This window comes from Pseudophryne corroboree, chromosome 1, assembly GCF_028390025.1.
Source record: "Pseudophryne corroboree isolate aPseCor3 chromosome 1, aPseCor3.hap2, whole genome shotgun sequence".
NCBI classification, from domain to species: Eukaryota; Metazoa; Chordata; class Amphibia; order Anura; family Myobatrachidae; genus Pseudophryne; species Pseudophryne corroboree.
The window spans coordinates 1,114,014,074-1,114,237,309 of NC_086444.1; the positions used below are offsets into that span (position 1 = coordinate 1,114,014,074).

At 47.5% G+C, this 223,236-nt stretch overlaps 1 protein-coding gene across 4 annotated transcripts; it reads left to right on the forward strand.

Moving 5' to 3' along the window:
* Nucleotides 1-386: 386 nt before the first annotated feature.
* On the forward strand, nucleotides 387-151,496 carry LOC134995305 (uncharacterized). Of its 4 annotated transcripts, none has more exons than XM_063951118.1 (3): nucleotides 387-409; nucleotides 135,036-135,088; nucleotides 150,179-151,496. In XM_063951118.1, exons 2-3 carry the CDS (start codon nucleotides 135,057-135,059, stop codon nucleotides 150,990-150,992), a joined length of 846 nt encoding a protein of 281 aa, XP_063807188.1. In that variant the 5' UTR covers nucleotides 387-409; nucleotides 135,036-135,056; the 3' UTR covers nucleotides 150,993-151,496. The 4 variants fall into 4 exon arrangements, with proteins under 4 accessions (XP_063807188.1, XP_063807177.1, XP_063807161.1 ...); XM_063951107.1 differs by lacking the exon at nucleotides 387-409 and adding an exon at nucleotides 433-632; XM_063951091.1 differs by lacking the exon at nucleotides 387-409 and adding an exon at nucleotides 34,452-34,750.
* The last annotated feature ends 71,740 nt before the right edge of the window (nucleotides 151,497-223,236 follow it).

Below are 223,236 nucleotides of genomic sequence, written 5' to 3' on the forward strand. Positions count from 1 at the left end.
CGTGGATCGTAAAGTATGAAAATGTTCAAAAACGGGAAAAAATAATAATTGAAAAACACAAGTCGACCTTTTTCCATGTCGACCTAGTGACCATGTCGACCTATTGCATGTTGACCAATAGTGGTCGACCTAAGTGTGGTCGACCTAATGACCGTATCTCCTCTGAAATACTGTAGGTGTATGAAGTCATTTGCTCCTATTGCTCTCACCTGCTGCAGCTTCTGTCATACAGCAAAAATAAATAAATAATCATAATCATAATAATAATAATAATAATAATAATAATAATAATAATTCATTTTAAACCAGCACCTGCAGGAGAATCTCCCTGTATACACAGTGCAAGGCAGCCTGTGACCGTGCCAGAGGCGTGTGTGCCCAGGAGCTGCAGGTCTGACCCTCCCTGCAGGTAAGAGTTACATTGTGTCGGGGTGAGGAAGTTTGGAAGAATGTATCCCATCTGCTCACGTGATCCCAGTGTCACCAGCTGCCGTCCAAGTAAGAGGTCATGCAAACTGGGTCTGCTCAGGCAGCTCGCACTCATTCCACATTCAAATCCAGATGACAAGCTAAAGAGCCATGGGAGACTCCCAGTGGAGGACTGAGCCTCCCCAGCAGCAAGGAGAATACTAGTAAGAAGCCCCCTCACCTGTCTGTATACCCCTGTGCTCTGTGTGCTCCTGTATGTTTGCTTTACCTGTGACTTATTGCTGTCGTTTTCTGACACACCTGTATCAGGAACAAAGGCAGGATAGCAATGCACTAGTGTGTAGTGTGAGGCTGTATATATGTGTTTGCTGCTTGTGAAATATAGCTGTATATGCCAGTAATGTGTCACAGCTTTGCAGAGTGAACAATAACACTATTGTTGTCAGTGGGAATGTTGACAAGACATAATACAGTCTAAATGACATGAGGGTTAGGGTCTTAGAGGGATATTTATCAAAGCATGGGAGAGATATAAAGTGTAGAGATATAAAGCACTAACCAATCAGCTCATTGTACAGACTGTGTTTGAAAAATGATAGCTAGGACCTGATTGGTTACTGAAGTGGTTCCCAAACTTTTTTGCACCACAGGACCCTAGATTAATAGAATGTTTTTCACGTGACTCCAAGGCCAAAAGTTTCTTATTGTTAAAGTCAGAAAAAAATATGAAATGAAGTAAATTGTGTTTATATGCCATCCCTAGGGTGAGTTATGTGGTGAGGGTTAGGATTCACCTATGTATGTCCACATATTTTATTATTGCCAGCCACCAGCACTGGTTTTCCCTATTACACTGACCATAAATAATTTGAATCGGTCCTGGACCACCAACCCAGGACACCCCTGCAAGTTCCCCGAGAACCTAGAGTGCCACGACACCTAATTTGGAAACCACTGGGTTAGTGCATTATTTCTCTTCACTTTACCTCTCTCATTCTTTGATAAATACCCCCCTGTACTTTATTGTATATACAGTAGTTCACTATGTAAACAATTCTGTGCTTGTGTTAATTGTCAGGTGCCATAATGTAACAAATAGGAAGACTGTGGGGAGCTCAGAGATCCTTGTTGGAAGTTTACAGTGACACGTTTACGATGTAAGAGATAATATAAAACACTAATTGTTCCGTGGTGCTGGATTTGCTGTTTCATAGCACTGGTCAGTTGCCCCAAGAAACCGAACACAAATACTGTACGTCATTAGTTTATGTGATTCATTTACAGTGGCCAGCAAGAGCAAATGTTTGCGTTCTATAAATAAACGTCCGCAGAATACACAGGGTAAGTCTACATTGGGCTAGAAGGTATTGGCTATAGCCGAAAAGTAATACAAACCTTAAGATCAAGTAATGGAGACTCATATTTCATGAGTGTAAGAGCTGTCACCCAATGAAAACCAAACCCACTTATATATTGGTATTGTGTGTCTATATATCGGTGAGAGTCTCAGGGATAAAAGTCCTGATTTAGAGATGGATGCAAATGCCACCACAGCTGCAAAATATGCAAATGTCGCAACCTCCAGGATTTGTATTACAACGCACATTGGTGGCATCTCTGAACCACCAATTGCGTGCAAAGATGCAACCATCATACGCACAGCGGCCAAGCACCAACCTTGTGAGTAACCCTATGGTAACGCAGCATGTCCACTGGCAGTAAGACGCCGGAGCCATTGTAACTACGTACGGGGTCAAAGTCGCAAGATGTGACACACCCCTGACACAGTTGTGACATCCCTGCTCACCACTCCCGTTACCTCCCACAAATGGCCCCTAATTTACTTTACAAATAAATCCTCCTGCAACCACCATCACATCACCATTGCAGCACGTGCACAGTGCAAGTTAGATGCGTGTGCACTGGCAAACAAAAACGCTAAACTGCATACAACATCGATATTGCGTCCATCTCTCAGAATCAGGAAGTAGGGCGCGAGGTGTACTTCTGGATTGCTGCCTTATTCCATCCATGGCACACCCTATAAAATTCCTGTGGGCAAACTTTATTGATGAAGATTATTTTACGTAGTGGCATGACCCTAATAATAAGGGCGATGTCTTACATAGTTGCATAGTTACATAGTTGGTGAGGCTGAAAAAAGACAAAATGTCCATCGAGTTCAACCTGTACTATATAATTTAGATGCTGTAACCTTGACTATTTCTATCAGTTAGAAATTTATATAGTCCTTAGTCCTTATATTGTCCCTTAATGTATTTATAAATATTAATAATGTCCCCTCTCAGCCGCTTCTTTTCCAGTGTGAACATATCTAACCTTGTAAGTCTTTCCTCACAATTCACTGCCTCTAACCCCTTAACCAGTCTGGTGGCTCACCTCTGGATCCTTTCGAGTTCCAAGACATCTTTTTTTATGGTGTGGTGCCCAGAACTGCACACAATATCTCAGGTGCGGCCGTACCAATGATTTATACAGTGGCAGGATTGCACTCTCATCCCTTGTCTCCATTCCCCGTTTTATGCATGCTTTTGTTGCTGCATTTTAACATTACGTACTGCTACTAAGTCTATTATCGATGAGCACACCCAAATCCTTTTCAACTACCGTTATCCCTAAGTTTTCCCCATTTCATTTATAGGCTGCCCGATTGTTCTTAGTCCCAAAGTGCATAACGTTAAATTTTTCGATATTGAACCTCATTCTCCATTTGTCTGCCCAGACCTCCAGTCTGGATAAATCATTCTGTAGAGACTCAACATCCTTGTCTGAATTAATTACTCAATACAGTTTAGTATCGTCTGCTAAAATTGACAGTGCTTTCTAGGCCCACTCCTAGGTCATTAATGAATATGTTTAACAGCAATGGCCCGAGTACTGAACCCTGCGGTATTCCACTAAGCACTGAGGTCCATTCAGAGAACATCCCATTAATCTCCACTTGCTTTTCCCTGTTGTAGAGCCAATTACTTACCCAAGTACAAATAGTGATTCCTACCCCAAGCTCTCTCAATTTGAAAATTAGTTTCTTATGTGGCACTTTGTCAAAGGCCGTAGCAAAGTCCAAAAAGACCACATCCACTGCTTTACCCTGATCAATATTATCGCTCACTTTCTCGTAGAAGCTTATTAAGTTACTTTGACATGACCTGTCCTTCACAAAACCATGTTGGTTCCTATTAATAACCTTGGAGGTATCTAAGTACTCTAGTATACTATACCTAAATAAACCTTCCAGTTTTTTTCCCCACTATAGATGTCAAACTTACCAGTCTATAGTTGCCGGGATGAGTTTTAATTCCCTTTTTAAATATTGGAACTACCTCTGCTATATGCCAGTCCTTCGGTATCATTCCTGATGTAATTGACTCTCTGAAAATCAAATATAGGTGTCTTGTTTGCTTCCATTTCGAATCCAGTACTTCATGCCATTAATCTTTCACCAACCATTACAGCGAACCAAATTGACATTTACCCTGTATATTTATTGTAGTTGGATCTTTATGTGGGGGTTGGGTATGAAATCCCAGCAAGCACAATCCCGACGGTCAGGATGACAACAGTGACATTCCGACGGTCAAAATCTTGATAGATACCAGTAAATATTTTAACTCTACCACTATCCCTAACCCACCCCCAGTGGTGCAAGTAGAAATATTTTCTTACTGGTACTGAGTGCCGAAAAATTAGCGTGGTAATGTGTTGTGAGGGGGCGTGGCCACATGCTGCTAGTGGGAGTGGCTAAATGGCACTAGCAGCGTGGCCACACGACAGACCCTTTTTTGGGGGGGAATCTGGAGGCAAGGCTAAAAATATATAGTAATGCCTCCAGTATAATAGAAATATATAGTAATACTTCCAGTATAATAGAAATATATAGTAATGCCCCCAATTTAATAATATATAGTAATGCCTCCATTATAACAGGAAAATACAGCTACTGTTGCTCTCCCAGTAACCCTGACAAGATGGGAGGAGCCGTCATGCTGCCAAGCACCAAGGTCTTGTTTCTATGTGGCACATTATAATTGTGGTAATAGCAAAGTGTGAGGCAGGTGGTACTGCGTACCCGCTGCCAAATTCTTAAGGGTACTCCGTACCCGAGCGTACCCGCATACTTGCACCTCAGCCCACCCCTCACACAGCCTTACCCTAACCTTCTCCTTCCCCAGCCTAACCCTAACCTCACCCCACCCCCGCAACCTAACCCTAACCTTCCCCCCACAGCCTAACACTAACCCCCTGCAGCCGAACCCTAACCTCCCCCACCCCTGCAGATGAACCCTAACCCTCCCCCACCTCCGCAGCCTAACTTAAACCCTCCCCGACTGCCTAAAAACCCTAACCTTTCCCACACAACCCATCCCTAAACTCCCTCACCCCTGTAGCCTCATCCTAACCCTCCCCATAACTCTGACTGTCCGCTACCACAGACTAACCCTAACTCACCATTCCCACAGCCTAAACCTAACCGTTCTCTTCCACAGCCTAACCCTAACCCTCCACCATAGCCTAACCTTATCCTCCCCCACAGCTTAACCCTGACCCTCCTTTTAGTGCCTAACCCTAACCTGAGTATTTATCATTAGGAACCTGAACGTCCAGATTCTGCTGTCGGTATTCAGGAGTGTGGTTATTGAGAAGTTATCCTTCTGTCTCATAAGCATATTGCATGTACAGTTGCAATGTATAAATCAGATTTATAAATATGGTTTCGACAATATAAGCATCACCAAAAACATTTTACAGAATTGGTAAACATATAGGGGTATATTCAATAAGAGTCGGATCCATTCCAACATGCAGTTGTCGGAATGGATCCGACAACCCCAATTCAATGGACGGCCAAATCCGACTGTCGGATTTGGCCGTACACAGGGTCCTGTCCTGCCGCTGACAACAGCGGCCAGGAGTGCAGATGGCGGCGGTTGTGAGCAGGACGGCGGCGGGGTAAGCTCGGCAGCGGTCGGGAGCTGGCTGAGGGTGGCGGGTGGAGGCGCCACAGGGAAAGAGGTGCCTGCGGGTGGAGTAGAGATCTGCGGCCGGCGGAGGGAGCTGGCTGCAGGTGGGACATGTCTGCGGCGGCGGGGGGAGGCGCTGCAGGGAGAGAGGTCTTTCATATGTACTAACCCCCGGCCGCCGGGTTTTCGCCGGCGAGGGTTTCGCCATCTTTTGATGGCGATACCCTAGAGAAGCCGATGGGCTTCTTACCACCTCCGCCACCCTGCGCTGCTCGCGCCGACCCCCTCCCCTTCCCCCCCTGGCATACCTGTGTGAGACAGGAGCTGCTGTTGCTGCTGGGGGCAGTGCTGGCACAGCGTGCTCAGTCATTGGTCTAGTTTCTCCCCCATAGGGCAGTGTGTGCATTAGCTGGCTGGTGTGTACATGCTGCTGGCACATAGCGGATCCTAGAGCCGAGTTACAGCAATGGCAGTGATACCGGGTACCGCGAGGTCCTGCCCCGCACACAGGAGCAGATGACGGGTGATGGGCGGGGGTCTCAGGGCGCCGCCGTACTCCATGCTGCAGGAGGTCAGGGTGCGGTGGGCGTTGAGCTGCAGGGCTTCCCCGATGTGGGCCACCGGTGCAAGCCCACAGTGACCAACTGCTCCAGCAGCAGGAAGCTCTCCTTCCGGCATGGCATGGCTGACAGTCCTCCTCCCTCACATCACAAACCCTCTCCTCAGTACTATTACTGATCGCAGGGCACCCCTGGCATCGCATTGCGATACTAATCACATGTGTTAGTATATATGCGATTAGCATCGTTGCGATGACCGGCAATGATCCATGATCAGTGATAGTACATCCTGCCCAGAATATTGATATGAAGGGTTGGGTATGGGTTACTGGCCATGGAATGTCGGCGCGGAAGGGAGGGGGGGGCAAGCGCAGTTGTGAGCTCAGTGGCTGCGCTCACCACAGGTTCTATTCCCACTCTATGTTGTCGTGGACACCCACAAGTGGGAATAGTCTCTGCTAGTCGGCATTAGGAGGGGGTGGGATGTAGGTGCTGGAAATGTCAGATCAACATCCAAAAAGTGACAAAAACTTAGGTCAACTCAGTCACACCCAGTACTGGTCAGTGTTAATTGTAAAAGGACGGCGAGATGTCAGTTTGTGCTAAAAGGGACACTTTACCACCCGCCAGAGATAATAAGTTGGTGTTTCTCACTTGAAAAGTTCATCTCCTTGTGTATTGTTAAAGAAACCAGATCCAACAGTGTCATTCATTGGTTATGTTCTTTCTGTATATAAATACGTCTTTTCTGCTTGTTTTTTTATTATGTAGTACCATTAAACCAAAATTTTCAGCCTTTTTACTTTTTTCCGTTATTGTTTCAGATGAAACATCATCTTTTAATGTGCAGTAATGTTTTCTGACAGCAGATTCTATCTTTATAACAGAGGGACATTTGATTATACATGTTACGGTTGATATTTCTCTGTCACTATAGATAATGAGCTGCTATTTCCTCCTCTTCCTCCAGTCTCTGGTAATGTTATTCCATATGAAAGATGTCTACATTTTATTTTATGTTTAGACTGTCTTGTTAAAGCTGCGTTATTACCTAAAGTGGGGAGTATTTTACTTCACCACTTTGTAATGGCTGGAGGAGGGGTATGTGAGAGGTAGGACCAATCAGAAGCAGCAGTGTCCGTGAGCCCTCACTCTGCAGCGTCATACTGGCCTGGTTGCTGGCGATTGAGAACCTGGGATAAATGCCTAAATGAATCGGTCCCCAATCCCCAATGATCTGTTGAGGGAGAGTAGCAAATTCGCTGTAGGTAGAAACGGAGCTTTTACATTTCTGGGTAAAAATTAAGTGAATTATCAGTAATGTTATGTTATGCTACACTTTGTAGTGTAAAACATATAGGGGCAGATGTACTTATACACCTCTTCCTCTGCCGCTGTAACCACCATAACCTGAGACACGCTCAGTGGAAACCGCTCCCAAAAAAACAAAAACGGTCCAGTGACATGGGAATAACCTGGGAAGGACTGGGTTAAGAAGCAGTGTAAAGGTGTAACCCCATTTACAGCATAGGCATTGGGGCTGTCAACGGGATGGAGAGATTAGAGCCTCCCCGTATGGTCAGGACCACTGCAGATTTTATCCCATCTCCGCTTCATATGGGGAGGCTGTATTCTCTCTAGGCCCGTCTCCCCAGTGACAGCTGTGACAGACGGGTGGTCTTCAGTATGCCGAATGTCGGGATCCAGGCGCACATTATACCGGCGCCGGAATCCCGACACCCGGCATACCGACAGCTATTCTACCTCGTGGGGGTCCACGATCCCCCTGGAGGGAGAATAAAATAGTGTGGCGCACGTAGCCCGCCACCGTGCTTGCAGCGTGGCGAGCGCAGCGAGCCCGCAAGGGGCTCCTTAAAGCTCGCCACGCTGTCGGTATGGCGGCGGTCGGGCTCCCGGCGCCGGTATGCTGGTCGCTGGGAGCCCGAGCGCCGGCATACCGTACTACACCCGTGACAGACACCCTGCAGGTCACCGGTCCGATGTTATGCCGCGGTTTTGATCTAATCTCTGGATTTCCCGGCACTTGAATATGATGTCATCTCCAAATGCCGGCGGAAGAGAGACACTGTACCCGTGGTGGAAATCGGGTATAATCCTTGGAGAGTGATAAAGTGGAGAGAGATAAACTACCAACCAATCAGCTTGTGTCATTTTTTAAACACAGCATGTAACATGGCAGGTAGGAGCTGATTGGCTGGAACTGTATCTCTCTCTACTTTGTCACTCTCCAAGGCTTAGTTAGCACATCTCCCCCGTAGTATCAAACAATGTTTTCAATAGTTTATAAACACTAAAACATCTTAGAGGCAACGTAATGTGAAGAGTGAGCCATAGTAATTGTAATATTTGTTGTGCTTGTAACAGACTTTCAGATTTGTAAAAAAAAAAACTTTTTATTGCACAACTTTTTAGCAATAAAAATTACACCACAAACTTCGTCCAAATTTTTGTTTAAGCAAGTTCGCTCAGGACGTCTCCCAGTGCCTAAAATGGGTATGGGTCATTGGGTAGGCACAACTTAGGTCGACCGTGGAAGGTCGACTTGCATTAGGTCGACAGGGACAATAGGTTGACATGGTCAATAGGTCGACATGTACTAGGTTGACAGGTCAAAAGGTCAACATGGATTTTTGACTTTTTTTTTTGGTGTCGTTTTCTTCGTAAAGTGACAGGGAACCCCAATTAGTGCACCGTGTCCCCTCGCATGGCTCGCTTCGCTCGCCATGCTTTGGGCAAGGTTACCGATCCAATCGTAGTCCATGTGGATTGTTAAGTATGAAAAAATCCAAAAAATGATTATTATTTTTTAAGACTCATGTCGACCTTTTGACCTGTCGACCTAGTACATGTTGACATATTGACCATGTCGACCTTCAGTGGTTGACCTAATGACTGTCGACCTAACGACCGTATCCCGCTTAAAACTGCACTGATCTGAAGGCACAGTATGATATATACCAGTGGGGATCAATGATCACACTGCACTTGCACTGACAGAAGTAACACTTCTAGGGTCATATTTATGATCCCTTAACATGCCATTTTTTATAATTATTTCATGCATTTTTATAATTTTGTAGTTACAGCTTCATTCATCAAGGCTGTAACGAAGGATGTATCACTCATATCTCCTTGTTACAGCCTTGCCACAATAATTTCCACACTTATGGGCTTGTAGAAATTGTGGAATTCATCAAATTCGGAAAATGCACTCTTTTCAGAATTTGCTAGTGAAACTGTTCGCCATCTTGTTGCCGGGCAGCAGCAGAAGGGTAGCAGCGGCAGCAAGGGAGGAGGGGTGGGCATTATCCGGTCTCTTTCAATGGCGGCTCCAGCTGTACGCTCACTTCATTGTTCAGGGACTGAAAATGCGCAAAGAAGAGGACAGAACATAATAAACACTGTGCTGCACAGGGGAACTACTGTATATCACTTTCCAAAAAGCTGTCTCCACAAAATCAGCAGTTTTTCAGAAGTGATAATATTACAAAGGGGGCATGATGAATTTTGAAAAAACTGTGAAATGGAAGAATGAGAATTGACAACGAAAGTTTCTCATTTCACAATATTTTCATAATAAATATGCCTCCTAGTCTTAGTAAAGACACAGTGGCGGAACTGTCAGAAACAATGGAGGTAGTCGCTGCCGGGCCCCATTCCTGAAGGGGGCACCTCTCCTCCATTGTCCCAGCTTCTACTATCCCCTAGCAACAAGTGCCCTCAGCTGCCGCTATGCCCGCACTGTCCTCTCTGCAATTCTGTAGCTCCAGGGCAAGGCATGCTGGCCGCTGGCTGCAGTCAGTACTGACAGTCACATGACTGATACGCAGTGGCGGATTTCCCACTAGGCACGTAAGGCACGTGTCTAGGCGCAGCACTTGCTGGAGGCGGCACATCAGGCTGATAAGGGCCAGGTGATTCTTTTTTTCGTCTTTTCTACTTATTTTTTTATCATTTATTTACCAAATGACGGGGGTGGGACAATGGACAGCAAATTATGGTCCAGGAGTTGGTAGCAGAGTTAGGCTGGGGCTGCTTATGTGGTCTCGAGGCATCCGGACTGGCACCCGAAATGAAGGGGCAATGACATGACTGGAGGTGGTGGCGGGCAATAATGTGCCTAGGGGCGGCCTGACCCCTAAATCCGCCCTTGCTGACACGTCAGGTGCTGTGTGATGCAGCCAGTGCTGCCTGTGTGCCCGGACCCTGCTCTCTCCTACCCTTCTTTGCTGGCTGCTGCAGTGGATCAGAGGGCAATCAGCTGGGCGGATCAGTGCTGCACTGACCTGTCCCTCGCCTGTCTGCTTCTCATTCACTTCACCTGCCCCTGGCTACTTGGGGTATTGTAATGGAGGAGGCACCTCCCATATGTTCAAGGGGGATGTCAGTCACTGCATCGGCAAAGGCTCCCAAACTCATCCCCAATGGTTCCTCTACCTTACAAGACTGAATCCTGTTGCAGTAGATGGCAATACCACAATAAAGATCAGCAACAGATAAGTGTAAGTGGAGCTGGGTGCGTTGAGGAGGAGGAGGGGGGGGGGGGGCGACATATACATTTAATAAGTATAAGAGTATAAGTTATAGGTATAAGTTCTACTTATAACTTAGAAGTACAGTATAACTTATGTCGTTTATATAGAGTGAAGGGGTTAATTGGCGTATGGTTGATTTAATGTTTTTACTTGGGTTAAGAAGTGGTTCTTTTGATATTGAGCTACTTAATGAATATAAATGTAATTATTGATGTGGGAGTTAATTATTGGTGGGTGTGAGGGTGTTAATGATTTATTAAGTAACTAATTATGTTGAATGTGGTTGTTGCTGAAAAAAACGAGTGATTTTTTTGAAAAAGGTTATTTAATGAAATGATCTTGTAGGACGGTCACAAAAATGTTATCTGTATTGTCTTGTGATTATAATAATGTTCTCCGTATTGTCTGGCAGTCACAATAATGCTCATTGTATTGCCTGGCGGTCACAATAGTGCTCTCCTTATTGTCTGGCAGTCACAAAAATACTCTTAGTATTGTATGGAGTTGACTAAAATGCTCTTAGTATTGTATAGTTGTCAATAAAATGCTCTTAGCATTGTATAGCAGTCACTAAAATACTCTTAGTATTATATGGAGTTCACTAAAATGCTCTTAGTATTTTATAGCGGTCACTAAAATGCTCTCAGTATTGTATAGTGGTCACTAATATGCTCTTAGTATTGTATAGCGGTCACTAAAATGCTCTTAGTATTGTATAGTGGTCACTAATATGCTCTTAGTTTTGTATGGTGGTCACTAATATGCTCTTAGTATTGTACAGTGGTCACTAATATGCTCTTAGTATTGTATGGTGGTCACTAATATGCTCTTAGTATTGTTTGTTGGTCACAAAAATGCTCTCAGTACCTTGAGCGAACGTGGTAACAGGTTAGCGGGATATTGTCTAAAACTGAACGAGGTGTTCTGAGTTACGTGATGCAACTAATTTTCATAGAAATGTCATGGTTATGTTGTTCATTTTACGAAGTCGAAGAGTCAGCATAGGAGAGGGGGGCAACAACATGTATCTTGTCTCCGGCCGATTGGGATGAAGATACGCCACTGTAATGATATGTTATGTGAAACACGCTATAATGTTACATAGTTGCAGAGATCTGTGACAGAAAATGAGCCCAGGCTGGTGTCAGATCATAAAAAGTTGCATATAACAAGATTGGTTCTATAGCAACAAGTAAAACTGGAGGTATTGTCTTTCTAGATGCTCCAGGGGGAACCAGAAAAAAACATTACTAATAATTCTAATTTTGGCCAAAGTTCATAGACAAAAGTAGATTGCAATTTCAGTTGCCTCCTAAGGTATTGCAGCAACATTGCTTAGTGGTGGTCGCACAGCCCATTCAGCACTGAAATTATCATTAGGCATTGCCCATTCAGAACATGCACCTTGCAAAGTAAGGGAACTGGTGTCACCAGTGGCTGGCTAGGCCGGAGGGCAGGACGGCCTCTGTCACCCTGGCAGGTATACTTGTAGTGCTACAGTGCCGCCTACAACCGCACTCAACATTTACAGTATGTGGCTGGCTGCGGGAGGCAGGATGAATGGCGGTTGCCCCCTGGCCGCTATCACTGTGCAGCCAGGCAACTCCGCCTCTCTAAGCTCCTCCGTCTCTCAGTGGGTGCAACTACGCATGTGCAATCAGGCTGCAAGCCACTGCATGGGAGGGAAAGCCTCCATCAAGTAAGAAGTGCTGGCTGCAAGACTGGGAGACCTGACCAAAATGAAGCACGTATGTTTACTGGCGCTGCTAGGGGGTGTGGAAATTGAAGGATATTGGATGGTGCTGAGAGGAGGGGTGATGTGTAGGTATAATGTGGAATGGACATTGAAAGTGCTAAGGGGGGAGTGATGAGCGGGTATAATGCAGGATGGGCATTGAAGGTGCTGAAAAGGGGGTGATGTGTGGGTATAATGTTGGCTGGATATTGAAGGTACTGAGAGGGGGAGTGATGTGTAGGTACAGTATAATGTGAAACGAACATTGAAGGTGCCGGGGGGAAAATCTGGAAAATCTGCATTGGACTTAGTAGGTAACCAGGCACGGTATCCACAGGCAAGAAGTAGCATCTAGAGACAAGGGCTCCCGCTGCAGCTAGGAACTGTGACCAGCAAGGAGTAAAAGGCAGGCCAAAAGTATAAAGAGAGCAAGGACCAATCAGAGATGTTACACAGCCAAGCCTCCCTGTAATTAAGAACTCTCTACAGCTGTCCCACAGCACATCTGCACACTTTTCTGTGAGTGTCCGGCGTCACTGTAACCAGGCATCCATTGACGCCTCCGGGCAGAAGTTCCCCAGCACCTCTGCTCCCTAGCAACCCCGACCGGGGAGCGGAATTTCAGGAGCATCCTGGTCGCCTAGCGAAATCCGGACGCTGTGAGCTGTGAGCCGCGGCTTGTAGCATTATGTCTCTCTAAGGTTTAGTACATAGACACCTTAGCCCAGTTGATCTCAGAATATAGTCTAAGAAACATAAATATAATGTCTAAGGTTACAGTAAGGGATGGTCCCTTGTCTGCACTGTCCGACATGACCATATGCTGTGGGTTTTCCTAGTGATATGACGGCAGTGAACTCACTTGATTTCCCTTTGAATGCAAAAAACACTATGGGCGCTGTTATTACCCTATAGGAGCAATTCAGTTAGCGGCTGGGCAGTGATGTGCAACCAACAACATGGCTAGTTTTTCCGTGGCCCCATAAGTACATTGGGAAATTAGGGCTGTTGATATGTGCACAACTGAACATCACAGGATGTTTGTGTGCACACCACCGCTCATTATCATAAGCTCCAACTTATCGTCCCTTCTACTCAATGCATTCTGCAGTCACCATCACCTGGGCACAATTACAAATAAAAGGTGCTGCAGGCAGGTTTTTGTTCATCATCATAACTGGATATCTATAAGGCCCCAGAAAACACTACAGTGTCGAACAAATAGATTATAGACAATCGTACCAAAAATCAGCAAAACATAAGAATTTGAAAAAGAAGGTTCTTAAGTGAGACACAGGCTATAGAGGCCCCTGCTCGTGGGAGCATCCAGTCTAGAAGGACCGGGCAATGCAGAGGGCTACAGAGTTGGTGTGCCTTGGTGCTGCACACCCTAAGGTAGGGAAGATGTGTAGACATTTTGCTCCCAAGCTGTAATTGTTTAATTCAAAGGTAATTAAATTACTGTAACATTTATTTGTGCTTATTTCCTCATGACAGTCTGAATTCTAATCTTAATAGGAACTTGCTGACCCATTTAATACAGTTATCCCCTTAGTAGTTGCTGATACTGTGCTTTTTACTTCTAATGCTGGGTACACACCAAACAATGGGGTCTATTTATTAAGCCTTGGGTGGAGATAAAGTGGACGGAGCCATGTCACAGGCTGTGTTTGAAAAATGACATGTAGGAGCTGATTGGCTGGTACTTTATCTCCATCCACTTTATCTCCATCCAAGGCTTAGTAGATAGACCCCAATGTGTGTACCTAGCGTCAGCATAATACATTGCTCCATACATACACACCGAACGATGCAGTGGATGTAGCCACATTTAAAATGTATGCCATTGTTCCCTGGGTCATCCCATTTTGCATGCAGCACGCCCGACAGGATGACCCGGGAAGCACATGATCGCAAGCACACACTGAGCAATGTGGCTGACATCATTCTGATCCGCGTCGGAAAAATATATCATCCGATTAATCACCTAGTGTGTACTTGGCTTAACATAGGTGGTCATTCCAAGTTGTTCACTCGCTGCAGATTTTCGCAGCACAGCGATCAGGCTAAAATCGGCATTCTGCGCATGGGCCGCAGTGCGCACGCGCGAAGTACTTTCACAATAAACGATGCAGTTTTACACAGGGCCGAGCGACGCTTTTCAGTCGCTCTGCTGATCGGTGAATGATTGACAGGAATGGAGTGTTTCTGGGAGATAACTGACCGTTTTCCGAGAGTGTGCTAAAAAACGCAGGCATGCCTGGGGAAACGGGGGAGTGGCTGGCCGAACGCAGGGCGTGTATGTGACGTTAAATCAGTAACCAAACAGTCTGCAGTGATCGCAATCTAGGAGTAGGTCTGGAGCTACTCTGAAACTGCAGGAAAAGATTTTACAGCAATTCTGCTAATCTTTCGTTCGCACTTCTGCTAAGCTAAGATACACTCCCAGAGGGCAGCGGCCTAGCGTGTGCAATGCTGCTAAAAGCACCTAGCGAGCGATCAACTCAGAATGAGGGCCATAGTTACATACCTCCCAACATTTGAAAACAGCAGAGCGCGACTCCCGTGCGCACTGCCGCGATTGCGAGCCACGCCCCTGTGTTCCATCACTAAGGGGGCATGCGCACAGTGTCCATTCACCGCTGCTCTGCTAAGCAGAGCAGTGACTGACAGACGCATCCTAACTGCGCGCCCCCCCCCCCCCCCCCACCACCACCACCACAGAACACTGTCCAGCGAAAATAGGGACAGTTGGGAGGTATGTAGTTGTCATATTGCTGAAGTAAACTGTGCATTTCATCTGACCCAGGGCTGGAGGGGTCTGTGGATGAGACTTGTAGTTCCGCAACTGGAAAGCCACAGATTGCTTCAACACGAGTCAGCAACGTACCTGGAGAGCCAATGATTGTAATATGATGAAAATCAAATTACTACTTTATTATCTGCAACTTGATCACCAATAGTAACTAAATAGACATAGAAACATAGGTGGTAATTCGGAGTTGATCACAGCAGCAAATTTGTTAGCAGTTGGGCAAAACCGTGGGGGTCATTCCGACCCATTCGCAGGCTGCTGGTTGTCACAGCAGTGCGAACGATTCGGTTCTGCGCCACCCAAATCTAACTCTCTCTGCACATGTTATATCTGCCCCCCCTGCAGTGCACATGGGCCCTCATTCCGAGTTGATTGCTAGCTGCCGTTGTTCGCTGCGTAGCGATCATTTTAAAAAAAATGGCAATACTACGCATGCATATGGGCCGCAATGCACACGCGCGGCGTACGGTTACAAAGAGCATCGTTTTTTTGCACTGCTTCTAGCGACGATTCCATTCGCACAGTCGATCGCAAGGAGATTGACAGGAAGTGGGAGTTTATGGGTGTCAACTGACCATTTTCTGGGAGTGTTTGGAAAAACGCAGGCGTGTCCTGGCGTTTGCAGGGCGGGTATCTGACGTCATTACCGTGTCATTCGTCACAGCAATCATCGCACAGAATAAGTAACTACAGGGCTGGTCTTGTTTTGCACAAAATGTTTTTGTACCACTTGGCTGCACAGGCGTTCGCACTCTTGCAAAGCGAAAATACACTCCCCAGTGGGCGGCGACTATGCGTTTGCACAGCTGCTAAAAGTAGCTAGCGAGCGATCAACTCGGAATGAGGGCCATGGTTTTGCCCAACTGCTAACAAATTTGCTGCTGCGATCAACTCTGAATTACCCCCATAGACTATGACAGCAGATAAGAACCACTTGATTTCCCTTTGAATGCAAAAAAACACTATGGGTGCTGTTATTACCCTATAGGAGCAATTCAGTTAGCGGCTGGGCAGTGATGTGCAACCAACAACATGGCTAGTTTTTCCGTGGCCCCATAAGTAGAAACGTAGAAATTAGCCTTGTAGTCTCTCTGATCTCATAGGGGTATATTCAATTGAAGTCGAAAGCTGCCGTCTGTCGAGAAAAGACGGCAGTTTTCGACTTTTTTAGGTCGGAAGGGGTTCCGACCTATTCACTCTAACACCAAATTATTCGACAAGTCGAGGAATTCGACTTGTCGAAAAGCACGTAGATCGGAGGAATAGCTGCCGATCCGCGTGCTTGTGTCAAACAGTTTTGGCCCCCTTTTTGACCATCTCAATTCGACTTTAAAAAAAGTCGAAGTGAGATGCACCGCAATGCGCAGGCACGTCACACGGGTGCAAAGCGGATCACCGCTCAGTGATGGGTTTGTGCAACGGATCCGTTCGCACGGGCGATCGCAAGGAGACTGACAGGAAGAAGGCGTTTGTGGGTGTCAACTGACCGTTTTCAGGGAGTGTCTGGAAAAATGCAGGCGTGTCCATGCTTTTGCAGGGAGGGTTCCTGACATCAATTCCGGTCCCGGACAGGCTGATGTGATCGCAGCGGCTGAGTAAGTCCTGGGCTGCGCAGAGACTGCACAAATTCTGCTTGTACATCTCGGCTACACATGCATTCCCACACTTGCACAGCGAAAATACACTCCCCCTGTAGGCGGTGACTATCTGATCGCAGCAGTGCAAAAATCACTTGCTAGCGATCATGTCTGGATTAGGCCCTTTATCTCTGCTGATGATCTGTGAACCAACAGGGAGTACATTCACTTACTTACCTAGGTAAAATTAATGTTTTTTTTTTTTTTTCACACTAATATTATTTTTTGCTTCCATAATTTTTTACACTAATCAGTCGTTGGCCTATTTGGGTTTTTTATCTGTACCAAAAATTTTTGAAAAAAAGCAGCGGTTTACCCAGGCCCTTAGGCTACCACGGCGAGACCGACTGCCTTGCGTTGGAGCTACTACTGTGGGTCTATGCAATCTTCCTCCTTACTAAGAGAGATGGCATTAGGCCACTATAACTAGGGCTATCTGCAGGATAATCTACCTAAGGGTAGGATTAACACCTCCAAAACAACACATCTTTTAGGTTTGAGAGTAAACAGTATAGTCATGACCAGAAACAGTGGGATATATACTGTAGCAAGAAGAGACTTACACACATGACACGTGCATTGTAGCCATGCCAAGTACAACATGGGTGAGACTAGGCAAGTTGAATGCTACTTATGTCATGAGAACTGTAGCACATAATACAGCTAAATATACACCTGTAACCATCCCAAACTGGAAAGTCAGGAGAAATTAAATAAACTTTATAACTTACCCCAAAGTGTACTTATCTGGGGTTCAGAGTGCATAAAGCTCCGCAGGATTCCCTTACGTCATGTGTGTGCTCTCTCTGGGGGTAATTCAGACCTAATCGCTAGGGTGCGTTTTTTGCAGCCCTGTGATCAGATAGTTGCCGCCTACAGGGGGAGGAGTAAAGCCTGTGCGATCGCTTCTTTAGTGGTGCTGCACAAACATCACTTTGCGCAGCCCAGGACTTACTCAGTGCTGCGATGGATTCCTGGTGATCGGGGCCGGAGCTGACGTCAGACACCCTCCCTCCAAGCGATTGAGCCCGCCTGCGTTTTTCCGGACACTCCTGCAAAACGGTCAGTTGACACCCACATTATTATTATTATTATTATCCTTTATTTATATGGCGCCACAAGGGTTCCGCAGCGCCCAATTACATAGTACATATATAATCAAACAGGAAAGCAGCAACTTACAGTTGATGACAGTATAGGGCAAGTACAGGGTAAATAAACATAGTTACATCAGCAGATGACACTGGAATAAGTATTAGGTGGCAGAAGACTGCTGGAGTTGATGCAGTTGAAGATTATTAAAGTAAGAAAGGATAAGCACATGAGGGAAGAGGGCCCTGCTCGTGAGAGCTTACATTCTAGAGTACAGCCACTTCCTGTCAATCACCTTTGCGATCGCCCGTGCGATTGTTTTTTTCACACCATCTCTTCGCTAGGCACCGATGCCCGGTGCTGTTGTGTGACGCGCCGGCACATTGCGGTGCATACACATGCACAGTTCAGATCTGATCGCCTGTGAGAAAACGCACATAAGCGATCAGGTCTGAATTACCCCCTCTATCTCTCTCTCTCTCTCTCTCTTTCTGAAAACAACACTATGGGGGTCATTCCGACCCGTTCACACGCTGCTGTTTTTCGCAGCAGTGCAAACGGTTCGGTTCTGCGCATGCACAGCGGTCGCAATGCGCAGGTGCGTCGTTGCCCAGCAAGCAACGACAAGAAGAACGAAGAAAGCGATCGCTGCCGCGATCGCAAGAAGATTGACAGCAGGAAGGCGTTCCGGGGCGGCAACTCACCGTTTTCTGGGAGTGGTGAGTCCAACGCAGGCGTGTCCAGGCATTTGCAGGGCAGGGTGTCTGACGTCATTTCCGGGACCAGACAGGCTGAAGACATCGCAGCGGGTGAGTAAGTTGAAAGCTACTCAGAAACTGCATAAAATGTCTGCACAAGCGTTCGCAGCCCTGCTGTGCAAAAAAGCCCTCCCCCATAGGCGGCGTCTAGTTGATCGCACGGGCAGCAAAAAGTTGCTACGTGCGATCAACTCGGAATGACCCCCTATATTGTTGTCAGACAGCACATTGTGCTTATGGTAACCTGCAAGTATATTGGGGGAACCACCAAACCAAATCAGTAAACTGTAATGATTAGGTGTAACTTGTGGTGTTCCACCAAACTCATCAGTGTAATAATCCTTTGAGCCTTTCCTCAATTCATCCAAATTACACACCCCAATCCATCATCCGGCACCAATCCCGGTTAAAGTAATGACTTTTCCAGTAGGTTATGCCATTTCAGGGTCCCACAAAATATAATGACCCACAAAAATCATTACTATATGCTGGTATATGTTCTGATGTAACAATAAATTGATCACAAATGTTTATTTGCCCATTTACATTGGAATTGTATGATTTGATTTGGAAATCCTGGAATGTGGCATATTCTGGCTTCTGTGATCTGAAACAAAAACAGTTTCTCAGTCCCATGCCATCCCGTTGTGACAAGTACTGTAGCCTGAAATAGTTTCTCAGGTAATAGTTATGGGAAATAGTAATCTATGAGGCCTATTACCGTCTACATTTAACGCTTCCAGTTTTATACATCACAGAGAATGGGAATATTGCTTCATTTAGTGGATATTTCAATGCGCTGTACAATTCTGCATTTATGGGCTTGCTCATAGTTGTATGCTAATGGAGCCACAGATGACTCAGTGGATACAAGAAAATATGCTAATGTTAAAGCCGTCTCTATGGAAACGCCCACCGAAACATTTGCAGCTGGCCGCAACTGCGCACACATTCAGAGAATTGCGGCAGATCAGGCAAGCATCAAGCTCCTGAGTGAGTCTGTGGTCACTCAGAATGGCCGCTGCAACTGAGACGCTGGAGATAGGTTTCATGCATTTAGGATCACAGTTGGCAGCCAATACACGCCCTGAAAATGGTGCTGACATCGCCCACATTTTTGCTGCCACTCCCCATTATCTCCCACAAATGTCCGCACCATGTGAATCACTTGCGAATTAAAACTTACTGCAGCCGTAATCACAATTCAATCATTGTGCGTGTATGTATTGTGGCAGTGACATGTGGGCAGACCACCGATAATCGCTCAACTGCGTGAGCATCGGAATAGCCTACAACTATGAATCAGACCTTATGTCTTGCAGCCTAAAGCACTCAGGGGACAGATCTCCTAGCACAGATGCAAATGGCGAGTTTATGCAAATCCCTTCATATTATATATCTCGTACGGAACTTGGTCAGATCTGTATTTCCATGAAGATGGGCGTTTCAGGGAAGCAACTGGACAGCAACAATGCAAGTGCACAGAACTAGCCTGAGTGCCATGGAGTGTCATGTTTCTGAGTGATCTCAGCCACTTCATTTGCAGCTCAGAATCAGCCCCTGAATGTAGATTCCAATTTCTCAACAGTATGAACTAATATATTTGACCAGTCTCACCGAATTTCAGGGAGACTCCTGATTTTGAGATGGGAATGACCATTGATCGTCGGTTTGCCGCCGATGGTAAATGATTTTGCCATTGATGCAGGAAATTTGATGGTTCTCCGCCATCGATGGCAGAGTCACAGCACTGGAGGTGTTTTTTATAGCCAGCGCTGGAGGCACTGAGCTTAGCCCTGGTCCTGACGCACCACCAGGGTCGGACTGGCCCACAGGGGTTCAGGGGAAACCACCGCTGGGCCCCACTGCCTAAGGGCCCACTCCTTCCTCTAGGGATCAGGTTCCAGACTGTGCACTTGTATTATACATGGTAGATATGTTGCATTACACTGCACAAGACTATTGTGCATTTCAAACCTCTGTGGAGGCTGGCCACACCCCCTTTGTAGGCTGGTCACACCCCTAAATATGGGCCCCTATCACTGCATTCCCTCGGTGGCCCCTTCATACCCCAGTCCGACACTGCGCACCACTAAACTCCCCCTTTCATATAGCAGCGTATGGTCATATCTACAACAATGATAGGCAAGCTGATACACTATGGGAGCTATATGTGGCGGCAAATTAACCTTCAATAGGGCTGCACATTACTCTTTATCTCGGTAGTAAGTTAAATGAATACATTTATTTAATGAAACGCCCATCTGTCATAACATATCTAAACAGGCATTACAAGGAGCTGGGAGCGGCAAACACAGGATCAGAGAGCCTCATGTGGCCTCAGGGATGCCTGTGTCTCACCACTGATCTGCAGCCTGCCCTGCAGCACTCCCACTCCAGTGGCTGTAACTGTGCCCCTGTGTGTTATCAGGGGAGGTGATCCAGCATGTGTGTGTAGTGTGTGTGATCTTTTGTGTAATGATCCTGATGCCTGCTCTATTCACATTGTGTTGTGCATGCAGTCAGGACTCTAACACTAACCACTTACACATCTCCCCTTAGTGCTGTAAGGTGACCAAGCCCTAAGAGAGTGTGTTATGTCAGCATGTACCTCAGCCAGTTTCATATGATTAGTCACATGGGTGGGAGGCCAGTAAAGTTATGGACTTGAGAGATCATTTTTAACCAAAGCTTAGATGACAATAGACAAAGGGGGTTGTTCAGGTCGCATTGCTAAGTGATGCGACCGCATATTCCCCGTGCTCGGCGCTAGTGCGCACGTCCAGGTCCCTGATTGACAGAGGCGTTAGTGGGGTGGGCGGGTGTGGTGGACCATTGCAGGGTTGGCGCGGGGAAAATGGGGGCAGGTCGGCTGCTTTTTCTGGGCGCTTGCGTGACGCCATGCGCAGCTGCTCTGATGGAGAAAATGGCACCTTAGCAGCGTCCACAGTTGCGACCGCAATTAAATTGCGGTCGCAACTGCTGGGCGGCAGAGTATTTTTTTTCTACTGTTTTTGAGCCTGTAAAATGCCTTGAACCCTGTTGGAGAAAGAGCGTTCTATAAATAAAATTATAATTGTTTTTGCACTTATGCTTGGTACACACTAAAACGATGTACGTCCCAATGAATAAGCGACGCAGTGTAATGATGCACTGCACCACCGTACACACTGCCCGATCCAGTCTACGACAGCGTGATGCATCATTACAGCATGCATGTAACGGCATGCCATCATTACACTGCATCTCCCCATCTGACGTGCAGCACATCAGATGGAGAGATGAAATGAACGACCGCTGCCCATGCACAATCGGGAGTACCCACTCTATGATGCGTATAATATACCTTTCCGTTCTTTGGCCCTCATTCCGAGTTGTTCGCTCGCTAGCTGCTTTTAGCAGCATTGCACACGCTAAGCCGCCGCCCTCTGGGAGTGTATCTTAGCTTAGCAGAATTGCGAACGAAAGATTAGCAGAATTTCTGAGTAGCTCGAGACTTACTCAGCCACTGCGATCAGTTCAGTCAGTTTCGTTCCTGGTTTGACGTCACAAACACACCCAGCGTTCGCCCAGACACTCCCCCGTTTCTTCAGACACTCCCGCGTTTTTCCCAGAAACGCCTGCGTTTTTTCGCACACGCCCAGAAAACGGCCAGTTTCCGCCCAGAAACACCCACTTCCTGTCAATCACACTCCGATCACCAGAACGATGAAAAATCCTCGTTATGCCGTGAGTAAAATACCAAACTTTTGTGTAAAATAACTAAGCGCATGCGCTCTGCGTACCTTGCGCATGCGCAGTAAGCGACTAATCGCAGTATAGCGAAAATCGGCAACGAGCGAACTCGGAATGACCACCTTTTTCGGAATGATATATCGTTTAGTGTGTACCTGGCTTTACTTATATTTCAGCAGTTGAATGTATCTTGTTTATCTTTTTATCTGTAACACAAATCACTGTGTAAAAATCAATAGGTTTCATTTAAATAGGGCCAATCTGACCGCAAATGACGGGACTGCACATGCGCCAGGGGCCACAGTATGCATGTGCTGCAATGCCCTAGTCACAGTGTAATGGACGACACAACATGATTGACATGCTGCAGGCATTTGGGGCAATGTTCCTCAAAACAGAAGTGTGTTGCCTCCATTTTGGAGGTGCGCTGAAGCTAGCGGCTGCATCCTCGGAGCGTAGTTTTAACGGACATCCTGGACAACTTCGGATGCGGGCAGCGGATCAGAGAAGATGGCAGGAGGCATCTTTTCACACTCTTGCGACTTTTGCATATTGTCACACAGTTACCATGTACAAAGACCCAGTGGTAGTGACATAAGCATCCTCCACTGAATCAGGACTATAGTGTCCAAACCATATACAAAAGGACTGAGGGGGTCATTCCGACTTGATCTAAATTTAGCACAGCTCCGATCAGGAACACAGACAAGCGGGGGGACGCCCAGCACAAGTCTAGCCCGCCCTGCATGTCAATCCCTGCCCCGTTGCAGAAGTGCAAAAAAATCGCACAGCGGCGATGCTTTTGCACTTCAGGAGTAGCTCCCAGCCAGCGCAGCTTTTGCGTGCTGGCCGGAAGCTACTCGTCGCTGCCTGGGTCACAGCGGCTGCGTGCGGCCACGCCTGCGTTGGCCGGACAGTGCCCACAAAACAGCGGCCAAACTCCGCAGTGCCGCCCCCTCCCGCCCAGCGACCGCCTCTGCCTGTCAGTCAGGCAGAGTCGATCGCTAAGCAACGACAGCCGTCGGCTGTCAGCCACGCGCCGGCACACAGCGGCACCAGCGCATGCGCAGTTCTGACCTAATCGTTACGCTGCGAAGAACTGCAGCGAGCGATCAGGTCAGAATGACCCCCTCAGTCTCCCAGGGTGTAATAATCGCTGCAATTTACTGTATACACTACTCATTTTAAGAGCTGTATTCTGAGTTTAGTAGGTGGAAAAACTGGCTTGTAACAGTAATAAATACGGCAGGTACATTGGGAAAGAAAGAGAACACCTGTGGCAGTGTGATGACAAATAGCTTTAGCAAGGTCTCCAACCCTCTAAGAATGTGGATGAAACAGGTTGGACTGTGGCTGTGCAATAATACATCACATCACATTACAGAAAACTACTCTAATTACCAGTGTAGAATTCTGCCTAGAAATTACATTAACTTCATTTTCCTAAGTTTACTTTCTTGTTCTATTGTAAAACATTACTTATCAGTTGGATCATTTCAATGTTGTATATGTTACAAGCTCTAGAACAGCTGTAATATGAAGCCTGGTGTCAGCAATGTTATTAATAATTACATGTCGACACAGTGCAACCCACAATTAGCTACTATCAATCTAACAGAGACACAGACAGTCTTGGAACTACAAGCTCCAGCATGCTCGACCAGTTGGTCAAAACTGAGACTCCCTTTATCAACAGCCAATCACAAATGACCTGTGTGTGAAAACAGTCAGTTTTCATTGGCTGTTTGTAGTGTTTGGACAAATAGTTTTCTTTTTCTTTTAATTTGGCTATAAAAAATAATATTAATAATAAATTAGCCAAAGGTCTGGCGTTTGTAAAGCTTTGTAAGAATTCCAGTGGTTATCTGAGATATTAGGGGTCTTCTAGGTAACACCACCAGAGATTTAGGAGGCCTGCATTGTGAAAACAACCAGAGATTTAGGGTGAATGTAATAGGGTCTGAGTTGGCAGAGGTCAGGGATTTAGGGCCCTATTCAGGTTGGATTGCAAAACGCGATCCAACCGAAAAAATGACAAAGTCAGTGTGCGTACATGCGCAAGGTCCATCCTGCGCATGAGCCTACATTTAGTGCAGGCACCCCGCAGTAAATACGTACGCCTCTGCCTGTCAATCAGGCAGAAGCGTTTGAGGGGTGGGAGGGCGGAGGAAACACTGCGTTTCCAAGGCGGAAATGGAGCATTGCGGGGGCTGCAACGAGGAAATGGAGATGTGGTGGTGCGAATGGGGGCATGTCGTGGGCGTGATCGGGACAGCTGCGTGACGTCACACGCAGCCACAGCGATCACAAAGATGCGACCGCAATTTCAGAGTGATAGCAGGGGGGAGGCGATGGGTAGCATGCTGGGTGGCCTTGCCCTGCGACGGGTGGCCCCCAGCACGCGAACAGAACGCTTTTTAGCAGAATTTTCAATCATTACTGAGGGCCTAATTCAGACCTGATCGCAGCAGCAAAACTTTCTCTAATGTGCAAAACCATGTGCACTGCAGGTGGAGCAGATGTAACATGTGCAGAGAGAGTTAGATTTGGGAGGGGTGTGCTCAAACTGAAATGTAAATTGCAGTGTAAAAATAAAGCAGCCAGTATATACCATGCACAGAAACAAAATAACCCACCGAAATCTAATCTCCCTGCACCTGTTACATCTGCCCCACCTGCAGTGCACATGGTTTTGCCCATTAGAGAAAAATGTTGCTGCTGCGATCAGGTCTGAATTAGGCCCTGAATCGGGTCCTTAGTCCAGGAATGGCCATATTTTTAATGCTGCAATCATATATACCTTGTAAATGATTGCCGCTTTAAAAATATGGGACATAATCCCGGACTTCTGGCAACTTGGACCCAATCACATTTACCCCTGGGGTCTGCATTTCACAGTTTCTTAAAAACATTGGTGGTATTGAATAGCAGTAACTAATATGCATTGTGTTTTGTGTAGTGGTCATGAGAATGCTGTCTGTATTGTACAGAAGTCACTGTGATGCCTTTTATTAGGTATATCAGTCACTGTAATTTTCTTTGCATTATGAAGAGGTCACTAAAGTGTTCTCTGCATTGTATACATTGGGTCACTAAAATGCTCTCTGCATTGTATAGTGGTCACTAGGATGTTCTCTGCATTGTATGCGGGTCAGTAGAATGCTCTTTGCATTGTATGCTGGTCTCTAAAATGTTCTCTGCATTGTATGTGGATCACTAGAATGCTCTCTGCATTGTATGTGGATCACTAGAATGCTCTCTGCATTGTATGTGGATCCCTAGAATGCTCTCTGCATTGTATGTGGATCCCTAGAATGCTCTCTGCATTGTATGTGGATCACTAGAATGCTCTCTGCATTGTATGTGGATCCCTAGAATGCTCTCTGGATTGTATGTGGATCCCTAGAATGCTCTCTGCATTGTATGTGGATCACTAGAATGCTCTCTGCATTCTATGTGGATCCCTAGAATGCTCTCTGCATTGTATGTGGATCACTAGAATGCTCTCTGCATTGTATGTGGAATTCCTACAGCAGAACATTTTTTTTCTACTTTAAAAAATCTTGTGGGAAATGAAATAGTTTTCTAAATAAACCTAGACACAGATGCTGGGCAACAAGATCACAGTCTACCTACATACAGGCATGTAGCCGTTATCGTCTAGCTACAGTTACGGACATGCCTGATAGTGATGTAATAAATATTGATGTGATACTTTTTGATCACAGTGGGTAGTGTTGGATGAATAGCCCTATATATGTGCAGCCAGCTTATATTTTGGAGAGATGTATATATCATCTATGCTAGCTATTCTTTTGCAGAAACCAACTAGGAAAACACTTACCTACTTTATCATGCTGCTGGAAAGAAGGTAAGTCCATGTGGGAGGTGCTGGCTGCATTGCATCACGATTCCTCCACCCTCCACAGTGGGCAGGATTCGGGAGGGTGTTCTGTTGTCCATGGAGCTTTGGATTAGGCAGGCACAATATGTTCAGTATGATTTACCGGTGGAAAGGATGCCGGGTGTCTATATCCAGACAGTGTCATCCCGCCCGCCAGAATGCCGGCAGTGGGGCGAGCGGAAACAGTCCCCATGCGGGCTCACTGCACTCGCCACACTTCGGGATCAGTAGCTCGCTGGGCTCATCACAGGATCTATTCCCACTCTATGGGTGTCGTGGACACCCACAAGTGGGAATAGTGCTGTTTTGCCGGGATTCCGGCTGGCGGCATTGTTGGCTGTTGGGATTCCGGCATCGGTGGCCTGACCGCCGGGATCCCGACAGCCGGCAAATTGAACATAGTTAAAGGGATGTCTTATCATTATTCCCCTTTAAAGTTGGGAAAGTGTCCCAGTTGGGCATTGTGAATATAGGGTGAATCCTGGAATAGAGTAAATTGACCTTGTCTATGCATTGTAATATAACACAACACACTGAAACATTTCCATTTGCAGCATAGCATCCCTTTTAATGATCACGTTTACTCATTTACTCAGTCATTCCATTAACTGCCCTTGTCTAAGTTTCATAAACCCTAGTAATGTGATCATGTGGAAATTCCAGTGGCCAAAGTTACTTGCTAAACCCAGGAATTAGATGAACTCCTGTGAGGGGCCAGTCACTAAACTGAAACACACTGTACAACTTACTTTCAAGTACTGCAGGCAGTTGGGTGTACAGACCAATAAAACCTGTGAATTACAGTAAATTACCACAATTTCTTAGTCCTTACCACATATGACTTTTCAAACAGGTTCTGGGCTACCCATTTAACATGAGACTTGCTTAGAGTTCGGCTGCCAGTGCTTGCTGGGACGGGTAGTGCCACATAAAAAAAAACCCACATATTCCACTGTTATCAGCATGGGGTGGGTTTTTTTGTCCAGGTATAATTCCCCTAGGCAGTTTAGCCTCATGCTAATGGGCTGGTCTACGGTACGTCCCACTATAACTGAGGGGCACACGCTGCAGGTTTCCCTGTTACAGTATGACCAGACTGCTTTTCCACAGACCAGAAATGTATTCCAATGTTTACCAGTTTACTTCACCTCATCCGTGCAGAGGGCCTCAATCAGTCCTAAACTCAGGTCTGGGCCCACACGCTCATTCCCATTTTATCTGGAATCTGTAGCTGCGCAAGGCGTGTTGCACAGTCACAAGCACAGAACCGGCCTTGCAATCTCACTTGCACTTCCCCTCTGCCACTGCATGATTGACAGGCAGATGTGTTGAGGAGGTGAGGAGGGGGAGGCTTACATTCCCAGAAATAAGGCCTCACACCCCCCGCCTCTGTCGGTCAGCTGAGTATGCTGGAGCTTACTCAGCTGGCCATCTGCTTGGAACATCGCTACTGATGGTCACGATGTTGCATCCAAGCTGGCAACATCGGTCGTTGTGCTGGGATAGCAGTTACATGCAGGACGTGACTCTTCAAAGTCGTCTTCTGCGTGTCCTGCCCACAGATTGGATGGAAATACAATGCTGTTTGCATGCAGCATTGAATTTCTGTCCATCTCTGAATCAGGCCCAGAATAACAGGATGCCTTAATTAGAATGATTACTCTACAACCAGGGTCGGCCCAAGCTTATTTTTTTTACTAAGCAAAAATCTATTTTGGCGCTCCTTGATGGGATAAAAGGGGTATGGTCTTACAAGAAAGGGGTGTGGCTACACAATTGTACTCCCCATGGTACATGGTGATAGTGGGTGACAGGGAGATAGTAGGTTACTGGTGAGGCAGGGGTGACAGCGAGATAATGGGTGACTGAGGCAGGGTGACATTGAGATAGTGGATGACTGATGTCCCCAGTGTCAGATACACATGTCCCCACAGCGCCAGATATACCCCCAGTGCAGATACACATATCCCCACAGTGCCAGATATGCCCCCAGTGCATATACACATATCCCCACAGTGCCAGATATGCCCCCAGTGCAGATACACATATCCCCACAGTGCCAGATATGCCCCCAGTGCCAGATACACATGCCTCCACATTGCCAGATATGCCCCCAGTGCAGATACACATATCCCCACAGCACCAGATATGCCCCCAGTGCAGATGCACATTCCCCCACAGTGCTGCTACACATGCCCCCACAGTGCCAGATATGCCCCCAGTGCAGATACACATTCTCCCACAGTGCTGCTACACATGCCCCCACAGTGCCAGATATGCCACCAGTGCTGCTACACATGCCCCCACAGTGCCTCCCACAGTGTCAGATATGCCCCAGTGCTGATACACATGCCCCCACATTGCCTCCCACAGTGCCACTTATGCCCCCAGTTCTGCTACACATGCCCCCACAGTGCCTCCTACAGTGCCAGATATGCCCCCAGTGCTGCTACACATGCCCCCCACAGTGCCTCCCACAGTGCCAGATTTGCCCCCAGTGCTGATATACATGCCCCCACAGTGCCAGATATGCCCCCAGTGCTGCTACACATGCCCCCACAGTGCCTCCCACAGTGCCAGATATGCCCCCAGTGCTGCTACACATGCCCCCACAGTGCCTCCTACAGTGCCAGATATGCCCCCAGTGCTGATACACATGCCCCCACAGTGCCTCCCTCCCTGAAAAAAAAAGTGCTGCTCACCGCTTCTGTGAGGGGAGGAGAGCGCAGCGTGCGCCTCTCCTACCCCTCCGTCTCCAGCGGCGGTGTCTATCTTCAATTCGCCGCTGGCCCGTGAGCCAATCAGAGCTTGCTGTCCGGCAGCCAATCAGGAGTCTCAGCCGCCGGTCCGCGAGCTCTGATTGGCTCATGGCCGGCGCCCAATTTAAGATAGTCACTTCGTGCCGGAGACACCAGTGCGCGCCGGGCAGCGGTGGCCGGGAGCGGATCAAGCCGCTTGCTGTCCACTGCTGCTGTAGAGAGTGAGTTACTGTGACTCACTGTCTGCAGCAGCGCCCTCTACTGCCTGGCGCTCAACGCGGCTGCGTAGCCCGCGTATGCATCGGGCCGGCCCTGTCTACAACCTGGGCTATTTCCAATCAGAGTGAAGAACTTGAGCAAAATGAAATCATAGATTTATCCATTTATTTTGTAAGTTAATCAGTAGTTCCATTGCTTTATTCATGATTTATGGGCCTAATTCAGACCTGATCGCAGCAGCAAATTTGTTAGCTGATGGGCAAAACCATGGGGGTAATTCAGACCTGATCGCTAGGCAGTGATTTTTGCAGCCCTGTGATCAGATAGTCGCGGCCTACATGGGGAGTGTATTTTAGCTATGCAAGTGTGCAAACGCATGTGTAGCAGAGCTGCACAAACTAATTTTATGCAGTCTCTACGCAGCTCAGGACTAACTCAGCCGCTGCGATCACATCAGGCTGATAGGTGCCGGATTTGACGTCAGACACCCTCCCTTCAAACACTTGGTACCGCCTGCGTTTTTCCAGACACTCCCTGAAAATGGTCAGTTGTCACCCACAAACGCCCTCTTCCTGTCAATCTCCTTGCGAAAGCCCATGCGAATGGATCCTTCACACAAACCTGTCGCTGACCGGCTAACCACTTTGCAGTGCATACGCATGCGCAGTTCAGATCTGATCGCCCGCTGTGCGAAAATGCACAACAGCGATCTGATCTGAATTACCCCCCATGAGCCATGTGTGGCAGATATAACATTTGCAGAGAGAGTTAGATTTGGGTGGGTTATATTTGTGGGCAGTGGTGCAAGTAGAAATATTTTCTTAGTGGTACTGAGTGCCGAAAAATGGTCATGGTCATGTGTTGTGAGGGGGCGTGACCACATGCCACCAATGGGAGTGGCTACTGGCTACATGACACTAGCGACGTTGCCACATGACACAGCCCCTTTTCTTTGCACTCTGGAAGCAAGGCTAGAAATATATAGTAATGCCTCCAGTATAACAGAAATATATAGTGATACCCCCAGTATAATAAATATATGTAGTAAATTAGTAATGCCCCCTATTTACTAACAATGGGGGTAATTCCAAGTTGATCGCAGCAGGAATTTAGTTAGCAGTTGGGCAAAACCATGTGCACTGCAGGGGAGGCAGATATAACATGTGCAGAGAGAGTTAGATTTGGGTGGGTTATTTTGTTTCTGTGCAGGGTAAATACTGGCTGCTTTATTTTTACACTGCAAATTAGATTGCAGATTGAACTCACCACACCCAAATCTAACTCTCTCTGCACATGTTATATCTGCCTCCCCTGCAGTGCACATGGTTTTTCCCAACTGCTAACAGAAATCCTGCTGCGATTAACTTGGAATTACCCCCACTATGTAGTAATGCCTCCATTATAACAGGAAATATACTGTAGTGTGTCCCTGGTATAATAGAAATATATAGTAATACCCCTGTAATAATAGAAATATATATTAGTGTCCACATTATATTATAAATTAATTACCCCACACAGTAAAGCCAGAGACATGCCCAGAAGCCCAGCCTGTGAAGAACAAAAGCCGCTCAGTGCCGATGCATCACACGAGCCAAGTGAATGGAAACAGCTGCACTGCTGCTCCCAACAAGGGATGCTGCGGAAAGTGCAATCAGGCTCCTCTCTTCATGCCAGCCACAGCCGCCAGAGGAGGAAGAGTGATGTGACACCATGACGTTACCGTCATGCCACAGTAACCCTGTGGGAGATGCCGTCATGCTGCGAACCACCATGGTTTTGTTGCTTTGTAGCGCATTATAATTGTGCTAATGGCGGTCACGGGTGCAAAGCGTGTGGCAGGTGGTACTGAGTACCCACTGCCAAATTCTTAAGGGTACCGCGTACCCGAGCGTACCGGCATACTTGCACCACTGGCGCAGGGTAAATATTGGCTGCTTTATTTTTACACTGCAATTTAGATTTCAGTTTCAATACACCCCACCCAAATCTAACTCTCTCTGCACATGTTATATCTGCCCCCCCCCCACCCTCCTGCACTGCACATGATTTTGCCCATTAGCTAACAAATTTGCTGCTGCAATCAGGTCTGAATTAGGCCCAATGTTAGAAGGAAGAAAACTCTCACATTTAATGCAAATTGTTGGTCACAGTAGACACGTACATGTGGATCCTCTTCTTCTTTCCTACAGTGTGGGTTATATTAAAATCACTAACATTTTGCATAATTATTCCTGTTCTTTTAGCGAACCATTCCCCTGGCCCTGCTCTAGTACTAGTTATATACAGAGAATCACAATTGTGGGGACCTACATAGAGTATAGGGGAACAAACAACAGAGGAGGCAGTGCAGCAGCAGGGGACCCATGCTCCCTGGGTTGGCCTCACGACCTCCTCTCCCAGCCCTTCCCTGCACACATAGGGGTCTGGAACCAGGGAGTCGACTGCTGTCCAGGGGCTTTCCAGACTGCAAGCTGCACCCTGCAAACCAAATACAGGTGCCTCAGGGGCAGCAACAGTGCTACCCTATTGGGGGTTCCAGTGTACAGGCCGGCAGTGTCTAGGTCGACAGTCAATAGGGTCTACCCCATATGGTTGACATGCATTAGGTCGACATGGTCAAAAGGTCAACAGGTAAAAGGTAGACAGTGCTGAAGGTTGACATAGTCAAAAGGGTGACATGCCAATGGGCGAGTTTTTTGGGCGAGCTAATCGAGCCCACGAGAGTACGCGTTTCCACTGATTGTGCTTAGATATGGTTAAACATACAAAATGACACTCCAAAAAATAAAAAAAATTAATTTGTGTTGACCTTTTGACCCTGTTGACCTTTTGACCATATCAACCTTTTGTACCTAAACCGTGGCACAGTATGGAGAAAAAGTAAATATAATTTGTTATACTGAAAAATCGCATTATACAATGCTATGGTGAAAAAACAATCTTAGCTTGCTTGGTAAGTTGAAAAAAAAAGCTATAACTGTTGTGCCATCCTCTGCCCAGCACTAAGAGTGTATCATGTGGTATAGCAAAAATTATGACCTGGCTTCAACATACAGCCCTGAACCTGTCATCAGCCATCATGCCCACCATAGTCATATGCCCATCCTCACAGTCCTGTGCCCACCATAACAGCCTAATGCCCGCCAAATACTGCCTTGTGTTTGTGGCGGGCATTAGGATAATAATTTCATGTTCACCAGAGACCTGTGTGTGTATAGATGCAGACCTGTGGGCAGCATACTAGACTCATGCACACCACAAAGTGCAATGTATAAAGTATCATGCCCATACCATGCTGTCCTGTACGGCACAATAGTCCCATGCCAACCACAGTTTGCGCCACCAGTTGAACAGCCTTCCTCTAAGGGCATATAAGGAGGAGGAGGTTGCATTAATGAGTGTGATAGTGTGCAAGAAGGTGACAGATGCAATACTTGAGCCCATGGCAGGGATAAACCATGGGCCTTGCACCCTAGACAGCATCACTCTTACTGCTGCAACAATGCCAAGCTTGTACGTAAACCTGTAGAGACTCCTGACTGCCCCAGAGAGTCGTTGTGTGCACTCCATGGGGGTCATTCCGAGTTGTTCGCTCGTTGCTGATTTTCGCAACGGAGCGATTAAGGCAAAAATGCGCATGCGCGTGGTACGCAGTGCGCATGCGCTAAGTATTTTAGCACAAAACCTAGTAGATTTACTCACGTCCGAACGAAGAATTTTCATTGTTGAAGTGATCGGAGTGTGATTAACAGAAAGTGGGTGTTTCTGGGCGGAAACTGGCCGTTTTCTGGGAGTGTGTGGAAAAACGCAGGCGTGCCAGGATAAAACGCGGGAGTGTCTGGAGAAACGGGGGAGTGGCTGGCCGTACGCCGGGCGTGTTTGTGACGTCAAACCAGGAACGAAACGAGCTGAGCTGATCGCAGTGTAGGAGTAAGTCTAGAGCTACTCAGAAACTGCTAAGAATTATTTAATCGCAATTCTGCTAATCTTTTGTTCGCTATTCTGCTAAGCTAAGATACACTCCCAGAGGGCGGCGGCCTAGCGTGTGCAATGCTGCTAAAATCTGCTAGTGAGCGAACAACTTGGAATGACCCCCCCATGTGTACACACACCTCATCTTTCTGTTTGGGTGTTTAGTGGATGGGAGGGGGGAGTTCCTATGGTAAGCATACAGAGCATAATTTAAAAAAAAGAAAACACAAGCCAAAAAAATGCCCTTATCTCTTCAGTTGGGTACTTAGGATGTGTACAACTCAGAAATAGTAGCATTTGCGCCGGGGATATATCAGGTGAAGGCCTAATGGAAGCATAGCGATGGCTGTGTTAGTGCTGAAAATCATATTACCCTGTCAGTTCCCAATATAATAATGTAATGAAGTGTCATATCTGCACGGAAGAGAAGTCTCCTCCATTTTCCACATAAGATGTAGTGAAATAAATACACCTTCACATCCGCTGTTTAATAATCCAATGGCAAGCTTTTATCCTGCAACAGTCAAAATGGAAATGACAAAGGAAGACTGGTCTGGCTGGAAAGGTTGTGGTGGGAAGAGTAGAAGCATCACCTCCTAATTATTACTATCACTGTGGGACCACCTTTTATTATTATTATTATTATTCTTTATTTATATGGCGCCACAAGGGATCCGCAGCGCCCATTACACAGTACATAATAAAATGAGCAAACAAGAAAACCGCAGTTACAGTACAGGACAAAATAGGACAGGTATAGAAAACCTGGGGTTAGGTGCCATCAAAGGGAGTATGGAGTATAAGATAGTGTAAGTAAGAAAAGGAAAGGCACATGAGGAAAGAAGTCCCTGCTCTTGCCAGCTTACAATCTAAAAGGTGAGGGGCTAACAGACCGGAGTGACACAGACGGGGTAGACAGTGAGCATAGACAAGAGGGTTAGGAGGAGAGTTGACTGGGTTTGGTGAAGAAGTGGGTCTTGAGAGCCCGTTTGAAGTTTTGTATCTGGCACTGGGGAGATGTGTAGCTGACAATGGGGGCATATTTGGCACTGGGGGGACGTGTATCTGGCACTGGGGGCATATCTGGCACTGTGGGCATATCTGGCCTGATCCCTAAATCTAAAATACCAAAACAAATAGAAAAAACAAACAAAACATAAATGCAGCACTAAAGAGAACTAAAAATTGGAATCACATGTGATACAGTGAAAGGAATCACTATTACTACCGATTAGGGATGATCCCACAGCTCCTCCATGTAGCACGGCATATGTGAAGGGAACAGTTGGGCAGGAGGGCCTGCTTCTGTCGGCATGCGGGTGGCAGGTGGCAGCCAGCAGCAGCTAAACAGCTTGTTTGTCCTATTGGACTGACCGGTGCAGGATCTGCGGCCGGCCAGCGCCCCCCTCAGTTGTAATGGGAGGTGACTAATCCTGGCCATCAGATTAGGGAGGCACTGAGTGTAGCTGACAGGCGGCAGAGTGCAATGGAGAAGCGGACCGGAGGCGGAGCTGTTGGGAGAGTCTGGGACTAGAGCTTGCAGGGACAGTTTGGATCCGGCAGCATCAGAGGACTCAGCAGTTAATGGTGGGAGGTTGGTAACAAAAACACCACATCTTTCCACTAACAACTACAGATAGTTGGTCTCAGTATCTCCCCATATAGACCATGATAAAGACTGATTGTTACAGAAACCCCCAGATGTTGATGTTTAAAGTAAGAAAGACACTGTGGATACTTTATTTTAGATAATATTCACTAAATTTAGCCCCTGAAACTGGGCAGACTCTGCAACATTGTGTTCAGCAAATACATTGTCACAATGAAATATAACAGCTGTTTAAAGACCTTCATGTAAAACACCCTGCATTCATGTCTAAGCGGAAGTAGGGATGGCCATCGGAGTGCCCTCTATTGATGTTCACAATCGATGGTGATGGTGACACAGGCCACTGATGGTAACAAACTATGTTATCCTGTACCATCAATGGTTTTCAGCATTAGTGGTTTGCGCATGCGTCCAGGCTTCCACAGTCTGATCCTAGTTCTGCCTTAGGGGTGGTGCCCTAGGGAGGAGTCTAGGTCAGCATCGACTATTTGTAATAACAGTGGCAGTGCAGGGCTGCTGATTGACAGCTGAGCCTGTCAAATCAGCTTTACAGCGAGGCGGGACATCGACATCCCGGCACACTGTATATGTGTCACTCACAGTGTCCTGGCTCACTTTATAACTGACTTGACAGTCTCAGCTGTCAGTCAGCAGCCCTGCACTGCCTCCTGTTATTACACACTGTGCTGCACTGTGTAAGGGTGTGGGGACCCATTGGGCCAACAGCAACCATCGATGGCAGGAAACTATTCTGTCCCTTGCCATCGATGGTAAACCTATTCAACATCGGGTGGAGACCATCGATTATTTTGAATCGTCATTCATCGATGACCATACCTAAGCAGAAGTATCACTTTTTGATCCGCATTGCCAATAGGGGGAGGCCGTATATCACCGATTTATTGTGACAATCATCTTGAGAACGGTGTATTGCCCCAATATATCGCAGATGTATGGGGGTCTCTAAGCTAGGATATTGAGAAGTAATTCTAGACATAAAAGAAATGATTACTGACCCAAGAGATATTTCCCCCTTCCCCCCTCCCCAGCTCAGGTCAGCTCCTCATCTTATCCGGGAGACAGAGCATGTCCACAACTTGTCAGTGTTGATACTTTCAGTGCCTGCATTGTGGCTGTCGACATTCTGAACATGTCGACAAAATGTATTTCAACATTTTGTAGCCTGCCTGTCGACATTATGGTGTCTAGATAATGTCAACAATACACACTGAAGCCACTGAAAATTGTTGACCTTCTAATATAAAGTTAAGCACTCACTATACAATTATTGCTCTGATTTGCCAATAATTGGGAGAACGACCAAAGTTATTGTTTCACCGATAATTCTGAAAAATCTTGCCCACACACATGAACGATCAAGTTTCTGATCTGTCATTCCAAACCAAAAATCTCTGCCACAATCTCCCCATATTGCCCAGTGAGTGTGCATTCTCAATAATCTGCCCATATTTCCTCTGTTTACCTGTCACTATGTCATCCTCCTTGTAGCGGACATATGCAAATGCAGTGTGATGTGGCAGAAAATTGGTAACTGTGCAGCTCAGATATTGGTGCCTACAATTTCCAGAAAAATCGTCCGATTGCCGCGCCAAAAAAATCTGACTGTGTGTACCTAGCTTAAGAAAATGAATGCTGGCTAATTACCTCACCATCGGCCTTTTTAACTATTTGGCGAAAACACCAGAGATAAGGCGCCACCCAAACCCTTCAAACTGTATCTATATTTCCAGTCAGCATATTCATGTGTTCCCTCTTCACAAGCATATTTCACATGAGCTGTGTAAGCAGATAATGTCACTGAGCCGGGTGATTGGCTTAGAAGTGTGCCCAATATGAATGACAGCCCTGTAGCAGACTGCTCAGTGCACAGCAATCTGATCTGTGGATACAGCAGTAGCGTCAGGTGGGCATGCTGGGGCAGGAGCTGATGTGGATTAAGTAAAGAAATAATGGGAATAGAATGTTGTGCATAGTTTTCTGCTTTCGGTTTAGCTGTCATACATACGTTCTGATGGTCCGTATCACATCCCTGATCTTTCCTCTTGCTTTCCCCTCTTATTAGAATCAAATATTGCCACAAATAACAATGGAAGTGTATTACCACACCATAGGGCGGGTCTCCCTGGCATATACCGCAATGAGCAGGCTGTTAACATTTGTGGAGAGAGGTCATAAGAGCAGTTAAAAGTTTTATAGATATGAGACAAAAAAATCACTTGTTGGTTGTTTTGACTCTGCCATCAGGGGCCCAGCACAAGTGGCACAGGCACACATGGCCCCTCCCCCCCATCCCCATGCATACACACACACACACACACACACACACACACACACACACACACACACACACACACACACTCCCGAGTTATTTATTAACAGAAAGTTGTGCTTAGCTGCTATCCTAAGATTTTGTTATGTGGCATTTCCTCTGTTGGTCCACACCACTTCTGTGCAGCCATCAGGCATGGGCAGGAGTATGTGGCACACTTGGGGAGGGAACACAGGCACTCAAGTGGACGTGGCAGAGGCACACATGGGTAAAGACAGCAAAGTAACAGGTGGGGAAGGTGGCAGAGGCACAGATGGGGAAGGTGGCAGAGGCACAGATGGAGAGTGGGCAGAAGCACAGATGGGAAAGGTGGCAGAGGCACAGATGGGGAAGGTGGCAGAGGCACAGATGGGGAAGGTGGCAGAGGCACAATTGAAGAGTTGACAAAGGCACAGATGGGGAATGGGGAGAGGCATAGATTGGCAGTAGCAAAAACACATGCGAGAAGTGGGCAGAGGCACAGTTAGGGGGTCAATAGTACAAATGGGATGTAGGTTGCATCCCAACTTACGGGATGCCGTCGGTCAGGAGACCAGCGCCGGAATCCCAACACCTGTCAGAATGCTGACGCTGGAATTCAGACCGCTGGAATCCCAAACGTAAGTACATGGGGGAGGTTAGGGTTAGGCTGCAGGGAGAGGTTAGGGTTAGGCTGCGGGGAGAGGTTAGGGTTAGGCTGCGGGGAGAGGTTAGGGTTAGGCTGCGGGGAGAGGTTAGGGTCAGGCTACGGGGAGAGGTTAGGCTTAGTCTGCGGGTGGAGGGTTAGGCTACAGGGGAGAGGTTAGGGGTAGGCTACGGGGGGAGGTTAGGGTTAGGCTGTGGGGGGAGGATTAGGCTTATGCTGCGGGGAGGGGGGGAATGAGGTTAGGGTTAGCTTCCGTTCTAACCCATGTTGAGATTTTAACAGTCGGGACTGCCGAGTCAGTATTTTGACCGCCAGCATCCTGACTGCCGGTCTCCTGAACCCAACCTGTAAAAATGGGGAGTGGGCTGATGATAGTTTAAGGGGGCAGAGACACTAATGGGAAGAAGGCAGAGGAGCACATGATGAAAGGGAGTCACAGATGGGGAAGGGAGAAGAGCTACAGGTTATAATGGGGTCAGGCACAGGTGGGGAGGGGGTTTGAGGTACAGCTGAGGAAACATTGGGAGGAAGAGAAGAGACGTGTTGGGCTGTGGGCAGGTACACATGCAGAGAGGAGGAAGTAGAGATAGTCTAGGCTGAAGCTTGCTGGGAGATGGGAGCCTGAGATGACAACCCATTACCCACATGCCCCCAGTTAAATCTGGCTCTGCAGCTACAATGATCACAGTCTGACAGGCACGTGTCTGCGTATTCACAGGAAGTCATCTGCTTGTCAATATGAAGCAGTTTGCAGCTGTGATCATTGTTGTGGATGGGCTCCTTTATCAAGCCAGGTCCATACACGAATAGCCCCGTATCCTCCGAGTCCTAATGGCGGTCCTGTTGTGGCCAAACTGTTTACTGCTACCCTTTAAATGACCATTTACCCTAAATTAATATTTAACAGATCATTTTACAATTACAAATAAATGTGATAGTTACCATACTGTGATGTCATTTAAGGTATTTTTGTCTTCTGTAATCCTGTGCAAGTGTCTCAGATTGCCATCGGCAGCCTTAAATATACAGACATAAACCATTTTCTAACTGCTAAATGGTTCTACCCAGTCAGAGACACTGCCAGGCTTTTGGGATTTGTTCCTGTAAATGTACTTATTTTCACTATTAATGCACAATACAATCCTTGTTGCCTCACAGATGTAATTTGTACCATGTATTCTTTTGCAGATGGTTGAAACAATATACGTTTTATACGCGCAAATATAAACAATACTTCTCACCCATTTTTGCAGAATTGAAGTGTTTCTGTAGAGTAGAAATGGCCGTGTGCCCTTCACATGGCAAGAAATACAGGGGGTCATTCCGAGTTGATCGTAGCTGTGCTAAATTTAGCACAGCTACGATCATCTTCCCTGACATGCGGAGGGACGCCCAGCACAGGGCTAATCCGCCCCACATGTCAGTCCGGCCTCCCCCACACAAATAGAAAAGCATCGCCCAGTGGTGATGCCTTTGTATTTGAGGAGTAACTCCCGGCCAGCGCAGCTCGTGCGGCTGGCCGGGAGTTAATTGACACTGCCACTGCCCGCCTCCCTCTAAACGCCGGCGCATGCTCAGTTCCGACCCGAACGCTGCGCTGTGACAAACTGCAGCGAGCGATTGGGTTGGAATGACCCCCACAGTACCTAAGAATGGGCAACAGCCGCCTCTACATCTCATTTTTATATTGTCGCTCCACAAAACAAATCCTTGTTTTTGTGCCTGTCTGGCGTGTCTGCAATCACCTACACTGCCCATAGGGCCTGATTCTGATGTAAAGCAAAAAAACAAGTACCTTTGTACAGAACAAACCATGCTGCAATGCAAGGGGGGCAAATACATAAATATATTTTCTGTGCAGGGTAAATACTGTCTGCTTTTGCATGTAGCCAACAAATGTTAGACAGCTTTATTTTGACACTGCAATTCAGATTTCAGTTTGTGCACTCTCTGCCCAAATCTACTGTAACGCTCTCTGCCCATGTTACATCTGCCCCACCTGCAGTGCAGCATGGTTTTGCCCCGGTGCAGAGTTACATGGTTTTATTTGCTTTACTTCAAAATCAGAGTCAGGTCCCTAATCCACTTCCAGGCCCCTAACACACCGACCTGTAAACACATGGTGGATACAAGACTTGTCAACACAAATCAATGCATCACCACCAAAAAAGATTTAGCACTGTGCCTCCCTACTTTTATGCATTACCTCACTGCATACTTGCCTACTCTTCCGGAATGGCCTGGAGGCTCCCGAAAACCGGGTGACCCTCCCGGCCCCCCGGAAAAGCAGGCAAGTCTTCCGATTCTTAAATTCCCCCCTGCCCGGCCTCCCACTTTGTGAGTAAAGTGGGCGGTCCGGGCAGTCGATGAGGCGATTCTTGTTAAATCGTGTCATCATAGCCACACCCCCTGCAGTATAATGCCAGTAATAGCGGCATTACAGAGCAGGGGGCGTGGCTTACATGATGCTGTAACCACGCCCCTTACCCCCACCCCCTTACCGTCTCCGCCCCCTCTGTTCGTCATTGTCCTGCCCCGCCCTCCTGCCGAGCCGACCTGGCTGCTCTCTCTGGGAGAGAGCAGCCAGGAAGTAGGTGGGTATGCATCACTGCAGTTCTATTCACCAAATCTGTGTGTTCTACTGAAAGCTTATGAGGAAACAAAACAAATATTTAGAGTTTGGTATCATCTGAAAAATATTGTTTATGTGTTTTATTTATTTTTTGGTCTAAAGGTGGGTACACACTAGTAGATATATCTGCAGATCAATTGATCTGCAGATATATCTATGGACGGATCGGGCAGTCTGCCCGATCCGTCGGGGACTGACGTCATGAACTGGGCGGGCGTGTGTACACGCCCACCCAGTTCAGCTGTCAATCACCGCCGGCCGCCGCAGCAGCCGACCGCCGTACACACAAAGCAACGTGCCAATATATCGGTAGATATATTGGCCGTCGGCTGTGCTGCAGGGCCGACGCGATACATTTGTGAACGACGGAGTTCACAGACGTATCGCCCGTACACACTGGCCGACGGACCCGCGATATATCGGCCGTTCAAGAGAACGTCCGATATATCGGCCAGTGTGTACAGGCCTTAGGCTGGGAACACACCTTACTGACACGTCGGCAGACCCGCTGTTATGTCGACCAAGCGGACAATATAGATTAGTATGCACACTTAACAATTGGCCGCTCGATGTGTCGGTCAGGACACCCAGCTGGGTGAGCATTTAAATTTGCCCATCCAGCTATGAAGTCCGCCCACAACGGCAAGTGTACACAGTCAGATGCCATTGATGCGATATCATTCATTCACACACCCACCGCCCAAATTGCGATACCAATTGCTCGATCGAAAGGCCGATATATCGCCTAGTGTGTACTCCGCTTAAGTCAATGTAATGTTACACTTACAGTATCTTGGTACAGTTCATTTTTTACCGTTATTATTACTATACATTTTGCTCGTTTGTATGAAGTTAGGCGCTACCCATCTTTTAATAATGCTTTTTTTAAATTTAAAATTTTTGGAAGATATTTGGGCTTTTTGGTTACAGTAGGGAAAAATGTTGACATGGTTCTTTCGCCAATATTCTAGTGCAGGCATTCCCAACCGCGGTCCTCAAGGCACACCAACAGTGCAGGTTTTAGTGTTATCCAGGCTTCAGCACAGATGGTTAAATCAAAATAACTGAGGTACTAATTAAGTCACCTGTGCTCAAGCCTGGATATCACTAAAACCAGGACTGTTAGTGTGCCTTGAGGACCGCGGTTGGGAAACACTGTTCTAGTGTATCATAATAAAGTTTAAGGACAATAAGGTGAGTCTGTCCATAGAACGTGTGCCTCATTTCCATTCAATTAGATTTTCATGGATTGGCTTTCACTTTCATAGAGAGCACTATCTGGTGATAGTTTGTTGAATTTATTATTGCATTCAGGGCCGGATTAAGGGCCACATCGGCCTGGAGCTGAAAATTTGCAAGGGCCTATACTGAGAAGGGGAGGAACGGTGACCAGTGCTGTGTGAATGTGGCCAGAGCCATGTTGGCATGTACACCCTATACACCAGAGGTTCTCAAACTCGGTCCTCGGGGGCACACACAGTGCATGTTTTGCAGGTCTCCTCACAGAATCACAAGTGAAATAATTAACTCCACCTGCGGACCTTTTAAAATGTGTCAGTGAGTAATTAATACACCTGTGCACCTGCTGGGTTACCTGCAAAACATGCACTGTGTGTGCCCCCGAGGACCGAGTTTGAGAACCTCTGCTATACACCATGAGCCCTGCTGTCTCCTTAAATACAAAAACATAGAAACATTGCATAATTTTTTGAGAAAACTACAAAAACTATTTTAATACTTATGTTTTATAACTGGTTGTTTGGTCAGCTATGCAGCTAGATATCAACCTGCTGCCAGGATGATGGGCCTATTTTCATGTGGAGGCCTGGAGCTGGAGCTCCATCCGCCCCATTGATAATCTGGCCCTGATTGCATTCACGACCGTTGAAGTGAGCATTTTTTATTTTTACTACAGTATAAATGTCTGAGGCGTTTATAGACACATTACATTGACTGCCAATCAGATACAGAGAAAAATGTATAAATTTCACAATGTAGTATTTTAACAGATACACTGCAATTACACGTGTCCTTTTACATCCTTGCTGAAGTCACGCTAAAGAGCCATTGAAGTGTTTTCCCTGTAAAAATGCATCTTAGATGCAAAGTAATGTAATAGGACGCACAAGCAGCTTCTGCTGCGGAATGCCTATATTCTGTGTGTAATTGCGGCTATATCCGCATCCAAAACGCCACGTTACAGTGTGTTCCATGAAAACACAGTAGTATAGCATTTTGTATGCAATTGCAAATCATAGTTGCCTACCCTCCCGTATCATGCGTGAGCCTCCCGTTTCAGCCATAAATCTCCTGGTGCCCTGCTTTGTCGTCACATCTCCTGGATTCTTCAGGTTCTGCTAGGGGTGACACTAAGGAGTTTCTTTGCAAGAACAGTGATTTGGTGTAGCTGCTTAGGATTCACTGCTGATGATTCTCATTATCCCCCCCTTGTGGGCAGGGGCGTAACTAGAACTGTGTGGGGCCCATAGCAAAATCCGGAAAGGCCCCCGCCTCCCGTTATCACTACAATGAGCATACCTCCCAACTTTTCGTCTCTCCAAAGAAAGACACACGTGCGGCAAAGCCGTGCGCGCTCCCGAAAAATGGGTGTGGTCTAATAAAGGGGCGTGGCTTTGCGGAGGACCCGCGATCGCGAGTTACTCCCCCGTTTTCGTCACTGAGGGGGCATGCCCAGCGCTCTGTGAGCCGCTGGCATGCCCCCTCTCCCTCTGACTCCAGTGAATAGACGCTGTGCGCATGCTAAGCAGGGCAGCGAGAGACAGAGAGTCCCAACTGCTCCCCACTCCCCCAACCCCGCGGGACACTGCGGCCCGCGGGTGGGACAGCGGGACAGTCCCGCGAAAATCGGGACAGTTGGGAGGTATGCAATGAGAGAGAGAGGGGGGGAGCGAGATTATAGGCATGCTGCATATCATTTTAATCAGCAGAAGCTGCTTGTGCGTCCTATTACATTATTTTGTGTATAAGATTTAATTTTGTGTATTTTGTGCATTTTCTAGAAAAAACGCTTGGCGCTACTGAGTCATACGGCACTCGCATGTTATGTGTTACGCGACTTGTAGCGCACAGATCAAAGATGTAAGAGGACACATCTGTACACTAGAGATGTGCGGATCAGATTTTACTAAAGCCGAACACTTCCCGAATTTAAGAGATCCAAGTGTTTCCAAGCCCTGAGGGAAAACGTCATGTTCCTGGTGTCGGTTCTCACGTGTTTTAGATTCTCTGTAAGTCCCTCCCTCATGATTGCGGGCAACATTTCACACTGGAGACCGCAGGCACAGGGTGTGGGACAGGGCTGGAACAGTTTATTAAAAACAAAAAAATTGTCTTTAGCAAGCACTTATTAGTGCACCACCAGGATGCAATTAAGGTGCTGTTAAGAGTATGAGTACTGTTATAAACTTACACTACAGAGGTGTCAGTGTCTGCAGGCATCATCATTGTTTGTGTCTCACACACACACACACAGCACAACAGCACAACAGCAGACACGCACACTGCAGTGCAAACTATGGGGGTAATTCAGAGCTGATGGTAGATGTGCTAAATTAGCACATCTACGATCAGATTCTCTGACATGCGGGGGGACGCCCATCGCAGGGCTAACCCGCCCCGCATGTCAGGCCCTACCCTTTCCTCCCACACACACACAGGTGTGAAAGCATTGCACGGCCATGCTTTGGGTTGTGGCGGCTGCGTGTGAAGTCAAGCAGCCCCTGCGGGCTGCCCCTGCTATGGTCCGGACACGCGTGCTTTGTCCGGACCGCACCCCCCTCCCCCAACAACGTTCTAACGCCGTTGGCATGCCCTCTCCCGCCCCGCGACCTCCTCTGCCTGTCAGTCAGGCAGAGGCGATCGCACTAGTGAGATGCTTTCGCATGCGCACTCCAGAAATGGCTTCAGAGTGTGATCGCTGTTGTAGCAGCGATCGGCTCTGAATCAGACCCTAAGTCTGGTGCTGCAAAACCATGTTAAAAAAATAAATAAAAGGCTCTTGTTTGTTACAGTGAACCTGCACTTTTCATATTAGCTGGGTTGTGTTGCATAATACATACTGGGTGCCTGGCTGATACAAACCGCCTGTCTGTCTAATAGGAAATAATTATTCTTATAATTGAAGTCGACTAATTGTTCCAGCTCATTTTAAAATTAAAACAAATGACGCAGCGTATATCATATTACATTAGCTGGTTGTGTCACATTTCGGGTGTCTTGTCTGATACGCACGGCCTATGGGACTAAGTCATGTTTGAACACTGTGGCCGATGTGCTAATATTGCCAGACTGCGCATATGCTGCTATGGCACTGCGCCTGCATCAAGGTGTCACTGCGATCAATGATTTCATGGCAAAGTAATTAACAGGAAGTGACCATTTGGAGCTGCTAACGGGGAGTTGTTGCAAAAACGCAGGCATGTCATGGCTATTTTTTGGGTGTATATCTGCCGTTAGCTGTGAGCTGGTACGTACAAAAACACGGCACTTGTGTCGCTACTGCCGTGTTCAGCCTGCATAGCCATGGGCCAATCTTTACATCCGCTATCTGAGTAACCCAAAATCCTGTTTCTAAATTGTTACGTGTATGTGGTTGGCCAGGATTGAAATTTCATTGTTCTGTACAATTTTTATTGTTTTGCACAATGACAATAATCTATCTATCTATCTCTATCTCATATCGCTACTATCTATCTATCTATATATCTTTCTATCTCTGTCTCATATCACTATCTATCTCTATGTCTGTCTGTCTATCTATCTATCTATCTATCTATCTATCTATCTACCCTCAGGTTACTCAGGCGGGCCGGTGGTTTCACAGTTCAGGGACCAGATAAAGTTGCGTCCATTGACTTAGCCAATGACCTTGGGACACCCAGAAAACTAGGCCGACATGCCCCCGTTTTCTGAAACACTTTAGCTTAGGGACACTGCGACTTTCATCGCAGACACAGATCTGGACATACACAGTATAGATCCCCGCATGCGCAGATCTACAACCATTGGAGATGTATTGCCAGGATATTTATACATAGCCTAAAGGGAACTGATGTACAGAAACCGAACCATCATGTTCTGCGGTAATCATTCTGTTTGGAAAAATACATATCTTTCAAAGCATTAAGTTGCTTGTATATTTGTACTCCTAGAGGTAGATTCAGTTATCTTCCTCACATGGAATTACAGGAGGGCAAGCCTTGCTTATTTCTGCTGGAACCTCTATGGGCCAATAGTGAACAAAAATGATCAACCGAACGGAGCCTTGCGCCCATGTCTCTAGATGTTTTCTCTAGTGGACACTATTTATTCAGCACATGAACATTTGATGAATGGGGTGCACTTTTACTATTAATTTGCTGAAGGCGAGTCTCTGAAATACAATAAAATATCAGGTATTCCCAAATCAGTTTGAATATCTCTATAAGTTGATATTTTTTTGGAGCACTTAAAATTTTATGGGTAACTTACCGATTGGTCCACTTCTCCAATGTTTTCACCGCTCTGTTCTATTAAAGAGAGATGAGCTCTTCAATAAAATGTTCCCAGATAAATTGAATAGATGCCGGAGAGGTTGTGCCTCTGAAGGTACCTACCTCCACATTTGGTGGTCGTGGCCACATTTTTTTAATCTTTGGCAGGTCTCCACCGTTCTCCTGATCCCCATCCCATGTGAACCTACATTTTTTCTTTTATCTCAGGGTCTCCTTTCAGCAACTTGGCGTCAAAATAAACTCATACATTACATCACAATTCCTCTGCTACCACTTGCCAGATTGCCGCTGACTGTAACCTGCTCCCCCTTCTCTCAATTCTATCCCGTATTTATAATAATAATTATTATAATAATAATAATGGAATACATGACCAGTATTAGAAATAATTCCTCTAAATCATTCGACAAAATATGGTGTCCCCGGTTCGCCTCACAAAATGGCATTTGAAACAGGATAATTTAGTTTCTTCTCTTCTCCTCTTCTTAATTTTTTATAGTTTTGTGTTCAGAATCAGCTTTATTGGCCAGGTATACTTGTGTATACTAGGATAACAGATAAGCAGGTAGGGAGGGGGGGGGGGGGGGGGAGTAGTAAAGTCATACAGATAGGAATACCGTAGGGACACAAGTGAGTTACATGTACATCTAGTCAGTCAATGTTCAGGAGTTCAGCAGGCGGACCGCTTGGGGAAAGAAACTTTTGAGGCTTCTGGTGGACCTGGCGGGGACGGCCCTGTAACGCCTGCCTGAAGGAAGCAAGTTAAACATGCTGTGGCCGGCGTGTAGCTGGTCCTTTACTATCTTCGTTGTCCACTTTTTTAGCTCTGGACAGGTACAGGTTCTGGACTGAGGGACGGTCGGCCCCGATGATCTTCTCAGCGGTTCTGACTACCTTTTGGAGCCTACATCTGTCCCTCACGCTGGCGGAGCTGTACCATATCAGTATCAAGGAGCACCGTACCGACTCCACAATTGCGGAATAGAAGAGGAGCAGAATCTTCTGTGGGATGTTGAACTTCCTAAGTTGCCTGAGGAAGAACAACCTCTGCTGTGCTTTCCCAACAATGGCGTTAGCATTGGACCCCCGTTTAAGATCACGGGAGATTGTGGTCCCTAGAAACTTGGAGTCCACTAGCAATACCACACTGTCAGCAATCGTTAGTGGAGGTGCACTAGCTGACTTCTTCCTGAAGTCCACTATCATCTCCACAGTTTTGAGGGGGTTGAGCTCAAGGTTGTTGTACCTGCACTACTGGGCCAACCGGTCTACTTCCCGTCTATAGGCCGATTTGTCCCCGTCCTTGATGAGGCCGATAACTGTGGTGTCATCGGTGAATTTGATGATCTTTATTGATTGCACCTCTGAGGTACAGTCATTTGTGTACAGGGAGAAGAGCAGGGGTGAGATGACACAGCCCTGAGGGGCCCCTGTACTAATGGACTGCGCTTGAGAGGTGTATCCCCCCGCTTTCCCCACCTGTGTCCTATCTGTCAGGAAGTCTACTATCCAGGAACAGGTAGCTTCTGGGACCCTTAGGCGAAGTAATTTGGGGTGGAGGATGCTGGGGGCGAAATCTAAAATATGTTCATTTACTTTCTGCTCTCTTCCTCTTTATTTTGTGTTCACCCAGATCTTTTTTTTTTTCCTTCTTTCTGTGTCTTCTTTTTCTCTTTTCCTTACTACAGTCAACCACACAGTCTCTTCTCTAGTCTCCTATATCCTTTTTCCCCTTCCCCTTTTAATAAGAAAATGTGTGACATGCTACATTTTGATAGGCATTGACTTTGCTCAAGATTGGATGGCTCAGTTGTTTAGTGTGCATGTCCTATACCTTCAGACTGAGGGGGTCAATCCAATTAGGCGTGATGATATCGCGGGAGCGCCTGCACTTCAAATGCCGTGGCAACAGCACTTCGCACCCTTTACAGCTAATTGGATTGACCCATGGGTCTGTTAATGGTTTGAATCCCACGTCTCAATACACTTTAAGTTTCAAAAAATAGAGCCCTTTTTCCCATATCTACTAAAGCAGTGGTTCTCAAACTATGCCTACTGCCTAGGCACCCTGCGGTGCCTCGGGACACTTGCAGGGGTCCCTTGGATTGTTGGTCCAGGACCAATTAAAATTATTTATGGTCAATGTAATAGGCAAAACCAGTGCTGGTGGCTGCCAATCATAAAATATGTGGACAAACAGAAGCAAATCCTGTCCCTCACCACACAGTTGAACTTATGGATGACATATAAACACAACTTACTTCATTTAATATTTCTTTCTAAATTTCTCAATAAGAAGCTTTTGTCCTGGAGGTGCCGTGAAAAAAATTATGATGCTCTAGGGCGCCGTGATTCCAAAAAGTTTGGGAACCACTGTTCTAAGGGTGTGTACACACGGTGAGATCCTTGCTATGTTCGATTTTCACTTGCGATTTCCCTTGAACTCCCCGGAGCCCAGATAGTACAGATTTTGACTAACTTTTCTTGAGATATGGACTATGTGTGCTTACGATTTTGGCTTATGTGAGATTTCGGCTTATGTGAGATGTCATTGACATGTGAGATGAACTAGATAGTACACCGATCTAGCAAGGATCTTTTCTTGCGATGCCGACCTGGCGGCGCCGCGCATCGGGATCGCAAGGTGACTTTCACCTAGCGATTTGCACTAACTTTTCTTGCGATTTTGACTATATAGTCAAAATCTCAAGAAAAAATCTCACCGTGTGTACATACCTTAATGCATTAGACCCTGCTGGAAGAATTTTTCACAAGGTTATACTGACAAAAACTTCTCCATGTAGAGCATGTCAGAATGGCAGTAGCAGCGGCAGACCAAGATCATGGATGCAAATAAAGCATTGTTTGTAAATGTCAGGATGCTCTAAAAGAAAAAAAATTAACTTTTTTCAAACTTTTATACAGAAGTGGAACGGTAAGCCCAAAGCCAGTTCACGCATAAGCATATTAATTCAGGCCGGCTGATGAAGCAGTAAATTCAGCCTAACAGTAATTTGCAAAGATAACGGATTTCCTATTGCCAAGATAACAGTAAATAGACGCATTAGGCAATCTTCTTGACTCAAACATAAGAATACGCTCTCTTAGGAATAAGCTAGGAAGATAGTGTGTGTGTCTATTGTAAGACAGCAGCATGATCTGCCGGCAGCACAGTTGCCAAAGTCTACAGAGCAAGTCTCCAGAGAACATGGCTCCCGCACCATGTTCCCAGTGATACCTGCAGTACTGATTGTGTAGGGCCCCCCAGGAACTGCGCACCCTGCACCCATATATACTGTATGCCTATGAGTGCAGCCATCATCTACTGCTGTCCACATAAAGGATCCATATGAGGAGAAATCAGATTCTAGCTATCACTTATCTATTACATTCTATGAAATGCTAGCCTGAATCTGATTGGTTGCTAAGGGTAACACTTTCACTAGTTCTCTTTATGTTTGCTAAATCTCTTCCATAGTGTGTGCAGCAGACATATAATGGTAAGTTTAAACAACAAGTTGATCATTGTCACACCTCATTATAAGGGCATGCAGAGCCTTCAATATTTGGTCACAAATGTTATAGGCCACAATTTAGATTAGATAGTCCAGACGGGAGCAGATAAAGAAATGTACTAGAAATACATAAAAGGTAGGACCTATGTGAGTATCACATCCAGTAATATCACAGCCCTTATCTCGCCCTTGAATTGCAATCCTTTAAGTTGGATTCATGTCCAGAATCACTGTGTTTTATTTTTTGTATAGCTGTTATGTACACTTTTCTTACAGCTGCCCTTTTATACATGCCGACGCTGCTGCTGTTATTGTGGTTTGAGTGGATGTTTTTTTTTTTGTACTGATAAAAGCTTTGACCTTTGGCTACCTTGCCCCTGTGTAAAGGGAAGAAATGCTAGTTGTGGCCTTTAAGAGAGATCTCCAAACACCAGCCTTGTATATATAGAACCAGTAATCTTGTGGCTTTGCCTCTTGTCTAGAGCGTACTGTTCATACTTAGAAGCACTGAAATTGGAATATGTGCCCTGCAGGGATCAGAGTGGCTGCATAAACATAGTGGGGTATTTACACCTCATGGGCTGATGATTTGTCCGATTGTTCTGAGCCGTTATCAGCAATCAGTGACGGTCATGTCACACAAGCACTGTCATTACACAGTCGTGTTGTTATACAGGAAGTCTTCATTCAGCCTGGATTTATGTGAGGCGCCAACTACAAGGAATAAAAGACATATTTTACTTTAACATGATGTGACAATCTAAATATGATTATTTACTTCACAACACTTAAAATATATTACTATTCATACTTCTAGTCATAATAACGTGTTTGTTTATAAATAATGTTTCCTTATAACTAAACACATATGTATTATATAAATATAACATCTGCTTGAAAGTACTTTTAAATTGTTTTTTTTTTTTTTAATCCGATGCTACAGTCATTAGTGTGACCCTTTGATGACAGTAGGAGAGGAACATGCGTTTCTCTTTCGGAGAACACCTTCAGTCAATACTTTTCTTGCTATTACATTCTTTTCACAGTTTCTCAGGCTAACGGTTCATCAGAGCTGAACAAACATTTGCACAGAATCCGTGTTAGTGGTGTGTAGAGATAGTTTGCAGGGAAGAGTAATTCCCACAACTAATGTATCACACTTGTGACTGACACGTTCTGCCTGGCTAAGTAAGTTGACACGTTTACTCACAAACTGAAGAAGTGAGAGGTATTTCAAATGAATCACGACTATCTGTGTAACTGACACAAGTAGCGTCATTCTTGATACTAAATGTTTCCATTCAAACCATGTTATGTTTAGGAAAGCGAAAGTCATAGTTGGGCCAAGTAATTCGGCGGAGTGTCTTATGGTAGTGTCACACAGGCACTATTCCACACAGGGGGAAAAAAAGTTTCTATCGTGCTCAAATCGTTCCATATTAGCACATGAAAGAGAATACTGAGAAAATCATACCCCCAACCATCCCAATTTAATCAGTACAGTCTTGATTATAGGGTTTTGTGCTACTATTGGTACACTTGTCCAGATATGAATTAAGAAGGGCCAGGGAGCACCACTGGACCCAAAGCCGCATTGTCCATTAGGCAAAGCAGACTTTGGTGACTCATCTGTTACTGCAATGGATGGTTACCAGCAGGGGTTTGATGGATCAGTGATTGATCCTCAATCACTTCAAGTTATCTGGTTCCTACCCTGGGACTCTTTCATGCATGATGACACTAATAATACCCCTTTTCCATCTACACAATGTGGGTCGCAGCCGGGAGCCTGACACGGGTGCTACCCGGCTGCGACCCGCATCTGCCCCTTTCCCATCAGCAGTCACCATCCCGGCATATTACCGGGTTGGTGACACGACAGGGGCAGCGCTGGGAGATCACATGATCTCCCAGCACCGCCCTTCCATACAGTGTAAACGGGAACCGTGTTGCATCGACACAGCTTCTGTTTACACTACACCTTACCCGAATCATTCCAGTGTCCTACCCAGGTAGCAACCTGAGTAGGATTCCTGGGTCACTTGATCCGGGTTTTTCCTGAAGGCAGAGGTGTAGCTAGGGTTTTTGGAGCCCAGGGCAAGATGGAAAATGGCGCCCCCCCCAAAAAAAAAAAACACACCAAAAGAAGCACGTGCGCGTGGCGGAAAATGGGCGTGGTCACACACCAGAAGGGGTGTGGCCATGCTCCAGAAGGGGTGTGGCCACTGAAAATAGCCCACAGTGCCAGTTACATTGCCCCACAGTGCCAGATATGATGCCCCACAGTGCCGGTTACATTGCCCCACAGTGCCGGATACATGCCCCACAGTGCCGGATACATGCCCCACAGTGCCGGATACATGCCCCACAGTGCCGGATACATTGCCCCACAGTGCCAGATACATTGCCCCACAGTGCCAGATACATTGCCCCACAGTGCCAGATACATTGCCCCACAGTGCCAGATACATTGCCCCACAGTGCCAGATACATTGCCCCACAGTGCCAGATACATTGCCCCACAGTGCCAGATACATTGCCCCACAGTGCCAGATACATTGCCCCACAGTGCCAGATACATTGCCCCACAGTGCCAGATATATGCCCCACAGTGTCAGATACATTTTCCCACAGTGCCAGTTACATGCCCCACAGTGCCAGTTACATGCCCCACAGTGCCAGATACATGCCCCACAGTGCCAGTTACATTGCCCCACAGTGCCAGTTACATTGCCCCACAGTGCCAGTTACATTGCCCCACAATGCCAGATACATGCCTCACAGAGCCAGATACATGCCCCACAGTGCCAGTTACATTGCCCCCACAGTGCCAGATACATGCCCCACTGTGCCAGATACATGCCTCACTGTGCCAGTTACATGCCCCACTCAGTGCCAGTTACATGCCCCCACTGTGCTCCTCCCCCCACCCTGGTCACTCACCGCTTGTGTTGATATGTGAGGGGAGGAGAGCGCAGCGCAGCGCCTCTCCTTCCCCTCACTGCTACAGGTGTCCAGCGGCTGTGTGGCGCCGGTTCGCTAGCCAATAAGAGCTCGCGGACCGGCAGCCAATCAGGAGCCGGTCCGCAAGCTCTGATTGGCTAACGCCGCCGGAGACCGGACACACGCAGCTCTGCTGGCAGCGGCGGTGAGGGGAGGGAGAGACGCTGCGCTCTCCTCCCCTCACATTTCGGCGTGACGGGGGCGAGTGGGGCATGATGCCCTGGCCGCCGGTGGCGCCCCCTCTCCTGGGCCTGCCAAGGCACCCAGGGCACGTGCCCCACTCGCCCTACCCTAGTTACGCCTCTGCCTGAGGGAGCCGTTTCGACTAGCAAAAAACACGGGTAAATGCACGCCCCCGTGCATTTACCCGTGTTTTTTGAGCTAGTGGAAAAGGGGTATAATTGGAACATGTATTAAGCAGTGAAAAGAGTGGAGAAGTGAGCCAATGGAGAAGTTGCCCATGGCAACCAATCAGCAGCTCTGTATACTTTATGAATACTCCACTGGCTCACTTCTCCACTTTTATCACTGGTTGGTACATCACCCCCTAAGCTCTCATTTTCAACCATTGTGAGTTAACCAGTCTTAAGTGCCCCGGGCCCCCCAAAGTCTTAGGGCCATATGCAATTGCGGTCGAATTGCCGCAAATGTCGAAAAACGGGGCATTTTTCTACACAAAAAAAATGATTCGACAATGCAATACAGTACTTTTCGACAAAAAAATGGCCGTTTCAAATTCGACTTTTTGCTATTCGACAGTTGTCAAATTCGACATGTCTGCAATGGTAAAAATGCGGCTTTTCGACAAAAGTATATTCAATTGAAGAAAGTCGATTCGACAACAGTGCTTTTCGACAGTAATTTCGTCAATTTCAGTCCGCCTCATTTTGCTGGCGGGATCTAATAAAAAAATATAAAAACCAGGGTTTTTTGTGTGTTTTTATTATTGCTAATAGCATATATATTTAGATTAGAAGGGATTATATACTTGGGTTTGTCTATTAGGAGCCACAAGTATTATTTAATATATTTTTTAAAAGAATATTTTTTTTTTTTTACTGACTAAAATAATATGGAGAGAGCAGAGCATGTTTTTCAGTTGGAAGGGGTGGGAATGGGTTAAAAATCAAGAAAAAAAAATGTGTGGGGTCCCCCCTCCTATGCATAACCAGCCTCGGGCTCTTTGAGCCGGTCCTGGTTGTAAAAATACGGGGAGAATAATGACAGGGGATCCCCCGTATTTTCATAACTAGCACCGGGCTCTGCATCCAGTCCTGGTGCAAAAAATATGGGGGACAAAATACGTAGGGGTCCCCCGGATTTTTCACACCAGCACCGGGCTACACTAGCTGGAGAGATAATGCCACAGCTGGGGGACACATTTATACCGGTCCCTGCGGCCGCGGCATTAAATCCCCAACTAGTCACCCCTGGCCAGGGTACCCTGGAGGAGTGGGGACCCCTTAAATCAAGGGGTCCCCCCCTCCAGCCACCCAAGAGCCATGGGTGAAGCCCGAGGCTGTCCCCCCCCCCATCCAAGGGCGGCGGATGGAAGACTGATAGCCAAGTGACAAAATAAAGAATATTGTTTTTTTGTAGCAGAACTACAAGTCCCAGCAAGCCTCCCCCCTACCCCCCGCAAGCTGGTACTTGGAGAACCACAAGTACCAGCATGCAGGGGGAAAATGGGCCCGCTGGTGTAGTTCTACTGCAAAAAAAATACCCAAATAAAAACAGTACACACACACCGTGATAGTAAAACTTTAATACAAACATGCACATCGACACACACATACTTATCTATGTTGACACGCTGACTCGGTCCCCTTCTCCACATAGAAACCACGGTGTACCTGTAAATAAAATTATACTCACCAAAATCCTGTATAGATCTGTCCTTTCTTGTTTGTAATCCACGTACTTGGCAAAATAAAAAAACGCAAAACCCGATCCACGCACTGAAAGGGGTCCCATGTTTACACATGGGACCCCTTTCCCCGACTGCTGAGACCCCTTCCCGTGACTCCTGTCACAGAGGGTCCCTTCAGCCAATCAGGGAGCACCACGTCGTGGCACTCTCCTGATTGGCTGTGCGCGTCTGAGCTGTCACGCAGCGCATAGCACATAGCCGCTCCATTATATTCAATGGTGGGAACTTTGCGGTCAGCGGTTGACCGCGAGTAACCTCAACAGCTGACCTGCAAAGGCCGGACGCAGAGCCTGGTGCTGGTTGTGAAAATACGGGGGATCCCCCTGTCATTTTTCCTCCCGTATTTTTACAACCAGGACTGGCTCAAAGAGCCCGAGGCTGGTTATGCTTAGGAGGGGGGACCCCACGCATTTTTTTTCTTAATTTTTTTAAACACTTTTGTGCCGTCCATGAAGTCGAATCCAGGACGCACACTATTGTCAATTGGTCCGTTTTTCGACAGCGGGACTGTCGAATCCGTTTTTTATTGAATATGACGAATTCGGGTCCCGGCGGGAGGGTGTCTGACTGTCGAATTGTGCCGAATTTAAAAATGGTCGAATTCCAGCCGGAATTCGACCGCAATTGCATATAACCCTTAATCCAGCTCCACAGATGTCGTGATTCAAGGGAAGTAAGGAGATTTGTCAACTGCCGCACGTATTGGAGGCAGGTTCCTCCCGTGTCTGCAGCAATAGAAGCATGCCTCCTTGGGGCATGACCATTTACTTCGGGGGAAGGGGGTTGTTCACCTCCATGTCATAGCCACACACCCGTGTCCTAATTCACATTTTCATAATATTGAGAGGTATAGAAAGGCAGCGTAAGTATTTTCCATTCACTTTAGTGTGCAATCATGGAGCTACTTCAGATTTATGAACATTGCAGGAGCTTTTTCAGGTAGAACAGAGCAAACATTTATAGCACTAAAGTTAAGATTCTGTGAAAACATACTACCTAGTATTTATCTCCTGTGTAGTGCTAACATACTTCAGCAATAAAATGCATGATGTGGTTAAGTCCCTGAAAGGAATGCACTTTCTCTGGAATGAGAGTGACCTACTAAGTGCTGTATTAATGTATAGGATCACTTGTCCGGGTCTGGGACTCCAGGTCGACAACAAAAAGGTTGACACACCTTAGGTCGATGCCAATTGATTGACACACCTTAGGTCGACATGGACAAAGGGTCGACATTGACAAAAGGTCGACAGGAACACGGTCGACATGGAAAAGGGTCGACATGAGTTTTTTATGTTTTTTGGTGTCGTTTTCTTCGTAGAGTGACGGGGAACCCCAATTAGTGCACCGCATCCCCTCGCATGGCTGGCTTCGCTCACCATGCTTCGGGCATGGTGCCTTCGCTACGCTCGGCACAGATTACCGTTCCAATCGTAGTCCACATGGATCGTTAAGTATGAAAAGGTTTCAAAAAAGAAAAAAATTGTGAAAAACTCATGTCGACCTTTTTCCATGTCGACTGTGTTCCTGTCGACCTTTTGTCCATGTCGACATAAGGTGTGTCGACCTAAGGCGTGTCGACCTTTTTGTTGTCGACCTGGAGTCCGGATACCCTTGTCCCAATAATTGGGATAAATGATTGGGAGAGAAAAGCTTCCTGTCAATGAACATCTCTACTATTCTGATCCTCTGTGAGGGAAGTAAATGGCTGAAAATGTTCAATAGTGTAAGTAATGCTTTTCCTTTTAATAAGGGAGCAATGTATGTCAGTATATATTAATTACTGTGCCATTAAGGTACAGTATGAGGAAACCTTAAGAGATTGTTCCACTGCAATAACAAGAGAACTCAGGGTAATTTCAAGGTCCACAGACACGTGAACTGGAAGTGTGTGAGAACCTTAGCGGAAAGGTAATTTGCAGCTGTGCTCTTCTGTTTGATGTGTTCAGTCAGATGGAAGCCAAATGTCTCTGGAAATTTTTTTGAAGTCGCTACACGGTTATATCGTTAGAAATGTTTTCATGGGGAAATATCTGATGAAAGGCATTTTAAATCAGTGTTGTGAACAATATGGAAATAGTAACCAGCCCGTAATGACTTAGAAGATTAAAGGGGTTTTTACTTTTTACCGTGCTAGTAATGCAAAGAATGGACTGAGGTGAGGTGTTGCAATTATTTGTTCAGCTTACACATACAGTACCGGCAGAACATTTGTAGGCCTAGATGTAAAATTAGAGGCAGAGCCGGCCCTAACCAATATGATGCCCTAGGCAAGATTTTGGCTGGTGCCCCCCTAGCACCACCGCTGGTTCCGCCTCTGACCTTGCACCTCTTTCCCAGCACCATCACCCCTCACCCATAGCAGTCCTTATTTTGGGGTTTGTACCCCCTATATTTTAAATAGGAAAAGTTTGCACATTTGGCGCACAGCCCAAAAAGGGGTGTGATTTTGATGGCAAGGGGCATGGCCACACAATAGTAACCCCAATTCCAATTACGCCACATAGTACTGCAACTTTATTCACATTTTATCATGCAATAGTGTCCATAATTCATATTACATCCCACAGTAGTATCACTTTACCTTATAAACGTTACTCCTCACAGTAGAGCCCCTTATTCACATTACATCACACTGAATTGCTCCTTATTCACATTACACCACACCCTATTGCTCTTTATTCACATTAGATGAAACAGTAGTGTCCTTTCTATACGCAACGCCACATAGTAGAGCACCTTATACACATAATGCCACACATTAGTAATGCATTTATACACATAATTCCACACAGTAATGCCCCTTACACATATGAGACACATTATTAATTTCCTTATAAACATAATTCGCCTTAAACATTATGACAACCTTTATTAATGCCCTTTTACACATAATGTCCCTTACACATATGCCGCACATTATTAATGCCCTTATACACATAATGACATGTATAGTGCCCCCTACACATTTGCTGCACATTATTAGTGCCCCTATACACATAATGACACACATACAGTAGTACCCTGTTACACATATGCCGCACATTATTAATGCCCTTATACACGTAATGACATGTATAGTGCCCCCTACACATTTGCTGCACATTATTAGTGCCCCTATACACATAATGACACACATACAGTAGTACCCTGTTACACATATGCTGCACATTATTAATGCCCTTATACACGTAATGACACACAGTGCCCCTTACACATATGTTGCACATTATTAATGCATTTTTACATGACACACATAATGCTCCTTACACATATTCCGAACACTACTGCAAAACTAACCCACTCACATGCACACAGCACTCACACTGCCACTAACACTGTGACCTCTGCCTCTGCTTGGATACAGATGTGTCCTCACAAATCTTGCATCAATGCTAACATCGGGCACCTTTTTTTATGAAAATTCATCTTATTTGCAATGCATTGGTATGTGGCTAGGATGCACAAGCAGCTTCTGCTGATTAAAATGATATGCTGCATGCCTATATATTGTGTGAGACTGTGGCTGTATCTTCATATGAAATGCTACACACAGAATATAGGCATGCCGCATATCATTTTAATCAGCAGAAGCTGCTGATGCCCCTAGGCATATCAAATGCCCTAGGCAATTGCCTAGTTTGCCTATAGCTATGGCCGGCTCTGGAGGGGTAGAGTATATTTTGTTGACAGAGTGTGACTATGTGACTGGGGGCAGCAGTCGGTAGGCTGACATAGATCAGATGATGAGACAAGATTTTTTTAACAGATGGTGTCGAATTTTGTCTTTGTTCATGTGAAACTGAACATTTTCTCTAGAGTTTTAGAAAGAGAAGCAAAATATATTTTTAAATACTGTAAAATAGATCTACCTGTACCTAAAGAGCATTCACTCTAGCCAGAATTATTTATGTGGCTTCTATTGTATATCATGAATTCAAAAATATATGCAGGAATAAATCATTTCAGAAATTAATAATACACGAGCTAGGACGCTACAATAAATCTTGTTTTCGGAGAGTACCAGTACTGTTTCTTATTAAAAAATCAAGACTTATTCAGAAATATCACCCAACTCAGCCCCTCAGCTCTGTGCGCGATCTGCATATCTCATCCACACTCCCATAACCGGTTACAGGACCTTTTTGGGCTGCACCCACTAGCCTCCAAATGTTAAAGCATTCCCTAAAACGTAATCTCTTCAGCCAAGACTATCATCCTGTACTACCCTCTTAAACGTTATGGGTTATTCTGTCAATCACCCATCTATACAGTTCACACAAAATGTAAATGTTTTCTCTTTCTATTCTCTAGCACAGGGATGGGGAACTTTTTTCCTGCCAAGGGCAATTTGGATTTTTTCGACATCATTGGCTGCCCATTTTTTAAGCCCCCTACCCCCCCCCCCCCCCCCCCCAATCCGCATGCTCTCCAAGGGAAGTAGGCATGGCCTTTCAAATAATGGTCACAGCAATAGCTGCTCACACACACTGTCCCCAGCAATGACAGACACACATAATGCCCCAGTATATGAACTCACCACCACTGGTCCAGATCCTGAATCCGCAGCACAGCCATTCCTCCCACCCACAGCCAGCAGAGCTTCCTCTCTCTCCAAAGCTGGGTAACCTCATAGCCAGCTTTGCGAGTGCTGCGCTGGGGCCCCCCCCATAGCGGGTGTGGTATAATAGATAGACAGTGTCTAGTTAGACAGTCAATAGATAGACACCACATGTTAGACAGTCAAAAGGCCGACAGGGTCAAAAGGTCGACACTGTCAAAAGCCAGACATGAAAAAAGTAGACAGTACAAAAGGTGAACATGAAAATGGTCGACATAAAAAGTAGTGCCTTTTTTTTTTTTTTTTTTGCATTTTTGGTGTTTGTGTGGATAGTTTTGTCATCTGGGACCCCCAATTGTAGAAAGGCATCAGCACAGGGCTCGCCACACTTCGGCCACAAGGTTTATAACCAACTCTAAGCAGGGCCGGAGCTTCCACTAGGCAGCTTTAGGCAGCTGCCTAGGGGCGCTGGGACCTCAAGGGGCGGCCTGCTACAGCTGCATAAAAAAGGTAGTGAGGTCCTACATCTCATAGCAGCCGCAATCCCCCTGGCACAATTTTCTACAGTAACCACGACTGCCAAGCTCCTATATTGCAGCATCCAACTCCACCTTGCACAGGCAGTAACTTTGACAGCTCCTGGAGTCCTGGCAGGGGGTGACATGCAGCACTGCTCTTCATTCCAGGCTCTTTCACAGACTACTCAGTCCCAACTCTGCATCGCAGCCTGCAGGTAAGGTGGCTGCATAGTGCACTCTCTGCATTTAATAAGAAAAGAGGGGGAGAGCAGCAGTCTGGGGGGGGGGGGGGGGGGGAGCAGTTGGCATGCACACAGATTGAGGAGGGGATAGAACAGACGACATTTAAAAGAGTGGGGTGGTGGGGGGGGGGGGGCAGCAGGAGCCCACACAGACTGAGGAGAAGGGAGCAGCCATACAACAGACGGGGTGGGGGTGAGCAGCAGTATGCCCTTCTCCTGAAGGGCAGGTAGGGGGAAGGGGCAGTAGGTAGAAGTTTTGCCTAGGGTGCCAAGAGACCTTGCACCGGCCCTGACTCTAAGCCAACATGGATAGAGAAGGCATGAAAAAGTCCAAAAACATGTAAAATTTACAAAATACCTGTCTACCTAATTTTATGTCGACCATTTTCATGTCGACCTTTTGACCCTGCCAACCTTTTGTACTGTCTACCCTTTTCATGTCGACCTTTTGATCCTGTCGACCTAATGTCTGTTTAACATATGTTGTCTATCTATTGACTGTCTATCTATCATCCGGATACCCCCCGTAGCCCACCGCCACCCAGCACTACAGCTGCGGCTCCAGTGGTGAGTACTGTCTGGCTCTCATTTCAGTGCAGTGGGCTGTGGCTAGCAGAGGCCGCCGCAGCCGTTTCTTTGTGGTTGCCGGCTCCGAAGAGACGGCAGTAGCAGCGTCGGCTGGCAGTAGCTACAGTCGCTACACGCACAGTGTAACCCGGCTCCCTGGTTACCGAAGAGGCTGGCGGGGCAGCGGTGGCTAGCGGTAGCTACAACCGCCCCAGCCGCGGAGTGGGGTGCTCTGTGGCATTCCGTCTTCCCAGATAGCGGGGAAGTAGGACCGGCGGCGCACACAGCGGTTATCTCTCTGAGCCGTCTGCTCCGCACTACATTATGGGAGATGTACTTTTCTCACACTGTACACTGAATACACTGCACACTGTGAAAAAACTACATCTCCCAGGAAGCCGGGTGCCGTAAACTGCTTTACACTCGGCAGCTGCCTCCGGCCCGGACAAAATGCCTGTCCGGGCCATACAAGGCTCGCGGGCCGGAGGTTCCCCACCCCTGCTCTAGCAGCACCCGACACCAGACCAGCATTGCTATTCAACTAGATAAAGTAGCCCACAGAGCAAAGCCCTTTTACCTCTTTGTCTGTCTGTTAATTCCTAAGGGTCTATTTAAAAAAACAAAAATATTTTTTTTCTCCAGCATTTTACTTTGCTATGTATTAAATTGAAACGTGCAGAGATAAAATGGCGACAGTGCAGCAATAACATACCTCCCAACTGTCCCAATTTTTGCATGACAGTCTTATTTTTTGGGGACTGTCCTGCTGTCCCATCCGCGGGTGGCAGTGTCCCGTGGTGGTGGTGGTGGTGGTACAGTTAGGCGGCTCGCGTCACTCGCTCCTCTGCTTACAGCAGCGGGGAATAGATACTGTGCCCCCATAGTGATGAAAATGGGGGCATGGCTCATGATAGCAGCATTCCTGTGAAACCACACCCCCTTTTCTCGAGGCTACACTTCCTTTTTGTGAGCGCACGGCTATGCCACGCAGGGGAGTCCCGAATGCCTGTCTAACGATGTTGGGAGGTATGCAATGGTATTTCTCTAACGTCCTAGTGGATGCTGGGGACTCCGAAAGGACCATGGGGAATAGCGGCTCCGCAGGAGACTGGGCACAAAAGTAAAAAGCTTTAGGACTACCTGGTGTGCACTGGCTCCTCCCCCTATGACCCTCCTCCAAGCCTCAGTTGAGCCCGAACGAGAAGGGTGCAATCTAGGTGGCTCTCCTGAGCTGCTTAGAGTAAAAGTTTAAATAGGTTTTTTTTTTGTTTTTTTTTGTTTTTTTCAGTGAGACCTGCTGGCAACAGGCTCACTGCATCGAGGGACTAAGGGGAGAAGAAGCGAACTCACCTGCGTGCAGAGTGGATTGGGCTTCTTAGGCTACTGGACATTAGCTCCAGAGGGACGATCACAGGCCCAGCCATGGATGGGTCCCGGAGCCGCGCCGCCGTCCCCCTTACAGAGCCAGAAGACTGAAGAGGTCCGGAAAATCGGCGGCAGAAGACGTCCTGTCTTCACTAAGGTAGCGCACAGCACCGCAGCTGTGCGCCATTGCTCTCAGCACACTTCACACTCCGGTCACTGAGGGTACAGGGCGCTGGGGGGGGGCTCCCTGAGACGCAATAAAAACACCTTTTTGGCAAAAAAAAAATACATCACATATAGCTCCTGGGCTATATGGATGTATTTAACCCCTGCCTATTTTTACATAAAAAAGCGGGAGAAAGGCCGCCGAAAAAGGGGCGGAGCCTATCTCCTCAGCACACTGGCGCCATTTTTTCCTCACAGCTCCGTTGGAGGAAGGCTCCCTGACTCTCCCCTGCAGTCCTGCACTACAGAAACAGGGTAAAACAAGAGAGGGGGGGCACTAAATTGGCATATAAATATATACAGCAGCTATATTAGGGAAAAACACTTATATAAGGTTATCCCTGTATATATATAGCGCTCTGGTGTGTGCTGGCAAACTCTCCCTCTGTCTCCCCAAAGGGCTAGTGGGGTCCTGTCCTCTATCAGAGCATTCCTGTGTGTGTGCTGTGTGTCGGTACGTTGTGTCGACATGTATGAGGAGGAAAATGGTGTGGAGGCGGAGCAATTGCCTGTGTTAGTGATGTCACCCCCTAGGGAGTCGACACCTGACTGGATGGTCTTATGGAAAGAATTACGTGATAGTGTCAGCACTTTACAAAAGACTGTTGACGACATGAGACAGCCGGCAAATCAGTTAATACCTGTACAGGCGTCTCAAACACCGTCAGGGGCTCTAAAGCGCCCGTTACCTCAGGTCGATACAGACACAGACACGGACACTGACTCCAGTGTCGACGGTGAGAAAACAAACGTATTTTCCAGTAGGGCCACACGTTACATGATCACGGCAATGAAGGAGGTTTTGAACATTTCTGATACTACAAGTACCACAAAAAAGGGTATTATGTGGGGTGTGAAAAAACTACCCGTAGTTTTTCCCGAATCAGATGAATTAAATGAGGTGTGTGATGAAGCGTGGGTTTCCCCCGATAAAAAACTGCTAATTTCTAAAAAGTTATTGGCATTATACCCTTTCCCGCCAGAGGTTAGGGCGCGTTGGGAAACACCCCCTAGCGTAGATAAGGCGCTCACACGCTTATCAAAACAAGTGGCGTTACCGTCCCCTGATACGGCCGCCCTCAAGGAACCAGCTGATAGAAAGCTGGAAAATATATACACACATACTGGTATTATACTGCGACCAGCAATCGCCTCAGCCTGGATGTGCAGTGCTGGGGTGGCTTGGTCGGATTCCCTGAATGAAAATATTGATACCCTGGACAGGGACAATATATTATTGACTATAGAGCATTTAAAGGATGCATTTCTATATATGCGAGATGCACAGAGGGATATTTGCACTCTGGCATCAAGAGTAAGTGCGATGTCCATTTCTGCCAGAAGAGGATTATGGACGCGACAGTGGTCAGGGGATGCGGATTCCAAACGGCATATGGAAGTATTGCCGTATAAAGGGGAGGAGTTATTTGGGGTCGGTCTATCGGACCTGGTGGCCACGGCAACGGCTGGAAAATCCACCTTTTTACCCCAAGTCACCTCGCAGCAGAAAAAGATACCGTCTTTTCAGGCTCAGTCCTTTCGTCCCCATAAGGGCAAGCGGGCAAAAGGCCACTCATATCTGCCCCGGGGCAGAGGAAGGGGAAACAGACTGCAGCAGACAGCCTCTTCCCACGAACAGAAGCCCTCCCCCGCTTCTGCCAAGTCCTCAGCATGACGCTGGGGCCTTACAAGCGGACTCAGGCACGGTGGGGGCCCGTCTCAAGAATTTCAGCGCGCAGTGGGCTCACTCGCAAGTGGACCTCTGGATCCTGCAGGTAGTATCTCAGGGGTACAAATTGGAATTCGAGACGTCTCCCCCTCGCCGGTTCCTGAAGTCTGCTTTACCAACGTCTCCCCCCGACAGGGAGGCGGTATTGGAAGCCATTCACAAGCTGTATTCCCAGCAGGTGATAATCAAGGTACCCCTCCTACAACAGGGAAAGGGGTATTATTCCACGCTGTTTGTGGTACCGAAGCCGGACGGCTCGGTGAGACCCATTTTAAATCTGAAATCCTTGAACACTTACATAAAAAGGTTCAAGTTCAAGATGGAGTCACTCAGAGCAGTGATAGCGAACCTGGAAGAAGGGGACTATATGGTGTCTCTGGACATCAAGGATGCTTACCTCCATGTCCCAATTTGCCCTTCTCACCAAGGGTACCTCAGGTTTGTGGTACAGAACTGTCACTATCAGTTTCAGACGCTGCCGTTTGGATTGTCCACGGCACCCCGGGTCTTTACCAAGGTAATGGCCGAAATGATGATTCTTCTTCGAAGAAAAGGCGTCTTAATTATCCCTTACTTGGACGATCTCCTGATAAGGGCAAGGTCCAGAGAACAGTTAGAGGTCGGAGTAGCACTATCTCAAGTAGTACTATGACAGCACGGATGGATTCTAAATATTCCAAAATCGCAGCTGATTCCGACGACACGTCTGCTGTTCCTAGGGATGATTCTGGACACAGTACAGAAAAAGGTGTTTCTCCCGGAGGAGAAGGCCAAGGAGTTATCCGACCTAGTCAGGAACCTCCTAAGACCAGGCCAAGTGACAGTACATCAATGCACAAGGGTCCTGGGAAAGATGGTGGCTTCTTACGAAGCGATTCCATTCGGCAGATTCCACGCAAGAACTTTTCAGTGGGATCTGCTGGACAAATGGTCCGGATCGCATCTTCAAATGCATCAGCGGATTACCCTGTCTCCAAGGACAAGGGTGTCTCTCCTGTGGTGGTTACAGAGTGCTCATCTCCTAGAGGGCCGCAGATTCGGCATTCAGGATTGGGTCCTGGTGACCACGGATGCCAGCCTGAGAGGCTGGGGAGCAGGTACACAGGGAAGAAATTTCCAGGGCTTGTGGTCAAGCATGGAAACGTCACTTCACATAAATATCCTGGAACTAAGGGCCATTTACAATGCCCTAAGTCAGGCAAGACCTCTGCTTCAGGGTCAGCCGGTGTTGATCCAGTCGGACAACATCACGGCAGTCGCCCACGTAAACAGACAGGGCGGCACAAGAAGCAGGAGGGCAATGATGAAAGTGGCAAGGATTCTTCGCTGGGCGGAGAATCATGTGATAGCACTGTCAGCAGTGTTCATTCCGGGAGTGGACAACTGGGAAGCAGACTTCCTCAGCAGACACGATCTTCACCCGGGGGAGTGGGGACTTCACCCAGAAGTCTTCCACATGATTGTGAACCGTTGGGAAAAACCAAAGGTGGACATGATGGCGTCCCGCCTCAACAAAAAACTGGACAGATATTGTGCCAGGTCAAGGGACCCTCAGGCAATAGCTGTGGACGCTCTGGTAACACCGTGGGTGTACCAGTCAGTGTATGTGTTCCCTCCTCTTCCTCTCATACCAAAAGTACTGAGAATCATAAGAAGGAGAGGAGTAAAGACTATACTCGTGGCTCCGATTGGCCAAGAAGGACTTGGTACCCGGAAATTCAAGAGATGCTCACGGAAGACCCGTGGCCTCTACCTCTAAGAAAGGACCTGCTCCAGCAGGGACCATGTCTGTTCCAAGACTTACCGCGGCTGCGTTTGACGGCATGGCGGTTGAACGCCGGATCCTGAAGGAAAAAGGCATTCCGGATGAAGTCATCCCTACCCTGATCAAAGCCAGGAAGGATGTAACCGTACAACATTATCACCGTATTTGGCGTAAATATGTTGTGTGGTGCGAGGCCAGGAAGGCCCCTACAGAGGAATTTCAACTGGGTCGTTTCCTGCATTTCCTGCAAACAGGACTGTCTATGGGCCTCAAATTGGGGTCCATTAAGGTTCAAATTTCGGCCCTGTCTATATTCTTCCAAAAAGAACTGGCTTCTGTTCCTGAAGTTCAGACGTTTGTCAAGGGAGTACTGCATATACAGCCTCTTTTTGTGCCTCCAGTGGCACCTTGGGATCTCAATGTAGTTTTGGGATTCCTAAAATCACATTGGTTTGAACCACTCACCACTGTGGACTTAAAATATCTCACATGGAAAGTGGTAATGCTGTTAGCCCTGGCTTCAGCTAGGCGTGTCTCAGAATTGGCGGCTTTATCCTATAAAAGCCCTTACCTAATTTTTCATACGGACAGGGCAGAATTGAGGACTCGTCCTCAATTTCTCCCTAAGGTGGTTTCAGCTTTTCACTTAAACCAGCCTATTGTGGTGCCTGCGGCTACTAGGGACTCGGAGGATTCCAAGTTGCTGGACGTAGTCAGGGCCCTGAAAATATATGTTTCCAGGACGGCTGGAGTCAGAAAATCTGATTCGCTGTTTATCCTGTATGCACCCAACAAGCTGGGTGCTCCTGCTTCTAAGCAGACGATTGCTCGTTGGATTTGTAGTACAATTCAGCTTGCACATTCTGTGGCAGGCCTGCCACAGCCAAAATCTGTAAAAGCCCATTCCACACGGAAAGTGGGCTCATCTTGGGCGGCTGCCCGAGGGGTCTCGGCTTTACAACTTTGCCGAGCAGCTACTTGGTCAGGGGCAAACACGTTTGCTAAATTCTACAAATTTGATACCCTGGCTGAGGAGGACCTGGAGTTCTCTCATTCGGTGCTGCAGAGTCATCCGCACTCTCCCGCCCGTTTGGGAGCTTTGGTATAATCCCCATGGTCCTTTCGGAGTCCCCAGCATCCACTAGGACGTTAGAGAAAATAAGAATTTACTTACCGATAATTCTATTTCTCATAGTCCGTAGTGGATGCTGGGCGCCCATCCCAAGTGCGGATTGTCTGCATTACTTGTACATAGTTATTGTTACAAAAATCGGGTTATTGTTGTTGTGAGCCATCTTTTCAGAGGCTCCTTCTGTTATCATGCTGTTAACTGGGTTCAGATCACAAGTTGTACGGTGTGATTGGTGTGGCTGGTATGAGTCTTACCCGGGATTCAAAATCCTTCCTTATTGTGTACGCTCGTCCGGGTACAGTATCCTAACGGAGGCTTGGAGGAGGGTCATAGGGGGAGGAGCCAGTGCACACCAGCTAGTCCTAAAGCTTTTTACTTTTGTGCCCAGTCTCCTGCGGAGCCGCTATTCCCCATGGTCCTTTCGGAGTCCCCAGCATCCACTACGGACTATGAGAAATAGAATTATCGGTAAGTAAATTCTTATTTTATATAGATGAGAGAAACAAAAGGGTAGCTTCTTATATCTTTTATGAGAAACATACCACCATGGGATAAATTTACTAAGGTGGGAGATTTTTAGAACTGGTGATGTTGCCCATGGCAACCAATCAGATTCTACTTACCATTTATCTAGCTGCTTCCAGCAGATAATAGATATAATCTGATTGGTTGCTATGGGCAACATCACCAGTTCTAAAAATCTCCCACCTCAGTAAATTTACCCCCGTGGGTGGGATACATCCAGCATCTCATTCTGCATGTGCATCCCACCACTCATTGTAAGCATAGCATAGCGGTGTTTAGTAACGTCGTATGCTTGGGGAAAAAATCACAAAGGACAGCTCTTCTGATAAGAGCTGTCATTGGATCCCTCTCAGTGCACATTGCAAAAAAGAAACCCATACAGATGGCATTGCCTCCCGGGTCCAAGCTGCATTTCTTACAGTGCATCCGGAAAGTATTCACAGCGCTTCACTTTTTCCACATTTTGTTATGTTACAGCCTTATTCCAAAATGGAATAAATATTTTTTTCCCCTCAAAATTCTACACACAATGGGCCTACTTGTATTTCAGACCTGATTGCTGCTGTGCGTTTTCGCACAGCAGCCAATCAGGTCTGAACTACGCATGCTCCGGTGCATGCCAGATAGCCAACGGTCTTCTCAGCCCTGCGATCGCCTCTGCCTGATTGACAGGTAGAAGCGGTCGATGGGCGGGAGGGGGCGGGCTGGCGTTTTTGGGGCGTGGTCCAGGCAATGCAGGCGTGCCCAGGCCATCTGGGGGGTGAGCCGCGGCGGCTGCGTGACATCACGCGCAGCTGTTGCGACCCGGACAGTGACAAGTAGATCCCTGCCAGCGCGCTGGAGCTGTACTGGTAGGGAGCTACTCTTCAAGTACAAAAATATTTCCGCTGTGCAATGCTTTTGTACTTGGGCGGTGGGGTAGGGCATGACATGCGGGTCGGACAAGCCCTGTGCTGGGCGCCCCCCGCATGTCAGGGAAGCAGATCGTAGATGTGCTAAATTTAGCACATCTACAATCAGGTCTGAATTAGGCCCTATATTTCATAACGACAACGTGAAAAAAGTTTTTTTTTTTAGATTTTTGCAAATGCACTAAAAAAAAACAACAACTAATAAATCACATGTACATAAGTATTCACAGCCTTTGCTCGACACTTTGTTGATGCACCTTTGGCAGTAATTACAACCTCAAGTCTTTTTGAATATGATGCCACAAGCTTGGCACACCTATCTTTGAGCAGTTTCGCCCATTCCTCTTTGCAGCACCTCTCAAGCTCCATCAGGTTGGATGGGAAAGCGTTGGTGCACAGCTATTTTCAGATCTCTCCAGAGATTTCCAATCGGATTCAAGTCTGGGCACTGGCTGGGCCACTCAAGGACATTCACAGAGTTGTCCTGAAGCCACTCCTTTGATGTCTTGGCTGCGTGCTTAGGGTCGTTGTCCTGCTGAAAGATGAACCGTCGCCCCAGTCTGAGGTCAAGAGCGCTCTGGGACAGGTTTTCATCCAGAATGTCTCTGTACATTGCTGTATTCATCTTTCCCTTTATCCTGAGTCTCCTAGTTCCTACCACTGAAAAACATCCCCACAGCATGATGCTGCCACCACCATGCTTCACTATAGGGATGTACTCAAGGTGGGCTGCCATGTGCTTTTTACTAAGGAGTGGCTTCCGTCTTGCCACTATACCATACATGCCTGATTTGTGGATTGCTGCAGAGATGGTTGTCCTTCTGGAAGGCTTTCCTCTCTCCACAGAGTAATGCTGTAGCTCTGACAGAGTGACCATCGGGTTCTTGGTCACCTCCCTTACTAGGGCGCTTCTCCCCCGATCGCTCAGTTTAGACGGCCGGCCAGCTCGCTCTAGGAAGAGTCCTGGTGGTTCCGAACTTCTTCCATTTACAGATGATGGAGGCCACTGTGCTCATTGGGACCTTCAAAGCAGCAGATATTTTTCTGTACCCTTCCTCAGATTTGTGCCCCGAGACAATCCTATCTCGGAGGTTTACAGACAATTCCTTTGACTTCATGCTTGGTTTGTGGTCCGGCATGCACTGTCAAGTGTGGGACCTTATATAGACAGGTGTGTGCCTTTACAAATCATGCCCAATCAACTGAATTTACCACAGGTGGACTCCAATTAAGCTGTAGGAACATCTCAAGAATGATCAGTGGAAACAGGATGCACCTGAGCTCAATTTTGAGCTTCATGACAAAGGCTATGAATAATTACTGTATGTACATGTGATTACTTAGTTTTTTATCTTTAATAAATGTGCAAATATCTCAAAAAAACTGTTTTAACTAGAGATGTGCAGCGGGCATTTTTCGGGTTTTGTGTTTTGGTTTTGGATTCGGACGCGTTTTGGCAAAACCTCCCTTAAGAATTTTTGTCGGATTCTGGTGTGTTTTGGATTCGGGTGTTTTTTTTTTCAAAAAACCCTCAAAAACAGCTTAAATCATAGAATTTGGGGGTAATTTTGATCCTATAGTATTATTAACCTCAATAACCATAATTTCCTCTCATTTCCAGTCTATTCTGAACACCTCACAATATTATTTTTAGTCCCAAAATTTGCACAGGGGTCGCTGGATGACACTAAGCTTAGCAACCCAAGTGGGCGGCACAAACACCTGGCCCATCTAGGAGTGGCACTGCAGTGTCAGACAGGATGGCACTTAAAAAAATAGTCCCCAAACAGCACATGATGAATAGATAAATAAAAAAATAAAAAAAGGTGCAAGATGGAATTGTCTTTGGGCCCTCCCACCCACCCTTATGTTGTATAAATAGGACATGCACACTTTAACAAACCCATAATTTCAGCGACAGGGTCTGCCACACGACTGTGGCTGAAATGACTGGTTGGTTTGGGCCCCCACCAAAAAAGAAGCAATCAATCTCTCCTTGCACAAACTGGCTCTACAGAGGCAGGATGTCCACCTCCTCCTCATCGTCCGATTCCTCACCCCTTTCACTGTGTACATCCCCCTCCTCACAGAGTATTAATTCGTCCCCACTGGAATCCACCATCACAGGTCCCTGTGTACTTTCTGGAGGCAATTGCTGGTAAATGTCTCCACAGAGGAATTGTTTATAATTAATTTTGATGAACATCATATTCTCCACATTTTCTGAAGTAACCTCCTACGCCGATCGCTGACAAGGAAACCGGCTGCACTAAACACTCTTTCGGAGTACACACTGGAGGGGGGGCAACTTAGGTAAAATAAAGCCAGTTTGTGCAGGGGTCTCCAAATTGCCTATTTTTCCTACCAGTATACATACGGACTGTCTGACATGCCTACAGTGATGCTGTCACTCATATAATCCTCCACCATTCTTTCAATGGTGACAGAATCATATGCAGTGACAGTAGATGACATGTCAGTAATCGTTGGCAGGTCCTTCAGTCCGGACCAGATGTCAGCTATCGCTCCTGACTGCCCTGCATCACCGCCAGTGGGTGGTTTTGGAAATGTTATCCTTTTCCTGGCAGCTCCAGTGGCGTGAGAAAATGAAATAGGAGCTGTTGGCGGGTCACGTTACGCTTGACTTGACAATTGTTTTACCAGCAGGTCTTTGAACATCTGTAGACTTGTGTCTGCTGGAAAGAGAGATACAACGTAGGCTTTAAACCTAGGATTGAGCACGGTGGCCAAAATGTAGTGCTCTGATTTCAACAGATTGACCACCCGTGAATCCTGGTTATGCGAATTAAGGGCTCTATCCACAAGTCCCACATGCCTAACGGAATCGCTCCGTTTCAGCTCCTACTTCAATCTTTCCAGCTTCTTCTGCAAAAGCCTGATGAGGGGAAGGACCTGACTCAGGCTGGCAGTGTCTGAACTGACTTCACGTGTGGCAAGTTCAAAGGGTTGCAGAACCTTGCACAACGTTGAAATCATTCTCCATTGCGCTTGAGTCAGGTGTATTCCCCCTCCTTTGCCTACATCGTAGGCAGATGTATAGGCTTGAATGGCCTTTTGCTGCTCCTCCATCCTCTGAAGCATATAGAGGGTTGAATTCCACCTCGTTACCACCTCTTGCTTCAGCTGATGCAGGCCATGTTCAGGAGTGTTTGCTGGTGCTCCAGTCTTCGGCACGCATTGTCTGAATGCCGAAAGTGGCCCGCAATTCTTTGGGCCACCGACAGCATCTCTTGCACGCCCCTGTCATTTAAAAAAAAAATCTGCACCACCAAATTCATTGTATGTGCAAAACATGGGACATGCTGGAATTTGCCCACATGTAATGCACGCACAATATTGGTGGCATTGTCCGATGTCACAAATCCCCAGGAGAGTCCAATTGGGGTAAGCCAATCTGCGATGATGTTCCTCAGTTTCCGTAAGAGGTTGTCAGCTATGTGCCTCTTATGGAAAGCGGTGATACAAAGCATAGCCTGCCTAGGAACGAGTTGGCGTTTGCGAGATGCTGCTACTGGTGCTACCGCTGCTGTTGTTGCTGTGGAGGCAATACATCTACCCAGTGGGTTGTCACAGTCATATAGTCCTTAGTCTGCCCTGCTCCACTTGTCCACATGTCCGTGGTTAAGTGGACATTGGGTACAACTGCATTTTTTAGGACACTGGTTTCTCTTTTTCTGACGTCTGTGTACATTTTCGGTATCGCCTGCCTAGAGAAATGGAACCTAGATGGTATTTGGTAGCGGGAACACAGTACCTCAATCAATTCTCTAGTTCCCTGTGAATTAACGGTGGATACCGGAAACACGTTTCTCACCACCCAGGCTGCCAAGGCCTGAGTTATCCGCTTTGCAGCAGGATGACTGCTGTGATATTTCATCTTCCTCGCAAAGGACTGTTGGACAGTCAATTGCTTGGTGGAAGTAGTAAAAGTGGTCTTACGACTTCCCCTCTGGGATGACCATCGACTCCCAGCAGCAACAACAGCAGCGCCAGCAGCAGTAGGCGTTACACTCAAGGATGCATTGGAGGAATCCCAGGCAGGAGAGGACTCGTCAGACTTGCCAGTGACATGGCCTGCAGGACTATTGGCGTTCCTGTCTAAGGAAGAAATTTACACTGAGGGAGTTGGTGGTGTGGTTTGCAGGAGCTTGGTTACAAGAGGAAGGGATTTAATTGGCAGTGGACTGCTTCCGCTGTCACCCAAAGTTTTTTAACTTGTCAATGACTTCTGATGAATGCGCTCCAGGTGACGTATAAGGGAGGATGTTCCTAGGTGTTAAACGTCCTTACCCCTACTTATTACAGCTTGACAAAGGCAACACACGACTTGACACCACTTGTCTGCATTTCTGTTTAAATAATTCCACACCGAAGAGGTGATTTTTTTTTGGGGGGGGGGGATTTTGACCAGGCATGTCAATGGCCTTATTCGTCCCACGGACAACAGGTGTCTCCCCGGGTGCCTGACTTAAACAAACCACCTCACCATCAGAATCCTCCTTGTCAATTTCCTCCTCAGCGCCAGCAACACCCATATCCTCATCCTGGTGTACTTCAACAGTGACATCTTCAATTTGAATATCAGGAACTGGACTGTGGGTGTTCCTTCCAGCACTTGAAGGGAGCGTGCAAATGGTGGAAGGAGCCACCTCTTCCCGTCCAGTGTTGGGAAGGTCAGGCATCGCAACCAACACAATTGGACTCTCCTTGGGGATTTGTGATTTCTAAGAATGCACAGTTCTTTGCTGTGCTTTTGCCAGCTTAACTCTTTTCATTTTTCTAGCGGGAGGATGAGTGCTTCCATCCTCATGTGAAGCTGACCCACTAGTCATGAGGAACATAGGAGAGGGCCTTAGCCGTTCCTTGCCACTCCGTGTCGTAAATGGCATATTGGCAAGTTTATGCATCTCCTCAGACGCTTTTAATTTAGATTTTTGGGTCATTTTACTGAACTACTATGACATTGGGCATCGGCCTTGGCAGATGACGTTGATGGCATTTCATCATCTCTGCCATGACTAGTGGCAGCAGCTTCAGCACTAGGTGGAAGTGGATCTTGATCTTTACCTATTTTACCCTCCACATTTTTGTTCTCCATTTTTTAATGTGTGGAATTATATGCCAGTAATCTGGAATTAGACGGCAGTAATGTCTGGAATTAGATACCAATAGATAGATACCAGATACCACTGTGACTGGAATGATGATGACCTATGCACAGTGACAGGACACTACCTCAGCATCCTACAGCAGCAAGATGCAGCACAAGACACTGGACTTTTAGTCACCACAATGCAGCACAAGACAATGAGTAGTGATACTGAGCACTAATGAGGATACTAGAACTGACACTGGGCAGCGAGAACAGCACTGGACTACTGTACTGTACTACTATATACTGGTCAACACAATGCAGCACTGATAATGAGCACAAATATTGAGCACTGTTCAGGATACTAGAACTGACACGGAGCAGCAAGATACAGCAATGGACTACTGTACTGTACTAGTATATACTGGTCACCACAATGCAGCACTGATACTGAGCACAGATATTGAGCACTGTTCAGGATACTAGAACTGACACTGGGCAGTGAGAACAGCACTGGACTACTGTACTGTACTACTATATACTGGTCACCACAATGCAGTACTGATACTGAGCACAGATATTGAGCTGATGTTTAGCTGATATTGGGCTATTCAGGCAGAGAACGTAGCCACATCCTCTCCGCTCAATCTACAATGCACGAGTGAAAATGGCGGCGACGCGCGGCTCTTTATATGGAATCCGAATCTCGCGAGAATCCGACAGCGGTATGATGACGTTTTTCCTCGTTCGGGTTTTGCAAGTAAGGTGGGAAGAACCGAGGCTGCCTCGGACCCGTGTAAACCACGTGAAGTTCGGGGGGGTTCAGATCTCGACGAACCGAACCCGCTCATCTCTAGTTTTAACGTTGTCATTATGGGGTATTGTGTGTAGAATTTTGAGGACAAAAATTAATTTATTAAATTTTGGAATAAGGCTGTAACATATCAAAATGTGGAAAAAGTGAAGCGCTGTGTATACTTTTTGGATGCACTGTATATGCATCAAGCTCCAGGAATGCAATACATTCCGGAGCTTGGTGCATATGAGAAATGAGGTCAAACCTCAGAAAACTGCATTTTTACTTTTAATGCAACCCTACAGTATTTGCATTCTTACCTGCAGAAATGGAGAAAAGCAGGGAAGAGGCGTTCTCTGCTGCCTTCATCTCTGTTTCTCTGGTGGTCCTCACTCACCTGGCGGCTTGCTCCCACTTCTCAGCTGATCGTTGTTGTTGTTGTTGTTGTTTGAAAATGGCATCTAAAAAGTAGTTAAACATATCACCCCATACAATCATGTAAATGCAAAAGATTTTTGAAATCTCCTTTGCTGGGATGTCTCGTTACAGCAACGGTTTTCCCGGCACTTAATAAAATATACATATGGGGGTATATTTACTAAAATTTGTATTTCTCTCGATTTGGTGGGAGATTAATCACGAATGACATCGAAAGTGTAAAATTGCAACTTTTTGAATTTTTTACGGCTAATTTACTAAGCTGTCGTATTCGGCATTTTCTGTTTTACCGATGTCGATGTCATTCGTTTTTTTAGGCAGTGTTTTACGTGAGTGACTTGTAAAACACTGCCGACTTTAATACAATGAATCTCGGCCGGATCTGAGAGATCCGTGCTGGGCTTCATTGTGCACCTTGTTAAAAAAAAAAGACAGTGTTAAAATAAAATAAAAAATTGCGTGGGGTCCCCCCTCCTAAGTCAAACCAGCCTCGGGCTCTTTGAGCCGGTCCTGGTTGAAAAAATATGGGGAAAAAATTGAGTGAGGTTCCCCCATATTTAAACAACCAGCACCGGGCTCTGCGCCTGGTCCTGGTTCCAAAAATACGGGGGACAAAAAGAGTAGGGGTCCCCCGTATTTTTGAAACCAGCACCGGGCTCCACTAGCTGGACAGATAATGCCACAGCCGGGGGTCACTTTTATACAGTGCCCTGCGGCCGTGGCATTAAATACCCAACTAGTCACCCCTGGCCGGGGTACCCTGGAGGAGTGGGAACCCCTTCAATCAAGGGGTCCCCCCCCCTCCAGCCACCCAAGGGCCAGGGGTGAAGCCCGAGGCTGTCCCCCCCATCCAAGGGCTGCGGATGGGGGGCTGATAGCCTTTGTTAAAAGAGTTGAATATTGTTTTTAGTAGCAGTACTACAAGTCCCAGCAAGCCTCCCCCGCAAGCTGGTACTTGGAGAACCACAAGTACCAGCATGCGGCGGAAAAACGGGCCCGCTGGTACCTGTAGTACTACTACTAAAAAAATCCCCCAATAAAGACATAAAACACACACCTTGACAGTAAAACTTTAATACATTCATCCACACCACCATACATACATACTTACCTATGTACCCACGCAGGTCGGTCCTCTTCTCCATGTAGAATCCATGGTGTACCTGTTGAAAAAATTATACTCACCAAATCCAGTGTAGAGGGCCTATGCGCTCCATTGTAACCAATGGTGGGAACTTTGTGGTCAGCGGTGAGGTTACTCTCGGTCAACGGCTGACCGCAAAGTTCCCACCATTGGTTACAATGGAGCGCATAGGCGCTACATTGTAACACTGCCGCGTGCTGCCTGTCATACAGTACAGGAGCACACAGCCAATCAGGAGGGTGCCACAATGTGGCGCTCCCTGATTGGATGATGGAACCCTCTTAGACATAAGTCAGAGGGGGTTCCTGGCATTCGGGGAAAGGGGTCCCATGTGAAAACATGGGGCCCCTTTCAGTTCGAGGTCGGGTCTCCATTTTTTTATTTTTACAAGTATGTGGATTACAAATGGATTTCACGAGGAGCCCTCTACACTGGATTTGGTGAGTATAATTTTTTCAACAGGTACACCATGGATTCTACATGGAGAAGAGGACCGACCTGCGTGGGTACATAGGTAAGTATGTATGTATGGTGGTGTGGATGAATGTATTAAAGTTTTACTGTCAAGGTGTGTGTTTTATGTCTTTATTGGGGGATTTTTTTAGTAGTAGTACTACAGGTACCAGCGGGCCCGTTTTTCCGCCGCATGCTGGTACTTGTGGTTCTCCAAGTACCAGCTTGCGGGGGAGGCTTGCTGGGACTTGTAGTACTGCTACTAAAAACAATATTCAACTCTTTTAACAAAGGCTATCAGCCCCCCATCCGCAGCCCTTGGATGGGGGGGACAGCCTCGGGCTTCCCCCCTGGCCCTTGGGTGGCTGGAGGGGGGGGACCCCTTGATTGAAGGGGTTCCCACTCCTCCAGGGTACCCCGGCCAGGGGGGACTAGTTGGGTATTTAATGCCACGGCCGCAGGGCACTGTATAAAAGTGACCCCCGGCTGTGGCATTATCTGTCCAGCTAGTGGAGCCCGGTGCTGGTTTAAAAAATACGGGGGACCCCTACGCTTTTTGTCCCCCGTATTTTTGGAACCAGGACCAGGCGCAGAGCCCGGTGCTGGTTGTTTAAATATGGGGGAACCCCTATTTTTTCAACCAGGACCGGCTCAAAGAGCCCGAGGCTGGTTTGGCTTAGGAGGGGGGACCCCACGCAATTTTTTTATTTTAAATTAACACTTTCCCACCCCTTCCCAATGATAAACATGCACGGATCTCATGGATCCGTGCATGCCTATCCAATCATGGTAAAAAAAAGCAGGTCTGTTTTATTTTAGCACTTTATTACGATTTGTATTTTTTCACGGCAGTGTTTGGTTATTTTGTGATTTGCACTTTTTAGTAAATTTCCGAGTTCTACCAATTTGCAGGTGTATTTGACCGATGGTGTATTCATTCGTATTTTTAAAATTGGACTTCCAAAAAAATACGAATGCCCTCATCACTGCCGAGATTTTTCCTTAGTAAATTCCCGAGATGACACTTTAAAGAAAAAACGGCATCTCGGTCAAAATCGGGACCTTAGTGAATATACCCCATGGAGAGAGAAAAACAAAGCGGAAAGCTGCAAAAAAAAAATGTGTGCCTGCTTTCCTTTTTTTTTAAACAGACCCCATTGTCCTGGTGGGTTTCTGTGTTTGCTCTCAATTGCACGGCTCCATGGAACATGCTAGCTGTATAGACATAAATGTTACATACCTTATTTTCAGCTTGCAACAGAGGGAAATGCAGGGAAGTGTAACCGTAACACATTGTGCATCCAAGTACAAGCATAGTGGGAATACAATGGGAATATTTTTTATATTAGTCTTTTATTATTTCTTGTCTCAGTTCAATCATAGAATTAGCAACAGTGGGACTAAATGCTGTCCACACAGGCACAGAGCTCGACAGTGACATTATCTCTGCGCATTTGTTCTGCCTCAAATACATTTACTGCAGTTGATGGAATTATTTGCAGACATGCTGATAAATCCAGACAGCAGATGAGTGCACTGTGCCTGTGCGGGTGTTCAATTGGCGATGCCTGTAAATGCCGCTCCTGCGATCTGGTTATTAAGTCTTTGATTTGGCTATTAGTTTCGGAAAGCAATGTTTCAGCTTTGTGGGTATGTGAGAACACACCCCACCCAAATCTAACTCTCTGCACATGTTATATCTGCCCCCCCTGCAGTGCACATTGGGGGTCATTCCAAGTTGATCACTCGCTGCCGATTTTCGCAGTGCAGAGATCAGGGCAAAAAAACGGCATACCTGCGCATGCGTATGGCCCGCAGTGCGCACGCGCGACGTACGGGTACAACGAACAATGTGATTTTGCACAGGCTCTAGCGAAGAATTAAGTCGCACTGGCGGCCGCAGAGTGCTTGACATGAAGTGGGAGTTTCTGGTTGTCAACTGACCGTTTTCAGGGAGTGTTTGGAAAAACGCAGGCGTGCCAGGGAAAACGCAGGCGTGGCTGGGCGAACGCTAGGCAGGTGTGTGACGTCAAATCCGGACACGAATAGGCTGAAGTGATCGCAAGCGCTGAGTAAGTCCTGAGCTACTCTGAAACTGCACAAACTGTTTTTGCAGGGCGTGGCTGCACAAGCGTTCGTACTTCTGCTAAGCTAAAATACACTCCCCAGTGGGCGGCGGCATAGTGTTTGCATGGCTGCTAAAAACTGCTAGCGAGCGAACAACTCGGAATGACCCCCATGGTTTTGCGCAACTGCTAACAAATTTGCTGCTGCAATCAACTCTGAATTAGGCCCTAAGGGGGTCATTCCGAGTTGATTGTAGCTGTGCTAAATTTAGCACAGCTACGATCATCTTCCCAGACATGTGGGGGGACGCCCAGCACAGGGCTAGTCCGCCCTGCATGTCAGTCCGCCCCCCCCCCCCACACACACACACACACACAAGTACAAGAGCATCGCACAACGGCGATGCTTTTGTACTTGAAGAGTAACTCCCGGACAGCGCAGCTCCTGCGGCTGGTCTGGAGTTGCCACCCGCACGGTCCGGCCTGCATTGGCCGGACCGCGCCCCAAAATGGCACCCAAATGCCGCCGTGCCGCCCCCTCCTGCCCAGCGACCGCCTCTGCCTATCAATCAGGCAGAGGCGTTCGCTAGGTAACGACGGCCTTCGGCCATCTGCATGCGCGCAGTTCCGACCCGATTGCTGCGCTGCGAACAACTGCAGCGTATGATCGGGTCGGAATGACCCCCATAGTGCAGGAACCATCATTGTACCACTGCTCTTTCTTTAACAGTATACACTATTACTACAAATGCTTCTGACAGTTCATTAATACCCCTTTTCCACTAGCTATATTCCCCCGGCTTTTGCACGTGGGCGCGCATCGACACAGGTTTTTAGTAAGTGGAAACGGCACAACACGGGTTGACTGACCCTGGAATCCTACCCGGGTAGCTACCTGGGTTGAACACGGTAATGAAGCTTTTAGGCTTTTACAGAGCTTACCCGGGTATAAGTGACGTGTGACTCGTGTCAGCTGCCACAGTTAGGCAAATTACTAGGCACACACACACACATGACAGTAAGGGGTACGTACACAGGCCGAAAATAAACAGCAATTATATTATACAAATATTGTGTATCATAGCGCAGATTTGCATATCATATTTTATTCGTTATGTTATAATCATCCAGGTGCACACTCATTTACAAATGATCCAAAATATTCTGTTTGATTACAGATATGTCCTCATACACTGTAGCTTCAGTCACGCCAAACAGCCCTTCCCTGCACCAGTTCTTGGGCGATTCGGGAGCACTGAGTGTCTTATTCGCTTACAGTGTGCGTCTTATTCGCAGAAATAGAACAACTGGAAACAACAAAGCTACGTAGCTAGACAGCACTGATCAATTTGATGTGCAATATTGCACTTTTTTTTTTTTTTTTTTTTTTTGTATTTGTAAGCATTTTTTGACAGAACCATGCATGGATCTCACTGATCTGTGCCTTCTACTGTCAAACTCGCCAGCCAAAAGCTGGTCTATTATTTTTGCAATTTTTGGTAATGTTTGAGTAAACTGGCACCCTATTGCCCGAGTTGTATTGCCAGATGTTTTGCCATTGCAAGTTTGGGGATTGCAGGAAACGAGTTTGCATGGTTCCTCACCCTATTACATTTGTGAGTTTGGCAGAATGTGCCAGTTTAGCGCTTAACACACACATTTCCAGAACTCAGACCTATTACATTTATCCCCCAAGTTATTTTGTGCGACTTTGTACATATTTAATAAAAATCTGTGCGGTTAAAGTTGCAGCCCTGCGTCAGTAGTACACTTTGAGTGGTGGTTTGCTGCGTCTGCAGTGCAAATAAGATGCAAAATTTGAAAGTTCTTACACTATGCCGATCGGTGCTGCTCGGTCACACCGGGTGTTTCGCACCATATGGCGTATTGAGGCTAGGTGAGTGAGGACACCACTGCAGCTTCTATTGTTCAAGTCAAACCAATCTACACCTACGCTGTTCTATAACTCCAGAATGCTGTGTTAAAGAGGAAAGGGGATATTAAACGTGGCGGAAGAGTACAGCAGCTGGCTAAACATTAACCACAAACTAAAGAAGAACACCCTTTTTTTCTCCACCACAAACAGAAATACAGCATTTGTAGTGAACGAATACTATGCAAAATGATTTGTACTATGACATTATTGATAAATACCTTGTATACCATGTATACATGAGTCATTCCATGTGACTCACGTTACATTGCATGTTCATTTTTAGAAGTATACATGCGCCACGCACAAAAATGAAGCTGAAATGCAACATTTTATGAATATGACAATGATATATGGGGTAGACAGTCATAATTAATGCTTAGGGGCGGAAAATTTTACACTCTTAGTAGGTCAAATGTATTGCTTATATGCGTGACTCGTTACATCAGAATGGACATAGGAACTGAGGGGACTTCTATATTTATTTATACTTGCTTTCCTAATTATTTTTACACTATGATTATTATTATACTATACACTTATAAGCCCCTTAACTTATGATTGACACACAAACAAAAAACAATGTTAACCAAACTATACTTAAAAACAATTTTGACATGTGACTCATGTTACATGTGAATGTGACTCACGTTACATTTCTGTCTCCAGTCACCGGGCCCTGATACAATTGACTCCAACCTGTAGAATCCACGTGAAGTAATCAGTGTTGGCTTGTTTATCTTCCTGATTAGCTGTGAAGATGTATAAAATATTTGCAAAACTTAAAATTGGGCAAGAAACGTCTGTGACTCACGTTACATACGTTTTGTGACTCACGTTACAATATATTTATTGGGGTTGGGTATGAGTTACCTACGGTCGACATGTCGGCATTCAGTACACCGACACTGGCATTCCTACAATTAAAATCCGACAGGGGTGAGCTAGCTATGTTCTCCCCTACCCCCTAACCCTTCCTTCCCGCAGCCTAACCCTAACCTCCCCTGTTGTTGCCTAAACCTAACGCTCCCCGCTTGGTGCCTAAACATAACCTCCCTCCGATGGTGCCTAACATTAACCACCGCAGCCTAACCCTAACCTCCCCCCTCCCACAGTCTATGCCTAACCTGCCGAGGTGGCATATAAACCTAACACCCCAGCCCTAAACCTAACCCTCCCACTATACTCACGTTTGGGATGCCAGCTGTTAGGATTCCGTTGTCGGTGTCCTGACCTTTTTGGGATTCCGGCGTCTGAATTCTGACGAGTGTCGGGATTCCAGCATCGGTATTCTGGCTGCTGGGATCTCCGACAGCCGGCATCCTGACTGGATTCCATCTTTTTTTTATTAAATGATGCCCTTATACTGTAATCCATTTCAGCATTATAATAGTACTTCACACAATATACTACGATATTTAAGCAGCAAAAATATACAAAAATGTTAGAGTACATGTGAAATGTAATTTTCACGTGTTGTCTCCTATATTTCATGGAATGACCCATATGATTATTACAAATGACTGTTGTTATGTCTTCAATACCAGACGAACTTCGGTGAGGTGGGTACAGTAAAGAAAGCTTAAGTTCAAAAGTGTGTTCCACCTGATATTCTAAAGCAACGATTGGCTGCAGGCGGCCCTAGGTCCACATACGGCCACAGGAACGTTACCATTACAGTTTTTAATACTTGTTTAAAAATTGCAGCTGATAACATATTACAGGAAGTTAAGGAACATTTGCAGTCCTATTAGAGTGCTGGTGCCCTATGACGTAGCTAACAGGCTGACTGACACAGCTGAGGTCATCATGACATAACACACGAGTACCCCCTGCCCCTCATAAGTATAGAGTGAACACGTGTCCCTTTCTCTACAATCTGGTAGCAGAATATATATTTGTAAAGTCAGCAAATACGGAAATATAAATGCTTGTTTTCTAATCTGGGCTATCAGAGATAGAAGTCATTACCATGATAAATGGAAAGGGCCCAGTAGCGGATCTTGCTACGGGCAAGCAGGATTTTTGCCCGGGGCGCCGCCTTTCGGAGGGCGCCGCCGCTGTGGCAAGATCCGCTACTGGTACTGGTGCTGTGCGGTGCACGATTAAGTCATCACGCACCCGCACTGCATTGTAGGAGCGGCACATAGACGCTAGAGGTCATTATTGACCTCTAGTGTCTATGCGGTGCTATGGGAGAGACTTCATGACGTCTCTCCCATAAATCCGAGGAGCGGCGGGGGCAGCAGCGGTCGGGAAGCAGGAGCGGGGATTGTAAGTATTAATTTATTTTTTTGTAAGCGGCGCATCTAGGGTTCACAACTCTACACGGGGCATTACTACTGGGGGCACAACTCTACAGGGGGCACAGTACTGGGGGCACAACTGTACTGGGGGCATTACTACTGGGGGCACAACTCTAAAGGGGGCACAGTACTGGGGGCAATACTACTGTGGGCACAACTACTGAGGGCACAGCTACAGGGGGCATAACTGACCCTGCCCCTTCTCCATGAAGCCACGCCCCTATTTTTTCGCCCTGGGCACCACAAGGTCTAGATCCGGCCCTGAAAGGGCCCCATACACTACAACGATATGTCTGAGGCTGAAGTCGGAGGTGATTTCCCTTGCTCTCTCCTGGGAGCTTCCCGAGAGTGGTTCCATACGATCCCATACGATTTGGTACATTTTGCATGCGATATATCATATGCGATCCCAGCCATGCCTGCGGGAACCGACATATCACGAGTGCAGCACTAACGATCTAGGGGAGCCGATCCGACCCTCACGGGAATGCGCATCGGATCGGAAACACCTCCAAAATGCCCGATTTCACCCGATATATTGGCCTGAATGCCCGAAATTGGATGAAATCGGGCATTATTGCATACCCTCCAACATGACCCGCCCCACTAGGTACAAAATGCTCTGTTTCTGGACTTCCCTCTTAATTTATTATTGCCATCACCTGTGAAGAAACAGCTTTCTTATCATTTAACTAGTTCAACACAGGTGATGGAAATCATAAATTAAGAGGGAAGTCCAGAAACAGAGCATTTTGTACCTAGTGGGGCGGGTCATGTTGGAGGGTCTGTTATTGTTCTAGTGTATGGGGCCCTTAAGATATAATTACATGGAACATGCACATCATGTGTCATGGAAAATTCTTCTCTTGCAATATTACGGAGCTTCTCCCACTTTACCATGTCCAACTGAAAAGAGAATAGTCTAGCCCACAGGTTCTCAAACTCGGTCCTCAGGACCCCACACAGTGCATGTTTTGCAGGTCTCACAGAATCACAAGTGAAATAATTTGCTCCAGCTGTGGACCTTTTAAAATGTGTCAGTGAGTAATTAATACACCTGTGCACCTGCTGGGTTACCTGCAAAACATGCACTGTGTGGGGTCCTGAGGACCGAGTTTGAGAACCCCTGGTCTAGCCCAACGCGGTGTGCAGTTGTGTGTGCCTTCATAATAAAGGTTTTGTAATTCACTGTTATGTCTAAGGTGCAGCCTCAGCATATTTATACTGATAAATACATTATGCCAATTAGGCATATAATAAAGATACGTCAGATTGCAAAATAGCCTTACTGAGATTTGTGGGCACTAAATGGTCAAATTGCTGAATTTTCTAATCATTCAGCCCTGATACAGCAGTGACCTTATTTCTAATATAGTGAACTTTCTGTATCAATAATGAACGATTCGACACTACAGTGTACATGCAGTGTAATTAAATGTATTTAAAGACATTTTTATTGTCATTGACCCTATAAGCTGACCACACACCCTACAGCAGAGGTTCTCAAACTCGGTCCTCGGGGGCACACACAGTGCATGTTTTGCAGGTAACCCAGCAGGTGCACAGGTGTATTAATTACTCACTGACACATTTTAAAAGGTCCACAGGTGGAGCTAATTATTTCACTTGTGATTCTGTGAGGAGACCTGCAAAACATGCACTGTGTGTGCCCCCGAGGACCGAGTTTGAGAACCTCTGCCCTACAGCATGGGTCTTCAACCTGTGGCCCTCCAGCTGTTGTGGAACTACACATCCCAGCATGCCCTGCTCATTTTTTAGCATGCCTTAATAGCAAAACTGTGGCAGGGCATGCTGGGATGTGCAGTTCCACAGCAGCTGGAGGGCCGCAGGTTGAAGACCCATGCCCTACAGCATCTGTACAGTGGCACTGTATTGGATTGCCTGTCGATGAACTGACCATAATCACTTGCCTGTCTTTGACCATGTCGGGAAGTCAGTGGGCCGGATTCAAATGTGCTCTAAACCCTCCCGGCCGCGATCACTCCCGCCGGCAGTATTCTAACGTTACTGCCGACGGGCGTGACAAGATCATTTCAGTCTGCTACCCCCGGAGGTAGCAAGCTGAAATGCATGTAAAGAGACCCGTTTGGGCGCCCAAACGGGTTTTTTCACGATCGCGCCCATTCATTTAGGTTTAGGTACTGTGCGCAATAGGGGCGATAACAGGGGACATTTGACCATCGCCCCTCTATCTCCCGTCACTTTAGACAGGAGATAAGGGGGCGCGATAACATTTGAATCCGGCCCAGTGTGTCAGATAAGCCCTGTTGGCTGAGCTATCATCCGCTGATCACACAGCCTGCGTGTGACCAGCCTTAAACAGGTCCAATAAGGCATTTTTTGTATTGATAACAGGTAACAAGAATGTTCTGCTGTTGTAGAACTGAATAAAAGGTAACTTTGTATACATGTAGTAACGACTCCTCAAGTCATTTCCTCAGTATGGGGTGTGTCAGCTACTGCTATACACTGGGAGTTACCAAACAGGTGACAATGGGATACAACTATTTCATATTTACTTGGGGCCGTCTCTTCTTTCTTCACTCTATGAAAACATAGCCATGTATATGAGCATACATTAATCTAGTCTCAGACATGAACTGAACCTGTCCGATAACAGCAAATGCCAGAGTTTATGGCCTGATGAGTCAGTCCAGCGCTCTGCTGAACCAGCAATGCTTAGATGGGGTGATTTTATTTGTGGTGCATGCCATACCCAGTAACACATTCCCCCACCTTGTCCTGTGTGCTCATGGAGATAATGTTGCAGCTAGGGTTTTAGCCCAAGTCCGTCAATGATCATTTCTGCAAATGAGGCGGCCATTTTCCCGAAGTGTTTCCTAATGAGCATGCGCGAAACTCCGGAAAAATGGCCGCCGTGCCACGTTTCCGGAGTTTTAAGCAGGCGCAATATAGTTTCTTCCCCCTAGTGTTCAGACTCTATTGCGTTGCTGAAAAGGGATGGCTCCAACAGGGGACTACAGAGAGGGGAGTATTAAACAAATGGGTGCACTGTGTGTGGGGTGGACTCCGGGGGCCCACGTGCCCTGCATACACTGCACCTATTATAGATACACCAAGGCACTCACAGGCTGGAAGGTAGAGAATGCTGCCTGGCTGCTCTTATTGTGTGGCCACTACCCACCCTTGCTCAAAGGTCCCTAGCATTGTGGGGCCCTGGGCAGCTGCCCAGTGTGCATATCCATTAACACGGCTCCGTTCTCAACCCCAGTACTCATCAAGACCCCAGGTGCACAGGTGTATCACCAACTGTCATCTTTTAAAGTTCCACAGTTGACCCGGAAAACATGAGCTGCTTGGGCCCCTGAGGACCAAGCTTAACACCACTGATGTACACTACCTACACTATCAGTCCTAATGTCTCCATAAATACGCAAACAATAGAAACATTTGTGAGGAAAATAGAAATACAAATTTAATACTTATGATTTATGGCCGACCGTATGGCCAGCCAAGATGACGATTATCATCATGCTGCCATGATTATGCCCCGACAGTAATTTTCTGTGGAGGCCTGGGGCTGTAATTTCATCTACCCCCGTTGCTAATATGGCTTGCATCTTCTAGAATTAGGAAATACTGGGTTTACCCTCATATAAACTGCTATCCTATTTACTGCTGCTCTGCTATTCAGTTTCATTCATTTGTATACCACCAGGGGCGGATTTAGGTGGCCCCTAGACACAAGAGTAATAGTTGCTCCCCTCTGACTAATTTTATTATTTTCATTGGTTATAAGCCCTCATTTGATGATTTGACAAAATAATGTAATAGTTTCAAAAAAGCCATGAACATTGACATTTATTTTATTTTGAATTATTGAATTAATTAATTATACATATTTACTAAGTAAGACAGCTTACAGGGACAGTCTGGGCATGTCCTATTTGTTTCTAATCCCCTCAAGATGGCATATGTTGAAATGACAGTACTGAAATAAGCATCCAAGAGCCGCCCCCCCCCCCCCCCCCAAAAAAAAAAAAGGTGCCACCCCTAAACTTGTGCCTGACGTGCCTAATAGTAAATTCTCCATTTTATCCCATGCCATATAATTTTACTAGATGGAAATGTATCATACTTGCCTACTAGATGAGGAGTTATACAGGGGTGGGGCTAAACAGGGTCGGATAAAGGGAGTGGCAACAGGAGCGGTCATCCCTGGGACCCCACACATTAAAGGCCCACACACAGTGCTGCGTCGCCTGCGTGAAGTGCAGCAGTTCCCCTCCAGGGTCTGGAGGGCCACCAAGGAGCTCCCGTGTCTATAGTGAGTCTTGCGGGATAGTGAAGTACAGTCCCGCTAGACACTGAGTATGATGCGGCTGGGTATAACTATAAAAGAGGTACGGCTTCCCACCACCAAAATCACAGCATTTTTGGTGGTAGGGATTAGTGAATGACAGGCTGATTCCGCCCCTCACAGTGGCAGCAGCGTCTCCTCTCCGAGTTTCTCCTGAAGAGGGAACTTCAAAAGTAGGCAAGTATCTTTTATTTGACTGCCATCTTTTAGTAACATAAAGGGGGAGATGTATCAAACCTTTTAGAGCAATAAGGTGGAGGTGTTGCCTGTATCAACCAATCAGCTCCTGCCATTTCATAAGCTGTGCTAGATAAATGACAGTTGGAAGCTGGTTGCTTTGGGCAACTTCTCAATTTCATCTCTCTCTAAGGCTTTATACATCTTCCCTAAAGACACAGCACTGCCTTGCGGCTAGGTAGGTGTCAGGATAATTAGGATGAAAACAGACTACTTATAAGTTATCAGTGCGGTAAGAGCAATATACCAACTGCTGACATCAGCAAATGAAGGAACCAGGTAAGAAAGCCAGTAGGTACTCCTACAGATAGGTGAAAGCGAGTGTCACTCACAGAATAGGTCTAGCAGTCATGTGGTCACACAGTGCCAATAATTCTAATGCTAAGAGGTTGCCATACAAGGGAAAAGGAAGCAAACACAAAGCGATTATCGCAGTAGTACAGTTAGGCTGACCATAATATCCCTCTAAACTGGGACACTCATAAATTACACAGGTTCTGGGGCAGAATAAAACCAAGTGACATACAGACTTGAAGTCATTACCTGTGTAATTCATTAGTGTCCCAGTTCAAAGGGATATTATGGTCAGCCTAATTATGATCTGCACCCAGTACTCTTAACAGACTACAGATATAGGGCCTAATTCAGCATGGATCGCAAAAGCAAAATCTTTCCCTAATGGGCAAAACCATGTACAGTGCAGGGGAGGCAGATATAACATGTGCAGAAAGAGTTAGATTTGGGTGTGTTATATTGTTTCTGTGCAGGGTAAATACTGGCTGCTATATTTTTACTCTGCAATCTAGATTTCAGTTTGAACACACCCCACCCAAATCTAACGCTCTCTGCACATGTTACATAGTCATATTGCTTAGATTTTAAGCAGCGATCGCTCCGTGAGTACCCCCCTTAAGACCGTGGAGTGCGCGCTTGTCTGGGAGATCAGTGTGTGTGTGTGTGTATGTATATATATATCAGTGACGTGTGGTGAAGCCTTTGTCTGGGGAGGCACATATCTATCTATCTATCTGATCTATCTATCTATCTATCTATCTATATGCGCCCCATCTCTCACTCTCACCTGAGATGTCCCCAGAGTGTAGACGCAGCTGCTGCTGGCTGTGGGACTGAGGAGGAGGAACAAGAGGGGACAGTGCTGGTCTGGGCTTTCTGGGGCCGCCGCTACCGTAATGACAGGCACTGCTGAGTCCTGCCACCGCTTCTCCCGCTGCATATATTTGATTGGGCCAGTGCTTTCCCTGCCAGTGTATAAGTGTCGCATTCCCCTTTCTGTTTAATGGGCTTTTACAGCCCAGCGCTTTTTGGGTAATTTTACTGAACTTTTGTACTATACTTGACGACACAGAGGTAGAGCAATGGACTACTGTACCGTACTGCTATGTATATACTGGTGGTCAGCAAAATTCTGCACTCTATATGGAGTGTAGCACATGGAATGAGCCATAATTCACATTATAGCACACGGAGGCTGAGGGCAGCGCCGATGCAGTGGAGGAGGAGGCAGACGGCGGCAGCGGTGCAACGTAGGAGGCTGTGGTCGGCGGCACTGCAGTGCGGTCCCTATTACCACGGTGCTACTATTTCAAATCTGCCGCGGACCAGCAGCCAATCAGGAGCGGCCGCGCAGACAAGAGAGAGATGAGAGAGAGAGAGAGAGAGAGAGAGAAGGGATGAGGACAAATAGAGGGTATGAGAAAGGTTGAAGGGAAGAGGAGGGGGAGAGAGAGAGAGAGAAAAGGATGAGGGCAAAAAGAGAGAGGGGATGATGACAGAGAGAGAGAGAGAGAGATAGTGAGTGAGTGTGGGAGTCAACCAGGGCATGTATACAACCACACTCACCCTGGTCAGGGGGGCAGCCGCAGCACTCTCCTTGCAGTGCTGATGCTGCAGCTGTCTGCTGTACTGCTCAGGCAGGCAGGCGGGCGGGCTAGAGCCGCTGTATGTAGGTGGGCAGCTGCGTGCCACCATGCTGGGGCTGCTGCTGCTCCTTGTTCTTGTTCTCGCTCCTCACTACCGCGGCCGCTCCCAGAATGGTGTGCGGCCGAGTGCAATGACGTCGCGCTCACACTTGCATTCTGGGAAGGTGGGAGGGAAGAGGAGAGCAGCTGCACTTTTCTCCAGAGTGCAGCGGCCAGACGTAGGCGCCGGGAGTTTTGAAAGGTGTGCAGGGCTACTCGTGCAGGCAAGCAGTCAGACCGGCCCATCTGGCCATCGGCCCTTCTGGCATTTGCCAGAAGTGCCAGATGGCCAGTCTGGCCCTGGCCGGCACTGCCCTCACTGACCAGTTACCTATGTGACAGCGACCTGTTACCGCTCAGCTGTAAGTGCAGAGACATGTGAAACGTGCATTGTCCTTACAAGCGTACTGTACTCACACGCTCTGCAAGTAGGTGTACATTCATCTCTGTACCAGCCCCGTAGTGTATAGTTAAGAGAAAATAAAATACTTTGTGAATCTGTGCAATGGAGAGAACAAGCTCGTTTTTTATTTCACATATATGCTTGATACTGGGCCACCCACCTAGGTACAGCTCATAAATGCTGTAAGTGAATGTAAATGGTATGAATAAGACGTTCTCAAACTCAGTCCTCAAGGCACTACAACGATCCAGGTTTTCAGTATATCCATGCTTGGTCACAGGTGACTTATAATTAGCATCTCAGTCAATTTGATTTAACCATCTGTGCTGAGCCATGGAATGATGGATATACTTAAACCTTTGACCGTTGGGGTGCCCTGAGGACCACATTTGGGAACCTGTGGTATAAATACTAGTTAAGAAAAACCAACAATAGAAAGTTGGAAAGTAGACTCTTGTGTGGGAGTGTATATGAATCAATTCTGATAAAACATAACTTTGGCCCTCATTCCGAGTTGTTCGCTCGCAAGCCGATTTTAGCAGCATTGCACACGCTAAGCCGCCGCCTACTGGGAGTGAATCTTAGCTTCTTAAAATTGCGAACGAAAGATTCGCAATATTGCAATAAGACATCTCTGTGCAGTTTCTGAGTAGCTCGAGACTTACTCTGCCAGTGCGATCAGTTCAGTGCTTGTCGTTCCTGGTTTGACGTCACAAACACACCCAGCGTTCGCCCAGACACTCCTCCGTTTCTCCAGCCACTCCTGCGTTTTTCCCAGAAACGGTAGCGTTTTTTCACACACGCCCATAAAACGGCCTGTTTCTGCCCAGAAACACCCACTTCCAGTCAATCTCACTCCGATCGCCTGAGCGATGAAAAAGCCGTGAGTAAAAAGCCAAACTTCTTAGCAAATTTACTTGGCGCAGTCGCAGTGCGGACATTGCGCATGCGCACTAAGTGGGAAATCGCTGCGATGCGAAGAAATTTTTTGAGCGAACAACTCGGAATGAGGGCCTTTATTTGTTCATTATTAAAAGGTGATTGTAGGAGTGAGTTGTACGTGAATAGTATAGCTACGCGGAAATATAACACTATATTAAGAATTATTCATGTGGTTTTCAATACCACAATAAGAACCGGAAATCCAAATCTTTGGGCTAGTGGATTTACTATAATCACAGTAACGCCTTTATATAATATATGACCATCATTTGTTCTACAGCAATCCTATTCAGGATTATTTTGACGTAGAGAATGAAATCATAAGTCATACAGAACCGAATGCCAATTGGTCTTATTGGGGATCACTGTAGATCGGGCAGAAGATTTTTTTTAGCAGTACCAGGGTGGTTCAAGGTGGTCTCCCATCCGAGTACTGACCCGGCCCTCCACTGCTGGCTTCCAAGATCAAACGAGATCGGGCATCTCCAGCGGGGTATGTCCGCAATTATTTAATCTGCCCGTTCAGTCAATCCCAATACCCGTATCGCTCAAATTAGTATAAATACTAGTGCAGGAATGAAAACAAACTCACTTTGGATGACATCCAAAAATAACAGAGCTGCATTAAGATCCCATGTGGCCCTAGGCAAGATAGCGGTTTCGGGCCCCTATCATCAATCCATCCATACCCCTCTTTATTTACCCAATACAACCCTTAAATATTAATACTTTCTACTCCTCGCACTCAACATTATATAAAATATAAACGGTTTCCTGCTTTTATTTCAACACTGCACAATAAAACTGGGCTTAAAAACATTTAACGCTAGTGAAAACACACTGCAAACAATTATCTAGAATGTTATAGAACACCCAACTGTGAGATATGTAATAAAGATATCCCCAGTGTCCACTCATTCCCATTATTCATTTAAGACATAAATCAGCCCTGAATATTCTGTGTGTTATGATCCTGGTGCTCAGGTCAGGGGAGGTCTTATACGGTGAGACCTAAGTACCAGGACGTAATGCTGGGAAAGGGAAACGGAATGGGAATAGCCCCTGGCACCCTACCTCCGTTGTTTTAACCGTGCTGTCAATTCACTCTTGCGAGACTATGGTTTCTTGGGCCCATGGCAGCCGCGTTTGAAGGACGGATTAAGTCTGCCCAACTCCGATGCCCCCTCAGGTCTTAAGGAGAGACAAAGAGTGAGCTGAGACAGGGTAATAACAAGGGGCCCTCTAACTGAAACAACAAGGCCAGGGGCTACTGGCTAACCTAAAACTAAAAGTATGCGCAGCACGCCGCCAAAGGAAAAGAACTACAGTGAAAACCACCGTCCACTCCCCCACACGGCACCGCCGAGTTCCGGGGAGGACAGTGAAAGCGGAAACCTCCGCAAATGCTCCAATTCAAAGAAGAAAATACTAACGCTACTCACGAAACCGGGCGAGAACCCCAGATGACAGCAACAGGTTCACAAGGACTAGAAGGATTCCCAGCACCGGCTTCGGATCTCCAAGGTACAAGAGGGCAGGGAGCAAGATCCACCAAATACAGCTGACAGGAACAGAGTTCTGCAAGGCAGGAACAGCAAACAGGAAGCTATCACCGGCGTTTGTGTGAGGCACTGAGGAGGCATATAACAGGAAACCCTCCAATCAGAGTACAGAGCCTAATTACACAAAATGTCGTGCAGCTGCCTTGCTGCACGATCAGAGAAAACGTGTGAATAATTTATTACTGCAACGGGGAACACGGTCCGCCTGTGGCGTCCCCGTTGCTATGGACCCGGCGGCTCGGCGCGCATGGCGTCCTAGCGTTGCTAGGGACCCGGCGGCTCAGCGCGAACGGCGTCCCCAGTTGCTAGGCGCCAGGTGGGCAGGGAGGAAGGTGCAGCGGCCGCGGTCGTCGCTCGGAAACAGACCGAGCGGCGCCATGGACCGCGGCACCTAACACTGAGGTTAAGGCAATTACATATATTAAGATCTTTATACATATTTGCCGGTTTAATAAATCTCTCCTGGAGAAGGGCTGAGCTGTTTGTGTCATTAGGATAATGTGTGGTCCTCAAAGGTGAACCTATCTCTGAAACGTATTACACTATGATACTTCCATTGTTCTGTTCAACCAATCAACCTTGTATAAGTACAGGCTCGGACTGGCCCACAGGGATACAGGGGAAACCACCGGTAGGCCCCACTGCCTGGGGGGCCCTCCTCCTCTAGGGATCAGGTTCTAGACTGTGCACTTGAATTATATATTATACATATGTTACCTTATACTGCACAGGATTATGATGTATTCTCTACAGTACATTGCTGTCATTAATCTGGCACATTATCATGCATGCACTTGCATTAATTATTATATAAATTATCAATGAGTCCAGACCAGGTACTCTATAATGGTTAGCCAAACCTCTGTGGTGGCTGGCCACACCCCATTTGGAGGCTGGCCACACCTCTAATCATGGGCCCCTAACACTGCATATCCCCGGTGGGCATAGGTGTGCACAGGGGGGGTGCCTGGTGCGCACAGGCACCCCCTAATGTCTGGCACCCCATTCTCACATGCCTGATGCAGCAATCACCGAGCAGGCAGATTACTGTCCCCTCTGCGCTGCACCCTGTCAGGACTGCATTACTGACCGAACGCCTGGGTTAATCAAGGGTGCCACTGACACCGGCTTTCAAACTCCCAGCTCCACCTCCACGTACAAAAACAGTGTGATGTGACGTGATTACATCATGCTGCTCGCACGCCCACCCGCCACACCCGCCACATGCCCACCTCTCTCCTTCTATGCTATGCCAACGCCAGCCACTGATGAGGAGCAGCATGCAGCCAGCGTTCCTCTTAGGAAGACAGGTTCAATACTGGCAGGCGGTCGGCAGCAACATTGACACGTCACTCATTTTTCCAGCACCTGCAATACTAGTCTGCGACTGTCAGTGAGTGACTGACCTGTAAGTAAGCTGCTGCAGCTTGCAGGGGAAAGAGAGGGGGAGCCAGACCAGGCTGAGGAGGAGCAGTGTAATTGCAGTGAATGCCATCAGGGGTGTTTGTTTGATGCACATCACAACATCTGACAATGAATTTGCTTTATTAGGATTGGTACAAGAGTGGATATTTTATATGCGTTGACCATCAATAGATGGTGCTAGACACGCCCAAAAGGCGGTGCTAGACACACCCCTCGACGGTGCACCCCCTAATAAAATGTGCTGCGCACGCCAGTGCCGGTGGGCCCTTCATGCTCCAGTCCGACACTGTATAAGTATATATTATATAGGGGTTTGCTTCTGGGGTTAGGCGAACCACTATAATGTTAGGGACCTGCCCGATGAGGTTACCTTGATGATTGGTGGGAGGCTCATAATATAGGCCCTCATTCCGAGTTGTTCGCTCGCTAGCTGCTTTTAGCAGCATTGCACACGCTAGGCCGCCGCACTCTGGGAGTGTATCTTAGCTTAGCAGAATAGCAAACGAAAGATTAGCAGAACTGCTACTAAATAATTCTTTGCAGTTTCTGAGTAGCTCCAGACCTACTCACAGATTGCGATCAGCTCGGTCCGTTCAGTTCCTGGTTTGACGTCACAAACACGCCCTGCATTCGGCCAGCCACTCCCCCGTTTCTCCAGACACTCCCACGTTTTTCCCTGACACGCCTGCGTTTTTTAGCACACTCCCGGAAAACGCTTAGTTACCACACAGAAACGCCCATTTCCTGTCAATCATTCACCGAACAGCAGTGCGACTGAAAGGTATCCGGACTCCAGGTCGACAGCACAAAGGTCGACACACTTTAGGTCGATGCCAATTGGTCGACACACCTTAGGTCGACATGGACAAAAGGTCGACAGGGTCAAAAGGTCGACAGGAACAAGGACGACATGGAAAAAGGTCGACATGAGTTTTTCACGATTTTTTTTCTTTTTTTGAACCTTTTCATACTTAACGATCCACGTGGACTACGATTGGAACGGTAAAGTGTGCCGAGCGAAGCGGTAGCGGAGCGAAGGCACCATGCCCGAAGCATGGCGAGCGAAGCGAGCCATGCGAGGGGACGCGGTGCACTAATTCGGGTTCCCGGTCACTCTACGAAGAAAACGACACCAAAAAAACATAAAAAACTCATGTCGACCTTTTTCCATGTCGACCTTGTTCCTGTCGACCTTTTGACCCTGTCGACCTTTTGTCCATGTCGACCTAAGGTGTGTCGACCAATTGACGTCGACCTAAAGTGTGTCGACCTTTGTGCTGTCGACCCTGAGTCCCAGACCCGACTGAAAAGCACCACAGGATCCACAGCAAATCTACTAAGTTTTTAGTTAAATAATAAGCGCATGCGCCCTGCGTGCCTTGCGCATGCGCATTTAGCAACAAATCGCAGCATAGCAAAAATTGGCAACGAGCGCACAACTCGGAATGACCCCCATTGGCCAATATTGTGCCAAAAAAAACAGATGAAGGAAATGTATTGTAATTCTAATGGTTGTATGGTGCACCTGCTCTCTTGTTTCTGTTGTAGTACTAAGTCTCAGCTAGGTAGCACATCCCATTATAAGTAGCTAGGGTGTGCAGTCCAGGTCCCCTCTGCCTAATATATAAGTATAAATGCAGGGGCATCTTCAAAGAAGGAGGCCTGTGTGCAGTCTCCTTCTGGGCCCCCTTCTCTCCAGCCTGCAGCTCTCTAAACTTTTGCCACTAGGGTTACTAGGGGCCCTACCGCTGTCCCGGAGTCTAGTGTGAATGTGCAGGACTCTGGGAAAATGGTTCGGCTAACATTTTCCCAGTGATTTCCCTACTACGTTTGCACGAAACACCGGAAAAATGGGTGCCGCGCTATTTCCCCAGTGATTACTGCAGAGCTGCTGTAGAGACACAGGATTCTGGAGGGTAAGAATTGAAAAAAAAATGGGTACTGGGTGGGCGATGTGGGCCCCCCTGGACCCTGGGGGCCCATGTTCACTGCGCACACTGCACCCATAATAAATACGCCAGTGTATAAATGCTACCCCCCACAGTCTCCTATATAATGTGTACATGCCCCCCTCAGGTCCTAACCTACCCACCTTTACTCTGTGTCCCCACCACCGGCCTTTCTTCCTGTGCCCTTCACAACCACATTTCCTACTGCCCTGACCCTCATCCCGGGCAGGGGGGCCCTGCCTATATTGGCAGTCCCGGGCCCCACAATTTCTGATGGCAGACCTGCTGCTGTGAGCAATTTTGCAAAGTAATCCTTACTGAATTAGGCCTTCAATACTGTATAAAACATACATACATACACCCCACATACATGTGTGCTCTAAAGTCCTGTCATTCACTCAGTGGCGTAAGTTTGTCCCAGTTGCCCGGAGGCAAGAAAAATATTGGTGCATATATATATATATATATATATATATATATTTACTCCTATATAGCAAGCCTGCAGAGATTCTAACTACATGAAACTACTACAAAACCGTTGCACCTAGGCAGATCTATGTAGGGGTCCAGCCACACACTACATAGATCTGCTCAGTCACTGACAGTGCTGATTATTTCTCTGACAATTAATTTGCAAGTGTCATACCCAGGATTAGAACCCACGACCTATTACACTGGAAGCATGCACCTCACTCATGGAGACATCTACTATTGCATAGGAAGTATGAGAATTATAACTATATGAAGTTACTTGTAATTGTCAGAGAAATAACTTCATATAGTTAGAATTCTCATGTTTCCTTTATAGGAGCAAATTGCTTAATCACTAAGGTGTCTGCTTCCTGTGTATCTATAATAAAGAGGGTGTGATTTGTAATGTGTAGTGACTAATTGGGAAGTCCGCTACGGAAGAGGTAGCGGCTGCTGTCATTTAACTTAATTGATTAATGTAGCTGAACACATGGAACAGGAGGAGAGATGCCCCCCTTCAAAGCAGGAGCCCGGCGGCAGCTGACTCCGTTGCCTCCCAGAGTTCTGCCTCTGCATTCACTGCTAAACAGAAGCAAATTAGGGTGTGTAAGGTAGATAAAGCCTCGGCCAATATGTAAATTATTTTTAGTGGCAGCCTGTCATTGCCATGTCCGCACTTTGCATCTGTGAGGTAATGTGTGCTCAGGGCGGAATGTTTACAGGCCTGTTACCTCAGAATGCTTTGTTCGCAGACAGTGAATAATATACCCAGAGCAGCACAGCACGCAGAGCTGTAATTGACTGAATGACCCCGCAGGTGCATCAATGGAAATATTTTGCTTATGATCTCAATAAGGATTGTGCTGCATGTGATCTAGTTCACCATATGCATCGCTCTGTGTTGGATACATTCAGAAGTATATTATAGAGCCGAGCTGATGTTTTTTTTTGTGTTAATGAAAATCTAACTGCAGTAGAGTATGAGTATGTATAATGCTTGCTGTTTTCCCATGGATATCGTGCATGTGTTATTTTTTACAGTTTTCCTGTTTCTCTTTTTTATTTTACTGTAATGTTGCCTTTGCCATTCCTGGACTGGTAATATGGCAATTCTGGCTCTTGCCGGAACGCTGCCCCTGAGGTACTAATTGGCTGGGGCTGTGAGTTCTGTCCACTGAGACCTTGCAAGTTAAGAAGCAGCAATCCTTATCTCAAATGTATTGCACCCAGGTCCCAAGAGAAATCATCTGCGCCAGAACAATCCGCTAAGCTCTGAGTCTGCCATGATTACATGATTTAATAAACAAAAGTAATAGCAGAGTCGCTACTTATTTTTTACTAGGGATACATAGCAGCACATAGGTCGCTGAGACGCCCGCCATGGAGAGGAGAGTCACTGCTACCTCTGCCATCTGACTCCGGGGTAGGCAGTGTGACTGCGTGCTGGGGCTGGGCTAAGTGGCCACTGTTACCCACAACCCTGCAGTGGCTGGCCTATAGTATATTAAGCGTCATGATGTCCTCGAGCTCAAGCCCAGCCCCAGTCACGAGTGCACAGTCTGAAGTTCTGACAGGGCAGTGCGGAAACTGGGGATTCTCCTGGCTTTCCAGGGTAGCGGGAGCTCCTAGCTTATAGCAGGAGGCTCCTGCGAAATGCAAGTATGGAGGAATCGGAGTGACAATGGGGGTTATTCAGAGATGGACGCAGCCACTATGTTCGCATGCATCCATTGGGTCTACGCATTCGGACTGACTATAGTGTCCATCCGCGACCCTTCACCATGCGGTCATCATGACATCAGCGGCCAACGGGGGGGGGGGAGAGGGGGTTGATGCAGCGATTCGCAGGCTTGTCCGGACCATTTTCGGGGGGGCTGTGTGACCTCACAAGCAGCCGCTCTAAGAAAAATAAGAGGCGCTGGGCCGCCTGCCAGTGCAGCCAGGGGTTGACCACAAATCGATGTGTTCGCGACACTAATGCTGGGCGGCCCCCAGCATGTGAGTAGATGGACGCAGATCTTGCTGTGGAAGCAAGGTCTGCGTCCATCTCTGAATAACCCCCTGTGTTATCTGCATCATCATCCCACACTGCACAATGTCAGAGATTAAGGTGCCCGTTTACGAACATTATTTTTACTAAAATAATGTGAATGTATTAAAGGGCATTTGGAGCAGTTTTCATGAAAAACTGCTCCAAACCCTTTAATTCACTTTTCTCTGACGTCCTAGTGGATGCTGGGGACTCCGTAAGGACCATGGGGAATAGCGGCTCCGCAGGAGACTGGGCACAAAAGTAAAGCTTTAGAACTACCTGGTGTGCACTGGCTCCTCCCCCTATGACCCTCCTCCAAGCCTCAGTTAGATTTTTGTGCCCGAACGAGAAGGGTGCACACTAGGTGGCTCTCCTGAGCTGCTTAGTGAAAAGTTTAGTTTTAGGTTTTTTATGTTCAGTGAGACCTGCTGGCAACAGGCTCACTGCATCGAGGGACTAAGGGGAGAAGAAGCGAACTCACCTGCGTGCAGAGTGGATTGGGCTTCTTAGGCTACTGGACATTAGCTCCAGAGGGACCGATCACAGGCCCAGCCATGGATAGGTCCCAGAGCCGCGCCGCCGGCCCCTTACAGAGCCAGAAAACAGAAGAGGTCCGGAAAATCGGCGGCAGAAGACGTCCTGTCTTCAACAAGGTAGCGCACAGCACTGCAGCTGTGCGCCATTGCTCTCAGCACACTTCACACTCCGGTCACTGAGGGTGCAGGGCGCTGGGGGGGGGCGCCCTGAGACGCAATAAAAACACCTTGGATGGCAAAAAATGCATCACATATAGCTCCTGGGCTATATGGATGAATTTAACCCCTGCCAGAATACACAGAAAAACGGGAGATAAGGCCGCCGAGAAGGGGGCGGAGCCTATCTCCTCAGCACACTGGCGCCATTTTCCCTCACAGCTCCGTTGGAGGGAAGCTCCCTGGCTCTCCCCTGCAGTCACTACACTACAGAAAGGGTTAAAAAAGAGAGGGGGGCACTAATTACGCGCAGTATTAAAAATACAGCAGCTATAAGGGGAAAAACACTTATATAAGGTTATCCCTGTATATATATAGCGCTCTGGTGTGTGCTGGCAAACTCTCCCTCTGTCTCCCCAAAGGGCTAGTGGGGTCCTGTCCTCTATCAGAGCATTCCCTGTGTGTGTGCTGTGTGTCGGTACGTTTGTGTCGACATGTATGAGGAGAAAAATGATGTGGAGACGGAGCAGATTGCCTGTAATAGTGATGTCACCCCCTAGGGGGTCGACACCTGAGTGGATGAACTGTTGGAAGGAATTACGTGACAGTGTCAGCTCTGTATAAAAGACAGTGGTTGACATGAGACAGCCGGCTACTCAGCTTGTGCCTGTCCAGACGTCTCATAGGCCGTCAGGGGCTCTAAAGCGCCCGTTACCTCAGATGGCAGCTATAGACGCCGACACGGATACTGACTCCAGTGTCGACGGTGAAGAGACAAATGTGACTTCCAGTAGGGCCACACGTTACATGATTGAGGCAATGAAAAATGTTTTACACATTTCTGATAATACGAGTACCACCAAAAAGGGGTATTATGTTCGGTGAGGAAAAACTACCTGTAGTTTTCCTGAATCTGAGAAATTAAATGAGGTGTGTGATGATGCGTGGGTTTCCCCCGATAACAACTGATAATTTCTAAAATGTTATTGGCATTATATCCTTTCCCGCCAGAGGTTAGGGTGCGTTGGGAAACACCCCCTAGGGTGGATAAAGCGCTCACACGCTTGTAAGAACAAGGGCTCTACCCTCTTCTGAGATGGCCGCCCTTAAGGATCCTGCTGATAGAAAGCAGGAGGGTATCCTAAAATGTATTTACACACATACTGGTGTTATACTGCGACCAGCAATCGCCTCAGCCTGGATGTGCAGTGCTGGGTTGGCGTGGTCGGATTCCCTGACTGAAAATATTGATACCCTAGATAGGGACAGTATATTATTGCCTATAGAGCATTAAAAGATGCATTTCTATATATGCGTGATGCACAGCGGAATATTTGCCGACTGGCATCAAGTCTAAGTGCGTTGTCCATTTCTGCCAGTAGAGGGTTATGGACACGACAGTGGTCAGGTGATGCGGATTCCAAACGGCATTTGGAAGTATTGCCTTATTAAGGGGAGGAGTTATTTGGGGTCGGTCTTTCAGACCTGGTGGCCACGGCAACAGCTGGGAAATCCACGTTTGTACCCCAGGTCGCCTCTCAACATAAGAAGACGCCGTATTATCAGGCGCAGTCCTTTCGTGGGCAAGCGGGCAAAAGGTTCCTCATTCTGCCCCGTGACAGAGGGAGAGGAAAAAGGCTGCAGAAATCAGCCAGTTCCCAGGAACAGAAGCCCTCTCCCGCCTCTGCCAAGCCCTCAGTATGACGCTGGGGCTTTACAAGCAGAATCAGGCACGGTGGCGGCCCGTCTCAATGAATTTCAGCGCGCAGTGGGCTCACTCGCAATTAGACCCCTGGATCCTTCAGGTGATATCTCAGGGGTACAAATTGGAATTCAAGACGTCTCCCCCTCGCCGTTTCCTAAAGTCGGCTTTACCGATGTCTCCCTCTGACAGGGAGGCAGTTTTGGAAGCCATTCACAAGCTGTATTCCCAGCAGGTGATAATCAAGGTACCCCTCCTGCAACAGGGAACGGGGTATTATTCCACACTGTTGTGGTACCGAAGCCGGACGGCTCGGTGAGACCGATTCTAAATCTAAAATCTTGAACACTTACATACGGAGGTTCAAATTCAAGATTGAGTCACTCAGAGCAGTGATTGCGAACCTGGAAGAAGGGGACTACATGATGTCTCGGGACATCAAGGATGCTTACCTTCATGTCCCAATTTACCCTTCTCACCAAGGGTACCTCAGGTTTGTGGTACAGAACTGTCACTATCAGTTTCAGACGCTGCCGTATGGATGGTCCACGGCACCTCGGGTCTTTACCAAGGTAATGGCCGAAATGATGATACTCTTTCGAAGGAAGGGAATTTTAGTTATCCCTTACTTGGATGATTCCCTGATAAGGGTAAGATCCAGGGAACAGTTGGAGGTCGGTGTAGCACTATCTCAGGTAGTGTTGCGGCAGCACGATTGGATTCTCAATATTCCAAAATCGCAGCTGATTCCGACGACTCGTCTTCTGTTCCTAGGGATGATCCTGGACACAGTCCAGAAAAAGGTGTTTCTCCCGGAGGAGAAAGTCAGGGAGTTATCCAAGCTAGTCGGGAACCTCCTATAACCGAGCCAAGTCTCAGTACATCAATGAAAGGGTTCTGGGAAAAATGGTGGCTTCCTACGAAGCAATCCCATTCGGCAGATTCCACGCAAGAACTGTCCAGTGGGACCTGCTGGACAAATGGTCCGGGTCGCATCTTCAGATGCATCAGCGGATAACCCTGTCACCAAGCACAAGGGTGTCTCTCCTGTGGTGGTTGCAGAGTGCTCATCTTCTAGAGGGCCGCAGATTCGACATTCAGGACTGGGTCCTGGTGACCACGGATGCCAGCCTGCGAGGCTGGGGAGCAGTCACACAGGGAAGGAATTTCCAGAGCTTATGGTCAAGCCTGGAGACATCACTTCACATAAATATCCTGAAGCTAAGGGCCATTTACAATGCTCTAAGCTCAGCAAGACCTCTGCTTCAAGGTCACCCGGAGTTGATCCATTCGGACAACATCACGGCAGTCACCCACGTAAACAGACAGGGTGACACAAGAAGCAGGAGGGCAAGGCAGAAGCTGCAAGGATTCTTCGCTGGGCGGAAAATCATGTGATAGCACTGTCAGCAGTATTCATTCCGGGAGTGGACAACTGGGAAGCAGACTTCCTCAGCAGACACGACCCCCACCCGGGAGAGTGGGGACTTCACCCAGAAGTCTTCCACATGTTTATAAAACTCGACAAGTATTGCGCCAGGTCAAGGGACCCTCAGGCAATAGCTGTAGACGCTCTGGTAACACAGTGGGTGTACCAGTCAGTGTATGTGTTCCCTCCTCTGCCTCTCATACCCAAGGTACTGAGAATTATAAGATGGAGAGGAGTAAGCACTATATTCGTGGCTCCGGATCGGCCAAGAAGGACTTGGTAACCGGAACTTCAAGAGATGCTCACGGAGGATCCGTGGCCTCTACCTCTAAGAAGGGACCTGCTCCAGCAAGGACCCTGTCTGTTCCAAGACTTACCGCGGCTGCGTTTGACGGCATGGCGGTTGAACGCCGGATCCTGAAGGAGAAAGGCATTCCGGATGAAGTCATTCCTATCCTGATCAAAGCCAGGAAAGATATAAACGCAAAACATTATCACCGCATTTGGCGAAAATATGTTGCGTGGTGCGAGGCCAGTAAGGCCCCGACGGAGGAATTTTCAACTAGGTCGATTCCTACATTTCCTGCAAACAGGAGTGTCTATGGGCCTGAAATGGGGGTCCATTAAGGTTCAAATTTCGGCCCTGTCAATTTTCTTCCAAAAAGAACTAGCTTCAGTCCCTGAAGTTCAGACGTTTGTGAAAGGGGTACTGTATATACAGCCTCCTTTTGTGCCTCCAGTGGCACCTTGGGATCTCAATGTAGTTTTTGGGTTCCAAAAGTCACATTGGTTTGAACCACTTAAATATGTGGAGTTAAAATATCTCACATGGAAAGTGGTCATGCTGTTGGCCCTGGCCTGGGCCAGGTGCGTGTCAGAATTGGCGGCTTTATCCTGTAAAAGCCCTCATCTGATTTTCCATTCGGACAGGGCGGAATTGAGGACTTGTCCTCAGTTTCTCCCTAAGGTGGTTTTCAGCGTTTCACCTGAATCAACCTATTGTGGTGCCTGCGGCTACTAGGGACTTGGAGGACTCCAAGTTGCTAGACGTTGTCAGGGCCCTGGAAATATAGGTTTCCAGGACGGCTGGAGTCAGAAAATCTGACTCGTTGTTTATTCTGTATGCACCCAACAAGCTGGGTGCTCCTGCTTCTAAGCAGACTATTGCTCGTTGGATTTGTAGTACAATTCAGCTTGCACATTCTGTAGCAGGCCTGCCACAGCCAAAATCTGTAAAAGCCCATTCCACAAGGAAGGTGGGCTCATCTTGGGCGGCTGCCCGAGGGGTCTCGGCTTTACAACTTTGCCGAGCAGCTACTTGGTCAGGAGCAAATACGTTTGTAAAATTCTACAAATTTGATACCCTGGCTGAGGAGGACCTGGAGTTCTCTCATTTGGTGCTGCAGAGTCATCCGCACTCTCCCGCCCGTTTGGGAGCTTTGGTATAATCCCCATGGTCCTTACGGAGTCCCCAGCATCCACTAGGACGTCAGAGAAAATAAGAATTTACTTACCGATAATTCTATTTCTCGTAGTCCGTAGTGGATGCTGGGCGCCCATCCCAAGTGCGGATTGTCTGCAATACTGGTACATAGTTATTGTTACCAAAAAATCGGGTTATTGCTGTAGTGAGCCATCTTTTCTAGAGGCTCCTCTGTTATCATGCTGTTAACTGGGTTTAGATCACAAGTTATATGGTGTGATTGGTGTGGCTGGTATGAGTCTTACCCGGGATTCAAAATCCTTCCTTATTGTGTACGCTCGTCCGGGCACAGTATCTTAACTGAGGCTTGGAGGAGGGTCATAGGGGGAGGAGCCAGTGCACACCAGGTAGTTCTAAAGCTTTACTTTTGTGCCCAGTCTCCTGCGGAGCCGCTATTCCCCATGGTCCTTACGGAGTCCCCAGAATCCACTACGGACTACGAGAAATAGAATTATCGGTAAGTAAATTCTTATTTTTTTTTAATAATCCACATCGCATTCCCCATACTTATAATGGGAAATGTGATGTGGCCAAATTTACTATAAAAAAAAAATGTGAAAAAGAAACGCCATCCCTGTTTCCCCAGCTCCGGCTTCTGCGGCACACATACCCCGGCTGCTCCCGACTACCTAGACACACGAATGGTGCTGTACTATCCTCCTCCTCAGCCACACTCGTAAATTTAGTTGATCCAGCAGCGTGTACTCATAGCCACTGTGGTGAGATTAACTACTAAACCCGGGGAACGTGGCCACTCCCTGACCTTTGCCCTAGGTTCCGTACGGGGGTTGACTGTGCCATCCATGTCTCACTGACAAGACCTCTGTCCTGCCCTCCAATGGAATATCTCTTTTGGGCCTTCTTATTTTTTTTTATTTTTTTTAATCCACCCGCCTTTTGCATCGGTCTGATTCTTTGTGTACTTGACCCTCACATGGAGTCTCACCATGAGTAAATCCAACGCCGCTGCTAAAACTCGGGCACGAGGTGACATTTCCCAACATTTCTCCAAAAATGATAAAAATGACAAATTGTCTTCGTCACAAGATCCTCCCTCGCCTCGCTTTTCGCAGCCAGACAAGGACGACCCACCTACTTCACCTGTCCCTGCTACCAAGGAAGAAATTATGGCCCTGCGGTCCCTTATAATGGTTTTCAAGGATTCTATGGATTCCAAGTTGGACAAGGCGGTCACCTCTATTATATCGGACTTATCCTCATTGTCTTCCAGGACCACGAAACTAGAATCCTGTCAGGACTCTCTCCAAAAAGTGCAGAACGAGACCTCCAGAGACATTGACCATATTATTCAGGACTTGTCTGATTTACATACTAAAAACGAGGACCTGGAGAATCGGAAAAGAGAAATAACCTACAGATACGGAATATCCTGGAGTCCATCTCTCCACAGGACCTGGAGGCTTATCTGCATAAAATGTTCTCTTTTCTTATACCGAACCTTGGAACCCAGGAATTGTCTTTGGAAAGAGTGCATAGGGCTCTACGACCCAAATCACGTGATGGTGAGCTCCCTCAGGATGTAATTTTGCGTTCTCAGTTTTAAAGATAAAGACCTGGTTCTCAACCCGACTAGGGGCAGGCCCCATGTTCTCTTTGAAACTGCCAAGCTGCAATTCTACCAAGACCTGGCCTCCATCACAATCATCAAAAGGAGGAAGCTTAGAGACTTGACTGGTGCTCTTTGCACGCGTGGGATTCGCTATCGATGGGGATTTCCTTTTAAACTCCTGGTCGATCTTCACGGTAAAATGATTGTTATTAGAGATCCGAGAGAAGGCAGGGACCTCCTGATGCAGTTGGAAGATTTAGGCCCCGTGCCTACGCCAACTTCTGCCTCTTCAAAGGACTAACTCTGAATTCGATTTGTAAATGGATAGATCTTTCCTCTCAAGATTTTGTTCCAGATGCTCCAAGTATATGCCATGCTGTTCTGATTCACAAGTTTGGGTAGATTGTGTTTAGAGCCTGTTTGCCCCTTGATATACAGTACACTGTGTATTGTTTCACGTCTTTTTTCAGGTGCCCGAGCTATGTAGACAATTCTCTCCCCCCATATTTGGAGCATGTTTTTTTTTCCCCTCTTACTCTCCTAGGGCTTTAGGCCGATGGTTACAGTTTACTCCGCACCTTGATTAGCAGTGTGCTTTGTGTATATAGGCCTGGATTCTTCTTCTCTTCGCTAGGTTCACCCTTTCGATAGTATGGTCCTTGTCTAGAGTTCGCTACTTACCCATACCACTGCCTATTCAGACTTTAGCCTATAATATTTTCCTCCCTGTAGGTACATCTCCTCATGGGTGTCTTGGACATGTTGGGGACTTCCCACCTCTCCCATCCTGGAATATTGGATTGCTAGATTGTATTTACTAGGGATTAGTCGTCCAGCCTATTCCGGGGCATCCCGACGCGATTTTTAGTGCCTCCTTACCCTTGTTTATACAGATGTGGCATATATGTTAATTATTATGTCTCTCTGTCTTAGAGTTAAACGTTTCTCTTTTTTTTTCTCTTTCTCTATTGTTAGTTTTCTAGTATTTTACTGTACTTCTGCTAAAATTTTCAGATTTTTATAGCCTCCATTTTTTGGCCTCTATTTATACTGTACCTTTCTGCTTAAGGAACCACTGGAGGGTTTAGACCCTCTACTCTGTTACTTTCTCCTTACGTTTGCTACTTTTGCACTGTTAATACCGGGCTCGATCCCTCAATATTCTCTTTCCCCTTCCCCTGAGGCAGTACAGAAATTCTCTGGTACTTCCTCACTTAAGACCGTAAGGACCTGAACTTTGTGTACATTTCCCTCGCATGTCTTCAGGAATCTCCACGCAGATTTAACCCCCCCCCCCCCCCCCTCTCTTTTTTTTTTCTTCTCTCCCTCATCTCCCTCCACAATCTGCATACTCTTAAGGCAGGGATTGCATTCATCCAGGAGACCCACTTTAAAGCTCCCTCACATCCCACATTAATTTCTAGTAAATATCCCACTGTCCATTATTCTTCTAGCCAATCTAAATCTCGCTTCAACACGCTCCTTAAACAGACATCTTAGAGAATCTGGCCTCTTCGATGTTTGGTGAGCCCTAAACCCCTCATCCAGAGACGACACCTTCTATTCAACTCTGCATCAATCTTACTGACAACATAGACATTTTTCTCTGCTGTACCTTGGCCTCTAAGCACATCTTGGGTTCTTCTATTATCACTAACACATGGTCGGAGCACTCCATTCTAACTGCCACTTTTGACTTCTTAGACACGCACACATCCCGCCCTTCTTGACGTTTAAACGAAACTCTGCTGAAAATCCCACAGTTCCAAAAAAAATTACCTCTGCTATCACTGACTATTTCTCTTTGAATATTTCCGGTTCCTCATGTACTCGGTTAGTATGGGAAGCACATAAAGCAGTTATCAGGGGCCACATCATCAGTTATGCCTCCCATAGAAATAGGGAATCTAAGCTCAAATTGGCTTCTCTCTCAGAAGAAGTCCACACTCTGGAAACTCGCCATAAACAACACCCCTCACATACTCTTTATACTCAACTTACAACCGCAAGGGCTGCTCTTAACGCCCTTCTCTCTGAAAAGACCGAAAAGGCTCTCTGTTGGCTTAAACAGATTCTATGAGAAGAGCAACAAGGCTGCCACATTACTAGACAATAGACTGAAAGTTCAGAGAGCGTTGACGGCCATTTCAGCTATTAAGGACGAATCAGGGTCTTTGCAATATAACCTGGTCGCTATTAACATTTTTATCAAAGAATATTATGATAGGCTCTACAATTTCTCAGGCTCCTCAGCCCCGACAGCTTCTACCGACCTGTCTGTCTCCGCTTACCTTTCTTCCTGTAATCTCTCTTGTATTGACTCAGAGACATCTCTTGGTCTAGATAGGCCCATAACTGAAGAAGAAATAAATGTAGCTCTTCAAACACAAAAACCCTCTAAGGCACCAGGACCGGACGGCTCCCCTATGTTGTACTAAAAAACCTTCAAATCCTCTTTAATTCCTCCTCTATCCACTGTATTTAACCTTATTCTTGAGGGCGCCCGTTTTAATTCCCAAACTGCTAAGGCCACAATTACTGTCATCCCGAAATCCAACAAAGACCCGCAACTTCTGTCTAACTATCGACCAATATCGCTTTTGAACATTGACCTAAAAATGTTTGCTAAACTATTGGCCAATAGGCTCAAATCCTATACTCCCCTCCCTGATCCACCTGGGTCAAATGGGTTTTGTCCCGTCCAGACAAGCACTAGACAACACCAGACGCACTATTGATATTATCCATTATATCAATGTTCATAGAACTTCTTCTCTGGTGCTTGCTCTGAACGTGGAGAAAGATTTTGATAGGGTCTCTTGGCCATTTATGCTCCAGACTCTTTGCAACACTTTGGTTTTTGAGGAAAGTTCCTTCAAGCCATACAATCCCTGTACAACAATCCCTCTGCTATGGTATTTACTAATGGCCTTTTATCCAAATCTTTTCCAATTGCTAATGGAACTAGACAGGGGTGCCCGCTATTCCCCCTCATTTTTGCACTCATAATTGAACCTCTCGCAGGCCGCATACGGGTCAACCCGGACATTACTGGTATCTCTGTTAACCGCTCCCAATATACCTTGTCTCTGTTTGCCGACGATATACTCCTTACACTGACTAGTCCGCTCATTTCTCTCCCTAACCTATTCCGCAAATTTTCAATGTATGGTAATCTTTTGGAGTACAAAATTAATCAGTCGAAATCGGAAGCCTTACCTCTTCACACCCTGGGTCCATTAAAACCCTATTGCAATCGAATTTTGACTTCTCTTGGTGTAAACACTCGCTTATATATTTGTGAGTTCATCTGACCAACTCTTATGATTCTCTTTATCGTGCTATTATCCCCCTCTTTTTAAATCAATTCTCCAGGATCTTCAGTACTGGGAATACTATTTTCTGTCGTGGATTGGTCGTATCAACGCCATAAAAATGAACGTGCTTCCTAAGCTTTTGTATTTGTTCCAAACCCTCCCGATTCAAATTCCCACACACACTCTCCACAGCCTTCAAACTGCATTTTGTACATTTATTTGGAACCACAAAAAGCCACGAATTAGGCGTTATATTTTAGCTAAACACTAACAGGATGGGGGTCTCGGGCTTCCCATCCTTCAACATTATTTTCATGCTACTCGGTTAAGTCAACTACTGGCCTGGCATGCCTTGTGACACACTAAGAGATGGGTCGATCTGGAGAGAGATTTAATAGGTATCCACTCGATTTCCTTTCTGCCATGGTTACCGCGTAAGCTTTATCCACAATTTCACTCTCCTTCCCCTACAGTCGAATTGACGCTTCTCAGTTGGAAATCTCTCGACACAAAACCAAAGCTGTCTTCAAATCTCTCTCCTTACTCCCCTTTGGAATAATCCCGTTTTTGCCCCAGGGCTCTCCCCTGCAATGGCTCTCCCCTGGATTTCAGCAGGCATTTCTAGAGTTTGCCAAGTCACAAGCACTCATGCTATCCGATCATTTGCCGTATTGCAGGATAAACATGATATCCCTAGTTCCCTACAGTTTCAGTATTTGCAAATCCATCATTTTATTCACTCGCTACGCCTTTCATACCCACTGCCTGTTCCTTCCCCCATGGAAAGAGTATGCTTCTATAACCCTACTGACAGGAGTGCGATCTCTGTCCTCTACAAATCTGTTCTGGCATTGGCATCTCACCCTCTGGAGCCTCACGGGAAACAGATATTGGTCGACGATTAGAGGAGGAGGTTTGGGACATGATTCGCTCGGTGGTATCTAAATGCTCTATTAGTGTCACCATACGTGAAAACGCGTACAAAGTTTACACATGATGGTATCTGGTACCGGAGCGGTTACACTGCATTTACCCTAATACCTCTGACTTGTGTTGGAGAAATTGCGGACAGATAGGTTCTTTTTATCATGTGTGGTGGGCTTGCCCCGTGATTGTACACTATTGGAACATGGTTCGTCGCCTTCTAGCCCACTTGGTTGACTTCTCTGAGCACCTTTCCCCTATTAACCTATTCCTTTGTGCTCCTAAGGATTCCAACAAACTGGTTCTTCATGTGTCCTGCGCAGCTAGATATCAAACTGCCCGTTACTGGAAACTCTCTGATGCACCCAGTCGTCAGGAACTCATGAATAGAATATGGTTCGTTAACAAAATAGAATACATTATGAGTCTACAAAACAGCAAAGTAAAACAATTCCACTCGATCTGGATCCCCTGGTTTAGATTTGCTCCTCTCCCAGGTCTTGGTTAATTACAGACCTGGATCTGTAAGCATTTGCATTGTTGTTTTTTTTTATGTGTGTTCCCCACTTGTTCCCCGATCCGTTAGGGGGTCCTTACCACCCTCTACTCTCTACCCCCATATCCCAATCTTTTTCCCATTTCTCTTCTCTTTACCATGCTGTCTTTTCTTTCACCACTGATAACACTCAGGTTTATATTTGTCTTTTACACTTATGTGTGTTTCCTCATTGAGGGCGGAATGTACTAATGTACATCGCCGCCCATCGCCGTCCTGCGCCACGATGCTGATCGCATATGTACTAACATATGCGATCAGCATTGCGGAGGACAGCTCTTCCGATAAGAGCTGTCCTCCGCGATGCGCAGCGGCAGCCTGACTTCCGGGATTCGGCCCCAGGAGTCAGTCTGCGCATGCGCGGGGTGATGGGGGCGGCCGCAGGGCATGCTGGGAGGGATCCGATCGGATCCCTCACACAGCGCCGCGGAGAGAAGCCCATAGGCCCGCGGCGCTGTCCTGCCGGCCGGGGGTTAGTACATCAGGAAAATGCGGTAAACAGGGAGTTTACCGCATCTTCCGCTTAGTATATCCCGCCCAATGAATGTTTAATACGTTTTTCCGAATTTGTGAAACCGTCGTTGACTCTTGATACAGTTTTATATCTGTATACTGTTGTTTGTTTTATACATCTGTTACGACTGTGATTATGCTTCACGGTTACTATTGTATACTGATGCCCTCTATCTTTTTTGTATATTGATATGGTACTTGTCTTTTCTTGCATTTTTTTTTTTGTACAACTCTTCACAATAAAATCTATATGACTTAAAAAAATAAAATAGAAAAAACACTGCAGTGATTCCTGTGATAATTCCGCCAACTCAGGCTGGCTAGATCACAGGGCAGCACTGCGATAGGCAGGCATTTGCCCAGCTTTCTCTGCCCCTGGCAGAGAAAACTGCGGGGACCCGGCTCCAGTGATCGGCTATGTGTGTCCGATGGACACACAAGCTGATCAAAGTGTAAAAAGAAAAAGAAAGAAAAGCATACTTACCAGTCCAGGTAGCTGGTGTCCGCTGCTCCGCTGAGCGCTGCTGGGCGCCGAGTCCCCATATGCTGCGCTGTGACCCCGGTGCAGTAAAGTGATGCTGCAAAGTGGCAGCACACGTTACAGCACCGGGGGTCACCGCAGCACACAGGACTCGGTGCCTGGCCGCCCAGCAGGAGCAGCGTGGATCGGCTCCCTGGACTGGTAAGTATATTATCCTGTGGTGTAGGGGGTCCACAGCACAGTAGTCGCGACGGGGGGAAACTCAACCGGACGGCAGGGGCGGCGCATGCACAGCAGGACATAGAGTTATTTTTTACTAAAAATACCCCAATGATGCTGCAGAGTGTCACTGCAAGGACAGAGCTTGACCGCAAGCTCTGTCCCTGCATGCGATAATTGATACATCCCTGCGGTGTAATCAATTATTGCAGTGCGAGTTTGGGCGATTTTATCACATGACATCTGCATCCACGGAGTATGAGGGACATTCCGTAGTGTAGGGCAGTATGCATGCTTTGTACTTGTCTCCCGTCCGTGAAGATGTCACTAGATAAACACCTAAAAGGCCATCTACCCAAACCACACATATTACTATGCAAACCTCACTCCATCACATACATATTTCTAATGAAGAGTAACCTCCTTGTTGACACACTACATACACTTTACCATTTTTTACCATCTTTTGCGCTCGCCCCGCTGAGGGCATTCCGGCACCCAGCATCCCGCGGTCAGGATTCTGACCTTCGGGATGACAGGCGCTGGTATACAGATACCAACCCATTTGGACAGCTGTGCCATTGCTAGAGATAAGGGTCCAAATGCACAACTTGTGACACACAATCAACGGCGATGCAGCACCTAAATTACAAGAAGCGGCTATTTGTTTTAAGGAAAAAACAACCTGGATGTGTCGTAAGAAGCCCTTTAAATGTCCCATCTACATCGCCATAATCTCACCGCTGCCCGCGTCACACAGATTGTCACATTTAGGCCAAGTCGTCCACAATTGGGCATACTTAATGAGGCGTCAGAAAAGTTGTGTCTAAGCGTGCATTTGGCTCTTAGCAGCTGGTATACATCAGTAATACACAACTGCAGGAGCTGCGTCGCTCTTCTCAGTATCCTCTCCTGCTCTAACCTGCCGTTTTCACTATGACATTTCCAGTGCATATTTATGTAATAGCGCATAATGCTAATCACGTCAATATTTGCTAAATTGTTGTAACTATTGTGCCCGACTGTAATTACTATATTTGCCTAGTCTTTTTTTAGCGCCTGAAGACATTTTCTGTAAGAAGAAAAAAAGACAACACGCGCGGAGATTGCTCTTTACACGCTATAATTTCCATAATGTCTACAATTAATTATTTTAATATCTCAGCTATTCAGAAGTCTTCTCAGTGCCCTTTGGATATTATTGTGTAACTATTTTCCTCCTACCGTATGTCATGCACCTGTAATTAATGCAATGTGTCACCTGAGATGTGTAACCACACAATGTGCCCTTTATGTAATGCTGAAAGCACTAATCTAACCTTCAGCTTTTTGGTGTATTTTTGACAACTTCATATTACTGAATTGTAATTGTTGGTTCCCTGGAGTTAAAACTGATTTTATTTTCTCTTCCCTCAGTGTATGATTCATATAGTATGTGATGCTTGCACTTATTGTCTAATTCTACGGCACAAACAGCTCTGACACAAGACTAGTTAATATTAGACAACAGCAAACAATACTGCAGTGACATGACAATACAATAAGCCACTCCCCTGGATGGGGTAACTGAGTACCAAAACTCCAACCAGCTGCAATCTGACCGTGGGACCATCCTAGTAACAAACAATTTGCAATATTCTTATTTGTATGAGAAGAGTGATTTCATTTTGATAACTTAAAAGACAAACTGGGGTCTATTTACCAAACCTTGGAGAGAGATGAAGTGGATGGAGATAAAGTACTATCCAATTACCAACTAATGGGTCTTTTGATGAAGCAGTGAAAAGAGTGGAGAAGTGAGCGTGTGGAGAAGTTGCCCGTGGCAACCTATCAGCTGCTTCGTACAATTGTATGGTATGCAAATAGTGATTGGTTGCCATGGGCAACTTCTCCACTGGCTCACTTCTCCACACTTTTCACTGCTTCATGAATAGGCCCCTAACTGCCATGTTACAGGCTATGTTTAAAAAATGACAGTTAGGAGCTGGTTGGTTGGTACTCTATCTCTGTCTATTTTATCACTCTCCAAGTCTTAGTAAATACATAGACCCCTATTATAATTTTTCCCTCTCAGGGACCCTTTATTTCACATCCTCCCTTGCCACACATCATGAATGTTAAGTGTAAAGTTATATCCCAATACGAAGTAGAACTTTATACATAGGGGTCTATTCATGAAGCAGTGAAAAGTGTGGAGAAGTGAGCCAGTGGGGAAGTTGCCCATGGCAACCAATCAGCTACTATGTATAATTTTATAGAATGCATTTTATAAATGTTACCTCAACACTGATTGGTTGCCATGGGCAACTTCTCCACACTTTTCACTGCTTCATGAATAGACTCCATTGTGTAATACTGTTTGGACTTTACATAGCTATGGTGCCTATGATCTCCAAATGAGGATTGTGCGAGGTCTACAGAACCACAAAACATTCATATCTTATAGTATGGGGAACAAATACCATGGGTCGGATGTATTGAAGTCCGAGTTGGCCGGAGGTGAGGTTTCCCGGCTGAACTCGGACGTTTTTTTAAAGCGGATACACAAGGCATGATTTTGCCTTGTACATGATTCCCACTTCAAAAAACCATCTGAGTTTGGCCGGGAACCCACACCTTCAGCCAACTCGGACTTCATTACATCCGGCCCCATATAGCAAATTCTTACTATGTACTGTATATAAGCACATCAGCAAAATAGCAAGACAGCTCCCAGTCTTCTACATGTATCCTAGCTCTCGGGGTGATGTAATTAGAGACCATTTAACTCACCCTGTAATAGAGTAACAATGTATAATATGAGTGCACTTTCTGGAACTTGACATTTGAGGAGGGGGTGGGGCCCACATGCAGTGGGGTGCATCTGAGATTTCCCATGTGCCCCTGTGGGCCAGTCCGACCCTGTTTACTTATATTGCACCTGCATATTCCATTGTACTGTCCAGTTGGAAACAAAATAGTAATAGAACAGTAATAAAACAAGACTGGGTAACAGACAGAAAATGGACATACTGTAAGAAATAATGAAAAGTACACCCACTGTGGCGGAGACCAGAGGTACAAGATGTAAAGTCCTGTAGCTTTTCTCTGAACCCATGGAAAATCAGGGGCAAGTCCTATTGTACTCTAGTAATGAAAAGGCTCCTTAGAAAGTACCATGTCAGCACACTTCAAGCCTCCTTGGGTCTTTTCGAGGGATTACAGAGAAGCCATATGTGATAAAGAGGGTTAACCTGAAAAACAAATGAATGGACCAGTTGACCTGAATAAGTGACCGCATTGAAAGATGACCATCAGGTCTATTCACAAAGCAGTGATAAAATAGTGGAGAAGTTTGCTGCTATGTATAATTTTATAGAATGCGCTTGATAAATGTTACTTCAAAGCTGATTGGTTGCCATGAGCAACTTCTAAACTGGCTCACTTCTCCACTCTTATCACTGCTTTAAATACACCCCCTATGTCTCCTGGGTCAGTGGCAGGATCGCCTCATGTGTGTCTACCTTAAGGGGAATATTTATTAAAGCTTGGCAAGAGATAAAGTGGGGAGAGAGATAAAGTACTAGCCAAGTACTCTCTAGAGCAGTGGTTTCCAAACTTTTTTGAATCACGGTACCCTAGAATATCAGAATTTTTTTCACGGCACCCCATAGGCCAAAAATTTCTTATTGAGAAATTTAGAAAGAAATATTACATTAAGTAGATCGCGTTTACTTTATATGTCATCCTTAGGGTCAGTTGTGTGGTGAGGGACAAGATTTGCTTCTGTTTGACCACATATTTTATCACAGCAGCCCCCAGCACTGGTTTTGCCTATTATATTGACCATGAATAATTTGAATTGGTCCTGGACCACCAACCCAGGGCACCCCTGCAAGTGTCCCAAGGCACCCCAGTGAGCCACGGCACACAGTTTGGGAACCTCTGCTCTAGAGTATCAGCATTTATTTTACGGCACCCCTAGGATAAAACTTTTTTATTGATAAATTTGGGAGAAGGAATTAAGTAAATTTTGCCTATCTGTCCTCCTTAGGGTCAGTTACTGTATGTGAGGGTGTACAGCTGTGCTTCTGACTGTCCACATGTTTTATGACTCGCAGACACTAGCACTGGTGTTGCCTATCACCATAAATAATTTGAATTGGTCCTTTACCACCAACCCAAGGTAGCCGTGCAACAGCTTTGTGGCACCCCAGGGTGCCTAGGCACACAGTTTGGGAACCACTGCTCTAAACTTTAATAAATATCCCCCTAAAGTTGGATACACACTTTAAGATATCTGTCTAATCTGGCTGTTGGTAGCAAATAACAATCAACCATTTGCTCCCAAAAGCCGGAAAACTGACAAAAACAAACAGTTGTTTGGATAAATCTGCTCCCATACTGTACATTACCAAATTGTTGTTTCAACCAGAAAGATTGGACAGATAGGGGGGTATTCAATTGTTTGAAAAGTCAGTTGGGTGTCTGTTTTTTTCCTATCTAATAGACAGGAAAAAAACAGACACCCAACTGACTTTTTAAACAATTGAATTCCACCCATACAGTGGCGTCACAAGACGGGTGCGGGGGGTGCGGCCCGCACCCGGGTGTGACACCTGGAGGGGGTGACACCAAATGTCAGCTCCTCCGCAGTGACAGGAGCCAGGTGCTGCAGTGTGAAATTCCGCTACAGCACCCGGCTCCTGTCATAGCAGAGGAGCCGACAGCCGTCTCTGGGGGAAGCCCAGCATCTCCGGAGATGCTGGGCACGCCCCCAGAGTGACGATACCAGTATCCCCGTGAAGCCACGCCCCTAGCTGTAAGGCCACGCCCCTTTTTTGCAGCGATCACGGCAGTACATCAGGGGTGCGCACCGGGTGTCACCACACCTGGTGACGCCTCTGCACCCATATCTTATAAAGAGTATCCAGTTTAAGGGGCATATTTATTAACATTATTTTTATTAAACAAAAAATGTGAAAAAGGGTGTTTTCACACCCTTTTCACATTATGTTAGTATCACTTAAATGTATTAAAGGGCTTTTGGAGCAGTTTTCGTGAAAAACTGCTCCAAACCCTTTCATTGACATTTTTTTTTTAGTAATCAGATCGCATTTCCCATACTTATAATGAGAAATGCGATCTGGACAAATTTATTGAAGAAAAAAAAATATTAAAAAACAAAAAACACAATAAGCCCTTTGATAATTAAACCAGCGCCAGCACTGCGATATGCAGCCTTTTGCACAGCCATGTCCGATGGACACACAAGCTGATCAGTTTAAAGAGAAAAAAAAAGTAAAAAAACGAACAAAAAACATACTTTCCATTGCCAGGAGCCGGTGATCAAAGGCTCTAGTGTAGACTGCGGTCATCGGGTCCTTCTGTGCGCTGCTGTGACCCCCCCCCCCCGACGCAGTAAAGTGATGCTGCAAAACGGCAGCTCACTTTACAGCATCGGTGGTCACACAGCAGCGCACAGCAGCAGATGCCCGGCTGCTTTGCGGTAGCACCGATCACCGGCTCCTAGGACTGGTAAACTATATTTACCATGGGGGTGCTCGCGGCACTGGAGGGGTTTAGTCGCGATGGGGGGTACCCGGCGCATGAGCAGCATGTCATCGGGGTAAGTTTTTATGAAAAAATACCCCGATAATGCTGCGGAGTAGCATCGTAGGGACAGAGCTTTCTCGCAAGCTCTATCCCTGCATGCAATTATTGATACATCTATGAAATGCAATCAATAATCACATTGAGAGTTTGGTCAATTTGATCACCTCACATCCGCATCTGAGGATGTGGATGGTGATAAATCGGCAACTTTCTACTTGCCATAATTTCTTTACTTGCAAAATCACACTTCTCCTGCCACAAAACTGAAGGCATCCCATTTAGTCAGGAGTTGAAGACTGAATGCAATAAGGTCCTCAGTGGAGATGCTCAAATATTTTATCCACGTTAAAATTTGATTCAACTTTTATGTTTTTTGTTTTCTTTTGTTAAAAGTTTTAAATAAGCTACAGAAATGTGGTTGCGACTGAATTTCGCCCAATTTTTACTGGTGTTTTGTAAACTTCGAAATACGTTTAGAATCAGTTTGATGAACCGGTTTGACACCATTTCAAGATTGTGTAGTGTTTAGACTCTAATCAGATGCATCTTAAAACCTGATATATAGATTTTCTTCGAGCATAAAATATAGAAACAACATATTCATTAAAAAACTCCAAAGAATCCAGGGTTTTTCTGGTGTTTATTAACCTCTTTTTAATAAGCAGCATTTAAGTGAGTTAATTAACCTTTACAGATTTCTTGCTCATGCCTATAATGGATATTTTAATAATATCAGTATAATTAGTAAAAACGAAACCTAATAGCACTTATTGCATATTTGCATATTTTAAAAAAAAACTCACCAAAGTCAGGCTATAGTCTGTAATACACATCTAAATGTTACACATAAAGGGGGTTTTGCATTAAGAAAACCTACAGTATGTGTATTTATTTGGGGAAACAGCTTGTTGTTTACTCATATTAAATGAACTTGGGTGGTAATTCACACCTGATCGCTGCTGTGCGTTTTCGCACAGCGGACGATCAGGCACAAACTGTGCATGCGTATGCACCGCAATGCGCAGGCACGTCACACGGGTACAAAGCGGATTGCCGCTCAGCGATGGGTTTATACGACAGATCCGTTCACATGGGCGATCGCAAGGAGATTGACAGGAAGAAGGCGTTTGTGGGTGTCAACTGACCGTTTTCAGGGAGTGTCTGGAAAAACACAGGCGTGTCCATGCGTTTGTAGGGAGGGTTCCTGACGTCAATTCCGGTCCCGGACAGGCTGATGTGATCGCAGCGGCTGAGTAAGTTCTGGGCTGCGCAGAGACTGCACAAGATCTGTTTGTACAGCTCTGCTACACATGCGATCGCACACTTGCACAGCTAAAATACACTCCCCCTGTAGGCGGTGACTATCTGATCGCAGCAGTGCAAAAATCGCTGCCCAGCGATCAGGTCTGAATTAGGCTCATGGTCCTTTCTCATGTTGTACAGCTACAAAAATCTTATTCACATATACCTGGATTGTAATAGTTTCACACAGCAGGTGATGGAAGGAAGTCTCAGTCCACCATATCATGCATTTAGCTTCAGTGTTCCTGCCATGGTCTAAAATATGTTGGAAATGATGTGTGTGCAGGTGTCGATATTGCAGATATATAGGCACAAACCAGCAAATGACTCAAACTATGAGCAGCCCAGTTACTAAACTAGTGGTGTCGGTTTATTGATAGATAGCAGATACAGCCGTACTCACTGTTATACACACTGGTGATGGAGTAGAGCTTGTGTGGAGTGGGGTTTCATACAGCTCACCAACCAGTGTGTGTTTGCTGAAAAAGGGTAGTGGTGCAGGCAGGATCTCTCCTGCAGCACTGGATAGAGTGTCCTTTAGATGTTGCAACCAGGCAACCTGCAGTCTGTGTAGCCCCCGGAGCGTCTGGAGGACACTCAGGTCCGTGCTACATTTACCAATGCCATTAGCCCCGCCCCCTCTTGACATATTAGGTCAGGTTGTGATTGAAGGTGTGGCCTGCACAGGGCACAGTGCAGGACTGTTATACAGCACTGGTTGCAGGATGCTGGAACAGTTTGTGGATTGCAGGCAATATCAGGTCTTTCTAGAGATAAGTAGAAGACTTTTATCTCCCTTATAGTCACACTACACAGCCTCAAGATCAGAGCAAGGTGTCATGGTGCCTGAAACAAAGTATGTTTCGGTGCCCCCCTCCCCTGTACTGAATTGGGGGCATGGCCACCAGGGCCGGTTCTAGACCTTGTGGCATCCAGGGTGAAAATTTCCTTTTGCACCCCCCCCCCCTCCCACACACACACACCCATAGGTCACACATAGTGCTCGCCGAAGGCACGCGGCAAAAAATAGGAGCGTGGCTTCATAGGTAAGTGGTGTGGCCACAGTTATGCCCCCTGTAGTTATGGACCCAGAAGTTGTGCCCCCTGTAGATTGGCCCCTAGTAGCTGTGCCCCTTATAGATTTGCCACCAGTAGATGTGCCCCCTGTAGCTGTGCCCGGAGTAGTTGTGCCCCCTGTAGATGTGCCCGGAGTAGTGTACCCAGTAGCTGTGCCCCCTGTAGATTTGCCCCTAGTAGCTGTGCCCCCTGTAGATTTGCCCCCAGTAGTTGTGCCCCCTGTAGCTGTGCCCAGAGTAATTGTGCCCCCTGGTAGCGCCGCTTACAAACACTAAAGATAAACAACAAAAAACAATACTCACCTGCCCCGCTCCTGCTTCCCGACTGCCGGCGCTGCTGCTCCATCTCCGCAGTCCCTCTGAGCCTGGCCGCGTCTCCACCCGCCTGACGCCCGTGTGTGTGAGGTCACGACGTCACACACAAGTCACGGAGCGCGGAGGGAAGGAGGTAGAGAGCTGACGCAGTTCAGGCTCTCAGCTGTCAGTGACTGACGGCTGCATGCGGCCAGGCGGAGGTTTCGGCGGAGTCGGGCTGCGGCACCCCGTACTGTCTTGGGCGCTTGGAGCTCGAGCTCCACCGGAACTGCCCTCCCTACGCCCCTGCTCAAGATGACCCCTGCACATGCTCAGCAGAGATCTTGGTGGCCATCTAGAGATGGCTGGGGGGCTCCGGAGCTTCTGGGCAGACCCTCCCTAGAGAACAGGAAGACTGGAGTCTTCACAGTAGCACACTCCTCTTTCAACAAAATTGGTCCTTATTTGCAATCATTGCAATCTGAGCTCCTTCAGCAGTAATATCAAGGACGTGAGATAACGTTTGGAAGAGATGTTTGGTGTAGTGCAACCCAGTATTCATTGGAGAGGATATTCTAGTGATCAATAGTCAGTACAAACAGCCTTCTAGTGACTAATGTACACTACAAAGGGCGGGCTAAAGACAAAATTACAATACAGAGAGCATTGTAGTGACTGATATGTACATGACAGAGAGCATTCTAGTGACCAATATATAATACCTTCATTTACAGAGACTGTGTCCAGGCTTCACTCTCCATATAACAATAAACACAATAAAGAGCTGAAAAAAGAATATACATTTTGAATCCCTATTTATAAAATCACAGCTTCCTTAACGGGATGTAGTTTGCATCCTGGCCTATGGAACCACCATCGGAATCCTGACAGCCGACATCCCGAACATAAGTACTGTATCAGGGGGAGGTTAGCGTTAGACTGCGGTGGGGGGAAGGGCTAGGGGTAGCCTGCGGGAGGGAGAGGTTAGAGTTAGGCTGCAGGAAGGGAGGGTTAAGGTTAGGCTGCGGGGTGGGAGGTTAAGGTTAGGCTGCGGGAAGGTAGGGTTAAGGGGAGGGAGGAGGGAAGGTTAGAATACTCACCCTAAAAGTGTCAGCCTTCTGACCACCAGCATTCTAAGTGCCGGGAACCCGTACCCAACCCTCCTTAACAGTATGCAATAAATATATGGAATATTCATTATACTAAGCTTCCACTGAAACTTTTTATTCAGCTTCCTTTTACAGAAGAGCCCTATGTCTCTCCTGCCATCTACGTACCTCCCAACTTTTCTGCTATGTGAATTGGGACCCTCGCGGGCCGTAGGTGTATGTAACCCAGAAAAGTTTGGAGAGGCATGGCCTGTGCCCAGTGGGGGTGGCCTAGTGGCACAGACCCGTTTTCTGTCATTTTAAGGGCATGTCCAGCGCTCCCTGGGCAGCTGGACATCCCTGGCTCACCTCCCTGTACTGTATAGATGCCTATTCAGAGATCACTTGCTGCTCTTCCAACTAGCCCCCTCCCCCCACCCCCGCCCACCTGCGGGACACTGCGGCCCGCGGGTGGGACAGTGTCCGAATAGTGGGACAGTGGGAGTTATGCATCTATGCAGAGGGCTCCTGCTCCATCATTAACCTCAGAGACACTAACAAGTCCAGTAGATAACTTCATCCTTATCAGCCCTTTATTGTTTCCTGATGACAGCTTTAACACCGTTGTAATCTAAAGTAATTACTGGGATAATCTTATTCTAATCGCTTTACAGGAGCCCTGAATGGAAACAAATATTGTAAATTTGGGTGGAGAGATGTTACTAGATCTCTCACATGTGACTATAACATTATATACCAGGAAGCGCCCCCTGATTGCATAACATCATGATGTCATGCTAAGGTTGCTGTACCTCCCATCATTGGGACCTTGTAAAGAGGGACCCCCTTGTGTGGCGTAGGCGCTTACGAAAATGGGGTGACCTATAGAAGGGGGTGTGGCTCTGCCGGCATTCCATGATCACAAGCCACACCCAGTGTCGGAATTGTCCAGGGGAAACCTACGGTGGGCCCCACTGTCAGGACCCCCCACCTCCTCCTCTGGGGATCAGGTTCCAGACTGTGCACTTGAATTATACATTATTTATATGTTACCTTATACTGCACAGGACTATGGTGTGTTCTCTACAGTGCATCGCTGTTATTAATCTGGTGCGTTATCACACATGCACTAGCAGTATTTACTTCACTCTCTAATGGTTAGCTAAACCTCTGAAGACTTGCCACACCCCTAAACATGGGCCCCCTACAAATGCATTCCCCTAGTGGGCCCTTCATGTCCGGCGTTTTCGTAACTGTGGGGGTATGGCCAGCACTCTGTGAGCTGCTGGCATTCCCCCAGTCCCTCTGTCTCCCGTGAATAGACGCTATGCGCAGGCACACAGCATCTTTTCACCCTGCTAGGCAGAGCAGCGAGTGACAGGAGCCTCCTGCTGCCAGCAGTGGGGACAGCGGGACAGTCCCCAAAAAATGGGACTGTCCCCTGAAAATGGTGACAGTTGGGAGGTATGATTGCGGGGTTGCCAGCACAGGGAATTATAGCACTGCCCAGAGCATCCTGAGGGCTGTAAGAGCTGGAGGGTGCACGTCTGGAGCATCCAAAGGACACTCCAGCAGGAGCGATTCTGGCTGTAGGTTGCCATTCCAGGCATGCTACTAGCCTCCCGATCCAGGAATGTTATAAGCCATTTATCTGTTAATACTCCTGCATTCACACACCTATGTAATTACTAGGCCGACCAGCTGATATTGTGATCTGCCAGATAATTGCATAGGTGTGTACCCAGCTTACGCAGTAATTACAAAGTTTTGTTGTTTTCTTTATTTTTGCTGTTAGTTATCCTTTAATTATATTTGCTGGATAAAATGCCTGGTCAAATCATGGGAGTCATTCTGACGTGATCGCACACTGCCATTCATCGCAGCGCAGCGATCAGGTCAGAAGTGCGCATGCGCTGGCGCCGCAGTGCACCGGCGCATGGCTGACAGCCGATGGCTGTCGTTGCCTAGCAATCGCCTCTGCCTGATTGACAGGCAGAGGTGGTCACTGGGCGGGAGGGGGCGGCACGCAGGCGTGGCCGGACTGTGCAGGGGGTGGGCCGCAGTCGCTGCGTGATATCACATGCAACGGCTGCGACCCAGGCAGCGACGAGTAGCTCCCGGCCAGCACGCAAAAGCTGCGCTGGCCGGGAACTACTCCTGAAGTGGAAAAGCGCTTTTGCACTACTGCGGGGGGAGGGGGGGGGGCCTGACATGCGGGGTGGACTAGCCCTGTACTTGGTGTCCCCCCGCATGTCAGTGTGCCTGATCGTAGCCCTGCCCAGAAACTGCAGCAAATTATTTAGTAGCAATTCTGCTAATCTTTCATTCGCTATTCTGCTAAGCTAAGATACACTCCCAGAGGGCGGCGGCGCGAGTGCAATGCTGCTAAAATCAGCTAGCGAGCGAACAACTCAGAATGAGGGCCATTGTGTTTACGCCTGGAATTTAAAAGGGCAATGCTGTTAATAGCAAAACACAGAGCATTTGTCTATTAAAGCACACTGGGGCAGATGTATTAACCTGGAGAAGGCATAAGGAGGTGATAAACCAGTGATATGTACAAGGTGATAAACACACCAGCAAATCAGCTCCCATATGTAAATTAACAGTTAGGAGCTGATTGGCTGGTGCATTATCACCTTGCACTTATCACTGGTTTATCATTTCCTTATGCCTTCTACAGGTTAATACTGGTGGTCTTCAGGTTGCCGGTGGCCGGGCTCCCGACGACCACCATACTGGCGCAGGAATCCCGACCGCCAGCATACCGACAACTTTTCTCCCTCTTGGGGGTCCACGATCCCCCTGGAGGGAGAATAGATAGTGTGCCGCGTGTATCTAGCCCGACTGCCGGCAACACATACTACACTTGTTAATACATCTACCCCACTGTACTTGCCAACTCTCCATGACTGTCCGGGAGACTCCATGAAATAGTAATAATCTCCCTGACTCCCTGCAGAGTCTAACAATCTCCCTGATTTCACCTTACCCACATTATATAGCTGTTATATTCTTGGCAAGAAAAAAAATAAATCAAAGATAAATACATTGAAATGTGATCATCAGTGCCATTTCCCTGTATTGGCTATAAGGCATAATGGGGCAGATGTAGGGGCGTTTCTACAGAGGAGGGGGCCCGTGTGCACCTCCGGGTGGGCCCCCTCCTCTGCTCGGCGCTGTAGACGGCGTAGTAGACTCCGGCATGCGCAGATCTCCGGAAACATGGCGCCCGCCATGATCCGGAGACCAATTTGGCTACCGCGCATGCGGGGCCACCATTTTGGCAGTGATTTTCGCCGCGATTGTAACTCCTGGCGCTGGACTCCGGAAAGGTAAGTATTAAAATGGGTGCGGTGTGGGCCCCCTCTGGACTCAGGGGCCCGTGTGCACCGCACCCATTGCACCCATTATAGAAACGCCAGTGGGCAGATGTATTACACCTAGAGAAGTGATATAAAGAAGTGATAAGTGGAAGGTGATAACACACCAGCCAGTCAGATCCTAATTGTAATTTTTCAAACCCATAATGATTGGCTGGTGCGTTATCACCTTCCACGTATCACTTATTTATTACTGCTTTATCTCCTCTCAAGGCTTAATTCATCTGCCCCAATGATCCATATGGCTATGCGGGTTTTTAAGTAAAGGTTTCTCTTGGCCACTTATATGGAACACAATATACACTGCTCAAAATAATAAAGGGAACACTAAAATAACACATCCTAGATCTGAATGAATGAAATATTCTTATATACTTTGTTCTTTACATAGTTGAATGTGCTGACAACAAAATCACACCAAAATTATCAATGGAAATCAAATTTATTAACCCATGGAGGTCTGGATTTGGAATCACTCAAAATTAAAGTGGAAAAACACACTACAGGCTGATCCAACTTTGATGTAATGTCCTTAAAACAAGTCAAAATGAGGCTCAGTAGTGTGTGTGGCCTCCACGTGCCTGTATGACCTCCCTACAACGCCTGGGCATGCTCCTGATGAGGTGGCAGATGGTCTCCTGAGGGATCTCCTCCCAGACCTGGACTAAAGCATCCGCCAACTCCTGGACAGTCTGTGGTGCAACGTGGCGTTGGTGGATGGAGCGAGACATGGTGTCCCAGATGTGCTCAATTGGATTCAGGTCTGGGGAACGGGCGGGCCTTCATCTTGCAGGAACTGCTGACACACTGCAGCCACATGAGGTCTAGCATTGTCTTGCATTAGGAGGAACCCAGGGCCAACCGCATCAGCATATGGTCTCACAAGGGGTCTGAGGATCTCATCTCAGTGCCTAATGGCAGTCAGGCTACCTCTGGCGAGCACATGGAGGGCTGTGCGGCCCCCCAAAGAAATGCCACCCCACACCATTACTGACCCACTGCCAAACCGGTCATGCTGGAGGATGTTGCAGGCAGCAGAACATTCTCCTTGGCGTCTCCAGACTCTGTCACGTCTGTCACATGTGCTCACTGAGAACCTGCTTTCATCTGTGAAGAGCACAGGGTGCCAGTGGCGAATTTGCCAATCTTGGTGTTCTCTTGCAAATGCCAAACGTCCTGCACGGTGTTGGGCTGTAAGCACAACCCCCACCTCTGAACGTCGGGCCCTCATACCACCCTCATGGAGTCTGTTTCTGATCGTTTGAGTAGACACATGCACATTTGTGGCTTGCTGGAGGTCATTTTGCAGGGCTCTGGCAGTGCTCCTCCTGTTCCTCCTTGCACCGATGAGCGCCTGAAATTTTTCGGGTTTTGTGTTTTGGTTTTGGGTTCGGTTCCGCGGCCGTGTTTTGGGTTCGAACGCGTTTTGGCAAAACCTCACCGAATTATTTTTGTCGGATTCGGGTGTGTTTTGGATTCGGGTGTTTTTTTCCAAAAACACTAAAAAACAGCTTAAATCATAGAATTTGGGGGTCATTTTGATCCCAAAGTATTATTAACCTCAAAAACCATAATTTACACTCATTTTCAGTCTATTCTGAATACCTCACACCTCACAATATTATTTTTAGTCCTAAAATTTGCACCGAGGTCGCTGTGTGAGTAAGATAAGCGACCCTAGTGGCCGACACAAACACCGGGCCCATCTAGGAGTGGCACTGCAGTGTCACGCAGGATGTCCCTTCCAAAAAACCCTCCCCAAACAGCACATGACGCAAAGAAAAAAAGAGGCGCAATGAGGTAGCTGTGTGAGTAAGATTAGCGACCCTAGTGGCCGACACAAACACCGGGCCCATCTAGGAGTGGCACTGCAGTGTCACGCAGGATGGCCCTTCCAAAAAACCCTCCCCAAACAGCACATGACGCAAAGAAAAAAAGAGGCGCAATGAGGTAGCTGACTGTGTGAGTAAGATTAGCGACCCTAGTGGCCGACACAAACACCGGGCCCATCTAGGAGTGGCACTGCAGTGTCACGCAGGATGGCCCTTCCAAAAAACCCTCCCCAAACAGCACATGACGCAAAGAAAAAAAGAGGCGCAATGAGGTAGCTGACTGTGTGAGTAAGATTAGCGACCCTAGTGGCCGACACAAACACCGGGCCCATCTAGGAGTGGCACTGCAGTGTCACGCAGGATGTCCCTTCCAAAAAACCCTCCCCAAACAGCACATGACGCAAAGAAAAAAAGAGGCGCAATGAGGTAGCTGTGTGAGTAAGATTAGCGACCCTAGTGGCCGACACAAACACCGGGCCCATCTAGGAGTGGCACTGCAGTGTCACGCAGGATGTCCCTTCCAAAAAACCCTCCCCAAACAGCACATGACGCAAAGAAAAAAAGAGGCGCAATGAGGTAGCTGACTGTGTGAGTAAGATTAGCGACCCTAGTGGCCGACACAAACACCGGGCCCATTTAGGAGTGGCACTGCAGTGTCACGCAGGATGTCCCTTCCAAAAAACCCTCCCCAATCAGCACATGATGCAAAGAAAAAGAAAAGAAAAAAGAGGTGCAAGATGGAATTATCCTTGGGCCCTCCCACCCACCCTTATGTTGTATAAACAAAACAGGACATGCACACTTTAACCAACCCATCATTTCAGTGACAGGGTCTGCCACACGACTGTGACTGATATGACGGGTTGGTTTGGACCCCCCCCAAAAAAGAAGCAATTAATCTCTCCTTGCACAAACTGGCTCTACAGAGGCAAGATGTCCACCTCATCTTCACCCTCCGATATATCACCGTGTACATCCCCCTCCTCACAGATTATCAATTCGTCCCCACTGGAATCCACCATCTCAGCTCCCTGTGTACTTTGTGGAGGCAATTGCTGCTGGTCAATGTCTCCGCGGAGGAATTGATTATAATTCATTTTAATGAACATCATCTTCTCCACATTTTCTGGATGTAACCTCGTACGCCGATTGCTGACAAGGTGAGCGGCGGCACTAAACACTCTTTCGGAGTACACACTTGTGGGAGGGCAACTTAGGTAGAATAAAGCCAGTTTGTGCAAGGGCCTCCAAATTGCCTCTTTTTCCTGCCAGTATAAGTACGGACTGTGTGACGTGCCTACTTGGATGCGGTCACTCATATAATCCTCCACCATTCTATCAATGTTGAGAGAATCATATGCAGTGACAGTAGACGACATGTCCGTAATCGTTGTCAGGTCCTTCAGTCCGGACCAGATGTCAGCATCAGCAGTCGCTCCAGACTGCCCTGCATCACCGCCAGCGGGTGGGCTCGGAATTCTGAGCCTTTTCCTCGCACCCCCAGTTGCGGGAGAATGTGAAGGAGGAGATGTTGACAGGTCGCGTTCCGCTTGACTTGACAATTTTGTCACCAGCAGGTCTTTCAACCCCAGCAGACCTGTGTCTGCCGGAAAGAGAGATCCAAGGTAGGCTTTAAATCTAGGATCGAGCACGGTGGCCAAAATGTAGTGCTCTGATTTCAACAGATTGACCACCCGTGAATCCTTGTTAAGCGAATTAAGGGCTGCATCCACAAGTCCCACATGCCTAGCGGAATCGCTCCCTTTTAGCTCCTTCTTCAATGCCTCCAGCTTCTTCTGCAAAAGCCTGATGAGGGGAATGACCTGACTCAGGCTGGCAGTGTCTGAACTGACTTCACGTGTGGCAAGTTCAAAGGGCATCAGAACCTTGCACAACGTTGAAATCATTCTCCACTGCACTTGAGACAGGTGCATTCCATCTCCTATATCGTGCTCAATTGTATAGGCTTGAATGGCCTTTTGCTGCTCCTCCAACCTCTGAAGCATATAGAGGGTTGAATTCCACCTCGTTACCACTTCTTGCTTCAGATGATGGCAGGGCAGATTCAGTAGTTTTTGGTGGTGCTCCAGTCTTCTGTACGTGGTGCCTGTACGCCGAAAGTGTCCCGCAATTTTTCTGGCCACCGACAGCATCTCTTGCACGCCCCTGTCGTTTTTTAAAAAATTCTGCACCACCAAATTCAAGGTATGTGCAAAACATGGGACGTGCTGGAATTTGCCCATATTTAATGCACACACAATATTGCTGGCGTTGTCCGATGCCACAAATCCACAGGAGAGTCCAATTGGGGTAAGCCATTCCGCGATGATCTTCCTCAGTTGCCGTAAGAGGTTTTCAGCTGTGTGCGTATTCTGGAAAGCGGTGATACAAAGCGTAGCCTGCCTAGGAAAGAGTTGGCGTTTGCGAGATGCTGCTACTGGTGCCGCCGCTGCTGTTCTTGCGGCGGGAGTCCATACATCTACCCAGTGGGCTGTCACAGTCATATAGTCCTGACCCTGCCCTGCTCCACTTGTCCACATGTCCGTGGTTAAGTGGACATTGGGTACAACTGCATTTTTTAGGAGACTGGTGAGTCTTTTTCTGACGTCCGTGTACATTCTCGGTATCGCCTGCCTAGAGAAGTGGAACCTAGATGGTATTTGGTAACGGGGGCACACTGCCTCAATAAATTGTCTAGTTCCCTGTGAACTAACGGCGGATACCGGACGCACGTCTAACACCAACATAGTTGTCAAGGACTCAGTTATCCGCTTTGCAGTAGGATGACTGCTGTGATATTTCATCTTCCTCGCAAAGGACTGCTGAACAGTCAATTGCTTACTGGAAGTAGTACAAGTGGGCTTACGACTTCCCCTCTGGGATGACCATCGACTCCCAGCGGCAACAACAGCAGCGCCAGCAGCAGTAGGCGTTACACGCAAGGATGCATCGGAGGAATCCCAGGCAGGAGAGGACTCGTCAGACTTGCCAGTGACATGGCCTGCAGGACTATTGGCATTCCTGGGGAAGGAGGAAATTGACACTGAGGGAGTTGGTGGGGTGGTTTGCGTGAGCTTGGTTACAAGAGGAAGGGATTTACTGGTCAGTGGACTGCTTCCGCTGTCACCCAAAGTTTTTGAACTTGTCACTGACTTATTATGAATGCGCTGCAGGTGACGTATAAGGGAGGATGTTCCGAGGTGGTTAACGTCCTTACCCCTACTTATTACAGCTTGACAAAGGGAACACACGGCTTGACACCTGTTGTCCGCATTTCTGGTGAAATACCTCCACACCGAAGAGCTGATTTTTTTGGTATTTTCACCTGGCATGTCAACGGCCATATTCCTCCCACGGACAACAGGTGTCTCCCCGGGTGCCTGACTTAAACAAACCACCTCACCATCAGAATCCTCCTGGTCAATTTCCTCCCCAGCGCCAGCAACACCCATATCCTCCTCATCCTGGTGTACTTCAACACTGACATCTTCAATCTGACTATCAGGAACTGGACTGCGGGTGCTCCTTCCAGCACTTGCAGGGGGCGTGCAAATGGTGGAAGGCGCATGCTCTTCACGTCCAGTGTTGGGAAGGTCAGGCATCGCAACCGACACAATTGGACTCTCCTTGTGGATTTGGGATTTCAAAGAACGCACAGTTCTTTGCGGTGCTTTTGCCAGCTTGAGTCTTTTCAGTTTTCTAGCGAGAGGCTGAGTGCTTCCATCCTCATGTGAAGCTGAACCACTAGCCATGAACATAGGCCAGGGCCTCAGCCGTTCCTTGCCACTCCGTGTGGTAAATGGCATATTGGCAAGTTTACGCTTCTCCTCCGACAATTTTATTTTAGGTTTTGGAGTCCTTTTTTTACTGATATTTGGTGTTTTGGTTTTGACATGCTCTGTACTATGCCATTGGGCATCGGCCTTGGCAGACGACGTTGCTGGCATTTCATCGTCTCGGCCATGACTAGTGGCAGCAGCTTCAGCACGAGGTGGAAGTGGATCTTGATCTTTCCCTAATTTTGGAACCTCAACATTTTTGTTCTCCATATTTTAATAGGCACAACTAAAAGGCACCTCAGGTAAACAATGCAGATGGATGGATTGGATACTAGTATACAATTATGGACGGGCTGCCGAGTGCCGACACAGAGGTAGCCACAGCCGTGAACTACCGCACTGTACTGTGTCTGCTGCTAATATATAGACTGGTTGATAAAGAGATAGTATACTCGTAACTAGTATGTATGTATAAAGAAAGAAAAAAAAACCACGGTTAGGTCACTGGTATATACAATTATGGACGGGCTGCCGAGTGCCGACACAGAGGTAGCCACAGCCGTGAACTACCGCACTGTACTGTGTCTGCTGCTAATATATAGACTGGTTGATAAAGAGATAGTATACTCGTAACTAGTATGTATGTATAAAGAAAGAAAAAAAAAACACGGTTAGGTCACTGGTATATACAATTATGGACGGGCTGCCGAGTGCCGACACAGAGGTAGCCACAGCCGTGAACTACCGCACTGTACTGTGTCTGCTGCTAATATATAGACTGGTTGATAAAGAGATAGTATACTCGTAACTAGTATGTATGTATAAAGAAAGAAAAAAAAACCACGGTTAGGTCACTGGTATATACAATTATGGACGGGCTGCGGAGTGCCGACACAGAGGTAGCCACAGCCGTGAACTACCGCACTGTACTGTGTCTGCTGCTAATATATAGACTGGTTGATAAAGAGATAGTATACTCGTAACTAGTATGTATGTATAAAGAAAGAAAAAAAAACCACGGTTAGGTGGTATATACAATTATGGACGGGCTGCCGAGTGCCGACACAGAGGTAGCCACAGCCGTGAACTACCGCACTGTACTGTGTCTGCTGCTAATATATAGACTGGTTGATAAAGAGATAGTATACTCGTAACTAGTATGTATGTATAAAGAAAGAAAAAAAAACCACGGTTAGGTCACTGGTATATACAATTATGGACGGGCTGCCGAGTGCCGACACAGAGGTAGCCACAGCCGTGAACTACCGCACTGTACACTGGTTGATAAAGAGATAGTAGTATACTCGTAACAACTAGTATGACGACGGTATAAAGAATGAAAAAAAAACCACGGTTAGGTGGTATATAATACAATTATGGTTGGACGGACTGCCTGCCGAGTGCCGACACAGAGGTAGCCACAGCCGTGAACTACCGCACTGTACACTGGTTGATAAAGAGATAGTAGTATACTCGTAACAACTAGTATGACGACGGTATAAAGAATGAAAAAAAAACCACGGTTAGGTGGTATATAATACAATTATGGTTGGACGGACTGCCTGCCGAGTGCCGACACAGAGGTAGCCACAGCCGTGAACTACCGCACTGTACACTGGTTGATAAAGAGATAGTAGTATACTCGTAACAACTAGTATGACGACGGTATAAAGAACGAAAAAAAAACCACGGTTAGGTGGTATATATTATAATACAATTATGGATGGACGGACTGCCTGCCGAGTTCCGACACAGAGGTAGCCACAGCCGTGAACTACCGCACTGTACACTGGTTGATAAAGAGATAGTAGTATACTCGTAACAACTAGTATGACGACGGTATAAAGAACGGAAAAAAAACCACGGTTAGGTGGTATATATTATAATACAATTATGGATGGACGGACTGCCTGCCGAGTTCCGACACAGAGGTAGCCACAGCCGTGAACTACCGCACTGTACACTGGTTGATAAAGAGATAGTAGTATACTCGTAACAACTAGTATGACTATGACGACGGTATAAAGAAAGAAAAAAAAAAACACGGTTAGGTGGTATATAATACAATTATGGATGGACGGACTGCCTGCCGAGTGCCGACACAGAGGTAGCCACAGCCGTGAACTACCGCACTGTACTGTGTCTGCTGCTAATATAGACTGGTTGATAAAGAGATAGTATACAATACTACTAATATACTGGTGGTCAGGCACTGGTCACCACTAGTCACACTGGCAGTGGCACTCCTGCAGCAAAAGTGTGCACTGTTTAATTTTAATATAATATTATTTATCATGTACTCCTGGCTCCTGCTATAACAACCTGCAGTGCTCCCCAGTCTCCCCCACAATTATAAGCTTTATATACAATACATTGATGTGCAGCACACTGGGCTGAGCAGTGCACACAGACTGAGTCACTGTGTGACTGTGTATCGTTTTTTTCAGGCAGAGAACGGATATATTAAATAAAACAAACAACTGCACTGTCTCTGGTGGTCACTGGTCACTGTGGTCGTCAGTCACTAAACTCTGTCTGCACTCTGCACTCTCTTCTAATCTACAGTATCACAGCAATCTCTCTCTCTCTCTCTCTTCTAAATCTAATCTAAATGGAGAGGACGCCAGCCACGTCCTCTCCCTATCAATCTCAATGCACGTGTGAAAATGGCGGCGACGCGCGGCTCCTTATATAGAATCCGAGTCTCGCGAGAATCCGACAGCGTCATGATGACGTTCGGGCGCGCTCGGGTTAACCGAGCAAGGCGGGAAGATCCGAGTCGCTCGGACCCGTGAAAAAAAAAGTGAAGTTCGTGCGGGTTCGGATTCAAAGAAACCGAACCCGCTCATCTCTAGGTAGCGGTCCTGCTGGGTTGTTGCCCTCCTACGGCCTCCTCCACGTCTCCTGATGTTACTGGCCTGTCTCCTGGTAGCGCCTCCATGCTCTGGACACTACGCTGACAGACACAACAAACCTTCTTGCCACAGCTCGCATTGATGTGCCATCCTGGATGAGCTGCACTACCTGAGCCACTTGTGTGGGTTGTAGACTCAGTCTCATGCTACCACTAGAGTGAAAGCACCGCCAGCTTTCAAAAGTGACCAAAACATCAGCCAGAAAGCATAGGAGCTGAGAAGTGGTCTGTGGTCACCACCTGCAGAACAACTCCTTTATTGGGGGTGTCTTGCTAATTGCCTATATTTTCCACCTGTTGTCTATTCCATTTGCACAACAGCATGTGAAATTGATTCTTAATCAGTGTTGCTTCCTAAGTGGACAGTTTGATTTCACAGAAGTGTGATTGACTTGGAGTTACATTGTGTTGTTTAAGTGTTCCCTTTATTTTTTTGAGCAGTGTACTTTGTGTGCAAGCTTTGAAAAGTATCGGTTCATTTTCATCAACAAGTAGATTTAAAGGCATTATCATTTTAAGTTTTGAACACATCGGGAAGTGGCGGCTTTAATAAACCGCTTGGTGTAGATGTATGAGTGTATGATTGACATAATATGGTTGTAGTATTTGATTACTTTTATTTGAATCTGTTGTTTTGCTTATTTCCTGTATGATGCAGGATGCTTAGTTGCATTTTTTGGTTTTAAATAAACAGATTTCTTTTTTATTTAACAAAAATTAATATCCTAGTCATACCATACTTGATAGCAGTAAATATTATAATACATTTTCAAAACTGTTTTACTATGGAATAGTCACCATATAGGAGGTCATTTAGAGTTGAACGTAAGGCACAGAATACCCTTACTTGTACTTGCACAACTGCTGGACACTGGATGTTCCTGGTTTTGTGCACCATAAACTGTTGTGTATAGAAAATACCATGAGACCAGCAGTTTCTGACATATTCTGTCTTGTACCAACAATCACTGTACAGTCATATCACATCTCTTCCTCATTCCTGCTCTGAACAACAGCTGAACATATTGACAAAGTCCATTCCTCCCAACATGACCCTCTCCAGGAGGGACAGAATGCTCTGCTTCTGGACTTTTCTCTTCATTTATAATTGCTGGCACCTGTTTTGGACAGGTTCATGGATAAGAAACGTGTTTCACCACAGGTGATGGTAATTATAATTAAGAGGGAAATCCAGGAGCAGAGCATTCTGTCCCTCCTGGAGAGGGTCATGTTGGGAGGTATGCAAAGTCTGCTTTCATGCATGGAGTTATTACCAAACGACTGTCCAATTAGATATCTGTATTAATGAGAAGGTGTACAAGTGTATCTCATAATGTGGCGTCTGTGCTTATGTGGAAGGGATAGAAACGATATCCCGGTGTATGAGATGCCGGTGGTCATATGACCGACACCAGCATCCGAAGTAGAGAATCCCCACAGACGTTGAGTAAGTATGTATACACCCTCCCCCCCCCAATACCCCTAACCAGCCCTTCCCGCAGCCTAACCCATTGGGTTTAGATTTGGGTGGGTTATATTGTTTCTGTGCAGGGTAAATACTGGCTGCTTTACTTTTACACTGCAATTTAGATTTCAGATTGAACACACCCCACCCAAATCTAACTCTCTGTGCACGTTACATCTGCCCCACCTGCACTGCACATGGTTTTGCCCATTAGTGTGCTTTTTTTGTGGGGTAATTCAGACTGCATCTCTGCAGGGCAGCGGTCGCAGTCTGAATTACTGTGCGCAGGGCGCACTGCGCATGTACAGCCAGTGAGATACGAAAGCATTTCACTGGTACGATCGCATCTGCCTGATTGACAGGCAGATGCGGCCACGGGGCGGTAGGGGTCATGCCCAGGCTGTTGGAGGGGCAGGTTGCAGCAGCTGTGTCAGGTCACGTACAGCCGCTGCGACCTGGAATGCGCCAGTTACCCCCCTGCCAGCGAGCAGGAGCTGCACTGGCAGGGAGATACTTGTCAGGTACAAAAGCATTGCTGCCGTGCGATGCCCTTGTACCTGTGCAGGGGGGAGTAGGGCCTGACATGCGGGGCGGACTAGCCCTGTGCTGGGCGTCCCCCGCATGTCAGAGAAACTGAACGTAGATGTGCTAAATTTAGCACATCTAAGATCAGGTCTGAACGACCCCCTTGATTTGCTAACAAACCTGAATAAGGCTCTATGGCTCTGGTCCCGGCTTCCTGTTACAGTGTAAGGGCGCAGAGCTAATGTATGGGACAGACAGCATCCAAGACAGATTTAGTGAAGGGAAAACATTTCAGTTATTTTTTAGCAAAGATCAATAATCTTTATTCTTTGACTCATTGGGGAAGTTGAAACTATATTAGTAATGATAGCTTATGCAAAACAGGGATTGTGTCGTACTTTGTGTATTAACATTTCAGGTCGTAGGGAAATGTGTGAATGTTACTCTGCAGGTGAGAGAGGGACTGTGCAAGTGACAGGGTGATTGTGCAGTTGACAGAGGGACTGAGCAGATGACAGGGTGACTGAGCAGGTGCAGGTGACAGGGGGACTGAGCAGGTGACAGGGTGACTGTGCAGGTAACAGAGGAACTGTGCAGGTAACAGAGGAACTGTGCAGGTGACAGGGTGACTGAGCAGGTGCAGGTGACAGGGGGACTGAGCAGGTGACAGGGTGACTGAGCAGGTAACAGAGGAACTGTGCAGGTGACAGTGCAGGTAACAGAGGAACTGTGCAGGTGACAGGGTGACTGCAGGCGACAGGGTGATCGTGCAGGTGACAGAGGAAATATACAGGTGACAGGGTGACTGTGCAGGTAACAGGGTGATCGTGCAGGTAACAAAGGAACTGTGCAGATGACAGGGGGACTGAGCAGGTAACAGAGGAACTGTGCAGGTAACAGAGGAACTGTGCAGGTGACAGTGCAGGTAACAGAGGAACTGTGCAGGTGACAGGGTGACTGCAGGCGACAGACAGGGTGATCGTGCAGGTGACAGAGGAAATATACAGGTGACAGGGTGACTGTGCAGGTAACAGGGTGATCGTGCAGGTAACAAAGGAACTGTGCAGATGACAGGGGGACTGAGCAGGTAACAGAGGAACTGTGCAGATGACAGGGGGACTGAGCAGGTAACAGAGGAACTGTGCAGGTGACAGTGGGACTGTGCAGGTGACAGGGTGACTGCCCCAATATACCGTAGATGTTTACTAAAAGATAACCCAAGAAGTAACTGCCCTGCTTTCCACAGTATAGATGGCAGGACAGGCCTGACTGTACATTTTTGCACTAGAAGTCATTGTTTATGTCTCACTCCCCATAGTCCTCTCCCCCAAATGTAGTAGCCCCTACTTCTTCCTAATAATTATACAGACATCATTGTGCTAGAGGTTAAATATTTGTAACATTTTATGTCTGTTTTGTTCTTCACATACAGGCTGTCAGAGACGCTATCCAGATGGGGTGCAATTGCTGTAGAATGCTGAACAGGTATAGTGTATATCCTCTTTATTTAAATTTCAGCTGATGTACTGTACACTGTTTTTTCTAGCAACATGGAATGACAATGAACAGACCTTAATTAAGACAACCAGGGCCACCATCAGTAGGATACATGTGTAAGGGGCCGGCGTGTTTTTGGGGCCTGCTGGTAACTGAACCAGAGGAAGGGAAGCCGCCCGACAGCTACCAGAGCCTGGTAGCAATGACATGTGACAGGCAGCCTAGCCAGGAATCAGAATGGCTGTCTGTCAGTATAGTGTAGTGGGGATGACATCAGAAACCGATGGATAGCAACCATCAATGTTCCCAATAAGGTAGCAGTACTTTTTCCATCGAATACCGGAGTTACCAGCCATCATATGCTGCTTCCAATGCCCATTTGATGGCTCCCTGTTAAAATTCTGTTATGGACATCCAGAAGTGTATAACCTTCAACAGTATAGTTATGATGCGATGGCTAGTTCCCAACACATCACGTTTTAGTGTAAGACTCCTGGCAGTTATTCAATGTAATGACAGTCAGTCAGTCTGATTCTCTGCTAGCCTGCCTATCACACATGTCACTGTTGACATACCCTGTCCAGAGTTGATCGCATCAGAAAATTTGCTAGCAGTTGTGCACTGCAGGTGTGGCAGATATAACATTTGCAGAGAGAGTTAGATTTGGGTGGGTTATTTTGTTTGTGTGCAGGGTAAATACTGGCTGCTTTATTTTTACACTGCAATTTAGATTTAAGTTTGAACACACCCCACCCAAATCTAACTCTCTCTGCACCATACTTGCCTACTCTCCCGGAATGGCCGGGAGGCTCCCGAAAATTGGGTGACCCTCCTGGCCCCCCGGAAGAGCAGGCGAGTCTCCCGATTCGTGGGGTCCCCCCTGCCCGTCCGCCCACTTAGTGTGTAAAGTGGGCGGTTCGGGCAGTTGATGACACGATTCTTGCTGAATCGCGTCATCATAGCCACGCCCCCTGCAGTGTAATGCCGGTGATCGCGGCATTACAGAGCGGGGGCGTGGCTTAAAAGAGGCATCATCATGATCCGCCCTTGCTCCGCCCCCGTTCTTTCCTTTCTCCGCCTCCGGCCCACCCCCTCCTCGACGTCACAGCCTCCCCTGCCCGCCCTCTGAGCCGACCTGGCTGCTCTCTCCCGCAGAGAGCAGCCAGAATGTAGGTAAGTATGCTCTGCACATGTTACATCAGCCCCCCCCCCCCCCCCCGCAGTGCATTTGTCCAACTGCTAACAAATTTGCTGCTGCGATCAACTCTGAATTAGACCCTGTGTCTGCAGATCTTTCACATTCCCCTGCCCTCTCCCTACCAGCAGGCATGTCTGTCAATGGCTACAGCTTTGTTTATATTTACCGCTCTCTAGGGGACATGTACTAAGCAGTGATAAAAGTGGAGAAGTGAGCCAGTGTAGAAGTTGCCCATGGCAACCAATCAGCAGCTCTGTATACTTTTATTGTATAGTATGCAAATGATAAATGTTACGTCAATGCTGATTGGTTGTCATGGGCAACTTCTCCACTGGCTCACTTCTCCGCTTTTATCTCTGTTTAGTACATATCCCCCTTCCCTCCCCATGCGTGCCTCTGTTTACCTCCCTATGGGGCAGATGTACTAAGCCTGGAGAAGTGATAAAGCAGTGATAACCACAAGGTGATAACGCACCAGCCAATCAGCTCCAATATGTAAATTGACAGTTAGGAGCTGATTGGCTGGTGCATTATCACCTTGCACTTCTCACTGCTTTATCACTTCTCCAGGCTTAATACATCTGCTCCATGTACATTCCATAGATGCGCCTGTTCCCCATATGTGCCTCTGCTTGGGGGAGTCCTACTGTACTTGTTTAATCTGTACTGGGCCCAACAAATTCTAATGGTAACTCTGAAGAACAGTAACAAGGGTGTCGGAACCCTCTCTGAAATACACCCATCAGATTCCTGCATATATACAGTCTTTTGTAACATTTTTTTAAAACACGTTTTTATTAGCATTTGCTATAAATATAACAATCAGCAGTAATCAATGCAGGAGAGAATGGAAGAGAAGGGAAATGGAGTGGGGGATCGGCAAGCTTATATTACTGGCATCCTTATACAGAAAGATTGAAACATTCTCAAGGTATTACAGGTTGAGTATCCCATATCTAAATTTCTGCTGCGGGGTACACTGGGCTCCACAAGGATAGACATTGGGGTATAGAGTAGGATCTTGATCTGAAGCACCAACAGGCTCAAAAACTTTGACCTTCTTCCCAAGATGCATAGCGCCGCCTCCTATATCACCCCGCCTCCGTGCACAGGAGCTCAGTTTGTAGTTGGTGCTTGCAGTGCAAGCATGTAACGGGAAGAGCTGCTCACAGCAGCTCTATAAAAGCTTTTTCTGAGGAAAAAAGAAGACTACAAGGGCTGCAACAGAGGCACAGATTGTGCTGGATGTCAGTAGACATTGCCTGCTGCAGCTCCATCTCTCCCCCAGCGGCGCTGTACACTCCCGTGCCCTGGTTGCCCTGTACCTACAGCAGGAGGCTACGGTTTTCTTCCAAGTTAGTCACACACGGCTGGGGCTCTCCGGAATCGCGTGGCCGCACTACGGGAGGAGGTAAGTGGGTCCCGCTCGCGGGACCCGCACTCTATCGCGATCCGGCGCGGCCGGTGGGAGGCGGGCCGCGCGCGCTGGCGGTGGACACTGTGGCAGTACAGGCGATCCCACTAGATCACCAGGGCATGGGTGCAGGTCAGGTTTTCTCTCTAAACCTTTTTTACAAGTAGCCCGCAGTACCCGGTGGTTTTGCCAGTAGAGGGGATAAGGCTTAGACCTGAAGCCCCTCCCCCAGCCCCAGGGTGCCATTTTCTGCAAATGTTCCCGCCCTGGAGCTGCATATCTGTCTCTCCCTCACTCCCTGGCAGTGTCTGCTGCGCCATTATCCCTCAGCTCACTGTTCCTGGGCATGCTTGAGCAAATCCTCCTATGTAAAGCCGCCTGGTTGTCAGTGCTGTGACTTTACAAGACACTTAAGTATTCTACCTGCCTTTTTTAGTCAGTGTTAGTTAAGAAAGAGTGCACTTAGTCACGGTTTCCTAGTACAATTACCCTGTGATATACATCCAGTTCTTACTGTGTACTGTTATATCTGTTGTTATATAGCTGTGTAAGCTAGTCCAGAGCAGTATTATTGTTAGTAATAACCTCTGCATTGTACAGACTGTGACTATTTGTGTGTGCATTTGATAGCTGAGTGGTGTCCATTTTGTGTCTTTCACTCAACCTGCTATCCGTATATTCTATAACCTGAGGGGGCCTGGTGCGTCAGGTTTTATCTAATATAGGATTTTCACAAAGATATACTGTATTACGTATTTTTCTCTGTGATTTAGTCACCATATCTCTCCTTTATCTCTGCTGGTGCTGACTACACTGCGCAGGGGTTTGGGATAGAGGTATTGTGCTGCTGACAAATTGTACTGTGTTACCTGATACTGCAAGTTATATCATGTCTGCTTCTGAGGGTAACGGTTCTGGGGCTGAACACACTGCCGGTGTTGCCTAAGCCGCAGATACCTATGAGGAGAATATAGCAGCTTTGGGCTCTGGTTCTGGGGGCTCCTTGCCCCCCAGTGAGACGGTGGCAACGGAGGCAAATAATGACCCGCCGTGGGCCACTTTTTCCACGCTTCTGCATACGCTAGTTCATAAACTAACACCCCCTATGGGACCCCCAATGCTGGTGCAACCGTTTGTGGTCCCTGCAGCTAACCCGCCGTGGGCGGACGATTTATCTGCTCAAATAAAGAAGTTGAACCAGTCCCTGACTACTAAAAAGTCTGACCGTCGCTCGCCTATGTCCAAGGGGTCCTCTAAGCGAGCGCTTGTCTCCTCACAATCCACTGCTGTCACTGACACCTCGTCGGATGAAGACGGCACTTACACTGACCCCACAGGTTCTGACTCGGATACGGCTGATGGGGAGGGTGGTTCACATGTGGATGTTCCTGATCTTTTGGAGGCTATTATGTTAATTTTACAGATTACGGATGATCCCGAGCCATCCGTTCCTCCTAAGAAACCAGATAGGTTCAAGCGTCAGAAGGTGATTAAACAAGTTTTACCTCACTCTGACCACCTAATTGATATACGTCAGGAACCCTGGGAAAACCCGGGTACGAAGTTTGTGCCTCAAAAGAAGATGCTGGCTCGCTATCCCCTTGCGCCGGAGCTGTCTAAGAATTGGGAAACGCCTCCTCCAGTGGACTCACATGTGGCTAGGATGGTGGTTTCCTCAGCTCTACCGGTCACCACCATCACGTCTCTAAAAGAGCCTACGGATAAACGTGTGGAGCAGAGGTTCTCAAACTCGGTCCTCGGGAGCCCACACAGTGCATGTTTTGCAGGTAACCCTGCAGGTGCACAGGTGTATTAATTACTCACTGACACATTTTAAAAGGTCCACAGGTGGAGCTAATTATTTCACTTGCGATTCTGTGAGGAGACCTGCAAAACATGCACTGTGTGGGCCCCCGAGGACCGAGTTTGAGAACCTCTGGTGTGGAGGGTTGTCTGAAAGCAATTTACACCCTCACGGGTGCTGCACAAAGGCCCACTATTGCAGCTACTTGGGCTGCAGAGGCTATTGAAGCATGGGCCTTGGAGTTGGATGCTGAAATCTCCTCTGCCCATGCTAGACAATGCTTGTCATATATTGTCACAGCTTCTCACTATATTAAAGAGGCGGCTTCTGATGCCGGTATCCTGGCAGCCAAGGGCTCTACTACGTCAGTCCTGGCTCGCCGGATATTGTGGCTGAGATCCTGGTCTGTGGATCTGGACTCTAGAAAAACCCTGGAGGTACTCCCTTTTAAGGGAGATATTCTGTTTGGGGAGGATTTAAATAAGATTGTGGCTGACTTGGCTACTGCCAAAACGGCCTGTCTGCCAAGTACTGCTCCTTCTGTGTCGAAGGCTAAAGGTACTTCCTTTCGCCCCTTTCGTCCTTCAGGTAAAGCAAAAGGTCAGGCGTACAACAAGCAGGCCCGCACTTCCAAACCTGGTAAGCCTAAGCCCAAAAGAGCCTGGGCAGCCCGTCAGCCAGCTTCCAAGACAGATATGCCTGCCGAATATGGGGCGGGCCTCCCTCTGGGGGATCCCAGGGTGGGGGGCCGGTTTCTAGGGTATACCCAGGAATGGTTGAAGACCACTTTGGATGCCTGGGTACGGGAAGTCGTCACGCGAGGTTACGCCATAGCCTTCAAAAACCGACCCCCTCATCGATTTTGCCAGACAGATGTCCCGTTGGACAAGACAAAGGCAAACACTCTACATTCGGTGATACAGACCCTCCTGGATACAGGAGTCGTAGTACAGGTGCCTCTTGCGCAGAGGGGCCGGGGGTACTATTCTCCGCTGTTTCTAGTCCCGAAACCAAATGGGTCCTCCCGGCCCATTCTCAACCTCAAGGCATAGAACAGGTTTGTGAAGGTTTCCAGGTTCCAAAGGATGGAAACCCGTCACTCTATAGTTTTGGCCTTGGAACCTGGGGACTTCATGGTCTCCCTGGATATACAGGATGCTTACCTGCATATTCCTATAGCAGTGTCTCATCAGCAATACCTCAGATTTGCGATTGGCAACTGCCATTACCAGTTTCGGGCGTTACCTTTTTTTGTTTAACAACGCCTCCGCGAGTCTTTACAAAAGTCACGGCGGTGATGACGGTGGTACTCCGCCGTCAAGGGGTCAGGATACTGCCGTATTTGGACGACTTGTTAATCCTGGCAAATTCCCCAGAACTTCTCCTGCGTCATCTAGATGTGACGGTCCGGTTTCTGCAAGCCCACGGGTGGCTCATCAACTGGAAGAAGTCATCCCTGATCCCTGCTCAGAGCATGGTGCATCTGGGAGCACTATTGGACACTCACAACCAGCAATTGTTCCTGTCTCAGGAGAAAGTCCTGAAACTTCAGGACAGGATTCGTTGCTTCCTATCTCGTCCGCAAGTGTCGATACATTCGGCGATGCAGGTGCTGGGCCTCATGGTGTCAGCATTCGACATGGTGGAGTACGCTCAATTTCACTCTCGCCCTCTCCAGAGGCTGATTCTAGCCAAATGGGATGGCCTGCCTCTCTGGATCAGGTCTCAAATGATCTCATTGACTCCGGAGGTCCGTCTGTCGCTGCTCTGGTGGCTCCGGGACCAACAACTGTGCAGGGGCCGTCCGTTCTGGATATCCAACTGGGTCCTGTTGACGACAGATGCCAGTCTAAGAGGTTGGGGCGCGGTGCTGGAGCAACACTCCCTTCAGGGGCGGTGGACCAAGGAGGAGTCCCTCCTCTCGATCAATATTCTGGAGTTGCGGGCAGTCTTCAATGCCTTGAACCTAGCCCAGCATTTAATTCAGAACCGTCCTGTTCAACGGACAATGCCACCACAGTGGATTACATAAATCATCAAAGCGGCACTCAAAGCCGCCTAGCAATGAAGGAAGTCTCACGGATTCTACAGTGGGCAGAACGCCATCTACCGGCCATATCGGCAATATTCATTCCGGGAGTCCTGAATTGGGAAGCGGACTTTCTCAGTCGTCAGGACGTGCATGCCGGCGAGTGGGGCCTCCATCCAGAAGTGTTTCAACTCCTAGTGGAAAGGTGGGGCCTTCCAGACGTAGATCTGATGGTGTCTCGACACAATCACAAGGTTCCGGTCTTCGGAGCAAGGACAAGGGATCCTCAAGCAGCATTTGTGGATGCGCTGGCGGTACCGTGAAGGTTTCGGCTGCCGTACATGTTCCCTCCGGTGTCACTCCTGCCCAGGGTAATTCGGAAGTTCAAGCAAGAAAAAGGAATTCTGCTTCTCATAGCTCCAGCGTGGCACAGACGGCACTGGTTCTCAGACCTGCAAGGGCTATCGTCAGAGCGTCCAATTCTACTTCCACAACGCCCAGACCTCCTCGTTCAGGGCCCCTGTGTCTACCAGGACCTAGCCCGGCTGTCTTTGACGGCGTGGCTCTTGAAGCTTCCGTCTTAAGGGCTAAAGGGTTTTCTGAGGCGTTCATTCAAACTATGTTGCGGGCCCGGAAACCGGCTTCGGCTCAGATTTACTATAGGGTCTGGCATTCTTACTTTGTTTGGTGCGCATCTAACGATTATGACGCTTCCAAGTTTAGTATAGCCAAGTTGTTGGCTTTTCTTCAGCAGGGCCTGGACTTAGGCCTGCGTCTGGCCTCCCTCAAGGTTCAAATATCTGCCTTGTCGGTGTGGTTTCAGAGAAAAATTGCGACCTTACCTGATGTGCATACCTTTACTCAGGGTGTGTTGCGTATCCAACCTCCCTATGTCCCACCTGTGGCTCCTTGGGACTTGTCGGTGGTTTTGGAGGCATTACAAGAGTCTCCGTTTGAAACTCTTGGTTCAGCTGATCTTAATTGGCTTTCCCTTAAGGTGGTGTTTCTGCTGGCTATTGCTTCAGCTAGAAGAGTGTCGGTTTGGGTGCCTTGTCTGTCTTGTAGTTCCCCATAACTGATATTTCACCGTGACCGGGCGGTTCTTAGGACTCGTCCCGTTTATTTGCCTAAGGTGGTTTCTTCGTTCCACCTTACCCAGGAGATGGTGGTTCCGGCACTTGTTTCTCCTGATCATCAAAGAGCGGTCTTTGGATGTGGTACGGGCTCTCCGTATCTATGTGAAGAGAACTGCTTCTGTGAGGAAATCTGATTCTCTCTTTATTCTGTTTGGATTTCACAAACGGGGCTGGCCTGCTCACAAGCAGACTTTGGCCAGATGGATTAGAATTGTGATTGCACATGCTTATGTGAGGGCTGGTCTGTCAGCTCCTGCTCACATTACGGCCCATTCTACTCGGTCTGTTGGACCTTCTTGGGCGGGCCGCCGTGGTGCGACCCTTGAACAATTGTGCATGGCGACTTTGTGGTCCTTAGTGAACACGTTCATTAGGTTCTATGCCTTCGATACCGCCGCTTCCCAGGATGCTTCCTTTGGACGCCGGGTTCTTGTGCCCGCTACAGTGCGTCCCCTCCCATAAGGAGCTGCTTTAGGACATCCCCAATGTCTATCCTTGTGGAGCCTAGTGTACCCCGCAGCAGAAAACGAGTTTTATGGTAAGAATTTACCTTTGTTAAAACTCTTTCTGCCAGGTACACTGGGCTCCACAAGGCGCCCACCCTGACGCACTTAGCTTCTTTGGGTTGGTATGGCATTAGCCGCTGACACTTCTCCTGTCGGGAGAGTGTGGTGTTTGTGGCAACTGGCAGTTGTCGTCTCTTTTACTTGCTACTGCATTGGGCTGGTTAACAAAACTGAGCTCCTGTGCACGGAGGCGGGGTGATATAGGAGGCGGCGCTATGCATCTTGGGAAGAAGGTCAAAGCTTTTGAGCCTGTTGGTGCTTCGGATCAAGATCCTACTCTAAACCCCAATGTCTATCCTTGTGGAGCCCAGTGTACCTCGCAGAAAGAGTTTTAACAAAAGGTAAGTTCTTACCATAAAACTCGTTATTCCAAAATATGGAATATTCCGAAATACAGAATTTTTTGAGTGAGACTGAGATAGTGAAACCTTTGTTTTCTGATGGCTCAATGTACACACACTTTGTTTAATACACAAAGTTATTAAAAATATTGTATTAAATGACCTTCAGGCTGTGTGAATAATAAGATTTTAAACCTACCGGTAAATCTTTTTCTCCTAGTCCGTAGAGGATGCTGGCGACTCCGTAAGGACCATGGGGTATAGACGGGCTCCGCAGGAGACATGGGCACTCTAAAGAACTTTTAGTATGGGTGTGCACTGGCTCCTCCCTCTATGTCCCTCCTCCAGACCTCAGTTAGAGAAACTGTGCCCAGAGGAGATGGACAATATGAGGAAAGGATTTTGTTAATCTAAGGGCAAGATTCATACCAGCCCACACCAAACACACAGTATAACCTGAAATATACGCAACCAGTTAACAGTATGAACAAAAAACAGTATCAGTCAACGACCGATCTTAACTGTAACATAACCCATATGTAAGCAACAACTATATACAAGTCTTGCAGATTTAGTCCGCACTGGGACGGGCGCCCAGCATCCTCTATGGACTAGGAGAAAAAGATTTACCGGTAGGTTTAAAATCTTATTTTCTCTTACGTCCTAGAGGATGCTGGGGACTCCGTAAGGACCATGGGGTTTATACCAAAGCTCCAAACCGGGCGGGAGAGTGTGGATGACTCTGCAGCACCGATTGAGCAAACGCGAGGTCCTCCTCAGCCAAGGTATCAAACTTGTAGAATTTAGCAAAAGTGTTTGAACCCGACCAAGTAGCTGCTCGGCACAACTGTAATGCCGAGACGCCTCGGGCAGCCGCCCAAGAAGAGCCCACTTTCCTAGTAGAATGGGCCTTTACTGAATTTGGTACCGGCATTCCAGCCGTAGAATAAGCCTGCTGGATCGTGTTACAGATCCAGCGAGCAATAGTCTGCTTAGAAGCTGGAGCTCCAACCTTGTTGGCTGCATACAGAACAAACAGAGCCTCTGTTTTCCTAACCCTAGCCGTCCTGGCTACGTAAATTTTTAAGGCCCTGACTACATCCAGGGACTTGGAGTCCTCCAAGTCCCCCGTAGCCACAGGCACCACAATAGGTTGGTTCATATGAAAAGAAGAAACCACCTTAGGCAAAAATTGAGGACGAGTCCTCAACTCTGCTCTATCCACATGAAAAATGAAGTAGGGGCTCTTGTGAGACAAGGCCGCCAACTCTGACACCCGCCTTGCAGATGCCAAGGCCAGCAACATGACCACTTTCCAAGTGAGAAATTTTAATTCCCCTGTTTGAAGAGGTTCAAACCAGTGTGATTTAAGGAACTGCAACACCACGTTAAGGTCCCATGGTGCCACTGGAGGCACAAAAGGAGGCTGGATGTGCAGCACTCCCTTTACGAAAGTTTGGACTTCTGGGAGAGAAGCCAATTCCTTCTGAAAAATTATAGATAGGGACGAAATCTGTATCTTAATGGAGCCTAATTTCAGGCCCATATCCACTCCTGTCTGTAGGAAGTGGAGAAACCGGCCCAGATGGAAATCTTCCGTAGGAGCATGTTTGATTTCACACCAAGATACATACTTCCTCCAGATACGGTGATAATGTTTCGCCGTTACTTCCTTCCTAGCCTTTATCAGAGTAGGAATAACAGCCTCCGGAATACCTCTCTCAGCTAGGATTCGGTGTTCAACCGCCATGCCGTCAAACGCAACCGCGGTAAGTCTTGGAACATGCAAGGCTCCTGCTGCAGCAGGTCTTCCCTGAGAGGAAGAGGCCACGAATCTCCTGTGAGCATTTCCTGAAGATCCGAATACCAGGCCCTTCGAGGCCAATCTGGAACCACGAGTATTGCTTGTACTCTGTTTCGTCTTATGATTCTCAAACTTTTGAGATGAGAGGTAGAGGAGGGAACACATAGACCGACTGAAACACCCATGGTGTCACCAGGGTATCTACAGCTACTGCCTGAGGGTCCCTTGACCTGGCACAATACCTCCGAAAGTTTTGGTTGAGGCGTGACGCCATCATGTCTATTTGAGGAAGTCCCCAAAGACTTGCTATCTCTGCAAAGACCTCTTGATGAAGTCCCCACTCTCCTGGATGGAGATCGTGTCTGCTGAGGAAGTCTGCTTCCCAGTTGTCCACTCCCGGTATGAAGACTGCTGACAGAATACTTACGCGATTTTCCGCCCAGCGCAGAATTCTGGTGGCTTCCGCCATTGCCACTCTGCTCCTTGTCCCGCCTTGACGGTTTACATGAGCCACGGCTGTGACGTTGCCTGATTGAATCAGAACCGGTAGGTCGCAAAGAAGATACTCTGCTTGTCGTAGGCCATTGTATATGGCCCTCAATTCCAGCACGTTGATGTGTAGACAAGCCTCCTGGCTTGACCATAGTCCCTGAAAATTTCTTCCTTTTGTAACTGCTCCCCATCCTCGGAGGCTCGCGTCCGTGGTCACCACAACCCAGTCTTGAATGCCGAACCTGCGACCCTCTAGAAGATGAGCACTCTGCAGCCACCACAGGAGAGACACCCTGGCCCTGGGGGACAGGCTTATCTTTTGATGTAGGTGTAGATGGGACCCCGACCATTTGTCCAGAAGGTCCCAGTGAAACGTCCTCGCATGGAACCTGCCGAAGGGGATGGCCTCGAAGACTGCCACCATTTTTCCCAGAACTCGAGTGCATTGATGAACAGACACTCTTTTTGGTTTTAGCAGGTCCCTGACCATGTTCTGGAGGTCCCGGGCTTTTTCTATTGGTAGAAAAACCCTCTTCTGTTCCGTGTCTAGGATCATGCCTAGGAATGATATTCGAGTCGTTGGAATCAACTGTGACTTTGGCAGATTGAGAATCCAACTGTGTTGATGTAACACTCTCAGGGAGAGCGACACGCTTTTCAGCAATTGATCTCTTGATCTCGCCTTTATCAGGAGATCGTCCAAGTACGGGATAATTGTGACTCCCTGTTTGCGCAGGAGCACCATCATTTCCGCCATTACTTTGGTGAAAATTCTCGGGGCCGTGGAAAGTCCAAACGGCAACGTCTGAAACTGGTAATGAAAGTCCTGTACCGCGAAACGTAGGTATTCCCGATGAAGAGGAAATATGGGGACATGAAGGTAGGCATCCCTCACGTCCAGCGACACCATAAAATCCCCTGCTTCCAGACTGGATATCACAGCCCGGAGTGATTCCATCTTGAATTTGAACTTTTTCAAGTATAGGTTCAGGGATTTTAGATTCAAAATGGGTCTGACCGAACCATCCGGTTTTGGGACTACAAACAGTGTTGAATAGTATCCTATTCCTTGTTGGCCTAGGGGGACCTTGACAATCACTTGCTGTTGACACAGCTTTTGAATTGCATCTAATACCACTTCCCTCTCCGGGGAAGAGGTTGGCAAGGCTGACTTGAAAAATCGGCGAGGGGGCACCTCTTCGAACTCGTTTGTAACCTTGGGATACAATTTCCAACGCCCAAGGATCCAGGTCTGATAGAACCCAGACCTGGCTGAAGAGTCGAAGACGTGCCCCCACCGGTGCGGACTCCCTCCGTGGAGCCCTAGCGTCATGCAGTGGATTTAGCAGAAGCCAGGGAGAACTTCTGCTCCTGGCAACTAGCTGAAGCAGGTGTTCTCTTATCTCTACCCTTACCTCTGGCGAGGAAAGAGGAGCCCCGACCTCTTCTGGACTTATGCGACCGAAAGGACTGCATCTGATATTGTGGGGTTTTCTTTTGCTGTGGGGGAACAAACGGCAAAAATGTAGATTTACCCGCGGTAGCTGTGGAAACCAGGTCCGCGAGACCATCCCCAAACAAAACTTCACCCTTGTAAGGTAAAACCTCCATATGCTTCTTTGAGTCGGCATCACCCGACCATTGGCGGGTCCACAGAGCTCGTCTTGCCGAAACTGCCATAGCGTTGGCTCTGGACCCAAGCAGCCCCACGTCTCTTTGAGCGTCTCTCATATATAAGACTGCGTCTTTAATGTGACCTAAAGTCAGTACAATGGTATCCTTGTCCAGGGTATCCATGTCAGCCAACAAGGTATCTGTCCATGCTGCAACAGCGCTACAAACCCATGCCGATGCTATTGCCGGTCTGAGTAAAACACCCGTATGTGCATAAATAGACTTTAAGGTAGTTTCCTGTCTACGATCCGCCGGATCCTTAAGGGCCGCGGTGTCTGGAGACGGTAGCGCCACCTTCTTGGACAGACGCGTTAACCTCTTGTCCACCCTGGGCGAGGATTCCCAACGTATCCTGTCCTTTGCAGGGAAAGGATACGCCATAAGAATCCTCTTGGGAATCTGCAGTTTTTTGTCTGGAGTTTCCCAAGCTTTTTCAAATAATTCGTTCAGTTCATGAGATGGAGGAAACGTTACCTCAGGTTTCTTTCCCTTAAACATGTGTACCCTCATGTCAGGGACAGAGGGGTCATCCGTGATATGCAAAACATCTTTTATTGCCATAATCATATAATGAATACTTTTGGCCACCTTAGGGTGTAACCTTGCCTCATCATAGTCGACACTGGAGTCAGAATCCGTGTCGGTATCAGTGTCTGCTATTTGTGATAGGGGACGCTTTTGAGACCCTGACGGGCCCTGTGACCCAGTCAAATCTGCGGATTGACTCCCTGCTGTTTCTGTAATAAGGTCACATTAGCATTTAAAATATTCCACATATCATACCAATCATGGGTCGGCGTTGCCGACGGAGACACCACAATCATCTGCTCCTCCTCCTCCTTGGATGAGCCTTCCGCTTCAGACATGCCGACACACGCGTACCGACACCCCGTACACACACACACAGGGATATATCTATAAGGGGACAGTTCCCCCAATAAGGCCCTTTGGAGAGACAGAGAGAGAGTATGCCAGCACACACCCAGCACCAATTGACACTGGAAACGATTCCCAGATATATATATTAACAGTGTAATACACTCACTGCGTTTAAGTGTGCCCCCCCCGAACCACCCCCCCCCCAATCCCCCCCCCCCCCTCCCCTCTCTTTCAGCCCTGTGTCACCGATCTGCAGGGGAGAGTCCGGGGAGCCAGCTTCTCTTAGGATCACTGTGGAGAAAATGGCGCTGGTTAGTGCTGCGAGACCAAGCTCCGCCCCCTCTAGTGGCAGGCTTAGGTCCCGCTCAAAATTACAATTAATGGCGGGGGGGGGGGGGGGGGGGGGTGTACATATCTACTGACTCCCAGCCCATATGTGAAAAATGCCAAAACAGAAGTTTATATTGCTGCCCAGGGCGCCCCCCCTGCGTCCTGCACCCATCAGTGCCTGTCAGTGTGTGTAACATGTACCTCAGTGAAGATCTGAAGTCTTCTTTCTTCTTATACTCACCCGGCTTCTATCTTCCGGCTCTGCGAGGAGGACGGCGGCGCGGCTCTGAGACGAACGGCAGGGGGAGACCTGCGTTCCGATCCCTTTGGAGCTAATGGTGTCCAGTAGCCTAAGAAGCAGAGCCTATCATCTAAGTAGGTCTGCTTCTCTCTCCTCAGTCCCACGATGCAGGGAGCCTGTTGCCAGCAGTGCTCCCTGAAAATAAAAAACCTAACAAAATTCTTTTATCAGAGAAACTCAGTAGAGCTCCCCTGTAGTGCACCCATTGTCCTCTGGGCACAGAATCTAACTGAGGTCTGGAAGATGGGCATAGAGGGAGGAGCCAGTGCACACCCATACTAAAAGTTCTTTAGAGTGCCCATGTCTCCTGCGGAGCCCGTCTATACCCCATGGTCCTTACGGAGTCCCCAGCATTCTCTAGGACGTAAGAGAAAAGGTGTATATGAAACATAAATGCATTCTGTGCTTAGACTTGGGTCCCATCGCCATGATATCTTATTATGGTATGCAATTATTCCAAAATACGGAAAAATACGACATTTAAAATACTGCTGGTCCCAAGCATTCTGGATAAGGGATACTCAACCTGTATCAGTCCACAATCTCAGTCTAATTTATCTCTAATACGTAATCTTTCTTAGTACAGCTTGTCACTGCAATAACAATTATTTAAGATTGGTATGTATTAATATTCTATTGCCGAAACATTGGTTCTGTCAGAGCCCATCCCAGCAAAGAGCATGAAGTGAAGTGAAAGCTGATACTGTGTGTTCAGGCCTGGCTGAGCTACAGTGCATACAGTACGTGACCATTGAGCCTCGCATCTGATTTTGTGTTGTTTTAAAACTACCGGAGATCGACAATGGGTTTATTTAGAAGGTCAAAACCAGACTTAGTAAATGATGTGGTTCTGACTATCGACCAGCTGTCAATTCTTGGCAGATCTCATCAGGATGTTTTATTGTTTTGCCCACCTCTGTACTAACACAGCGAGAATTTATAATGAGTTGAACTTGATGGACGCCTGTCTTTTTTCAGCCTTACTAACAACATACTGTAATAATGGAGATATTATTTACGAGTTTTTTAATGTATTAACCATTTTCTTATAAAATAAATAAAGTTCCATTAGTCCAACATTGTCTAATGCACTGTTATGTCTATGTTCAGTTATATGTTCAAGCCGCAAGAGCCACAAACAAATGGATATGTGAACGAAGCGCACAGCCTTGAACATGATCATTCCACGTCACCCACCATAAAGATCAGCGAACTGAAGAATGAAGGGCACGGTGTAACAGAACAGGACAGGTTCTCTGGCTCCCCTGATATATACAATGTGCCAGAAAAGAACAATGCTAAGCCAGACAATGTTGACTCCAGGGAACCAGTGAGTTTTTCCTCAAATGCATTTTTAAATATTAACTTCACTGGAGACATAAAGCAAGTTGATCATCCGTCCCGTTCCAACACCGACCTCCAGACCAAAAGTCCTTCTCATCAACATGACATGGACCAACACTCCAACCTCAAGCGAAATTCAGATGAACCGGAATGTATTCAACATGAGCTGTGCGAACCAATGGAAGAAAACAATTCTCTTACGGAAAGTGCAATACTGGAGGCTGCAAGCAGCCAATTAACTTTACAAACCTCCAACCCCAGTATGTCTTCAGTTTTGAATGGGCCTGGAAAGAAAAACTGGTTATTGGATGCCAACACAGAGCCTCCTGATAAAAATAACCTAGGATCCAGTTCCTCTTTGGCAGAGGAAGCGACATCAGGGAGTTCAGGGGAACCTTCCTTGGTAGCTCTCATGATTAAGAGAACTATAGCACGGAATTCAAACAAAGGTTTAGTAGGTGCACATGGGGTACATTTGGAAGATGATATGGATCCTGATGTGGCTGAAGCACTGGCAGCGTTGGCTGCTGCAATAGCCGGGGAGGAACTGGAAGACAGTTACTCAGATTTTGAGTGGTAGCGGTTAGGCACTTTGCAGACAAAGCAGACTTTCTTCAAGGACTTTCACAGAAGACCACATTATCTCAGGACAATGATTTTACTTCTTTTGGAATGAGTTTTGGCTGGACAGGACTAGCATTTCTAGAAAGAAGCGAATGAAACAAAACGAGAAGTCTTTTATCATTAAAAGTACATGTTGATGTTTTTTTCTAAAGCACTGTTAATATGTTAATATATTTTCAACTTTTTAAAAATGTCTTAGTGTGATATAGTGAATGCCACTGGTTGGTAGTCACAGACTTTGCTTGATTTCATTTAAATTCTCAGTAATGATGTTAATATTTATTGGAATGAATTTGAAAAATTATATAATCCATCCAGCCACACCTTTAACCATTTATGAGCTGCAATATCTGCAGGCCCGCAAGGCTTTTTTTAAGTGCGCATATTTGCTCGCCAAGTGTATTGTACCTATTCATGGTCTTTGGCAACTCCTCCATAGAAACAATCTATATGTAACTTTGCAGTATGGTGTATTCTCTGGAAAATCATCACCTCAGTCCACAATACTTTCCTTTAGTACGAGCTGCTTATTTCATTTACAGTCTAATTGTCTCCTACAATGCTGCATTGCTTAACCCAATGTATGTCTTATATTAGCCATAAGAGTGAGGCGACAATCAGGACTGTCTTTATTACACTTTTGTGAATTTAAAAGTTTTTATTAGTGTAAATCGTTCTAAGTGCACTTAGAACTGCTCTTCAATGCAGAACTACGGGATCAGTACTAAATGCCGCCGGCCGGAATCCCGGCGGTCGAAATACCGACGCCGGAATCCCGACCACACAATCCCGACAGGGGTGGCGAGCGGAACGCAGCCCCTTGCGGGCACGGTGCCTCGCTACGCTCGGCACACTATTATATTCTCCCTCTATGGGTGTCGTGGACACCCACGGAGGGAGAATATGTCGGGATTGTGGCGGTCGGGATTCTGGAGTCGGTATTTCGACCGCCGGGATTCCGGCCGGCGGCATCTTGACCGCATCCCAGAACTACAGTTGGAGGCTCTATGGTGAGTCCTGAGGTGTGTTCATGAGACATACTTTACGGGTCCGCAAAGGTAAAGAAATCTTAAAGTAGTATTCCAAAGAGAAAAAAACAGCCCTCCCGCCAAGCAGGGAACACCCCTCTGATTCATGTTTGTCAGTAAAGCAAAAAACCATGTCTGGAACAAACCATGTTGCCATGTAGGGAGAGCAAATACGTTTATATTTTTCGGTGCAGGGTAAATACTGTCTGCTTTTGCATGTAGCCCACAAATGTTAGACTGCTTTGTTTTTACACTGCAAATTAGATTTTAGTTTGAACACACCCCAGCCAAATCTAACTCTCTCTGCACATGTTACTGTACATCTGCTGCACCTGCAGTGCAGAATGGTTTTGCCCAGTTGCTTGCTTATATGTTTTACTTACAAACATGAATCAGGCCCCAGGTGCGCACCAAACACTCTTTTGTCAAACTTCAATAATCAACTCCAACAAAACTTTAATCTTGTTTTTGCATTTCAGTTCAAAATTAGGTGATGACTGTGCCCAGTCTGCACTTAACAAGGAATGCCCACATGGCACACAACTGCTCCCATCAACTTGTGCACATCTATACACACTTGGTCTGCAGATCCATGCACAGTCCACTAAACTAGGTGCACTTCTTTATGACGTCACAAAAGAGCACGTGCGTTGTGGTTTTAAATGATCTTTATAGACTTAGGTGTTTTCAAGGTCAGTAGTTGTAATGATTGTTGCAGGGATGATGTGTAACAATATAAAGGTCTGCACTTGTACAACAGTCTGACTTATCCAGCGTGCTGCCAGAAAAAGAAAAGAGAAAAATAGAAGCGCTCATGTCATTTATATTATCAAGGTCTTGAAAACAACCAAAGAGTCATTGAACATTAAAAATATATATATTTATTATTAAGAAAAAAATATAAAAAAACTCTTTCTTTAAGACAGATCGTAAAACATGCACAATGTGCTAACCCTGTTGTCACTGAAAGAATGTAAATATAAGAGCACACAATTTAAATATAATAATCTAATGATTAACTGAGACTGTGGAATAAAATGAATAGCTACTTTGAAAAAGTCACGGGTCACGTGACGAAACGCGTCAGCACTCCTTCCTTGTAGTCACTGAACTGAGCACACCATTAGAAATACTTTTGCAACAGCCCCGCTTTATTGGTTCTAACAGCGGGACCTGTGCGGAGACAGTGGGCGGCCGGCATACAGGATCTGTACAGCAGCCTCGGGTCAGCTACGTCAGCCTTCCCTTTGCCCTTGGTAGACGACGCACGTCCAGGGAGTGCAGGAGGAGACCCACGTGCAGTGGGAGCCTCGCGGCTGAGTATAACTGGCGGACCGCACACCTGTCTTCTCTCCGGTAATCTGCAGCGGGCGGCGCTCGCCCGGAGAAATTGTGGACACAGACGCTAGCGGGACTTTGTGGCTTACACAGTAATTCAAGCCAACTACTTTCCAGTTATATATCCTGCTGGGCATACGCAATATATACCCGAGGACGCTCGGGTTTACCATCCCCATTGGAGAGGTAATAATAGATATGCTTATTGTTTTATGTTGGCTCTCTGAACCTTGGGGTATCCTCACAAAAACGGCTTCAATATACCTCTATGAGCCTCCAGTCATAAACAGCAAACATTGCATCTAATAAACACTGTATCCAAATCAGCAGGAATAATTACTATACAACAATACTTGCTACAGTGTTGCATATTTATTGAGAAACTGCCTGCTACATTTTGAACTATAAGTAGCTATTCATTTTATTCCACAGTCTCAGTTAATCATTGGATTATTATATTTAAACTAGGTGATTCATCGCGCCCTACGGGCGCTCTTCACACCGTCGTAAGGGGCTACGCCCCCTTAACCCCCCAAACAACGTCAAGGTGTAGAATAGTTGTAGGCGGTTGGGGAAGCTTGTGTTGAGGTTCAGGGGGAGGTGGAGGGGTGGTGTATTTGTTGAAGGTGGGTGCCAGGTATGGGGCTAGCTTGGTTGGCGGATGTCATTGTGAGGTGTCGCGGGTGTTGGCCAGGCAGGTGAATTGTCGGTGCTGGTCAAAACATAAAAGTGTGTGTGGTTTGAATTTGAAAGTGGGTGGGTGCAGTGAGGTGGAGGTGTGTGTCCGTGTCGCTGTTCCCCTGTGATTTAGGCAGTCAGTGCTTGCGGGGAGGGTTGGTGTTCAAGGTGCGTGTGGTGGATGGGTGGTTGCAAAAAGGGCTTGTGGATGGGGGTGTTTCAGAGGTGATGTTGGAAATGGGGTCTGTAGATGTTGTGAATGGCGGAGGGTTGACTGGTGGGGGGTATGGGAATGGGGGAGGGGTAAGAAATGTTCTGTGTGTGAGGGAGGAACGTGTGGTGGAGAGGTGGGTTCAGAGGGGGTGCAGCGTATGCCAGAGGGGGTTAATAGGTGTTGGGGGGGAGGTGGGTTTGAGTTCAGGTGAGTTACGGTTAGGGGCAGTGGATTTAGGTTATAGGTTTTGTGTGGGACGGTGGGGGGTGGTGAAGGTACTGTGGTTGTTGGGAGTGGTGGTTGCGAGGGGTATGTGGATTGGGCTGGGGGTCCTCAAGATGCTGTAGGTGGTGGATGACCGTGTGCGGACAGAACAATGGATGGGGGCCGGTGACTGTCTATGCTGCGGCCTAGGGGTGTGGGATGGGGGAGGGTCCAGGAGGTGTAGACCTTGGTGGAGTTGTGGGTGTGTGGGCCAGGGGGATGGGGGAGGGTGTCAGAAGGTGGCATGGGTGGGGGAGTTCCACATGGGGTGTGTGGGTGGATGGCGAAGGGTATTGGGGTGTTGTAGTGTGCAGGGGAGGTGTGGGAAGTGGGGTAGGCGGATTGGGAAGCTTGTGTTGAGGTTCAGGGGGAGGTGGAGCGGTGGTGTGTTTGTTGAAGATGGGTGTGGGTGCCAGGTATGGGGCTAGATTGGTTGGGGGGATGTCATTGTGCGGTGTTGCGAGTGTTGCACAGGCGGGTGCGTTGTTGGTGTGGGGCAAAACGTTAAATTGTGTGTGGTTTGAATTTGAAAAGGGAGTGGGTGCAGTGAGGTGGAGGTGCGTGTTAGTGTCGCTGTTCCCCTCTGATTTAGGTAGTGAGTGCTTGCGGGGAGGGTTGGTGTTGAAGGTGGTGCGTGTGGTGGATTGTGGTTGCAAAAGGGGCTTGTGGATGGGGCTGTTGTTCCAGAGGTGATGTTGCAAATGGGGTCTGTACATGTTGTGAGTGCTGGAGGCTTAGCTGTGGGGGGTATGGAAATGGGGGAGGGGGAAGGGACGTGCTGTGTGTGAGGGAGGAAGGGGTGGTGTAGAGGTGGGTTCAGAGGGGGTTCATAGGTGCTAGCAGTGTTTGTGTGTCTGGGGGGGGGATGAGGTGGGTTACGGTCAGGGGCAGAGGATTTATGTGCTAGGTGATGTTGGGTTTTGCTTTGTGACACAGTGGGGTGTATTGGTGGGGGCTCAGGGACACGGCGGGGTGTAATGATGGGGGACTCAGGGTCACAGTGGGGTGTAATGGTGGGGGGCTCAGGGACACAGCGGGGTGTAATGGTGGGGAGGGGGGGATCAGGGACAAAGCGGGGTGTAATGATGTGGGGGGCTCAGGTACACAGCGTGGTGTAATGATGTGGGGGGCTTAGGGACACAGCGGGGTGTAATGATGTGGGGGGCTCAGACACAGCGGGGTGTAATGGTGGGGGAGATCGGGGGGACGCAGCGGGGTGTAATGATGTGGGGGGCTCAGGCACACAGTGAGGTGTAATGGTGGGGCGCTCGGGGACAAAGCAGGGTGTAATGATGTGGGGGCTGAGGGACACAGCGGGGTGTAATGATGTGGGGGGCTTAGTGACACAGCGGGGTGTAATGATTAGAGATGTGCGGATTCGGTTTTACTCGGATTTACTCGGTTCTCAAAACGGCATCTTATTGGCTATTCAAAACACGTGACATCCGTGAGCCAATAAAATGCCGTTTTGAGAACCGAGTAAATCCGAGTAAAACCGAATCCGCTCATCTCTAGTAATGATGTGGGGGGCTCAGGCACACAGTGGGGTGTAATGGTCGGGGCTCGGGGACAAAATGGGGTGTAATGATGTGGGGGCTCAGGGACACAGCGGGGTGTAATGATGTGGGGGCTTAGGGACACAGCGGGGTGTAATGATGTGGGGGGCTCAGGCACACAGTGGGGTGTAATGGTGGGGGGTTCGGGGACAAAGCGTGGTGTAATGATGTGGGGGGCTCAGGGACACAGCGGGGTGTAATGATGTTGGGGGGCTCAGTGACACAGCGGGGTGTATTGATGTGGGGAGCTGAGGGACACAGCGGGGTGTAATGATGCTGGGGGGCTCGGAGACAGCGGGGTGTAATGGTGGGGGGGATCGGGGACAAAGCAGGGTGTAATGATGAGGGGGGCTCAGGGATACAGCGGGGTGTAATGATGGGGGCTCAGGGATACAGCGGGGTGTAATGATGTGGGGGGGCTCAGGGACACAGCAGGGTGTAATGATGTGGGGGGCTCAGGGACACAGCGGGGTGTAATGGTGGGGGGTTCAGGGACACAGCGGGGTGTAATGATGTGGGGGGCTCAGGGACACAGCGGGGTGTAATGATGTGGGGGGCTCAGGGACACAGCAGGGTGTAATGATGCTGGGGGGGCTCGGACAGAGCAGGGTGTAATGATGTGGGGGGCTCAGGGACACAGCGGGGTGTAATGAGTTGGGGGAACTCAGGGACACTGCAGGGTGTGTGCATGTTGGGGGACTTTGGAGCTCGAGTGTTCCTGCGTGTGAGGGTGAAGAGGGTGCGGTGGTGGGGTGTTTGGTGTTGACTCGGTTGCAGAGGGAGGGTGATGAGAGTGCTGTGAGTATTAACCTGTGCTGGCCCCACCTTGTGAGGGGCGGCATGCTTACACACTGTGTGCCTGGGCTAGGGGTAGAGAATCCGGATTAGGCTGCACATACGGGGTCATGCTGGGCGGGAGGCGCCGTCTGCGGAAGCCTGACTCTGGAAGTAGTCATGGGCAAAGTGATTCACTGAACTGAGTTGAGACACATGACTCAGTTCAGTGAAGTGTCTCGAGTCAGTGTCTCGGCACATGAGTCATGACTCATTTGTATTTTAATGTATTGCAGAGACTGCACATGAATCAGTGAGTTGCCAGTGCTGGCAGATCAGTGCTGGACTCATGGAGGGAGATATTCAGCTGCAGTGATTGTGCAGTGCATCTGGGGGAGGCAGCTGCTTATGCACTGATTGTTTATAATATATTAACATGGATTCAGTGTTATATTGATATATTATGAATAACCACCTAATGCATACTAGTTACAGAATATGCACATTACTTCTGGCTGAGGAGAGAAAGCTTAACAGCCATGAAACACATCATTCAGTCTGTAACTAAACCAAATAAAATGTTTATTTTTTACTTTGCTAATTGGATGATTTTAGGTGGGCTTGGATTTATTATATTATCCACTAACTAGCCTCCAGTGAGTTTGCCACCCACAATCACACTGAGCAGGAACAGTGAGCTGAGAACACTGCATACCCTCCAACATTTTACACAGAAAAATCGGTACAAACCCGAAAAAGGGGCGTGTTCGCGGGTAAAGTGGACGTGACCACGCCCCTTTTCCTATACTTTCAATGGAAGTTTGGAGAGCCAAAAATCGGTACAGACCATCAAAAAAAAGGTACTGTACCTATTAAAAAGGTACAGTTGGAGGGTATGACACTGTACCACAGGGGCTCCACCTCCTGCAGGCTTATGCTGCATGAATCAGATCCATCCACTGAGTCACTGAGTCTACACAGTGTACAACTGTCTCAACTCACTGGCAGACTCAGGATGAATCATGATTCATGAAATGGATCAGGCACAGCACTCACTGACTGGTGAGTCGTGACTGCTCCCTCCCCCCTCCCACTGGGTGTCACCTGGTATAGCCTCTGGCCAATCACAGATAAAGACACTCAGCAGAAGACACTGACTGAAGGACACACTGAGTTTCCTCCCTCTGGCTGAGAGAGGCTACTGCTGCAGCTGTCTCCACTCATTAAACAGTGAGTGACTCGAATCATTCACACTTCCTGATGATTCGAGTCACTGTGTTGAGACAGTGAGTCAGTAGCCATCTCTAACTGGAAGCACGACACTCCTCACTGTGTTCCTGCGTTAGGTGTATAGCCGCTCGTGTCTCCAGCCCCGCGGGCTGGATGTCAGGTGCGAGGCAGCACCTCACAACCACACCGCGGGGCTGGGGACACGAGCGGCTAATGCAGATTCTATACACCTAACGCAGGCACACAATGAGGAGCGTCGTGCTTCCAGTGTCAGGCTTCCGCAGACTGGCTGGATATGTTACCTGGTGATGAGGTTGCTGGAGGGAGGGCTCCCAGGCGCAGAGTGTGGGTGTAAATCGGGGTGTGGGTGTGTGTGTTCCCGGGAGAGGAGGCACTCGTGTACGCAGCCCTGCGGTGTGGATGTCAGCCACCAGGCATAGTGCCTTGTCTCCTGGGAGTAGCGTGGTACATGCAGTGTCAGGGTTCTCCTTGTGAGCAGCAATGGGGTTTGGGCAGTGTGTGGGTCGTGTGCCATTGTGCAGACGGCGTGTTCCGTCAGCATGACCCCCCCACTGGCTGGATCATGGATGTGTTAGATGGTGATGGGGTTGCATGAGGGGTCACCCTGGCGTGAGGTGTGGGTGTATAGTGTGTTACCAGGCAAGGTGCTGCGTCCGTCCACCTGCTGCTTTCAAGTGTCTTTTTGCCTGTATTCCCCTCCCTGCTGATGCTGGCAGGGTTCTGTGGCTGCTGCTGGCCAGTTGACTCCGCCCATCCCTGTGACTCCACCCAGCGTTAGAGGGCCAGACACAGAATCACAGGGCTATTATATAGGAGATTGTGTGCTCTTATATTTACATTCTTTCAGTGAATACAGGGTTAGCACATTGTGCATGTTTTACGATCAGTCTTAAAAAAAAGTTTTTTTATTTCTCTAACGTCCTAGTGGATGCTGGGGACTCCGAAAGGACCATGGGGAATAGCGGCTCCGCAGGAGACTGGGCACAAAGTAAAAGCTTTAGGACTAGCTGGTGTGCACTGGCTCCTCCCCCTATGACCCTCCTCCAAGCCTCAGTTAAGATTTTGTGCCCGAACGAGAAGGGTGCAATCTAGGTGGCTCTCCTGAGCTGCTTAGAGTAAAAGTTTAAATAGGTTTTTTTTATTTTCAGTGAGACCTGCTGGCAACAGGCTCACTGCATCGAGGGACTAAGGGGAGAAGAAGCGAACTCACCTGCGTGCAGAGTGGATTGGGCTTCTTAGGCTACTGGACATTAGCTCCAGAGGGACGATCACAGGCCCAGCCATGGATGGGTCCCGGAGCCGCGCCGCCGGCCCCCTTACAGAGCCAGAAGAGTGAAGAGGTCCGGAAAATCGGCGGCAGAAGACGTCCTGTCTTCACTAAGGTAGCGCACAGCACCGCAGCGGTGCGCCATTGCTCTCAGCACACTTCACACTCCGGTCACTGAGGTTGCAGGGCGCTGGGGGGGGGCGCCCTGGGACGCAATGAAAATACCTTAAATGGCTAAAAATACATCACATATAGCTCCTGGGCTATATGGATGTATTTAACCCCTGCCAGTTTTCCACAAAAAAGCGGGAGAAAGGCCGCCGAAAAAGGGGCGGAGCCTATCTCCTCAGCACACAAGCGCCATTTTTTCCTCACAGCTCCGTTGGAGGAAGGCTCCCTGACTCTCCCCTGCAGTCCTGCACTACAGAAACAGGGTAAAACAAGAGAGGGGGGGCACTAAATTGGCATATTAATATATACAGCAGCTATATTAGGGAAAAACACTTATATAAGGTTATCCCTGTATATATATATAGCGCTCTGGTGTGTGCTGGCAAACTCTCCCTCTGTCTCCCCAAAGGGCTAGTGGGGTCCTGTCCTCTATCAGAGCATTCCCTGTGTGTGTGCTGTGTGTCGGTACGCTGTGTCGACATGTATGAGGAGGAAAATGGTGTGGAGGCGGAGCAATTGCCTGTGTTAGTGATGTCACCCCCTAGGGAGTCGACACCTGACTGGATGGTCTTATGGAAAGAATTACGTGATAGTGTCGGCACTTTACAAAAGACTGTTGACGACATGAGACAGCCGGCAAATCAGTTAATACCTGTACAGGCGTCTCAAACACCGTCAGGGGCTATAAAACGCCCGTTACCTCAGGTCGATACAGACACTGACACGGACACTGACTCCAGTGTCGACGGTGAGGAAACAAACGTATTTTCCAGTAGGGCCACACGTTACATGATCACGGCAATGAAGGAGGTTTTGAACATTTCTGATACTACAAGTACCACAAAAAAGGGTATTATGTGGGGTGTGAAAAAACTACCCGTAGTTTTTCCTGAATCAGATGAATTAAATGAGGTGTGTGATGAAGCGTGGGTTTCCCCCGATAAAAAACTGCTAATTTCTAAAAAATTATTGGCATTATACCCTTTCCCGCCAGAGGTTAGGGCGCGTTGGGAAACACCCCCTAGCGTAGATAAGGCGCTCACACGCTTATCAAAACAAGTGGCGTTACCGTCTCCTGATACGGCCGCCCTCAAGGAACCAGCTGATAGGAAGCTGGAAAATATCCTTAAAAGTATATACACACATACTGGTATTATACTGCGACCAGCAATCGCCTCAGCCTGGATGTGCAGTGCTGGGGTGGCTTGGTCGGATTCCCTGACTGAAAATATTGATACCCTGGACAGGGACAATATATTATTGACTATAGAGCATTTAAAGGATGCATTTCTAGATATGCGAGATGCACAGAGGGATATTTGCACTCTGGCATCAAGAGTAAGTGCGATGTCCATTTCTGCCAGAAGAGGATTATGGACGCGACAGTGGTCAGGGGATGCGGATTCCAAACGGCATATGGAAGTATTGCCGTATAAAGGGGAAGAGTTATTTGGGGTCGGTCTATCGGACCTGGTGGCCACGGCAACGGCTGGAAAATCAACCTTTTTACCCCAAGTCACCTCGCAGCAGAAAAAGATACCGTCTTTTCAGGCTCAGTCCTTTCGTCCCCATAAGGGCAAGCGGGCAAAAGGCCACTCATATCTGCCCCGGGGCAGAGGAAGGGGAAAAAGACTGCAGCAAACAGCCTCTTCCCACGAACAGAAGCCCTCCCCCGCTTCTGCCAAGTCCTCAGCATGACGCTGGGGCCTTACAAGCGGACTCAGGCACGGTGGGGGCCCGTCTCAAGAATTTCAGCGCGCAGTGGGCTCACTCGCAAGTGGACCCCTGGATCCTGCAGGTAGTATCTCAGGGGTACAAATTGGAATTCGAGACGTCTCCCCCTCGCCGGTTCCTGAAGTCTGCTTTACCAACGTCTCCCCCCGACAGGGAGGCGGTATTGGAAGCCATTCACAAGCTGTATTCCCAGCAGGTGATAATCAAGGTACCCCTCCTACAACAGGGAAAGGGGTATTATTCCACGCTGTTTGTGGTACCGAAGCCGGACGGCTCGGTGAGACCCATTTTAAATCTGAAATCCTTGAACACTTACATAAAAAGGTTCAAGTTCAAGATGGAGTCACTCAGAGCAGTGATAGCGAACCTGGAAGAAGGGGACTATATGGTGTCTCTGAACATCAAGGATGCTTACCTCCATGTCCCAATTTGCCCTTCTCACCAAGGGTACCTCAGGTTTGTGGTACAGAACTGTCACTATCAGTTTCAGACGCTGCCGTCTGGATTATCCACGGCACCCCGGGTCTTTACCAAGGTAATGGCCGAAATGATGATTCTTCTTCGAAGAAAAGGCGTCTTAATTATCCCTTACTTGGGACGATCTCCTGATAAGGGCAAGGTCCAGAGAACAGTTAGAGGTCGGAGTAGCACTATCTCAAGTAGTACTACGACAGCACGGATGGATTCTAAATATTCCAAAATCGCAGCTGATTCCGACGACACGTCTGCTGTTCCTAGGGATGATTCTGGACACAGTACAGAAAAAGGTGTTTCTCCCGGAGGAGAAAGCCAAGGAGTTATCCGACCTAGTCAGGAACCTCCTAAGACCAGGCCAAGTGTCAGTACATCAATGCACAAGGGTCCTGGGAAAGATGGTGGCTTCTTACGAAGCGATTCCATTCGGCAGATTCCACGCAAGAACTTTTCAGTGGGATCTGCTGGACAAATGGTCCGGATCGCATCTTCAAATGCATCAGCGGATAACCCTGTCTCCAAGGACAAGGGTGTCTCTCCTGTGGTGGTTACAGAGTGCTCATCTCCTAGAGGGCCGCAGATTCGGCATTCAGGATTGGGTCCTGGTGACCACGGATGCCAGCCTGAGAGGCTGGGGAGCAGTCACACAGGGAAAAAATTTCCAGGGCTTGTGGTCAAGCATGGAAACGTCACTTCACATAAATATCCTGGAACTAAGGGCCATTTACAATGCCCTAAGTCAGGCAAGACCTCTGCTTCAGGGTCAGCCGGTGTTGATCCAGTCGGACAACATCACGGCAGTCGCCCACGTAAACAGACAGGGCGGCACAAGAAGCAGGAGGGCAATGATGGAAGTGGCAAGGATTCTTCGCTGGGCGGAGAATCATGTGATAGCACTGTCAGCAGTGTTCATTCCGGGAGTGGACAACTGGGAAGCAGACTTCCTCAGCAGACACTATCTTCACCCGGGGGAGTGGGGACTTCACCCAGAAGTCTTCCACATGATTGTGAACCGTTGGGAAAAACCAAAGGTGGACATGATGGCGTCCCGCCTCAACAAAAAACTGGACAGATATTGCGCCAGGTCAAGGGACCCTCAGGCAATAGCTGTGGACGCTCTGGTAACACCGTGGGTGTACCAGTCAGTGTATGTGTTCCCTCCTCTTCCTCTCATACCAAAAGTACTGAGAATCATAAGAAGGAGAGGAGTAAAGACTATACTCGTGGCTCCGGATTGGCCAAGAAGGACTTGGTACCCGGAAATTCAAGAGATGCTCACGGAAGACCCGTGGCCTCTACCTCTAAGAAAGGACCTGCTCCAGCAGGGACCATGTCTGTTCCAAGACTTACCGGGAAGGATGTAACCATACAACATTATCACCGTATTTGGCGTAAATATGTTGCGTGGTGCGAGGCCAGGAAGGCCCCTACAGAGGAATTTCAACTGGGTCGTTTCCTGCATTTCCTGCAAACAGGACTGTCTATGGGCCTCAAATTAGGGTCCATTAAGGTTCAAATTTCGGGCCCTGTCAATATTCTTCCAAAAAGAACTGGCTTCTGTTCCTGAAGTTCAGACGTTTGTCAAGGGAGTACTGCATATACAGCCTCCTTTTGTGCCTCCAGTGGCACCTTGGGATCTCAATGTAGTTTTGGGATTCCTAAAATCACATTGGTTTGAACCACTCACCATTGTGGACTTAAAATATCTCACATGGAAAGTGGTAATGCTGTTAGCCCTGGCTTCAGCCAGGCGTGTCTCAGAATTGGCGGCTTTATCCTATAAAAGCCCTTACCTAAATTTTCATACGGACAGGGCAGAATTGAGGACTCGTCCTCAATTTCTTCCTAAGGTGGTTTCAGCATTTCACTTAAACCAGCCTATTGTGGTGCCTGCGGCTACTAGGGACTAGGAAGATTCCAAGTTGCTGGACGTAGTCAGGGCCCTGAAAATGTATGTTTCCAGGACGGCTGGAGTCAGAAAATCTGATTCGCTGTTTATCCTGTATGCACCCAACAAGCTGGGTGCTCCTGCTTCTAAGCAGACGATTGCTCGTTGGATTTGTAGTACAATTCAGCTTGCACATTCTGTGGCAGGCCTGCCACAGCCAAAATCTGTAAAAGCCCATTCCACACGGAAAGTGGGCTCATCTTGGGCGGCTGCCCGAGGGGTCTCGTCTTTACAACTTTGCCGAGCAGCTACTTGGTCAGGGGCAAACACGTTTGCTAAATTCTACAAATTTGATACCCTGGCTGAGGAGGACCTGGAGTTCTCTCATTCGGTGCTGCAGAGTCATCCGCACTCTCCCGCCCGTTTGGGAGCTTTGGTATAATCCCCATGGTCCTTTCGGAGTCCCCAGCATCCACTAGGACGTTAGAGAAAATAAGAATTTACTTACCGATAATTCTATTTCTCATAGTCCGTAGTGGATGCTGGGCGCCCATCCCAAGTGCGGATTGTCTGCATTACTTGTACATAGTTATTGTTACAAAAATCGGGTTATTGTTGTTGTGAGCCCTCTTTTCAGAGGCTCCTTCTGTTATCATGCTGTTAACTGGGTTCAGATCACAAGTTGTACGGTGTGATTGGTGTGGCTGGTATGAGTCTTAGCCGGGATTCAAAATCCTTCCTTATTGTGTACGCTCGTCCGGGCACAGTATCCTAACTGAGGCTTGGAGGAGGGTCATAGGGGGAGGAGCCAGTGCACACCAGCTAGTCCTAAAGCTTTTACTTTGTGCCCAGTCTCCTGCGGAGCCGCTATTCCCCATGGTCCTTTCGGAGTCCCCAGCATCCACTACGGACTATGAGAAATAGAATTATCGGTAAGTAAATTCTTATTTTTTCTTAATAATAAATATATATATTTTTAATGTTCAATGACTCTTTGGTTGTTTTCAAGACCTTGATAATATAAATGACATGAGCGCTTCTATTTTTCTCTTTTCTTGTTCTAAAAAAACTATAGGAGTTCACACATCTCCTTATAGAGGCGAACGTGCATTTAATATCATCTGTCTGTGATTAGGATAGTTTGATGAGCAAAACTAGACACAGGCGCAGCACAATTTCTTTGTTGTGCTGCCAGAAAAGCCTTCCTAGAGACTCATCGGGGCAAATGTAATTATGACTTTTAAATAATTGCCCCTTTAAAACATCGACCAGACTCTCCGGGATCTTACCAACAGCTGCAAGTCGCAGGCTATGACATTCACGCCAATGTGTTGGTTGTAGCGGTACATTCTTCTATTTTGGCTCTATTTCTTTAGATCACTCAACATCATTTCTAACGTCCTAAGTGGATGCTGGGGACTCCGTCAGGACCATGGGGAATAGCGGCTCCGCAGGAGACAGGGCACAAAAATAAAGCTTTAGGATTAGGTGGTGTGTACTGGCTCCTCCCCCCATGACCCTCCTCCAAGCCTCAGTTAGGTTTTTGTGCCCGTCCGAGCAGGGTGCAATCTAGGTGGCTCTCCTAAAGAGCTGCTTAGAAAAAGTTTTTAGGTTTTTTATTTTCAGTGAGTCCTGCTGGCAACAGGCTCACTGCATCGAGGGACTTAGGGGAGAGAATTTCAACTCACTTGCGTGCAGGATGGATTGGATTCTTAGGCTACTGGACACCATTAGCTCCAGAGGGAGTCGGAACACAGGTCTCACCCTGGGGTTCGTCCCGGAGCCGCGCCGCCGACCCCCCTTACAGATGCTGAAGATTGAAGGTCCGGAAACAGGCGGCAGAAGGCTCTTCAGTCTTCATGAAGGTAGCGCACAGCACTGCAGCTGTGCGCCATTGTTGTCACACACTTCACACCAAGCGGTCACGGAGGGTGCAGGGCGCTGCTGGGGGCGCCCTGGGCAGCAATATTTAATACCTTTATGGCAAAAGAATACATCACATATAGCCATTGAGGCTATATGTATGTATTTAACCCATGCCAGATATCTAAAACTCCGGGAGAAAAGCCCGCCGAAATAGGGGGCGGGGCTTATTCTCAGCACACAGCGCCATTTTCCTGCTCAGCTCCGCTGTGAGGAAGGCTCCCAGGACTCTCCCCTGCACTGCACTACAGAAACAGGGTAAAACAGAGAGGGGGGGCATTTTTTGGCGATATTTTGATATATTTAAGCTGCTATAAGGAACAACACTTATATAAGGTTGTTCCCATATATATTATAGCGCTTGGGTGTGTGCTGGCAAACTCTCCCTCTGTCTCCCCAAAGGGCTAGTGGGGTCCTGTCTTCGATAAGAGCATTCCCTGTGTGTCTGCTGTGTGTCGGTACGTGTGTGTCGACATGTATGAGGACGATGTTGGTGTGGAGGCAGAGCAATTGCCGATAATGGTGATGTCACCCCCCAGGGAGTCGACACCGGAATGGATGGCTTTGTTATAGAATTACGTGATAATGTCAGCACATTACAAAAATCAGTTGACGACATGAGACGGCCGGCAAACCAGTTAGTACCTGCCCAGGCGTCTCAGACACCGTCAGGGGCTGTAAAGCGCCCTTTACCTCAGTCGGTCGACACAGACCCAGACACAGACACTGAATCTAGTGTCGACGGTGATGAAACAAACGTATTTTCAAGTAGGGCCACACGTTATATGATCACGGCAATGAAGGAGGCTTTGCATATCTCTGATACTGCAAGTACCACAAAAAGGGGTATTATGTGGGGGGTGAAAAAACTACCTGTAGTTTTTCCTGAATCAGAGGAATTAAATGATGTATGTGATGAAGCGTGGGTTAACCCAGATAGAAAAGTGCCAATTTCAAAAAAGTTATTGGCATTATACCCTTTCCCGCCAGAGGTTAGGGCGCGCTGGGAAACACCCCCTAGGGTGGATAAGGCGCTCACACGCTTATCAAAACAAGTGGCGTTACCGTCTCCTGATACGGCCGCCCTCAGGGATCCAGCTGATAGGAGACTGGAAACTACCCTAAAAAGTATATACACACATACTGGTGTTATACTGCGACCAGCCATCGCCTCAGCCTGGATGTGCAGTGCTGGGGTCGTCTGGTTGGATTCCCTGACTGAAAATATTGATACCCTGGATAGGGACAGTATTTTATTGACTATAGAGCAATTAAAGGATGCTTTCCTTTATATGCGAGATGCTCAGAGAGATATTTGCACTCTGGCATCGAGAGTAAATGCGATGTCCATATCTGCCAGAAGGAGTTTATGGACGCGACAGTGGTCAGGTGATGCGGATTCCAAACGACATATGGAAGTATTGCCGTATAAAGGGGAGGAATTATTTGGCGTCGGTCTATCGGATCTGGTGGCCACGGCAACTGCCGGAAAATCCACCTTTTTACCTCAGACCCCCTCCCAACAGAAGAAGACACCGTCTTTTCAGCCGCAGTCCTTTCGGTCCTATAAGAACAAGCGGACAAAAGGACAGTCATATCTGCCTCGGGGCAGAGGAAGGGGTAAGAGAGGGCAGCAAGCAGCCCCTGCCCAGGAACAGAAGCCCTCTCAGGGTTCTGCAAAGCCCTCAGCATGACGCTGGGGCCTTACAAGCGGACTCAGGAGCGGTGGGGGGTCGACTCAAGAATTTCAGCGCACAGTGGGCTTGCTCACAGGTGGACCCCTGGATCCTGCAGGTAGTATCTCAGGGTTACAGGTTGGAATTCGAGAAGTCTCCCCCTCGCAGGTTCCTAAAGTCTGCTTTGCCAACGTCTCCCTCAGACAGGGCGACAGTATTGGAAGCCATTCACAAGCTGTTTTCTCAGCAGGTGATAGTCAAGGTACCCCTCCTACAACAGGGAAAGGGGTATTACTCCACGCTATTTGTGGTACCGAAGCCGGACGGCTCGGTAAGACCTATTCTAAATCTGAAATCTTTGAACCTGTACATACAAAAATTCAAGTTCAAGATGGAGTCACTCAGAGCAGTGATAGCGAATCTGGAAGAAGGGGACTTTATGGTGTCCCTGGACATCAAGGATGCTTACCTGCATGTCCCAATTTGCCCTTCACATCAAGGGTACCTCAGGTTCGTGGTGCAAAACTGTCATTATCAGTTTCAGACGCTGCCGTTTGGATTGTCCACGGCACCTCGGGTCTTTACCAAGGTAATGGCCGAAATGATGATTCTTCTGCGAAGAAGAGGCGTATTAATTATCCCTTACTTGGACGATCTCCTGATAAGGGCAAGGTCCAGAGAACAGCTGGAGGACGGAGTAGCACTAACCCGACTAGTGCTGCAACAACACGGGTGGATTCTGAATTTTCCAAAATCTCAGTTGACCCCGACGACACGTCTGCTGTTCCTGGGAATGATTCTGGACACGGTTCAGAAAAAGGTGTTTCTTCCGGAGGAGAAAACCAGGGAGTTATCCGAACTTGTCAGGAACCTCCTAAAACCAGGGAAAGTGTCTGTGCATCAATGCACAAGAGTCCTGGGAAAGATGGTGGCTTCTTACGAAGCGATTCCATTCGGCAGATTCCACGCACGAACTTTTCAGTGGGATCTGCTGGACAAATGGTCCGGATCACATCTGCAGATGCATCAGCGGATAACCTTATCGCCACGGACAAGGGTGTCTCTTCTGTGGTGGTTGCAGAGTGCTCATCTGTTAGAGGGCCGCAGATTCGGCATACAGGACTGGGTCCTGGTGACCACGGATGCCAGTCTGAGAGGCTGGAGAGCGGTCACACAGGGAAGAAACTTCCAGGGAGTATGGTCAAGCCTGGAGATGTCTCTTCACATAAATATACTGGAGCTAAGAGCGATTTACAATGCTCTAAGTCTGGCAAAACCCCTGCTTCAGGGTCAGCCGGTGTTGATCCAGTCGGACAACATCACGGCAGTCGCCCACGTAAACAGACAGGGCGGCACAAGAAGCAGGACAGCAATCGCAGAAGCTGCAAGGATTCTTCGCTGGGCGGAAGATCATGTGATAGCACTGTCAGCAGTATTCATTCCGGGAGTGGACAACTGGGAAGCAGACTTCCTCAGCAGACACGATCTACACCCGGGAGAGTGGGGACTTCATCCAGAAGTCTTCCACATGATTGTGAACCGTTGGGAAAAACCAATGGTGGATATGATGGCGTCCCGCCTCAACAAAAAACTGGACAGGTATTGCGCCAGGTCAAGAGACCCTCAGGCAATAGCTGTGGACGCTCTGGTAACACCGTGGGTGTTCCAGTCAGTGTATGTGTTCCCTCCTCTGCCTCTCATACCAAAAGTACTGAGAATTATACGGCAAAAGGGAGTAAGAACGATACTAGTGGCTCCGGATTGGCCAAGAAGAACTTGGTACCCGGAACTTCAAGAGATGCTCACGGAGGATCCGTGGCCTCTACCTCTAAGACGGGACCTGCTTCAGCAGGGACCGTGTCTATTCCAAGACTTACCGCGGCTGCGTTTGACGGCATGGCGGTTGAACGCCGAATTCTAAGGGAAAAAGGCATTCCGGAAGAGGTCACTCCTACACTGGTAAAAGCCAGGAAGGAGGTGACTGCACAACATTATCACCGCATTTGGAGGAAATATGTTGCGTGGTGTGAGGCCAGGAAGGCCCCCACGGAGGAATTTCAACTGGGTCGATTCCTACATTTCCTGCAAACAGGATTGTCTATGGGCCTCAAATTGGGGTCCATTAAGGTTCAAATTTCGGCCCTGTCGATTTTCTTCCAGAAAGAATTGGCTTCAGTTCCTGAAGTCCAGACTTTTGTAAAAGGAGTACTACATATACAGCCCCCGGTTGTGCCCCCAGTGGCACCGTGGGATCTTAATGTAGTCTTGGATTTTCTCAAATCCCATTGGTTTGAGCCGCTCAAATCGGTGGAGTTGAAGTATCTTACATGGAAAGTAACCATGCTACTGGCCCTGGCTTCAGCCAGGAGAGTATCAGAATTGGCGGCTTTATCATATAAGGGCCCATATCTGATTTTCCATACGGACAGGGCAGAACTGCGGACGCGTCCTCATTTTCTGCCTAAGGTGGTGTCAGCGTTTCACCTGAACCAGCCTATTGTGGTGCCTGCGGCTACTAACGATTTGGAGGATTCCAAGTTGTTGGACGTGGTCCGGGCATTGAAAATATATATTTCAAGAACGGCGGGAGTCAGAAAGTCTGACTCACTGTTTATATTGTATGCACCCAACAAGATGGGTGCTCCTGCTTCTAAGCAGACGATTGCTCGTTGGATTTGTAGCACAATTCAACTTGCACATTCTGTGGCAGGCTTGCCACAACCTAAATCTGTCAAGGCCCATTCCACAAGGAAAGTGGGCTCATCCTGGGCGGCTGCCCGGGGGGTCTCGGCATTACAACTCTGCCGAGCTGCTACTTGGTCAGGGGCTAACACGTTTGCAAAATTCTACAAATTTGATACCCTGGCTGAGGAGGACCTTGAGTTCTCTCATTCGGTGCTGCAGAGTCATCCGCACTCTCCCGCCCGTTTGGGAGCTTTGGTATAATCCCCATGGTCCTGACGGAGTCCCCAGCATCCACTTAGGACGTCAGAGAAAATAAGAATTTACTTACCGATAATTCTATTTCTCGTAGTCCGTAGTGGATGCTGGGCGCCCATCCCAAGTGCGGATTGTCTGCAATACTTGTACATAGTTATTGTTACAAACAAATTCGGGTTGTTATTGTTGTGAGCCGTCTGTTCAGAGGCTCCTACGTTTGTCATACTGTTAACTGGGTTCAGATCACAAGTTATACGGTGTGATTGGTGTGGCTGGTATGAGTCTTACCCGGGATTCAATATCCTTTCTTATTGTGTACGCTCGTCCGGGCACAGTATCCTAACTGAGGCTTGGAGGAGGGTCATGGGGGGAGGAGCCAGTACACACCACCTAATCCTAAAGCTTTATTTTTGTGCCCTGTCTCCTGCGGAGCCGCTATTCCCCATGGTCCTGACGGAGTCCCCAGCATCCACTACGGACTACGAGAAATAGAATTATCGGTAAGTAAATTCTTATTTTTGCGGGATTCGCTAATGCCATAGCGGGCAGCCTCTGAAGCTGCCGTAGTGTAAGTGTCACTTTCAGATTGCTTTAAGAAGCCCCTCATAAAAACGAGCACAAATAAATGTAAAACCTAATATTTGTTGGACAACTGAGAATATTAGAAAATGATCTCCTCTATGTACAAAGATAATTATCACCATTGGTACCATTGTTTATTTAAAGGGCACCAAAAGATTTTGCACTCTATACATATTATATTGTCTTTGTACCAATATATTACGTCCTGTTTATTTCCAGAATGCTATGTGCTTTGGGGCTGAGTCTGAGTGGCGCAGTTCTGCAACCGCTTTTGCGTTATTTACCGGTATCCTTCCCCTCATATAGCGGTGTGTATCCGGTCCTGCGACTCTGCATGGGACGTATGCACTGCATGACTTTTAAGGGATCTAGAAGCATGCATAGTTGCAAACTATGGGAACATTGGCATTGCTTGCGACTCAGAATCAGGCTTCATATATACTAATATACTAGGTCTCTCTTAGGATACTAATACTATACCTGTCCGTACCAGAATATAATATCCTGATGGGCCAGAATCAGATCAAGAAAACAGCCCTGGAGTAAGAAGCACACCCGCCAACATTGTCCACATGGATCATTCCATTACTCACTAGTCAGCTCATAGCTGTGTGGCCAGCTGCAGGTGGCCTAATTCTGAATTGGGAGTAAGCGGTCTCATATGTCTGCCACAGCTTTCCCCAGCCCGCTCTACTGATCAAAAATTATGATTGGCAGACATCGATGATGCGCGAGCCATCGGACAGTGCCGGACTGGAGCATGAAGGACCCACTGGATGGATGCAGTGGTAGGGGCCCATTCTTAGGGTGGGATCCGGTCTGAAGATCGACAGTGTCTAGGTCAACAATATTTAGGTCGACCACTATATGTCGACAGTCACTAGGTCGAAAGGGTCAGAAGGTCAACATGTTCTAGGTCGACATGAGTTTTAAAAAAAAAAAAAAATTTTTTTTTTTACTTTTTCATACTTAACGATCCACGTGGACTACGATTGGAACGGTAATCTTGCCCGAAGCATGGAGAGCGAAGCGAGCCATGCGAGGGGACACGGTGCACTAATTGGTGTTCACGGTCACTCTACGAAGAAAACGACACCAAAAAAACATTAAAAACTCATGTCGACCTTTTGACCTGTCGACCTAGAACACATCGACCTTCTGACCCTGTCAACCTATAGTGGTCGACCTAAATATTGTCGACCTAGACACTGTCGATCTAATGATCCAACATATAGAGGCTTGGCCAACCATTAGAGATTGCATGGTCTGGGCCCCTTGATAAATATATATAGCAATTACTGCTAGTCCATGTATGATAATGTACCAGATTAATAACAGCAATGCACTGTAGAACATACAACATAGCCCTGTGCCGTATAAGGTAACATATGAATAATGTGTAATTCAAGTGCACAGTCTGGAACCTGTTCTGTAGAGGAGGAGGTGGGCCCTCAGGCAGTGGGGCCCACTGGAGCCCCTGTGGACCAATCCGACCCTGGAATCGGGGAAATTTCTCATGTTGTTTTTCACAGACCCAGGCGTCTGGTGATCTGGGAATTGCCCCCAATCCATCATAGATGTATGGGGACCTTAAAGGGTGAAGGACAAGTAACTGTGCACCTGAACAAACCATGGGGCAGATGTACTAAGCCTTGGAGAGATATAGGGCGGGATGTATTAAATGGAAAATGCGGTAAACCCCCGTTTACCGCATTTTCCAAATATACAAAGCCCCAGCCACCAGGTCAGCACCGCGGAGGGGTTCGCCAGCTTTTGCTGGCGATACCCCACAGAAGCCTATGGACTTCTTTCTGCAGCGCTGGTGTGAGTGATCCAATTGGATCCATCCCAGCATGCCCCGCGGCAACCCCCATCATTCTGCAACCCAGAAGTCAGGGAGATGCCGGGGATCGCAAAGGACAGCTCTTATCGGAAGAGGTGTCCTTCGCAATGCTAATCGCATATGTAAGTACATATGCGCTTAGCATCGTGACGATCAGCAGCGATGTCCCATAGTACATCCCACCCATCAAGTAGAGAGATATAAGCTGCCAACCAATCACCTCCTGTCATTTTTCAAACAGAGTCTGGAGCTGATAGGCTGGTACTTTATCTCCATCCACTTTCTCTCTCTCCAAGGCTTAATACACCTGCCCCTATTTTTATTTATTTTTTTGCATGCAGGGTAAATACCGGCTGCTTTTGCATGTAGCCCATACATATTGACCAGCTTTTTTCACACTGCAATTTAGAGTTGAGTTTGGACACCCACCTCCCAAATCTAAATCTATCTCCATTTACATCTGCCCCACCTGCTATGCAACATGGTTTTACCAAATGACAGTTACTTGCTCTGTTTTTTTTTGCTTTACTCCCACCTCGGACGGGTGTGGTTCAATAAATCGGCCCCAAATGGTCGGCGTGCAAAAGGCAACAGGGTCAAGAAGGTCGACAAGGTCAAAAGGCTGACAAGAAAATGGTTGACAGGTTTTTTGGGTATCATTTTGTATGTTTCTTCATATGGAAAAAGGATTAAGATAATAATAAGATATGTCTATAATAGCAAATACAAAGATGTGTGTTAATCAAGAAAGAATTAGTTGTAGTATTATAGTCATATTTACTACAAAGGTCAGTCAATGCACCAGTCTCTCGGGATATGGCAGCCATTTTATCTGTACTTCTGCAGAGAAACATTGTTTTTCAGTACAGTACATGAGATGATTTCTGAATACACAGCCCAGGCCTCAGGTACTTCATGTCTCAATGATAAACATATTAAACCTGATGTTGAACGTGCTATTATAAGTATGCTAACATATTCAGAATATTTACTGGCTAAATGTGGGAAGATTACGCCAATGAACTAATGAACAATTTTACATTCATTAGTCTCAATTGCAATAAATTGATCAAAGAAAACATCTGACTAGGTCATAAGTGTAACAACATTAGACATATACTGTAAGCACTATTTATAGCCAATTACTGTACATGTCCGTACATCATGGAGAGATTGCAGTTTAAAAAGAGAGCGAGATGTACTAAGCTTTGGAGAGTGATAAAGTGGCGAGAGAAACTACCAACCAACCAGCTCCTGTCATTTTTCACACAGCCTGTAACATGGCACTTAGGAGCTGATTGGCTGGTACTTTATCTCCATCCACTTTCTCTTTCTCCAAGGCTTATTACTGTACATAGACCCCTTTATCTCTCTCCACTCTCTCCCTCTCCGAAGGCTTAGTACATCTGCACCATGTAGAAAACATTTTTATTTTTTTTGTCCAAGTTACCACGAATTGATAAATTGCATATGCTGGCTTTCGATGGCAACAGCTAAATATATTTACTATATAGCACACTATATATAATGCAGCCAGTGTTTTTAAAGGACCAGCACTGCATACAACTGTTTATTTACAGAAGTCCATGAATGTGGAAGTAGGGTCAGATATGTATTCATGGTTGCATAATTGCCCTTTACCTAAAGGCAGACCATGGTGCTGATAGACAGGGCAAAGGAAGGGAAAGGAATAAATACCTTCCCCTTTAAAATACTCAATCTGAGCAGTCTCCTGCGGAGCCGCTATTCCCCATGGTCCTTACGGAGTTCCCAGCATCCACTAGGAAGTCAGAGAAAATGAAAAAGCAATAAGATTTTATGGCAGTGCATACAGGGCCTGATTCAGTGGGGGCTGGAGAGTGCAGTATGGTAATAAAGCCGGAGATCCTCTGATATAAACAGACACCTCGATGTTGCAGACGTGTGCTGGACATTCACAGTACGGGTCTGGCGCATGCGCAAAGTACGAACATCGGAAGATCAGTACTTTGCGTTATGAGCTGCAGTTCTGTCCACATCTGTATTAGGCCCAACAGTGCGGCCCATCATTTCAAATGGCCACAAAGAGGTGAGTTTCGCTACTTGCTTTCCCAGTATATAAATATTACTTTGTACTTATATACAGAGCATACATTTGTTACATATCAACTCTAGCTTACTCTAATTCCTTTCTCTACACAACTGCACACAGACACACACACAAAACACAACTTTAATTCCATTTAACTGATCCAAATTGAGAAGGAAATATACAGTAGATATTATAAAAGGATTTTTGTTCAAAGGTGAGAGACTTGGACAGCACGTGATAAATATCTGCTGACTTTATGTCCCAGGTGAACCATAATTAGTGATGTCAATGACCAATGAACTGTGCTGATAATTGCTCATTACTGGGATTGCCAACGATGGAATTTAATACCAGGGCACACAATGTGACTATGTTTTTACAGTAATGACAACAGGAGAAATTCAATAGTGTCGCCGTCACATAAGTGTAAATGTGAGGAACTTTTATTACGCATCATAATGTATGCTTTGTTGTGATAATTAGTCCTGCAAGTGAGAAATATAATCTCCGACCTGATTCAGTGTTCCTGGAACCCCCCCATAGAGAAGGTTCTGAACAAGCCACTTGACTTAATGGAACCATCTCTCTGCAGACTTACCAGTTCTATGGATACCAGCTGGCAATGTACGTACTGGTAATCGGTAAGAGAGACAGAGGGGTCTCTATGTACTAAGCCTTGGCTGTGCATAAAGTAGATGGAGGCAAAGTACCAGCCAATCAGCTCATAACTGCCATGTTACTGGATGTTTTTGAAAAATGACAGCTAGGAGCTGGTTGGTTGTTACTTTACTGCCATCCACTTTATCTCTCTCCAAGGCTTAGTACATAGTGGGAGATGTATGAAGCAGTGAAAAGAATGGAGAGGTGAGCCAGTGGAGAAGTTGCCCATGGCAACCAATCAGGTTTGAAGTAACATTTATCAGGTGCATCAAGTAAAATTATAGGCAGCAGCTGTTTGGTTGCCATGGGCAACGTCTCCACTGGCTCACTTCTCCACTCTTTTCACTGCTTCATACATCTGCACAATAGACACTAGAAGTAGCAGTCAATCAGTTCCTGTCACTATACAGCCTGTATTTGAAAAATTAGTTAGTAGCTGATTGGTTGATACTTTCTCTCTCTCCAAGCTTTCACACCTAGGCCCCAAAGCAGAGCCGGCTCTAACCAACCCATGCAATATTTTGGCTGGTGCCCCCTAGCACCGCTGCTACTTTCGCCTCGCCCCTGCACCCCTTTCCCAGCACCATCACCCCTCACCCATAGCAGTCCTCATTTTGGTGCTCCTGCCCCCTATATTTTATATGGGAACAGTGCGCACATTCAGCGCACAGCTCAAAAAGGGGCGTGTTCTTGCTGGGAAGGGGCATGGCCACATAACAGTACCCCCAATTCAAATTACGCCATACAGTAGTGCAACTTTATTCACATTTTATCATGCAATAGTGTCCCTAATTCACATCACATTAGTTACATCACACAGCAGTACCACTTTTTTTCTTTTTTTTAAGTTGAGTAATTTTTATTGAGTTTTGCATAACAAAACATACAAAAAGAAATCAAAGAGCAGAACGCGAACATGATATGATATAAGTGCATAGTGAGTGCTGCAAATGGGACAGACTGTTAAATATCAAAATATGACCCAAACATCATGCAACAACAAAAATTACACAGCAAATAAGGACACTATATAGACCAGCAGTACTTTACCTTATATATGTTTCTGCTCACAGTAGTGCCCCCTATTCACATTACATCACACTGAATTGCTCCTTATTCACATTACAGCACAGCATATAGCACTTTATTCACATTAGACCACTCTGCAGTGCTCTTTCTATACATTACAGCAGTGATGTATAGACACTCCAGCTGTTGTTGAACTACACATCCCAGCATGCCCTGCATCAGTTTTAGCATGGACAAATAACAAAACTGTAGCAGGGCATGCTGGGATGTGTAGTTCAACAACAGCTGGAGTGTCAAGGTTAGCCATCACTGCATTACACCATGCAGTAGAGCACCTTATACACATAATGCCACACATTAGTAATGCCTTTATACACATTGGGGGTAATTCAGACCTGATCGCTAGGGTGCGTTTTTTGCATCCCTGCGATCAGGTAGTCGCCTCCTACAGGGGGAGGGGGAATTCGCTGTGCAGGTATGCAATCGCATGTGCAGGAGAGCTGCATAAACAGAAGTTTCTGCACAGCCCAGGACTTACACAGCCGCTGAGATGATCGGAGCCGGAGTTGATGTCATGAATCCTCCCACAAAACACTGGGTCCCTCCTGCGTTTTTTTCCAGACGCTCCCTAAAAACGGTCAGTTGCCACCCACAAACGCCCTCTTCCTGTCAATCTTCTTGCGATAGGATTTGTCACACCATCCCGGCGCTCCCCGTCACTGCGGTCCGTTGCGCCTGCACATTGCGGTGCATACGCATGCGCAGTTCAGACTTGATCGCCCGCTGTGTGACAACGCACAGCAGCGATTAGGTCTCAATTAGCCCCATAATACTACACAGTAATGTCCCTTTCACATATGCCGCACATTATTACTGCACTTATACACATAATGACATACAGTGCCCCTTACACATGTTGCACATTATTAATGCATTCATACACGACACACGTAATGCTCCTTACACATATACCAAACACTACTGCACAGCCAACCTACTCGCACACAACACTCACACAGCCGCTAACACTGTGACCTCTGCTTGGATCCAGATGTGTCCTCATACACCTTGCCTCAATACGCCATTCAGCAGGAGATGGCTGGCGTGAGTCAGCTGGCAACTCTGCTAATGTCGGGCACTTTTGACGAAAGTGCATCTTATTTGCATTACTATGTGAATAGGATGCACAAGCAGCTTCTGCTGATTAAAATAATACGCAGCATGTCTATATTCTGTGTGCGACAGTGACTGTATCGGCACACAAAATGGTACGTTACAGTGATTTTACAGAAGCTGCTTGTGCCCCTAGGCATACCATTTGCCTAGTTTGCCTAGACCGACTCTGCCCCAAAGTCACTTGGATGCCTGAATGTTAACAACATTTATGGATACTAAATGGGGGGGGGGGGGTCAATTGGTGGCAGTGGTCACAATGCATGTGTCTCTCATTGTGCTCAGGCTCACCATAGAGAACAATTTTCTAAGTGAAATATCTCGACAGAATTTCTAGTGCCCCCCAGCGACTCCCATAACTAGCTGTCCAGTCCACAATAATGTCCCTGAGATTTTGTGGCTCCAATGCACTAAACTTGAATTCCACCCAGAAAATTCTTTAGGTGAGACTCCACTAGCCCTTATCCAACTCCTCACCACTGCATGCAGCTAGTAGGAAGTACATTAACAGGTGGAATGAGGACTTACTGTAGATATCATCTTCGTCTGATAAAACCTTAAGGGAGAGATTTACTTAGCGTTGGGTTTGACCTTCTAAGTGCTCATATAAATCTAGATTGAAATGTGTGTACTGACAACTTTTTACCGTTTAAAGTGAAAAACACATCAGTGTCCATATATTGTCTATATGGAGAAACCTGCAACTACTCAGTGTTCCGCAGTCACATTTACTCAAACCCCCTCTAACCAAAATCACAGGCTGGTATTGCTTCATAGCCATGCGTGTTGCACCCGCCATTGCCCTACAATTTCTGACGGCAGCCGTGCTTACTTCACTGGTGTTCGGGAATATTGGACCAACCATACAATACAGCTTTAAGGCAAATAAGGAAGGAGCCACTCTCCATCTTATAAAGTGAAGAGACAAAAGGTGAAAGTATTTGTGTGTTTGCACTTATCTAGAAATATTAAAAGCTGGCAGAGGTAGAGCACACAGTGCTAGAGGAGTGGCCCAGATCCTCAGATAGGACAGTCAGGAATCTAGCTACTGAATGCCTCGAGCACCCACACATAGGACCTGATTCTGAGGTCATAACAATGCAATAACAGAGCAGGTACAGTAACTGCACCTGGACAAACCATGTGCGCTGCAAGGGGTGTATATACATTTATTGATTTTTGCATGCATGTCAGATATATCACCCATTGCCCACACACAATGTCAGACATATCGCTCACACACAACGTCAGACATACGGCGCTGCAAAACACTTGTGGCGCCTTATAAATAAAATGTAATAATAATAATAATCTCCTATATATTTGCCTTAATCTGTGACTCTGTGCTCGTAACGCTGGGCGGAGTCACAGAGCTGGGCGGAGTCAACTGCATCTGCTGCAGGGAGCTACCCCATACCCAGCGCCAGCAGCAGTCAGGTGCAAGACCCTACCTTACAGTATAGGAGGTGAGGATGGCCACTAGCTGCTGTGCCTGTCCTCCCCCCCCCCCCAATTCACCTGTGACAGCGGGCTGTGTGCTGTGCAGTGCGGGTCACGAAAAGGGGGCGGAGCTACACGGAATAGAGGGGCGGAGCTACACAGGACCAGACAGCTGAACAGTGGTGGAATCAGCATTGCAGTGACGGCCAGCCAGACTTGGTAAGTGTAGGGTGAGAGAGAAATGTGTGTGTGTGTGTGTGTGTGTGTGTGTGTGTGTGTGTATATATAGTGGGGGTGTGTGTAGTGTGTGTGTATATATGGTGGTATGTGTGTGTTTGTATATATGTGTGAATTGCGTGCGTGTGAGGTATGTCTGTGTGTGCGCACTTTATGGACGCCACTGCTGGGGGGGCCATTACATGCAAGGACGCTACTAATATAGGGGGGGCATTACGTATAAGGATGCTACTACTATAGGGGGGGCATTACGTATAAGGACGCTACTACTATAGGGGGGCATTACGTATAAGGACGCTACTACTATGGGGGGGCATTACGTATAAGGACGCTACTACAATAGGGGGGGCATTACGTATAAGGACGCTACTACTATGGGGGGGCATTACGTATAAGGACGCTACTACTATGGGGGGACATTACGTATAAGGACGCTACTACTATAGGGGGACATTACGTATAAGGAGGCTACTACTATAGGGGGACATTACGTATAAGGAGGCTACTACTATGGGGGGGCATTACGTATAAGGACGCAACTACTATGGGGGGACATTACGTATAAGGACGCTACTACTATGGGGGGGCATTACGTATAAGGACGCTACTACTATGGGGGGGCATTACGTATAAGGACGCTACTACTATAGGGGGGGCATTACGTATAAGGACGCTACTACTATGGGGGGGCATTACGTATAAGGACGCTACTACTATAGGGGGACATTACGTATAAGGAGGCTACTAATACTGGGGGGCATTACATATAAGGACGCTACTACTGGGGGGGCATTATGTATAAGGACTCTATTACTTCTGGAAGGACGGTGCTACTACTACTGGGAGGGCATTACATGTAAGGATGCTACTACTACTGGGGGGGCATTATGTATAAGGACGGTACTACTACTGGGGGCACATTATGTATAAGGATGCTACTACTACAGGGGTGGCATTACGTATAAGGACGCTACTATTACTGTTGGGGGGCATTACATATAACTGCTACTACTACTGGGGGGCATTACGTATAAGGATGCTACTATTACTGTTGTGGGGCATTACATATAACTGCTACTACTACTGGGGGGGCATTATGTATAAGGACACTACTACTATTGGGGGGGCATTATGTATAAGGATGCTACTACTACTGGGGGGGCATTATGTATAAGGATGCTACTACTACTGGGGGGCATTATGTATAAGGATGCTACTACTACTACTGGGGGGGCATTATGTATAAGGATGCTACTACTACTGGGGGGGCATTATGTATAAGGATGCTACTATTACTGTTGGGGAGCATTACATATAACTGCTACTACTACTGGGGGGGCATTATGTATAAGGACACTACTACTATTGGGGGGGGCATTACGTATATGGACGCTACTACTACGGGTGGGGCATTACGTATAAGGACGCTACTACTACGGGTGGGGCATTACGTATGAGATGAATAAGATTGTGCTACATTGTGGCGTAATTTTAAATGGGGGTACTATTGTGTGGCCATGCCCCTTAGTTGTGAGACCACACCACTTTTCCCGATGCACAACAAAGGAATATGGGAGGGCGCAAAATTCATAGTTTGCAGGGGGGCGCCGAACACCCTAGCACCGGCCCTGGCCACCAGTAGCAAAAGTACACCACGGCCACTGACACTATCTGCAGGGAGGGGAACAGCGCTGATATGGAGGGTACTTGCAGGCAGCGAGTCGCCGCCCGCAGCTCCTCTCCCACCTACACACCATACCTGCCGCCTGACACCCACACCCCAGGGAGAGGGCGCTAGCTCAGGCACCGCTAGATCAGCATCTGCAGCATACAGACAAGGGCTGCCATGCTCAGCGGCAAGCGGTGCGGAGCATGTGCAGCGGGACAGCGCCAGGACGGGACACGCACTAATCAACATTGCTGCTGGGCCGGAGCTCCCTCCGTCTGCAGCCTAAGGACGCGCGCCGCACCTCTCCAGGGAAACACCATGCCTGCCCGCCCACAGGGCTCCGGACGCTTACCTATGCTCCGCGATCACAGCAGCTGACGCTGCCATGCAGGATGGAGGAATGACGCCCGTCAGACGGGGCGGACAGTGTGCGGCGGAACGGGGCCAGGAAGGAATGCTGACCACGACGCATTGCTGCTGGGTCTGAGCTCCCTCCCTCTGCAGTCACCATCTCACAGCAGCAGCCTGGAGGTTAGTGGCCACCACGACCCGCACATCCTTACCTCAAACATACCTCACACATACCTCACACATGAGAGCAAAGGTACACACACTGTGACATCACACCTGTAGCCCACCCCTATATCTGCTAAGTACTCCCCGTCACTATGCCCTGTCACCCTCATCCTGCTCTCTAACTGCCTGTCTGTGTACTGGCCTTCACCCCTCTCACACCATCACCAACCCTCACTAACTACCACAGAGACTATGTGCACTGATATCTGCCCCTCCACCACCTGCAGCGCCCCTGGACCCCTCCCCATCCCCCGTAAACCCCCGCACCTGCCCCTCCACCACCCGTGGCACCCCCACCCACTGCGCCTTCAGACCCCCTACCCCACCAGCAGTGTCTTCCAAACCCCTCCCCCATCTGCAGCAGCCCCTCCCCCATCCGCCACACCCCGCATCTGGCTCTCCCCCGCCCGCTGCACCTTTGGATCCCCTACCCCACCCACGCAGCAGGCCCTTCCCAATCCGCATCGCCTACACCATTCGCAACAGCACCACACCCGCCACTCCCCCACCCATGTTACCCCCGCATCCACCCCTCCCCCACCCACCGCGCCCCCTGGACACCTCCCCCATCCACTGCACACCCGCACCCACCCCTTCCCCATCTGCAGCGCCTTCGGAACCCCTCCTCCATCCGCAACAGCCCTGCAGCTGCCATCCCCCACCTGCGACACCCCTGCTCCTACCCCACCCACAGCGCCTTCATACCCCCTCCCCCATCCGCGGTCCCCACTCCCCAAACCCCTTCCTGTTGCAAGGGACTACGCCCCCTTCAGCATCGGATGCCCTATCATTGTGCAATATTCAAACACTAACAAAATTAGGAATGCAGGTACTACTCCATATATTGAACCCCAGAAAGGCGTGCAGGGGTTAAGGGGGCGTAGCCCCTTCCGACGGTGTGAAGAGCGCCCGTAGGGCGCGATGAAGCACCTAGTAATAATAATAAGATTTTACTTACCGATAAATCTATTTCTCGGAGTCCGTAGTGGATGCTGGGGTTCCTGAAAGGACCATGGGGAATAGCGGCTCCGCAGGAGACAGGGCACAAAAAGTAAAGCTTTTTCCGATCAGGTGGTGTGCACTGGCTCCTCCCCCTATGACCCTCCTCCAGACTCCAGTTAGGTACTGTGCCCGGACGAGCGTACACAATAAGGGAGGATTTTGAATCCCGGGTAAGACTCATACCAGCCACACCAATCACACCGTACAACTTGTGATCTAAACCCAGTTAACAGTATGATAACAGCGGAGCCTCTGAAAGATGGCTTCCTTCAACAATAACCCGAATTAGTTAACAATAACTATGTACAATTTATGCAGATAATCCGCACTTGGGATGGGCGCCCAGCATCCACTACGGACTCCGAGAAATAGATTTATCGGTAAGTAAAATCTTATTTTCTCTATCGTCCTAGTGGATGCTGGGGTTCCTGAAAGGACCATGGGGATTATACCAAAGCTCCCAAACGGGCGGGAGAGTGCGGATGACTCTGCAGCACCGAATGAGAGAACTCCAGGTCCTCCTTAGCCAGAGTATCAAATTTGTAAAATTTTACAAACGTGTTCTCCCCTGACCACGTAGCTGCTCGGCAAAGTTGTAATGCCGAGACCCCTCGGGCAGCCGCCCAAGATGAGCCCACCTTCCTTGTGGAGTGGGCCTTTACAGATTTAGGCTGTGGCAGGCCTGCCACAGAATGTGCAAGTTGGATTGTGCTACAGATCCAACGAGCAATCGTCTGCTTAGACGCCGGAGCACCCATCTTGTTGGGTGCATACAATATAAACAACGAGTCAGATTTTCTGACTCCAGCTGTCCTTGCAATATATATTTTTAATGCTCTGACAACGTCCAGTAACTTGGAGTCCTCCAAGTCACTTGTAGCCGCAGGCACTACAATAGGCTGGTTCAGATGAAATGCTGACACCACCTTAGGGAGAAAATGCGGACGAGTCCGCAGTTCTGCCCTGTCCGAATGGAAAATCAGATATGGGCTTTTGTAAGATAAAGCTGCCAATTCTGACACTCTCCTGGCAGAAGCCAGGGCTAGAAGCATGGTCACTTTCCATGTGAGATATTTCAAATCCACCTTTTTTAGTGGTTCAAACCAATGAGATTTTAGGAAATCCAAAACCACATTGAGATCCCACGGTGCCACTGGAGGCACCACAGGAGGCTGTATATGCAGCACTCCCTTAACAAAGGTCTGGACTTCAGGGACTGAAGCCAATTCTTTTTGAAAGAAAATCGACAGGGCCGAAATTTGAACCTTAATAGATCCCAATTTGAGACCCATTGACAATCCTGATTGCAGGAAATGTAGGAATCGACCCAGTTGAAATTCCTCCGTCGGAGCACTCCGATCTTCGCACCACGCAACATATTTTCGCCAAATTCGGTGATAATGTTGCACGGTTACTTCCTTCCTTGCTTTAATCAAAGTAGGAATGACTTCTTCCGGCATGCCTTTTTCCTTTAGGATCCGGCGTTCAACCGCCATGCCGTCAAACGCAGCCGCGGTAAGTCTTGAAACAGACAGGGACCCTGCTGAAGCAAGTCCCTCCTTAGAGGTAGAGGCCACGGATCTTCCGTGATCATCTCTTGAAGTTCCGGGTACCAAGTCCTTCTTGGCCAATCCGGAACCACTAGTATCGTTCTTACGCCTCTTTGCCGTATAATTCTCAATACTTTTGGTATGAGAGGCAGAGGAGGAAACACATACACCGACTGGTACACCCAAGGCGTTACCAGCGCGTCCACAGCTATTGCCTGCGGATCTCTTGACCTGGCGCAATACCTGTCCAGTTTTTTGTTGAGGCGAGACGCCATCATGTCCACCATTGGTCTTTCCCAACGGGTTACCAGCATGTGGAAGACTTCTGGATGAAGTCCCCACTCTCCCGGGTGAAGATCGTGTCTGCTGAGGAAGTCTGCTTCCCAGTTGTCCACTCCCGGGATGAACACTGCTGACAGTGCTATCACATGATTCTCTGCCCAGCGAAGAATCCTTGCAGCTTCTGCCATTGCACTCCTGCTTCTTGTGCCGCCCTGTCTGTTCACATGGGCGACTGCCGTGATGTTGTCCGACTGGATCAACACCGGTTTTCCCTGAAGCAGAGGTTCTGCCTGGCTTAGAGCATTGTATATTGCTCTTAGTTCCAGAATGTTTATGTGAAGAGACGTTTCCAGGCTCGTCCATACTCCCTGGAAGTTTCTTCCTTGTGTGACTGCTCCCCAGCCTCTCAGGCTGGCGTCCGTGGTCACCAGGATCCAATCCTGTATGCCGAATCTGCGGCCCTCCAATAGATGAGCACTCTGCAACCACCACAGAAGAGACACCCTTGTCCTTGGAGACAGGGTTATCCGCAGGTGCATCTGAAGATGCGACCCTGACCATTTGTTCAACAGATCCCTTTGGAAAATTCTCGCGTGGAATCTGCCGAATGGAATTGCTTCGTAAGAAGCCACCATTTTTCCCAGGACTCTTGTGCATTGATGTACAGACACCTTTCCTGGTTTTAGGAGGTTCCTGACAAGCTCGGATAACTCCTTGGCTTTTTCCTCCGGGAGAAAAACCTTTTTCTGAACCGTGTCCAGAATCATCCCTAGGAACAGCAGACGAGTTGTCGGCATTAACTGGGATTTTGGAATATTCAGAATCCACCCGTGCTGTTTTAGCACTTCTTGAGACAGTGCTAATCCCATCTCTAGCTGTTCTCTGGACCTCGCCCTTATTAGGAGATCGTCCAAGTATGGGATAATTAATACGCCTTTTCTTCGAAGAAGAATCATCATCTCGGCCATTACCTTTGTAAAGATCCGAGGTGCCGTGGACAATCCGAACGGCAGCGTCTGAAACTGATAGTGACAGTTTTGTACAACGAACCTGAGGTACCCCTGGTGTGAGGGGTAAATTGGAACGTGGAGATACGCATCCTTGATGTCCAAGGATACCATAAAGTCCCCCTCTTCCAGGTTCGCTATCACTGCTCTGAGTGACTCCATTTTGAACTTGAACTTCTTTATGTACAGGTTCAAGGACTTCAGATTTAGAATAGGCCTTACCGAGCCATCCGGCTTCGGTACCACAAAAAGAGTGGAATAATACCCCTTCCCTTGTTGCAGAAGAGGTACCTTGACTATCACCTGCTGAGAGTACAGCTTGTGAATGGCTTCCAAAACCGTCTCCCTTTCGGAGGGGGACGTTGGTAAAGCAGACTTCAGGAAACGGCGAGGTGGATCTGTCTCTAATTCCAACCTGTATCCCTGAGATATTATCTGCAGGATCCAGGGATCTACTTGCGAGTGAGCCCACTGCGCGCTGTAATTTTTGAGACGACCCCCCACCGTCCCCGAGTCCGCTTGAGAAGCCCCAGCGTCATGCTGAGGCTTTTGTAGAAGCCGGGGAGGGCTTCTGATCCTGGGAAGGAGCTGCGTGTTGCTGTCTCTTCCCTCGACCTTTGCCTCGTGGCAGATATGAATAGCCCTTTGCTCTCTTATTTTTAAAGGAACGAAAGGGCTGCGGTTGAAAAGTCGGTGCCTTTTTCTGTTGGGGAGTGACTTGAGGTAGAAAGGTGGCTTTCCCGGCTGTAGCCGTGGCCACCAAATCTGATAGACCGACTCCAAATAACTCCTCCCCTTTATACGGCAAAACTTCCATATGCCGTTTTGAATCCGCATCGCCTGTCCACTGTCGCGTCCATAAAGCTCTTCTGGCCGAAATGGACATAGCACTTACCCGTGATGCCAGTGTGCATATATCCCTCTGTGCATCACGCATATAAAGAAATGCATCCTTTATTTGTTCTAACGACAGTAAAATATTGTCCCTGTCCAGGGTATCAATATTTTCAATCAGGGATTCTGACCAAACTACCCCCGCACTGCCCATCCAGGCAGTCGCTACAGCTGGTCGTAGTATAACACCTGCATGTGTGTATATACTTTTTTGGATATTTTCCATCCTCCTATCTGATGGATCTTTAAGTGCGGCCGTCTCAGGAGAGGGTAACGCCACTTGTTTAGATAAGCGTGTTAGCGCCTTGTCCACCCTAGGAGGTGTTTCCCAGCGCTCCCTAACCTCTGGCGGGAAAGGGTATAATGCCAATAATTTCTTTGAAATTATCAGCTTTTTATCAGGGGCAACCCACGCTTCATTACACACGTCATTTAGTTCTTCTGATTCAGGAAAAACTATAGGTAGTTTTTTCATACCCCACATAATACCCTGTTTAGTGGTACCTGTAGTATCAGCTAAATGTAACGCCTCCTTCATTGCCAAAATCATATAACGTGTGGCCCTACTGGAAAATACGGTTGATTCGTCACCGTCACCACTGGAGTCATCGCCTGTGTCTGGGTCTGTGTCGACCGACTGAGGCAAAGGGCGTTTCACAGCCCCTGACGGTGTTTGAGTCGCCTGGACAGGCACTAATTGATTGTCCGGCCGTCTCATGTCGTCAAACGACTGCTTTAGCGTGTTGACACTATCCCGTAGTTCCATAAATAAAGGCATCCATTCTGGTGTCGACTCCCTAGGGGGTGACATCCTCATATTTGGCAATTGCTCCGCCTCCACACCAATATCGTCCTCATACATGTCGACACACACGTACCGACACACAGCAGACACACAGGGAATGCTCCTAACGAAGACAGGACCCACTAGCCCTTTGGGGAGACAGAGGGAGAGTTTGCCAGCACACACCAAAAGCGCTATATATATATCAGGGATAGCCTTATAATAAGTGCTCCCTTATAGCTGCTTTGTTATATCAAAATATCGCCATAAATGTGCCCCCCCCTCTCTGTTTTACCCTGTTTCTGTAGTGCAGTGCAGGGGAGAGACTTGGGAGCCGTCCTGACCAGCGGAGCTGTGAGAGGAAATGGCGCCGTGTGCTGAGGAGATAGGCCCCGCCCCTTTTCCGGCGGGCTCGTCTCCCGCTATTTAGAAAAATTAGGCAGGGGTTAAATATCTCCATATAGCCTCTAGGGCTATATGTGAGGTATTTTTAGCCTTTATAGGTACTCATTTGCCTCCCAGGGCGCCCCCCTCCCAGCGCCCTGCACCCTCAGTGACTTGTGAAGTGTGCTGAGAGGAAAATGGCGCACAGCTGCAGTGCTGTGCGCTACCTTTAGAAGACTGCAGGAGTCTTCAGCCGCCGATTCTGGACCTCTTCTGATTTCAGCATCTGCAAGGGGGCCGGCGGCGTGGCTCCGGTGACCATCCAGGCTGTACCTGTGATCGTCCCTCTGGAGCTTGATGTCCAGTAGCCAAGAAACCAATCCATCCTGCACGCAGGTGAGTTGACTCCTTCTCCCCTCAGTCCCTCGCTGCAGTGATCCTGTTGCCAGCAGGAATCACTGTAAAATAAAAAACCTAGCTAAACTTTCTCTAAGCAGCTCTTTAGGAGAGCCACCTAGATTGCACCCTTCTCGGCCGGGCACAAAAATCTAACTGGAGTCTGGAGGAGGGTCATAGGGGGAGGAGCCAGTGCACACCACCTGATCGGAAAAAGCTTTACTTTTTGTGCCCTGTCTCCTGCGGAGCCGCTATTCCCCATGGTCCTTTCAGGAACCCCAGCATCCACTAGGACGATAGAGAAAATAATAATATAGCCCAGATAGCACAGCAATGCAAAATTTCTCTGACTATCATCTTCGTTTTTTATCAGTTTCTGTTATAGCTTATGTAACATCATTTATACCAAGGGGAAAAATGATTTATACTTTTTACCTTGGTCAGATAATTCTAGGTTCTCTATACAAGTTCCAAATATGAAATGTGAATCCTTTGGGCACCTTTGCTAAGATTAATCTAGTAGGTTGCATGACTACAAATGGGTATCAAACCTTCCTTTTCTAGGAAAGGTTATTGAGAAAGTGGTTGCAAATCAACTGGAAATCTGCCTGACAACCCATGATATTTATATTATTATCCATTCCAGTCAACATTCAGTAGATGACAGAGCACCAAAACAGGCCTGGTCTGTGTGCCTAATGGCAAGAGACAGTGATGTCTGCTCAGTCTTAATCCTACTGGATCTCTCTACAGCATTTGACACCATGGACCATGGGATTCTGATTGATTTCTCACCAGCAGGTCACAGAGTTTCGTCTGGAGTATACTCATCGTCACCAGTGCCATTGACTTGTGTTGCCTCCCACAGGGTTCTATACTATCTCCCATGCTTTTTGCAGTATACATGTTGCCACTGGGTGAAATAATCAAACATCAAGGCCTGGTCTACCACTGCGATGCAGATGATACACAATTGTACCTGTCCTTTACTCCAGGTACTGATAACCTAATAACAACCCTAAATGGCTGTCTAGCTGAGCTCCAGGAGTGGGTGAGTGCCAGTTGGCTGCGACGGAACCATGATAAAACAGTGGTCTTTATGATAGGTCTCAGGACAAGACTGCAGCATAGCCAACCAACAGGATTTACGCTTGGGGGTTCAGAATTACAAAGCACTGATCATGTGCGGAATCTTGGTTTTGTCCTGGATAGTGGCTTGACACTTAAACATCAGCAACAATCAAATCCTCATTCTTTCATCTGAGGAACATACCCAGAAGCAAGCACTTAGTTCCCTCAGAAGATCTGCTAAAGTCATACATTCATTTGTATCATCATGCCTAGACTACTGCAATGCCCTCTACCTTGGTCTCCAAGCAAAAGAATTGCACCGCTTGTAGATGGTACTAAATGCAGTTACCGGGCTATTAACCAACCAGCTCCATAACACCCATTCTCTACTCCCTCCACTGCATACTTGCCTACTTTAAATTTCACCTCTCCGGACGAAGCCCAAAGAGGAGACACTGCAGGAGACCTCGGGGGGTGGGGCTGGGCTGTGACATCAAGCCCCTCCCCCCACATCAGGAAACTGCTGCAATTTGCGGGTCTGCGAGCGGTGATAAAATGGCGCAATTCACATAATTTTAACTCCTTCCCCACCCCACAGACTCGTGAATATGAGAGAGCATCTCTCCTTCCTGCCCGCATCATTAGGGTGTGAGCAGGATGCGGGAGACCTGCCTACTCTTCCGGCGGTCTACCCCAAAAAACGGGAGCCCCCCGCAGCTTCCAGGAGAGTAAGCAAGTACACTCCACGGTTTGCCTGTAAGATGGCAAATCATTTTCAAGATTGGTTTACTGACTTTCAAAGCCCTACATGACCAGAGCCCAAGGTACTTGAAACAGCTTCTGATTCCTTACAGTCTCACTCAATTACTGCGATCTGTAGATGAAGGACTATTAACAGTACCTAGAATCTCCCTGAATTCATCTGGGGGTCAAGCTTTCAGCTTTGTGGCTCCGACTCTGTGGAACTCTCTTCCCCACACAGTTCGAGAGGCCCCTACTCTAGAATCCTTCAAAACCAGACTCAAGACTTTCCTGTTTACTCAGCATTTCACTGATATGTACTGTTAAGCTTGTTTTGTATTTTGTGCTGTCAAGACAAACATAAAGCACTTTGAGTCCTATTAGGAGAAAAGTGCTATATAAACAACATTATGATGATTAGTATTACAGAAAACCAGTTGGCCAGGTGACATTACCCAGAGCTCAGTTCTTAATGTAGCACCATTCAAGAAGGTGAATTAAACTGGTGATACCACTTTCAACACATATACTGTAGAAGCAATGTATTAAACAAAGTAGATATCAAAATTCGAATTAGATGCTATTGCAGACTTTTAAATAAGGCAGGATGACACTGAATAAAACTGGGGAGCATTTCTGAAAACTGTCCTTCAAACGAAGATGGTATCATGGGTGGCAATATAACAATGTGTGCGTCAAAATTAAACAATAAGCCTGCCATGACTCTCAGCTGGGGAGCACTTAGGGGGGATTTCTTGATGCCCAGAAACTCCCCTACACAACCATACCTTACACAATGCATGATGTTAGCCAAGATGTTAAGATAGAAAGGGGTGGACCTTATGTGACAATAGGCGGAGTTTCAGGGAGGACATGGGTGGGGTTTGGGTGGACTTTATTTAGTCCTGACTCTGCATGTTTAAGTGTTTGCAGTTATGCACAAGAGGTAAGTGATGGCTGGTTGTAAAGTGAGATACATGAGAGGGACCAATGTGGTTTGGACGGGAGAGAAGAGTAAGAGGTATGAGGGTGGTAATAATACGCATAATTGCGGGCATTGAGAGTATAGAAATTAGGAGGCAAACAGAAGGACAAATAGGCTAGCAGTAGCATGAGGGTGGGTGTTTATTAACACAGAAAATACAAACACTATAAGTATTAATAAATGAATTAACCTTTGATTACATACTGTAGTGCACTACAATCAAAAGCATTTTGGGGAATTTTAATAGATAGCAGTTCGGAGGTCATCTTCCTATTGCTCTACTAGATAAATCTGTACCGCCAACATTGTGCAAGTGGTGACGGCATGTGTACATATAGAAAGGCGCATGTGTCTATCCAACCCTCCCCTAAAAAAAGAACCCTTTGTATCGACCAACAAAAATCATCGCCTTTTGTCTAAGCAACACCCGGCCACCATTGTAAGTGGGAGCACAAACCTCACGAGTTGGGCAAACAAGTCAGCTTCGCAGGAACGTCTTGCCTGCATGGGGTCAAATGGTAGGTATATAAATAAGTGGCGTGCAGTGAGGTCAGTGGCTGGTGAGGCATGCCCACTAAAGCCGCCGCTATGTCCGCTGCCAGAGGCGAGTTTAGACCCCTAAGCAACACACCGATTTGGGGCCCCCTTCCTCATACAATCCATAGCACTATATCATGTCATCACCACCCCTGGCTGTGCTTGTGTCTCCTACCTGCACTACAGCAGTAGGGGGCAGATTCTAGAGCCTCCTTTTGGGCAGCATGGGGACAGACTCTGCTCACCTCCATTCTCCGCCAGCAGCAGCAGGTCTCCCAACAGCTGCGCTGCTGCTTGTGGTGGAGGCTGGAGACAAGTAGTGTCATCCCTGGCCAGCAGTACCAGTCTAGGAATGGGCTCTACCTGGCGCAGTTTAGAAACAGGCTGCAGGATTTGGGGGGGTTGTCGGGATCCTTCACATCGGGATGACGCTGTCGGTATTCTGACAGTCGTCATCTCAAGCGCCAGGATTCTGATACCATCCCTCACAGTGGTTGAAGTGGAATTTTGAAGTGGGGATATGGAAAAGTGAAGGTTGCAATTATGTACGTACCGAAGGCGCATGCGCTACGGATAAGGGGGCGTGTCCTTCAGTGTAGTTTACCACACCATATACCCCTTATACACCACAATAGTAGGACCCCTTACACTGTCTAGTATTGGTGCCCATTTCACATTATACCACACAGAATGAGCCGAAATTCACATTATAGCACACGGTATGAGTCGAAATTCACATTATAGCACACAGTATGAGCCGAAATTCACATTATAGCACACGGTATGAGCCGAAATTCACATGGAATGAGAAATAATTCAGGGAGAGTGACAGCAGGGACAGGGAGAGTGAAAGAGGGACAGGGAAAGTGACAGCAAGAACATAAGGACAGGGAGAGTGACAGAGTGGGACAGGGAAAGTGACAGCAGGGACAGGGAGAGTGACAGAGAGAGGGACATGGAAAGTGACAGCAGGGACATAGGGAAAGGGGGAGTGACATGGAGAGGGACATGGAAAGTGACAGCAGGGACATAGGGACAGGGAGAGTGACAGAGAGCGACAGGGAAAGTGACAGAAGGACAGGGAGTGTGAGAGAGAGGGACAGCAAGGGCATACAGTAGGGACTAGGGAGAGAGGAAGGCAGCAGGGTAAGATTACCTCTTTAGTAGCGGCGGTGCTGAGGATGCAGTGGTCTGCAGTGCAGTGGATGAGGATGCAGTGGTCGGCATGGTTCGAAGGAGGCAGAGGTGCAGAGAAGGACTGAGGGCGGCCGCGCGGCTGAGGGTGGCAGAGGTATAGCGAGGAGGAGGCAGAGGGTGGCAGCGGTGTAAGGAGGAGGAGGCTGTGGTTGGCGGAACTGCGGCTCCTATGACTGCGGCGCTACTATTTCAAATCTGCTGCGGACCGGCAGCCTATCAGGAGCGGTACACCACAGAAGAGCCGGTTATACACGTCACACCACAGTAGAGGCGCTTATACACGCTACACTACGGAAGAGCCGCTTATACACGTCACACCACAGGAGAGTCACTTATACACGTTACACTACGGAAGAGCCGCTTGGGTGGAGGGATGGAGCTGAGGGGAGAGAAGGCAAAATAGCATGCACCCACGGAAAATGATGAGGGGCAACCTGGCCATATACAGGTCCTTGTAGTCACCCGCTCACCCCCGCTGGTGGCTCATCTGGTGTATGACTATGCTGCGCTCACCCCTGCTGGCGGCTCATGTGGTGTATACATACATCACATGAGTTGCCAGCGGGGGTGAGCGCAGCAGTCTCAGCGGAGCCCCAGGCACTAAACTGCAGCTTCCCCCAGCCGACTCAATGAGCCGCCAGCGGGAGGTGAGCGCAGGATAGTGTCAGCGAAGCCCCGGGCCCGGCATTACAGCTGCCCCTGCACTCCCTCCAGCTGACAGCTCAGCTTAGCTGGCAGGGAAACGGCGGGCGGCAGTGAGGGGGGGATATGAGCAGGGAGCTGCGCTGAACTGGGGGTGATGGGGGGGGGGGGGGTGATAAGCAGGGGGGGAGTGCCTGGGGGTGATGAGCAGGGGGGGGGGTGCCTGAGGGTGATGAGAGGTGAGCTGTGGGTGATGAGCAGGGGGGGGGTGCCTGGGGGTGATGAGAGGTGAGCTGTGGGTGATGAGCAGGGGGGGGGTGCCTGGGGGTGATGAGAGGTGAGCTGTGGGTGCTGAGCGGGGCAGGGGGGGGGGGGATCGGCACCCAGCGGTGAGCGAGGGGTGCGATTTGCGGGGCCATCGCTGAGCACGGGGGGGGGGGGGGGGGGGTGATTTGCGGGACCATTGCTGAGCGGGGGTGATTTGCGGGACCATTGCTGAGCGGGGGGGGGGGTGATTTGCGGGACCATTGCTGAGCAGGGGGGATTTGTTGGACCATCGCTGGGCGGGGGGGTCGGCACCCAACGATGAGCGGGTGTGTGTGATTTGCCGGACCATCGCTGAGCAGGGGGGTGGGGGGTGAGCGGCACCATAGCTGAGCCGAGGGGGAAGGCAGCGGTGAGCGGCGGTGGCTTGATGTGCTGCGCCCAGCGGTGGTGAGCGGGGGGGGGATGTGCGGGACCATCGGTGAGCCGGGGGGAGATGAGCGGCACCAACGGAGAGGGGGGGAAGCTTAATGAGAGGCGCCGACGGTGAGCTGGTGATTAGCGGTGCAGAGTTCACCAGCGCCCGTCGCTCTATGCAACCGCTAGGTAGGAGAGGTCAGGGGAGCAGAGGCCACCAGGGTCTCTTCGGCGGAGCTGCAGAGGGTCTGGCCGGAGGAACGGAAGCGGCCAGCGGGTGAGATCAATTTCTAGTGCCCAATCATATGTGCATCAGAGGCAGGGGCGTGCTTTCATATGGGCTGAAAGCACGCCCCTGTCACTGAGGCACTCACACTGGTGCCGCTTAACCTGGTTTTTTCAATGGGCTTTTACAGCCCTGTCCTTGGTCGCGCCCCCTGCCCACCCCCCGCTTCCGGCTCTTTGCCATTATACACAGGAGGTATCTCGGTGCCTCTAAAAATTTTTTTTACCTGTTTTCAAATGTAGAAATTATACAATAATATAAAGCATATACTTAGGACACAGAATATGTGTCATAAGTATCTTCTTTATATTATTGTAATCATTAATGACAGAGGAGAATGACAGGGGAGGCACTGCCTCCCCTGCCTCCACGTCCCTGATATAAATGCATTCTATAGTTTTGTTTTTTTTAAACTCTTTATTTATACCAGGAGAGACAAAAAGGCTTATATAACATACATTTGTACAATAAAAGGTGAAAATCAGTCTCCATGGAGTTTTTTTCCCCCCACAAACAATTGGGTTAACTTGTTAAGAAACAAACAGAGATGACCCCCAAAAGGGGACCATATGCGAGGGAAAAAGAAACAGAGAGGGGTTAGAGAGAAAGGAAGAAGGGGCAACGGGAAGAAAAAGGAGAGGGTCAGATGCAGCAAAAAAGAACAGAGCCGATCTATGCCATGCGGAGGGAAGCACGCCAATTGTATCTATGAACAGTGCATAAACATAACAATGTAAATACAGACATATACACCAGGCATTGCTCAATAACAAACATAAAAAGAAAAAAGAAAAAAAAAAAACCAAGAGGGGCGAGACGGCGCCCGGAAGGAGGTCCCATGTACAGCAAGACTAGGAATCCAGAAGACGGGGACAGAAGAACAGTTTGAACATCAATTTAAGGGAGACATCATACGCAGCCAGGGGCCCCAAACAAGTTCAAATTTGTTGGGACAGTCATGTAGATAGCAGGTGATCTTTTCCATATTAACAACGAACCAAATATAATTATTCAGGGCAGGGATAGTAGGAGCAGCAGAGGTCTTCCAATTTTTAGCTATTAAGGATTTAGCAGCCACTAATATATGGGAAAACAATTTATTCAAAAAAGGGTCAAGATCCGGATGTGGGCGGGCCAATAAAAACACCCACGGGTCCAGTTCAAGCGCTAAACCAGATAGGGAGGTCAGTATATCGAGTACCCTGTTCCAGAAGTGAACAATACGTCGACAGGTCCACCAAATATGGAGAAGAGTTCCTCGTTGACCGCATCCCCGCCAACAAACCGGGGTGGCAGAAGGGAACATCCTAGACAGTTTGTCCGGGGTGTAATACCACCGATAATATAGTTTATAGGATGTCTCCTTGAGTCGGGTACAAAAAGAACTTTTAGCTATACCTTCCCGTACCTCCTCCCAACAGGTATCACCTGGCGGGGAACCCAGGTCCCTCTCCCATTCCCGCTCATGGCGAGTCTGCGGCCCCGAGGAAACTCCAACTAACATAGAATAGATCAGCGAGATTAGCCCTCTACATATGGGTTTTGTGGTGCAAAGATTCAAAAGAGGTAAGATCCCGCAGAGCTTCAGCCTGAGGTAGGGAGAGAAGGAAGTGGCGGAGCTGAAAGTATTAAAAAAAGGAAGGGGATAGCGAGGAGAACTTACATTTGATATTGTCTATCGACATCCAATGGCCTTGTAGAGAAATATCATGGACCACATGAATTCCAGAACTAAACCAGGGTATGAACCGATAGGGTGAAAACCCAGCAGGAAAGGCAGGGTTGTCCCAGAGGGGTATGAGGGGGGAGCAGGAGGAGGACAGATTATATCTCGTGAGAGACTTATGCCAAATAGAGAGATGGAATTTAAGAGAAGGAGAGGAGTTCATTAGAGTGAGCTGATATGGTCTGCCCAGGCCCCACAGCGAAGCCAATGAACGAAGGCCCAAGGAAAGGGCTGCAATATATCCACCCAGGCAATAAAGCCCCGGGGCACAAAGGAAGCCACCAGTTGACTCAGATGGCTAGCTAGGTAGTAAAATTTAACATCAGGGAATCCCCGACCTCCCTCCGAGTGAGGGAGTCGGAGCACAGTAAAGGCTATCCCCGTGGGGGTTTATCGTTCCAGACAAACTTCACAAATGAGGCCTGGGCATCCCTAAGAACAAACTCTGGAACCCTCACAGGTAAAGTTTGAAAAAGGTAGAGAAGTTGTGGCATGACTGTCATTTTGAGGGCTATAATCCTACCCAGCCAGGATATGATATGTGACCTCCACTTTGCCAGATCAGCTTTGATCTTCGTTAATAGCCATGGGAAGTTTTCCGAGTACAGAGAGCCATAGTGAGAGGTAATATAAACACCGAGGTATTTAATCTTATTGGCCTGCCAGCGAAGGTCATAGGAGGACTGCAAGGAGCGTTTAAGATGTCCAGGTACATGTAATAACATAGCTTCAGATTTAATGAAATTGATTTTATAGCCCTACAGGGAGCCACAATCCTCGATAATCTGATACAAGGCGGGGAGAGAAGACTGCGGCTGAGTAAGAGACAGCAGTACATCGTCTGCAAAGAGCGAGATCTTGGACTCCTGCGAGCCCACCTTCACTCCCCGAATTCCATCAGAGTTTCGTATCATAGCGGCCAAGGGTTCAATGACCATGGCAAACACCAGGGGGGAGAGAGGACACCCCTGCCTCGTGCCATTGGATAACGGGAAGGGAGGGGATAATATTCCGTTTGTAAGGACCTTAGCTATAGGGGAAGAGTAGAGGACAGAGACTCCGGTCAAGAATTCTGCCGATATCCCAAACGCCCGAAGAGTTTGAAATAAGAAAGGCCATGAGATACGGTCGAACGCCTTTTCGGCGTCGAGATAATGGATAATAGATGGGGTTTGTTTGCAGTTCAACAATTGAATAAGGTCGATTGCTCTCCTAGTGTTGTCCCTGGCCTGACGCCCAGGGATGAATCCCACTTGGTCGTAATGTATCAGACCCGGGAGCACACCATTGAGGCGAGTAGCCAAAATTTTTGCATAAAGTTTAATATCCAAGTTCAATAAGGATATCGGCCGATAGCGCAATTACGAGGATCCCTGCCCTCTTTGTGGATAACTATAACCCTGGCCTCCAGCATAGTGCTTGGGAATGGGGTGCCATGTAGTACAGCATTGAACAAAACCCTGAGATGGGGGACCAGAATGGAGGCAAATTTTTTATAATATGAGGCCGAGAAGCCATCAGGGCCTGGAGCCTTAGAAGATTTGAGATTCCTCAGAACAGCAGCAATTTCTTCATCGGTTATATCCTTATTCAACTCCGAAGAGTCTGATTCAGATAGCCGAGGGAGAATAGCCCGTTGCAAGAATTCCGATATTAAAACATCCGGGGGACCGGGGCCTGAGTCAGCGGGATTTAAATTATAGAGTTTTAGCATAATAGTCCCGGAACACCCTGTTTATACCATCTGGGGCATATGTGACCTCACCAGATTCGGTGTGCACCCACAGAATATTATTCCATGATCGCTGTGCTCTAAGGCGAGATGCCAGGATTCTATCGGCTTTGTCCCACTTCTCATAGAAGGTCTGATTCAGCCTCTGTAGAGCCTTTGCCGTACGTTCTGACAAAGAAAGTGATATCCAGCAAGGACTCTAGGTTGGCAGGGGTAGGGGAGAGTTTATGCTGGCGCTCGAGGTTCTGGAGTTTAGTAGAAAGGGAGAGGAAGCTAGCTTCCTGGTCTTTTTAAACCTGGACGCCTGACTGATCAGATGACCACGTAAAACAGCCTTATGTGCTTCCCATAAAGTAATAGGCGAAATCTCCGGGAGATTGTTAAATAGAAAATAGTCAGTGAGGCAGTTTTTAATCTGGTTAGTAACTTCCTGGCTATGCAATAGGGAATCGTTCAACCGCCAAGAGGCAGGAGGGGGACGAGGGGCAATAGAATGTAGATCGACAGTGATCGGGCAGTGGTCGGACCATATCATAGGGAGTATACTAGTAGTTTTAAGTTTAGAGGACAGGTCCCGGCTGAGTAGGATCATGTCTATCCTAGAATAGGACTTATGGACAGGGGAGAAAAAAAGTATAGCCCCTAGTCAGAGGCTCAGTTAGTCTATAAGAATCAAATAGCAATTGGAGTTTCAAAAGATCTAGCAAAGCAAGAGATGCCGAAGACGGCCGTTTAAGAGTAGAAGAACGGGGAAATGGAGGGGAGGATCTATCCAATGAGGCGTCAAGCACCTCGTTAAAGTCGCCTGCTACTATGACTTCCCCCCTACAGAGTCTGGTCAAATGTGCATTCAATCTCCTAAAAAAGGTGGCTTGATTTTGGTTCGATGCATAGACATTAACAAGGGTACACAGAATGGGATCCGGTCTGAAGATCGACAGTATCTAGGTCGACAATGTTTAGGTCGACCACTATAGGTCGACAGTCACTAGGTCGACATGGATGGAAGGTCGACAGGGTTTCTAGGTCGACATGTGCTAGGTCGACAGGTCTAAAGGTCGACATGAGTTTTTCACATTTTTTTTTATTTTTTTAAATTTTTTCATACTTAACGATCCACGTGGACTACGATTGGAACGGTAATCTGTGCCGAGCGAAGCGGTAGCGGAGTGAAGGCACCATGCCCGAAGCATGGCGAGCGAAGCGAGCCATGCGAGGGGACGCGGTGCACTAATTTGGGATCCCGGTCACTCTACGAAGAAAAAGACACCAAAAAAAAAAAAATCCTCATGTCGACCTTTAGACCTGTCGACCTAGCACATGTCGACCTAGAAACCCTGTAGACCTTCCATCCATGTCGACCTAGTGACTGTCGACCTATAGTGGTCGACCTAAACATTGTCGACCTAGATAATGTCGATTTGATGAACCACACCCACACAGAATATGGTTTAGTTTCCCAATGAGAATGAGCCATCTACCTGATTTATCTACATGGCTGTCTACCAATTTGAACGTAAGGTGGGCAGCTAACAAAATGGAGACCCCCCTTTTCTTGTATGTAGCATCACATGCATGGAATGTAAGAGGGTAGGCCTTAGACTTTAAGTCAGGATGGAGGGATTTCTTAAAGTGGGTTTCTTGTAAGAAAACTATATTGCCCTTGGCCTGTTTAAGGGAGAGAAAAAGCTTGGTGCGCTTGTTAGGGCTGTTCAAACCTTTAACATTATGAGAATAGAGTCTAAGAGCCATGACCGACGAGGTTTCGGAAAACCTCATCACCTCCCTCCGGACACCGTATCCCTGCAACAAACCAAATCAAAAGCATCGTAAAAATACATGGCAATCGGCGTACATCATTATACATCTGAACAAGACAAGAAAGACACAGGAACAGAAGAGACAAAATACGTGAAAAGTAGGGAAGAGGGGAAAATTGGAGACCAGAAGAAACCGCATCTGGTCTAATGTACCGGTCAAGGAACAACAAAGAGGGGTCACTAGGTGACAATAACCGGACTCGGGTATAAGACCCAACTATGGGGACGCAGCCTGGCCAGGCCAGGGGCATCAAGGACAGCGGACACTTACCAGTATGTGTCCTGAGTCCAGGGACCAGTGTTAAGGGGATAGAAAATTAAACCACACTTCCAAGGTCCTACTACCATACAGGGTAACTAGTAACATAATAGCAACTATCTAAGGCTGAAACAAAGAATACCTTAGGCGGAGGATAGCATTAACAAACAATAAAACAAAAGGTGTCAAAGCCAGTACAGATGGATACATGTCCCGTAAGGGGAACTTCGGCCCTATACCCTCCCAGCATGCACATCTACAGTAGGGAAAGCTCAGAAGCTAGACAGATATGCCAGGCACACGGGCAACAGGGTCAGTAGGTGGAACAGAAGAAAAAAAAACAAAACAGGATTTTGGTACTCACCGTTAAATCCTTTTCTCCTAGTCTGTAGAGGATGCTGGGGACTCCAAAAGGACCATGGGGTATAGACGGGATCCGCAGGAGCTTGGGCACACTAAAAAGACTTAAAACTGGGTGTGAACTGGATCCTCCCTCTATGCCCCTCCTCCAGACCTCAGTTATAGGAACTGTGCCCAGGAGAGACGGACAGTACAAGGAAAGATTTTTGTTTTAACTAAGGGTTACCAAACTACCAGCCCACACCATAAACATACCGTACAACCGGAATAACGCCAAACCAGATAACAGTATGCATAGAACTCCAGCAACCAGCTGCAACAAACCAATACACAACTCGTGTACAAACTAACTTAACCAGTAAGAAAACACACTGCAAGTAATAGTCCGCACTGGGACGGGCGCCCAGCATCCTCTACGGACTAGGAGAAAAGGATTTAACGGTGAGTACCAAAATCCTGTTTCCTCTTACGTCCTAGAGGATGCTGGGGACTCCAAAAGGACCATGGGGATTATACCAAAGCTCCAGAACGGGCGGCAGAGTGCGGACGACTCTGCAGCACCGACTGAGCAAACGCCAGGTCCTCATCGGCCAGGGTATCAAACTTATAGAACTTAGCAAAAGTGTTCGAACCCGACCAAGTAGCTGCTCGGCAAAGCTGTAGCGCCGAGACACCTCGGGCAGCCGCCCAAGATGAGCCCACTTTCCTGGTAGAATGGGCTTTAACAGATTTCGGCACGGCAGTCCTACTGAAAAATGAGCCTGCTGGATCGTACTACAAATCCAGCGTGCAATAGTCTGTTTTGAAGCGGGATGACCAATCTTGTTGGCCGCATACAAAACAAACAACGCTTCAGTTTTCCTAGTAACAGCTGTCCTAGAAACATATACTTTTAACGCTCTTACAACATCCAGAAATTTTGGAAATCGCCACCTCTTCCGTAGCTACCGGAACCACAATAGGTTGGTTAATGTGAAATGAAGAAACCACCTTCGGCAGAAATTGTTGACGAGTCCTCAATTCTGCCCTATCCGAATGAAAAATCAAGTACGGGCTCTTATGTGATAAAGCTGTCAATTCCGACACTAGCCTGGCAGATGCCAGCGCCAAAAGCATAACGACCTTCCAAGTGAGAAATTTCAACTCAACCTTACGCAAAGGTTCAAACCAGGAAGACATGAGAAACCGTAAGACGTCATCGAGGTACCATGGAGCTACAGGAGGTACAAACGGCGGATTCACATGCATCACACCCTTCACAAAGGTCTGAACCTCTGGGAGGGCAGCTAACTCTTTTTGAAAGAAAATAGACAAAGCCGAAATTTGCACTTTGATGGAACCCAATTTCAGGCCTGCATCTACGCCCGCCTGTAAAAAGTGGAGAAAACGACCCAAGTGAAAATCCTCCGCAGGAGCCTTTTTAAAGCTCACACCAGGAAACATACTTCCTCCAGATACGGTGATAGTGTTTCGCCGTAACCTCTTTCCTAGCCTTAATGAGAGTTGGAATGACTTCCCTGGGAATACCCTTACGAGCTAAGATCTGGCGCTCAACCTCCATGCCGTCAAACGCAGCCGCGGTAAGTCTGGAAACACGCATGGACCCTGCAACAACAGATCCTCTCTTAGAGGAAGCGGCTAAGGATCTTCCACCAGCAAGTCCTGAAGATCCGGGTACCAGGCCCTTCTTGGCCAGTCTGGAACGATGAGAATCTCCTGAACCCTTGCTCGACTAATGATCCACAGCACCTTTGGAATGAGGGGAAGTGGAGGGAACACATACACCGACTGGAAGACCCACGGAGACACAAGGGCGTCCACTGCAGTGGCTCGTGGGTCCCTTGACCTGGAACAATACCTCGGGAGCTTCTTGTTGAGCCGAGACGCCATCATGTCTATCAACGGAATTCCCCAGCGTCTTGTCACTTCTGCAAATACCTCTTGGTGCAGAGCCCACTCTCCCGGATGGAGGTCGTGTCTGCTGAGGAAATCCGCTTCCCAGTTGTCCACCCCCGGTAGGAAAACTGCTGACAGTGCGCTGACGTGTTGTTCCGCCCAGCGAAGGATCTTTGTGGCCTCCGCCATTGCCGCTCTGCTCCTCGTTCCGCCTTGCCGGTTTATATGGGCCACCGCTGTGATGTTGTCTGACTGTACCAGGACCGGTCGATCCTGAAGAAGACTTCTTGCTTGGAGCAGGCCGTTGTAAATGGCTCTTAACTCGAGAATATTTATGTGGAGACAGGCTTCCTGGAGCGACCATTTTCCATGGAAATTTCTTCCTTGGGTGACTGCGCCCCAGCCCTGGAGACTTGCATCTGTCGTCAGAAGTACCCAATCCTGGTTACCGTCCCCCCAGGAGGTGATGAGCTTGTAGCCACCACAGGAGAGAAATTCTGGCTCTGGGAGATAGACTTATCTTCCGGTGAATGTGTAGATGAGATCCGGACCATTTGCTCATCAAGTCCCACTGAAACACGCAGGCGTGAAATCTGCCGAATGGAATGGCTTCGTACGCCGCAACCATCTTCCCCAGAACCCGAGTACAATAATGGATCGACACACTCGTCGGCTTCAGAAGTTCTCTGACCATCGTCTGCAGTTCCCGAGCCTTTTCTTCTGGAAGGAATACCTTCTGTAACTCCGTGTCCAGAATCATGCCCAGAAAAGGAAGCCGAGTGGTCGGAATCAACTGGGATTTCGGCAAATTGAGCACCCAACCGTCCTGTCGCAGAACCGATAGTGACAACTCTACACTTCTCAGCAACCGTTCCTTGGACCTCGCCTTTATCAGGAGATCGTCCAAGTATGGGATAATTGAAACCCCTTGTTTGCGAAGAAGAACCATCATTTCTGCCATGACCTTGGTGAAAATCCTCGGAGCCGTAGAAAGCCCAAACGGCAACATCTGAAATTGGTAATGAGAATCCTGTATCGCAAACCTGAGGAAAGCCTGATGTGGAGGATATATCGGCACATGTAAGTAGGCATCCTTTATGTCGTCTGACGCCATAAAATCCCCCCTCCAGGCTGGCAATCACCGCTCGAAGGGATTCCATCTTGAACTTGAAGACTTTCAAGTATGGATTGAGGGATTTTAGATTTAGAATTGGTCTGACCGAACCGTCCGGTTTCGGTACCACAAAGAGGCTCGAGTAGAACCCCTCCCCCCGCTGGGACGGAGGGACGGGAACAATGACCTTCTGTAGACACAATTTTTGAATCGCCGCCCGGACCACCTCCCTGTCCGGAAGAACCACTGGTAATGCCGAAATGAAGAACCGGTGAGGGGGCATCTCCTGAAACTCCAGTTTGTATCCTTGAGACACGCTTTCTAACACCCAAGGATCCAGGTCTGATTGAATCCAGACCTGGCTGAATACCTGAAGACGGCCCCCCCACCGGTCCGGACTCCCCCAGGGAAGCCCCAGCGTCATGCGGTGGACTTGGTAGCAGCCGGGGAGGACTTCTGGTCCTTTGCGCCTGAGGCTGCAGGGAGTTTTCTTCCCCGTCCTCTACCCTTTGAGGCGAGGAAAGATGAACCTTTGCCTGTATTTGTTGTGACAAAAGGACAGCATTTGTTGATGTGGTGCCTTTTTCTGTTGTGTGGGAACAAAGAGGACTTACCCGCGGTCGCGGTCGAGACTAGGTCCGCCAGGCCGTCCCCAAACAAGACAGTACCTTTAAAGGGTAGAGCTTCCATAGACCTCTTGGAGTCGGCATCAGCATTCCATTGATGGATCCACAAGGCCCTCCTGGCAGATATCGACATGGCATTGGTCCTTGATCCCAAGAGACAGACGTCCCTTGCCACGTCCTTTAGGTAATCCGTAGCGTCCTTAATATAACCGAGAGTTAGAAGGACATTATCTTTATCAAGAGTATCCATGTCACTAGCTAAATTCTCAGCCCATTTAGCAATAGTACTACTCACCCATACCGACGCCACAGCAGGTCTGAGCAATGCACCCGTATTAGCGAAAATGGACTTCAGACACGTCTCCAACTTGCGATCCGCCGGATCCTTGAGAGCTGCGGTGTCAGGAGACGGAAGCGCCACCTTCTTAGACAAACGGGATAGAGCTTTATCAACAGTTGGAGATGTCTCCCATTTTTCCCTGTCATCAGAGGGGAAAGGATACGCCATATAAATCCTCTTGGGAATCTGCCATTTCTTATCCGGCGACTCCCAAGCCTTTTCACAAAGAGTATTCATTTCATGAGAGGGGGGAAACTTCACCTCAGGTTTCTTTCCCTTGAACAAGCAAATCCTTGTTTCCTGTACCGCAGGTTCATCAGAAATTTGCAAAACATCCTTTATAGCCACAATCATGTACTGAATACTCATAACTAATCGTGGATGTAACACAGCCTCAGTGAAATCGACCTCGGAATCAGAGTCCGTGTCGGTATCCGTATCCCCCACCTGAGTAAAAGGCCTCTTATGGGACCCGGATGGGGTCTGTACCTGAGATAAAGCCTCCTCCATGGACTTTTTCTACACCTGTGTCTGTGACTCAGACTTATCTAACCTCTTCGATAAAGAAGCTACATTGGAATTTATTGTATTAAGGAGTGCTAGTAAATCAGGAGTCGGCTGCGTCGACAGTGCTACATCTAGCCCCGCATCCCCACCTCCCATAACCTCCTCTGGTGAATAACATTCAGGCTCCGACATGTCGACACGTAGTACCGACACACAACCCACACAGAACTGTCCCAGCAAGGTGACAGGCCCACAATGCAGCCCAGAAGAGGAGACAGAGGGAGTATGCCAGCTCACACCCCAGCGCCTGTATATTGGTACACGAATATATGTACCCAGCGCTGCCTTATTATCAAAAAGACTGGTACCCCACTGCGGCTCCCCTCTGGAGATGCCCCCTTTACTTGAAATCAGCGTGGAGGTCCCGGCAGCGTCTCTCCCTCCGTCTGGTGCAGGGAGAAAATGGCGCATGTGAGCCGCGGACCGAAGCTCCGCCCCCTTCCCGGCGGCTTCGCCCGCCAAATTCAAACTCATGTAAAATGCCGGCGGGGGTCTGTAAAAGGTGCCTCGGCACCCACAATCATATGCCGCCCTTACAAAACTTCAGTACATGCCCCCCAGGGCGCCCCCCAGCGCCCAGCGACAACCGTTGGTGATATGTGTGTGGGAGCATGGAGCACAGCGTCACCGCTGTGCTTTACCTTCCGTCACTAAAGTCTTCTGCCGTCCTGAAGTCTTCTGATCTTCTCATACTCACCCGACATCTGCCTTCTGGGTTCTGTGAGGGGGTGACGGCGTGGCTCCGGGAACAAGCAGCTAGGCGCACCAAGTGATCGAACCCTCTGGAGCTAATGGTGTCCAGTAGCCGAGAAGCAGAGCCTTGAAACTCACAGAAGTAGGTCCTGCTTCTCTCCCCTCACTCCCACGCTGCAGGGAGCCTGTAGCCAGCAGGGCTCCCTGAAAATAAAAAACCTAACAAAAGTCTTTTTCTAGAGAAACTCAGTAGAGCTCCCCTAGTGTGCATCCAGTCACTCCTGGGCACAAAGTCTAACTGAGGTCTGGAGGAGGGGCATAGAGGGAGGAGCCAGTTCACACCCAGTTTTAAGTCTTTTTAGTGTGCCTAAGGTCCTGCGGATCCCGTCTATACCCCATGGTCCTTTTGGAGTCCTCAGCATCCTCTAGGACGCAAGAGAAAAGAAAAAGTTACGTCTCCACAATACATGCAGACATAAATAACAATATTGAAACAGTAATTAAACACAGAAGGCATCAGGTGGGAGGGCCAACAGAGGCAGATTTCCGTACAGAGGGCACTCGCGACCAGTCTCGGTTCAAGGAGCGTCTGGGAGTGGCAGTCGCCTCTATGGAAGAGGCCTCGCCTATCCGCTGCGGGGACTCAGACAGGGCCGAAGGCGGGGAAAGGCCCAGGGTAAGCAAGAGTCCTTTAGCTTCAGCTAGGTCCCTAGCCGAATGCAGGCGGTTATGATGCCATACCAGAATGCGAAAGGGGAAACCCCATCTGTAGCGGATGCCATTGTCCCGAAGAGCCGAAGTAATAGGTCGGAATTCCTTCCGTTTAAGCAGGGTGCTAGGTGCAATATCTTGAAATATTTGGAGAGAATGTCCCAGGAATTCGAGCTTAGAAAGCTTCCTAGCCTCCCTAAGTATGTCCTCTTTAGCCGTATAGTAATGGCATCGCAGGATAACATCCCTGGGCTGAGCCGAATCTTGAGAACGAGGGCAGAGAGCCCGATGAGCCCTATCCAACAAGAGTTGGTCTTCCGGTGTTGAGGGTGAGAGGTGCACAAACAGCTTCTTAAGATAATCATGTAGAGACGTCATATCAACGTCTTCAGGGACACCTCAGATGCGGAGATTATTCCGTCCCGTCGCGCCCTATTGTCCTGATCTTCTTGGCAGTCCAGGAGTAACTGCATTTCCTGCTTTAAGCTGTGAATTTCGTCACCCATACCTTGTTGGAAAGCGACCACCTCATCCATTTTAGACTCTAAGTGCTCTGCTCTGTCTCCAAGGTCGGTGACGTCAACTTTAAGAGAGGCGATGGCCGTGTGCACCTCCGCCTGCACCGATTTCCTCATCTCCTGAATTTCACGGAAAAGCCTTTGTAGATCCTTCTGAGTCAATGGGGAACGATCTGAGTCCTCCGAATCCGATACATCAGGAAGCGAGGGAGCTCCCTGTCCCGGAGATTTAGTATTCGAGTAGGCAAATTTTTTCAGGTTCTGGCTCAAGTCCGCTCTGTGTTGCTTTTTGTTACTTCTGGGCATGATGAAACGTACGTGGAAAACAGCTTGTGAAGATCACTGCATTACAGAGTTAGAAAAGTCCCCGTAGCAGGGATAGAATACTGTGGATATTATGACAGAGAAGGTCCCAAGACTCAGGGCAGAGCTCCGTGGATCACATTATAAGGAGAGTCGGGAGGCAGACGGCGCCCGGCCAGCAAAGCAGAGGCGTTACCAAGGCAACCGCCGCGGAGGGAGGTCCGGGCGCGAGCCGCCGGAGACCTGCGGTGGCCGCCGCAGCTACCACAGGTCCCGTCACAGCAGGTGGAATCAAGCCGCCGACAGTCCCCTTCCAGCGCACTTGGAGGCTGCAGCGGGGCGATGAGAGGAAGAGCGGACCCAGGTAGGGCAAGGGTCAGACATCCGGGCTGGGCAGACCGACACACCACACCTCGCCTGCAGCAGCGCCAACTCGTCCGGGACCCGACACACCGTGTACAGGGGTATAGGGGCAATGCTCAAAGCGCTATAGGGGGTTAAGAGGAGCTAATAAAGGGGCTAAAGGAGACTTTAGTCGTGCCGGGACCTGGAGCTGCACACAGGCACGTCTTTCCAGTTTGCCTGCCAGGCCACGCCCCCATTCTATCGTTTTTAATTATTGATAAGGGTCAGTTTATAATTTTATTTTACTGAAATCATTGCCCAGAATCCACAATAATTTTAATGCAACACTTTCTGATTGGACGTCCACTTTACACGATACACAATTCATTCACATTCAGAGGCTCGTACGGATATTACAGTCCACAAATTCATATACAATATAGGTCATGTCCATACTAATAATAGGCACCTGAACCATGCAAATGGAAAAGAGACAAAAGGAAAAAGACACAATGAAAGATTTTATTCAGCTCAAATCACTACACACACATCACTTTTACAAGAGGGACTGGAAATAAGCTTTATTGCTGCAGGCCGATTGCTAAAGTCACTGTAATAACGCAGATTATTATCAGTGTGGGGGATTCAGACAGCTTTCAGCCAATCAGAAGGATTCACCCATCATCAGTACCAATTCCAGTTTTTCATTAGGGACCAAAAATCTGCAAATGATCCACCTCCAAATAGACACATATACGTCTGCATTGTGGTCAGCTCCTACTGTACTGTTCTACTGTGGCCACGTCTGCACACCTCTCCAACTCTCTTCTCCCCTTTAGCACAAGCGGTCGTAAGTGCATCAGTCAGTATGTGAAGCAATGTGTAAGGAGGAGTTGGGTATGTGTGACCGGCGATCAGGAAACCGCCGGTCACAATACCCATGGCGGGATCCCGGCTGTGAGATTGCCGGCAGGGGAAGAGATTGCAACGAAGCCCCTTACGGGCTTGCTGCGCTTGCCACAGGTTCTATTCCCACTCTATGGGTGTCGCGGACACCCACGAATGGGAACAGTCCCTGTTGGTTGCAATGCCAACCGGCGGGATAGCGGGCGAGATGTAGGTGCCGGTATTGTGACCAGCGGTCTCCTGACTGCTGGTCACATAACTACATTGCGTGATAACGAATGGCGTGCATGACACGGTTAACCACTCTCGTCTCATACAAACACTACAATTCCTAGGTCTTCAGGACACAGCCCTTTCTTAGTTCTCACCTTGCCTATCTAATCGCTCTTTCATTGTTTGCTTCTCTGATTCCACCTCCTTCTCGTTACCTCAATCAGTTGGAGCACCGCAAGGCTCGGTTTTAGGTCCTCTGCTTTTGTCAATCTATACCTCATCGCTTGGTAAACTAATCAGCTCCTTCAGATTTGAGTATCATCTGTACTCAAATCTACCTATTTCCTCTTGGATGTCATCTCGCCACCTTAAACTCAACATTTCCAGAACAGAATTAATTATATTCCCGCCAGCCAAGAGTAGTTACCAACATCATATCTCCATAACTGTTGACAACCCGACAATCTACCCTACCGCACAAGCTCACTGTCTAGGTGTAATCCTTGACTCTGAACTGTCCTTTGTTCCCCACATACAATCTGTCTCTAAATCATGTTACAAAAATCTAAGAAACATATCCAAAATACAACCATACCTTACACAAAACACAGCAAATACTATAATCCATGCTCTCATCATCTCCCCCATTGATTATTGCAATAGACTCCTTACTGGTTTTACCAAAAAAAGTCACCACTACAATACATTCCGAATGCAGGCTAATCTTCCTCGCTAGGCGTTCATTGTCTACGGATCCGCTCTGTCAGTCCCTCCATTGGTTGCCCATATTCTACCGTATTCAATATAAAATACTTCAACTCACATCTAAAGATATTAACAAAACTACACCAACATATATCTCTTTGCTTATCTCAAAGTATGTCCCAACTCGACCTCTCCTCTCTGCACAAGATCTGCGTCTCTCATCTGCATGGATTACTCACTCCCATTCACAATCGCAGGACTTTCTATGGGCAGCACCCACTCTGTGGAATGCCCTCCCTGTGCACGACAAGACTCTCCTCTAGTCTCCAACCCTTCAAGCGTTCCCTGAAAACCCACCTCTTTAGGCAAGATGATCAAATTCCTCAAACGCCCACATGACCTTCAGAAGCATTCATATCTAATTACATCCCATGAGGACTGTGTTTGCAATCTGGTCAGACTGCTATGCTATAGCTAGAGCCTATCCTTGTGTATCCTTCCTACTTCCCCATAGATTGTAAACTTGTGAGCATGGCCTTCCTACCTCTATGTCTGTCTGTTATTACCCAGTTTGTTTTATCATTGCTATTTCCAATTGTAAAGCGCAACGGAATATGCTGCGCTATAGAAAAAAAACCTGTAAATAAAAAAAGATAGCAATTGGTTAGGGACAAAACCTACAAAATCCCCTCAATGTCCAACAGAGCAAAGCATATCTGCTGGCCAATTCAGACAATCCAACAGTTCACAAATCATAGGTCCCATAAGCAACCATGGAAACACACAGCGGATAAGAGCTAAAAGACTAACATGTCTTCTCCACATATCTTCGATTATGAACACCCTATTATTAATTTAGCTTGTCTTAATTACATCAAAACACTTGTAGCCTGTTACAGTTTATCCTGTGCAATACACAGTGTAGCTACTGTGTTAGTCTAATTTAATGACCTCTTGTTTAGCCAATGCCTTTTCATTTTTAAAAACCAAAGCAGTAGGGTGTGTCCCCAGCTTCATAGAATAAATTAGGTTTACACAAGCATAACAGATGTCACAGCTGATGTCCCTCAACAGATACATGTAAGTGCTGTTTCACTGCGAATGGGACATAAACATTGGTCGTAGGGGGCATCCTTGCGGAATGTGGGCTGCCTGCAGTAGTGCATCTGGTTTTTGACCCAAGTTCTAAAACAGTAATTTGCTTTGTGGAAAGAGAGATTCTAAAGAACTTGAATGTGTACGGAGACTTACCCATGATCAACTGCAATAAGCAATATGGACTGAAAGTGCCTCTCAGATCATCAGGCTGCTGCACAGAGGGGGTGAGATGGACGCAGCAGCAATGTCAAAATATGGTAATGCTGCAGAGGGGGTCTGACAACAAAAGACACCTCCAGCATCACAGATTGGCCTCCTGAGTAAGTCTATGCTTCCTTAGAATAACCGCCGGTACTCCTCTGCTGGTCTCCGTGCCGCCCCTACTCCGCACCTGAAACGGACGCAGCATGTCATTCATTCATGCCACTGCAAGTGACAACACAGGACCCATTCTGTACAGGCCCAGTCCTCCCAACATTGGAGTTGTATGCAAACCACTGGGTCTGGAAACCACCCTATGTGTTTCGAATTGCCTACTTCATAATCAGAGGTAAGGCTGCCATCACCATTGAGGATGTTAATAAGCTGCAGCTATTAACCCACTGGCAGATGGGCAATGGCAGGATAACCCCCTAGGGTGTCACGTTTGCCCAAAAGGTAGCCCTGACTTAAGGGATCCTGCAGATAGCGTGCACATTATGGTACACTACTCAGACCGGCGATTGTGTCGGCATGGGTTTATAGCGCTGTAGCAGCGTGGACAGGTACCTTATCAGCAGAGATTGAGACCCTAGTATGTATGTGTAAATATATATATATATATATATAGAGAGATATATATATAGAGATATATATATTAAAGATGCTGTCTTAAGAGATATAGAGATATATATATATATATATATATATATATATATATATATATATATATAAAACATGCCCAAAGAGACATTAGTCTACTGGGTTCTAGAGTCAACGCTATGTCGATTTCTGCTTGACGTGTCTTGTAGAATATGCAATGGACAGGTGATGCCGACTTAAGAGGCATATGGAAGGCTGAGTATTGTGTGGAGAAGGGATCTCGGACCTGGTCTCCACAGCTATAGCTGGTAATTCTGATCTTTTGCCTTATATTCCTGCACAGCCTAGGAAAGCACAACATTATCAAATGCAGCCTTTCGAACACAAAGAAACAAGAAAGTCCGAGGTGTGTCCTTTCTTGCCAGAGCCAGGGACAGAGGAAAGAAGCTGCACAACACAGCTAGTTCCCAGGAACAGAAGTCCTCCCCGGCCTCTACAAAATCCACCGCATGTCGCTGGGGCTCCACAGGCGGAGCTAGGCCCGATGGGGGCACGTCTTCGTAAGTTCAGCCACAAGTGGGTTCACTCCCTGTTGGATCCCTGGGCAATAGATATTGTGTCTCAGGGATACAAGCTGGACTTTGAGGAGATGCCCCCTCACCGACGGCCCTGCCGGCTTCCCCCCACAAGAGGGAAATAGTGTTAACTGCAATTCACAAATTGTATCTTCAACAGGTGGTGGTCAAGGTTCCCCTCCTTCAACAAGGAGGGGGTTATTATTCGACCATGTTGTAGTCCCGAAACCAGACGGTTCGGTCAGACCCATATTGAATTTAAAATCCCTGAACATATACCTGAAAAGGTTCAAGTTCAAGATGGAATCGCTAAGAGCGGTCATCGCAAGCCTGAAAGGGGGAGATTTTATGGTGTCTCTGGACATAAAGGATGCATACCTTCATGTCCCCATTTATTCGCCTCATCAGCCGTACCTCAGATTTGCGGTACAGGATTGTCATTGCCAATTTCAGACGTTGCCGTTTGGTCTCTCCACGGCCCCGAGAATCTTCACCAAGGTAATGGCGGAAATGATGGTGCTCCTGCGGAAGCAAGGTGTCACAATTATCCCGTACTTGGACGATCTCCTAATAAAAGAGAGATCAAGAGAGCAGTTGCTGAACAGCGTATCACTTTCTCTGGAAGTGTAACGGCAACACGGCTGGATTCTATATATTCCAAAGTCGCAGTTGGTTCCTACGGCTCATCTACCTTTCCTAGGCATGATTCTGGACACAGACCAGAAAAGGGTTTATCTCCCGATAGAGAGAGCTCAGGAGCTCATGACAATGGTCAGGAATCTATTAAAACCAAAACAGGTGTCAGTGCATCACTGCACTCGAGTCCTGGGAAGGATGGTGGCATCATACGAGGCCATTCCCTTCTGCAGGTTCCATGCGAGGACCTTCCAATGGGACTTACTGGACAAGTGGTCCGGATCACATCTTCAGATGCATCGGTTAATCACCCTGTCCCCCAGGGCCAGGGTGTCACTCCTGTGGTGGCTGCAGAGTTCTCACCTTCTAGAGGGACGCAGATTCGGAATTCAGGACTGGGTCCTGGTGACCACAGACGCTAGCCTCCGAGGGTGGGGAGCAGTCACACAGGGAAGAAATTTCCAAGGTCTGTGGTCAAGTCAAGAGACTTGCCTTCGCATCAACATCCTGGAACAAAGGGCCATATACAACGTCCTACGTCAAGCGGAGCACTTGCTTCGCGACCAACTGGTTCTGATTCAGTCAGACATCACCGCAGTGGCTCAGGTGAACCGCCAAGGCGGCACAAGGAGCAGAGTGGCGATGGCAGAAGCCACCAGAATTCTCCGCTGGGCGGAGAATCACGTAAGCGCTCTGTCAGCAGTGTTCATCCCGGGAGTGGACAACTGGGAAGCAGACTTCCTCAGTAGACACGACCTCCACCCGGGAGAGTGGGGACTTCATCAGGAAGTCTTCAGACAGATCACATATCGGTGGGAACTGCCACAGGTGGACATGATGGCATCCCACCTCAACAAAAAACTACAGAGGTATTGCGCCAGGTCAAGAGACCCTCAGGCAATAGCGGTAGACGCCCTGGTGACACCGTGGGTGTTCCAGTCGGTCTATGTATTTCCTCCTCTTCCTATCATTCCCAAAGTGCTGAGGATAATAAGAAAAAGGAGGAGTGAGAACAATCCTCATTGTTCCAGATTGGCCACGAAGGACCTGGTATCCAGATCTGCAAGGATCCGTGGCCTCTTCCTCTAAGACAGGACCTGTTGCAACAGGGGCCCTGTCTGTTCCAAGTCTTACCGCGGCTGCGTTTGACGGCATGGCGGTTGAACGCCGGATCCTAGCAGAAAAGGCCATTCCGGACGAGGTCATTCCTACGCTGATAAAGGCTAGGAAGGACGTGACAGCTAAATATCATCACCGTATATGGCGAAAAATGTTTCTTGGTTTGAGGCCAGGAATGCTCCTACAGGGGAATTCCAGCTGGGCCGTTTCCTTCACTGCCTACAGTCAGGAGTGTATTTGAGCCTAAAATTGGGCTCCATTAAGGTCCAGATTTCGGCCCTATCCATTTTCTTTCAAAAAGAGTTGGCTTCTCTACCAGAAGTTCAGACGTTTGTAAAGGGAGTGCTGCATATTCAGCCTCCTTTTGTGCCTCCAGTGGCACCTTGGGATCTTAATGTGGTGTTAAGTTTACTGAAATCACACTGGTTTGAACCACTTAAAACGGTGGAGTTAAAATATCTCACGTGGAAGATGGTCCTGCTATTAGCCTTGGCTTCGGCTAGGCGTGTGTCAGATTTAGCGGCTTTGTCACATAAAAGCCCCTATCTGGTTTTCCATATAGATAGAGCAGAATTGCGGACCCGTCCACAATTTCTGCCAAAAGTGGTGTCATCTTTTCATATGAACCAACCTATTGTGGTGCCTGTGGCTACTCGTGACTTGGAGGATTCCGAGTTACTGGATGTGGTCAGGGCTTTGAAGGTTTATGTAGCCAGAACGGCTAGAGTCAGGAAAACTGAGTCACTGTTTATCCTGTATGCATCCAACAAGCTGGGTGCTCCTGCTTCAAAGCAAACTATTGCTCGCTGGATCTGTAACACGATTCAGCAGGCTCATTCTGCGGCTGGATTGCCGCTGCCTAAATCAGTTAAAGCCCATTCCACTAGGAAGGTGGGCTCTTCTTGGGCGGCTGCACGAGGGGTCTCGGCATTACAACTATGCCAAGTTGCTACTTGGTCAGGTTCAAACACTTTTGCGAAGTTCTACAAGTTTGATACCCTGGCTGATGAGGACCTATTGTTTGCTCAATCGGTGCTGCAGTGTCATCCGCACTCTCCCGCCCGTTTGGGAGCTTTGGTATAATCCCCATGGTCCTTACGGAGTCCCCAGCATCCACTAGGACGTTAGAGAAAATAAGATTTTACTTACCGGTAAATCTATTTCTCGTAGTCAGTAGTGGATGCTGGGCGCCCATCCCAAGTGCGGACTTCTTCTGCAATACTTGTATATAGTTATTGCTGCAATAAGGGCTATGTTATTGTTGCATCAGGGTTGAACTGATGCTCTGTTGTTGTTCATACTGTTGACTGGGTAAGTTTATCACAAGTTATACGGTGTGATTGGTGTGGCTGGTATGAGTCTTGCCCTGGATTTCCAAAATCCTTTCCTTGTACTGTCAGCTCTTCCGGGCACAGTTTCTCTAACTGAGGTCTGGAGGAGGGACATAGAGGGAGGAGCCAGAGCACACCAGAATCTAAATTCTTTCTTAAAGTGCCCATGTCTCCTGCAGAGCCCGTCTATCCCCATGGTCCTTACGGAGTCCCCAGCATCCACTACGGACTACGAGAAATAGATTTACCGGTAAGTAAAATCTTATTATTTGCATGAGTGACAAGAGTACTCTGCATTTTATTATTATTAATTATTGTACAGGTCTCTTTTACTGGCCAATGACAAAGTGTTGGGGAAATTTGGTTTCTGGTCTAGATTAACCCTACCTTACACCTGTGATGTGCCATTATGAGAAACTTCCATTTTATGTACCATTGTTATGGGAGACATACATGGGAGCTGGAGGGAATGCTGATTTTTGTAGTTCCATACTGGAGGATTCAGGGGCAACTCTAGTGAGTTGGCTCTCAATTCATAAACATAAAATCCACAGTGGGGCAATTATTATGCAGTGTAGGGCTGACTCGGCGGATGACTTACCACGTTTGCATGTTATTATTATTCCGACTCATTGTAGTGTATTTCTTATTTAAGAACATATAAACAAGAAAGTGCAAAGTGGTGTACACCCTAAGTTTGTAAATGCCTCTATGCATCACCCAATGGGGAAAAATTTATATAACACGTATCTTTGACCGGAAAGATAGGCCCCATAGCAGCTGCACTCACTGCACCTATGGCAGCTACGCTCTTGTTTCTCAGAGGAAACATAGCCCCAAGGCCCGTTGCAGTCATTAACGGCCATCTCTTTAATCCCTAGTAGCTGCTATCGAGTCTGGCTAGAAAAAGATGTAGGCATCTCAACCTCCACACTTAAGCTAGGTAAAGACTGTACAGTTATTGGGCCAATTTGACAATAATCGGTAACACGACCAAAGTTATTGTATGGTGTGTACGAATGATCGTTTCGGCGATATTTCTGAAAAATCTTGCCCACACACACGAACAATCAATTTTCTGTTCTGTCGTCCCAAACAAAAAATCTCGACCACAATCTCCTCATACCGACCAGTGTGTGTGGATTCTCAATAATCTCTCCATATTTCCTTTGTTTACCTGTCACTATGTCATCCTCCTTGTGGGAGGACATATGCAAATGCAGTGTGATGTGGCAGAAAATTGGTACCTTTAAAAAAGAAATCTTTTCATGTGTAGCTCAGACGCTGGTGCCTACAATTTCCAGAAAAATTGGCAGATTGACTGGCCGACCCCAAAAAAAACAAAAAACAAATCTGAGAGAGTGCGCACCTAGCTTTAGTCTCCATCTATATACTTCTCTAATCTTCCCCCTTATTCCTCGCCCTCCACGTTTCAAAGTTTTAGTTAGGACCCCTAGAAGTGAAAGTCTTTTCATACTAGATAGCTTTGTATTTTACATTCAGCAGCCCTTTAATCTGGCCATGCACAGTTTTATCTCACCCTGCTGGTTATTTTTGTTATTACTTGAGGAAAATTTCTGCAGGTCACTGCAACTTACATCATGTAACTTTTCAGCATGAAGTTTATCTTACGATAATAAAAACACTTCAGGCAAACATTGTATCCTCTGTTCAAGACTAGTCGTAAATCATCAGTCATTTATGTACACAGATTACTCCATTTCTCAAAGCTGTGAACTGGCCCTGCTTTCCAGTCTCCATCCTGGTTAGAGAGGTTGACCCTTGATGTGAACCTGATTTTTAAAGTTGATGGCTTACAATGTAATACTCCCTAGTTCTAACGTCTCATCTACTCGTCTGTTTCTCTGCGCTGAGAGACTAATAAAAGGTAACCACATACACAGCTTTGTGTCTGCGAGTGTGATCCGCACACAACATTTACAGACTAAAGGCCCCCATATACCCAAGACCGATCAGCCGGTCGGAAATACTGATCATCAGCATTTACGTAAAATATGACATTTGCTAATCACGATTATATTTTCATCATGATCGGCAAATCTGTGAAATCCAGCAACCCCGGCATCGAGGTGTGGGGTGGGGGAGAGATCTCTCTGAACTGTGACAATCAATCGCTGGTGGATTTACAATTGGGCCCTTTAGCCAACAGGAAAGGGTTCCTGAAAATGGTTGATGGTTGGTCCACGCCACCACCCGGAGGGGACGGTCACCACCGGGCCTGGAACATGGCAAGCGGACACACTGCGCTCGCCGCCGGCATCCAGGCTGTCGGGCTCCAGGAGTCGGTCTCCTGACCGCCAGGATCTTATACTGATCTCCATTGATATCATGTGCTGTATTCTGTCAGTTCCACTCCTAATTGCTGAAGTCTTTTGCCCCTGACAGTCTATACATTTTTTTATTATTATTATTATTATTATAATAATATAGTACAAAGCAGATCTTCCTTTTTGGTTTTCGTTATATGGAAGCTTGATACATCTTATGTATTTTACAGTAAAGGAAAAGAAATGTAGATACATTTTACAATTGGGTCTGTATGCCGTTGAGAAGTCATATACCACAGGCATATACACACACACACACAAAGAGAAACAAAGTGAATGTGGAAACTTTGATAGGATGTTTGACACCACAGAGTTCCAGCAACAGTTTGACAGAATCCTCACATCACCCCTCTGATGTTGGGGACAGGTGACTTACCGGCTGTATCCCTTCCTCCATACTGTCACAAGCAGAAGCACCATCTGTGATACTCATCTACTCATGGACCTTACAATGCACCCTCAAAACCAGGCTTGTTTTCTTCCCCTATAAAGACACCTTAACGCACAAAGAGCAACAGGCCCACAGGACTTTAATAAATCAAAACCTGTAAAGTCGTAAAAAGATCAGGGTAAGTTCTGGGGCTCCAGAGAGGAGAAGATCAGTAAACATATTGGGAAGATCCAAACATAAAAAAACCTCTTAGGTCAGTGCATCTTGTAAGGATGGTCAGGAAACAAGTTGGAGATTCAAGTTCTGGAAGAACAGACTTGATGGTCAATGCTGGGCAGAAATATTGGTCAGGACAGGTAGCATTCAGACTCAAAGGGCAGTAAATTAATAATCCCATTACACAGGCAAAAAGAACCAATCAGAAAACTCTGAGCAGACGTGACTGCAGGTCAAATCTATACTCACTCATGTGTATCAGGGGACGAGGCAGTTAGTAGAGGTTAACCCTCAGACTTACGTGTAACACCTTTACTATCCCATGAATGGACAGGTCACTATGTCCTGCAAGATCAGTTCGCTCCACACCTGAGACCTTACTTTGAACATTCTGATGATGTGATTTGCTAAAGGTTTCGACAGACCCACACTTTGAATCCACTTATGCAGGGAAGCAACAAATACAACACATTTATACTGAGCAGCTTCTGACCAAAATGCAAGATTTTCCCCAAAACACCTTGAATGAAGAAAAAACGCAATACGTAGATGAACACAGATAACTAGCAGCAGCCATGGTGTACGAACTTTCCAAACCGCGCTAATGGGCATAAACCTGGAACGGCTAGATCGCATCTGATTCGGTGACGGTTTGTGGTCAATTTGAATATAAATCCTGGTTTGCCTAAATCTTTAATTTTCTATGTACCCCTTTCCCTACACCGCACAATCATTTTAAATTAAGGACACTTTTTAAAAGTTGTCTCACAGTATATGCCCATGATATATGCTGGCTGGCAGGTAACATGTCTGTTGTGTGACCGTGTATGCCCAGTATTAGCCTAGCTTCTATAAAAAACAACTAGGTAACATAAAACAAATGCATAGTGTGATAGAAGGTAATTTTCGCCTCTAAAAACCCTTCTATCCTATTAATGTTACATACTGGGGGTGTCAGCAGCAGGTGTGTTTTAGGGATAGCATAAATGTCTAGGCTGTATATTTAATAGTCACAAATAAGAATATATAAAAACCTTGCAAATAATGGAACAAAGTAAAGCAGAGTACACACTGAAGCAATGTAGGGATGACTTGCTGTTTTGTAATGACAAATCGCCTACATCACTCAGTGTATACGGGTGATTGCACGCTCCTGCAGTCGCATGCAACATAATCTAGGTTTCAGGTGCTGCACATCAAACCTTGAGATTTAGTGCCTATCGTGCAGTGTGTATGGCAAAACAGGCAACCGATATGTCACACTGATTTGACGTCACCTTCATGCCACTCGTACAAATTTCAAGGGAATCCTAATAACTGTTGTTCTAGCATGTACAGGAGAACGATAAATCACATGCAACCAACTGATGCAATGGACCGCTCGATCGCTGGAAAGATGGCAGTGTGTGTTTAAGCAATCTCACTTGTTCTGAGCTCAAGGGAAAATAGTCAATTAAGTCAGAACGATTGCTGGTACTTCCAGTGTGTACCCAGGATGACTGTCATAGTCAAATAAAGCAAATAAAACGGTTTACATGAAACAAACATTTTACATTTATTTGTCAGTGAGTACAAAAAGTGAAAGTACATATTGCGCAGACAAAAAACTTCCAGAAATATGCATTCAAGTCCATACAGCCAAGATAACTACAGATCAATGCACATATATGTCCCAAACTTACAAATACCTTGATTCCTTAAAATTAAGTTATATAATAAATATATATATATATATATATATATATATATATATATATATATATAGTTTTTTAAGAGGGCAGTACAACTTTGAAGAGAAAAAACAACAAAAAACACCTTTAGGAAAGTGTAATTACCCACCCTCCATCTACACAGTGGTGTTCATCTGCTGAGATCCAACCATCTCCGCAAGGCCGGAAAAGAGGCCTCCCAATGGTGTATAATGTCTGGACCACCAAGTGTAGTGACTGGCGCGCGGACATTCATATCTTGACCAGAAACAAGGGTATGATACATTTGGATACTGGACCCAACATTATGCACCATTGTGGCTGCTCTGCGCTTTAGGTGATCCAATGGTGAAGTATCATTTTAGCGGTATGCACTCTGTTCAGGTAGGGAGTGGGTCAATTATAAAAGCAGCCTTTTACTCACAGTGCAATAGCACTTTTACTATGGTCTATTCATATACATGAATATAAAATATGTACTACACAAGATAAAATACATAAAATTACATTCGTACATCTCATCACCAAACAGCATTCCACCAGCCGCATACAATCAGTCAGAAACAGACTGAGCATAGTAATAAATTCAACATAAACAGAGATCAGCCAGGTGCAATTGTGCATTTTCCTATTGCACGCCGAGTGCCGCTTTCCCACAATTTTTCCTCAGATTTAATAAACCAGAGGTTAAATTGATGTATTTGGTTAATGAAGACAAATATTGCATATATACTGGTATAGTGACTCCAGATCCACCCTCTGGACCCAAACAAAGAAAGAAAAAGCGAGCAACTTTGTACCTTTCCAAATCCATGTTGCATTGCAAGGGGGCAGATGTAACATGTGCAGAGAGATTTAATTGTGAGATGTCCAAACTAAAATCTAAACTGCAGTGTAAAAATAAAGCTGTCTAACGTTTGTGGGCTACATGTAAATGCAGACAGTATTTACCCTGCATGCAAAAAATAAGAATTTACTTACCGATAATTCTATTTCTCGTAGTCCGTAGTGGATGCTGGGACTCCGTAAGGACCATGGGGAATAGCGGCTCCGCAGGAGACAGGGCACAAAAGTAAAGCTTTAGGATCAGGTGGTGTGCACTGGCTCCTCCCCCTATGACCCTCCTCCAAGCCTCAGTTAGGATACTGTGCCCGGACGAGCGTACATAATAAGGAAGGATTTTGAATCCCGGGTAAGACTCATACCAGCCACACCAATCACACCATACAACTTGTGATCTGAACCCAGTTAACAGTATGATAAAAACGTAGGAGCCTCTGAAAGATGGCTCACAACAATAAACAACCCGATGTTATTGTAACAATAACTATATACAAGTATTGCAGACAATCCGCACTTGGGATGGGCGCCCAGCATCCACTACGGACTACGAGAAATAGAATTATCGGTAAGTAAATTCTTATTTTCTCTGACGTCCTAAGTGGATGCTGGGACTCCGTAAGGACCATGGGGATTATACCAAAGCTCCCAAACGGGCGGGAGAGTGCGGATGACTCTGCAGCACCGAATGAGAGAACTCCAGGTCCTCCTCAGCCATGGTATCAAATTTGTAGAATTTAGCAAACGTGTTTGCCCCTGACCAAGTAGCTGCTCGGCAAAGTTGTAAAGCCGAGACCCCTCGGGCAGCCGCCCAAGATGAGCCCACTTTCCTTGTGGAATGGGCTTTAACAGATTTTGGCTGTGGCAGGCCTGCCACAGAGTGTGCAAGCTGAATTGTACTACAAATCCAACGAGCAATCGTCTGCTTAGAAGCAGGAGCACCCAGCTTGTTGGGTGCATACAGGATGAACAGCGAGTCAGATTTTCTGACTCCAGCCGTCCTGGAAAAATATTTTCCGGCCTTGACAACGTCTAGCAACTTGGAGTCCTCCAAGTCCCTAGTAGCCGCAGGCACCACAATAGGTTGGTTCAGGTGGACGCTGAAACCACCTTAGGGAGAAACTGAGGACGAGTCCTCAATTCCGCCCTGTCCGAATGGAAAATCAGATAAGGGCTTTTACAGGATAAAGCCGCCAATTCTGACACACGCCTGGCCCAGGCCAGAGCCAACAGCATGACCACTTTTCCTGTGAGATATTTTAACTCCATAGATTTAAGTGGGTCAAACCAATGTGACTTTTGGGACCCAAAAACTACATTGAGATCCCAAGGTGCCACTGAAGGCACCAAAGGAGACTGTATATGCAGTACCCCTTTTACAAACGTCTGAACTTCAGGGACTGAAGCTAGTTCTTTTTGGAAGAAAATTGACAGAGCCGAAATTTGAACCTTAATGGACCCCAATTTCAGGCCCATAGACACTCCTGTTTGCAGGAAATGTAGGAATCGTCGAATTTCCTCCGTCGGGCCTTACTGGCCTCGCACCACGCAACATATTTTCGCCAAATGCGGTGATAATGTTTTGCGGTTACATCCTTCCTGGCTTTGATCAGGATAGGGATGACTTCATCCGGAATGCCTTTTTCCTTCAGGATCCGGCGTTAAACCGCCATGCCGTCAAACGCAGCCGCGGTAAGTCTTGGAACAGACAGGGTCCTTGCTGGAGCAGGTCCCTTCTTAGAGGTAGAGGCTACGGATCCTCCGTGAGCATCTCTTGAAGTTCCGGTTACCAAGTCCTTCTTGGCCAAACCGGAGCCACGAATATAGTGCTTACTCCTCTCCATCTTATCAATCTCAGTACCTTGGGTATGAGAGGCAGAGGAGGGAACCCATACACTGATTGGTACACCCACGGTGTTACCAGAGCCTTTACAGCTATTGACTGAGGGTCCCTTGACCTGGCGCAATACCTGTCGAGTTTTTCCCAACGGTTTATAATCATGTGGAGGACTTCTGGGTGAAGTTCCCACTCTCCCGGGTGGAGGTCGTGCTGAGGAAATCTGCTTCCCAGTTGTCCACTCCCGGAATGAATACTGTTGACAGTGCTATCACATGGTTTTCCGCCCAGCGAAGAATCCTTGCAGCTTCTGCCATTGCCCTCCTGCTTCTTGTGGCACCCTGTCTGTTTACGCGGGTGACTGACGTAATGTTGTCCGACTGGATCAACACCGGCTGACCTTGAAGCAGAGGTCTTGCTAAGCTTAGAGCATTGTAAATGGCCCTTAGCTTCAGATATTTATGTGAAGTGATGTCTCCAGGCTTGACCATAAGCCCTGGATATTCCTTCCCTGTGTGACTGCTCCCCAGCCTCGCAGGCTGGCATCCGTGGTCACCAGGACCCAGTCCTGAATGCCGAATCTGCGGCCCTCTAGAAGATGAGCACTCTGCAACCACCACAGGAGGGATACCCCTGTCCTTGGTGACAGGGTTATCCGCTGATGCATCTGAAGATGCGACCCGGACCATTTTTCCAGTAGGTCCCACTGGAAAGTCCTTGCATGGAATCTGCCAAATGGGATTTCTTCGTAGGAAGCCACCATTTTTACACAGAACCCTTGTGCATTGATGCACTGAGACTTGGCTCGGTTTTAGGAGGTTCCTGACTAGCTCGGATAACTCCCTGGCTTTCTCCTCCGGGAGAAACACCTTCTTTCTGGACTGTGTCCAGGATCATCCCTAGGAACAGAAGACAAGTCGTCGGAACAAGCTGCGATTTTGGAATATTGAGAATCCAATCGTGCTGCCGCAACACTACCTGAGATAGTGCTACACTGACCTCCAACTGTTCCCTGGATCTTACCCTTATCAGGGAATCGTCCAAGTAAAGAATAACTAAAATTCCCTTCCTTCGAAGGAATATCATCATTTCGGTCCTTACTTTAGTAAAGACCCGGGGTGCCGTGGACCATCCCTACTGCAGCGTCTGAACTGATAGTGACAGTTCTGTACCATAACCTGAGGTACCCTTGGTGAGAAGGGTAAATTTTTTTTTTTTTTTTTGACATGAAGGTAAGCATCCTTGATGTCCCGAGACATCATGTAGTCCCCTTCTTCCAGGTTCGCAATCACTGCTCTGAGTGACTCAATCTTGAATTTGAACCTCTGTATTCAAAGATTTTAGATTTAGAATCGGTCTCACCGAGCCGTCTGGCTTCGGTACCACAATAGTGTGGAATAATACCCCGTTTCCTTTTGCAGGAGGGGTACCTTGATTATCACCTGCTGGGAATACAGCTTGTGAATGGCTTCCAAAACTGCCTCCCTGTCAGAGGGAGACGTCGGTAAAACCGACTTTTGGAAACGGCGAGGGGGAGACGTCTCGAATTCCAATTTGTACCCCTGAAATA

Excerpts from the sequence above, each read along its gene's own strand:
- LOC134995305 (XM_063951081.1), top strand. Across the intron at positions 135,089-150,178 it reads TGCTGTAGAATGCTGAACAG|TTATATGTTCAAGCCGCAAG; the intron begins GTATAGTGTATA and ends GTCTATGTTCAG.